At 39.8% G+C, this 288,358-nt stretch overlaps 11 protein-coding genes and 4 long non-coding RNA genes across 37 annotated transcripts in view; 6 read left to right on the top strand and 9 right to left on the bottom strand.

The window, feature by feature from the left end:
- Nucleotides 1-437, bottom strand: part of LOC145547579 (uncharacterized) — a 1,641-nt gene extending 1,204 nt beyond the window's left edge. The window contains exon 1 of the long non-coding RNA XR_014083895.1: nucleotides 1-437. This exon is cut by the window's left edge and continues 263 nt beyond it. This is a non-coding gene — a long non-coding RNA (uncharacterized LOC145547579).
- Nucleotides 438-29,974: 29,537 nt separating this feature from the next.
- fdx2 (ferredoxin 2) lies at nucleotides 29,975-32,901 on the top strand. Of its 2 annotated transcripts, XM_081609638.1 has the most exons (6): nucleotides 29,975-30,193; nucleotides 30,513-30,564; nucleotides 31,056-31,133; nucleotides 31,593-31,699; nucleotides 31,768-31,855; nucleotides 31,928-32,901. In XM_081609638.1, the coding sequence occupies exons 1-6, from the start codon at nucleotides 30,007-30,009 to the stop codon at nucleotides 32,082-32,084; spliced, it is 669 nt and encodes a 222-aa protein (XP_081465764.1). In that variant the 5' UTR covers nucleotides 29,975-30,006; the 3' UTR covers nucleotides 32,085-32,901. The 2 variants fall into 2 exon arrangements, with proteins under 2 accessions (XP_081465764.1, XP_008413583.1); XM_008415361.2 differs by lacking the exon at nucleotides 31,056-31,133 and having other exon boundaries at nucleotides 29,977-30,193.
- A 146-nt stretch (nucleotides 32,902-33,047) lies between these two features.
- Nucleotides 33,048-38,540, top strand: zglp1 (zinc finger GATA like protein 1). Its single transcript, XM_008415387.3, has 5 exons — nucleotides 33,048-33,229; nucleotides 34,797-36,143; nucleotides 36,239-36,351; nucleotides 37,401-37,494; nucleotides 37,703-38,540. The coding sequence occupies exons 2-5, from the start codon at nucleotides 34,810-34,812 to the stop codon at nucleotides 37,833-37,835; spliced, it is 1,674 nt and encodes a 557-aa protein (XP_008413609.1). The 5' UTR covers nucleotides 33,048-33,229; nucleotides 34,797-34,809; the 3' UTR covers nucleotides 37,836-38,540.
- Nucleotides 38,541-40,326: 1,786 nt separating this feature from the next.
- Nucleotides 40,327-41,510, top strand: LOC103469592 (forkhead box protein D3-A-like). Its single transcript, XM_008417369.3, has one exon. It carries the CDS (start codon nucleotides 40,466-40,468, stop codon nucleotides 41,372-41,374), a length of 909 nt encoding a protein of 302 aa, XP_008415591.2. The 5' UTR covers nucleotides 40,327-40,465; the 3' UTR covers nucleotides 41,375-41,510.
- Nucleotides 41,511-45,720: 4,210 nt separating this feature from the next.
- Nucleotides 45,721-47,455, bottom strand: LOC103468348 (sialidase-2-like). The gene is made up of 2 exons (XM_008415373.3): nucleotides 47,189-47,455; nucleotides 45,721-47,074 (listed from the first exon to the last, which is right to left on the bottom strand). The coding sequence occupies exons 1-2, from the start codon at nucleotides 47,378-47,380 to the stop codon at nucleotides 46,097-46,099; spliced, it is 1,170 nt and encodes a 389-aa protein (XP_008413595.1). The 5' UTR covers nucleotides 47,381-47,455; the 3' UTR covers nucleotides 45,721-46,096.
- A 17,878-nt stretch (nucleotides 47,456-65,333) lies between these two features.
- lyl1 (LYL1 basic helix-loop-helix family member) lies at nucleotides 65,334-74,668 on the top strand. The gene is made up of 4 exons (XM_008415418.3): nucleotides 65,334-66,044; nucleotides 66,983-68,348; nucleotides 71,042-71,139; nucleotides 72,654-74,668. Exons 2-4 carry the CDS (start codon nucleotides 67,591-67,593, stop codon nucleotides 73,172-73,174), a joined length of 1,377 nt encoding a protein of 458 aa, XP_008413640.1. The 5' UTR covers nucleotides 65,334-66,044; nucleotides 66,983-67,590; the 3' UTR covers nucleotides 73,175-74,668.
- On the bottom strand, nucleotides 70,008-71,048 carry LOC103468364 (uncharacterized). Its single transcript, XR_534207.3, has 2 exons — nucleotides 70,157-71,048; nucleotides 70,008-70,078 (listed from the first exon to the last, which is right to left on the bottom strand). It is a non-coding gene; the product is annotated as an uncharacterized LOC103468364 (long non-coding RNA).
- A 2,873-nt stretch (nucleotides 74,669-77,541) lies between the features above and the next one.
- Nucleotides 77,542-85,120, bottom strand: LOC103468376 (GTPase IMAP family member 8). 2 transcript variants are annotated; one of them, XM_008415428.2, is made up of 8 exons: nucleotides 84,450-85,120; nucleotides 82,455-82,789; nucleotides 82,200-82,310; nucleotides 81,819-81,941; nucleotides 80,597-80,960; nucleotides 80,308-80,367; nucleotides 79,392-79,732; nucleotides 77,542-79,285 (listed from the first exon to the last, which is right to left on the bottom strand). In XM_008415428.2, the coding sequence occupies exons 2-8, from the start codon at nucleotides 82,785-82,787 to the stop codon at nucleotides 77,759-77,761; spliced, it is 2,859 nt and encodes a 952-aa protein (XP_008413650.1). In that variant the 5' UTR covers nucleotides 82,788-82,789; nucleotides 84,450-85,120; the 3' UTR covers nucleotides 77,542-77,758. The 2 variants fall into 2 exon arrangements, with proteins under 2 accessions (XP_008413650.1, XP_008413658.1); XM_008415436.2 differs by lacking the exon at nucleotides 84,450-85,120 and having other exon boundaries at nucleotides 82,435-82,526.
- A 753-nt stretch (nucleotides 85,121-85,873) lies between these two features.
- Nucleotides 85,874-89,157, bottom strand: hmgxb4b (HMG box domain containing 4b). Of its 5 annotated transcripts, none has more exons than XM_081609587.1 (7): nucleotides 88,651-89,157; nucleotides 87,757-87,796; nucleotides 87,464-87,570; nucleotides 87,194-87,250; nucleotides 86,806-87,108; nucleotides 86,199-86,321; nucleotides 85,874-86,091 (listed from the first exon to the last, which is right to left on the bottom strand). In XM_081609587.1, the coding sequence occupies exons 1-7, from the start codon at nucleotides 88,708-88,710 to the stop codon at nucleotides 86,047-86,049; spliced, it is 735 nt and encodes a 244-aa protein (XP_081465713.1). In that variant the 5' UTR covers nucleotides 88,711-89,157; the 3' UTR covers nucleotides 85,874-86,046. The 5 variants fall into 5 exon arrangements, with proteins under 5 accessions (XP_081465713.1, XP_081465717.1, XP_008413670.1 ...); XM_081609591.1 differs by having other exon boundaries at nucleotides 86,806-87,060; nucleotides 88,651-89,155; XM_008415448.3 differs by lacking the exon at nucleotides 87,194-87,250 and having other exon boundaries at nucleotides 88,651-89,153.
- A 10,866-nt stretch (nucleotides 89,158-100,023) lies between these two features.
- hmox1b (heme oxygenase 1b) lies at nucleotides 100,024-101,916 on the top strand. The gene is made up of 6 exons (XM_008415487.3): nucleotides 100,024-100,130; nucleotides 100,251-100,327; nucleotides 100,464-100,575; nucleotides 100,672-100,887; nucleotides 101,098-101,370; nucleotides 101,472-101,916. Exons 2-6 carry the CDS (start codon nucleotides 100,278-100,280, stop codon nucleotides 101,652-101,654), a joined length of 834 nt encoding a protein of 277 aa, XP_008413709.1. The 5' UTR covers nucleotides 100,024-100,130; nucleotides 100,251-100,277; the 3' UTR covers nucleotides 101,655-101,916.
- Nucleotides 101,917-102,881: 965 nt separating this feature from the next.
- Nucleotides 102,882-107,236, bottom strand: rnf11a (ring finger protein 11a). Its single transcript, XM_008415513.3, has 3 exons — nucleotides 106,610-107,236; nucleotides 104,997-105,169; nucleotides 102,882-104,348 (listed from the first exon to the last, which is right to left on the bottom strand). Exons 1-3 carry the CDS (start codon nucleotides 106,706-106,708, stop codon nucleotides 104,177-104,179), a joined length of 444 nt encoding a protein of 147 aa, XP_008413735.1. The 5' UTR covers nucleotides 106,709-107,236; the 3' UTR covers nucleotides 102,882-104,176.
- Nucleotides 107,237-107,535: 299 nt separating this feature from the next.
- Nucleotides 107,536-111,496, top strand: LOC103468417 (uncharacterized). 2 transcript variants are annotated; one of them, XR_014088477.1, is made up of 4 exons: nucleotides 107,536-107,719; nucleotides 108,243-108,428; nucleotides 108,509-108,658; nucleotides 109,848-111,496. XR_014088477.1 is itself a non-coding variant. In XM_017304782.2 (4 exons), exons 2-4 carry the CDS (start codon nucleotides 108,343-108,345, stop codon nucleotides 109,926-109,928), a joined length of 321 nt encoding a protein of 106 aa, XP_017160271.1. In that variant the 5' UTR covers nucleotides 107,536-107,719; nucleotides 108,243-108,342; the 3' UTR covers nucleotides 109,929-111,496. The 2 variants fall into 2 exon arrangements, 1 of the variants encoding a protein (XP_017160271.1); XM_017304782.2 differs by having other exon boundaries at nucleotides 108,505-108,658.
- A 2,078-nt stretch (nucleotides 111,497-113,574) lies between these two features.
- On the bottom strand, nucleotides 113,575-250,168 carry nfixa (nuclear factor I/Xa). 16 transcript variants are annotated; one of them, XM_017304744.2, is made up of 14 exons: nucleotides 249,556-250,163; nucleotides 237,486-237,569; nucleotides 202,770-203,301; nucleotides 142,075-142,137; nucleotides 141,785-141,859; nucleotides 141,386-141,509; nucleotides 140,112-140,147; nucleotides 139,663-139,790; nucleotides 138,789-138,863; nucleotides 132,185-132,313; nucleotides 127,858-128,024; nucleotides 125,586-125,733; nucleotides 122,815-122,903; nucleotides 113,575-118,340 (listed from the first exon to the last, which is right to left on the bottom strand). In XM_017304744.2, the coding sequence occupies exons 1-14, from the start codon at nucleotides 249,556-249,558 to the stop codon at nucleotides 118,326-118,328; spliced, it is 1,668 nt and encodes a 555-aa protein (XP_017160233.1). In that variant the 5' UTR covers nucleotides 249,559-250,163; the 3' UTR covers nucleotides 113,575-118,325. The 16 variants fall into 16 exon arrangements, with proteins under 16 accessions (XP_017160233.1, XP_081465689.1, XP_081465683.1 ...); XM_081609563.1 differs by lacking the exon at nucleotides 132,185-132,313 and having other exon boundaries at nucleotides 249,556-250,166; XM_081609557.1 differs by lacking the exon at nucleotides 138,789-138,863 and having other exon boundaries at nucleotides 249,556-250,166.
- Nucleotides 172,135-187,848, bottom strand: LOC145552435 (uncharacterized). Its single transcript, XR_014088483.1, has 2 exons — nucleotides 180,923-187,848; nucleotides 172,135-172,246 (listed from the first exon to the last, which is right to left on the bottom strand). It is a non-coding gene; the product is annotated as an uncharacterized LOC145552435 (long non-coding RNA).
- A 5,249-nt stretch (nucleotides 250,169-255,417) lies between the features above and the next one.
- LOC103468469 (uncharacterized) lies at nucleotides 255,418-273,763 on the bottom strand. Its single transcript, XR_014088481.1, has 3 exons — nucleotides 268,281-273,763; nucleotides 256,493-256,564; nucleotides 255,418-255,809 (listed from the first exon to the last, which is right to left on the bottom strand). It is a non-coding gene; the product is annotated as an uncharacterized LOC103468469 (long non-coding RNA).
- Between the last annotated feature and the right edge of the window lie 14,595 nt (nucleotides 273,764-288,358).

Here is a 288,358-nt window from a genome sequence, read left to right as displayed (position 1 = left end):
TGTAAGTCGCAACAAACAACCTCCATGCAGTTATAACATGAAGCTGAATGATTCCTTTGTAATAATCATACAAGTCACAATAAAATTGATAAAATAATTATTTAAGAAACCAACATAAGTTATATATCTTTACTGTACTATTTATAATTAAATGAAGATAATAAATAAGCAAACGTACCACCAGCTAGCAACCCCTGGCTCCTTTTGTGACACACATTTCATTTCCATCGGTTGTTGTCCCGTTGTGTTGTCGTCTAACTCGCATTAGGACGTCACTAGCTTGAATTTACCAAAATTAGTAACTATTGTCAAGGCCCTCTCTACTTTTAAGGCAATATTATGCGAGTAAAAATGGCGAATTTGAACAGCGTCTGTTATCTTCCCTGCTTCAAGTTTTTCCTTCTCTTTGTGGCGTTTTTTAAATAAATGAAAATGTGCAATACCGCCACCATCTGGTCTGGAGTGTGAACTGGCGCTAATGCCGTTGATTATGAGGTTTTACATCACACATCTGAAAATTGATTGGGTACTTTCTTAAAAAATTACATCATGATTATCATTTTTTTATTGTATGCAATTTTAATAAATAGTAAAAGATTATTAAGGCACTTAAAAATCCATACATATTCATTCATATTTTGTTCACTTAAAGTATACTTTTATTTAATATATTAAAAGTGTATTTTGGTACAATTATGTTTAAGTGTGTTTAAAGTTCTAATTTCGAAATTGGTACAAGTGTATTTTTAGTACACTTCAGATATACTTATAGGTAGTACACTTAATATTTAATATACTTAAAGTGTACTTTCACAAATTTAAGTATTTTTGAAGTATACTAAGGTATACTTTTGTTTCACCTGGGTTCACTTTACAATTGTCCACTACTTAGCCAATCACATAAAATCCCAGTAAAATGCATAGCTGACGCTTTATAACAATAAAGTGGAAAAGATGAGTGTGTATGAACACTTCATAAGGCACTGTTCATCAACAAAGGGCTTTTAATTCAGGTGGTATTCCCTAGGCTAACTTGATACAAGTAATCCTGACATCACTTGGTTTCCACGGGATTGTTGGCAGGTCTGTACAAAGCTTCAGTGTTATTCCACTGAAATATCAAATACATCAGTCTAAATTACAGAGAAAAGACCAACGAGATAAAACATTTTCAAAACATCACCATTGCCTTGCATGTTAAGTGGCATGCCGGGACATGCATTTTGAGCATGTTTTTGTGATTTTATCCAACTGAGGAAAACCAGTTTCATCAAATCAAAGGTTGCTGTAGAGAGTATTTGAAGGGACATGTTGGGAGCCAAACAAGGGGATTTCCCACAATTAGCATCCATGTAGTTGTGTGTCCATACCAATCAGCACCGTGGGACTGCAGAGGCCAGGGGACCACTCAGACGTTTCAGCTCCACATCTTATTTTGGTGTTTTGTTTGGGTGATTTTCAGGAGGGAGAGTATTTTAGTTTTCCCAGTGACCGATGCGACTCGCTGTTTACGGAAGCACGATTATACGAGCAACTTGGTAGCGCACTGACTCTGAATGAGTCCCCAGGGACTCCCCAACGGCCAGCTTACGTCTAACCGTTTAGTCCTCGCAAAGGGCCAGCTGGTGTCTCCACTCGCAGCTGTAAACCTTTTTACTGCTGGGCAGCACGGCAGACTTTGTGCATAGCCTGTATTTTGTGAGGCATCTCGTGCTAAAAGTTTGTATATAAATGGAATTTTATATGCAGATGTATTTTTGACATGTGGCACAGACACACACATGCACACGCACACATGCAAAAAAAAAACAACCAGCCAGTGGAGAAGGATTTTATAAGTTTCCTTCTGGGCGTCTGACATTCCCTCTGGGAGTTGTCATGTGCAAACCTTCATCTGACCTCGGCCAGAAGTAGGATTAGTGGAGCATTTCAGGGGGATGGAGGATTTGACTGGGAAGCATATGTAAACGAAAGCTGATGAAGAAGTTCGCTGAAAAATAAAGCATAATTGAAAATGACTGATGCTAAATTAAACAAGTCTTTGACCAACAATTGGAAATATTCAAAAGCAGGGCCATGTCTGCCTTTAAAATCCAGGAAAATCCCATTGGCAGCCTTCATTCTGGTTTGTTTAGACAAGAGAGCAGAGTATTGTTCATAAATCATCAAGATTTTATCCCAAGTAAAAAAAGAACAAAACAAAAACAAATGCCTCTTTCTTGAATATTGTACTTCTCTGACTACAGATTCCTTCTTTGTTGTATCTTTGTCGCACTTAATTGTTTCCCAACAGTAAGTAAATCTAAATATTAAATAAAGATAACTAAAAGATGAGTGAACAGAAAATGCAGTTTTCTACTGATTGTGATTTATTAAGGGACAAATTCTACCCACCCAACGCCCTCAGTGAAAATATCACTGACCTCGTTTTTTTGGTACAGTTTCCACAGTCACTCCCAGGTCTGATTACTGCCTTGTCTGTTGAATCAGGCCAAAAGATCTCAAAAAGCAACACATCATGCCTCAATGAGCAACAAAGCCATTGACATCTATCAGTCTAAAAATTATTACAGAGTCATTATTAGGCTTTGGGACGTCAATGAAACACAATAAGAGTCATTATACAGAAATGTAGAAACGTGGAACGGTGACCAGTCTGTTTACTGAAGAACCCTAAACTCCTTCTTCACTGCAAGCCTGACTTGCATGAGTAAAGCTCTGTATTCGTGACTTCAATAGTAAGTAACAGACATCTCAGCTCATCCATGGAAGATTTCCAAGGTGAAAATTGCTGATCAAAAAGAGCACACTTCACTTTTGCCAAAAAACATCTTAAGGATGCAATCGGAGAAAATGTCATCTGATACCTTACCGTAATGAATGGAACCATAAAATCTGCTGTCTATCAAAAGTTGTTGAAAAGTCTCTTGTTATCTGGGTTATGCAAAAGGATCAAAATCCAAAGCCTAACAAGCAAGTCCAAATCTGCACGGCTCGTACAGAATCAAAATGAATGCTGGTCAAAGTCTGGACTTAAAATTCTTGAAGAAATGTGATCCTCCAAAGTGGCTGAACTAAAACAATAGTGCAAACGAGAGCGCTCTAAGATTTCTCCACAACGACGTAAAAGACACATTTATCCCAAACTCTTGATGGCAACTGGTGCCTCAAAGGTCCAGTTTGGTAAACAAAACTACTTTCCATTCATAAGTGAACTCAGCTGTTTAGAAGTGCTTTTTAAACGTCTTTGAGTTTTGGTTGCCTGACGTTAAAGTGTGGTTGATGATCTGAAAACATTTAAATGTTTCAGAAAAGAGGAAAAAAATGCAAGTGCCTTTTCATCCTCTCCGTGTTTTGTCCACAGTAATTGTCTACAGGACTAACACAACGTTGTTGAATCGTCACATTTTAGCTCTGCATTTGCTTCAAAAAGCCTGTGCAGAGGAGTCTCTAACAAAAGGTTTTCCACTTGCCCATAGTTTACTTTTCTGCTGCTCCTCCCCCTTTCTGCTCTGTTTTCTCAGTGACCCTCCATCCCCCACTCTGCCCTCTCATCTTTTCTTCCTTTGGCAAATTTTTTATTTTTTGGCCAAACCACTTCACTCAGCTCACTCACGATTGATCATGCCAGCGTCAACACCAGAACTCTGTGTTTTAAAGGCAAGAATGTTCTTCCCACAAAGTCTGCTGAATAACCTTCTGATCCCAACGAATAAAACAACAACTAGGAACCAAATTGAGGACAAGAAGCAAAGAAGAAAGCAAAGCTAGATTGACCATGTGAAACAAGTGTGACACCTCGAGAAATGAAGGGAATTAAACCTAAGTGGAAAACAAAGAATCAAACAGAATCTAAAGAACACGACGTACTATTTGAACAAACATCATCAATATACTTGACAGGATGGTATAAGAAAAAAGACCAATCCAGCCCAGGCAGCAGAGCAAATTGCTGCAACTTCACTTTGCTTTTTGTTGCTGTGATCTCAAAGTTTCTCACCTAAAGAATATAGGTTTGCTTCATGAGAATGTACAGATTAACTATCATAAACTTTCCTGAACCATAATAAAGTAAATTCGGTAATAAATAGACCTGAAAGAAAAAACAAACGTCTCCCAGCGGTTTCAAAAAGATACAAGAAGAAACATCGATGTTTGAAATAATGACTGTCTCAGTGTCTTTCACCTGGACACCTGTGGCTTCTCCAGTCTCAAACCCAAAAGAAAGGTCAGGGATGAAGCGTTGTTATCGAGCTTGTTTCCTGCAATGCTCTCCTCGTCAAAATTTCTGTGAAGAATGACAGGTTCAGAATGACGATGCCAGAATCCTGATGACGGTGTGCAAATGCGAACTCACTCCACCTGTTCTTCGTTCACTTCACTGGTTACCTGCTTCTGCTGGAATAAATACCAGAATCTCTCTGCTCACTTTTCACTGTCTGCACAGATCTCCTCAGTCTTCAATACCCCTCACTCGCTCTCCGTTCCTCACATACAAACCGCTATAGGTGACTCTGCCTTTTCTTGCGCTGTGGAATACCCTGGCTCTTCATCTGTGGGCTCCACAGAGCGTGACATGCTTCTAAACAGGCCTAAACACCTTTCTCTTTACTCATTTTTTTAATGGTTTCCTTTTAATTAATGTGTTCTGTTTTAAGCTGTATTTTATGATTGTTTGCTGCTGTTTTATATTAACCAGTAAGCATGAAAATATTTCCCAGGTATTTGATGCTGCTCTGTCTGATCATTTCTCTGTTAGCTTTGAAAGTGCAATCTCTGTTGGCTCACTTACCAAAACGGACGTTATTACAAAATGTTGTTTTACATTAGAACATAAACTTTTAATCAAACCTACTCTTACTTCTATGCTTCCCTTGTTGTTCTTCTCTGCTGTGACTCACTACATGAGCTGGTACATAATTTCCATTCTAAAATTTCAGACGTAATTGATTCCTTTGCCCCTGTGAAAGTGAAGATCGTGTCTGGAAGGAAGAAGTCTCTGTGGAGAACTGCTCCACTAGTTCGGCGTGGGATAAGCCTAAATCAGAGGGTTGAACATAAATTGCGCAAAACTCACACTTATCATGAAATCTACAAATAAAAGACTGCAAAGCTATTACTCAACACTAACACATTCAAAGCAAACGTTCTTTGTGGATATCAAAAACAAAAGCATTATCAATGCTTGAGTTTTATTTACCACAGTTGACTTGTTGTCGAACCCTCCTGTAACTGTGGCACCTGAACTCCAGCAGGCAATGAAATTGCCAAGAAAATTCAAAAGATCAGAGGATAAATCTGCACACCAATACCAAATCCAGTAACAATGCTATGCCCATCCAAATGCAGCTCAACAACTCAACCATGAAAACTTATAAGCTCCTCCTGCTGCTGTCTAGATATCCTACCCACAACTTTCCTTAAAAAGTTCAGCCGCTTTGACGTCTTTCAGTCGGTTTCTTTACTGACACTGCCCTCGTCAAAGTGTTCAATGACATAAACATGAACAGAAACACAGACTGCGGAAGACCCACAGCGTTGGTTCTGCTCAGTCCAACATTTCACACTGTTGCCCATGACATATTATTGAAGCAACTGGAGAGATGGGCATCTGGTTCAGTACTAATTTGTTTTGAATCTTACCTAAAGAACAGGGATTTCTTTGTGTCAATTGGCCACCAGAGTGGATACAAGTCACATGTGGGGTACCCCAAGGTTCAGTTGTGAGACCCTTCCTATTCAATATCTGCATGCTCCCACTGGCTCAGGTTATAACAAGAAATAAGATATTTGATGTTGATAACTAACATTAAACACGTTAATAAAGTTGAATTAATTGTTTTATTGATTGTAGCATTGATTAGGAATGTGGAATTTTTCAGCATATCTGACCTTGTAAAAGAGCTCTAAATACATTGTTGTTCTACACTGGTCATATGCCAAAACAAAAAGAAAATTGTATTTCAAGCATTTAGTCAAAGTATATTTTGCATAAGTGGTCATGAATAAAACAATAAACCAAGAAAACACACAGTTGGACATTTACCCAGCTGTTGCAGCGTTCGTTTCCTCTGATTAAGTCTTCTGTGCTAATAGTATTTTGGAATAAGAGCAGCACAAAGAGCTCAGAGGAAGTCTCTCTTGAGGGCTGCTGGTCAAAGGTCCAATTCTTCCTGAACAGCTGACAATTTCATGCCATGTTCTCGCTCCCACAGCATCACATTATTCTATTTCCGAAATAAATGTTTGCATTTTGCTAATGGTAAAAACAAACAAGCAAAAAAAAAAAACAACTTGCAAAAAATACTCATGCATCCAGTTGACTTTATTTCATTTAGTCTTATCAGTTTCTGTGAATCTTGTCATGGCTGTCACGACTCGGATGACTGATCAGCAAAGCAGGTTGCACTGAAAGGCAGTTTATTTATTTGTCCAACTGGGAATACTTGTTTGTTTCGGTTCTTGCTCAAGAGCAAGAACCGAGAACAAGAACTCATGAATGTTTCTGTTATTCATGGGCTCTTGCTCATGAGCAAGAACCCATGCAATTTTTTCCGCGCATCTTTAAAAACATGCACTATACGCAACGAGTGACGATGCAAGTTTCTACAGGAAACTGAAGAGGAAGGGAATGCACAAGTAATTCCCTGCTTGGAGCAATGAGGAGAAAAAGAGCCGATAAGACGATTGTCAGGAAACAAAGTTCAGCAGCGGTCTCAGTCACCTTATACGCTTCTAACTGAGCTTATTTCCATTCTTTACATTTAGGCCGTTCTTCTACTAGCGCCTCACCCACAATCTGGCCCTCACATCTCCATGTTCATTCTCTGGTTCTCTTAAGTGCCACATTAACATCAATTTACCCATTTAAGCTAGAATGTGTGGAAAGCCGGCATGTTGCTGCTCTCCAGCCAAATATGTAATTGAAGCAAACAGCAGCTGCTTGAGCCGGATTTTAAAACACATTCACATGTTCCATTAGGATCTGGACCCGTGAGTCCGTGGTGATGTGACTGGCTCCAGATGTTTTTTTTTTTTTTTTTTTTTTTTTACAGCGCCAAGACAAAAAAAAAATATAAAGAGGCCTCATAACAACAGCGGAGGAAGCAACAGACAGGATACAGTGAAGTTTCTATCACAAGAAATGAAGGATAATTGTTCCTGGTGATTTTAACGATCCAAAATGAGCCCACTCGCTCGTTAAATCAGAGCATGTCTGTTTTTGCCAAATCCTCCTGAGTGATCATGTCCATTTCAAGGCATCCAAATGATAACACCGCAGGGATAATGTTTTGATTCTGGGAAAAAATATTAGTTAATCTGCTGCTGATTAACTCATATTTGTGGTGACATGATTCAAATGGTTATGGGTGACTAAGACAAAATCAAATGCAAATTCCCCACCCTGGATTTATTACTTAATGGATTTCTGTGCTTGCTTGTTTGCGACACTTGAGTGAGGTTTGCATGTTTTTTGTTCATAGCAACTGGCCTGTGATTAATAACATGTAAAATATTGTCTCACATGGTGCTGCCAGTAAATGCTTTCCAAGCCAGACAGCTGCACTCTCAATGGGAACTTGCTGCTGTCGCTGCTGTCTTTAGGCTATTCATGTAGAATCAAGCTTTCAAAACTTCTTTTCTCATGACTCAAGTTTTCTTGCTTCCAGCTGCTCCGGCCAGGATGAAGATGCTCATTCACGTGTTTAGTTTCTCATGTCAGCATCTGTCTGAGTGTTTTTCTTCAATTACTTGATTGCAAAGAAGAGATCCTGAAAGCTGCTCTGAAGCTTCTGGTTGATTTCATTTCTGATTTGCTTGACTTATAATCAAAATCAAGGCATTTAGAACAACATTACACGGAGTCCCTTTGAAAACTATTTACAACTCCTTTACACCTTTTTGCTATTTTGTCAGTGTTGTCTGTATCTGTTTTCATCGCGCCAAAGTTCATATTTTTTAGAACCATATTTTGTCATAATCACTGTTGCAAAACATTCAGGGGTTTGTCTGCCAGTTTTGTACATTTAGAGACTTTTCACTGTTGTTCTTTGCAAAATACCTCGAGCTCAGTTAGACTGTATGCAAAGCACTTCAGCTTTTTAAATTGGATTTATGTCTGGAGTTGGAATGGGGGTATCTACCATGTTTCTGTTATTCATATGCATGATCCTCCAGTCCCAGCCTCAAAACTTGCAGCCTCCTCTGTATGGTGGACCAGCTAGGACTGCTGCCTTGCAGCAATTGGTCCTGGATTCAAATCCCAGTCAGGGGTCTTTAGAATGGAGTTTGCATGCATGGGTTCTCTCTGGGTACTCCTGCTTTCTCCTACAGTCCACGATCCCGACTATACGGTTAACTGACCTCTCACAGTGTGGATGGTGTGTCCAGAGACATGCGCAGTATTAGTTCACTACATATATCGACTTGTATGTATGCTTGCTGAACAGTTTAATCTTGGTCTCATCTAACAGAGCATCGTCTTTTACATGTTTGCTGTGTGGCTCGTGCCAAACTGCAGATGAAGACTTTGTCTCAACTGTAATTTTATTTTTTATTCAACTAACATTTGTCCTGTTACTGACGTAATTTACACCAGATTGACATCTTTTGGACTGGTGTACAGTGCAAATTACACTGACAAAGAAAATAACTGCCCAAGATTATGTCAAACCAACAGACGCATTCAGGAGACATCAAAGGAAACAGCATGTGTTTTACTGGCAGTGATGATAGATAGAGCCACACCTGTGTGGGTGAAGGTTGGTTTTTATCAGAAAGCTTATTTATATGCACTTATGTGACTGGCACTTCAACATACTGTATCGTCTTGTTATGCCAACCATGTCTCACTTGTTTAACTTGAAAAATACTTCTACATAACAAATAATGGGCTCAGGCGTTGAAGCCATAGGAAGAGATTATGACTTGGCAATTTGAATGGAGCAGGACTTTTTCAACTGATTTATGATCTGACTGTTTTAACTCGAAACCATATCCTGGGCGAGTCTTCAGTCCAACATACTGAGGGAGTCATAACATTTACTCCTAAGCCTGTGTAGAGAGACTACAAGCATGGAAACATTTTTTTTACTGCTGAGGGAAGTGGAACAGAAAAACCTTTCAAAAAATGCTAACAACTTACACATATTCACTCTGTAGGTGTTTAAAATTAAAAACCCAGTTTTTGACATTTTTTTTTAATGAGAGAAAGAACTTAATGCAATTAATACCTTAGAAATAATTGCGCCGAAAATGATTACAGGGTTAGACAACTACCATGAATCATTGCTTCAAAATTTCTTAGATTGTTCATTGTCACTTTCTTCTCTCTGGCTTTGATTTTGCAATGAGTGTGTTGAGTAGGTTTCACAACCAGTGTGTAGCAGACAGATTATAATCATATGCTATTAATTGTAACTAATCTGTGCAGAATTGCTTCATTTTCTAGTTTTGTTGGGAAAAATTGAGACCATTATTGCTAAGCGGACACAGCTTCACAGGAAATTGTGTCTTCTTGGTCCTGTTGAACTTCCAAAAGGACAAAGATCAAATATGATATTAAATAAACATTAGATTATAACCAATCTTCCCATCTGAGACCTGACTATGGCAAATAAATAAGTATTCACACAGTTGGACTGTCATAGTCATTGGAGCAAAACACGTTATCTTCAATTTTCAGTACTTTACACGCTTAAACAGTTAAACATAAAGGCTTCTCAGAACAGCTTAAAAGTTAGCAACATTCTTGAAAACTCTGGCATGCAGTCACAAATGCAAACAAATACAACTCTAATTTCAGAAAGTTTGATTAAACATTTTTGTCCCAGAGTGAAAACCTCTCCAGCATCAGCCAATGTAAGTTTTACAAGTCCTTCTTCTCATCTGTGCTTACTTAAACACTTGTTTTCTCCTGTGGTTATGGTCTTTGTGGTTCCGATCTCTACAGCTAACTGCTCCCTGTGCAGTAAACTCAACTACAAATCGTAAATTCTGCATAGATCTCGAATCTGGAGCGGTGTTTCTCCTCATCATAGTATGAGCAGAAGGCAATTGGCATCGGGGGATTTTTTTCTTTTTAATGACGCATTCATCGGGGTGGCTTTTGTGTTTAACGATGCTGATGTAGCACACATCTGCTTGCTCAGAGCAAAACCCATCCAGTTTGATGAAGAACTCGTATAAACACAAAGTGGAGCGCAAAGATTGCTACGCTTTTTACGATCGTTCCTTTTTCCATTCCACCATCTGTCAAAGTGCCACAAGACCTTTCGTCTGCTGCGACATGTTTAACACGGATGTCTCTCAGACTGTGTACACACAACAGAGACCGTGTTGATGTACAACGGTCCAGGCAGAAGCTGTCCTGAAATACTACAGCTTTATATTCAGCTTCGACTCCCTCAGAGTTACTTCTCCTTTCCCAGAGGGATCAGCACATTTTTAAGGCTGAATGTTTAGGGAGTCACACAACTCATGAATGTTATGTCCTGTGTTACGTCCGAGGCTGTCTCGGACACAACACAGAGCGATGGTGCTGTAAAATTTTCTACCATGATCTCTGGTTTGCCTTATGAGCACTCTCATCAAAATTTATTTCTGCCACTTCAAATTATCGTCTGTCTTATAAACTGCTGGTTGACAGACAAGTGAGTGCGCGGTCTTAAAGTGACGTCATGCAACCCGCTAATAAATTCTTTATAGAAAAAAAACTAAATACTTCCTGCATTCTTGCTGCAGAGACAGTTACTTCCCTAGAATTTTGTCTTTAGTTGTGTAATACTTCAAAGCCATACATCTGAGGAGATGTTATTTGAAATCTTTTTTTTTTTCTTGAATATATTTTAAAAAATGTCTGCAACAGGTGTTAGGTGTGTCTAGTTTTTAACACTTACTGCTAACATATTTTTTTATTTTCACACCTTTTAAATATATAGTCATGCTATTTTGGTGGGGTTTTATGTGAGATAGACCAAAAAAGTGAACTGTTCACAAATATAAATTTGAAGTATTTATACATATCAATGTCTCTGAGTCAGTACTTTACAGAACCACTTTGCTCTCAGCATGAGTCTACCAGATTTGCAGATGCAGAGAATAAAATAAAATAAAAAACCTGAAAGCCACAGAATAGCTGTCTTCATCTTTAGTTTAAATAACACACAACTTCTCTATTTGGATTCACACAACACTTGTAAGACATTTAGTTGCAAAGAAATTTAAAACCCTTCCACTTCATAAGGAGGCACCACTTGACATTGGACTCTGCAACAAACAGCCGTTTTTGACCTCAGTCCAAATACATATGTGGCTCCAGAAGCGCAAGTTGCAGACTCCTAATGTAACTCATACATTTCTATCAAAATGCATGAATACATAGTGGTTATACTGTGACAAAACGTGAAATAAATTAAAGGCTGTGAATACTTTTGCGATTCACTGCGAGGCGAGTGTTTGGAAGCAGAAGGTCAGCTCATCTCTGGGAAAGCACAGATTCAGCTGACCACTGAGCCAAGCTGTCATTACAGACGCTATAAGCTGCAAAGCCATTAAGTCTCTGTTCGTCTGTGTAAACAAAGTGTTGTTCAGTTCTCCTCCTAGACAACTGGAGCCATAACAGGCACCACAGAAACCCAAACTTTCTGCTTATTAGAGACTCCCTGCATCCGTAGCCCGTCTCATAAGCCCCTCTACCCCTTCCTCTCTATCCCTTCCTCCCTTTTGCCTCCGATCTCATTCCTTGTGGGTTTTGGGTTGGCGAGTGCAACGCGTCACAGAATCGGAGGCCAACTCTTTCACTCAGCTCTCGTTTTTTTCCCACTCTTTATGAGCATTCCCTGTCTTCTTCTGGTCTGTACTTCCTTTACTCCCTTTCTCAGGACTGGGCGTTCACCATTCTGGGATGCGAGGTACAGCCAAAGCTCACGTTTGGGAGGAACAATGAGATCTAGTCTGAAAGAAAACACAGGAAGCAAAGATGTGTGGAGACCATCGGGCCCATGCCACGGTGTGAGTGTTAGTCAGCCAGAGTGTGGTGTGGTGTGTAGGTGCGGGGCAGCAAGATTCCTCCCCTAAGAGTGATTTACCTCACACAGACAGAACCCACTGAACTCCACACATGGACATAGTCACCCACACACTTTCTATGTGAGCACATAGAAAGTCTAAATCTTCTGTTTCCTTTCATTCTCTGGGTAAATTTAATTGCAAATTGTCCCGAGTCATCTAAGGTTCTCAAACCTGCTTATTTTCCTTTCTTTATTTATCCAGGAATGTCTACTGGAGAGTCCTCATTGAAATCACTGATAAAAAGAATTGTATGCACAAATACACACAGCCAAAATACAAACACAGTGACTGCCATAATCAAAAACAAATATGGTACTCAAGATGGAAAGCTTCAATAAAAACTTTAATTAAACTGCTGGTTAAAGCTAATATCTTACAGTAATTAATTCAAGTTTGTTCTGGAAGTCATTTCATACACAAGGAGCCTGTTTGATAAAGAGTCTTTTTTGTACAAGCTCAAGGAACTTAAACTCCCCCCTCCCCCTCCACACACACACGCACGCACGCACGCACACACACACACACACACACACACACACACACACACACACACACACACACACACACACACACACACACACACACACACACACACACATTTTCTGAAAACCAAGAATTACTTAGATTTGGTTCAAATTGAGTCATGTTTCTTTTGTGCAGTCTAAATTTGGCACATGTTCACTAACACAAGTTCCACCACACTGTGCGTTTGAGAATTAATGAAATGCACACTAACTCTATAAACATGTGTGGCAGCCATATTGGATTTTAAGGCCATGTTAGGGAGAATCCTCTGAGTTCCATTGATGCAAATTTGATTTCAGCAGATTTCCTGGCTATATTTCCACCTAAGCACATTTTGACTTACAAGGGAAAACTTAATACGCAGAGTTAATAAACAAGAATTGTATTTTTTTCTCTTCTTTTCATGTTTTTGAATAAACATAACAAGCAATAATTCCAAGCTGAGAAGCATTACAGTTTTTAAATATGTTAAAATGGTGCGGCTTTGAAACATTTATATTTACTTAGTGGGCACTTATAGTACTTATATAGTATACTTATATAGATGTTTTAGAACCACTGGGAAGATTAAGTATTTCCAAGAGTATTTGACTGCTTTATGAGGTGCATACAAATTTAGCCGCTAAGAAGGAATCTACAGGGAGAGATAACAACCAAGCAACATGTAGAAACGTAATGATTTGCACATATGGGAAAAGGAGGATTTCTATAAAGGTTCAGAGGAGGCTTGAAATAGGTCGTTAAAAATGTGTATATGGTATCAGTTTTATGGCTACCTAAAAAATTTACATGAAGGAAAGATGTGCAATTAAAAAAAAAATGATAGCAGTGTTTTACAGATACATGTGGAATCCTGTTCCTTAAATGGGGTTTTCCAGCAAAGGTCCCTTCATGGAGCAATAAATAGCATGGCGTCAGAATGGGAGTAAGGAGGAGAAAACAAGTAATCATAAGCTGAAAGGGAGTCACGGTGTCAGGAGGGAGTTCAGACTGTGTAACTGGCATACATCCTCCCAGCCTACGGTTTCGCGTTAATCATCAAGAGGCATTTACTTAATTAGACCAACCACACTCTTCACACTTACATCCAATTCTTAAGGCTTCACAGTTTAACAGAGAAGCATAATGAAAATTTGCAGTACGGCAGCTACTTTTCAACTTTTTCAATTTCAGCTGACCTCCTGGGAAGAAAGCAAGCAATAAAAGTGAACTGTTCGTTTTATTCCGTGAACATTCAACGAAACATCTGCTCGCACATGCTTAAGTTGACCTTCATGTCTTTGAGGAACAGCCTGACACCTCTTTGGCATGCTGACCTTTGACATTTGCACAGGAAAGGTCTGATGTGGAGAATTTAAAGTTACAAACTGCTGACAGCAAGGAAACATAATATCTTATGTACCTAAACAAAAGATCTATCTGGAGCTTTGACTTGTTTATATAAACTAAGTGTTAAAAAGTTTTAATGAAAATGACCAAAACTTTACTGAGTTAACTACCCTTTAATCTGGATGTACAACACTCTTCTGTTTTTGATTTTCACTCTTATTTGGATTGTTTTGGGTTGCCATGTGTTGCCTGATCTCTCGCATTTAAATCAAGACAAGTCAAGGTGTCGCATTCAAGACACTCGATCTACCATTAAAGGAGTTGAGAAGATTAAACCTGCCATGTTAGCATTAAACTATTACAGTACACAAATGGCAATTGTCAAATATACAATGTCTTTAGGCCACATATGTTAACAATTCAGAAGAAAAGCCTTAAAAAGCTTTGTTTAAGCTAATTTAAATGAGCACACATTCAAATAAGAGAATGTTACTGAATGAGAGAAATAGTGTAGCTTAGTTACTGTGAAAGCTTTGATATATTGAGAACATCCTTAGTAATTAGTGAGGAGCTCTTTCTCGGGAATTTCCACATGCTGACTTACTTATACTTGTCTAAACTGTATATCTTTGTGTCAGCGGGCCAGGGTCTGCAGTCATGTCACGTACACAACCACCCTGTGATAACAGAAACCTTGAATGTGTTGCAAGATTGATTAAAAAAAATGATTACGAGCTGAATTTTGGTTAAGAAAAAAAAAAACAGACTTGGGACTTGCCAGGCTCGACTTCCAGTAAAAAATTGTCTTTTATCAGATTTTTTCTTTTTTTTTCTTTTGAATTGATGTCTTTATTCTGTGTTTACAGGAAGGTTTTTCTGAACATTATCATTGATTTGTTTACATCTAGCATTTTTGATGATTGGATTGTCATGGTAGGGGCATTTTCTCGTCATATATGTTGACAAGTAAACAAACCAAGAGAAGCTTGCCAACCAGTGTGAACATGCAGACTTGGAATGTCGTACTGAAGTCGCAGGTGTTACCTTTAAGAGAGAAAGGATCACGTAAGCGAGTCAGAATAATTACAGACCGCAGAGTATGTAAAAAGGGAATGGTAGACAGAAGATTCATCTGCTGATTTCTTTTGTGACTGATTGTTTATTTCAATATGATATGAGCAATGCCGTCCTGGAATGCCTATGACTAAACCCGCATGGTGGTGGGGCCCAGCCACAGACACAGAGGACATCACGGGACACACCTGACGGCGACGCGTCACCTCCTCAGGTGTCTGGTTCTGTTTTATGCTGTTTCACGAAGAGTAAAGGCAGGTGTACGTCTCTGAGAGGTTTCACACGATAAGAAATTACTATTAAAGCAACTCTGACGTTACTGTTGTTACAGTTGCAGTCGGATGTTTTCATACACTAATAGTCGGTATGTAGGCCATGTTGACTTTTGACTTTCATGAATACATTTTAAAGTAGTTAAAATATGACATATTGTTGCAATGATTTAAAAAAAAGGACAGGTGGGATTTATAATTTAGAGCCTATGTGAAATCAAAGCTGGGGCATAAATTCGATTTAGCTGTTAATCAAATTGTATGCTTATGAGGATTTAACTTTTGAAAAATGTGGAGTATTTTTTCTACTATTGTATTATTAGGGCTTCTGTGTGATGTCAGCTCGCTCAGGGCCAACTGTCTTGTTTTACAAGCATGCTTTACAACTTGTGTTTGTTTGGATTTGGAATTCAGATCAACTTCCAAAAGAAACATCTGACTCTGATTCCAAAGCAAGTTTTTGAAAAACAATTCTGTAATTTCTTTCTCAGAAAAGAAAGGGAGAAATGAAGATGAAACGATAGGAAATTTCACTTCTAGGCAATTTTGCCTATCCTTTTGCAAAATAAATAAATAAAAATGTTAGAAGTTGTTTGTGGTATTGTCATTCCACCCTGGAAAAAGAAACGTTTCGTATAAATCAACCCAAAGTTAACATGACGTTTGGGCTCATAATTAGCATACGTAACTTTTTGATCTCATCTGCTTGACAGCCAGTGTGTCTGTGACTGCATCGAGAGGAAAACCTCGGAGTAATAACTCACAGCGTGGTGACAGGAGCCGCTTCGATGCCCCGTGCAGATACATGATTTGGCCTCAGGCTGCTCTGTTCACAGCTCTCCATATTCCAGGAAGAGGAACAGCAGACCGTTCAACTGTCATCTACCAGGCCTTTATCATGGCCTGCCTATCCTGGTTTAAACGTATGTGTGTGGCGCAATGTGGCCGCTGATAGAGGGGAAAGTAAATTTACTCTGTCAGAGAAAGGGTGTGCTGTTGAAGGAAAGGAAAGGCTGATAAAAAGCCGTTTTCTCATTTCCCTAACAAATTTTAATCTCAATTAAAATGAAAGCAGCTGCTTCGCTTGGGGCTCATATGGTCATCAATTTTTTTTTATGCCGACTTGGTCTGAATTTGGGGCTAACCCGCTTTTGCTGAGTGTGGCTATTCTGCTGTACGCTTTCCGGTTTATTTACACATTTTTCTTGATATATTCCTCCTCTACTCGGCATCACAAACCTTGAAGATGTAAGGAGAATAAAATATTAAGTCAACATAGAGGTAGATCACATCTAATGCCGCTCACAAAAACTTTTGCATTTCTTTAGTCACAGCTTACTGAAGTCTATGGAAGAAACAAAAAACTTTAGATGTTTAGAGATTTAACGTATAGACTATGAAAAAAATATTTGTCAAAAATACTTTGTTGATATTGATATTTCTTAAAGAAATCAATTCAAAAGGTGAGACTTGTACAAAAAGAGAGATTGGAATTGGAAATTTGTCACATCTCTAGTGTCAATCTATAATATAATTCAATCTAATAGAAATATCTTAGCTGAGTATTTAACTTATAATAAATACCACTACAAGGGCCTGAGTACCACTAGTGTAACATGTTCCACATTTTGAGAACCATGACTATTGACAGCGGGAGACTCAGGCTCCACAGCTGCATCATGAGTCAGGTCATTGTTGTCTCTGCTGTGCAGTGACAAAGACGGCAGGTCCTGACAAAACAGCAGCAGTGCAACAGACAACAACACCATCATGCAAAATACAGATGGAAAAAGATAACACACACTTGAATTTACTTCATTTAGGATTTACACGAGGCTTTCACAATGAAGCAATATATTCAAAGTAATTATTCAAAAACTAAAAGAGAAACAAGTAGAAACTATTCTTTCTTATAAAGTAAAAAAAAAAAAGATTTTAAAATGCATATTTTAAAATCTACATCCCAGGTCTCCCATTCTGGACACACACTGGTTTCCTGTGTCAGGGTGCTATCCATCTGCAGACACTGATAAAACTGTTTAGACTGGATTTTCTGCAGACATGTCTCCCTGATTCCTACAACTAAATTGTTCTTGTGTTTTGACATGGTTTGGAAGAGAGAGATGGGGGTTAAAAGGGGAAAGACTGATGAGGAGATTTAAAAAAGTAAGAGAAGACTATTGTGCAGGGACAGAGGGAGCAAATTCAGAGTTTTACTTTGTCTGAAAGTTGTAGAGGTGGCAAGTAGATGAAAAAAGTACCTGTGTGTTTTTTGGCCCTAAGAAACAGCTGCTCCTCAAAGTAGAGTAAACTAGAAGAAACAAACAAAAAAAATACACTACTAATAAACCACTGAAAATCTGCCATGTAAGTATCCAAAAGAAAAACTGAAAGCGTGGCATGCTAGTCTATTTACACCCATGAGTGCAAACTTTGCAGAACCAATTGTTATTGCAAGTCTGAACCAGCTTTGCAAAATGAGAGAGAGTGCCATTATTGCTCTTTTTCTCTTTCTAAATACTGCCACCTATTCTAAAATTGATTCAAGTTCAGACTTTGACTGGACCATTCTAACAAAAACAATTGATTCAGATTAGTCAGTTGTTCTCCTGGCTGTGTGTTTAGGGTGGTTACCCTGCTGTTCGCTGAACCTTTCCTCCATCTCCAGTCTTTCTCTAATAGCTTTACTTCCAGAATTGCCATCTTTTTAACTCTGAACAGTTTCTGTGTTCATGATGATACTTTTACCAGCGTCATTACACAACATTGTTTTGAAACTGTTTTTTTTAGTGCTTGTGGTCTTCATAAGGTTGATTACAAAACGACCAATAAGCCACAAACCAAAATTTATTGGTTGGGTTCTCAGTAATTTAAGCGTTGCTGAAATCTTTGTCTCGCCATATTTTTGTCCCTCTTTACATACTTTGTGAGTAGAAGTCAGTGGAAAGAAAGGTGTCCCCTCAGCATAATGCTGCCTCTGTCATGTTTTATTGTGTTTGTTTTCTGCCGTCCATATAGTTTTTTACCAAAAAGATATATCCTTCAGTCTCGTCCAGCCAGAGCACCTCACGGTCAGGAAGAAGGTATTCTGGAAAAGTTTGAAGGGGACTCTTTACGTCTTTCGCTCGACAATTCTTCTTTTCTCGTATCCCGAAAAAGCCTGGAATAAATGTGACGTGTTAAATAAGTGACAAACAGTGGATTTCTCTTGCTCCTCCAGAGTTACCATGAGCCTCTTAGATTCTGTTTTTACTTGGCTTGACCAGGTACATGACTGGACATCAATATTTGGAGGCGAGATTAAACTCTGAGATGCTGAGAATCTCTTCGTTATGTTTGTTCACTAATTTTCTGTAACAAACATCTGAGGCCTTTACAGAACAGCTGAACTTCATGCTGATTAAATGTCCTGCTATTGACTAATTAGGTGACTTCTGAATGAAATTGGTCACACTAGATTTTATTTAGAATAAGGTGGCACTTATTTACAGTACACTTTTCATTTATATTTACACAGTTTTAATTTGTAGCCATCCATTATTTTTCCCACTTCACATTCATGCTCTGCTTTGTGCTGGTCTACTACATTTACCAGCACATATTTTAACGCATATGCATGTGGTTGTAACGTGACAAAATGTGCCACCAAGGCACAGCTTGCTTTAAACAAGATTAAACTGTGGTCATCTACGAGTGAAAGCTACAGCTGCAGCCACAAAGCCCTCCACCAGCTAATCATTCATTTTTAAAATATGTTGCTGAGAGAATTTACAGCTGCAGTGAAAAGTTGTGCTCTTATTAGGTGGAACAGAACAGACCCAGTTTGGCACAGAGCTAGGACCTCACAGTCCCAAGAGAGGCATCAGTTCTGCCCTACAGTGGGTCAGTTACAGCCAGCGTTTAGCAGCAGGAGCATGTTATGTGGACGCACACACACGCATGCACACTAGCGAGCTTTGCCATTTCTAAGAAATGGCATGTAACAACTGATAGGCATGTTGAAGTTTTTCTACATGCTACAGATTTTCAGCAGATAAAGAGGGAACCGTACGTCAAGTTAAGGCTGAGAAAAATACTGAGTGAATTTCTTGCAGGCAGCATGAACCCAAGATAATGTGGGCAACTTTATTTTATGCATCGGTTTGTGTCGTTCTGGTCTGCGCACATTACCAAGAAAACGTTATCATTGAGTCGTTAGAAGGGGTGATTTAATGTTACCTGTGAAGTGAAAATTAAAATGTCCTAGATTTAATGTAGACATACAAAAATGAATGAGAAGTGTATAAATGAAACATGAACTCACAGCAATTTTGTTTTAAATAAATCTGCTGTCAGGGAACCTGAAGCACATTTTTAAAAATATTTTTTATGAGCTTTGATCCTTTGACTAAACAAAATCTAAGTTGATCTGAAAACTGGAAACTTGCATCAACATAGGAAAGTTAACAACAAGAGATGTGTGAGAGTAATCAAAGCAATACATAAAAGTCAAAATATTCCATCCAAACAATAGTTGTATACATCTTACATTTCAGGGCATAAAGAGCTATGTTTCCATTTACGCAGTGGTGGAGAAAGTACTCAAAAAACTTACTTAAGTAAAAGTACAAATACACAGACAAAAATGTACTTAAGTAAAAGTCAAAGTACCACATTAACATTTTACTTAAGTAAAAGTAAAAAAGTACTGGCTTTTAAAAATACTTAAGTATTAAAAGTAAAAGTACTTGCTGAATGAATTGCCTAATCACTAATATCATTAAGTGTACCGATCGTATTTAATTTTAATATATCAGAAATGTGCCATTTTAATGAACAATGCCACAGATAAAGCATGTTTTTATTGTGTTTACTCTGTAACATAGTTTAGACTTAGATATGTGATTCTATGCATCATAATTTCAGGGATGGAAACATCTTGTCTCCTGTCCTAACATAACATGAACTTCACCTTTTTTTGCCACACATTTATTTTGAAAGAAATCCAACTGGCAGAGGAGGACATGGAACCAAGGAGCCTCGTAGCAGAGTTGTAGTCTAGACCACTGAACCCAAGACCAAATCAAAACCAGCACCCCGTGCTACATGACAATAAAATTTAGTGCACCTATCAAAACTGCTTCTCAAATTGATCTGAAAGATTCACTTTCCCATAAAAACACCTAGATATTAAATACTTAGAGCTGAAATAATTTAACCAGTGACAATTAAAACTCTTCTTCATTCTGTTTTGCTTTCATCTCTGTGCCACAATACACAGAGGTCTCCTGCCATCCCTAAAAAAATAACACCCTGGGCGGTTGTCTGCACCATTAAACATAGCAATTAACAACGCTCAACTATGAACACTGTCCAAGGCCCAATAAGCAAGAAGTCACCAAGCAGGTGGAGCACCGTGACTGTTCTCATCCTCCCTCCTGCTGCAACGTGCAACGTCTGCCACCATGACAGGTGACGAAAACAAAGGGCAATGAGCATGCTCTGCGTTCCTACGTTCTTGTTTTATTTATTCACCAATTAAATATAAAGATATTTTAATGAAATAAAATAGCTACTGCAGTGTACGCAGAGCATTACAAGAACAAAGAACGGCTCTCAGTGAAGCTTCAGCACTATAGGACTTGGTCAAGATCCGTCCAGAAGAATCGGATCGTCCATGAATGTCATATTACTATATTGCACTTTGGTCACAGCGTTGTCCCATATATGCGACATGTCAGTCAACACCTCCACACAGTAATTCAGAGCATGAGTGACAACTTTTTTTCATCGCAGATGCAACATGTGTTTCAGTCAATACAGCTAGCTTTGCTAGCATCACGTCCACAGATCTTACCTTTCTTTAAGCTTTCCTTCCAAGTGACGCTAAAAGTTGGACGAAGTCCCCACCGTCTGTGAAAGCAAAGCGCTGCTGATTTTACATGTCGCCATATCTTATGATTTATGCAGCGCTATTATATTACTCCCGCTCAGAGGAAACCACTGCGCATGTCTGGAGCTCCGCTTGCGAGTAAAGGTGGAGCCGATGGGTGACAACAGACACTAAGTCACGTTATTGCTCGGATTTTACGGCGCCACCTTAAGTCCCTGAACTTCACATTTGAACGGAAAAAAAGAGCAACGCGACTTGGATGTAACGAGTAACGCGACAGTTTGTAGAAATGTAGTGAAGTAGAAAGTACAGATACTTACTGTAAAATGTAGTGGAGTAAAAGTAGAAAGTATCCATTATTACATCTACTTAAGTAAAGTACAGATACACGAAAATTGTACTTAAGTACAGTAACGAAGTACTTCCCACCACTGCATTTACGTTTAGATCATTTAAGCGCCCAACAGCAAACAGAAAGTCAGGAACATATAACAACAAAAAAAGAAAAGAAAAAGCAGATCCAGATAAGAGAGAATAGCAGACACAGGACAAATTAAAAAAAAAAGCCATGAAGAGCAGCGAAATCAACAAAAGGTCTTGTTATTACAAGAACCGGATGTACAAGGAAAGCAGAGTGAAGTAATTGCAGCAACGATCGCCACATCAAAACAAAGGCACAGAACCGCGAAACCAAGACCCCCTTTCGGGAACCAGGATCTGGAGTATGCAGTGCAAACATGGAAACACCCAAAAACATTTGGAAACATCAAACAAAAACCCAACTAACAGCAAGGCAGATGAAACCAAGAGCAAAAGACTAATCTGCTCTACAGTAGAGTTACAGAACTCATCAGCAAAGGGAGTAATTTGTTTTCCCATTATGACAAACATAAGTTTCTGAGTGAAGTTTTCTTTGGTATCATTCATTTGGAATGTGTGATTGCCAATTATTTCCATTACTTTGTAGCTGCCATCCGACAAGCTTGGAGACAATCGTTTTGAAGTGGAAAGAAGCTTGAACTTCCTTATGAGCAGCATCTGCAATGAAGGAAATGATGTTATCTCAGGTGGGAAATATCTAAAAAAATTTTCCTTTCCCAAGGCAGGAAAATTGTGAGTCCCTCCTGATATACAACCATCAACCCTGAAGCTAAAGTTTGTTACATCCTGCTGTCTTTTGGCAGGGCATCCCTGACGTAGGAAACTTTGAATAACTTTATAATTTGTTTCTTTCCACCCATCAATCTTGTGTCATATTATATAAATGCAAATTGGTAATAACCATATAAGTTTGAAACCAAATGCACAAGTTTGAATTTATTCTTTATATCCTCCAGTCCAAAAAGTCTCACGCATAGGCTATAGTCAAATGTCTATTAATATTAGCAACTAATAAATAAACTAGCATTTTAATAATATTCCAAATGCATTAAATGAGTGTGTTTACTTCTCACTCACACAATATCTTCTAAAATTGCAACTAGACCATGAAATTTTTTATTTTATTTGTGATAGTTTGTCAAAGATGTGAATATGTTTTCATATTTTTCCTCTTAGCTCTGTGTAATAGCAAAGTGCACAACAGCAAAGGGTTATGCAATGTTGCAGTGCTGGAGTTGTTTTTAAATTGATACTTTTTTTTACAACTTGAGAAGATTTTTCAATCTTTAATCAAACTACTATTAATTCAATACAATTATTAAGAACTTTGTAAAAGTATTTAGAAGCAGACAGAAAATACAGTTCTAAAAAAAAAAAACAGAAAAATCTAGAAATCAGTTTTCTTCTGTATTTGTGATGATTCCCTCTACGTGCAAATAGCAACTCCTTCTTTTTTTCCTTTGATCCAGGAAACTCATGAATTTTTTTCTCTTCTCCCCATGGATTATTTTGAAATGCCTGCGTTTTGAAGTGTTAACAAGAACCGAAACAACCAACCTCTAAATCCAACCTCAGTGATGAGGACCACACAGGCAGACAGGCATGCCAGACCGAAGAGCATTTTTTATTTTTAAGCAAAGAATGTTTTTATTAATGCTGCCTTTAAAAAAAAAAAAAAAGAGCAAGCCCAGAAATGGGCTAATCAGGCTTCCTTCGACAATGGAAATTTGTTGACATGATTTGTCAGACCTCCCTGACCTATTAAACCTTTGACCTCTTCGTTCAACTTCCTTTTATCTGTGGTCAAAGGTCAACATTCAGTGGTCAGCGCCGTCTATCACAACGCCAGACGGTACTCACTCCCGTCGCAGTTTGAAACAACATCCAGAGCTCAAGCATCTTAAAGAGCGTCGAGATGTTTTCAGTGGAGCGTGTGGGAAAGGTCATCAATTACCAGCAACAGAAGCTTGGCCCCCAGAAAGACTTGGAAGGGCTCCTTTCAGTTAAACGTTTGACACAGAACGCCGTAAAAGTGTTGAGGGAACATTAAGATCTCCTAAAGTAGAGGAGTCAGCTTTCCCTGCAATAGTGCCAGCTCTCCAAACTGCTTCTGTGTTTACTCGTTGGCGGCGCGCTTCCCATTTTTTTGTGAGGTGAAAAACAAACATTCCCACGCAGATGAGGCATGAAAGGCCACAGGGGCAATTATTTTAACCTGTTTCTAATTACCTGCTCTCAGAGGGTGACTCATCAGGGAGCGGGGTAGTTACGACAATGCTGCTCATATTCAGGTTAGTACAGGCTGAGGTTTCCACCATTAAGATCGAGATACCGATAAGATTAAGGGGGAGTGAGTTACAGCGGATAGTTCGGATAGTTTCCATTGTCAGTATATTTCCTTTGAAGCTTTTGAAGTCCTGTCCAACAACATGATCGCTATAAACTTCCTAACAGGCCTATAGCAACAGATCCAACACGGTAGTTTAACATCACCGCCTCGCAAGCAGAACATGTAAAACTATTGACTTTAAATAATTGCATTTTCTGAGGCATTTGTTCAGTGATGACTAATAAATTGTAATCATAATGAACTCCGTTAAAACTCTCATTTCAGCTCTAAGCAGAAGATTCCCAAAGAAGACAAGTAAGACATTTATTGAAACTACTGCTGCCATCTAACATGGTGGTAAAAAAAAAAGAAGTAAAAAAATAAGTGCTAATTAATTATGATTAACTTCATCTGCTACGTCTGTATAAAATGCTGATATATACAATGACTACAAACATGTCAACAGCCATTCAAGAAAATTGATCTTTATCTGTATCATGTAGATCTATGTTCAAAGTCTCTTAAACGCCCTTTCTTCTGAATTCTCGTTGGATCTTTAGTAACTTGTCATCACCTCCTAGATCCCTGAATATTTTAAGATGCTACCATGTGACTAGATGATTCACCATTGTGTTGACAAGCAGTTGAATGGATGTAGCTAATAAAATGACCAGTGAGTGTGTAAAGTCTTAAATTGATTCTCTCCCAGACATTTCTGCTCCCCTCGTAGATATCCCACCGACCGACTAATAGGGCTCTAAAAAATAAAAACTGATATTTGGAGCTTCTTCAGACAGCCACGATTCGCCCAAGGTGTTTCCCAACTTTTCAACGTTGCATAAATTCTCACAGTGATGTGATGAGTTAGTGACATTTATTCAGAGATCTGTCATGAAGGCCCACAGACGTTAATCCTATAAACGACTCTTGCCTTTGATCTTGTCAGTTTAAAATGACATTTGAGAAAACCTGTCGTTGCACTGAGAAAACGCCTTGTGACCAGAAACAGATGATTTCAGCTTAGCCAGTATTGACCAAAATCTGTTTCTGATCAGTGAATGCACCATACCTAAGAGCTGCCAGGTCGCGCTAACAAAAATACAAGTTTTATTACAAGAAGCAGACTCTCCTTGATATTTATCTTGCAGTATCAGGGAGATACCCACTTGGGGAAGGGCTTGGGATTTCTCTGCACCCATAAGACCTCCTGATTAAATACCCAAACACCTTAGCATTCAGATAAACACACTGAATGCTAATCATGCTAATTGTGGACAACAGACAGCTCAACATGTCCATTTCAGATCACTAAGTCTCTGTTTTAAATGAATAAAACCAAGTAATACATTGATTAAGTGACTATTTCTGCTCTTAATAGTGAATAATTAATGACCATTTACCCCAGCAAGACTAGACAAATAATCTTGAGTACTCTTAGTCATAGTTCTCAAGAAGAAATCATAAATGGGCTAAAACATTTTTTTTAACAAGATACGGAGCAGTTTGGAGGAAAGTGCAAAATTTGGTATTGGACAGAAGATAAACTCAGGCAGTAGGCAGGCGGGTTGCTGATGAGATGTTTATAAAAGAAATAAAATCACTACTTACAACTACAGAGTGGAAACCAGCAGTGGCAAAGAGACAACATGACCAGTATGGTAAAAAAAAAAACAACACAAAAAATAAAGTTTCCTGGAGCGAGAAATGGGTGAGTTTAACTGCAGCTGGGCAGGGACTGGCAGACTGAGGAAAAACTTATTGAAAAAACTAAATGCACAGGGAAAACACAGATCAGTGAACCATCTAACAAGAAGCACAACAAACATGATTAAAAAAAAAAAAGAATAATACAAAATGCAAATTCAAAGCATAAATGGATCATGACAGGAAAAGGTAAATGAACCAAATGTGCTGTTGTGAGTGCAAAAGTAAAGCTAGCTAAAAACAACAACAACAATGGCCGTGCTGACAGGAGTGATTGAAAGCACCCAATGGACAGACGGGGAAATGCCGTACTTTCCATACGTTATCTGACTTTGGAAACACGCGTGTATGCACATGGTCTCCAGAGGGTCACCAAGCTCATTATATCAATGAGAAAATGTCCAAGCATTGCCGGTGAGGACAGCAAAATAAATTGCACAGCTTTCCTACGGAGGGTCTCAGGAGGGTGCATATGTTTTTGTTCTGCATAGTCATCAGGGAATAAAGGGAGAGTCTAAGGAGCAGCTAAAGGCCACTTTGTATCCCAGTCACACATATAACTGCATCCAGGGCCCAATTAAACGTTAAAACCCCCTGAATTCACACACAGATAAATATCCCTAGACAATAACACCGTTCAGATGTGCGGGCTGTTAGAAAACGTACTAACATAAAAGTCTGATAGTGTTTCATTATGTGGATTTACAGTCTATAAAGTGGATGAATTTATATGCCAGTCAGTTTCACTCCAAGTTGGCTCCACCATAAAGTGAAAAATTTGACAAAGTGACCCATTTTGCTTTTTATTTATGATCACCTACATGGGAGGAACCCCCTGCAGCTAGTTCCAGATGGGAGGTGTGTACACAGCTTACAACTTGCTTTATGACTACGGATCCCACTAAGCAAAGTTCATTGTGAGATAATTACATAGAAATATGAAGGGAAAGCTAAATCTTAGGGGGAATCCATGAGTATGAGGTCACAGGTTTATTAGGAGTCAGCCAAGCTGAAGAATTGCCTCTCAAACATAAACAAATTTCTCCCTTATTAAGGGTTTTATATGATTGGCACAGTTTAGTTAATTTTTTTCAAAGCAACTTCCCTTGTTTCCTAAGGACAGGGAGGCATGAAAGAGCCGGAGCTCTTTACCTGTCTCCAGTCATAACATCACTTATTTGTCTTAACACATCAGTGGTCTTACTCTCCCTAAACTACAGCTAAGAAACAGACAGGACACGACATGAAATCACTCACTGTGGCATAAGAGTGGCCTGTACAGTTTTTTTTTTCTTCTTTTGATTGAATGGGAGACTTCTATTTTGAGTCATCTGACCTACAAATAATAGAAAAGCGAATGATGAATGAACAGAAGTGAAAACCTTTCTCTCAACATGATGGAAATCTTTCACAAGTTTGGACAAGTCGAGGATGCAAATATGGGGCAGTTATTCAAACAAGATGTTAAGCCATTTTGAACAGAAATGTCAAAGTAATTCTGCATTTCAACACGATGTTTAAGTATCTGTACAGAATATTTTAGAAGTATTTAACATTTTGTCACGCTGCTGCAACCACAAATCTTGATGCATTTTATTGAGATTCTTGATGATGAACCAACAAAGAGCAGCTTGTGTCAGTGAAGTAAAAGAAACGTGACGCATTTTAGAAACAAAAATCTTGATGCTATACTGTGCAATTGTTTTAAGTCCCCGTTTACTCTGATATCACTAAATAAAATCCTGCAAAATCAATTTGTTTCAGAACTCTTTCAATTTGTAATTAAAAAAAAGAAAAGAAGTGCAGTAATCACAGAAGTAGCCAAGAAGCCAAGAGATTCACATCTATTGACAGAACAACTATTAGTTTTTCTCCTCACAAATATGAATAAAAATAAAATGAAATAAAATAAAAACTATGACTCCTTTTAAGACAATTCCATTGCATTGGATTGTCATGTACAACTCCAATCTCCTTAGACTTTATTAATTTTAGAAAATGTGAAATTTTTTGTTTTTTATTTTTTTAAGTTAGGGGTAGTGAATACTTTTGTTTGGAAGGCACTGTGGACTGGATGGAGTAGTTTCATCTTCACTTCATTTTATGCTTTAAATTATCCACTCAATAATACAAGGGAATCCATATGCAGTCATTTGTTACATTTTATTGTGCAACAACTAAAATAAATCACGAATGAAAAGGAGCAGAAAGAGGAATAAACTTGTATTATCTGCTCTCTATTCACATAAAAAAATGTTAATCAGCTCTGAAGTAGTGAAATAATGAACTGAGACCACAAACTTTTTTCTTCGCACTGGGAAAACATTTAACAGGTTTAGACAAGTCAAAGCTGCTACTATGCAAATAACATATGTCACCAGTGTAAGTATTCTTAAGAACATTAATTTCAAAGTACTACTTTAGTGTGTTTGAATACATTATCTGTTTATGTGTATTCTTAACTGCTGAAATTGTCTCCAGCATAACAAGCGTCACAGGGTAGTAAATCTCTTTCCCAACAAAGAGAAATTAACGCTGCTTTCCTATTAATTATAACTAATTTTTGGTACGTGTCAAATGCGGTTGTTCGTGATTAAGTAAAAGAAAATTACATTTCCACATTCAAACTCTCTTTTTGTCTTTTTCCACTTTCACTTTCCCCTCAGACACACTTGACTCGAAACTGTTGTGGCTTTGATGCCTCTGTGCATTTCACACCCAGTTAGCTGCTTACATTTACGGTGTCAAGTTGGTGTCAAGAGCACAGAAGATATAGTTCACATAAGTGGTTCTTAATAATAAAATAGCTAAAGAAGATATAATTGTAAGAATTTTGTAATAATCAAATTAAAAAAATTATCATCACTTTGCCACAGGCAAAGTGATGTTATGACTGATGAATCATAATTATAACCTTTTGCAATGACAAGCTTCATCGTTCTGCACTTTGAGACAAGACGCGACAGATAGTCAGAGTTGAAAGTCGTATCTTTGGTTTTTGCAGGTTTGTTGTAAAAGAAACCTACAAGAAGGCTAAAAGCTCAAACCTGCCGTCATTCACTCTGAGCACCTTTTCATCACCAACAATTTTACAGATAAAAACTGCTATAAATTATTTGACATGTGTGATAAGTACAAATATACCATCTCAGTACAGTGCCTTGTTTATATTGAGCACCATCTTGTCACATTACGAACACAAACTTCAATGTATTTTAATATTGACCAATTTAATATCTTATATAAATGTGAAGAGGACGCTCATGGGAACCATGTTTTACAAATCAAAATCTTCATATTCACCCTATTTTAATCAGAGATGGCTAAGCAAAATCATGTTGTACCAATTGTGTTCAAAAGTCACTTAGTAAAATCGAAACAGCCCATAATTGTGGAATGGCAGGAAAATGATACCTGCAATATATGTTCTGTGAAGCGCTCAGAGGCAGATAAATAGGATTAGTGAAGAAACAGCATCACATCTAGGCAAAGAAAATAACAAAAGAAAACAAAACACAGAAACAGGTCAGGGTGAAGGTGTGGAAAAGTGTAACGCAGGGTGTTGTTATAAAACATTATTTCTGGTTTCTTTGGAAGTATGGTTTAATCCATCATCTAAAATAATGTGGCACAACTGCAAACCTACAAAAGCCATGGGAACAGCAGTAGTGTTCAGAGAAGTAAAGACACCTTTGAAAGAGAGCCATAAAAAGTCCTGTCAAAAGTTTATTTTTTCTTTTACACATTATGTGAAGACACAACAGCAGGTAGATAAAGTTCAGATTAAAGCTAAACTTTTGGTCCAAACACAGAAGACTATGTGTGGATGAAAACTATCATTCTGAGCTCTCTGGGTAGCACAGTGGGGGCAGCATCATGCTGAGGGGATGTGGGAACAGGCAGGCAGACAAACAGACAGGAAACCTAAGGCAAATGACCCAGATGTGCAGCCTGGCCTTCACTGGAATGGTTCAGATCAAAGAATAAATATGTCTTAAAATAGACATGGTGAGGTCAGGACATAAATTTCATGTAGAATCCGTAATGATTTTAAAATTGATGAACCATTCAGTCTGAATAAGCTTAAGCTACTTTGCAAACAAAAGTTTGTAAGATTGTGAGTGTTTAGATGTGTTTTCAGCTGTGACGTGCCCCCAAAAAACTTGCAGGAAAAGTTGATTCTGCCAAGTATTGAATCAAATACAAATTCACGCCACACCAATCAGCTTTTAAAAACCAATTACTGCTTTCCTTCCACTTATCAATTAACACTGCTCGATCTAATAAAATAAAATGAAATTGAACATTTCAAATACCTCAAGTTCCTGTTTTGACAGTGGTTCAGTAGCGCCCTCTGCTGTCAGAAAAGCGCTTCACAGCAGAAAGCGACCGCTTGGCTTCCTTCTTTTCCTATTGGTTGATTTTGGCCATGTGACCAAAACAGCGTCATGGCGGCGGCCGCTGCAGCCAGGTCGAGCATGGGACTGACTTTGCGGTTCTCCAGAGTTATCCCGGACTGTCGGTCATGCCCTTTGTACAGACTGAAGGGCTGCGTCGACAACACCGCCGGCTCTCAGAGGAGGGGGTCGTTTGATAGTCTCCGGACGATAAATAGGCATTTACAGACCAGTATATGTGAGTGGTGTAGCTTGCTAGCAGTGTTTAGCATATTTTTTAGGATGCATTCGTGAAGATTAACTGTTTTTATAAGACATCTAATAAATAGTAACCTATCTTACGAATACTGCTCTGTTCATAATGCCTGCAAAGTTTGGCTTGCAATTTATATTTCAAACCAAACATTGTTTAAAAGCTCTTGTGTAACTTTTTCCCTGTTGGAGTTGTTATGAGACTTCTGCAACATCTGTGTAACAAGTTGTAGATTCCCCTCTTTGTATTTGACTGATATGAAACAGTTACGTGATTCCTGAAGTTACTGTTTCTCTTTCCAAAGGTCTCTCCCAAGCAGAAGAGGGCAGCTCCAACACAGAGGACCCAGATGATGTGTAAGTTCAAAGGGCTTTTATTGTGGAGTTATACACAACTATGAACCGGGACTAATCAATAATAGAAATAAAAATCCCCACTTAAACGTTGAAAATGTTCTATTTTGAACTGGTTAAATTCTATTTTTTTTTTGTTTTATTATTTACTTTAGTTCACAGTCTTGGTTTATCAAAGACAAAATACTTTAGTTTTTCAGACACTGACTGTTACCTGCAAATTCTCCATTGCTTCAGTGATAACGGTCAACATTTTAGATAAGCATTATCAGTATTTGTGTGGACATGATTCAATTTAAAAAAGTCTTTATGATAAATGTTTTATGTTTATATGGGTCATGGAAGCCTATGTAAACACAAACATGGAAGCCCTACAAAAGTATTCACACCATTCCATGTCATAAAGTAATGCAAATTTGAGTAATTTGGAAGTGAAAGGCATGTATGATTTTCCATCCATCCATTTTCTTACACCCTTATCCCACTGGGGTCAGGAGGGGTGCCCACTATCTCCAGCTGTCAACGGCGAGAGGCGGGGTACACCCTGTACAGGTCGCCAGTCCATCGCAGGTGTATGTTTTTCTTTTATTCATTATTCATTATTTTTTAAACAAAAAAGTCAGCTGATATCCAAAACTAAAACCTAGAGCAACTAATTGTCTTCTGAAGACAATGTCTACAAAGTTTGGCTTGCAGGTCAGTTTTAGACCAAAACTGAACTGTTCGCCCTTCATGCAAAATGCTATATGTGGCGGAAAACCAAAAACGCACCTCGTCCTGAATGCGCTGCGCCCTGCCTTAAAACATGATGATGTGATGCAAGGACAGGGAGGTAAGTCAAAAATATTGGGAAGAGAGAGCTAGAGCTAAAAGCTGAAATCCCCAAAATACTTGAAGCAAAAGTTCAGAGTTTTGCCTAAAATTGGGCTGAATACAAATGACACAAATGAATACTTTTGCAAGGTACTGAGTTGAAAAGTATACTTAAAATCTGTTTTTTGTTCATTAATGTTATCGTTTCTAACCTCCAGGGTCAACGTAGTATATATTGACCGCTCTGGCAAAAGAATCCCAGTTAAGGCCAAAGTTGGGGACAACGTCCTGTATTTGGCTCATAAACATGGAATTGACCTCGAAGGTGAGGGCGGATGCAGCTTAACGAACGTATGATGCTGGAATAATTGGATCCCTTTATGTTTCCTGTAGGAGCCTGTGAGGCATCGCTGGCCTGCTCAACATGCCACGTCTATGTGAACTCTTCCCATCTCGACAAACTTCCAGAACCTGAAGAGAAGTACGTTTGCAGCTGATTCTTTCCTGTGTGCTCTGGATCTCGGTAAAAGTTGACACATGTTTCGGTCCCCAGGGAGGATGACATGCTCGACATGGCACCCATGCTTCAGGAGAATTCCCGCCTGGGATGTCAGATCATTCTCACCCCGGATCTTGACGGCATTGAGCTCACTTTGCCCAAAGTCACCAGGAACTTCTATGTGGACGGCCATGTTCCCAAACCTCATTGAGCAGAGAAGCAGAGGAGGAAGAGGGGGGACTGAATAAAGAAAGAGGGTGGTGCTATGAGTCAAACACCGTGTTCTGGTTGAGCAACTGGGGTGACTGAAGAGCTGGAACAGCAGCTCTGAGAGCGTCTTACTGACATTTCCAGTTGTTTATGCAACGTCAGGACAGATTTTACATGAGATTGAGTCGAAGACTAAGAAAATCTGGTGATCTTAAAGGTTACATGCAAAAGAAACTGGGGTGGTTCAACTGATGATGTATTTATTGAAGTAAAACGTTCTCTGGCCATTTTAAGATTTCATTCAATGTTACAGACTGCTCACTGCTCCAATATCAGTTTAAGCAGAGTCGGTGTCTTTGCTGGTGAACAGCACATTCCTTTTTACAGCTTATATACGCACAAATATTACAAAGTGATTATTTTTCTGACCAGTCTCGTCTGATCTTAATTGTCACACTTTCTACTATGCATTGGACTTCCTTTTATGTTACCGTGCTTTATGAAATTAGCCATACGTCACACATGGAAGGGTTTCCTTGCTGTTTGGCTCAAGACTGACAGAAAAGCCATGTAAGTGTACTTGATGTTTGAATTCCAGAATGATGCTGATACTTAATACTCATTTGTTTAAGCATTTCAACACAAGCAGATGGATTGGATTTGAGTCTAAATAATTGATTAATTTCAGGTGTTCCAAGATGGATAACATTGTGGGAGTTTACTCAAGTCTACTGTAATTGTCCAACATACGCACAAATAGGATTTTTCTTTTTGTTAAAATGTTCAGACTGTGCAATAAAATCCACTCAGAAACTCAATTGTAAGCAGTGCATTATTTAAATAAATGCTTAAAATCATCCGTCTGCCTTAAAAAAAAAACAAAAAGAAACTAGTTTAATCCAAGGCTAACAAGCGGCCATTGCTCACTCTGCAACTACGCCTGTTTTCAAGGCAGCGTCAGGTAAAGTATTGGAGCCTAGCCCCGATCAGCATTTTTATACGGTGCAGGTGCAATCTAGTAAACCAAAAACACCTGTGTGGCCTCGAGGCTGACCCAAACCCCAACTCATAGCTATCAGGTTGAGTTCGAAACAAATTCAGGAACTTGCATTTCTCAACATTTTAAAGGGATTTGTGTGATCCACGGTGAGTTTCAAAAGCGATTAGCTAGTATGCGAATTCAATGTCCTTAGTTAGCTGTTTGTGAGTTTTGTTGTGGGAAATATTCGTGCAAACATCCTTCTGACACCCGTCCAACGCCAGTTGAATTCATATCGTATTATGTCAAATCTTCAGATCTAAACGTTTTAATTCGCAGTCTGATCCGCCAGAAAATAGGATTTGTGGCTTGAATGTGTTTGATTCCATGACAACGACCATTCTATTGATGTAAGCCGCTGAGCTTATGCGCTCGCGACAGTACTTCAGATGGCCGCGAAAAGCCTTCGACGTTCTAGAACGCAGAAAGTGCAACCTTTTCGTTCTATAACGACTTAAAACGAGACCAAAGATTCCAAAAATGATTACATTCTTTCTGGTGAGTTAAAAAAAAGTTACATTTTATTAAATGAGATCAAGTTTTAGGACGTCAATCATGTGTTTGCGTTATTTTCTTTACCTTGCTAGGAATTATACACGTAAAAAAAACAATTCCTCTTAGCCCAACTAAGCTGTTTAAAAGTGATGTATTTACTCAAAATGTTGTGAACTCCACAGTTTATGTTGTCCGCTGTCAAACGTCAAATGGAAACAAGAACCTCAGTTATGTGTAAAAGCCTTGAGTTGACATTTTTAGAGAGAAGTAGTGCTAGAAACTTCAAATCTTTGCTCGGCTTGCCTGAATCTGAACGTGCAATCTGAACTCGTATCAGAATTTCCGCGTTTTTGTATAGTTGTCGTTTCTTGATGTGATTCTATCTATCTATCTATCTATCTATCTATCTATCTATCTATCTATCTATCTATCTATCTATCTATCTATCTATCTATCTATCTATCTATCTATCTATCTATCTATCTATCTATCTATCTATCTGCATAGTGGTTTGTGGAGTTAATTTGTGGAAGAAATTATGGATTAAAACTTAAAATGTTGTATGACTAAGTCAATTAAAAAATGGGCAACTATGGGTGCTGCTGGTATGCTACTGAGTGATGTGATAGCTGTGCAGCACACTGGACATCATTGGATGTGAGGGGTGTGTTGTGTGTAAATGTAATGGATTATATAGAAAAGAAAAGGTTTTTTTATGCTTTTGCAGAACATCAATGTATATAGCTATCTTACAGAAGACTAGTGTAGATTTTGCAGAATGTGTAAGTTTTTTTTTTTTTTGAAAACCTAGAATGTTTCATTGTGACGGAGGGTGTGTGTGTGTGTGTGTGTGTGTGTGTGTGTGTGTGTGTGTGTGTGTGTGTGTGTGTGTGTGTGTGTAAGTAGTAAAGTATTTGGATTCCATAAAAAAAACGTACATTGCGTTAGTCACATCAGTTGCTTCTTAAAATGGGATTTTCCATTAAAGAGCTGAGGTTAAGCACAGAATGACACGGCAAATTGTATCGTTTATAGATCTATAGTTCAGCTGACGGCCACTTTCTAGAAATAGATTGGGTTAGACTTGGAGCAGGCCAGCTGTAGCTTTTATTAAAGATGTTTCAATTCAGCTGGTACGTGATACCCTTAATTTATCTGCTTGTTTGGATCATTTTGCAGACAGTGGCTTAGCATGAGCACAGCGCCAAGGACAGAAGCTGCATTTATCCAGGACAACCAAAGCAAAGCAGAACACAATGATTCACATTCGGCCCTCTTCTACCTCTTTCATGAAGTTTCGAAGCTTGCAACACCAATCCACAAAAGTTTGTTTGACACAAATCCTGCTTCCAAAAAACCTACTGAGGCATCAGATGGTAATAGTTGCATAACTGAAAAGGAAGAGCGAGCTACTTCCAACCCTTTGGAGGATCCTTCAGGAGTAAAAGACGGGGATGAACATTTATTCCAATCCTCTTGCAGTTCTCACCGACACAGTTTGTGTTGCATGATACCAAACAGCCCCTGGAAAGTGCTGAGTCTAATCAACCTGCACTGTGAAAGACTACTTCATGATAAAGATGCTGAGGATGCGGGCCTCAGTTTAGGATCATCTTCAAGAGTCAGTCACTCGAATGCCAAATTTGCAACTGCATCGCCAGGCGTAACAAAGGGGGGAAATACAGAAGACAGTCTTGAGGGCACTTCAGGGCTGTCACTTCAACTCTGTGAGAGACGGATATCTCCAGCGTCTGTGGTGGATTTGAAAATGGGTAGCTCTGAAGAAGTTGAAGAAGATTCTGGTGAGGGCTGTAGCCTGCAGATACACTCTGCTGAGAAAACGGCTGCTCATGCTGTAGCGTTGTGTGAATGCAGCTCAGCAGTAACTTTGCAGCCTCTGCACAGTTACAGTGAGAAGCCAAGTGTTGGCAAACGGCAATCATTGATCCAGGAGTGCAAGAAGGACTGGTTTCATACTGAAAACGATCATTTGAATGCATTGTTTCCTGAAAATGCTTTGCAGCAAGCACAAATCTCCAGTGTATGTTCTACTGCCCAGATTACTTTCAGTTCAACCTATATGGAGTGCACAGAGGTGCCACAACCAGGGCTAACACTAGACCTCAATGCAAATTTTACTTTGTCTACAGAGAAACCATGTAACACCCAGCTACCTCCTACCAGTGCAGGTTTGCTCTCACCGCAATCGGGACAATATGATCAATTCTCAGCATCAAAAACTGAATGCTGTCATGTTCCCCAGGAAGAAAGCCACCCCGTAGCTGACTATTCAACTGTCTCTAGCTGTACCGTGTCATATGCAACAGATATTTGGAAGGTGAGCAATGATGAAAAAGATCAGCTTTCTACCAACAAATGTAGAACCAAGACCCGACGGAAACAGCCTCACCCCTCTCGCAGCGCTGATGGTCAGGACCCAGACTTCCAGGGCGTAACTTTCAGGATAGACACAGAGCTGGATGACAACAGGCAACAGAGTCGGCTTCTCATTACTTCAAAGTACAGGTGAAAATGGCTTCGGCGCATTTTAGTGATAACATTTTCGAAGTGTTTTAATTTGAGATGATTGACGTAACAGTCGGCAACACTGTCTGTCACAGCAAGAAGCTCTGCAAAAGTGTGAGGAAACCAAAGCTGAGGACACGGGCATTGCAGAAATTGGCTAAAACCAGCAGTTCAGATGAGGAGAATGACCACACAACTAATATCAATAGTAAGTAAAACCTGAAATGCAAAACATTTTGTAATATTTACTATTATTGGAGATCCCTAATAATCCACTGACCAGGCGTATACTGGCTCAAGCCAATCTACACTAGGAGGACTGCCAATTTTGATTTTAATCTGTTTAGTAGTTTAACACATCCAAATTAAAACACATTAAAATTGTTTTTATCCAACCGATTAATTTGGCATTTAAAAAGAAAAAGAAAATGCTGAAGGTTATGTGAAAGTTTTGAAGAGTATTCCAATATAAGCATGGAAGAACATATCAAATAGCTTTATATTTACTGAACCTAAAATCTACGTCCTGCACGTAGATTTTATATAATCTACATGCAGGACATGGATGTTTAAAAAAAAAAACCCACCCATGTCTTAGGCAGACATACCAGTTTAATACTAAAGTAGGTAATATGTGGAATGTCCATATCTCCACCAGAGGGCGTGACTAGACCACCATCTTTCACCATTAGTCTGAGTAAATATTTTGGGATTATCGGTAAAAATAGAATCATGACTGAAATTACTTGTATTAATGAATACTTTAGAAAATTAGTACAAATTGTCGGTAATTGTCTGTAACCATGTAATGCTTGTGTGAATCATAATCATACGCATCACAGTGAAAAGGCGCATCTTTTTACTATTGTTGTGAGTGAAAAGAATTTGTTTTTCTTTCAAATATTCCTTTCATTTCATATGTTGGTCTGCACACTTTCCCAGACATCTTTTGGAGGGTGAAATTCAAAATGCATTTACAATTTAATTTCAAACTTTTTTTTTTTTTTTTTTTTTTTTTAAGTATTCACAACTTACATTTTACTAGTATTTATTTTAGGACTTCATACTCTTTAAGTTCATAGTTATATGAATGCTTTCATGTCAGAATCAACTTATTGGTCATTAATGAGACAAAGAAATCCCAAAATGTTCAGTGGTATTACAAGTATTACTTTAGATTGAGACTAATGCTTGATGATGATCAATTTTTGACTTCTGTGATACAAAACTGATTTTGCTGTAATTCTGTGTCATCAGAAGGAAAAATCTGCGCATCCTGCTGCACCAGGAAGACCCCCATGTGGAGGGACGCAGAGGATGGGACTCCTCTCTGTAATGCTTGTGGAATAAGGTAGATTTAAAGTCGGCTTACTGTAATTTCTAATGTTTTTTTTTGGGGGGGGGTTCGGTTCTTCAAATAATATTCTCTTAATATCAAGGCTAATCATAGATATTTTGAATGAATGTACATCTTGTAAGACAAATTTACTTTGTGGAAGGGCTAAAAATAAAAGTACATTTTTTTTGTCTCTTTTTTTTTTTTTTTTTTTTTTTTGAAGGTATAAGAAATACCGAGTCCGCTGTGTCAAATGCTGGCATATTCCCCGGAAAGAGGGCAACTCCAGCTCACTCTGCATCAGGTGTGGAAACTTGGTGAAACTCACCTCAGCTCAGCGGAAACATCCCTCTTAGGCTGCACACACATGCCGGTTTTTTATGTGTATTCTTGGCAAAGCTAGGAACAAACGAGGTCAGAGCTGCTTCTTTGTTTACTTGTTTACAGTTAAGCGCAGGTAGCGATGCAAAAAAAAAAAGAAAAAAGTTTGAAAAGAGTTGTAAAATGCTCTACAATTGTTGTCAGAGCATAAAGTGAAGAATTGATGCCAGTTTGTGCATCTTAATTTCTATGCATCAAGTGTGATGGTGTTTAGACAGCGTTTTGTGTGTGTGGATAGAAACATTTACTTATGTGGAGATTGAAGATTTTGTGGACAAGCTGTACGTCATGTAGCCTCAAAAACAGGACGCTGAAAGATTGCAGAAAGTTTACCTTTATTATTGTTGATATCTTGTCATTTAACTTAGCTTTTCCGTGTAATGACTATCAGTTATGCCGGGTGGCTCCAGTATTTAATGGTAATATTTGCTGATATTAACTTCAAAAACAATTTATTGCCTTCGACCCTGACAGTGACTCTGTCTGCTAAACACGGTGGGTAAACATGCACAATTTACATTTTATTTTGTCTTGTTGTATTTGTTGGTTGTACTTGTTGGCAAAATACATTTGGAAGGCTGAAGTGGTGCACTTTCTGTTGCCTCTGAGAAAAAACAAGCAGTTATTTTGTGTATTTGCGTGGGCTTTGGTCTGTAGTAAATTCAAAAAGAAACATCTGATATGTTTTCCACTTCTTTCATGTGTGTAAATAAAATCTGTACAGCTGACATAAATCCACTGTGATAATTACAGGGATTACAGCATAAAATAACGGTTTTAGAGAGGTGCACAGATTACATTGGAGGTAACAAATTCTCCATAATGAGGCTTCCCACAGTTTTCCCCCAGCCGTCCAAGTGGGTGGCCTCAAACAAATTGATACAACGCAGCTATTATATCAAAATGGATTACGTCTCCAACGGTTTCCTCTCTCACCATGTGCCAAAACATTTAGGAAGGAGAAACACTGGTGGAAATGAGCACTGTGAAAGCCAAGAACATAAAACAAACAGCAGCTTCATAAATTTCACGTGTCCTCTCAGATTTCCTATAAAAAACATTTTGAAACTCACCTGTTGCCGTCAATTAAATGGAACGGTAAATGCAAGTTATAACAAACACACTAATGAAGGACAGGTTTGTGTATGCATGTTATTTTCAAAGATAAACTTTTGATTTTAATTAATGCCAAAAGGGACTCGAGTGATCATGTTTACATCGCCTTGAAAAAGTATTCCGTCCCCTTAAACTTTTTTCACATTTTGTTGCACAATCTACAAAAACTTCTATGTTCTCTGGGATTTTATGTGTTAAACCACCAAAAAGTGCGGCATGCATTTGTATTCAACTTCTTGCATTAAACCTTAAATAAAATTCAATACAATCCATTGTACTGACCAAATGAGACCAAAGCTGAACATTTTCCTTTAAATGCAAAAACCTATGCATGCTGGAAAGCTTACCCTACATGCTGGGGTTGTGATTTTTATCAATATTTTTTTCCCTCAAAGTATCAATTTTTTTTTTCATTTGCAAGTATCGATACATTAAATCCTACTTTGAGTTTTATGTCAAATCCACATGAATTAAATGACAGCTGTCACACATGACATTTTTTACCCAGTTGCATGTGTACATTAAAAATGACATGTAATGAAACAACCAGTTACAATTAATCAAATAATGAAAGGAAATAGATAAATTACAGTATCTAATAAATGAATAAGACAAGAAAAGGTTCCTTTTTTGCATAACCAAATACACAATTGTTTAAATTAACATTTTAACATTAAACAAACCAAATGCATGACAAAAACATTTATTACACCAGCATTAAATGTTGCCAATGGGTCTTGAGTGATCAGTGTGCAATAAGTTCAATCCAAGTCTATGGAACAGTCACAAAATGTCACCAAAATCACTCTGTCCCTCTAAAATCTTTCAGAAAATCTTTAAAATGTATAGAATCGTATTGTTTGCTGAATATTGTGATATCATATCATATGAGCAGAATATCGCACATCGTATTATATCATGAGATTAGTGTATCGCTACAGCCCTACTACACGCCATACTGAATACGGAGGTGCCAGCATTATGCTGTGGGAATTGTTTTTATCAGGTTCCAGTAAGTTTGTTCAAGAGGATGGGAAAATGGATAAAGTTAAATACAGGACGAAAACCTGACAATTAAAAAAAACAGGGATAAGTTTAATCTGAACAAGGCTAGACCTGAGGCCAGCTCTTCTCTCATTGATCTGATGAAACTTTGTAAAGAGCATGCAAGTTGTAATTCTTGCTAAATCATTTTATTGTTAAAATGGAAATAACCAAAGTCTAACAAAGAGCACTGAAATTGTGTTTATAAAAAGCTGTAAAAGCATTCCTGTGAACAATTATGTTTAAGTTTAACATAAAGATCGTTCCATTTCTATGCAAAAGTTTAGCAGCAGTGGCTTGTAAACTTGGACGTGATTTAGTTAATATTTTGCTGGCAAATAGAAGGCACTTTGTTTGATGTTAGCATTTTGGGTCGAGTCTGCAGGGGGCAAAGGAGGAGGATGTTTAGAGTGGGAGGCTGCACTTAGATGCAGTCAGATGGTTTATGTTTTTGTTAATGAAAAGGGAGCAGGGGGTCCTTCCCATTAGACAGGCTCTGATTTCCCCTGTTGGGGCCGAAGTCTCTCCATTGGCTACCCTCTGGACCATGACGCTGGACCCCAGACCCATGGATGAGACGGACATTGACGTGGAGGGTCAGAGCGACTGTGAAGACGCGGAGTTTTCTGTGTTCAGTGAGAAATCCGCGTCCTCTGCTGCTGCTGTCCCCAAACAGGACGGTCAGAGCAGGAGATCCGCCTCTAAGCCTCCGTTCTCTTACATCGCTCTCATCACCATGGCGATCCTCCAGAGTCCGAAGAAGAGGCTGACCCTCAGTGAGATCTGTCACTTCATCCTTCAGCGCTTCGCCTATTATCGGGAGAGGTTCCCGGCGTGGCAGAACTCCATCCGCCACAACCTGTCGTTAAATGACTGCTTCGTGAAAATGCCACGGGAGCCCGGGAATCCTGGCAAGGGGAACTATTGGACGCTGGATCCCATGTCGGCCGACATGTTCGCAAACGGGAGCTTTCTTCGCAGGAGGAAACGTTTCAAGCGGCAGCAGCTGTTTCTGGGAGCGCTCAAGGAGCACAGGGCGCAGGATCGACGCAGCCCGGCTGCGGGGTCGCCGTTTGGCTCCGGACTCCACTGTCCCGATTCAAGCCTCCAAGCGGGCTCGGGAGGCCGGGTACGACTTCAAGTTTGTCCCGGGTTGCCACCTGCGGGCTGCATGATCCCAGCGCTCTCCTCGCTCCTCTCCGGGAATCCTCTGCTCACGTTTGAACACTGGAACTCAGGATTCCCAATAGCTCCAAATCTTGTCCTTCCTTCCGCCTCGCTGCACGGATTACCGTCCTATCCAGCTTCTCAGATGCCAGTTTTCCCCTTGAAAGTTTCGCCCTGCTTGATCTAAAATATTGCATTTATTTGAACTGCAAACATCCAGACGGCAAAACGGTACATATGCTTCTCAGTCCAACAGGACGTGCTTATAAAAAATGACTGTCTCACATTTAGTGCTGGTTTAAATAAATATGTTTAATTATAAACTAATAGTGTCAGTTTGAATTAATCAAACAATTATAATCTATGCCATTTTTTTTTCAAATGTGGAAAAGTCAAGTTTAAAAATATTTAAGAAAAACTGAGACAACAAAAGCAATAAAAAACCAATAATGATCAGACAGTATTCAGGAATCAAAGAGACGCATATTTTCGATGAAAAAAAATAATTTAGGGCAAAACATGCGACACATAATCATTCATTACATTTACGGCGGACTAAAGTAACGATATATAAAACTGTTTTTATATCATTTTAGACTACAAGTTGAATTTATTTTTGGGTGTTTGGGCCTTTTTCAAACATGACACAAATTTAAATGTAAGAAGTGGTGACTATCACCGATCAAATCATCGGTAGGTGATATCACATTTTCAAACGACACTGTGTACTGCAGTTTGATTGCAATGTGGAAACGGACTAATCTGTAACTTGTTCGTTGCAAAATCAAAAATTATACCAAACTGATAAATGCACCAAAGGCTATAAGATTTAATCAGACTTTAGAGTTGGGGAGATCCATTCCATATTTTAATGCATTTGCCTTAAAGTAACGTTTACTATTCTTACACTTGAAATGTGTTTACATAAAATATAGAGGAAAATATTGATAACATCAAACCGAAAAACACTTTTTGTTTTATTTACCCTAGCCTTGTATTAACCAGCTGTGCTGCAAGCAAGAGTGGAATTGTAGAGGAAGGCATTGTCTAAAATATCTACCTCATATTGATTCTTCTGAAATATTTATACATTACTGTTTTTGTTTTAAGCTCTGAGGCAGATATTGAAGGTAGGACGTGCAAATTACATGAGTGTAAGTGGGAGGATGGACATCTGCAGCTAAACATTGTTCCCCTATATGTTTCATTTGCAAAAAAAAAAGGAAATATGAACTCTTCCAAAGTGAAATGTACAAGAAAAATTGCTGTGGGCATTTAGAGTTTTATTATGTGACATCTAAACCTATGTATTGTCCTATTTTAAGGGGCATTAAGGTCCCCAAGAGGCCTTTAGCATGACCTGTCAAAACCCACTTAAGTCCAAAATGTTTTATACGCCTGGTAAATTTGGATTTATTTGTTTAATTTTTATTTATTTTAATTAAGATGTCTGATTCTGATAGGGAATGAGGCAGACGTCTTTCAAAAAGTAGACCCATTATGAAATGAGTACTGATTTCAAATCAAATAAGAAATGTAATTTATATTTTATTTTTAAAATATGGCTTGTCAAAAAATATTTCTACCCTTCTCAGTAATCAATGGAAACGTTTTTGTTGTCCTTACTCTTCTTTTTTTTTGGTATTTTGTTCATGTTTGGTGATGAGTTCACAGATTCTGAGGTCGGAGGCCTCCGAGCAATCATCCTAATCTTTGGCTCCCTGCACATATTTTGTGTCAGATTCATGTCAAAGCTCTTGCTGCGCCACTTTAAAATCTTAATATAACCCCCACTCAGAAAAAAAAAAACAAAAAAAAAACACTTTGATTAAATTAAAAAATTCCTTTAAACCTAAACTAGGATTTTTGTAATAGACCCAAAGAGAAAAGCACATAAAATGAAGGAACATGTTTATACTTTGTTTTCAAATTGTTTATTAAAAATCTGAGAACAGGGATGTGAATTTGTCAGGGCTGGAAGCAAAGTAATTAATGACATCATTTTAAGAGATATCATGGCCAACTGTGTGGTTGGTGCTAATAAGTACAAGGCCACTGAGTCGTTCCTGTGCCAGTGGAGAACTTGGGTAAATTTTAATCAATTTCAGTTTGGAAAAACTCCGTCGTGCTGAAGCGACTGTTGGATGCAGACTTTCCTGAGTAAGCCAAAGATTTGGGAACAACTCGCAAATTGTAATTATGCATAACCGCATGACCAGCAACCCTCCCGACCCCACTAAGGGACAAGGGTGTAAAGAAAATGGATGGATGGCATAATTGCATGTCTCCAAAAGTAGCGGCAGCCAACAGTTGAATAACATTAAGCTATTGTTTGTGTACCAACTATAAAAATTATTTAGAAGTAGTTTGTCATGTGTAATAGCATTTAGCTTGTATTATTACATTTTATAGTGTGTGTGTGTGTGTGTGTGTGTGTATATATATATATATATGGCTGTGGTATTTGCATTGTCCTCCTTTCATTCTTTTACCTCTAAATTGAATAAAGCATTAACTGTATTAAAAGTATCAAATATCTTCAGAAGTAATCTAATAAGTAAGTAGAGTTGATCTGTGGGTAATTTAATCCCTGCTCTGTTGAGGTTTATTCCAGAAAGTTGGTCAACAAACAACTTCATGAAGATCAAGAAACACAGCAGGGAGAAAGTTATGGAGAATAACATGAAAATTGATCTTCATAGTTTATATAGTTGCTCAAAGCTGGTGGAGAAATTCACCAAAAATGATGAAAATTGCTAAATTATTCAACAAACTGATTTAATCAGGGAACTGGATGCCACATTTTCAGACTTTGGTTGTCAAAATGTGAAATGTGTCTGTACCAATGACAACTATGCCATCCCACATCATTATGCTACCACAACCGTGCTCTGAAAGTCTAAATTTGATTTTTCAAAAATACGTTCTGTCATTGTGACTAAAAACTTCAGTCTTTCTCCAGGATGCATTTAGCTCATTCATGCAGTCAAATCTTAGGACCATCCTTCTTGGTCGGTATCGAGTAAGTCCATGCTGATCTAAAATTTGGTTCTCTGTGGACGGTGTCATTGTCATTTCAAAGTTTATGACAGGAATTTAAATGTACCCCAAACACCAAAGCCTACAAAAGCAGCTGTTTTAGAGATGATCCAAACACTTATTGGTCATCAGTTTGAACCTCGTCAAAGTTCCTCAGATATTCATGGTACAGCAGCAGACGAAACAAAACAACTTTAAAACATATTAAATGACACGTTGGTTTTTCCAGTGCTAACAAGAAAATTCAGTTTGTAATTTGATGTGATCTATTTCTAAAGAAGAGGAATTCAGTGCCACTTAATGCCTCGTGACATGTAGTGTCGGCAAACTAAAATATTCATAATTTAAGCATAAATCCAACAATTTAAAAAAAAACAAAAAAAAAAAAACAATATTTAGCTGCAAAATACCACAGAGAACATAGAATGTATGTAATGAGGACTTCTAGCCACACAATAATGGAGACTGGATCATTGTTCCAGAGGAAAATACTTACTTTGCAATGTAAACCATCATCTGGTGTCTTTTCATTGTGTAATGTGGTCTTGACAGATAAACGATAAACACATGTTCAGTAACTGTCATCAAAAATCTGCAGGTTTATGTAGAGAATAAAAACACACTAAAACACTACCCCAGTTGCCTCTCATTGGCTCCCATTTAGATTGTTTTGCTGCATTGCTAATAGCCCTAAATTACTTTGCCCTTCAAAAACTCAGGTTTTCTGTCATCTGTGAGATCCATAAACGGCATCCTGCTAACTATTTCCATGCGGGAGTGCAAGACTGCCAGTCATAAATGCAGAACACTTTCTGGGAGTGATTCACTGTTAATAATACATCTAATATGTAATACAAGCTAAAGACAGGAGGCCAATTTTTCCAGCTGCATTGTCTTTTGCAGATGTTGGCTTCCTCTGGAAGTCATGGAAGGATCCAGCTCTAGCTTCCAGTCACCTTATTCATTTTCAGTGAAAATACATTTTTTTACAGGCTGGAGAACATGTAATCTGCGTATAGTAATGCTGAATTAAATTGGAAACATTCAAAGACGGGTATTTTCGTGAAATGAAGTAAACCTTGTTTTTCCCTGTCTATTAAATCAGACCAAACCTCACCTGTTTTAGATCAATTAGGGTAGCCAGAATAATGGGATATATGTGTGATGTTCAAAACATCGACTTGTTTGTCCTTCAGCCACTTATTAATTTGGCACACTGATTGGGGTCATTGTCTGTTTGGAAGAGCCATTTGTGTTGTAGCTTTACCTTTATGAGATGTTGCTTTAATAATTACCACATGATGCTCTTTCCTTGTGATGTCTGTTTAGGACATCTGCCCCTCCTGTTGCATAACCTTTCAAGGAGGGTAAACACATTTTACATCAAACAAGGTTTGTCTAAGGGCCATATAAAAAGCTCAGGCAGGCCAAATTTGGCCCCCGGGCCTTCAGTTTGTCGCGTGTGTTAACGTTGTGTTTTCAAGAAAAATCCTCAACAGTTCAATAAAAGTTTTATTGACTAAAGATTAGAAATTGCAAATAACATTGCCTCATAGGAATTTAATGCACTTTTTAACATTTTAGCTATGCTAAGGAAATATAATCAAAAAGATTACAGAAGACAGTAGATAAAGATGACAAAAAAGATTACACTATATTTTGTCAATGCCAGAAAAGTACTAAGAATTAATGTTAAAAATGTTAATGTTGGAAACACACCTCATGCTCAATACAAGCTACAAGAAAAAAAAATTCATGTAGACAATTGTTTCATGTAAACTGAAATCATATCATTTATCATTAAAGATTTTTGGTCAACCTTTCAAAAATGGTCCATTTGTCAAAACTGAGGTATAGGATTTTCACTCGATTAGGCAAAGCAAGTAATTATTTCACTCCCGATGGGCTTAGTGGGTTGCTGCGATGTGGAGGTGTGACTTTCTTGTGCGTCTCCCTCCATTTCATTTAAGTTGAAAATTTTTAAAGCAATCTGCTCAGTTTCCTTTTCCTTCCCACATTCAAACAAACAGGCAAACCAGCCATCACCAAGGTAAGCAAGGTCAGAGTAACCACTGGGGCCCCTGTAAAGGATCCAGGGTTCACTCCATGCATTTGGATCGGATGGGAATTTGTTCAGAAACACACCCAAATCAAGTCGTTTTCTTTTATGGCTTGGGTGTGTGTATAAAAGCCAGTGGATTGCATCGCCTGCTGCTGCCGAGTCTTTGTTTTGGGCTGGGAAGGAGACCACACTTCCCTGACAGCCACAACCTGTTTCCACAAGCTTTTGGTCACTGTGTATAGCAAACATTTGTCCTTTGCTGTCACTGGAAGCTTCCACCCGGTGCCCTTCGCTACTGCGGGCATTGCAATAGATGTATCTGCCATTCGCATCACAAACCTCAGCCATTTGACACTCTATTGATTGTCTTTCAAACAAAGTGCCAAACTGCCAGTTTACCCCAGAATCGTCGCTAAACAGGGAGACAGCATGTGGAGTAGGCTTAACAGGTTTTACACCGATGTAAGCATAAGCTGGAATCATCAATCTACCACTCTCTGTTTGAAGACCATGACCTGGCCCAATTGCAAAGGTCACCCAGTCACTACGCAGATGTTCAGTCAGATCAGTTAGTCCACTCCAGGTTTCTCCAAGATCATCACTGGTGACGTAGCAGAGCCGGGTTTTGTTGCAGTAATTGCCAATTTGCCACCATTCTGTGCAGTTTCCTTCTACGCAGATGAAAAACAAGAAGAGCTTCCTGTTTGTCCTGTCGTACACCGGACAGGGGTTCATGGTGCGGTAGCCATCAATGTACGCTTCTTCCACTATTTTCTGCTCAGTCCACTGCAAAACAGGATATGCAGAGGGATTAAGTATAAGAGACGGTGTGCTCGACAGAAAAAAATGTAAAATGAGAAGCTGTGCACCAATTAAACAGTTAACTGGAGGGGCGGATACCTCAACTGTAACCCTGTTGGTTTCTCTCTGTAGCGCTCCCTTTTTCATAGCCAGCTCCTCCGCCATATGATCGGCTTTTTCTGTTCTTCGCTCAGCAAAGGTCAGAAGAGTTTCTCCCACGGACAAAAGAGCAGGAATCCTGTAAACCTTGGGTTTACAGGACGATTGTGGATCATTATGTAACCTGTCCATTGCTGGAAAGTTAACGGTCTGTACCGAGTAGTGACGTGTCGGTCTTCTTCTTCCTGCGTTTTATTGGCGATTGGCAAGAAACGTCTGGTACTACCGCCACCTACTGGAGCATGGTTCAGGATGACCTCTCTGTATCTGAACATCTTCGTCTGTCTTAATATAAACACATAACTACTATATATAATCACATTTTATGAAACAATTTAGTTTTCTTTAAAAATCGAATGATTTGTATATTTGCCACCTAAGTTCTTATTCAATTTCTAACGTTTTCCTTAAGCAATGTTTGTCAAAATCTAAATCTTGCTTATTTTTCCTCTTTTTCCAGTCCTTATTTCTCCTACTACGTTTTAAATTTTATAAAACCATCTTCTTCTTTTTTTTCTTTATTCCACTTTTCTTGCCGTTCTTTCACCACTTTTTCTTTTAAAATGCTGTTTTCCTCAGATTTGCTCGACTTAACTATAAAGCTAATGGGAATTTGAATGGTCTTTTTTGCTATCTTATCTACCATCTCATTTACTTTTACTCCAACATGCTGGTAACCACCCAAATGTTGCTGTTAAATATTCTGTACTTTAAATAATGAAAGGAATATTTCTAGTAAAATGTCTGACCTACTAATATGAATGATATTTTAATGCAGAGCTTGAATCTGAACAAACTATTGTTTTTAATGGTTTAATGTTTTCTTATTTTATAGTAAACAATACTGCCAAAATCTCACCTTTATACAACAGTCCATTGCTGATTCGTTTTTCTATTTTTAAGTTACATTCCAGTACAACACATGATATTACTACTGTAGATTTGAACACATTGATGGTAAACATTTAAATATAATTCTACTGAATGATGATCTATAATGAGATTTGTCTTTTTTTTCTTTTCCATTAATGTCATATCCACTATTGCCTCTGGTAAAATCCCGGGTGGTATAACTGATTTAGGTGTTGTTTGACTAATTTCTAAACTATCCATTTGAAGTTCTTTTATTTTCTTCTTAACTATCCATCCAATACTCGTCATTTCTTTTGTTTCTTTTTTTTCCCAGCGCTGATTTAAAATTTTCCATGTTGGATGAGTCATAAGTCATAGGTTGTAAATTTAACCAGTACTGGTAATTTGTTTTTGATTTTGTTCTTCTATTATGGTCCTTTCAGGCTTTTCTTAAGCACAAACTAATTTCCGTATGGTCCTTTGCTGGGACTTCCTCTTTGTTTTGAGTTTTGGCTAGTCCAATAGCCAAACAAATCCTTCCAAACATAGTGATAACACCCTGGGAAATGAATAGTCTAAAAAAATTATTAAAATCCAAAAATGATACACTTGTCACATTCATCATGATCATCATTAGCTTGATCATGATGAATGTACACTTGTAACAAATAATGAGCACTCTTTGGCATATCACAATAATATTTTGTATGTAATTTTTATGAAAACTAGGACACATCAAAACTATATTTAAGTTCTTTACACCAGTTGTATCAGCTGGAAAATAACTTGAACGAAATTCCAAAGATTTGTTTTAGCAACCTACCATGAACGCCTAATCAGTAGCATGCATGGACCAGTGGTGGATATTCAAGGAATCATATCCTGGTCAAGCCCCTCTTTCTGTCAGCCCCCAACCAATTAAAATGCAAACAATTATCAGTTTGTTTGTTTGCTTTTTTTGTTAAGTTTGTTTGTTTTCAGAAGAAAGCAGGTAACCTACTCTCCCAGTACTCTGCAGCAAGCAAGGGAAACTTATTCCATACAAGTAGTAGCAAACTTGTTTAGCTTTGCCAACTGATGAGATCGGATAAGATAAGACGGGATAAAATAATATAAGATCTTGACCACCTTTCCCCTTTCCAATGCTGCCCTGGGCAACTGCCGACATAAACCATATCAAAAACCATCGCTGACTGTTACCATGCCACAGATATCATAAGTTACCCTGTTTTCCTCCCCTCTATCTTTTTTTTAAATTTTTCTTCTTGTTCTCCTTCCTTCAATCTATTGCTTTGTATCCACTTCTGTCTCTAATACTCTTATACATGACAGGTGCCTGAGAGAAAAGCCAGGGAAAGGAGAGGAAGGACGTTCATCATAAGTCATTACTTGGCTCTGGGCTAAACATTTCATTAAACGTCTATTTTAACTTTAGACTTGACTTAAGAGCTTTAAAGTCGTAAAAACTACGTTTTAAGTAGAAAATACATTTAGAACAGAGTATAGATTTTGAAAATCACTTATCAGATCAGGGCTAACATGGAAAGGTAAGTGTAACAGGTACATTTATATTTTTATTGATACTCACTACTTTTACTGTGCCAAGAACATTTTAGAGGGCAACATCATATGTTAGGGATGGGGCTGATCCAGTTTGATGAGGGTGTCAGAACTGAAATCGGCACCACGTGTAACGGAATATTAGGTGTAGGCATCTGGATCTGTTCACCAACACAGACCCCATCCAAAAACCTAACCAGGGAGAGAACTTAATGACACAATGTTTTTACCTCCTTAATAACATGCTTAGATAGGAAAACAACTACCACTACACAAACCAATAAAAGCCACGAATTTAAAGGTAAATAACATTAAGTGATATATATGCTTACATTGATCAGCTGAATGAATGAACTCACTATAGGAGTTTTGCAGTGCACTGCTTTAGAGGGAGGGCAAGCAGTTAGGAAAGTGAGAGAGCGATGACTTGCTTGTTTTGTGCTGTTGTGTTGACAACCTTCCCTTCTGGTTAGGACCACCCTGCTCGCCGCTCAGCTCTCAATAAAACAAGCTCTCCTTCACCCTCGCTTGCTCCTTTCTCAGGTCATTTGAGAGTTCTTTGACTTTTTTTTTTTCTTCTTCTTCTTTTCAAGTGACCCCCTGCTTTGTTGGTTCATTCTGACAACACACGTTACACTGGTTTTAGTTCCTGAAGGGTTGAAGACTTATGGAAAGTCATGTCATTATGACCCCCCGGCTGAGCATTATTGCAGACAACAGGCTGGAAACATTATCTTGCAATGTTACAGTTAGTGAAGCAACAAAGAAGCTTTATTTGGTACCTGAATTGAAGCTAATGATGCTCTAAAGAGCAGCTGTGTAGTAATCCCGAGGCAGGTTTGATTATATGATGAGTTCTGAATTGTTATATAGAACCGCAAAAAATAAAAACAAAAATAGCTAAAAAAATACACTTTTTTAGAAGTTCTGAAGCAGATGTATAAAACTTCACAACTTCCTTTATAAAAAAAATATCTCGTCGCTAAAAAGTGACCAGTTGCACAATATACGTGCATTTAACTACTTAATGCTTCTAAATCAATCAATCTAAGCTGAAGGGGATCCTAATGTAAGTCTGAGAGAAAAATTTTGAGAGAAATTTAAAGAGAAGGAAGAAATTAAAGTATAAGAACCGGTTAATCAATGTCGTACACACAACGAGCATTACGATTCTTTTTTGGTTCTGGCTTTAGAGATTTCTGGAGCCCTTCCAGTTTTGATTCGGATCAAGGTGACACACTTAAAGACAGTTAATGCTGATGCTAAGCTTTAAAGAAATGTAAGAAAGAACCTGGTGTAAACAAAAACATTCCATTTGATTGGGCACTACTTTCTGGTTCTGGTTCTGCGTGTGTCAGAAGTCACAGAACTTGGTTTCCCTGACAACCAGCTGCTTCTGGGGGAGGAGCCATCATAAAAACTGATCAACGAATCAGAAGAAAACTATGGGAAACCTCAGAGCAATAAGAAATATCCTCCTCTGTCAACAAACTGTTCTTGTAGATCAGTTTATTTATTATTATTTTTTTTTATCCCTGGGAAGATTTTACATCCATGATTTTTATGGTGGAAATTTTACTCTGTGCAAAATAAATCGCTACAGTAAATAGTATGACACCCCCAACTTTAATGGCACAGTGAGTTTCCAGAATGCTTTTACATACATGTGTAAAGAGGGTGTGTGACTTTGTGGGTGTGTTTAGAAAACTGTTAAACGACTGTGTGAAGCTCGAATTGTTTATGGCAACACCCAGAGTGCTGATGTACCGTCTTCTTTGCTGCAGAAAGCAACAAAGCTCAGGACTCAGAAGAACTGCCTCAACTGTCTTTGTTAAAACGTTTTCCATTTCAGTTTTGCAAACAAACAAAAAAGAAAATTACCTCAGAGTTTAACACTAATCAATATTTAAAGGTATCTCAATATATGAAAGTTTTGACAAATTGTCAGGCAATAAGACTTCAATATCTGTGTGTAATGCTTCAAGGTCATATACTTTTTCATACAGTTTTTTTCGTTTTTCCTCACTTTGACAGCATGTAAAATTAAAAAAATAGTGAAATGAAAGGAGTAAAGAACAAAATACATCTGAAGCCTTAAGATGCTATCTTTAGCAGAGGAGTAAATACTATACAGTATCTATCAGACTGTGTCATCTTTGTTCTGTTTTGTTTTTTTTACCAGTAGAATTTGGGAACATGTTGTGTCTTTATAGGAAAAATCATAAAGATACTGCAAGAAGCTTACAAAGATCTGGCCAACATTTATAAGAAGGGATGTAATGTCAATCCAAGATTTTCCACAGATTATTCAAGAGAGTGTAAATCTTTTCTGAAACTGTGTTTTTTAAGTGAAATATTTTTTTGTTTTGTTTTGAATCAATGGTCATATATTTTTTTAACTATATTTTGAGAGTCGTTTGTCTCGTATCATATCAGAAACAGTCTTCTAGACTGGATAAACATCCTGTATGAAAGGTTGGAAATCAATCTGCAACAAATTTAACAATTATTCCAACATGCAACAAAGTTAACTGAAAACAAATGGCAGAACAAACTGTGGGCTAAAACCTCAGTGCATACCAGGCCACATTTAGAAACCTGGCTCTCTGTGCTGTCCAGTTTCTGGCGAAACCTGTATGCGTGTGCGTGTGTGTGTGTGTGTGTGTGTGTGTGTGTGTGTGTGTGTGTGCGTGTGTGTGCGTGCGTGTGTGTGAGAGCGCAAAAGATTGAAAGAGAATGTGTGTTTGTTATCTTTAAGAGTATTCTGTTTAAAACATCTGAAGAGGCAATAAACAGATTTTTTATTTTTTTGTGTGTGTGAAAGGAAAAAGCCTCGGCGCAGCTGTGCTGAACTGTAATCCTCCAGACGTCCGGAGAGACACCACAAAGGATGGCTGAGTGGCGACCACATGATGCTGGGATTCACTTCAAATATCTGATGATGTGAAACAAGACAGATGCACGGACACATGTGGAAAAGGCCAGATTCTTCACGAGGGTCTCGGCTTACACAAAGGAAAAGCTGGAAATACATCTGAACAGGAGAAGCATCAGAGCGATCCAAAACAAAAGCCGTGGAAGAAAACATTAAGTCTTTTTTAGGGAAGAAGTGGCGTTGGAGGTCTTATAAAATCAGAATATTTAAGCAGCATTCAGGAAACATAAATATCACGTACATCATACAGCTGTGCTTTTTGAGCTGTTCCTTATTTCCTCCCATAGGTCTTGAATGCATAGAGTACCCATGTTAGACACACTTCACTTATATGATGACAGATATTTAACACAGATGTACTCATGCTGGAGCTAAAGCCTACGCAGGGCCACACGCAAGCATCAGATCCACAGGTTTTACTGCAGCCAGAAATCTGAACAATTACATCAACCTTGAATTTTAGAGCGATCCTTACACTATGTCTGCTGGTGTTTTACTAGCCTTTACAATGAGTGAAAAGGACACGTTTTACAGTTCGACTTTTAACAGAGTCAGGTGGGATAAAACTTTGCAGCAGCACAGTGTGCAGAGAATCGGTGAAAAGAGTTCATCTAGTTCCAGCTAATGTAGCACGCCAACAGAGCGTAGGGGGACTGAATCGTCACTTATTTGTATTTGTCTTTCCAGGGCTGCTGGTTTAACTTAATACCTCGTTATGTGAGCAGGCTCTGAGGTCAGCAGAGCCAGTGGGCAGAAGGGAAACAAGTAAAGGCCCAGCATGCTCAGGAAAAAGGTTTAATACAAACAGCTCACACAAACATAAACTCTCCTGCTTTATTTAGTGGTTATGGCAAAAAAAAAAAAAAAAAGACCTCATAAATACTCCTTTTTTTTCTTCTGTCATTTAAGAGGGTAATTTTAACATCGTGTGGTGCAACTAGCCACATCTTTTTCCTGTTAAATTTTATTAATTTGGCCTTTTCTTTCATCGTGAATTTATTGGACTTCAGAAAGAGCTTAGCCATTGTTAACTGTGTAAACAGCTGTAAACCACACACAGACACCACGCTGCAGAGAAAAGAAACAGGCGAGTCAGACAGAAAAAAAAAACACTTAGCTCGCCAAAATGTACGAAATCATTGCAAAAGAATTCATACCTTTTGAACTTTTAGATACTTTATTATGCTACATCATATTTTATCAGTTTTTCTTTGCTTAAGATTATTTTTACAAATGTAAATCTGTAAAATATGGCATGCATTCGCATTTAACCCTTATTACTCTGATACTCTTGAATTAAATCTAGTTCTAGCAGTTGTCTCTTTAAAGGTTATCTAATTGCTCCTAGTATAAATCCAACTGTTCTATGAAGGTTTGTTAGAGAAGATTAGTGAGCCAACAGCATCAGAAATTTAAAGCAGTCAAGTGACCAGTGGACTCAATCCAACTGTAATAAGACCTTTGTTTTAAGGTGCTACTAGTTGTTCGGTAACCTTGATGAAATTAAAGTCAAATTTTCATTAATTTTTCAACAAGTTGCACATTTAAAACGTGTGATGACAAGAGAAAGAGGGTTAGGATAAAAATCTAAACTTCATTTGTAGGTGTTTAAAGATTTTTGATATTTTAAAGGAAAAACTATACACATAAAAAAGCAAATCTGTCTTTTCTCAATACAAACAATAAACATGAATTCACCGACTGGTCTACAATGAGATTTTGGTTCTGTGTATACGCCCAGTTTCATTATGTCATCTCAACAGCCTCCTAAACACACACACAGTTGCAGGAGGTGGTGGTAATCTGTGGTTTATAGTGCAGCATGGCCGCCTGCAGAGGTTCCTCCAGCACAACAGGAGAGAACAGAACAAGTGTTTGTGGATGTGCAGGGTGTGAGTGATGTATATAACCCGACCACAGGCAAACAGGAAGCAACACTGTCTTAATATTCATAGGGAATCACAGAGAAGGAGAGCAACAATCCATGCTGTTGTTGGAGACAAATCATGTTTTATTCTCTTCTCTTTATCCTGCAAACTGGCTCTGTATCCAGACCAGCACATCTGGTGGGCAGATGTTTATCTCTACTCTGTCCCTTATTTTCTCTCCATCGTTCCTTTGTGTTCCTCTGGGCAGGCCTGGTGTTAATCTCTCTCTCCTCCACCTGGCCGAGACCACCCACGCTCAGAGCAGCGCGGAGCGGCCCACCAGCAGAGAGTGTATGTGTTCCAGGGTGTGTGCAACACAACTTTGGGCAAACAAAGGGAGACCTGTACTTACATTCACACAGAAGCAACAGTGACATGAAGATGTAGTATGAAAGCATATGAAGCACAAAATTAATGTATTTTGCACGGATTCTGATGCATACTGATGTTATGTTTCGTGCATTTCAGTGTAGATATAGAGTGTAGATATAATAGATTTAAAGAAATTCAACTGCAGTCCAACAAAAGATGTAGACATTTTAAATGAAAATGAATAATAATAATAAAAAAAACTCATGCAGATAAATGATCAAAAGATGAAGAAACACGTAGACAGAACTGTATTTCTGAAAAATGCAATGAAATGGCGCTGAATGACTGTCATCTCTTTGACTTTTTCGCCATCTGGTGGAGGGACTATGAAAGTACAGTCAATCTTTGGCTTTTACCTTCCTGCAACTGCTAATAAAATGCTTACGATGGATTTGAAGAACCACACGAGGGCAACAATGTGTAAGAGATGCACTTTTTCCCTTTTTGATCTGTGAGCTTAAAATAAAAGTGAGCAAACTCACAAAGCAGTAAAAATCATGTTTTAGGATTTAAAAAAAGGTTTTCTTAAATGCCAAGCACTTACAGGTACATCTCTAAAACTAAAAATTTCCCATATTATTTAGAATCATTGCACATTAAGTAAAAAATATTTCAAGTCTTCACTTCTTGTAATTTCAAAGATTATAACATACAGGTCATAATATCTGGCTATAATCTTGTGTATTTGCATGTCAATGTTGAATTGACATGCATTGTTCCACTTTAAAAAAAATAAACTTCAACATATAAATTATATGAAAGGACACACAAAACCTACTCTCTTTTTGTTTTCACACGCATACCTATAATGATGTCATTTTCTAGAAGTCTGCAAGTGTTTCCTGTCCACATATAGTAAACACAAAAAGTAGACCATGCCGGAGCAAAATGCACTGTTCCCTCTTCAATAAATAACTAAGCACAAACAGGAACCAGTTTATTATGAATTAGCAGTGTAAAGTGAGGCGCATGTGGAAAAGTGATGCAGTGTTTCCTATTATTGCAGGATGGAGGTTGACAACAGGGCCAAGCCTCGCTGGCCGCACTGTGAACACACCAGTGGAATTTGGACGGCTGCAGTGCTGATGATGAGAAATATGAGAGAGGAAGACACAATACGCTGTTGTTCCAAAAAACACACACACGCTACATACTTAGTGACGATCACAAGCCCACGCGCTGGAATAGCAAAGAGCATGTCTGGTGCTCCTGCGCGGAGAATCAAACACGCTCAGAAAGGCTATTGTCAGCGCTCGTGTCGTATGAAAATATTTGTGATTGCGCTGCCAAAAAGTGGAAGTGGATGTGAGGTTGTTTTAAGTGCCATCATCAAGTTCTGCACGTAATGACACTTTGGAGTCAAAGGTCATCCAGTTGAGTCAGAGCTTCATACCACTCAGCTCCTGCTCATCTCTGCTCTGCTAGCTCTCTGCACTGAGCTAGTGTCACAGTGTGTCACATCCTCTTTAAGTCTGGAACACGGGCTCTACCAATTTATTATACAATGATACACTGAAATGATAAATCCGCCTGTTAGCCCCATGAAATGATCATTTGGTTGGGTTTTTTGCTGAAAAATGTTGAAGAAGTAACAAAAAGAAACTGAAATACAACTTGGAAATGGGCAATTGTTGTAAATGATTAACACTGAACAAGATTGTTCTAAATTGTGTTGATCCAGGGCACTGGGTAGCTCAGTTGGCAACGCGTGAACACCATATGCAGAGACTACAAACCAATTGTCCTAGGTTCAATTCCCAGCCTCATGTCAGTTGCTGTATGTCTTCTCTCTCTTCTCCCAAATTCCTGTCCATTTATTATAAAATAAAGCCACAATCAGTGAATGTGAATGGATGAATGACTGCTTTTCTTGTAAAGTGCTTTGGTGTTCTCAAACCTAATAAAGCGCTATACCAATGCAGACCATTCATCACCTTAGCAGATTAGAATATACTACTGCATCAATATTCTCCTGGGGGAAAAAAAGCTATTTAATTTTATTATATACTCATGCAAAGTAAAAATAAAAGACTCACTAACTTCCATTAATAAAGCTGGACATTAATCGGTCATATGGGTAAAAAAAAATATCTACCTGAATATATATATACACTGCTCAAAAAAATAAAGAGAACACTTAAACAACACAATATAACTCCAAGTAAATCAAACTTCTGTGAAATCAAACTGTCCACTTAGGAAGCAACACTGATTGACAACGTCGGGTATATATATATATATATATATATATATATATATATATATATATATATATATATATATATATACTTTTTTATTATTATTTTTTATTTCATAATAAAAGACTTATATTTTTCCATAATCTCAAGATCTGCAAAAGCATTTTCTTAATTATGCAAAATTATTCTCATGAAGGGGAACATTATTACACTGCTACATACTGAGCAGCTCATGATAATGGGGTGTTCTGCTCCTTTTTCTGGCTCATGTTGCTGGGGAACGTATACTGTGTGCGTAATCAAGGAAACTATTGATTGAGCCCATTATGCTCTGATTAGCTCACCTTCCCGCTGAATGAGTCTATTCCAAGAAAAGAGACAATAAAGGAGCCGTTTGTCCCGCCTCCCCATGTGTCTACACTCTTCCTTACCTCTTTGTTTCTTGCAGTGCTGTTTACTCCTAAAGCTTTAATTGATGCAGTGTGTGAGGAGATGCTGCGCTTCCACACCTGTGGTTTTGAGAGATATGTCCTGTTTTGAAAAGATCTCACCAAATCTAGCCTGTTGCCCTACTCCTGGATTTGGCCTCAACTCCCTCCCCACCTTTCTGTAATTCCCCCCTTCAGCCCCCCCTCACCCCCACAACCCGCTCTCTGCCAAACCAGGAAGTGTGCACAGGAAACAGCTGTCCCTCACATCCGCCTGTTAGCCCCAGGCCAGGTGCATCCTGGGAACGGAGCAATGTGTGAGCTTGGACATGCAGTTGACACTGTACAAGGTGCCATTACTGTAATTAGGGTTACCATGAACTTTATACAGACGGCGGATAAAAATAAGCCTCCTTGAGTCTTTATTGGATTAATTAAGTCTTCAGGGAATTTCTTACAATTTTGCAGCACATCACTAAGGTGGTCCAGGTCATTTTGTGCTTCATCTGTTCAGGATTCAGATGTTGCAGCATTTTTCAGATTAAAGGGAAACTCCACTGCTCTTGTGCAGTTTCTAGTTATATGGGCTGTTCTATGTGCATGATATTTCTTTAAACCTATCGGACGGGTGGGGAAAAATATGAAAAATTCAGATGAGAAGTGAATGATGGTAGATGTGTGGAGTTTAACTGGATGGTAATCCCTTTATACTGGACCCCAGACCCCATGTTTGCAGGGCTCATGGACCACAGTCACCCACAAATAGTTACACTGCAAAAACACAAAAAATTACAGAGTATTTTTGGTCCAGTTTCTAGTGAAAACAACGTAGTACTTATTACACTTGAAATAACACAAAACTAACTTACAAGTAACGTTTTAGCAAGATATAGGAGTTTCTTTTAAGTCAATAATTCTTGAATATGTATATAAAAAAGTGTCAGTTCCACTAGCAGATCATTTCACTTATAATCCGAGTGAAATAATCTGCCACTGCCACTAGCACTTAACCCCCCACTGCATGCTTAAGGCAAATCTGCCATGGCCTGCTGTTGTTGACGGTTAACGGGTTTATGTTGCCAAGGCAGACCGCATAACAACATAAAGAAAGCAAACCTCCGCCTACTGTCTGTACTGTCGCTGGATGGCTACAGTCATGAAAAATAAACACAACACAACATCTGTCACAGACCAGGAGGAAAGCGAGCGTCTGCCCCGGCCAATGCTCGCAATATTGTTTGTCACTTTCTCCATGAAATTCGCTGCGAATATTGCCTCAAACAATTAGGTTCCAGCGATCCCTATCGTCAGGCACACAATAGTGTTTACATGACATGGAGGAAATGTGGCCATGGAGCCCATTTTAGGGAGTGCGTATGTATTTTTTCTCTCTGGCATGTGCATGTCCTCGCTTTATGACTCCAAGCGTACAATGAAATGTCTAAAATTAGACTGTATACCATGACACTGCCATTTCAGGTTTCAGGACCCAAAACATTGCTGACGGGTGTTGATAACTATATAAACTATATAAAAAAAAAAAAAATATATATATATATATATATATATATATATAAAAAATTCCCTTCTCACCCTCCGCGGGTGGTCTGTTTCATTCTCTGAGCTCGGGTCCTCTACCAGAGGCCTGGGAGCTTGAGGGTTCTGCGCAGTATCTTGGCTGTTCCTAGAACTGCACATTTCTGGACTGAGATGTCTGATGTTGTTCCTGGGATCTGTTTGAGCCACTGCTCCAGTTTGGGGGTGACTGCCCAGAGGGCCCCGATGACCACAGGCACCACTGTGGTCTTCACCTTCCAGGTCTTTTCCAGTTCCTCCCTGAGGCCCTGGTATTTCTCCAATTTCTCATGCTCCTTTTTTCTGATGTTGTAGTCACTTGGTATTGCTACATCCACCACAACGGCTTTCCTCTGTTGTTTATCCACCACCACAATGTCCGGTTGGTTCGCCATTACCATCTTGTCTGTCTGGATCTGGAAGTCCCACAGGATCTTAGCTCGGTCATTCTCCACCACTTTTGGGGGTGTTCCCCACTTTGATCTCGGGGCTTCCAGTCCATATTCTGCACAGATGTTCCTGTACACTATGCCCGCCACTTGGTTATGTCGTTCCATGTATGCTTTCCCTGCCAGCATCTTGCACCCTGCTGTTATGTGCTGGACTGTCTCAGGGGCCTCCTTGCACAACCTACACCTTGGGTCTTGTCTGGTGTGGTAGATCTGAGCCTCTATTGTTTATATATATATACAGTGGTGGAGAAAGTACTCAAAAAATTTACTTAAGTAAAAGTACAAATACACAGACAAAAATGTACTCAAGTAAAAGTCAAAGTACCACATTTACATTTTACTTAAGTAAAAGTAAAAAAGTACAGGTTTTTAAAAATACTTAAGTATTAAAAGTAAAAGTACTTGCTGAATGCATTGCCTAATCGCTAATATCATTAAGTGTACCGATCATATGATCATATGCCACAGATAAAGCATGTTTTTATTGCGTTTATTCTGTAACATAGTTTAGACTTAGATATGTGATTCTATGCATCATAATTTCAGGGATGGAAACATCTCGTCTCCTGTCCTAACATAACATGAACTTCACTTTTTTTGCCACACATTTATTTAGAAAGAAATCCAACTGGCAGAGGAAGACATGGAACCAAGGAGCCACGTAGCAGAGTTGTAGTCTGGACCACTGAACCCAAGACCAAATCAAAACCAGCACCCCGTGCTACATGACAATAAAATTTAGTGCACCTATCAAAATTGCTTCTCAAATTGATCTGAAAGATTTACTTTCCCATAAAAACACCTAGATATTTAATACTTAGAGCTGAAATAAATTTAACCATTGACAATTCAAACTCTTCTTCATTCTGTTTTGCTTTCATCTCTGTGCCACAATACAGAGGTCTCCTGCCATCCCTAAAGAAATAACGCCCTGTGCGATTGCCCATATTGCCAATGTCAGAAATAATAATTGTCTGCACCATTGCAATTAACAACGCTCAACTATGAACACTGTCCAAGGCCCAATAAGCAAGATGTAACCAAGCAGGAGGAGCACCGTGACTGTTCTCATCCTCCCTCCTGCTGCAACGTCTGCCACCATGACAGGTGACGAAAACAAAGAGCAATGAGCATGCTCTGCGTTCCTATGTTCTTGTTTTATTTATTCGCCAATTAAATATAAAGATATTTTAATGAAATAAAATAGCTACTGCAGTGTACACAGAGCATTACAAGAACAAAGAACGGCTCTCAGTGAGGCTTCAGCACTATAGGACTTAGTCAAGACCCGTCCAGAAGAATCGGATCGACCATGAATGTCATATTACAATATTGCACTTTGGTCACAGCGTTGTCCCATATCTGCGACATGTCAGTCATGCAGATGCAACATGTGTCTCAGTCAATACAGCTAGCTTTGCTAGCATCACGTCCACAGAGCTTACCTTTCTTTAAGCTTTCCTTCCAAGTGATGTTAAAAATTGGACAAAGTCCCCACCGTCTGTGAAAGCGAAGCGCTGCTGATTTTACATGTCGCCATATCTTATGATTTATGTAGCGCTTCCGTACTATTATATTACTGACACTCAGAGGAAACCACTGCGCATGTCTTGGAGCTCCGCGTGCGAGTAAAGGTAGAGCCGATGGGTGACAACAGACACTAAGTCACGTTATTGCTTGGATTTTACGGCGCCACCTTAAGACCCTGAACTTCACATTTTAACCGAAAAAAAACACAACGCGACTTGGATGTAACGAGTAACGCGACAGTTTTGTAGAAATGTAGTGAAGTAGAAAGTACATATACTTACTGTAAAATGTAGTGGAGTAAAAGTAGAAAGTATCCATTATTAAATCTACTTAAGTAAAGTACAGATACACGAAAACTGTACTTAAGTACAGTAACGACGTACTTGTACTTCGTTACTTCCCACCACTGTATATATATATATATATATATACATATATATATATATATATTTTTTTTTTTCACAATATTGGATTTACCTGCTTTTAGTTGTAGGGAACAAATACTTTTTCACATATTAACAGGTTTGCTTGGACAAAATTTCCTCTTAAAAAATTTAAATTATATTAAATTATGAATAACTGAAATGAGCTATTTGAGTTAACTGACGTTGTTTATGTATGACATTAAATTTGTGTGGCAACCCAAATTCTTACCATGTCTTGTTGTTTTGTTTTTCATTGATACATTACTGCATGCGTTGGTACAGGATAGAGCGTTATTTATCTCTATCCTGCTTTATTTATTATCATTCCAATGGAAGAAAATACCAACAGTCACTATTTGTGAGATTGCAAGATCATTTTAAAGTCTTACTTGTAATATAGCTTAAAAAGCTCCACTGCAAAGTTTCCCTACATGTAGTTTAGGATCAATCTAATAGGAGCTTAATCTGCTATAAGCTTCATGCAGAGAGAAAACTCTTAGTCATGAAAGCTAAACTAGGATAGGACTATTTATTTCTACTTTTGTGGAATCCTGGTTCGACTGCTGAATCAGTTTCAGTTCTGCTTCACAGACCTAAGAGGTTCTGAATAAATCTTATTAAAGAATGATTTTCTGGGGGGGTTTTTTGGTCAGGAAATGTACTATTCTCCTTCATATTTATCCTTCCTCCAGCAAACTTGGATCTTTCTCCTTTTCTTTCTCCTTTCTTTGTTTCACTGTTCCTTCAGTAGCACAGGGAGCAGAGCTTTCTGCCGCTCTGCTCCCAAACTCTGGAGTTTTCTACCTCCGCGTGTTCATCACATCGATTCTCTGCCTCTGTTTGAATCCAAACTCAAAATTAGTCTGTTTAAGATTGCTTACTCACTTTGTACTGTTTTAATTTGTGTTTGAAATTCTGTCTGATCTGGGCAGTGTCTTTAGAAACCTTCGACTACATGTTCAACTACCTTATGCTTACTTTTTTTTATATATATTTCTTGACTTTGGACATCAAAAGGTATGAAACTCTCCAGAAATGCAAGCTGCTTGCTCTTCTTAGCTTAGAATAAACTATTTCAAAACAGTCATGAGAAAACATGCTCCGTTTTTGAGAGTTTACTTTTTGTCCTCTTAAATTCAGCTTCAGTTTGAGTTGTCTGTTAATAAACTTTACAGCGTTCTTCATAAATGCCCACAGACACACACACGCACACACAGTTCTGTTAAGGTGACTGGGAGGAGGGCGTAGCAGCATCGCTCTGAGATTACAACAATCCTCTCTTGATTTCTTCCTCACTCAAGGGAAAAGCGGAAGCTGTCTGTTATCGTTTGTTTCTATTATTGTTCTCCGTTTGCAGTTTGAGCATTCAAGCTGGGCCTTAATGAGCAACTCAACAATTCTCCTTGTGTTTGTTCTAGAGAAACCTGAGATTGCCAGAGAAGTACCCTGAGAAGAGGGGAAACCCAAATGGCAAAGTGACTGGCTTCAACAAGGTTTCGTTATAATTAAAAAAAAAAAAAAAAAGAATTAGCAAATTTCTTGAATATCTTGTAGTTAAAATTCAGTTGGTTTCTTTTTTTCCCCATTTCTAGCTCATGACGTTTGGTTTTAGCCTTTAGATTTGGTAGTGTTAAGGCAAAATTAACCCTAAAACTACACACTTGAAACAACCAGTGACCCAGAAACATGAACTACAGCTTTGTCTTTAACAAATTGGTTATGTATATTTTCAGTTTTACCAGTCCAATACTTCACAGTGAGTACCGGGCAGGAAGTCTAATCCCAAAGGATTTGTTTCTGTCCCTTGGGGAGCTTTTTATAAATTACAGGCAAATTCTTGTTGCATCTGCAGGCGCGTGAGTCCCACTAAAACGTTTTTCTTTTCAAACGGAGTGATCAACCAGAACCACAGCTGTTGGACGCACAAAAGTGTGACAGCCAGTAAAGACGCTGTCTGCACTCTGATTCAGACACAGTCACTATTGTTTGTAACGACGATGATGATGATGATGGCAAAGATGTCAACAATGACAAAAGATAAAAAAGGAGAAAACAATGATGTTGATGATGATGAGGGTTCTGAGGGATTTATTGCTCTTTAAGCTGTGCTCATTCCCATGACCTTCAAGGTCAGGTAACTGTAAAGGCACTATAATGTTTGTGCTCAACGTGTCTGAGGAGGAAATGACTTGGGGGAACGTGAAAGCAGCGCTGACCCTGAGGGCGGCGGCGAGCGACAGATTGGGAAGGGGAGAACTGGAACGGGTCGGCACCGAGGAGAGCGGTTCTGGGATAGATCGGAGGAAGGAAGTTCAGAGCTGTCGGCGCGGAAAGTTACCATGATGATAATTCAAGTATTGGTCATTAGTGACACGGGTGTGTGGTCTGATGTCATAGAAACACAGAGGCACCAAAAAGATGTAAACATAGAATTTTGCCTTTGACAGGTATCTTTTTTCAGCATTTATTTAATATAGCCAGAAGGACAAATATACCCACCTTAATTCAATGGAGCTCAACTTGACATTTAATCTGTAGGTCAATCGACTTGCAAATAATTAACATCAATTTTTTTTCATAGTCTGTTGTGTTATAACCACAACCTTCAATGTATTTAATTTGTCTGCGTAAAAAGTAGTACGCTGCACTATTTGGACGACAAGACATCCACAAATAGCTACAATCCATCAATACTTGAGCCCTCCTGTAAAAACGTTTATAACTTCCCATTTCAATAGTTCAGACTCCAAATATACCTTAATATGCATTAATACCCACAGTAGAAACCGACTAAACTCTACAGCAGAAGCCTTCCTTATTCTTAAGTTCAGCCAATCAGCGCCAAGGAAAATAAATGGGGTTCCTAGCCAGTAGCATGTCAAGTAGCATTGCATCCGGGTATTTCAGCTGCATTTTCTTTGTACTGTTTTAGAGTTTTAGATGTGCTCTATGAAGAAAAATCCACAAGTGGGCTGATTTGAATTAGTGTTGTTTGCAGCTCGCCGCAATCCATGTAGGGAATAACTCAAACATGTGGAAGAAAGTACTGTGGTCAAATGAAAATAAAAATTGAAATTTCAAGTCAACATGCAAAGTGCAGAAAAAAAAAAATAAACTGTGAGTTTGGTTTTCTTCAAGAATTTAGACAAAGACTTGAGCTATAGGATGGAGGTTCACCTTCCAGACTGAACTTACAACCAAAACCATAATAGTTCACATCAATGCCAAAATCCAGTCCTGAAATTTCAACTAAGAAACTGTTCAAAGGCATGCTGTCCATCTAATCTGACAAAGCTAGATGTATTTTATGAAGAAGAATGACACAAAGAGTAAATCTCTGGATGTAGAAGAGGATACCCCCCAATGACTCAGAGCTACATTGTTGTAAGGAATAAAAAAAGAAAAGAGAAAAAGATCATGTTCTCCATTTGATTGATTTTAACTAGCATTTGAAAGGAACTGGTTTCTGATTTGAAATGAATATGTATAATGACTGTATCATACTTTCACAAAATAAGTCATTCCTCTTTATTTAGAATAACCTTTAGAATAAATAAGAGATATGTCGCATCCAGATATGTTCACACATCCAGATGAACTTTTCATAACTGTTTTTCCGACTTTGAATGTTTTAAACGTTACAGTCTCTATTTACTATAATGTGATGTCCGTGCAATAGCACATACAGCAGCACATGCTCGAACAGCCCAACTCCTTCCAAAGTCTGGGACTGACCAGTCCAGCACCGTGTTTGTGTGCATACATGCATGTAGGGGTGCGTGTGTTTTTGTGTGCATGCGTGTGCGTGTGCACTGGTGTTGGGGGGTTGGGGGGTATAGGAGGAGTGGTGGTTCCTTATCTGTAGACCACAGGCAGCTTTTGAGGCTCTTATCAGCAGCCACCACATTGTACTAGCACATCCTCTTGTCCAGCAGGGAGCGGAAAACTCTCCTTGCAACATGGCTCCCTTTCTCTCCCCCCTCTCCTCGCTCTCCCACCTCTCCACCTCTCCTTTGCCAGTGCCAGAACTCTGGCAACCAACTAAATCATTGTGTCTTTTTGGCGAAGAAGTGGGATTGGGATAGACAGAACGGCGAAAGACAGATAGGTGAGGGTGACACAGGGACAGAAAGTGGGGGGAAGGAGAGACCAGAGCTGTCAATCTTCATGCTTTGAGTTCATCTTTGTCAAAAAAAAAAAAAAAAAGAAATATTTATGCTTCAACGGAGACCTCAGGTTAAGTCTGTTTCTCTTCAGCTGTTTCTTTACAACATTAACACTTGTATATCATTTGTAGTTCTGAAGGGGATTCACATCTGTAGGAAGGCACTTTTTGAGTAATGTCAGACAGTTTGGCTCCAGTTCTGACCTCAGACACTGACAGGCGGACGCTGACAGGATTGCATGGAGTGCGGCTGAGCAGAGGGAGGAGGGAGACGCCGTTTAAGTGCTGCGCACATTCAACATGCTCCTTCTCAGATCATTTCGACTCTGACGGATTTTACGTGACAGGCAGACGAGGAACCACACGCCATGTGTCAGTAAGTAATCAGATTACTTTGGCTGCCTTTTGAATTTTTACATTTGTAGTCAGAATTGAAATAAGTCTGCAGTTTGTTTTTGAAGTATTGAGTTGTGTTCAGCGCACCATATGGTACAGGTGGGACGTTCAAAAAGACTTCCAGGGAAATACTGTTGCGATGAAAATATTATGGTTTGTAAGAGAGAATTTCTGTTGTTAAAAATATCTTGATTTTTTTCTTTAAAATTATGTTTTTTGCTTTAAAGTTGCACTGTTTTTCATTTTTTCTCTGATCATCATTCCAAAATTAATATTTATCATAGACAATAAACTAATATTTATAATTAAATGCAAAAATAAAAGAAAGAAAAAGAAAAATATAGAACACCAAAAAGAAGACAAGCATTCATTTTAATAGTGCTCTGTTGAATTGCAATACAAAACAAGCTAAATGATGAGAGCAACCCGGTTTCGGTTATTTACAGTGCAGGGAGATTATTATCAGAGCTCTGCATGCGCAGCTTCCACCAAGTTCGTTTTAACCAATATATATTTTTGCACGGAGTTTAAATTTAACGGCGCCGCAAAGAGATTTCATTTGAATTCACTTGCAGGAGTCGTCCCTAGACAACTCAGAGAAAGACGGAACTGCTCAAAACTAAAGTCACGATGACCAGAAAAGACAAAACAGGAACAATTGCTATTGCAAAACCTGTAAATTAGAAGTACTTCGCTCTGCAGGGGTGGGGTGGAGGGAATGACTGTTTCTCCTTATAGTAGAACAACTATTTTCCTCAGTATTCAGCAAAAAAAAAAGGCTCACCACAATCAATGCATGATAGGAAAAACAAAGTGATTTCGATGACAGTTTTAGTAACAGCAACACTAGAGCTGACCTTTCAAGCTTATGAAAAGGGTATCTTACCATTGTTTTTAATTCTCTCTTTTGTTCGGCAGATTCTTTGATACCAGTCCAATCTTCAAGGATCTGGGTCATTTCGAATCCTTCCAGAGATTTTGAGTCACATCCTCAGACAACACACACACACACACGCTACAGACAGCTAAACAGACTTAAGAAAAGCAGTCACTGGGGATTTGTTGAGAACATAAACTTTGCCACTCAGGATGTACTGTAAGAAAATTACAGACACATACATTTAAATTTAGATCAAACTCTGCTGTATGCCGTCACCGGATCCAGTTGTAAAGACGCGAGTCCAGTTCGTTCAGCACTGTGAGGACTGCAATGCATTTGTTACCTCAGAGTGACCAGGAAGTCATCAGACACAAGAAGCTACAACAACTCAGACACAAAAGAGCATCTTGCTGACATTGGAACACCAATCAGATTGGATGGGTTTCAGGTTGGTTAGAGGAAGCCCTACCTTTAACAGATTAACAAAACCTGGAAACAAATTGGAGGAGTTAGGGTTAGGACAAGAAGTCACCTTTCCGGACTCTTATTGATGAACATGACACCATCAGTTTATCTCAAAGAGGAGCACTTTCTGAAAGAAGAACGAGGCTGATAAGCGATTCTTTACTCCAAAGACATCAGCACCATGATGGAAAAACTGAAACATTCTGCTCCACCTGCCTCCCCGCCTGACCTCCTTCGTCCCACCTCCTCTTCCTCTCCCTCGTCTTCTACCTCTTCACAGTCCTCTGCATCCGTGGAGCCGCACAGTCCTTCAACGTCCTTGGATCCCACTAGAAGCCCACAACCCGTAAATAAAGCTGAGCTAAAAGAACATATGAACATCTCTGCTCCGGCCGCGATTCGATCTCCCATCATCCTGACAACGGTGTTAACCAGTCACCAAGCAGGTGCATATGACCCGCCTGAGTCTGCTCTCAGGGAGACGGCTCAAGATGACGAGATGGGAAAACTTGAGGGATCAAAAAGCATTGCCTCTAATGCTCCCGCATCTACAGACGGATCCCCGACTCTTTCTTCCCCACCGCCGCTCCTCCCCGCTCCAGCCAAGACGTCTCCGTGCCCCCTTCCGCCTGCAGCTTCCACCTCAGCTGTCCCCTCATCATCCTCACTGTCTCCTCTTCCTCCACACATTCCAGTCATCAGCCTCGGTCACAGCAAGCCCCCTCTGCCTCTCCCCAACACCCCTTTGACTGCCCTCCACCCAATTCCCAGCCTCATCCCCGGACCCCACAGGGACATTCGGCGCAGCCAGCAGACCTGTTTGACCATGATCAGTCCTGGAGCGTCAGGATTATCTGGAAGTCCTGGAGGCCCCTCCACTGGCCCTTCTGGGCCCCTCCTGGCTCAGCAGTATCTCCCCACACACCCATTCCTCACCAGGTGAGATTTGACTTTTGCATTTATGTACTGTATGTCACTCCCAACTTTTTTGCCTCATTACCACCTCAGATTCGGCACATTGCACATCAGAGTTAGTCTTTCACTTCCAGAGAGCTCGACATCAGTCCGATTAGACAGATATAGTCTGGACAGGATGATGCTTGCATATAAACACGCCGTGATTTAAAACATTATCGATCACAGCATGATCAATCAATCAATCAAATTTACTTGTGTAGCAGTTATCTGTGCATTTCAAAGCGCATAAAAACATAATCTCCACATCATATAGTCAACAGTTATAGTTAGAGTAACACACATTACATTTTGTCAAGCGCCATTGTTAAAACCATCAGTACACATCAAATATTTTGGTCAGTGTTCCATTTATAATAGTTCAAAGCAGCTTTAAACAGGTGGGTTGTTAGTTTTACAGGAACTCGATGTCTCTGAGACCGACACCTCGTTCCGCGGTAGGATGAAGTGTTCAGGTCAATGTGCAGTTAGTTTTCCACTACACACACACACACACACACACACACACACGCACACACGCACACACACACACGCACACACACACACATGCATACCAGTTTTTGCATGTTGATCAAAAATATTCTATTTTGGTCTCATCAAGCAGAACACGCTCTTCCACACGTTTGTTGCCTCCCCTGCATGGCTTTCTTTCAACAACGGCTTTATTCTTTCCACTTTCCCATAAAGAGCAGATTTGTAGAGTGCATGACTGACAGCAGCCTGATGGATTAAACAGAGCTCCGAGAGATGTTCAAGTCTGGGATATTATTTCAGAACTTAACGCCGCTTTAAAAACTCTCAACAACTTCAACTTGTCTGCTCCGTGTCTTCATCGTGGTGCTGTAATAATCTTCAACAAACTTCCTAGGCCTTCTCAGAACCGCTGGATTCATACTAACTAACAGTAATTTTAAAACAGGTGGACTCACTAATTCACCTACTCTACTTCAGCCAGGAGTATCAGAGCGATGGAAGCTCAGCGCAAATCTGCACAACATTTTCCAGATTCTTATTAAAGACTAGGAAAATTTACATGCATCATTTCTGCCACTTTTCTGTTTTCTCTACTCTTGCAAGTTGTATATTTTTGTGTTTATCTCTTATGTCTACTACAAATTGTACAGCAAAACAGCCTCTTTCTGACAATCCAGTCAAGTATAGAAATGAATGATATAGCCAGGATGTTTGATCACAGATAAATCAAGCCTGAAACTCTGAAAGCTGCTTCAACTTGTAAATTATGCATTTATTAAATACACCTTCAATAACGACACACAAAAAGACAACTTAGAAAGAAACAGCAGTACCCAACATTATGAACACCAGTTGAGAGCAACTTCCTGAGATGTGAGCTTTAATGACAAACACGCTCACTAACAATGGCAAATTTCTGTCTTGCGTAAAAACTCAAACTGCCGGGATTTCACAGTGTCCCGCTGTGATTGACAGGAGCCTGAACTGCACAGAGGAAAGGCAGCACACCTCTTCAAGTTGTACTGGGGCAGCTGTTTGGTCCTTCAGTTTAAAGCTCTCCTGTTACGTTAGTTTCTGTTCCACAAAGGACGATTTCCTCAATTTGTAATGTTCAGACCTGAGGACCCGAAATTTCAGTCAGACACAGAGTAAAAATCAATAAGGTCTTTATTGAGAACCGGGTATAGGGACGGGGAACCACGAGCCAGGAGCAGGAACCTCTGAGGACAGAGAATCAGGTTAGAGGGTTGTAGGTAGGAGGGGAAGGCCAAAAGTCTGTAAGGGAAAAGATCACTAACCTTCCTGGGGTTGTGGGGGATGAGGGATCCAGGTAGCACAGTGGAAAAGACAAGTGGCACAGGACTGGGAGGCACAGGGTTTAGGGCAGACAGGACCAGACAAACGTATCTGAGGGTTGGGCGAAGAGCAGTGGTCAGGTCACGGAAAAAGGGTCCAGTACTAGCAGGCAATCTCAGGCAGACAATATCCAAGGGCGAGGCAGGAGGCAGAGGTCAAAAGGCAGAAACAGGGTCGAGACCAGAAAACAGAAGCCAGTGAAGAATCCGACGTGGGCAAGGCAAGGCAGGAAAATCCAAGGGTCAAAAATGTGTTCGTGATCGTGGTCAGGTCAGGAAGAACGCTGGATATCTACTCACTCGATGGCTTTCAAAAATCTGGCACCGTCTGCCTGCCTGAGAGCTGAATATAACTGCTGGAGAACAGGTGGAAGACATGAGCCTGATTGTGCTCCAGCGCAGCAGCATGCAGGTGAACCAGATGAGCTTGATGAGGAGTACAGAGGAGAGAAACATAGCAGGCAGACGGGCCAGAAACATGACACAATTTTGCTGCCGACTAATTAAGAAAGTAGATTATTTTTCACTGTGGACTATTTTGTGGGGAATAAGGCAGTTGCCACTCTTTTTATTAGTTTAAATAGTTGAACATGTAGAAGAAAAATCATCTGAAAGCCAAGAGTTTTGAGAGCTGAGAGGGACATCTTAATAAATGCCGTCACAATAATTTTAAACAAACTTTATTAATGCCTCTTCACTACACTCTCTTTATGTAGCAGCACCTAAAATTACAGGTGGTGAAAGATCCCAACTGTTTTTTTGTTTTTTTTACCTCTGTTGCATATAATTTATGTTGCTTATTGTTTAATGTGTATTTTAATTTCTTAGTTCCTACCTGGGACCATCAGGAGGAAGCTATAGTGTCAACAACAACATCAGCATTAAGAGGAGGCCCTCTTCTCATTTTGAGATGGAGATCAACGAATGTGAGTTTCAGTAAAGATTTGGAAATAGTAATTTGCATTTTCTTTTCAGAAATTACCTCCATTGCACATATTATGAGAACCTGGTCCTTAAGTTACAAATGAAATGTCATATAATATATTGTTAACATTATCCCTGCTTATTCCTGTTGAATCTCTACAGAAATGGCATTAATGAAATAAAAAAACAAAAACAAAGTGAACTCATGAAACTTGTTTTCTTATGAGATAAATTTATGCATTACGGGAGAAATTCACAAAACAATTTATTTATTCATCTATCATTATTTTGGCCATTTTCTGTCTCAATCTGCTGCACCCACCATCCACCAACCTTTTTTACGTCAGCCTCAAAGCAGATGCAAAAGGGATCAAAGCAATAAAGCATTTTCTAAAAATAAAAACGCTTCGGTTCCTGACCTGATGAGGCTAGAACAGCTGAGTGGGTCAAGATTTCTCAAAGCATCTCACCGCCACTGCACAAGCAGAAGAAAATCCCTCCTACAGAGTTACTTTACAGTGTTACATTTTCAGCAACAGGCCTGACTTCAGTGTTGAAGTGACTTTAGTTAATGGTACTTTTTAATATCCATGACTTTAGAGTGTATTAAGCTTCAACTTAAATTGAAAAAAATGTGTACGGTCCATGAAAAATCGTAGAAGTGGAAAGGCTTCATTTGATATAGTTTTATAACCTAATTTAATATTTTTCTTTTAGTTTAAATATTGCAGTAATAATATCAGAAAATGCTCTGTGCTTTTTATGGTTGAGGTGAAGAGAAGAATATGAATATGCGTTCATTTGTCCAAGTTAAACTAGTTTTTCAAAAATAACTTTTAAGCAAGTATTCACATTCACATTGCTGTTGTTTTCATTATCAGAAAGCAAGGACCTTAATTTGTAAAGGAAAAAACTGAAACAAACAAACAAAGACAGCAATGTTACCTCAATAATAGTAAGTGCATGAATGATACATGTAAAAAGTCCTGGATTTAATATAAGACTCAAATTCTGATGAATAATTTAGGAAAGCATTGGGTAATTAATTGAAAGACTTTAAATTTGAGGGTGTTTTCCTGTACTACTCAATGCCATTTAAAACCAGTTTAATAGTATCTTTAAACATAAAACACTTTGAAAGCAAGTAGTTACAAATTTAGCTTACGAATGATTTAGCAGTTATGTAGACAAAAATATAAAGAATGATTTTTAGTTTTTCCTGCATTTGAAGCACTAACTTCAAATGCATGTATTTTAAATGTATTGTTTTTAATTTTCTTTTTTTTTTTTTTATGGATATCATTTGCAAAAATATTTGTGGAGTCGCTACAATTTGATCAAACTGCATTAGCGCAGAAAGCTACCATTTGCTCAGAGTGGGAAATTTAACAAGTTGTTCATTGTGCCTGCTTATGAATAATAACCAACGTTGTCTTCTCATACCACTTACACATAATTTGAAAAACGCAAGCAATGTCTTGTTAATTAACGCGTTTAATTCATGCGTTTCTGTCAGGCCCTCCTCAGAAACTTGCCCGCCGGGTGTTCACCAACAGTCGCGAGCGCTGGCGGCAGCAGAACGTGAACGGAGCTTTCTCCGAGCTCAGGAAACTGATTCCTACGCACCCGCCCGACAAGAAGCTCAGCAAGAACGAAATCCTGCGTCTGGCCGTGAAGTACATCAACTTCCTGGTCACGCTGCTCAACGACCAGGCTCAGGACAAGAGCAGGAACTCCGCCGAGGACCGAGCAGATGATGACAGCAGGGCTGCTGGGCTGGACGGTACCAGTCAGAGGACTCTGTTTCAGAGGGACACGCCGCCCGCAGCAGTCCGTCCCGCTGCTGTGGCGTCGGCCCACAGAGATTCAACCGACTCAGTCATCGCATTGGTGAACTCTCCAGCAACGTCCAGCTGCTACGGAGACACGGACAGCGAGGAGAGCTTTGGGGCAAAGACCTCTTTGGTAACGCACGACATTCTGGGAAAAGTTAAAGGTCAGATTAGGATGGTTGCTGCTACAAATGATGAGCGGTGACTTTGAAAGACCTGCAGAGGCACTGGGTGGAAAGTATAACATGTAACAAACCAGGAGCTGCCAAGAGTAATACTTTTTTTATCCAGTTTTTGAAAATCTGCTTCTAAGTAGTGTGAATAAAATGTCCATTTTGGTGGTATTTCATACTTTTAATAGCCTGTGTTTCTGTGGTAACGTGCAAACGTTGATTTTGAAGTGTCACGCATGAAATAAACCTTAGCGGAAGGTTTAGGCATGAAATTTAACAGAACAGTCAAAATATATTGCAACCCAATAATCTGGAGCAAGCTATAGTTCACTACAAAAGTAAACACATCCCTATTTCATATGGCATCACATCCATTCTACACCAATGTGTTTTATGGGGATTCATTATAAATCAACAAGAAGCAGCACATAACCGAGGAGTTGAAGTTTCAAAAGTGTAGCATAATATTTGCATTCAGACTCTTTATTTCCCATATCCTTGAATAAAATACAATATAATGATCTGCCTTCAGAAGACAGCATGAATACAACTGTTCCTCAGATGTTTGTTAGCGAACAAACAGCATCATTAAGACCCACGAATACAGCAAACATGCCAAGGAGAAAGCTGTGGAGAAGTAAAGCACCTTGAACACACACATGATAAAACATGGCGGTGTCACCGTCACGCCGTGGGGATGTTTTGTTTTTTTTTCTTCAGCAGGGACCTGGTTAGAGTTGATGGGAAGATAAATTAATCTAAACAACTTAATCCTAGAAGAAAACCTGTTATAGGCGGTAAAAGATTCCTGACTGGGGCTGAGGGTTCACCCTGCAGACAGTATTGGAACGGCTAAGTCAAAGTCCAGATCTTTCATAGATAAAAATCTGACTCAAGAATTGTTAATTGATGCTCACAGATGCTCTCTGTCCATTCTGAATGAGCTTGAGCTATTTTGCGAAAAAGAAATTGGTAATAAATTAAAAAAAAAAGCTTACAGTAAAAGATAGTTAAAGAAACTACTTTCTCACAGGATGAATAGATTGCTTGCTACATTTTTCAGAATGTTTTATTCATAGAATATTTTGAAAATCATTTTCCCTCCTCTTCACATATGCAATACTTTGCAATATTCTGTCTTAGGATGCTACTTGAAAATGCCTGGACACTTGAGGCTGTGAAAATGTTAAAATACTTTTGGAAGGAACTGCCACCTTACATCCAGAAATGGCAGCATAGATTCCAGTAACTTCTTGCCTCTTTTGGAATTGATTTATTTTGAGAAAATATGGCAAACATGGCTTTAGCTCTCAAAAATGTTTTTCGTTCCTGTCTGCATCGTAGATGTTTACGTGTACAGTTACAATCTTCATCGCACCAGCAGAAAAGCTCATGGCATGCTTCACACTGTGTTCTGTGTTCCTCCTGTCCTTGTTGAAAAGAAGCGGGTCCATGGTTCCACCCTGAAGTTGTGACACAACTTCTAACAGACAATAATAAAGTGTGTTTTACTCTGCTGTTCCTTATTTGACATCCTCTTACTGCTCTCCGAAGACAACTCACAGTCAGCACTATTTCTCAACACATCCAAATGTTTTTGCTGTGCTCAGTTCAGGGAACATTCGGCCTCCCAAAAAAAAAAAACAAAGTTCCGTAAACTGAAATCTGTGAGATTTGACTGCAAAAAAGCAACAACTGTTTGATTAAATGACATATAGATACTACGGCTAGACATTCCTTCTCTTCAACATATTTTTTTTAACACAGACAACGTGTTCTTGTGTTTCTAAGTTTATTGTAACACCATGAAGATTTAGCTGGAATTTTCAGAAAATACCCATAAAGCTTCCTGCTCCACGGGTGCTTTTGCACAGCAGGGTCATAGATTTATGAGAGCGGCAGTTTTGGCTGTGCGGTTGAGGTTGAAAAAGGTCAGGATGGATGTGGGATGTGGTTAAAGATGGGGTTCAGCGTGGAGGAGGAGGAAAGCGAAAAGCTGCGGGGCGAGGTTCAGCTGTGGCTCTATCAAGTGGCCAGGAAACGGCTACAGTTAGTGCTGTCTCATTGATGGCCAACAAGCTTCCTGAAGGAGGGCGGGGGTGGTGGTTGCGTGTGAGTGTGTGTTCGATGAGAGGTTTTCGGGCATGAGGGGCAGTGATCACTGAGTGAGAGAAAGGTAGGCCCAAATAAATAAATTTAAAAAACCACCAGGATGCTCTGGGAAACCCTGTGCAGCCAGTTTCAGGATCACACAACAGGAAGGGCAGCTTTCACAACGCTGCTACGGCTGCATCTGTCGGCTTTTCTGTGCCAAGTTGCTCCGTCCCCACCCTGCTTCTTTCAGATGCCACAGAAGGGGGCTGCAATCTCAGACACACTCGCACAATTTGTCTGAGTTTAAAGGCTTCTCAACATACAAAACAAAAGCAACTTTGAGATTAGATTTATGTGCCGTAACGAGTTGAACTCAGCATAATTCTGAGGCTTTAAGTTTTAAATGCTATATGCACGCTGGCTTAATTTAATAACTATAAAAGATGCTATCAGGAAATTTCACCAACCTGCATTTGTTGAATTTATTTAGCTTAGGTTATCTTTTTAGCTTGAAACCTTAAGGGATAGATCAAGTTTTTTTTTTAAAGCAATTTAAAGGTTACAAGCAGTTAACATCCTACCTGCAGTAGCTAATTCACGTGATGTCTAAATTTAATATAAATATAAATCCCCAGAGGACAAAGCTAACGGATAATTTGAGAGACCAAGAAGACAACATCTTAAAACTATTTTATTCCTCAAACTTTACAATGGTTTATGCAAACCTTTAAGCTGTTTGCATTAGGTGTTTTTTTTTTGTTAGTGTTTGTTTTTCTACATAGAAGCTTTCAATTATTTACATGAGAAATGGAGACTCATTATGATGTGTCATTATCAGTAAACACATTTCACACCTGCTTCAATTTTTTGTAAATTGTCACTGGCCTCTTTCTCAATAACCACTTAAAGCAAACAAGACAATACTTCAAAAGTTTATAAGACAGAATTTATCAGAATCTCTTTGGTGTTTTTGACACTAAACGTCCACTTTCGTCTTTGCCTCTTTAGGTCCAACTTAACTGGATTTATACTAAACGAAAGACACCAAGAGAGCTATCTACTCCATGTAGGATGTTAGAACTGTCTTTAAACTTTTTCAAAAATCCTGAGCTGTCCCTTTTGACAGCTGGTGTGTTAACCCTCTCTCCTCCTGATACAGGGGTCACGCAGGGTCACACATGCCAGCCTGGGACGCAGAGATAATGCGTTTTGCTCCCACCCGTTCTCCTCCATGCCAGACAAATACTGCACCTCTAGCCTCATTTCCTCTGCCAAGCGCCGACTAACCTGCCAGTTATATTTTGGTAGCACAGGCAGGACTGCAGCATGCAAATGAGGACGCCTCTTTTCGGATATTGCGTTAACAAAATAGCTGCTTCGGGGTTTTAGAATGACACAGCAGAAAGCTCCTAACATTTCTGTGATAAAACTGACCATCATTGCCACATATTTCACAGTTTCAATGACGTACCAAACTGGTGAAAAGAATAAATTTCCTGACACCATGCAAAGGCCCCGTCATGTTTGTAAAGCATGCCTACTGTTCAGACACTGAAGATTAGAGCTGCCATTCTAAAACACCTCAAATGCCAAAATCCCCTATTTTTGTTTTTAATGTGTGTGTGTGCATGTGTGTGTAAGGCCCATTTTTCCAGCAAAAACTACTTTGTGAGGACTGACTTCTCCTTATGGGACCCAAAGCCTGTGTCCCATGAGAAGAAGTGCTGTTTTTAGGTTAGGGGTTAGGTTCAGGACTCAGATGTGAATTGAGTTTGGGTTATGTTTAGGTTTAGCCATGTACTGGTGGTAATGGTTAGGTTTACGGGAAGGGACAGTGTACCGGGACTACTGAATGTTTGGTTAAAGAATGGTGCATTGTATTTCTATATTCAAGTTACAAATATGAAAAAAAAAAAATTTTAATCCAAATGCCATGACTTTCAAGTTAAAAATGGTTCCCAAATGTTTATCTCATGGTCATAGTTGCAATAATATAGTGTTATTATTCTTATCAGTGGTGTAGGAACCACCAGTGGTGCTTGCACCACAGTTTGAGAACCATAGGATCAATGCACAAAGAATGTCTTTTTTTTTTTAAGTATGATGGAATAAATTACTTTTCCTTTACTATAAGATATTTGGCCTCTGAAAAATAGACACAAATTTTGTAAATAATTGTAAGATTTTAATTTTGCTCACAAAATATTTTTTTTTTCTATTATCAAGATCAGAATTAGATACTTATTTTCAAAAACAAACCGTTTTAGGTAAACTTAGTTTTCAATGAACATGTGATTTTTTGAAAATATATACACAAAAACCTGAATATCAATCTACTTTAATTACCAACATGCACAGATTTCACTATGTACAAATATTGGGACAAAGCTGAACCGAAATAAAATAAGACAAAGCATAGATGCCAGAAAAATCATCGATGAAGCAGTTATTCATAAGATGATGATCCCAATGGATAATTTTCCACTGCTGTAAATTTAGCATGAATAGTCCATTCCAGTCTTTTATTTTGTTTTCTTGAGTTGCGTGCCACCGATGCTGCTGCTCACTGGCGTCTGACTGTTTCTGGTTCCATCTGATGCATTTTCCTTGCTGAATTTGCGCCGGACCACCTCACTAACTCCAGATCCAGCAGCTGTCCCGACAGCCCCACCTATCACGCCGGCCAAAATCACACCAAGAACCAGACCCAGGATTGCACCAATGATGACAGTCTTCGGCACCTGTTTGGCAGCATCTCCCATTTTTCCCCAGACTGAGCTCTCTTTCACCATTTTGGCCCTTGATTTGACTCCAGAACCCATCTTCCCCCAAACGGGATTCTGTGCCATCTTCTTTGCACCAGCACTGATCCCAGCTCCAACCTTCACTGAACCATCTGCCATCAGTTTAGCTCCAGTTTTGGCACCAGAACCCACCTGCCCCCACAAGGGGCTCTTAGCCAGATTCTTTGCTCTGGTTCCGAGCCCAGCTCCGACATGCTTCGAGCTATTGGCCACCAGTTTGGCCCCTGAACCCATTTTTCCCCACATTGGACTTGCAGTCACAGCTTTTGCCCCAGATCCCACCCACGCAGAACCATCCACAACCTTTTGGGGAACCCTGTCACCCACGGCTTTGGATATTTGACCCGCAGTAGCTCCCATCTTTTCCCACATAGAACTGTCCACCACCATCTTTTGGACGTTTTGGGCACCACTACCAACTTTTCCCCACACCGGACTACCCTTCACCTGTTTTGCTCCCTGTCCTAAAAACGCTGAGCTGTTCCCCAACAGTTTGGTTATCATTTTGGAACTGGACTCCATTTTCTCCATCATAGAACAGAGGAGTGAGGGTGACATGGTGGAAGCAGTAAAAGGCGGAAGGCTGTCTATGTTTGTGTTGCTTACACTCATCTCTGCCTCATCCCTTGTGTTCCCAATCTCATCCTCTGTCATCTCCTCATTTATTTGTGCCAGAGGCTGCCTCATGGTGCTGAGCTGCCCAGATTTTAGTGCCGTCTCTTGCTTTATGCCCTTTTTTTCCCTTGCTATCTCCAGCTGTCTCTGCCTCACTCTGTCCTCCGCCTCTTGAAAAGCAGGACTGGAATAACACTGTCCTCCAGCTTCCTTCACCGTCTGATCCACCTTCTCCAAAAGCTCTGCCACGTTCTTTTTCTGCCTAAAACCTTGTCCCTTCTCCATCACGTGAAACCTGTCTGTGCACTTTTCCACCAGCTTTACCAAATCCCCCCTCTGGCTGGCGATGTATTCCTCCACGCTCTTGCCTCCTGCTTTGCCGCTTTCCCTCAGTCGATCTGCATATGTAAAGAGGACCACGGTGTGCTTCTGCACCGCCTCTGGGCCAAAAACCTTCGCAAGTGCCGAGAGGGCCTGCAGCTCTGTCTTTGCCGGCTGGTCCAGCGGGACGCACAAAAGGAAGGCGTGAGGACCGGGGCTGGACAGAGCAATGCATGAGGAGATCTGAGCTCTTACTTCATCTGGAGTCTGCTCTGAGTTGAACCAATCAGGTGTGTCCACCACCGACACCTGCAGGCGAGAAAAACTCAGTCAGTTTTGAAGTTGCAGGGAGATTTTTTTATGGAATCCAGAAAATGCACATGCAAACTAGACTCTCCTGGTTGCGATTACTAACCCTTTTTCCGTCAACCATTGCCTTCTTTTTCTCGCACGTCTGAGTGACTGCTGCGAAGCTGTCCGAATTGGACTCAAACATTGCCTGTCCCAGGATGGTGTTGCCAGCTGTGCTCTTCCCTGACCCGGATCGACCGAGCAAGACCAGACGAACCTCAGGGGTGGATGACGGCAGAGACGGAGGCGGAGACGGAGGAGGTGCCGAGGACTGGGATATGGGTAAAGGAGAGGTGGCGAAGGTTTGTGTGGAGTATGAGGAGGAGGAGAAAACAGGCGAACAAGGAGGAGAGACAGGCAATGTCTCAGGGGAATTCTCTTCAAAGCTGTTGATTCTGTGATGAACTGAAAATCAAATTACAGAGAAACAAAGGACATTACAAATAAAAATTTCATTTCCTGTCATCCAGATGTAACAGAACTATAAAGGTGTTTGTGAAAACAAATCATTGGACATGTTTACCAATCTGCTTACTGTGCATCCTTAGAAATATATTGGTATTAAAACATTTCTTGAAATCTACAACATACATAAAAGACCATCACTGGTTGGCTGCTGCAATTTATTGCTCCTATAAAATTCTTATCTACTTGTTTAAAGCACAATGTGAAATAGGCCACCACACCACCCACTATTAAATAGACATACAGTATGTAAACATTGCTATAACATAAACTTTTACGCATTTTGTCTCATTACAACCACAAAACAGGACAAAACAAATGCAACCCCAAATTTCCATATTCATTTGTAAAATAAAAAAAAGAATAATCATAAAAGTAATTTTCCTCAGCTTTAGTGACATTAATGTTCTGATAAAACACATTTAAGATTCTGCCTTGAAACATGAAACACTTTAAATAGATTCGATGGGCATGAATGCTTTTCCACCACTTTAAGCAACAGTTGTCAGACTTACAAGTGGAGATCAATTTAGGCTTTGATTTAGCCTCAGAGATCTGTGAGAGTATGGCTCCATCTACAGGGAAGAAACAGAAAGAGCTGTAATTATTTCACCACATACAGTATTTTATTAAAGCCAATGGAAGGATTTCTCTGGGAAAATGTACTTTACAAAACAGAATGAAAAACAGACAAGTTTGATACTCATCTGTGTAAAAATAAAAAATGTTGGCCTACTATGCTGAAACAAGGTGTCACAATCACCCAAGATGTCACATCGGGTTAAAATCTTTTATAGCACCTACCTGCATTCAGTCTGAAACTGGGTGTCCTGGTGAACTGCGTGTCTTCTTGTGGCTCTGAGCATGAGGGCTGCTCAGGTGCCGGAGATGAATAAAGCCCGTTAGAAACTTGAGTCTCAGCTGCTCGTCCTTCTACTTCATCGTTGTATTCTCTTCTCCTCTCCACGGTGCTGACAGCTTCCTCTCCTCTGCCAAAGACGTCTGTGTCTGGGACGCTGTTCACCACCACAGACTTTTTCTTCTCCTCCTTCTGAGCTCGAAAACTTTCCATCAGCTCTCGCTTTCGCTCCAGCACCCGTTTATCCAGCTCTCGCTCCTGGGCTGTTTTCATGTAAAATACCCCGCTTCTCTGGACCATGTTATCGATCTGTTGATGTATAGAATGACAGCTGCTTACCGCTGAAGTTATTCCCATGCATTTTGATAACTTTTTTGGCACTTTTGCCTTTGGGGGAAGACATTCAGCAGCAGCAGCAGCAAGAGTCTAAAGGTTGGAAATCGAACCGAGGACAGTTGTGACCATAGCCTAAGTGTATGGGTGTCCACTCTGCCTCTACACACGCGATACCCCTTTAACTACATTTTTTAAAATCCTTTTTTTAATGTTATATACATATTCGGTGTTCCCAGGATATAACAAAGGACTTATAATCTTCACAACTAAACAACTTATACTTTTGACAGATACTTATATACTTATACTTTTGACAGATTGTACACAAAACGATTAATCTGTATTTGTGAACATGTTACCTTGGTGTTTGAACACACAAACACATTGTTTCCTTCTTGTTTTGTTCAAAGCAGCACAACAACAAAAATCTCAAATCTTGCTGGTTTTTCAACTTGCAACTGGAACCCACTGAACTCTCACGTGATGTTATCCTTCACAGATCCAAGCTCAGATTGGGAGACAAGTCTAACGCTGCGTCACGCAAGTCCTTACAAAGAAGCTAATGTTCTGTTCCCTTAGCTCCATGACAACATTTAACCAGAAAACAAATATATTCACCAACAACTCCAGCTGTGCTGCTGCTGGTGAATGACATGATCACCCAACCAGACCTGATTGCATTTGGATTCTAGTTTCAGTATTGAACAATGCAAAATGAAACGGCACACATTCCAGGCAGCTGACTGTGTGACGGTGACACGGCGACAGCATGCCTGAGCAGTCTCTGCACTGATAACTATTAGCTAATCATTTTCTGATTCATCTGCTCACCTTCTCCAGTAGTTCCTGAACCTGCTGTTTGTCTTGTCGCTGGCGGTTGTTAAAGACGTGGTACCTCCCTCCGCAGCGCTCGATGACCTGCCTCAGGCCTGGGTTTTCTCCCTGCAGGTATTCCTGTAGACGAATTAGGCCTGAATGAATTTTGACCTGCAGTGCTTTGCATTTCTTCTTAATTGGTGTAAAAGGAAACCACTTACAGGTGTGGAAATATTTAATGAATCCATGATTGGTAGAAGGAGGAAGTAAGTTAGCAGAGAAAAAGAAGACAAAGAGGAAACAAGAAAGTGCTAGTGACAGAGTATCTGAATGAGTCACTGATCACCCTTTTCTTTTTTTCTTTTATTTACATGCTTAAATTTAATGTTCTTTTACCTCGGCTGATTTCCCCATCAAATAGTCTCCACATGTCAGTAACACCAGAGTGTGATCCATCACTTCAGTACCAAACAGCTTTTCCAGCTCTGCGGGAACTCTACCCTCCATCTGCAGGTAAAAAAAGGGAATGCTCAACAGTCTTCGACCGTGCATTGCCCGAATTGGTGTAAGGCAATTGTTGCAGGTGATCTTAACTGGGCAAAACATTTTTGAATTAAGAAATAAAACGAACGTTTCGAAACAGCGGCAGACCTCAGTGAACTGGGAAACGGGCACCAGCAGCAGAACGGCGTGTGGACCCGGCGCTACCAAGGTCATGGCCCGTTCGGTTTCTTTTTTGGCGTCGTCATCCATGTTGGATCTGACCCAGTACCATCTGGGCCCCTCCACAATGGTCACACTCCTGCCCTCGGTGACGCCCTGCCGCTGTGCGCAGCTCCTGGAGGAGTTGGAATAGATGGGAGACAGCTGGCCCAGGATGGTGTCCCCCGATGACGTCTTCCCGCACCCGATGTTCCCCAAGAGAAGAAGACGTAGGTCTGAGGCGGAGGATCCATTGTAGCCTTCTCCCAAGTATTCACTCATGCCTGATGTAAAGGATGAGGGAGTGGTAGGTCAAATATGCAATATTTATTTACAGTTCAGTGATTTATGGCACGCTCACATTCACAACAAAACATTTCTTACTGCTTGAATATTTCCCTCAATTTGTTTTAAACACTATTTGTGTTAACTTTAGTTTATAGTACACAAATGTTTAGTTATTTTGTTTTCAACTACAACGTTCCAACCCAGTTACTCATACTGAATATCATATCATTTACAGCGTTCACCTTCAATTACCTTAATAAAATCATCTGATGCCAGAGGAGGTAACAAATGAATTAATGGAAAACAAATTAAATCAATTTATGGTGAGTAAAACTGTTTTCAAAGGTAATTTTTTGACCATTTTAAACTAACATTGTTACATATTTGTCAGCAGTTATTTCTCAAGATGCAAATTTTAACAATTGTAACCCGCCCATTTACTGATTTTGAATTTGAAAGAACTGGACCAGCGAAATTTATTGAACATTTAACTGCATATATATCTTTCCAAAAGATTTGGAGTGACTCTGCAAAAATAATAAACTAATTCACTGGTTATAGTGCTACGGCGACGAATAAAATCACGGATTTTGTGACTGGATGTCTACCTCTTCCCTCCCCGCACACTTCAGAGTTGGGAGTGGAACTGTTCATTTAAAATCTGTTCTAAGGACATTTCCATATCTCTCACATTTAGAGGGATGGAGTTTGGCTCAGTGTAAGTGGAAGTAGTGACGTGTTAGACCCCACAGTACGATCATACATGAAAAACAATTAGCTTAGACATTACAGGAGGAACCTAAAATACAACTTGAGTAAATATCACTATGCCTTGACCACCACCACCAGTGGGGAAAGGCGGGTTAAATGTCTTGCTCAGTTGGATGCAACAACTGAGATGAAAGAAGGGGGTTTTGAAAAGGCTACAGGAAGTTCCTTGTTGTTCCTTCATTTGCAAATCTATAAGTGGTTTAAGTGACAAGATAACTAGAACAGTGAAAGCCTTTGCTCCAATAGGCTGAAGCCACAACCTGTTTGATGTCACGATGTTTGATAAGCCACACCTGCCCAGTCCAGTCCAGCTACATTCTACTCAGACTTTGACATTTAGCCTAGCATGCAAATGCTAAACAACTACAAATGTAAAAGTACACACAAACTCCAAAACACTGTTGGTGACATCGTTACACTGTGCACTGGTGTTACAATTTATGAACAAACTAGTAGTTCATTTAGTTTTTTTATTTTGGGTATACTTATGTGAATTCCATTATGTTTTGTCTGTATCTTTTAATTATTCTGTCAATTGTACACCAGCATGCCCCTTAGCCACCTCTATTTCAAAAGAGAGACCTAAAATAAAGGTTAAATAAATACATAAAAAAAGAGCATACAAGTAAACCTTGAAAGAATTACAGACGCCATGGAATTTATGTAACAACTGTTATTGTTTCTTTTCTAAGAAATCTTGACAGAACCCAAATTTTCTCTGACCACAATACATTCTTGGAAACAAAATAAAAAAACTAATACGGCCCAGAAACTTATGCTCCACATAAACCAATCTTTAGCTCCTAAAGCTTCAACAGTGCATTAAAAACTTTTATCTCCTTAGAACACATGCATGTAAAAGAAAAAAAAAAACAATGTTCTTACTCGTGTATTTGATGTCTACAAAGCTGCAGTCACACACAGTTTCCACTCTCTTCAGTCGTTCCTATAAATGAAGATTTCCATCCAGTTAGCTTCAGCGCTTGTCGCTTCCCAGCAGTCTAGTGAAAGCTCCCAGCTCAGGTAAGGTGCACTCTGCTGCTGAGTTTACCATCTCACCACTCCCAGCTCTGACCACTCATGCACTAACACAGTTATTTGTGTATTTTTGTGCACAACAGGTTTCTGTGTCTGCAGGGAGGAGAGCATTCCAGCTTGGGGCGTAGAGATGGTATAACCTGCCACACATGTGAATCACTAAGTTTCATCTGCCGCACCCAGGAAGAAGCAGAACTGCTGGTGTCTGTCAGAGAACATCTCCTTCAGGGTTTTATAGTTACCATGGATAATAAACTAAGCTGTGAGAAAATGTTCCGTTTCCGTGCATGGGTTGGTGTGAGGGCACGTCAGAAACCCGACAGGTTTACAGCACGTGGACACAGCGGTTCAAACACAACCTTCTGCTTGTTTTCATCAAAAAGGAAGTAATGGAAAAGTGCTTTGCATTTTTTGTTTTACATATTTCATCTAAAATGCTTCAGGTACAAGTTCACAAACGTACTGCTTTCAGTCAGCCTCTGGTATTTTTGGGGGCGACAAAACTTTTACAGTTGTTCAGTGAACCATGTTGAATGACATGCAGACCAAAATTAACTTAAAAGTTCATTTTAAATGGAAAAAAAATAAAGTTAGTTCAACAAGCAGCCATTTAGTAACCTCCAAAATCTAGCCACTGTTAATGTTCAAAAAGTCTTAAAAATAAATGTATTGTTCAGCAGTAGTGAAATCTCAGAATAAAAAAATTAAAAAAATAAAAAATTTTGTCTACACTTGAGTATAGATTAAGTTTGTTTTAAAACCTTTGTGCACACAGTTAGACTGCAAGTATGGGACAAGTTTACACACACACAAAAAAAACTCCTCCCAAAAAAGGTTTCAGTGGTTGATAAAAGATCAAAGTTGTGAGATGGGTGATTTTGCTCAAAAAGTTTCATCATCTGATCATTCCTTCAATGAGGAAATAGATGTTCAATATTTTGAGTGCAAGATTATGCCCGTCTTTACTGGTGTGCTAACAAATATGACTGGCTATTTGTCCTAGTTTGAAAGGGTCTTGCTGGAAATTCTCAAAATGTTTATTCACACCTCGACCACTTTTAAAGATGCCAATTATGTGTCAGATAATTAGCATTTTGTTTGGATAACATTTTATTTTACACATTATCCACAAAGATTAAATAAATTAATTTTAATCATAAGAATATGATGGGTTAATTTCCAAGCACTGAAAGCATGTTAAACCTGAACCATGATGTCACATCCTTTTCCCAGTGAAACAGGATCTCCTTGTGAAATGAAAAACACCTACACCACTTCATGCCCAGACAAGTCGTTTAATCACACAACAAAAACAATGCAATAAATGTTGATACTAAACTTAAATGACTACATTAACACATTTCAAAATAAAAATAATAATTTTTTACATATTTGTCCATGGATCATCTTGGTGAAGAATCGACTGAGTCTTCCACCTTCATCTCTAAAGCCCAGGCATCACATAAGCAACGTTTTCCAGAGTGGAGGCCTGAAAGAGAAAAACGGGTTAGAAATGTCCCCTCAATTTGTAATAAAATTTTCCTGCACGGTGTAAAGCATGTTCATGTAAAGGTGTGAGCTTGCAGCCCTGCTCACCAATGTGTGCTCTGTGCAGCTGGTCAGCTCAGGTATCTGTGTTGTGAGGCACATCAGAGGAGCCAGAGCACACAGCAAAGAGTCCAAGAACAGAGAGAGGCTGCCAGACATGCACACGCGTTTCTGCAGAGACACACAGAGCCTGATGTGACTCCTGCAGGGCATGAATATGTTGGAGCAATGCACTAGCTATTCCACTTCAGTTTTTCGTACTTAGGAAAAAAGAAAAAAAAAAAAAGTTCAGTCACGAAAATGTGGAGACGTGTTTTATTGTCTGCCAAACTCTGGCTCTTCAAAGTCTTTTTTAGAAAGACTGGATTAATCCACTGGTATCTAAAAGAAAAATAGTTTATTAAAATTACTTAAATTAATTGCACACTGCTTTTAAAAAACAAACATGAGCACGCAACATTTTTTTTACTTCGCTGAACATTTTGAAACTCTTGTTTTAGTTTCCAAATTGAACACAACTGGTTTTTATGTTAAAACCAGTTTGTGGTTTTAACATAACATGTGGAAAAACCTCTACAAAACACTGCATTTCTTTACAAAAAAAAAAAAAAATATATATATATATATATATATATATATATTTTGATCTACCTACATTAGTCTCTTCAAGATGGCTGCCAATGAGAGACATGGACTCTCCCAGGAGGTGTAAGTGTGCTGCAGCACTGACTGGACAGTGGTCAGAGCAACATGGATAGCTGTGTACACTGCTTGCAGAACCAAAGGGAGCGCATGCGTCAGCCATGAAGCTGCATAACTCAGGACCAGCAGCGGTTCTGACTGGCGAAGGGACCTGCAGGTCAGCGCTGTTCGGAGGGAACGACATGCTGACATCTCTGTCTGCCATTTCCTGATGGTTGTCAAGACACAACAATCCCACGGAGAGATTTGAATGTTTCTGACAGAAACATAGTTGAATATATATGCGTCAGCGGGAGGTGAAATGACGACGTACTTGTTGCTGCAAATAAAAACATGAATACCTGAGCAACAGCGCCCTCTACTGTGTAGCTTGAATGCAACAAGTTGCCTTGAAAATTCTAAAAAGAAGATTTTTTTTTTTTTTTTTACACAGTTTAAGGATTTCATTTCAAAAAGTTTATTTTTTTTGTAAAGTGACAATACTGTCAACAGGCAGTTTCATGGATCAGTCTATTTTCAAAGTTTTCTTGGTCTCTAACTGGAATCAAACATTAGATTCTGTTCTAATTTGAAATTATTTGAACAAATTTTCTTATGGTGTCCGTTCTCACCTCCGGATCCTCCATCATCCATTTATCTTGTGGCATGTAGTCTAAATGCATAGGAAAAGGATAAGAGAACTCTGTCCAGTGAGGGTCGGACTCTATTCCAATGTTATCTGGAATTGTAGCAATTTCACAACCCATTCAGTTATGTAAAGAAAAAACAACAACAAAAACTCACATTTCACAACAGAGCACATTTTGAAAACACAGGATATGAAAGGCTTATGTAATCATATTTAATATTAAAGATCTATTTCCAATCATTTAAACACTGTTGAAACACAACAGTGAGTCCTTACCAGCATTTTGGGTTTTCTCAGTTGGGGAACCAATTAGTTTCTGAAAAAGATAAATATATATACATGTTGTTTTTTAGATAATGTTCAAGATGATTAAAAAATCTCAGTTTTTCAGAAAAACTCAACATTCTAAACAGACAATGCTGCCATCATACAGTAATATTTACAATGATCTATTAAATATACAAGATCACTGGAAAACATTCAGTGTGTTGACATGAAAAAAAAGACGATTTCTCAAATACACACATTAGAAAATGTATAATCAATAGGAGTGTTTCTAAAAAGGCACTCAAAAGGGATCACTTCCAGTCTAGTGGTGACACACCAAGACCGAAAGTTTCTTAAATGATATTTTGCCGTTGTCATGTTTAGGGACTGAGTTCAGAAATAAAAATAAGAATGAAGTAAATTAAGCAACAGAGAATGAGAAATGTATAGCCGTGGTAGCTTTATAATTTATTACTGTACATTCTAATGTTTATTTCTAACTTTTAAAAAAAATCCATTTAATTAGTCATCTCTGACCTCACATTTCCAGAAAACTGTTGGCTCTTTAGGAAAAACTGCTTTTGTCATCACTTCTACCACAGTGATTTGTCAGGTAAAGGACCTGATCACTTCGTGAAACTTTCCATGAGCTTATCTATCCGTCCTTTTCTGTGTCACTCATTCCCTCCAGTGGGGTTGACATAATCAAAAGGCATTTCGGTTATACATGGAAAGTATAAGTAGCCAACACTGTAGAACATTTTGGAAACCTAAGGTTCAACATGATTCTGTCTGGTCTTCCTTCAAGTTATGCAGATTTTGTTTATACTGACACACAAATTCAGATTTTGTCTATTCATTATAAGAAATGTCAATAAATAAATAAATCAATCATAAAATCACCTTATGAGGGTTACATTCTTTTGCATTCAGGTTTGCTTGTTCCAGGCAGTTCAAATCCATGAAAAAAGATTAAAAAAAATCCACCTTCTGCTCCTCTTTTGGGTTTACAGAGTCCTTGCAGTCTAACCCAGAGTTAAACAGAGCTACTAATCCCTGAGCAACGCGTCATTCAGCTCTGCAGAGGCCTAAGAAGCAGTTCATTTGAATCAGGTGTGTTGGAGAAGAGGCGCATCTAAAAGTAGCAGGACATAAGAACTGGATTTAGGCGGCACTAGGTTAGACCATTGTTTTTTGATCCTCGGTTCTTCGGATGGGATTCTTTATGTCAGAATCAGGTGTGTTGCAGTACACCTGATCCTGATGGTTTCTGATCAGCTCGTCAAGCTGATCAGAAAAGTTTGATTATAGCTATTTAAAATCAAGTGCACTGAGAACACTCTAAAAGGCAATACCTATTCTTACTTAAATTAGGTTTGTATGCTTTACTCAAGTCTCACTAAATTGTTTATTCAACTCAAGTAATGTGAGCAATGTACATGTTTGGCCTGAGAAAAGTACAAGACTACGTTATTTTGAGTAAACTGGATTTGACTATTTTTGTCACTGGAGTGAATGCGTCAGCTCAGCGGTGCGCATGCGCAGTAAAGTACGGGCAGCTTCCATTGGAAGAAACAGAGCTTCTTTATTAAAGGTGAGTTATTCGTCTTCAGTATATTTTCATGTGCCATGTTTGCCCTTACTACTCGCATATACGGTTACAGGTTAATTTTTCTTTGAAAAGATGACGCATAAAAGTTTTTACAGGCTAATATGCTAATGTTAGCATGTTGCTCATGGGTCCAACATTAGCTAAAACCGCCACGCCTTTTACTTGAGAGCCTTTAATGTTTTTGTCCATTGTTGTGGAAAAAAATACTTACCAAGCACTGGTCAGGTAAAATCACTCAATCAGGTTTATTTATGAATTATGCACAATACAGAGTAGGACAATCAATCATGAAGCAATTCTGGATGGAAAGCTCTGCCAGGCAGACACAACACGAGTCTTTTACACACATTAAAGTTAATTTTAAATTGACTTCTCTTATGTCTAGAAGAATGAATTTCTAAACTCTTAAACATCCTTAGGAGTCAAACAACTAAGAATGATCATAATTAAGCTACCTAATTTCATGTGTTTTCTAGAAAACCCAACAAAACAAAAAAAATACATTAGTGCAATGAAGGTATAGATAAGTGTCCGTTCAAAACCCAACAAGAAAGCGCAGATTTTCCATCTGGAAAGTAGGTAAAGCGTAGAAGCAGGAACACTGATCACCTGATCAGGAGGATTTGTTACCTCCTGTCATAAAAGTATTAATCTTCACTCTCCTCTTTGGCCACTCAACAGTGGACCAGCAATAGTTCTTTGAGTGGAGAGCCTTTCAGAAACATCTAAACTAGCTGTTGATCTGGACATTGTCCTCTTTGGTGTCAAAAGTTGAAGTACTTGATACTTGATAGAGTGAAGTTTTGCTGCTCACTCTGTTGCTCTGTTGTTTCAGATTTAAAGTTGTGATCTAGATGGACATTACAGACAGGTCGTCCTTCACAGTGGTTGATGTGGATTCATGTTGTTCCTTCCTTCTCGCCCCTCTCCCCCACTCGGTCTCGGCGTTGCTGCAGCTAAATCCTCCCCCGTCTCTCTTCACTGGCTTCCTGTCAGTCCAACTGGTTTTGGCGTTGGATCTTTGGGTTGTCCAGATCGTCCTTCAGGAAATGACCATGTTGTCCACAGATGAAACAAGCGTCAACAGTTCAGAGTCTTCTTCTCTCCCAGCTCTGAAGCATGTTTAGCTTTTCTTCCTCTACGCTGATACTGGACAGCAGACCAGTGGAGGTTGTTAAAGCTCAGTCTCACACAGTTTTCTGCCCAAATGCCCAACAGGAGACTGACAGTTGTCCCCTGGAGGTGATGGAGGTCTTTTCTGTCTTCTTGATCCTCCAGATCTTCTCGATCATTTTAATCAGCTAGTTTTGTAGGAGGGACATCATCTGGTCCATGGGAGGACAGATGGGAGGAGTTGAGGTCAGAGGTCAGATGCACCGCGCGAGGCTCAGACAGAGAGAAAGAGAAAAAGCAAATAGAAATCAATTAGGGTTTGTTTTGTCATTTTCCTTGTTGTTTTCTATACATATATATTTATGAATCTTATTTTAACCTTTTACGTGATCATATAGTTTTAGTCATTTATTATCCATCCAGTATTATGGCTCCTGTTTGTGGAACAGTTTGTCAGAGAAACCTGAGGGCTAATTGTTCATACAGCTCTTAGTGTGAGGATCTGTTTTTCTGTGTATTTAGTTTTGAGGTTTTTCTGTGTCTGGATCTGTTTTCCTCTGTGAGCCTCTGTGCCGTCTTGATTGTTCCCAGATATGTCTGGTCTCCCTAATTACCCTCTGTGTATTTAAGCCCACCTGTTGTCCCTGTTCTTTGTCAGATACTTGTCGTATGTCGTTCGTTGTTGACCTTTAGTCAGTCTACTCAGTTGGACTGTTAAGTCCTGAGAGTCTGTACAATTAGTCGTCATCAGTTGAACTGTTTGTCCTGAGTAGACGTTAGCTCTAGTTCCAGCTGCTCTGTTGCTACCGGTATGAGCTTAGACTCCGTTTCTGCCGTGCTGCCAGTTCCTGGACTGTTGTGAGCTTCTCATCATTAAATATTCATAATCCTTCATCTATCTACACCCTGGGCTTCGTCTACGTTTTCTCTCACCACCTCACCTCAACTTCATGATACTTAGAGCTGCTTTTAGTATGAAAGAGTCCCTAATAAATAAAATTAATTGATTGATCCTTTTAAGAAAATTTTTTTAAATTTATTTATTCGAACACTAAAGAAAAATCAAACATAGTAAGGCCTGTAATTTATCAACAAAAGATTTATGTTCAGCATTTAATTCCAAACAATTCACCCTGAGGAGGAGATTGCGTGCTGGAAAGACTTAGACCCATTCTTCTTGAATTGGGTGGCATATCCTCTTTAGACTGCAAACGTCTTCACAGAATCCAACAAATCAACTTTGTGGTCGCTCTGCCTCTTAATCCTCTAAGAGGGGCCTTTATTTCCGATAAAGGTCTTTAGGGTTCCAAAAAGGTTTGGTTCCCTCAATTTAGAAAACTCAAGAAATCGCCTACCTTATTTACCTTCCCTATGACTCGTGTTTAGTCAGAATGATGGATTTGGGATGGAACCCTCCATGCATGGTCAGTAGTTTCCGAGTGTCTTAACATCGGTGGTCTTCATCTCCTCCTTTGGCCAGCTGATTATTCCTGCAGGGTCTCTGATTACTGGTAAGGCATAGCTGTTTATCGCACGGATCTTGTTCTCGCCATTGAGCTGGTTTCTCAGGACTTGCCTTATTCGTTGGAGGTATTTGGCTGTGGCTCCTTTCCTTGTGACCTCATCGAGGTTGCCATTTGCTCACAGAAAGGAACATTTATAAGTCTGCTTTTAAAGCAGGTGTTTTTGTTTTTTAATAGAATTCCTTTAACTCATGAGTTAAAGCCAGTTCTAGGAGTTTAAGATAAATGGTGGGGCTTTTTTCTCATTTCTGCCTTTGCAATGGTTCTGCTTAAACATCTCTTTCTGTAAATACTTAAGTCTTTGTTCTGTAGCCTATACTTGGTATAATAAAACATTAGGCAATATCAAGATCGAATAATGGTAATATTAGCCTAAATGCAGCCAGTGGCATGTGGGCTATAACTAGCATGTTGACTTACATTGACTTCCTCCATTCAGTGTGCTAAACATGGTTAATAAATAAACAAAATAGCTAAAATAAATAAAAGCTTATTTTAGGAAAAAGGCTACTTTTAATGTGGGCAATAGTTACATTAGAAATGTTTGTGCTCTGCTTTTTGATTTTTACTTTTCCAAAAGTAAAAATCTGAAGTTCACTTCGTGGCACTTGGTTACCAGTAAACACACTCATCTCTTAGCAACAGATTAATAACAAATATTGTTTTTGTTCAAAAAACATATTTCTCCTGCTCTTTTGAAATACCACTTATTTTATACTTTTGAAGAATAGTTGGTGAATTTTTCAGAAGATGTAGTTCTTTTTGTCATTAGTGGTACTATAAAACACAAATTCAACACAAAAGTAAAAATCTTGATTTATACTTTGTGGCAGTTCGTTACCAGAAAAAAACCCGCTTATCTCTTAAAACCAAATTAATAACAAGTAGTTTATAAAACAAAAGCTCTTTTGAAATAATGCTTACCTGATTAGATACAAGACATTTACCGTTGGCAAATTTCGCAAAAGTAAAAATCTGAAGTTCACTTCGTGGCACTTGGTTACCAGTAAACACACTCATCTCTTAGCAACAGATTAGCAACAAAAATTGTTGTTGTTCAAAAAACATAGGATTTCTTCTGCTCTCTCTCAGATGTTTACTTTATGGAACTTTGTGGAACTTGGTTACCAGAAAAGGCGATCATCTCTTAGCAACAGATTAACAGAGTAGCAACAAAAATTTCTTCCTATGGAGAGCCATTTCAGCCAAAATTAAATAAATAAATAAATAAATGGGTGAAATAAATAAAAAATGAGTAAAATAAATCAAAAAATGAAGAAAATGAGTGAAATAAATAAATAATTTGTTAAATAATTTAGCTTTTTCATTAACCCAATTTTTCATTTATTTTTCATATGATCAATTTGTCAATTTCCCTTTTTTCATTTATCTATTTTTCATTTACCCATTTTTCATTAATCTATTTTTCATTTAACCATTTTTTAATTTAGCTTTTTCATTAACCCAATTTTTCATTTCTTTATTTTTCATATCAATTTCGCAATTTCTCTTTTTCATTTATCTATTTTTCATTTATCTCTTTATCCATTTACCCATTTTCATTAATTTATTTTTCAATTAACCACTTTTCAATTTCCCTTTTTTATTAACCCAATTTTTTCATTTATTTATTTTTCAGATTATCAATTTCTCTATTTCTTTTTCATTTATCTATTTTTCATTAATCTATTTTTCATTTGTCCATTTTTCATTTATCCCTTTACCTATTTACCCATTTTTCATTAATCTATTTTTTAATTTAACCATTTTTGATTTCCTTTTTCCATTAACCCGATTTTCTATTTCCCAGTTTCATTAATCAATTTCTCATATATCCCTTTTTTATTTACCCATTTTTCTTTTATCATTCAACATTTGTTTGAAAAATCTTTACTTTTCCCATTTTCTAATTCCCCTTATTGATTTAGTATTTCCTTATTTTCTTATTTATCACATTCTATTTCCCCGCAAAACTTAGGAAAAAAATAAATGCAAATGAGGAAAGGCACGTCATCAGGCTACAACTTCCCCAATTGGTTGGTTAGCATCACCGTACTTTGCTTCAAGAAAGATGGCGACCTACTGACATGACTTTTAAATCTGACTACAGGACCTGAGCCCATTTTTGAGATACTGAAGCAGCACTTCAGTATCTTCAACAACAGTTAAATGCTAACGGCTCGAGGCTAAGGGCTCAATGCTAACGGCTAAGTTACCTTTAATTCTAAATAATATTCATACTAAGTTAAAAATGACATTTTATGAGCTAGACAGAACAGCAGCCAAGCAATGTCAGTGAAAACATTATTTACTAGAAAAATGATTAATAAAATTGTGCTGCGTAAAATGGAATTAGCTAAAATTTTCAACAGCACAATAAAGGACATTGTAAATAAAATATTTCCAACTGTTGTTGAATAAATAACACAGGTGGTGGTAAAAGCAGCTATGAGTTGATTAAAATGAATAATTTATTTGGGCTAAAAAAAACAACAAAGAAGATGGATATGAAAAACTTACAGACTGGGAGCCATTTATCCTACCCTTGGGATCAATTTTGAATGTTGAATTTGTACAATCTTGGGAAATAAAAAAATATGTACCTGTGTGAAACAGAATATGGACTGATCAGGAATCAGGTTCATCACAGCGGGTTCAGCACCTTACGAGGAACAGCATTTCATGTTGGCAACAAACTAACATAACATTTTACTGGAGCGTTAGACTCGGTGAACCTACCTCGCGCCCATCTCTCATGAACTGGCAACGAGATGTCTATGTTCACTATATTTAATCCTGCCAACCACCACGAGGGGGTGCTGTTTCACCCATTACACATGAACCCAAACTTGGAAGTAATGACAAGTGGAATTCAATACAATATTAACTATGTTACATATATATATTGTCATAGTACCCCCAAGAATTTAAAACTACTTTCACCCCTGCTGGTGCTTATCTCCAGCTAACGTTCCGGGTGAGAGACAGGGTCACCCTGGACAGATCAACAGTCAGACGGGACAAACAACCATGCACACACGCACTCACACCTAGTGAGAATTTGGAGAGGCCAATTAACTTTACAATCATGCTTTTGGACTATGGGAGGAAGCCGGAGTACCCGGAGAAAACCCATCATACACAGGGAGAACATGCAAACTTAATAATTAATTATCCATCCATCCATTTTCTGTCCTTGCTGGCGAGAGGCAGGGTCAACCTGGACAGGTCACCAGTCTGTCACAAGGCAACAAGGAGACAGACAGGACAAACAACCATGCACACACACACACACCTAGGGACAATTTAGAGAGACCAAAAACATGCAAACTCCATGCAGAAAGACCGGGGCCGGGAATCGAACCCAGAACCTTCTTGCTGCAAGGCAACAGCTCTACCAATGTGGGCTGCACATTGTAATGTGCAGCCCACATTACAATCAAAGTATCTAAAACCTTTTAGAACCAGTACCTCCAAATGAACCGCCCAATTCAGGGGATGCTGCAGGTAACCAAACAAAACCCCAAATTACAGGTAAACAACCTGGTTGTCCATTACAAAAAGAAGCAATACATTCCAGGTGACTAACGTCATTTTCTCTTCATGCCAGGAAAGAATGTCCAAAACACCTAGTAGAAGACGTGGCTTCCAAACAGAAAGTCCCAAGGCCCCAGGTAAGGACCTCACTTTGAGGAATCTATTTAGTCTTTTCTTCTATCGTGTTTGTATTCATTGCGTGTGAACACCTCACCAGGGAGGCGTCCAGGAGGCATCCTTACCAGACGCCCGAGCCACCTCAACTGGGTCCTCTCAACTTGGAGAAGCAGCGGCTCTACTCTGAGTTGCTCCCGGATGTTGGAGCTTCTCACCCTATTTCTAAGGTCGAGCCCAGACACCCTGCAGAGGAAACCCATTTCGGCCGCTTGTATCTGTGATCTTGTTCGTTTGGTCATGGCCCAAAGCTCATGACCAAAGATGAGGTGGGAACGTAGATCTACTGGTAAATCGAGAGCTTTGCTGTTTGACTCAGCTCTCTCTACACCACTACAAACCGGTACAGTGCCTGCTTCACAGCAGGCACTGTCCCAATCCGCCTGTCGATCTCCTGCTCCCTTTTTCCCTCATTTGTGAACGAGATCTCCAGATACTTAAACTCCTCCACTTGAGGCAGGAACCTCTCTCCCAGAGAGGAGACATTCCACGTCCCAAGAGCCAGGTTCTGCAACTGAAGATCAGGTCGACGGGAACCCCTCCCTCAAGCACCATCCAGGTTCAGAAGAGGACAGGACAGTTTAGGACAGGAGTTTTGTGCACACAATCAGAGCAATGCCTGCAGCCGCTCCAAAACCCAGGCCATTACTCAACCCGCTCATGAATGATTCTCCACAATTGGACAAAAAGCCCCACACACTCCAGCTCGGACGCTGCCTCTCTTGATTAAAATGTTCAAGAATAGTTTCCACCATTTCATCTTCTTCTGACGGATTTAAATTGTAAGATCTTTTAACTTTTTTCATCAGTCCTGCAATTTCATCGAGTAACTCCTCTGTACTTAAATATCCTAACCTCCTTCTTTGAACCCTGATGTAAAATTCTTTAATTTCGTCAATGAGATTATTGTCCATGTTAAAGGTTTTCTTCAGTCTTTCTTCAGTGCTTGAATGAAAGATCTTGGGAAAGTTCAAGTACTTAGAGACTGTTTTATGATGTCATAACAAAGAGAACGATATTATGACATCACAGAGAGAGTGATGTCATAACTGACATATATTTGCATTTGCATATATTTATGCATTTTATAAAATATGTTTATATGGTTTTCTTTTTTACATATGTTGAGAATGGAAATCCTAATCGATGAATCATAATTTGTATTGGCACATGGAGCATAAAATCAGCTAACAAAAGCATTCTGACTTTACTTATTTTATTCACTTTCAGCGCTGAAAGGAGACGTTTTTACTATTGCATTCGAGAAGAGTTTCTAAAAAAAGTCTGTGCAGATTATGAGGAGGGTAGCTGATTATATGGACTGAAGACACTCCCTGAAATCACACCATGTCTCTGTGGCCTGATAAGTTTCTGTTTTTCTGAGAAATGGGCCTTAGCGTCTAACAGAATCAAAAATGTAACTCTTTGCAATGGGCCCTTTGCGGGGGTGAAAGTAAGAGGGTACGGCAGGGTACTGTGTACCCTTAAAACATTTAGTGGGGGTACGCAGTACCTGCAAGAGAGGGGAGAGGCTGTCTGCTGTATAAAAAAAAAAAAATCAACGGGTTCACTGTGCAGCCCTGAGTTCACCCACTAATCAGCCGTGACTGATTAGTTTTTCAAGAACAATCTGAAACACGACTTAATTGGTTAATAACTTTTTTCCCATTTCATATTGTTTCTGAACTCTGTGCTTGAGCAGGGCTGCAATATGTCGCTGGTGTTGCATATGAAACATGTCTCCTCATGGAAAAAGAAGAAAGCAACAATATGTGTTTTCTAAAAATCACAAATGCGTAACTTGGATACGTAATTTTAATCTGATTATTGGATTTTAAATAGTAACACGTTAGATTACTCGTTAAGGGGTCAGATTAGAGTAACACGTTGATGACACCATTGTTTGACATTTTTGCTCAAGCTATTTACGGATCTTCCGATATGTGTTCCCCCCCCATTGATAAACTTCATCCTACGCCCTTGCTGAAGACAAAAAAATCACAAGTAGAGGCTTTCCTGTCTTCTTTTACTGTTGCACCAGCTGAATCTGTGCCAGAGTTCAAAGGTTATTCAAATGTTTTCTATCAGAAGACCCACATGGTAAGCTGCTGTGCAGTGTGACACTTACAGTGGGTAAATGATTTAACTTTCTCCTGATAAAGACTTTCACTGTGATTTGACCTGGCTGAGAGTGGTACGACTGCTGCAAGCGAGAGGTCAAACAAACATGCCACCCAACAAATTACGATGCAAACAAGAGACTTCAGAGCATTTTGATTGTGCTTTATTTTCACAATGAAAATAATGTTCTGCTTCATTTCGCCCATTAGATTATCGCAACCTTTGATTAGAAACGCGGAGGACTAGCATCAGAGCATCTGACGTAGTTATGAGACGTTCAGGTTAGCATAAACTCTAAAGTGGAAAAATACTCTTTATTGATTTTATAACTTAAAGCTCACGACTTTAATGACCTCACAACTCTGGCTCGCGCAGACCCAGGGGTGAACCTCAGTTCTTCACGTAGACAGGAACGACAGCTGCTGTTTCATGTTTACTCCGGGCTCCTCCTCCTCCTCCTCCTCATCTAAAATGCTGAGTCACGTTTCGGTGCTGGAGTGCTGTTTCATGATTTATAATAAACATGACCACTGGGTGTCGCTGTACTTATGAATCCTTACATAACTAAGGTTGTTGTAAATCTTGCTTTCACTTATCAAAAAGCGTATTCATTTGAAAAATCCATAGCATTTCTTGAAATACGATTAAGCTATATCATTAATGTAATAAAGTGACACTGACACTGAAGCTCTGTATTTTTTGGAAGTTTTTCTCTCTGCTGGCTGCATTTCCTACCATTAAAAACCAGAAAGTAGCATAAATCTGCATTCTTTCAAAAAGCAATTTCCATATGACCTGTCAGTTTCACAATCTTAATGACATGAAGCCTCAGAATACTTTGTTCTAGCATAAGCACGTTCTGTTAAGACGGCAGTCTAACCTTTGGTGGTGCTATCTTAATTCGCTAAGCAGGTGATCTCTAACATAAAGTCAGGCTTTCACTGACTCAGACTCCTCACTAAGGTCAAAGGTCATATACCTGTCAATGAATTTGAATGAGTAATCCATGTTCTTATACAGATGAATTCCTTATCCTGTGATGTTAACAGCTGGCATAGCGCTAACTGTGTAACAAATGTGTGCAGATCTTGGTCTATAATCTGCTAATATCAGAAGAGCACAATTAAAACTTTTAACTTAAAACAATTATGGTTAATGGAAAGTGTGCCCACATATTTATACTTCAATCCACTGGCATGCACTGCTAATTAAGAGTCATTTTCAATTGTGCTGCTTTTGAAGTTTTAACAAACTGGCACTTAAACATTTTTGCTGAACTGCTGGATCTTTATATTCCACCCAGGACAACTAGGTCTGCTGGAAGTTCCTAAACAATTGAACTTTGGGCTGCCTCAAGAACTGCCTGCAGAGGCACGTTAGATATGCCACAAAGATTGAGATCTTTCTATCCGTCTTTTGTAAAGACAGCGTTTCTCCTTTTGGAATAGTAAACTTCCACAATACAACTTTGGCCTTTTTAAGTTATTCATCAGTTTTCCCTAAAAAGAGGTGATTGGAGACACAACATCAGGGATTTTTTTTCAGTTCATTCACAACTATATCATAGCCTTTTTATTTTTTACAAGGGATTCAGCCTAAACTATATAGTTTATTCATTTATTTTCTAATGTATCCGTTTGTGTTGCGTTCAATCGTGTGTTACATAAAATCAGATTTATCGGGATTCGATAAAGAAATAACACTCTTAACTGTGTTGGATTTTTTGTAAGCCTATTGTGAGGTTGTGGCTGGTTTTGTCAACTAAAGCTTGTTGCGGGAGTGTTTGCTCATCTTTCCACTCAAATTAAAGCTGTGAATTAACATGTGACTTGTGCTTGTGTGACCTTAGAGTCTGAACACTTCCTCTCATGGCGATCTCAGAAATGTTCAGTGTCATGTTTAGCACTGGCTCCTCCTCCGATTCAACTTTGGGAACTAGATTTGCCCCGTCACGTTTTGCACTCGGCCCGCCCTGGGCTTTGTTTTCCAGGGAATTGCCAAAAAATCCTCACTCATGCTATGTCCCATACTCCCTCCCCCGGCAGTTTTCCCAAGCCTGCTTGTGAAAACAGCTGTATCATGGTTTGTCTCGACTCCTCCCACCGCTTCTGCTGAAGTTGCCATTTCATGTTAAGCAGACGGTTTGTGACTCAGGCTTCCTGTTTTCATTGAGGCAGAAAAGGGGGAGGGAGTTGGAGACAAGCAGCTTGTATAAAAGAAGGAGAAGAGCTAGAGCTCTCAAACTGAGCAAGAGAGCAAGATAAGAGAGCTGCATCTCCATCTGAAGGACTTAATCACAGCTGGTAAGTAAATCACAACTCGAATATCAGAACATGTGCTGATGTTTAGATTTTCTAAATCTTCTCAGTGTTGGGATATTATGTGCAAAATGATACATTTTTCATAAACATATTTTCTGACAGGTTTGACATATTTAAACCTGGAGCACAATGGAAACAGAAAAGAGGACTCAGAAGTCAGCAGAGCAGACCGTTACCAGGTTAGATTGAGCTACTGTGATTTCCTTCATACCTCTAAAACTTTGTTTTGGTCTTTTCCCCCAGTGAACATTGTCCAAATATGACTGCTTTTCTTTAATATCCTGAAAACCAACGTTGTTGTTTTCTCTCACACAGAGATCTGTCAGAACAAATCAAAGAGGTGACCAAGGAGAGTCATGTCAGAGCAGAAAACACAGAACTGATGCTGAGCTTCCAGCGGGGGCAAGTTACACTTCCACAATATAAGGTAATGACAAACTCTACAGCACATCCGCTGAGATTGATTAAATTTTGGTTGGAATCCAGCGGGTCAACCAAATCCACCTCTCTGCCTCCTCCATAGCTCCTCCTGTGCTCCCTGTATGAGATCTACCAGGTGTTGGAGGAAGAGATGGACAGAAACTCCAACCATCCCGCTGTGGCACCCATTTACTTCCCCGCTGAACTGGCCCGGATCAAGTCAATCGAGAAGGACCTGGAGTACTTCTACGGACCGGACTGGAGGGAGAAGATTGTCGTCCCTGCTGCCACTCAGAGATACAGCCACAGACTCAGACAGGTAGGTTTTCTACATTCCACATGCAAAGTGTCATTGTTGTACACAACAACACTTTATTTCAGTACAGCCCGTTTTAAGGTCCAATATAACTTGATACATTAAGTTTTAGCATAGACAAAAAAAGAAACAAATATTTCATGAATTTCTCCTTTTTACACAGACTGCAGGAAATGTAAAAGTTAACGTTCTTTATTCTTGTGTATTTTTCAGATTGGCAAAGAAAACCCTGAGTTCTTGGTTGCTCACGCTTACACCCGATACCTGGGAGACCTGTCTGGAGGGCAGGTGCTCGGCCGAATTGCCCAGAAGTCCATGGGGTTGAAAAGCGGCGAGGGTCTGTCTTTCTTTGCCTTCCCTGGCGTTTCCAGCCCCAACCTGTTCAAGCAGCTCTATCGCAGCCGGATGAACAGCGTGGAGCTGACGGCGGAGGAGAGGAACGGCGTGCTGGAGGAGGCCGTCAGGGCCTTCGAGTTCAACATCCAGGTGAGGAGGGGGGTGGTGGATGGGCAATGGATATCACCTGCCAGGTGCCAGGCAGCTGAGCAAACAAGATTAGCCTGAGTTAATCATTACTTGGTTTACAGGTGTTTGATGGCTTGCAGAAGATGCTGAGTGTGGCGGGAAATCGGCAACGGCAAAGTTCAACAGACTCCAATGCAGTCCATGGTAAAACACTCCAGATCCCAGGAACCTTTTCACCAATGCTGAGGATGATACTGGGACTCTTTGTGGCTCTGGCTGCCGTCGTGGGGCTCTATGCATTATAGAGACAGTTTGAAAAAGAAAAAAAAATACTGTGTTTTCTTGATCTGAAGATCCTTTTTGTAAATAACTGATGTGTTTGTGAGCTTTTAACATAAACTAGATTTATTTTGTATTTGTTTACATTGTGTACTGACTCAATTTGTACTTTTTTCCCTATCACACTAATGCACAGATGCACAGAATGCATTAAATGTGCAATACTGAAAAATACTGTATGTATGCCACCTTTTTTTAATAAAATCTGCTGTAAAAAGAGAAAAACAATACTTGTTTATCCTACACTTCTTTTCCATTATTATCTTTTCATGGATATGACCGTGTTGATACTGAACCCCCAGCAGCTGGATGTTGTCCCTGATGGCTTCTGTTTATTTGGCCTATTGGTGTTTTTCAGATTATGAGTATAAACATTCTGTGGGGATAAAAGAGGTAAAAAAAAAGATTCTTTGCCAGGCAGATGAGGATGCTGTTCCCTATAGATGTATAGATTCAGTTATTTTCAAATCAATGTATTAATCAAATTCAAGACCATTCTCTTGAACCCCAAGTGGAGGAGTTTTATCTTGGGACTTATTTCACAGAAGTGAAAAATGGAGCAGGAGATTGATAGACCAGACTGGTGTCTATCAATCTCTCATGAAGAGAGAACTGAGCGAAAAGGCAAAGGTCTTGATTTACAGATCAATCTAAGTTCCTATTGTACGGTCACAAGCTTTGGTTAGTGACTGAAAGAAGGAGATAGGAACTACAAGCGGCCTAAGTTTTCTTCCTCAGGGTCTCAAAGATAGGACGAGAATTTACATTAAGAACTTTAAAGCAAAAAAAAAAAAAAAAATCTTTTTGCTCATCTGGATTCTGCTGACATTGGGTTCATTTGTTCATTTATGTCCAGCCAACAGCATAAGCTGCCATCTTTGAGGACATGCCAAATATCAAATACTGTCAGTTAAACGTTGAATTTCAAGTCTTGAAAAACGTTTATATAGATAGAGTTCCATTTAGTGAGGGCTTGGTATTTTGTCATTTGTTCTTAAGTGCCTTAAGTTATGGTTTTGTTTTAGGCCCTGCTCCACATGTGTCACATGTGCACAGTCCTTGTGCCCAAGTGTGCTACGTGTATTTTAGTAGCTTCTGTGCTTTATTTTTGTGTTTTTTTGTTTTCTTTTCTTTTTTGAGAATTTTCAATTATGGCTGAAAATACTCAAAACCAATGAACACAACACATCAGCTCAAAAGATTCAGAATGTACTTTTATTGTGACTTTCATCAGTTTTTACAATTTTTTTTTTGCACTTTTTGCATACGTTATAAATTAAAACAGATACAGACTCTTGCTGTTTGTTTCTTCAAACACACCTGTGACACACTGTGCTGGTATGCGTTTCCTCCTAGAGGAAAACTAAAGAACGACAAAGTAAAAGTCAAAACTGATTGTACTTCACAGAACTTGGCTTACATCAACCTTCAGAAAAGGCACGGCGAGCACACAGTAAATCAGAAATGTCCTCGTACTCGAATCTCTCAACGGTTCAAATCATGCTTTACATTCAGTCAGTCTACATCCCTTCCTGCTGCTTCACCAGTTCTTCCCACGCAACACAAAGTCAGTCTCACATTACGTGTTAGACATCAAAAGGCGAAAACATTTTGTGCTACTAAACTCAGAAACTTTGGAAATTTGTAAGTTGCTAAAAGAAGTGCAGAACCACACAACAACAAAAAAGTCACACTTCCTAGACGTGCCAGTCTCAAACAACCGTTACCTGAAACACTTAAAAACAGAAATTAAAACACATTTCTATATGGAACCCACAAGCTGCAGACTTTACGATTAGGAGCTCAATATGCGTTAAGGAGGAAGTTGAACAGAGAGTTGTGAGTCTGTAAATGTTTCTGATGCTAAACAACATGTATAGAATCTGGAAGAACTGGATTTTAATTCAAAACCAAAAGGGAGAATTCATATGGAGGAAGCACTCAACAACTAACACTTCCAAAATAAAAGACAGTCAATTCTTGAATCACGTAAATGACTGAACTGATAACATCTAAACTCCAACTGCTGACAACTTTAATTTAGTTGCGGAAACTAAAGTGAATTGTGTGAACATGTTTCTGCAACATCCCAGAATATGGATTCTCTATAAGAAAATCATCTTTTCACTTTGTGTTTTCACTGTCAACTTATTACACGCAGACATGACTCAGATAAATCTCCCTGTCTGAAATAACGGACATTACACCAAAGAGGAAGTAAACAGCCGATTACTTAAAAACAAAAATCACTGCGTTTTGTCTTTTTTTTTTTAGCTCATCTGACTTGATTTGGCATATTATCCTCCTGTGAAAAGGCAACATTTCTTCAAACAAACATGTGACTAACTGTTCTTGATGTGTGTCTTCATCCCCAGAGACCTTAGAAATACCTGCGCAGGGCCACACCGCCTCGGCTACCTGCTGAATAGCGAGGGTAAAAATGGTGCCGTTCCTTCTGGACAGGCACGGTAGCAGCCACCGGCGGGGCTCAGTTGGTTTCATATGTAGACAGCAGGGCGGCGTCCACGGGCTCCATGCAGGAGGGGCAGGTGAAGGAGCGCATCAGCCAGGGGTCGATGCAATCCACGTGGTAAATGTGAAGGCAAGGCAAGAACCGAATGGGATCACCATATTCAAAATCCATCATGCAGATCACACACCTGAGGAAGAGAGAAGCAGCGTTTCAGCAAACAAGCCTTTTCGGTGTAATAACAGTTGCAAGTTGTTGTTTTTTTTAATCTATGACAGCTTCATACATCTGGAGACTGAACTTTTTACCCATTCTTCTTTACAACGCAATACTCTTCTTTTCAGGCCTGCCAGTTTAGATGGAGAGCCATGTTTTAGTATGTGCAATATTGCCATAGTTTTTCCGTTTATGGAAGCTAGATTAAGCAGAGCTTTGTGACCCATTCAAAGCTTGGGATATTGTTTCAGAACCTAATTGTGCTTTACAATTTCCCCACAACTTTCTCCTGATGCATCGCCTGTGTTCCCTGATGCCGTTTGTTCACTTCTGTAACAAACCTTCGCAGAACACCTGGATGTACACTGAGGTTTAACTACACACAGATGGTCTCAGTTGATTAAATATAATTTCCCTTCTCTTCCTAATCATATCCTTCCTTCTGTTGGTCTATCACATGAATCTGCAAGGCAACACAATGAATTTTGTTGTTATGCTGAGACTAAATGTTAAAAATAATAAATAAATACTGCATATGAAAACTTCCGTAAGGGACAGAAAACAAAAGTTTTTTTTTTTTTTTAAATAAAGTTTTGTGATGATGTCAACATTTAGGACTTACTCTTTGACTTTCTTCTCCGAGGCGTCAGAGCCCGGGTCGAAGATGCCTTTGGGAAGATGCTGGATGAGTCCGATACGCTGAGCGATACGGATCTGCTCCTCCTCGGTCAGCTGGTTGGCCAGACGACTCTCGCCTGGCGTGGGATGGAAGACTGGCAGCGGCGGGGTGTGCTGCTACAGACAACAGATCACGAAACGCAGCCCGTGTCATCTCCAAAAGCAGAGGTGTAGAGCATTGGCTTCACACAAATTCGACCACAAATCTAGTTTTTCTTCTACACTGCTTAGATGTTTTGCTGCTCATGGGATTTCTGCTCATACAGCTTGCATTTTGTAAAAATCTTCACTGTGAGTACTCATGCTAACTGGAGAATTGCTTTACATGTTGAACCAGGTGATTGGGCTTCTCAAAAACCAAATAACACCTGGATTAAGACAACAAATCCCACGCAAGTTAAGCAGGAGAAATTGAAAATGTAGGACAAAAAACCCCCCAAAAACCCGAAAAACAAACTGAAGTACACATGGGGAATGTTAGATTCAAGGCAAACAAAAACAGATGAGAATGAAAAGCTGGCAGGGACACAGTGGGAACATCAGGAATGTAGTATTTTATGTTTTACTGAAACATGGCCGCAGGGAGATATTCCAGACACTGAAGTCTATTTATCTGACTGTGAAATTAACTGGCAGACGAGACTTTTATTCAGAAACATTGAGATACATGCGCTACATAAAAGGTCAACTTTTTTTTTTCTCACCATCTGACATTAAATGAAACAAAACCTTCCCTGTCTTGAACCATTTAAGATTAACAACATTATACCCAACTGCTAAATGCCAGAAGATTGAGAGAGAGGGGATTTTGGGTATTCAGACATGTACAGTGCATTCAGAAAGACTTCTCAGTGCTTCACTTTCTCCATGATTTTTGCATTTGTCATAATGAGCTATTTGTGTTTAGAAACAAGACTACCAATTGGAGTTTTGGCTCATTTCTCCTGACATGAAACCTTTAGAAAATAACTTTTCCTGAGCATTAACTTTAAGTTACCATAAGGGAAGATTCAGGTAAGATTATTGCTCATTACCTACATGTCAAGAAATTATTTTTTCCTTTTTTATATACTCTGGAAACAATGAAGAGTATTGCACATCACGCTCCTTTTCAAACTTCCTTTTATTGTCTTTTATTTATGGTCCTTTTATTTCCACAATTTAATTACAGGTTGTTATTTTTTTGTTTGTTTGTTTGTTTATTTTTCATAAAGCACCAAAATACAACAAAAGTCATGTTGAGGTGTATTACAAATATATCCATCCAGTTCCAATTGTTTTTACATAGAGTCCAGTTCGGTCCAAATCAATTCATTTTAGCCCAACAGAATCAAAGTGTAAACCTCCCATTAGTCTGACCTACACTTGTATGGCTTTCGAAATTAATAGAACAAATTAATGATTTGCCTAATCACAAACTATATCTTTTATACGTTAAGACGTTTTAAACAACTACTCATTCATGGGATGGATTTATAGATGGCATTTTAGTCATAAAACAATGAAAAGTGACGTCAACCGCGGGCTGCGAGAAAAGTAGACACTCAGGTTGCTTACCTGGTAGGGTGGCGGGGGCTCTCCGGGCAGACTGCCCCCCTCGGAATCGTTCAGCAGCGAAAGGTCATCCCCACCTTGTGAAAACAAGCAGTTCCCCATTGACCTAAAACCACCATGAGAGAGAAGACACTTCTTTCTGTGGGCAGAACTCAGCAGAGAACCTGAGCCTCAAAAAAGAACCTGAGCAGTACCCGGACGGTAACTTAGCTCGAAGCTGCTAGCCCCAGAAAGGAGGCGGCAGGAGACAAGAGTTCAGACAAATCACCGCAAACGCGGATTGATACGGGTTTTCTGATTCCAGCAGCTGACACAGATGTTGACAGTGTTTGACAAGGAGAGGGGTCTGCGTCCAGCTGTTTGCTGTATTTACAACGAGCAACAAGCCGGAAATGTCGTCACGAGGAAGCTGGCCAATACTACACTTCCGACCTGCAGTTCAAAATAAAAGTTTCAAGGACGTACAGCGGCATAAACCATAAAGGCACAGAATAAGAACGACTTCCACACTTTTTGTAACACACTTCATATTTCATAAAGTTTTAAGGGGGTGGAGGGGTTAGTTTGTTCATTCATATTATACAACACTAAATAAGCAACAACAAAAACATAACGAAATATATTGTTTTTATAAAAGCTCCAGTTAGCTATATTCTGTGCATTACATCACAAGGTAGCACTAACCCCAGCATTTGAGCTGTGATGACTTGACTTTTATTTAAATCTAAACAGAAATAGGCACACAATAAGTTGACAAAGCTGACACAAGCAGAGAAAGTTGTGCAAAAAGGACGCAACCTGAATAAACCATAAACAAAAAATACCAGCGGTTTAAATTGTAAAAAAAAAAAAATGCAGCATTGATGACTTTATCCATAAAGACATGTGTACGTCACAAGCACCGCCTTATGTTATGATTGATACAGGAAGTCGTAAAAGTGGGAGTGGTTCGATTGCGTTCTTAGCTTTCCGAAGATGAAAAGAGATGTTTAATCATCGATAAAACATGTATTGCCAATAAAAAATCAAGAAGAAGAGGATAAAATACCAGTTGGAGAAATACCAAACGTTTCTTGCCAACCGCCAATAAAAATCAAGAAGCACAAAGAGATGGTAAGTAGAGGAAGATGCGATACCGTTCGGCGTAGCTCGGAACAGATTTTTTACCGTTTTACGGTATTTCAACGTAAAACACGAGAGAAGCGTTTACGGATTGTGCTATGCAGCTGGGTGTGTGCGATTCTCTGTTTAGCTTCCCAACAACTCACCCACGCAGGACATTCCTCCGGTTCTAACATGGCCTTAACTGTCTTTTCTATAGTTTTCCTCTAATGTGTTTTCCCTTTTCTGGGGCAAAACACTAAAGTAAAGGACAAGCCACATTGGGGTAGATTTTCACATAGATTCTAAGGTACTTTAGTTGAACATGTTCATCCGTATATGTGTGTTTGTGTCACAGTTTAAAATGAGGATGATCACGCAGAACTCCTTTTTTTTATTTCCTTCTGTCCTTAGAAAGTTAGAAACCTGAATTGGACAAAAGAGTAATGGAGTCAAAATGCATCAACAAGACAACGTGGTTTTGCTTCAACTTGGTTTTTTTTTAAAATCTCATTTTTAATGTGCGCATATTCAGACAACCAAGACGTGCCTACCTCCTGCACCCCCACCCCCACCTCCGCCTCCATCCAGTGGAAACCCGCCATTTAGAGTCCCTCCTCCACCACGTCCTCAACATGCCGCAGTGCCTTTTAGATGCGGTGGTGCAAGGCTTCCAGTCCAAGAGACAGGCGACCAGGGAGACAATTCACACAACTTCCAGGTAAACAAGCGCCTTTTTCATCATTCTGGAGTTAAAATGACCATCTAAAATATGTGATGATAAATTCTCCCCTGAGCCAGAACACTAGTGCTCCACCCCAGCACACAGACAACAGCACACCTCCACCTCCACCTCCACATGGAGAGGAGGACACAGAGACGGACGAGGGGATGAAGCAACACCCAGTCCAGGAAACTGACCCCCCACCCCAGGTGTATGAGAACCCACAGGTGTGTCATCACAAATAAGTTTCTGTTTTTACGGTAGAACTCTGTTGGCAGCAGGAAAGGTAGCACCTCTACCGGTGCATCTGATTAATGAAGTATAAAAATATGCATTTTAGGTGTTTTGTTTTCATTCATTTTGATGTTTATGCTAATAAACCCCCCAAAATGTAGATTTATTTGGAGATAGGATAAAAGAAAACAGGTTGTAATACACTAACATATTTCTGTATAGTAGTTAGTCTGGACTCGTTTTTCATTATTTACTGCATCAGTGCAGCGTGGCACGGCGGTCATCAGCGGTCATCAGCCTTCAGCTAGTCTGCGCTGTTGGAACTGGTGACTGAAGGGTTTAGGTCAGTGAAGAACTGTCATTGCATGAGATCTAAACTTTATTTTGGCGCTCTGAACCACATCTAAGTAAGACGCGTCTGTCCTTCATTGTGGCTTAAAATGTTAATTTCAGTTAACAAAAGTCCTCAAAAGGCTGGTTCTGGCAGAATAAATTGATAAAACTACCTATGACCTTTAAGATACTATAGCTTTCCCTACATTCAGTGAATGCTTCTTAAAATGAAACAATACTAAACATCTATTCTTACTGATGTAATAAAATCTGATTTGATCCGACTGATGAAATAATATTTAAGAAATGGAGTCTATAGGGCCAAACAAATAGCTCAAGGGTCAAACATGACTTAAAACGAGGAACATGTCAGTGAGAGCAGATCTGTGTGGAGCGACTCCTGAAGCAGTCGGTTAGTCCACACCTTGTGAATCTCCCAAAACTCTTGAATGACCTTTGCTTTACAGTCAACTCAAAGTTGAATATCTCTCAGTCACATTTTTTCCTTCTACTGAACCTTTTACTAAGAAACTCCTGTGATTAATGAGCGTTTGTTTTTTTGTTTTTTTAGCAATGACATCTTGTGGATAATGTGACTGTCTTGCCACATCAGCTGTCAAATCATCACACTTCCTCATAATTGTGTAATTATTCTAATTTTCAGTTTGGGTTTTTTTTTTCTATTAGCTGTAACCTGTAATTATAAGTAAACACTTGAACTAAATCAGAATATATTGAATCTATGCGAGTTTCTTTTTTTTTTATTCTATTACTTTCATAAACAAACATTTGTTGAGTTTTATAAGTTATTGAAATGCATTAATGCGATGTAAATTTTCACATCCCCAGCCTGCTGAGACCCCAAATCCTGAAGGAAACGTCAGTACGATGGATGAAGATGATGACATTCAGCATTCAAGAAGGGCTTAGGTTATGTTAAACTGTGTTCAGATGAAATGATTATGATTATTCCCATAGGGACAAATTAGAGGCATTGCTTTGGTCAGACCCTCTAAATATTGGGCTACAGTAAAACCGACACTGTTTTTACTCTGTTCACAGCAGATCTTATCTTTTTAAGATGTTTTCTTACCCCACAGATATTTAACTACTGTGCAATGTGGAAGTAAATTTGAGCACGCTCGATAACCTTGAAGCGCATGATTAGTCAGAGACATCTTGCAACGGCACAATGAGCTGTCCGTTTTCTTCTACTTTTCCTTCTCTTGCAGTTCCACAGGGGGACAGTTGGCTCAATTTATTTTGTGGATATAATGCCATTGAGAGCTACGCATACTTTTTTTTTTCCAGCCAACAAAAGTGAAGATGAGGGGCGTCAAATGAAGGACAGACAGACAAGGACGCATAACGCAAACGCTGAAGTTTGGTTTCTCCTCCGTTAAATTCATACTAGTAAAAAGTAAAAAAAGAAGAAAAAAAAAGTCTGTTTTCCGAGTAAAAATTGCACAACTTCAGCTTCCACACTTTCAGCTATTTAAAAAGTAAAATTACAAAAGGAATGTTATTCATTGCTTTTGATCTAATTAAATACTAGGCTGGTAATTATGGTAGATAATGAACTTATTTATTTATTTATTAAACATGCACAAGTTCTAATGAAAATGATATGTGTAACAGCAAACTATTATGTCAAGTCAGAAGATCTTTAAGTTTTGAGGTACGGTAAATGCATCTTGACGCTGGATTGTAATCGAGAAAAATAATAAAAAATAGATCACCAAAGAAAAGAGTGTCAGAGTTGTGTAATACTGGATTTAAAGTGAATTGTGTTTTTTTTTTGTTTTGTTTTTTTGCAGAGGGTATTTACCTCTCAGATTGAAATTCATGTTGTTGGTTTATTTTTATGTTAAAATGCAGATTGTTTCTTCTTTACTTCTTATTCTCAGTTGCTTATCATCTTGTTTAAAACACACAAAGTTGATAAAAGAAACTCAGTACTAGCTCAAACCATGTTTATTCTTGCTGTATTATAAGTGCAATCAGACTCAGAACATCTGGAGTGTGTGAACATCTGTTTAGCTCATATTTTCATACTTTGACACACCGTGTGTAATGCTGGTCAGCTTTGTTTTGTTACATGATGAATTTGTTTCACTTTGAGAATTTTTGTTTATGAAAGCAAAGTTTTTGCACAGGAGGAGAACTCATTTTAAAGACAAATTTAACATTTCAATATGTTTTGTAGAGAAAATCTGCAATAAGTTAGTGACTTTCTTTGCAATTGCATTTCTAAAGATGTTTTAGTTTGTCGATATATTTTTATTCAATATGTGCCTTTAGGATAAATTTTTTTCCACTGTCACTTGTGCATGCATAGGATGGGATAATAATGCATTGAAGTAAATAATCGATACTTTCCTTTAATTTTTTTTGACTGAATTGGACTGAGTAGAAATGGAATTTCTATTCCTTGTGAGTTTCTCAAAAATAACATTTGTTGAGAAATGTCAGTGAATAAACTGAATTATTAAATTTTACACTATCTTTTTTGTCATCAAAACATTTCTTTACATCTTAAACTCAAACTTTTTTGTTCCAATTTAGTGTTTCAGGACAAATTGATGATCCATAAGTGAGAATGCTAAAGATTCAAGTGTTGTTGAAGGTATGCGTAGCTTTACATTCATAGTATATTTTCACAGTGGAACTAGTAATATCTCACAAGTAAAATAATACATCTATTAATTTGATGGGGGAAACAAAAAAGTGAAAATGCTTTACAGAATTAAGAGAGGAGTCAGAAACATAAGGAGCGAGTAATGTTCGACAATGAGAGAGTTAAAATTAAGTTGGAGAAAATAATGTGAACCCTCTTTTAAATCTAGCACTGTATGAAATCCTAATCTAAATTAACTGGGTTTTAGCAGCAGAAGCATCTAAAATGATTTTATTTATCAAACAAAAACTGAAGCTTAAAAAAAAACCTTTGTTCGGTAGGATTTCAGAGTGAAAGCAGCTGCCAGGTGCTGGTGTTTAAAGCTTCTATAAAAACAGAAGTATGCTGGTCTGGAGCGCACATGTTTCTTTCAGCACAACGCCAAGGAAGAAGGTCAACGGTAGTTTAGAGATGCAACTGTTGCTGTCCCTTAATCTGGGAAGGGTTATAAAACCATTTCCAAACTAAAGTAAAAAATGTTAGTGGAAAAAAAATAATACAGCTGCCAGTATTTGCTGGAGTGGACATCCAAGCAAAGGTCAGGTAGTGTAATGCTGAGGGAGTTTGTAAAAGCTACAAACTGGACTACACAGGCATCAGTAAGCATGTTAAATTCTATTCTAAAGTTCATGTCAGCAGAAGAAAAGATTGAACAAGCATGTCAATTTGAAAGGGTTTCAATTGGGCCGCCAAATTTTTATGAAAATATGTTGGCATGCTGCACTGGAATGAAGCACAAGACTTCTGGAATAATGTCCTTATGACAGATTAGAGCAAATATTTACTTGTGACACACAGAAATTACATCTCATATTAACCTTGAAGCACAAGGATGGAGAGATGATTTGCCAACAATCTAATCCCAGATTAAGGGATGGATGTTGGTACCTGAGCACATTGCAGTTATTGAGTGAAGATTTCTACAGTTAAATGTGGGGCCATCTGGTCATCACTTAAAAGAGAAATCACTGAACAAAAAGGCTAAAGTTGTTGTGAAGGTCCATTCAAAGTCCAAAATGTCACCCTGATTTAAATGCTGCAGTGGTACCTTCAAAGAGCTGTGCAGAAAGGAAAATCTGAAAACCTCAATGAACAATGAAAAATCCTCTATGATGGAGTAAAGTGCCGACAGTCATAAAGAAAAGCACCTCTTCAAGTTGTTGTTGTCCAGTTAGGCTTTACAAACTTCTGAATCACAGGATGTATTTTTATTTCTTTTCCACTTTGGCCCCATTTTTGTTTAGCAAAGAAAAATGTATGAGTTTTATACATGTTGAATTTTTGTGAAATTGTAAGTTCTATCAATTAGTTTTAGTCTTTCTATGGGCAGTTTGGGTATAGTCAAGTTAGTTTGGAACCAAAGTCTGTAATGAATTTTTGTGTTTGGAATTGTTAAAATTACTTTGGTAACTTTTACACCCTCGTTTGTCAAATAATTTTTTTGACTTATGTCATGCCCTTCTAAGCCCCAAAACCAAAATTATTTACACTTTTTAAACTTGTAAGATCAGATTGTTAACTTTTGCTTTCATCTAAGCTGTAAGAGATTTTTTGTTGTTCCATTTTTTTTTTTTTGCTAGAAATAAACTACAATCAATACAATCAAGTTGGAAGTGCGTTCAAGAAACAAACCACCTATTGCACACATGGCCTTCCTTGGAATAATTTTGGCTTTGGAGCTTAGATGGTACAACTACACAACCAAGATAATTTTTACATGTTCAGATATGTAATAAACCCAACAACTGAAAGAGGGTGTTCTGTTTCTCGTCACTGTGGTTCAATAGGAATAAATTGGGGGGGGGGGGAGGGACGCTTGAATCCCAGAGTTTACCCTTTTATATTCAGCTCCACTCCATGTTGAGGCATCAGGAAGAAAGACATGACACAGCAGGGTGGTACAGTCAAGAACATCCTTTTTATTCAATCAGGTGCTGCTCTTCTCAAACTGTGTTTTTCTTCTTATGGAAAAGAAACTGTAATTAACACATGCATTTCACCTAGAGCTCTGGGGGTGTTCTTACAAAGAAGTGGGGCTGCACTGAGGATACTAACAGGGGTGCAGAAGAGCTGGGAATCAAGGGATCTGGGGGGGGCACTGGAGATGGGGGTGGGGGCTGCCTATTTCACCAGTAACCATACACATTAAAAAGATCAGAAGACCAAAATAAACAACAAAACAAAGAGTCGGAGCAGTCCGGCATGAGGTGGGCAGAGGTGAAACGGGGAGGGACTTCCCTGAATCCTCTCAAAGCGGATAGATCAGGTTCTTGGTGGCGTTTTTAGCGATCTGGTTGTTGCGTGATAGGTGGCTAATACTGCTGAGGGTTTCACAGTGTGGAACCTGCCGTAAACGACAATACCTTTCTTTGAAAAGTGTGGTTGGAATTGATATGAGATTTTAACCAAGGAAATAAAACCACCCCTTTCAGCCTCATGTGGGACATTTCCGGTTATAAGGTGCTTGTAGCTTTAATTTTACAGGTCGAAGCTTCCTCATAGGAAGCCTAAATGACAGCATACCCTGATAGCAAATATGAAAAAAAAAAGAATTCCTAATTAAAAGGGAACAAAAAGGGGGTATAGAACAAAGCCATAATATAAATAGCCAAAACAAAAGCTCAAACTCCTATCCTAGCCTGAGCAGCCCCTAACCAACATTGCCATAGCAGTTCATTCAGCCCTGTCGACTCCATCAGTCTTCTTTGTAAACCTCTCTCTTCTCTTGCGCACACACCCTTAAACTCTGCCGTACCTCCTGAACCCACCCAAGGACACCCCCAACAGCCCATCAGTGTAATTTGTTCACTTACATTAGCTGCTGAATGGAGAAGCTGAAGAAGATGGGTATGGTAATACAATGTGAAGCATACAGACAAGAATAACATGTGAGCTAACTGCATTCTGCTCAGACAAAAAGTTCCTCTGCAAATATTTTTTTCTCGTTTTTTTCTTTTTTTTCTTCTTCTATTTTTACCCTCGCCACAGCGGAGAGGGCGGGACAGAGCGCGCGCGAGAGAGACGGAGAGTGACGGACACAGTTACAGACTACTCCAGTGCCTAAGAGAAAACAGACAGTGGAGACGGAGGAAAAGAAAACGAAAGCAAGAGTTGAACAAGAACAAGTTTTTTTTTTTTTTTTGCCTATTTGAATTTTTTTTTTTTCATCATTTATCAATAAAAAGTAAAGAACTAATTCACACCAGTTTTCTTTTGTACTTTACAAAGGCGCATATCTATATATATATTATAAACATATAGATACACAGCTTTGAAAATGAAGTAAGGATTAGAGGGGAGGAACATTGAAGAGGGGATTCATTTTACAGCCAGAGGAAGGAGCTTTCCCTGAGCGCTGATTGGGCAGCAATCTTTTGCCGCCTTGTGACACTCAGGGGCAACCTGCAACCTAAAGCCATTTCCAAAAAACAAAACAAAACAAAAAAAGGGGCATTTTGAATTACAAAATGGAGTCTGTGAACAAAAGGCACTTTCAAGGGACAACCTTTACAGCTGGGAAACTATACACTACGGCACAAGCACTATAAGAGTCATCATTTACAAAGGAGGGAGTGGAAAGGAAGGGGGAGAGGCTCACCTTGCTGACTGCTATATAAATGGCTCAGACCTCTTATTTCTGCCTGATTAGATGCTATTATGCCCCCTTTCTCTTTATGTTATCTGTACAGACGTTCAGTATCCACATCAGCACCAGAACTCCAATTCCAACTCTGGATTCAAGAAAAGGTTGAAGAAAAAAAAAAAAACGAGGATTATGGATGTGAAGCATCAGGAGGAAGAGAATAATTTCAGCTGTTTATGCCAATGTTTTGTGTGGGGAAAAAAAAGAGAATGAAACTGGGAGGGTTGTTTCGCTTTTGCTGGTGAGTTTCAGGCAGTGCATGGCTAAGTTTTCTGTTTAGGGTTTGCTTCTTTCGAAAGGTTGAACCAGAATGCCTTTTGTGTCACAACCTTAAGGAACAGGAACCTCTCCCCATACTAGATACAAAGAGAAGAATACAAAGAGAGAGGAATAATGCTGTTTCCTAAATGGTCTGTTACTTTTGTTCATTTATAATAGTTCTGAAAAGGAATCTGGATTTATAGTGTTAAAGCACCAGTTTTCATTTGATAGATTCTGTTTTGAAGCTGTGTAGATTATTTTTTTTTCCTTCAGCCCTCCCACATTTTTATAAACAAATGATTACACATAAAACATTTTAAAAAAGAGACAAAAGAAATAAAAACAAATACCCCCCAACTTACAAAGACTAGGATTTTTCATGGCCCTCTAGTTTAGAGTCCCGGAGCTTACGGACTTGAAACAAATACAATTTTTTTTTTCTCTTTTCTCGTAGCTTTCTTAAAAATCTCTAACAGACAAACACAATGATCTACCCAATGCATTGCACGTGGCTCAATCGACACATTATTTTCAATAATAATACTTTCCATCAAAAACAAACACTTTTCTTCAAACCTAAGGTCGATTCTTTTTTTTTTAACATGATCATCTAGGTATTATAATGCAGATGGCGATGGTGTGTGTCGTTTTGATTCGAAACAGCAAGGCGATCTTACTGAAACGGATTGTGTGTGTGGGGGGGTAAGAGTTCAGAAAATAACTAGACTGCCAACAAGCTTGAGGAGTAAAAGTGGAAAAGAAGCATTCATCATAAATATATATGTATATTATCTCTCTGTCTTTATAAGAAAAAAAAAATGGTTGCAGTCCTCTATGAACATCCGTCCTGGGCCAAAGATTTCCACATGCACCAACACCAACGTTCCCTGTAGCCTTAGCTTATATACGGGAATAGAACCTGAAGTCAAGTTAATTACTAATTGCATGGAGGGAATACAGAGGCACTTCCATATATTGTCGTAGACTTGCTGTACATAGAGCTAATGTTTCTATAGAGACCCAGAAAGTCCTCTCACAGCCCGGTTTACTATCCCTGCAAAACAGAACCAATAGCCCGGCAGTCCAGTTATTTTGTGAGGTCAGCTTTTGTGAGTTGGATTGTGTCATGATGAAAATAACAGCGATTCTAATGTGAACATTTACATAAAAATAGTTCAAATTAAAAAGACAACCTTTAAATGAATGAAAAACCATTAACAAAGGCGGTTTGGAGAACCAAGTTTAAAAGGCTTCCCTTTTATTCAGGTTGCCGGTGGTTTTAGTGTGCATTTTGTATATGTATGTGTGTGTGTGTGTGTGTGTTTTCTGGATGTTGATGTGACTGGGATGCAGCATGAAGCAATGCAAGGGATGCATGTGATGAGCTGTTGCCACTGTGCTGTCCATTTGTGAGAAGTTTGAGAAACTGCTGCTAAAGTCTGAATGTGCTACTTAATGAATAACTGCAAACTACAGAAACGCATGGTGGCATGACATGCAAGAGAAGGTGCAAAACAATCCAGGTGATACAAACCCAAAACCAAATCTGAAAGAAATTGCAAGAAAAACAAAATTAAAGCTAATAAACTGAAGCTGTGCACGCACTGCTGTTGATGGATAATAGGGTGCTTGTGTGCATGCTTGTGACTGAGAATGTGTCATGTTTAGGGGCCAAGACGTTAACAGAGCTTCATCCCTACGGTGACAGTCAACCTCGGTCCTCTCCTCCAATCACTCATCTGACCACTGATGTGCAACATGATTCATCCCTTATTGAAAATGAATTAATAGTGCATAGGTGAGGGGACGAAAGAGCACATGTAGAGTTAGTGTTATGACTGTCTGTCGTGTGTTCACTTTCTTGCACTCGCCTCATGACTTTCACTTCTCCTACTAGCAGGACGCCCTGATTCTTCGACAGGTAAACAAAGACCAGCCACTTAGTGCATATATGTCACACCATCAGATGGTGTCACCATGATTGGCCAATCGGAAATGAAAGGGGCTCAGGGCTGAGTGAGTGGAGCGGCAGAGTGTGCTGACACAGAGGTATGAGGCCGTGGTTAACTCTTGAGCTCCAGCTGTGATGGCGTTATGTGGGGCAGTGGGTGGAAAGTGGGACCGTGACGCTGCAGGAGAGATGTGCATACATGGATATGCACGTTTCATATCCATGAAACGTGCGTATCCATGAAATGTGGATATGCACGTATGAAATGTGGGTAGTGATCTTTTCAACTTGCACATCTGACTCCGCCGTTTGTCATTACGTTCATTTTTTATTTTTTATTTTTGGATCTCCCAGCCAATGCATGGAGTTTCATTGTGGAGACAACAAAATGTAAAAGAAATATATAATATATGTATATAAAAGAAAGATAAACAAATGTTAAATTGGTCATTTGTCAGGTTTTTACATTGTGTTTCCTTTCTGCCATTTCAAAGTGTTTGTGAGACAGTTCCTCCTCTTCCTCTTCCCTGCATTCTGAGTCTGTCCGTCCAATCTCATTGGAGCCTCCTCCATGAAAAGGGGACACACAGTCCTATTCGAATCGTGTTGGAGTGGGAGTCCTCTTGGGGCGCTGTGGGGTTTTTCCGTTTTCTGTAGTAGTACTTTCAATAGTGTTTGGCGAGAAAGACCTTTTTAGTGTCAGCAGTTTGTTCTTTATCAGCGGTGATGCGTTTTTGTTTTTCAGATTTCCAATTTTCATGACACACGTTTAGCTGTTGCTTCAGAGAGGCCTTGTCAGAGGAACCAGGACTGTGAAGAAAAAGAAAGAAAGAAAAAAAAACAGAAGACATGTTTTGCTTAAGATTTTACACTTCCTCAGGACATTCATATTTCCAATCAATTAACCCAATTCAATCATTACAAGCAGCATGCAGAGAAAAGCATGGCAAGGTGTGAAAAGTTATTCATTTTGAACGGAGAACATTTCACATATATATACATGTGCTTAATTATAAAATAAATTAAAAGTGAAAAATGTTAAATTCACAAAACCTCAGAGGAAATCATTGTTACAGAATTCATTTCTAACTAGATTCTAAGCGAAGGAAGAGAAAAATCTAAAGAACAAAAAAATTTCATTTAACAATAACACATTTTGTTTTTAGTTATTTCTAATGTATATGTATTTTTACCACTTAGTAACCTTTCTGATTGTGTAAAATGTAATGTGAGAGGATGCTTAAGCATTGATATTTTTGTTACTTTGTCTAAGTTTTCACAAACATATACACTCATACTAAGTAAAATTCAATATGCATTGCAATGAGGCTCGTTTGTAAGATTAAAAGTATCTTTTGAAACTGATAACCTTTAAGCAGCTACTAAACATACTTTTCATTAAGTACCCTCTTCAGTATGAGATGTTTTTGTTTTGTTTAATTTTTTGTCATCTTCTATAAGACAAAAATCAACATTATTAACAGAAATAAAGACTTTGTAGTCTTTGAAATCTATAAAATAATTTCCACTTAATGACTTGAGGTACTGAGATAAATAAACCTTTTTATAATATTAAAATGTATCGAACATTATTGTATTTGTATTTAAAATTGAATGTTGAATTTTATTTCTGGTGCTTTGTTTATATACCGTATTTTTCGGATCATATGCCGCTACATTTTTCCCATGTTTTGAACCATGCAGCTTATAGCCCGGTGCGGCTTTTCTGTGGATTTTTCGTCAACCACCAGGGGGCTCTTTAACAGGAAGGGAATCATTGGAAGTAAAAATTGGAAATCAAAGAAGAAAGTGCTAATTTTCATTTAGAACAAGCACATGCTAGCAGCAGGCACGACGGAGAAATTTCTTCAAACTCAAACGATGCAGCTTTTAAATTGAGGACTATCGATCTGGCAGTACAGGAGGGAAATAGAGCCACTGCACGTAAACTCAGCATGAATGAAACTATGGTTCGGTGTTGTCGTGAGACAGGTTAGTTTTACCCTACTTGTTGCAATAGTAATCCTGCTCTCTGCCCTCTGCTGGGTACTTATGGAAAGCCGAGAGCGGCGGAGATACCAGTGGCATATAGCCCAGTGCGGCTTATATATGTACGTTTCCATTATTATTACTTTTTCTTTTCTAAAAATTTGTAGGTGTGGCTTATAGTATAGTGCTCGCAATAGTCCGGAAAATACGGTATCTTAAAAAGCAAGTAAAAGTATTTTAGGGTCAAACTCTTTAAGCAAGGCAGAATTAATACACAGCAGGATTTTCCGTCAAACTGGTTCCAGGGCTACACTGAATTGAACACTGGTTAACAGACACTGGCAATCAAAACCGCTATGCTTGTCATCTTGAAAACTCTTAAACTCCTGGTTTAGTTTTAAATCTACCTAATTCAAGATAAAACATTACCAAAAGGTCAGATTGGCATTGAAATAACACAAGCCCTTCTTCTCTGCTGTATATGTTTGGCTGACATCAGCTTACACACAGTTATAAGTGGATTAAAGCCTGACATGGCAGGTCTACTGACAAACAGCATGTTGTTTGAAACCACTTAAATTTTTCTTAAGTAATTTGTTTTTCAGAGATTTATACATAAATAGTGTGATTTGTGTAGTTAAGCCATCACTCTGAACTATGATTGCCTACAAAAATCACAATGTAACAGAACGATCAAACCCTTACTGGAGGACATTTTAAGATATTGGTTGCGCCAAACTGGTGTGTTATTTAAAAGAACCAGTTAAGAAGTCGGTACAACACAGGCTCAGTTTATCATGGGAACCGCTTTGGTGAAAAAACCCCAAGTAGGCGGTTTTGTGAAATGGATAAAGCATATTTAGAACCATACATCTGAACCTTCCTCAGGACATTCATATTTCCAATCAATTAACCCAATTCAATCATTACAAGCAGCATGCAGAGAAAAGCATGGCAAGGTGTGAAAAGTTATTCATTTTGAACGGAGAACATTTCACATATATATATACATGTGCTTAATTATAAAATAAATTAAAAGTGAAAAATGTTAAATTCACAAAACCTCAGAGGAAATCATTGTTACAGAATTCATTTCTAACTCAACCACTAGAGGGCGACCCTCTACTCCTTTTGCAACATTAGTCGAGCTCAGCTGTCCCATTTAATACAAAGTTGTTTTCAATTTCATACCTTCCTCTCACAGGTTATGTCACATGGCTTACTTTTTAAAATAAAACAGTTGTGTTTTTACAAAGTTAGCAGCACTCGTGTCACTATTTAGTTTTCCACTTCGCCAGCAAAGGACTGTAGCGACTCTATCATTTGCTACCAGTTTACATGTAAGGTGATCCTACTACTATGTGTGTGCACTGTGGGCCAGAGTGCTCTCAGGCTACAATGTAAAGCTTCTGTGAGCAGCTAGTCCAGAGATCGGGTTTCTCAGTCTGATAAGATGGCAGAGTAGAGGCTTTGGCACAGGCCGAGTGCTTCTGGCAGCTTGTGACATTCCACAGACTTCAGCTTAAAGAGAGCAGCTACTCACCGCACCTTCAACAGCAAACTCTCTGTTGTGCCCCCCGTCCCACATACATAAGTAAACCTTAAGAAAGTATCAATCCTCTCAAACTTCTTCATCCCCAACACATCTGTTTGATCTTGGTGTCTGTAGATAACACCTCCTTCTGCTGGCTCCACCAAGCTTTTTCCTCTCCTCTCGCTTTTACTCCAACTCTCTCAATGTAATCCTTGGCAATGGAAAGAGACCCCCCTGCAATACTCCCCCCCCCCTTTCAAGTCCAAGTTCAACTGCCTATGACATCATGTCTGGTTGCTGCTGGCAACCAGACAGCCGGGACGTGACTGTGGAGGGCAGCGAGCTCCAACTAACTCCTTCTCGTTTCAACTGTCCCGTTCTTTCTTGTTTTTCATCCAGGCTTCCATATCTTCCCTTCCCCTTTCCTGCATAGCTGACGCCTGGCCACCAGAGAGCTCCTCAGACCAGCTTTTGTCTGCTCATTACTCTGACAACAGTGGGAAGGCTCTCTCCTTCTGTCTTGGCTAGTTGGCTTGCAGACCTCAAGGCGGGCTGGCACGGCCATCGTCTGAAGCTTGCCATATGCCAGAGAACAGCAGGACAGGCAGAGACCTCTGCTACTCACACAAGCTGAGGCTGGAGCTGACCTACTAGGCTCAGCTAACTGAGACCTGATGCTATCAGTGCCTACGTTGTTTCTGCGCATAACAGAAATCTACATGAAATCACTTAAGTGCAAAATTTTTAATGATTTTTTTATTGACAACAAGAGAAAACTGTCATGCTAGGGAGAAGTAAGTTCTTTATTGTAGGGCACAGAATGTGGGGCAGGATTTTTGGCTCAGCGCTAAAGTGTATGTGCATACACGTTAAATCACGTTTGGACCGTGTTTGGATGTCCCCTAAGTGCCAAAGCTGCATCTGTGGAAGAGTGGTGCAGGTGGGGGGCTTGGGAAGCAGAAGGAGCTCATGGGGAACGTGGACAGATCATGCACCGGGAGGGTGGGGGCGTGCCGACCAGAAACGCAGATCGTTTCCATGTGTGTGTAGGGAGGACGGGAGAGCTGAGTTGGCTGCAGGCAGGTGCGGTTAGCCCCTAATGAGAAAAGTTGTGTTGGTGATGGAGGAGGCCCAAGACACTGCAGCCCAGTGGCAGAGCATAGCCAAAGCTGAAACCACAATGTAGTGCACTGCTGGCCTCACACGCTGCACTAACACACACTGTGGGACCTTGTAGAGATAAATCAACACTGTTGGAGCTAAAACGAACTGGCATTGCTTACTCTCACTGTGGGGAATCTACTGTGGTACCGGCACTGTAAACCAATACTGAAACTGAAGGCCTTGATACATGGGCAACACTCAATGTAGCAGAGAGAGTTTGGAGAGAAGGAAAATAGTTTTTCAGCAGAAACAGAGCGGAACAAGATGGGGAAAAAGCTGAAAAGTTAACCCTCAAAGTGCCAAAGTTTAGATTTCAGAAAACCTGTGGCAAGTATCATAACTAATTATCGACTTTAGCAGGCTGCTAAAACAGATCAGCTGATTAACTATTGCTTTTATATCATGGCCTTCATTCTAAAGAACATGCCTCTTTAATCAAAGCCTGTCACTCGAAAAGGTGCATCTATAAACGGCAAAGTGCAGAGTCGGGCTTATAGTGGGTGATGAGCGAAGAGGAAGAAAAAGACACAAACAAAGAGGGAGGAGGAGGCGGTGGATATGTGGATGTTTAGTAGATGAGGGAGGCTGGCAGGGTACCTGAGTCTGCTGGGGGATATTCAGAAAGTTGTCCCGTGTTCCGATGCCGACAAACCGGTTGGGAGCTGTGGAGCCTGGCGTGGAGTATGCTACAAACAGAGAGATACAAGTGTGTACATGCTTTTACACACACGCATACACACTCAGCCTGTAATAGAGTCTGATGCTCTCATCATTGTTTTCTTTAAGACTGAATATAGAGATAATTAACCTGCTAAGGGTGTGACTGTATATCTCTGTCAAAGGAGTTTCTTGGAAAAGTTGTTAAGAGGGAAGAATGCTGATTCTTTGTTGGATAGTAGTTATTTGTCCACATTGTCGGCAGGTTCCTTTTAATATATTTAAACCCACCATTTAATTGTTTTGAAGGAGGGGCAAACAGTCTGCAAACAGACACTCCTCAGCAGCCCCCTGGCCTCAATTAGAAGCCACTGGGTTTTCAGAAAACCAGTGAGAAAATAGTGTGGACATCACATGGAGGAACACTACTCATTGCTATTTTTAAGTAATTCACAGTTAACATAGTAAGGGCTGGATGGGGGAGAGGGTTGGGGGCGGCGGGGGTACCACTCAGTTAAGCCACAGGACCAAATTTAGGGCAGTTGTGCTAACAGGACTCCAACATGGTGGCTGAGAGGAACCTTTGCTGTGCTTGATCTGAACAAGTAGAGGGGATGGGGATGCGTAGGGGTGACAGTGACAGGACTGGAAACTGATGCATGTGTGAGCGTTACCATATGCATCTGTATGCATGTTTACATGTGCTTTATGGTTATTATTAAGATATACAGACAAAAAAATTAAAGGGAAAGAAAAACTTTACAGTGATAACAGTCATCAGGATGAGGGAAAAAAAAATGACGAAACGTCCCCGTATTTATTTATATAGATGTTAATATAAATAAATAGGTCTGACAGGTTAATCTGAGACTGTAGGAAGAAGCTGAAATGTAAGGAAGAGAAGAAAAAGAAGGAAAAAGGAGACCCGGTTGCTCTGTCCAGCGCCCCCTCCTGGTGTGCCTCTCCCATGACCCGACTCTCGCACCGCACCTGTTTGGGATGGAACCAACCAGAGCCTCACCGCTCTCAGATCACACTCCTCTTACGCACTCCCCCAGCATAGCACTAATTAAACAGGTTTGATTAGATTTTCCTCTTCATGTTCACAGACATTCCTTCTTCTTGCAATGATGTGATTTTCTTGTCTAGTTTGTTCCCAATTTTTAATTGTTATGAGATTTGTGTAAAAATGGCGAGGGGATTGCTTTTGTGAAGTGGGGCATGGAGTCTTTTTGGAGTCGACGCCAACTGCCCTAATTTTGTTCCCTTAAAAATGAAAAAGAGAAAAATAAAGGAAAAATGAAACAAAGAAAGGAAAATATGAGCAAATATATATATAAATACACAAAAAAGAAAGGAAGAAAGCAAAAAAGAAATGAGACGAGGGTAGATTGTATTGCAGATGTCAGAGGGACATGCAAAGGCTGCTTTGATCAAAGGCTTGGAGCAAGAGAGGAAATAGGCTCTGCTCTCCTTTTGCAAACTACCAAACATATCCAAAAGAAAGGAGAGAAACTACACTGCCTCTTGTGGAGCAAAGAGGAAATCTAACACCAGAGAGAAAAAGAGGGAGAGAAAAGGTGGAGGAAGGAAGCAGAACTGGTTTGCAAAGACATGGAGAGAGAAAAGACGACTGAATTTCAAAGCGTGGAGGAGTGAGCCCCTTTCAGACATGAACTGCTTTCATTAAGCTGGACGGCATCTGTGCTCCCTATACAACCATTTCTGACATGCTCCTAATCAGGCTGTCTAATTTAGCATTTTGGATGCTAAAGACGGGGCAGACATGTGATGATTAAAACATTATCCCTAGTGGGGCAAAAAAAAAAATTACAGATTTTTACTAGCTCATAAAGCTAAATTTCATTTCTGTTAGAGGACTCAGTTTCTTAGAAACAAAAAGCAAGTCATTTTCATTTTGAATATTAACCTTTTTTAGCTGCTACTGTTTATTGCTGCTATAGTTTAGTCTCCGCAGTGTGCGTGACGTTCTAATAGGCATGTCTACGGCAAAACAACATGTATTTATTTAAAGTAAAGTCCCAAATCTAGTAGGCCCTCAGTATTACATCTACATAAAAATAGATATATATGTACAGTTTGTGCACACAGAATCTATGTCCATCACTGTTTAGATGATCTATTATTAAAACCATGAGGTAAGAATAACATGAATGTGACCCGAATGTATGAATACATGAATTATGCCTTTTAACAGCTTGATGAAGGCATTAATGCAACAAACTCATGTCTGAAAAGGGCTGCAGAGAAGCGTGACAGAGGATCTCTGGTTTGGCAAAGGCGTGGGCTTCTGGCCTGACAATGTCACTGGTTGCTGGTACACTTAGGTAGTGTACATTTGATAAGAGGAAGGCAAGCAAATCTGTAAGTTTCCTGGGGGCTGCTGGGTGTTTGAGCAGACTGCAACCTAATGGAAAACTCAAACCGCTAAAACTAACTACTGCCAGAGTAGCCATAATAGAGGTTCCAGATATTTCATACGCTAAAGAATTACAAAAATAAATGGCACAAAGCAATACCACACATAACACTGGAACTTCTATGATGGCTGCACTTGTTTGGGTCCAACAAACTTCATGTTCTAGAAGGATGACTACAAAATACATTTACTGCAAATTTTGGTTTGGACAGGCTTGCATTTTTGGGGGAGACTGGGCATCTTTTGTGGAGGGGAGTGGGAAGTGACTTACACGGCGATGCGGGTGAGCTGAGTCCACCGTCAGTGGGCGTGCTGATGGTTTTAGAGTCGGGCATAGGGAGGGGCACAGGGCGCGCCACCGGGGGTGGCGGGGGCAGCAGGAAGGAGCCCGGCATTTTGCTCTGGCCACCTCCATTTGGCTGCAGATGGACCATACAGATAGGATGAGGAGGGCACACCCCAATAATATGCAGTGGACAGGGAGCCTTACACACTCACACACACACAATCCCTTGCAAAGAAGTTTCTTTTGATTGTTTTTTCACATTCAGTTGTATTTAAACCACAAAGTTCAATGAATTTTGTTAAAATTTGATGTGATGGAAGAACACAAAGTAGTGCACAAGCCTGAAGGAAAATTCTATGTGGTTTTCCAAAATTTTATTCAAATAAAACTCTTAAAAGAATGATGTTTATTTATTCATTTTACACTGAAATCCTAAAATAAACCAATGGTCTTCAGAGCTAATCTAATATATAAACAGAGCCAATCTGTGTTACTTAATGTAGTAAATATAGCTGTTCTGTGAAGGTCCCAGAGGCCTAAACAATAGATTGGTTTGGATCAAAAGCATTTTAATAAGTTACAATGGCCAAGTCAAAGTACAAAAGTAAATCCAATTTATATTTTTTCCATAAGACTTTAAAATGACTCATCACAAATACCAACTTGATTAAACTTGAAAAATTTAGCAAGTAGAATTGGCAAAAAAAATACTTTCAATGCTGGTAGAAACATACCTCAAAAAAACTTGAAAAGCTATCCTAAAATTATAAAAAAGTATAAAATATTGACTTGGTGTTAGCATAAATGCTCAATACACTTACTAGACCATGTTACTAGACATGTTACAACCATGTCTAATTTTTCTTATAGTTATGCTCTACTTTGTGTTGTTGGTCTATCACATAAATCCTATTTAAATGCTTAGAAGATTTGTGGTTTGAGACAAAATGTGAAAAATGCAAGGAGTACGAAAAGGCACTGTAAAGATACCATTAAGTTGTTGAAAGTGATTGAAATACATATACAGGATTAAGTTTTGCAAATTATCAAAGTGATGAACATTATCTCACACACAGGGGAGAAAGACAGATGGTGTGATTAATTTAAGGATAGTGATGGATTGTTAGGAGAAGTTATAGTGAAATGTAGGAACTAGAAATGATAAAAAAGGAAAATCAGCACTGTGTGCAAAGGATGTCTGTCTGGATGAGTGTCTGTGCCTTCAGTACATGTATGTTACAGATAAAATGATACATAATTTTTAGTTTGAAAAGCAATGAGAATAAATGTTTAAAGATAACAAAAAAAAAACAAGGCCTGATAAGTCAATGTGAAATTCAAAAGGTCAAGTTTACAGTAAAGGTTTACAGTACTACTCTGCACTTGTGTCAGAGCATATATAACCTTCCCTCAAGGGTCAAAGAGGTAACCGTCTTGACAATAAAGCTGGGCATGCTGTTGGGCTAGCAGAAGTACCATAAACAGATTTGTGTATGCAACCCCAAAACAGCTCCCTCTGAGCTTCCGAGAGCTTTGGCATTTAGTTTATACCTCGTTCCAAATAAACACTTACCCGAATGTTGTGTTTCAGTAGATCGGCACAGAGGGCAGCTCTCAGATATCTAATGCTGAATTGCTTTGTTCCATTTATATTACTTGATCCCCTTACCAGGCATTAAGCAACAAAATCCTCATACATTGCCAAATAGATTGTGACAAGTGTTGTGTATCTTGAGAGAACACTGTTTTAGTACGAAACAGTAAAATTGTAAAAAAAAAAAAAAAAAATGTCATATGATCAGAAATATTTTTTCCTGGAGTGCACCTCTATACTTAAAGGTCACATTTGGGTTCATTCCATGGATAATTACTTCTACAAACAGTACAAATCTTAATGCTACAAATCCTCAGCTGGCTTGCCCCGAGTTTGAAGCCCTGCTGCTCTACAGCTGACCAAATGCCAGTTGCCAGTTCTGGCCAAAACCTCTATTTGCACATCTGATAAACAAGATCTCTTTCAGACCAACTGCAGACGATGTAGAATGTACCGAATCTTAGAGTCAAAGGTGATTAGGATCTTTCTCCTATTTGTTTGTGTTACTACACTGCTCAAAATGTTCCTTTAATTCAGTAATTTGTGATTTAAATCAGTTTCCTTTGCATGAGTTTGCGTCACAAACTACGATGTTACATAGCACAGCATTTCACAGTCGGCCCTCCATTCTTTATGGATTAGAGTTAAAAAAAAATCACCTACCTGTGCACTGGGCTGTCCTGTGCCATCTGTGCACACAAACTGCACAAAATCCTTAAGTGGGTCCTGGTGATGGTAGCGTATGGTAGGATGGGTGAAGTATGGGCTGGACTGCTGGATGATAGAGGAGGAAGGGAAATGCAGGGCTGAAGCTGAGGCACGAGGGCTCCCTAAGAAAAAAAAGCCATATAAAGCAAAACAGAGAAAAGAGGAGGAAGAGAAAAGTAAGGAGAGGATACCAAATCAGGTTTTTATCATCAGTAACAAAACAAAGATAAGATACTAACAATTCAGCTATTTACATTAGCATGCAGTATTGCCAGTGTGTCAATATTTAGGAGACATATATCCTAAATAGAGATGCACTGGTCTAAAATGTGGGGACGATTTCTTATTTTTGTACATATTTAACCTAGCAATTTTAACAAATGTCCATTTCTTTTGAAGAACTAAAATAAGAAGAGCATTCAAAATATTTTTCCAACCTTATTGGTGGTTAATAATTGTTTTTCTTAGGAGCGACGATGAGGTCACGCCATGGGTTAAAGAGCAGTCACTTTCTAACAGGGTTTTATTAGTCGTCTATAACAGGAAAATGATTATAGGGTTCACAATTTAAAAGGTCTTTAGCATCTTATATAAGCATTTAGTGTCTTTAGCTTGACTCAATGTGCATTCCCTTGAGAAGGTAGACCTTAACTCTGAGTTTTCCCAAATGCTGCAAACATTTCCAAATCCAGCATTTTCTTGAAACATATTTTTATAGCTCAAAAGGATAAAGCAAATCAACTTCGTATAGTGTCTTTGTCCTCCCATTTGAAGTCTTGCTCTCTTTCACTATATCACAGCCTAAATGAAATGCAGAAACATTGCAACATCTTGTTAAAAATATGGTAGCTTAAATTTGATAACTACCTTTTTTTCACTCAAAGCTACATCAACACAAAAGAGAACTACCAGTGTGGCCTGACAGTGTACAGCGCATTCACTGATTGAAAAAAAAGTCACCAGTCAAAGCTTATCAAGCTGTGGACGGATTCCAACCACCTGCCTATGTCTTGGTGCATGTCTAGTTTTAACTGCATCAAGGTGCCTGCTTAACTCAAGAGGTTTCTGTGGAACTCCGATAAAGCTATCTTATCTTTACAATCCACAGTGTCTGCTAAATTATCTTCTAATCTATCTTCATTTCCCCTTCTCTCTCTCTCTCTCGCTCCCTCTCTATTGCCCACACAAAGTAACCACAAGGGTTTACTGGAGCTTCAAACTCACTGGGTTTTTCCACTTTTGTTTTATTGCTTGTCAGTGATGTGCAATCCATCAGGAGCACATCCTTGTGTGGTTCTGCCCAGTAGGTTGAAGCTTGGGAGAGAATTTCTCCTCTGCCCCCAACCAACCACAAAACACCTCCCAGAGACATTAGTCAGCGAGTCAGCCAACCGCAAACACACGCACACACACAAACACACACAGGTACAAATCAAACAAAAAACTAGATTGCACTCTCTCCGCTGTGATTCTATGGTTTTGACAAATGGCTCAGCTAACTGGAGACACAAGGAGCTAGGCTGGGGAAAACGTGGTGAACTTAATGTGAAATATTCCAAGTAAACTTGTTAACCCTTTTTGTTTGTATTGTTGATATTTTTTCCCACAAGTAATCCTGTGGCCTGGATTACATTCATGATTCTTTTATTTTTGTTGCTCTGGTTTTCATGTGTTTATTTATTTTTATATGCTTATTAGCGTATGTGAATGTAACTGCGGCCATGATGGCTGACTTTCTAAGCTGGTTTAATGAGGCATCAGTCGATTTGGCAACTCCCTATGCCAGTCTGAAGCCAAAATCCAGGTGTAAACTATCCAGTCCGAACCCCAGTACAGCCACTCTTACAAGACCTCCACAGGAATGACTAACAGCTTCAACACTTCCAGAGCATGCCGTGAAGCCTAGTTAAACCTTTTCACTTTCTGCCCTGCCTACCCCCATCTCTCTTCATTCCTCCCTGCCATCATCCTCCAGTATGTTTGTGGCACCATGGCCTTCGGGGGACATTCCATTTGGATGACAGCCATTTTTACACAGAAAGTCATCCATAAAAGTGTAAATTCACACAAACATGTAAGTGTGTATCGATGCGTAGGTGCGTAAATGCACTAAGGCACAATCTGTGAATACTGTGTCATTGCAGCCTATCCATTTCATAAAAAGCTCCTGGCAAGCAGTTCTCTTACAGTTTTGAAGAGTGTATGAGGTTAGCTGAGTAACAAAGGAAGCAGAGATATTCCCCCAACACTTTACACACATCTCAACTCAACATTCAACCTAGTGTTTTGGATTCTTGAGGGGACATGAGACTGCACTGTACAGATAAACAGCATGTCTTAATTGTGCATATCCTGACAAGAATGCATTTTCTAAATATACTGTAGGGAGCTCCACAAGCAAAATTCAATACGGTTTAACATGGTGGCCAATGCGTTTAAGTGACCTTTACATGGCAGCTCTGGCTTGGCTGCAGACCAACCTACCCCTCAGAGACAAATAGAATGGGGGACAGGCACTGAGAGAAGAGGACATATTTATTTCTTTGAAAAGTGAGACCATTCCACAGGGACATTTTGGCAAACTGGAGATGCTAGAGGGAATTCTGTTAGAGATACTATGTTTGTTACCCTTTCAGGCCGGGAAGCGAGAAGAGGACAACTTACCCTAAATACTGAAGTAATATTTTGGTAACTCTAGAAAATGTCTTCCACTGCACAATGGACCTGGTGTAGCTCACATACTGTGTAGTCTAACTACAGATACACTGAGAAACTGGCTAGTGACTGATGTTAGTTTGAAATGTAAAAAATCTCAACTTGTTCCGATTAGTGAAACCAATAATTGTAAGTGCTACTGGTATCATTAACAACAATATTTTTTGGCATGTGCGTAGAAGTAGACCTAACATTGCTTTCAGTGTATTAAAATTGAGTCAATAATTTTAATAGATTTAATAGATAATAGAAACTGAGGCATGGTGGCTGTTCATTTAAGTTACAACAGAGAGATGGGCATGTGCTGGTTATGCTACTTTTCAAGTTTCTCGAGATTACATATAGAAATGTTTACAGTTATTGATGGCAAGCATGCCCATTTTTAATCTGGGTCTCCTACACAAGTTTCAAAATTCTACACTGCTTAATTCAATAGTTCAAACACCTAATATAACTTCATCTGAATTAATACACACAGTGGAAGCTTGGTACAAACACAGAAGCCAACATCCACAGTCTTACTTATCTCAGCTCTTCAGGGTACAACCTATCTTCACTGAGAAAAATGAACTGGACTCCTGGATTGGCTGGTTTGTAATACCAGCCTGGATTTTTGAGAGGAACATGTATAATGGCAATGCTTAAAAAACTAGGCTATCAATACCACCTAGAATTGTCAGGCTTAATAAAAAAAAAAAAAAATGAAGCTCATGTTGTCTAGAACCCCGAAATGCTGTAAAAATAGAAAGAAAGTCCTTGAATTAAAGAAATTCCATCTTCTCCAGATTTTATATTGCTGAAAATAACTTAAAATGTTTAATCCCAAAAACCTACCATGTCTGCTGCATCAGGAAAAGGTTGAAAAACGTAAACCTACATTAGAACTGGGTAAGTATATGTAAAAAAGCAGAAAATAGGAATTCACTGGGTTTAATGTACACTGTGTAAAAGCTTGACCTTGTTATTCAGCCTTGTTGTCTCACATTTGAAACAAAGAAAGTTCCTGTTTCCACTTAAATGCCGTACAGCTCCATATGGTGAAGTGTTTACATCCATTCAAAGTCATTCCTTCAGAGCGAAAAGCTTTGTCGGTTTAAATGCATAATCCGACCTTGACAGATATTAAAACAAATCCATGGAGCAGTAAGATGAGAAGCAAATCATTCACGAAGGCATGGGTGCAGCACTAGTACCATGCAATGATAATATTAAAAACACAAGCACAAAGATGGTGGTAATAATGGATGGATGGAGAAAGCCTGAAAGAGAGAGAGAGAAAGAGGAATTTATGCCAACCATTATGATTGCAGCAACACTGAATATGTGAAACTCCACAGGCATGTTGCTTCTCTACAGTTTGCAATTGAGGAACTGGAAGGTTTTTGTTTTTTGTTAATTCACCAACCATAAGCTCAGGATTAAAATTTTCAGACGCGATTGAGGACTTCATTTTGTTTGAGTTGCAGAATGTAAATGTGGTAATCTGGAATCAAGTTTAAAACTCCCTTTCCTTCTCTCTCTTTTTCAGATTTTAAGGGGGTTGTTGGTTTCATGGCAGGGCTCTCACCTGGTCTCACTCCTGCCAGCACAGGCAGCGGGTGGTGTGTGAACGCCATGCGGGGGGACCTCGTCTGGGAAGTCAGGGCGTTGAAATCAAACTTCCCCGGCTTCTTAAGTGAACCAGGCGAGGACAGTCCTGACGGAAAAAAAAAATGGGATCAAAAATAAAATTGGGGGTAAAAGGGAGAAAAAAAGAGAGGTTGTTTTAATCAAGAAAATGTTGCTCTTTTTGTTAGCTACACTTAAAAAAATTTATCTGAATTTCATAGAGGGGGGCTTGAACAAGTATGATTTTGAATGATTTTCCTCTGGTCAGTATAATCAAGGGTATAGTCAGGGTGTTTTCAAGTGAAGCTCTGAAGTTATCAGTAATAGTGTCCCTACCTGACCTAAAAAGTTATATCACTGTGAGTTTGTAGAAAACTGAAGTGAAATAAAAAATAAATCCGTGGATTCTCTTTGGAGAAGAGGAAAGCTAACGGCAAGTCGGATGGGTGATCCTGTTTTAGCTAATTTTAACAGTTTATAACAATTTTATTACCCACTATATTAGTAAATAATAAACAACTACATATTCACAAGACAACAATAGGTTTGTAGCTATGTGTTTTTAAGTTAAGTTATTTTTGTGTTGTCCACATTGCTTTACAAGTGACAGCATGTCACCAAATCCAAAGGTTCACTGCATTGTCGGCAGACTTGGTACGGCCTGCTTGAAGCTGAACTGGCACATTAATAGTTAGCAGGTTCTGCCAACATATTAGAATATTAATGTGGAAGTTGCTGAACTGAGAAAGCAGTAACACGCTTGTTGCAATGATCTCTTGCAATAAAACAAGTTTAATACTTAGTGTAACATAGCAAAGATGAAAGATTTTCAGTTTGAGTCTTTTTGAGTAGCTAAATTCAGCTAAAACAAGAGTTGCCGTCTGGCCAGCAGTTAGCTTTCCGCCGTCTCTGTTGTTTTCATAACCTTTTAAAAAACTAACCGTAGGACAGCATCTTTTTAAATACAGATAAGAAAACTCTTACTGATATCACAGAACCTCACTATAAAGAGCCCAACCTATTCATTTATGCCAGTCAAGACTACAAGTGACCAGACAATGTAAAAAAAATAAAATACCCAATCCCTGAGAGCTAATATTGGAGCCATTGTTGTACAAATGAGAGAGAACAAAGGATTTGGTATAGTCTTATAAATGGGGCAAGGAAATATTTTAGCAATAAGCCCAAAATATATCTTTACAGGAAAAAAAATCATGATTCTATCAAAACTGAATCTGGTCTTAATTTCAATGCAAAGGAACATCTGTTTCTTATATAATCTCAAGTCTCCCACAATATGCTTTTCAGATCTAATGTTTCTCTCTCTCTTCCAGGTGCCAATATTAGGGTTTCTCTGTCTATGAGCGTAGTTACAATGCAGCCACGTTGAACTAGTAGTGGTCTGGCTTCAGCCGCACGCACAGACTGGCTGCACTATGAGACAGCTTCATTCAGAAATAGCACGCACTGTACAGTATGGACACAGCAGCTGGTGAGTGTGAAAGACAAGCAGACGGACAGAGAGAGGAGACAGAGGGAGAGAGGCGAGAAGAATGTGAGAGACATGAAAATATGTGAAGGAGCAAAAGAGCAAAGCAGAACCTGTGAAAAATGCAGCAGTGTCTTTTTTTTCTTCTATGCATTGCTCTGACAACATGTATGAAATTGGAATGTCATAAGATGTTAAATATGGTTATTATCTCTTGCGCGCATGCACTCACACACACTGAAAAGACTGCTATGTTTGACTGATGCAACAAAAGACATATTTCTTCCCCTGTTAAGTTTTGTTCTAATCTTCCAAATAAGTGTGCGGTGTGATACAGATTTCTTCCTAAACTTTTTTGGACTTTTCTTTTGTAGTCTATTTCTGTGGCCCCTCCGCGTCATACAAGGCATTAAATATGATTTCTCCTCAGTTCTCCAGCTGGAGACGTGTGAAAGTCTATTGGAGTGTGGAGGCGTGTAAAACCTTCCCTCCCTGTGTGAAAGAGTTAAGTCTCAAGCAGGTGGGAGTGAATTCGTGTGAACCATTTATGTCTTTAGCAGATATTTATTCCCCCCACATCCCTCCTCACCCCACATTAGCACAAGTCTGGGGGCGTATTGTACTGTCAAAGAGATTCCAAGCATGAAAACAACCCCAATCCCACTTCTGACACCAGCAGTTAGCAATGATTGCTATGACACTGTCACACTTGAGGGAGAAAGGTGGAAATAAGAGCAGTCTGCAGAGACTGAGAGACGGAAAGACACCGGAGAACATAGCTGGGAAAAACCGACACATAAACTGGGGAAAGAAAAACTTAAGGAATAAACTGTAGTGGTTTTGGCTGAGTAGAGATGGCCGTTTTTCTATGTGAATTCAACAAATACAGTACCTTTCAAAAATATTTTGAAATAATATTCATATGAGCCTTACGTTAACAGAAAGTACTGCATAATTTATGTGGAAGGAAAATATTATAAGGTCTTCAACATTGTTAACAAAAATCTAAATTAATAGATCTGTGTGCAGCACTGCCACAACATCATACTGCTCACACCACGTTCCATAGCAGTCTGTTTAGGGTAATGTAAAGTTTAGTTTTCCTCCACACAAATCCTTTTAGCAAGTACATTATAAATTTCACTTTGGGTTTACCTTTCCAGTCCACCTTCTTCAGTTTAGGTGGACGGCCATGCCTTGGTAGCGTTGCCGTTGTGGTATACTCTTTCCATGTTCAGAATGGTTTTTAAGAGCTGTGTTAAAATTGTGTTAAGTGCAAAGCTTGGTTTTAAAATCTAACCCTGGCTTAAACTCCTCTACAGCTTTCTCCAAGACCCGTTTAATGTGAGTCTTGGACTTCAAGATGCTATTAGTTCACTCAAGTTGTCTTTAGAAACCTCTGAGGCCTTCACAGAACATCTGAATTGAACGTAAAGATTAACTTACAGAAAGGCACACTCCATGCATTCAAATTAAAATAAAAAAATACTTTATTGATACCACAGGGATCTGAAAGCAGCTGATTAACAGGACGACAGTAGCTCAGGAGGTAGGGATTATTTTTCTGGTTGCTGGTTCAAAACCTCGCTACCTGTGTCTGTCGTTGTGGCACCTACTGTACGGCAACCTAGCTTCTGTCAGTCGGTCACAGGGTAGCTGTGGCTACATTGTAGCTTGCCACCATCAAAGACTGAGTGTGAATGACTGAATATAGGGTAAATTGCTATGCAAAGGCAGGCCAAATGCAGGCTATTTGATTGCTTTGGATTCTAATTAGCCTTATCAGAGTATAGGGGCCTTACTAGAAAGACCCACCAGATTTCTATGATTTGTATTTTGAAGTCAATTGCATCATATTGTGTATTGGTTCCTCAGAAAAAATCCCCCAAAAATGCAGTGATGTTTGTGGTTAAGTGACAACATGTATGAATAATTTCACAAATCAGTGTATTTGGGAAAGAGGGCGCAAAGGGAGCCGAAAACGGAAAGTGTTTGACATTTGTGTAGGGGAACTTCTGATAGTATCAGTGAATGTGTTGCAGACAATATTTCTTCACAGACGGTGCAGTGGTCTGATCTGGAATTATGTTTGTGTGCCAAATTTGCACTGTTTCCTCTTCTGGCACTCCTTAATGTTTCACTGGCAACTAATCAAGCGTTCCCATGATGACCCTTCTGTCTCTTTGCACTAACAGGCCTACCACCAGATGCGCCTCTGAAGAACACACAGCCACAGACACACACATGGTTTTAAAAGACAGGGCATAATTATTACTGCAGGAAAGTTGGGGAATTCTCTCTCCAGTGATTTAAAGCACATATGCGCATTACTGGAAGTCCAGCTGTGTGCTTCTGCGAGTATGCAGCATTTACCTTAAAGGAAGGCCATCACTGTCACGAGTCTCCGGTGTCTCAGGAAAATTTCAAAATAATTTGGAATTAATCTGAAATTGTGGTTGCTTCGATAGTCTCCTGTAACCTCCCCCCACCCCTCTTCGCCCCTGTAGAGCAGCTGTCTCTAGCATCCTCATGGATCCCAAGGCTACAAACACACGGAAACACCATCTGGGACTGTGCTTCAGCTGTGTCTTCTTGTGTGTGCGCGTGTGTGTGAGAGAGTGAGTGTGTGTGTGTGTGTGTGTGTGTGTGTGTGTGTGTGTGTGTGTGTGTGTGTGTGTGTGTGTGTGTGTGTGCTGGACTGGACTGGGCTGTGTATGTGCAGAAATCCATTTCTGAATCAAACTGTTGTGCGACTTATTTGTGGTAATGCATCTTGAGGAACAGTGTGTGTGGACGTGCGGACGCAAGGGGTTTTCAAGGAAATCAGGGTGAGTGATTGGTGGCACGCAGAGGCATTACGGCGCACCTGCAGGGTCCTTTAATTTGTTTGTTTGTGCTAGAGTGTGCCAGTGAGCTTGTTTGTTTATATACCTCCCACCTGTACAGGAATCCCCATGTGAAAATTGTCAATGACAGGTGGGATTGTTTAGAAAAATCAAACGCACACCACACTTTTAATCCCACATCCGCTCTGTGGTTTTATTTTTTGCTCTCCCTTTACAATAATCCATTGTTTTGTTTCTAGGTTTAACTTGGTAATTCCCGAAGCTTTCGGCTTAACACATTTTCACTTGAATTTTGCATATTAATTAATTAATTACCGTCTTCGGATTATAAAGATATTTAATTTGATTTTTTTTTTTAAATTCATCAGGAGGTACACGGCTTTTAATTGTGCTGGTATCTTTTCAAAGAAACCAGGTGATGTAAAGCGAGAGAAAATGATGAAAGGTGAAGGGCTGTGCAGGAACCTCCGTTGTGGGTCCGATGAACAGCCTCTTAATTACATTTACAGCTAAGTGGAACAGAAGCTGAGGAGCAGCCGCCGAGGCTCTAGTGAGAGTAGACAGTGGCAAAACCTATCCAAGACTCTTGGCTCCTCTGCTTCACACTCTAATTAACCCTTCTTCCTCATCAGCTTTCACCAGTTAAAAACACCAAAGTCATCTTCTCTGCCAGCTATCCCTGCTATTCCCTCTTGCACTTCCCACTTTCCCCATTTGCTTGCCTAATTTTTGGGTTCTCTCTCCAGCCTCTCCTCCTCTGACATGTTTTCTCTCTCTGCGGGGCCCTTCCCACTGTACACCTTTTTCAATTAGACGAAAGGGAGGCAGGGAAGAGGAGCCAAAATAGGAGCTAAGAAGCTGGAGGATGGATTTTACACCTCAGATTCTCAGGAACATCTTAAGAAATGGATTTGAGGCGATGGAGGGGAGAGCAGCACAGAGGGATAGAGGCGGAGCAGCCACCTGAACACCTGCAGGGGCGGGGAAGACGGCAAGCAAGTGTGTTGCAATGTGGTAGTAATGTGAGTTGCAGTGTGTTGGGAGGACTTTACATATGTGCAGACCGTCACTGCAAGTGTGTGTGTGTGTGTGTGTGTGTGTGTGTGTGTGTGTGTGGGCGTGTGTGTGTGTGTGTGAGCGTAGTATGGATATGACTAAGCCTCTCTGCATGTGTGCACAAGTGAGAGACAAAACAAGTACAAGTAAATATTTTACTGTCAGTGAATGTGTCACGACAGTATGAGCAAGACGACCTCAAAAAGTTTCACAAGAAGAACTGACAGTTATGAGAGATAAAGCCACTGCTTGAAGGCTCATGAATCACACCAATGAAGCTTGTAAATGGTGCATTGTTCAGAATACTGCTCTTGTGCTTTAAGGGCCTCAGCCCTAATCATCTACATGCTTGTCGCATTACGCACACAAACTTCAATGTATTTTATTGGGATTGTATGTGTTAGCCCAACACAAAGGAGTGTATAATCGGGAGGTGGAAGAAAAACTATGAATGATGTTCAAAATTAAAAAATCTGAAAAACGTGTCTTTGATTTTTCAGTGGACTTTGACTGGTCCATTGTAACTCATAACTGTGGTTTAGTCTAAAATCATTCAATTGTTGTAGTATCTATGCATTTAAGCTCGTTGTGATGCTGAAGAAAGGCATTATTGGCACCATGTTTAACCGTGCTCACAGTAATGGGCAGTGTTAATTCTCTCACAAATATTGTTTTGCATGTAGGCCAAAAATTCCAGCTGTGCTCTTGTCTGACCAGAGCAGATTCTTCCACTTGATTGGTGTGTCCACACGTGGCAAACTGCAAACAAGACCTCTTCAAGCTATATTTCAACAATGGCGCTGTCCTTGCCTTGATTTTGAAATTATGTATCCTTTTTCTGCTCGCATGACATCAAAATACAAAATGCTTGTAATGTGAAAAATGATTAAAATGTTTTGAGGTAAATTAATTCAGCAAGGTACCTCTTTGAGAAATAATCAGAAATGAAAACATTGTATTGCATGTCTATTTGGCTTGCCATCACTTTCCTTAATGTAATTAAGCAAACACAAACAGACATACAATACGTTTACCTGAAATACAAATATTGCCTACTGCATGTATTGTAAATATATAGAAACACGTACACACATACACATTTACAAAGGAATGACTGTGCTTCATAAAGTCTGATAGTAAATAGATATGAGTGTAATCAATGTTGTTCTAACCATGGTAAGGAAACTGCACGCCATCGTTTTCATGTTTTATCTTCCTCTCCTGCACACTCGCCAAATGGTGCTGCACTGAAAGTGAAGAAGGGTATTGTTAACAATGAGATAGAAGAGTGAGAGAGACAGAAGACAAGAGAAAGAGAGAGAAGAAAGGAGGGCAGGGGAAAAAGAGAATTTGTGTATGATCATGGTAGTGAATTAATGATCATATGCACAACATTAAGGTCAACTTTATGCATGATTATGGCTTTGAGGTGAAGAAATGTGCATTCTCCTGGAAGAGAACTAGACGTGGAGTCGTAGGTTGTCAGAGTTATTGCCTGTAGAATGGGAGAGGGGTGAGAACAGGGTAGTGGGTCTACAGCCTATAGGTGTGGCGATTTTCAAAATCATTGCAGATTAAAATAGCAGCCTATTGCATAAGACCAGAGCCGCTGTCTAATCTACAAATCAAACTTCCTATTTCAAAGGATTTCTATTTAAAAATATTTCTGTTACAGTATGACGTAGGATACTACAAAATGTTGGAGCTTAACAACATTACCCAATCAGAATCTAGAATTAGCTAGCGTAGTACTGCAGCCCTGTCTTGGTTCTAGATCAATACCAGTGTTCACCAATTATGACAAATTATTGACCAATTACATAGGAGTGTTTCTTTTTCTATGAATTAAATGAGTGACTGGGAGGTTTTCGAGGGTGCTCAGGAGGACTAAGTGAATCACCAGCGTGAAACAGGCCGATTGATTTAGGACGTGTGGATTATCATTCTTGGGCTTTTGTGGTTTGGTGGCAGTCAGACAAGAGAGTGCAAAGGTTTCTTCATGCTCAGGTAGTGGGTGACAGGAGCAGGGTGGGATGGAGTGGATACCTGCATCCATGTCATTAGGCCACGCACTGGACTGGGAAGAGCTGGCAGCAGGTGAACGTCCAGGATAAAAAACATCATCCGTTGGGCTCTCCAACTCACTGTCATCTAAGGACTTCCTCTTGGTGGAGCTGAAGAAAATGGGAAGACATTTTCAGGGAGAAAGAAAGATGGAAAAACAAAAAAAAGAAGAGAAAAGGTGTGTGTTTTTTCTATAGCTATCACACAGGTCAAAACATAAATATAATACTTAGCAACTTTATGAGTTATGAAGCGGTCACATAGACAAATTTCAATTTCAGTTCATTTGAGGACCCAATCTTTTTTAAAGCAGATCAGACAAAACAGAAAAGAAACACAGCAGTAAATGTGTAGGAAAAAGGGTAGAAAAAAAGAGGAAAGTGCCTTTTTACGTCTCAACATTTTTTGATCTTTTAGGTTTTTATAACTACCTCCGTGGAAGATTTGCGTACAACTCCACCTCAGACCTAAAGTGACAGCAGATGACAGAAGTAAGGAGACAAGAAAGAGAAAGACACAAAAGAAGAATAAAGCAGAAGAGCAATCACATTCATAAAGAGGAAAGTCGATAACAGACAAACACACACAGACATGTATTGAAATTTAGAGGAGCTTTGGATTCATTGCAAGCTGAGCTACCAAACCAACTCTTTATTGACAGCAAATTGTCTTTTGCATTAGAAAATCTTCACAGTAAGAAGATACTGCCTGAAAGGCATAAACTCAGATGAATAGCTGGCAGTGTTTCAAAACACATTTGAATTAGTTTTCTTTTGAAAGAGGAACATTTATGGAGTAGTTAAAAAATTATGTGATTGTTTTACCAAAAACATTTTGTACAGATTCTACCATTATTTTCTGCCAAAATAAAAAAAAGACAAGCAAACAAACAAACAAAAACAAAAAAAAACATTAAATTTTGACTGTGATAACTGCTGTGTGGAGGCGGTACAATTGAAAACAGAGAAACTGCGATTTAATTGTTTATTTGAAATGTCAGAAAACTATGTTATCAGAGAATGGTGATTATACTGATTATTAATCATTTGCCAGAGGGAATCTTTTGGTAAATATTTTTAATGATCAGAAGCAAATCTGTAGGCAACTAGAATGGTTCTTTAATCTAATAAGCATTCCTCCAAAGCTTTTATCTTCTACAGTGACATGTTTTAACTGCTCAGCAGCAGCATGAGATTTTCACTGTATGATAACCCTGAGAAAAAGATACCACAATTCCAGTTTTTCACAGTATAAGATTTTAAAATGTATAACCTTATCAAACTATTTTTGTTTTAAATCTAAAAGTATATTTAAACCTCTTGATGCTAAAACATAAAAGGCTTGTTTTCTGCAGCTGTTATTTATAAAATGTATTTATACATATTTTAAAACAGAATATATATGTCATGAATTTAATGTAAGTGTGGTGCAGTGTGGAACAATAGGCACAGGAGGAGCTGCACCGCACACAGCCAGAGAGAAAACTTATTCTCTGGAATCTTATTAAAATGACTTAAAATGTAGGAATGTTATGATGGGGAATATAATTTTGAAATTCCAATTCTTTTAAACCTTAACACAACTTAACATGGGTTTACTCTGGACTGAGCAACATACACCACTTAACACCCAATACTTCCATTGTGTGTGTTTGTGTGCGCGTGGGTGTGTATGCGTGTGTGCGTGTAAAGTGATGTGTGTTTACCTGGTGGAAGGAGGGGAGGTGAGTGAGCGCCGACCCAGAGCCACCTGGTTAATGTTGTAGTAGCTGGGGCTGCTGTCCAGCTCAGCCAGTGAGAAGTTGGGCCCTGACGCCGTGGCTACAGGAGCTGAGGAGGAGCAAAAGAGAAGGAAGAAGAGAACAGAAATGGGAAGAAAATAGGAATATGCAAAATATGAATAAAGGTAATTTGTTTTTCAAGATGTTAATCTAGCAAATAAGAAAACAGCATCAAAGAGAACATTATTGATTATACAATTTTTTTTCCATAGAAAAACTTTATCCTGGTACAGTTCCTGGAAACTACAAAACATACTAGAGGGAAGTCATACTTTGTTAAAATCATAATTCTTCTTTGTTGCCTTTAAGACATAAATAACTCACTCTGTGACACTCTGACTAGCTCTGCCACATTCCACACTCCTGAGGTGACGAAGCAGTCCTGGAAACTCAGGTGTCCTGTACAGAAAGGACATAAAAGCAATATGCAAATGTGTGATCTTGAAGTAATTTTCTTTGAGGAGGCTACTATTGCAAAATCCCAGTTGATCAACATCTATGAATGCTTGTTTGTTACCAAAATCCACAGCTGGACAACATTGAAGCAAACAGGCATGATAAAACCAATTGTATTATGCCAGTTTAGATATGGAAATGCACAGGCGGGGACCTACCATTGGGTGGTGGTTTGATGTCTGTGTCTCCCTGTTGGCTGGAGCTGTCTGATTGTCCAGATTCTACATGGCAACAAGCACAGAAAGAGAAAAGACAAAGGTTCATCATGAAGTTTACGTACTTAAAGAAACATTCAGTGCTTTTCTGATTCCAGCTTTTTGAAATTTGAGGTGTGAGAGAAAATATAAAAAACCCGCAGTATGCGCTAGAGTATGTTATACATCTTGTAAATTTATATCTGTGAATTCACACATCCTTCTTATGTGTGTGTGTGATTTTCTTGTGTCTAAGAATGTTCTCTCCTGCTGGTCCTGTCTTTACACAATCAAGGTGCAATGATTTACAGTGTGCTGCCACGGCATTTAGTATCTAACCACGTAATCGTATCACTCACCCTAATCCTATTTAATACCTTCTTGCTTGTAGGGATTTGGTCTACATAAACAGAGCACCTTACACACACATATGTGAACATGTGCACAAATGCCTGGCCTCTCTCTCTCAATCTGTTTCTCCTTTAGTTTCTGCTTCATACTTTAATACATGTTGTAATCCTTGTATGATCGCACATACACATGCTTACACACTGAGATAGCTACAGGAAAAGGCTGAACGATGTAAGACCACCATGGGAACACATGTTAATAATATTAAACAATAAGTCTAGACTTATGATATGAGGAGTGACATGTTGAAAAAGGACGTCAAAGAAAGTATCACAAAAAAGTATTGCAAAAAATAAGCCTCTATACCAATATTTGTAGACATAAAAAACAAACTGTACTGTTGCACATATGTTCCTATAGAGAATATTAAGTCAATAAGACTGCTCTCCATGTCCTGTGCTAGTGAGGTATGGGTAAAGGTAATGGCTGTCCATTCAGGCCTTGCTAGGCTCCTGCTAGCAAGCAAGCTAAAGGAGGTGTTTATCTGTAGGCTGTAGGTGATAACAGAGCACAGAGATTCCTGCCAGCAGCACTTGCCTTGCAGCCACACTAAGCCACAGATTACTGAGCAGAAACAATAACAAACCTGTCTCGCTGCCTACGACACACTGCTTATCCTCAGAGAGAGAAAGAGAGGGAGAAAAAGAGGGCTAGACTGAGACAGACAAGAGGAAGAATGAAGGAAAGAAAGAGCAAATGAAAGAGAGCTTCTATTGCCGAAACTCTCGCTCCTCTGTGTGTCTCTCACAGGCTGGGTGTAATCCTGGCAGCCATCTTAGAGCTTGGCAGCCATCTTAGTATTGGCGGCAGTGCAGCATTCCAGCTAACTGACAGCACTCGCTCCAAACATACGTGGCTGTGCCCCCGCCGCGCACGCACCCAGACACATTTAAACACACACGCATACGTGGACAAACACCGAGGTAGGCTCTTAGAGTAAACATATACCATGGCCAATGAAAGCTGTTGAGAAAACAACCTGACTTCAGTGGACTTTTTACCGTCATGTAGTATTTCACACAAGGACTCTATAATACTATAAACTCTCTGTCTCACACCACAAATGCATTGGTAATATCCAGCTTTCCATAGAGTGTGTGCAGAGTTAGTAGCAAAAATGCTAGAATACAGTTTTCACAACATGGCTGAGCTAATGCTTTGAAAACAATTTTGTTAGTAAGGAATTGTGTTAACATTTTTTTCAGACACAATGAGATTTTATGAAATTCCTACATTATTGTTAAACATTTTGAAGAAGTTTTCTGAATTATGACTGTAGAAAAATTACATTGCTGCTTACTATGGTGCTTTTTAGATAGGCTACAGAGTCCCTGCTCTGTGTTATTATTGTTCTTAAATCAGGCAACTTTCACTGTAAACATTTAATAAAATCTCGGATGTAAAATCTATCCATCCTCGTTCTGCCTTGTCCAGGGTTGAAGGTGAATGAAGCCTTCCCTAGATGCCAGCAGGCGAGATATGACAAACTCTCTCACCTGTGGACAGGTCGACAGGTGATCTAAATACTCAAACGACTACATATGCTCACAATCAGCAATTTCTATTAAATCCATCAACGGCATCTGGTTGTCTGGCAATGCTTCAAGGCACAATGCCCAACTATCCTTTTTTCACTGAGAAGTGTTGATAAAACAGAGTTCAAGTCCAGTAATTTATTTTGTCTCAGTGCAATTGAGCGCCATGTGTCCAATGTGGGACATAGGTACCACTTGCTCCTGATGCGAGTTAACCTTAAGCTATTGAAATGAAACCCAGATATGAAGATCTGCGCTACATGCTTACAACACTTTATCTATGTTTGAGACTTTTATTTTTAATGAAAAAAAATATATATGTTAGGTGCCGACAACGATTGCTGTATAACATAGCATTAAAGAAATCTCCATAACCTTTAAATTTTCTGTGTGACAGCATTTCAGGTATGTGGTAAAATCACCAACTGGAACTTTTATCATCATCAAAAGATTGAGATTGAGATAAAAAATGGTCATGTGTCATGATAATGATAAACTTTTTTTAATGTAAACTTGTAAATAAACAAACTGATATGTTCCTAGGAATATTAATTTTGCTGTGTTAGCATTGTAAAAAAAAAATCTGCAATACTTTTCTAAACATCCCCACCACAGTGCTAGATTTAGCTTCTGATTGGACATTTTGTATTATCACTCAACTGAAGGGCTACTGTATTTCTCTTTTGAAATATTCTGGACTAAATTTGATCCCATCAAGTCTGAAATGTAAAAAAAGAAATTGACAGGTTAACGTACCTAAAAAAGATTATTCTACATTGAACAGAAATTTTATAAAATACGATTTCAGACCGACGAAGAGTTAATTCTATTTTCAAAACATAAATTCAGTCATCATCATATTTTCCTGAAAACAAGTCAGTTTTTCATAAACTCACATTATTGGTAAGGCAAATTAAACTTAGCCATTTACTTCAGGCTACTTGCAATGAACACCACTATGCTCAACTGTGAAAGCTGAAACTCAAGTTAGATAAGAGGCTGTCAGTAGTAGAGGAAAAGCGATATCTATCTTCATAGTCAACATGCGGTCTTCACAGGTCACACCATGTTTTCTCGCAGTACACAACAGATAGAGACAGTGTGACATGTCCTGCTTTTTGTTTTGTTTTGTTTTTCCTTTTATTTAAAAAAAAAAAACATTTCAGCAATTTCATTTCTTTAGCAAAGTTTAGCTAATTTGAGGAGTGCAAACCTTCGCTGGACACTGGAGCTTTCAACAATTGTGAAGTTCAACAACAAGTCAGCCAACGCACACAGTGCTTACACCACATCACTACATCACTCACTGGAAACAAGTCCCACTGCTGAGTGTGGCAGTGCATCATATAGCTGCATAGTGAAGTGAGGAGGACATGGTGAAGGAGGAGGAGGTAAAAGCGGTTTGGTTACTGGTTATCACTGCTCTGCAAGCTGCAGGCTACCAAAGCAGTCACAACCCCCCCATCTTTACCCCCGCCCAGCCTCTGAAGCGCACATCCAGCCCCTTATCTTCTCACCGCAGCCCCCTAAAGCCCTCCCTTCAGCGACCCCAATCAGAGTCCTGCAGCCCCTTTTCCTTAGTTGCCCCGCTGCGTTTGCCGCCAACAAACACATTTTTAACCTCAAATCTTTCAGCCAACTGTGCAGGCCCTTCAAATCAGTGAATTAAAAACAATGCACACAGATAAAACCAAAGCATGACCCAGACATGTACATAAGAGACAAGCTGTGCTTATTTTGTGATATCCAACACTGCTTTATTATGATCCTTAAAAACTATTATGGTGGGTTAATGAATATCTGGTTTTACCAAAAGAGCTTCTATGAGTGGTCACAGAAACACAGTCAATGTTTTGTTTATTGGACATTGTAACAAGAAATATTTGACTTGCATTCCCAGATTTTCTACCAGAAAACAACTGGAAAATGCAAGCAGCAACAGGGACTTTGGCGGTATCCTCCACAGGAGAAAAGATGTGTTGTAAGTGTTCAGATACTTTTCAGTATTCCTACTGTGATGATGTTTTGCCATCATACAATAAAAAGAAACTCATCTACTGTAGCAAAAAGTTAGGTATCTATTGCCAGTCCGTGGACAGACTGTAATTTGTAATGTATGTGTTTAGCGAGTAACCTGCATGTGAAATATACAATTTGGCAAATTATAGCGCACTTTCTTTTTCAGTACATTGTAAAAACATTGTGAAGGTGAACAGTTAGTGAGTCAAGTAAAATAGTGTACTGGTTGAAAATGAATAAATGCCCAGCTGAATTTAAAAACAAGCTTCTTCTTTTGTTAAAATCAATGCATTATGTGACAAGAAATGTAACATTTTTTGCTCTTTTCCTTGTTCATACAGGTGTTTATTCTAATGTGTGTGTCCTGCACTACGCTTTCCAAACACTCAGTAAAGGATTAAAGAACAGCTCATTCGAAAGATGACACACTGTTCCAATTCACTCTAAATTGAGTTGAGTTTATTTTTGGAGTGAAAATGAACAGCAAATGCCAAATCAAGACATTTTACTTGTATTAAGAGGCAGTTCAGCACAGAAACTGGACTTTCCCATTCTGCCACAAATAGTTACAACCACAACTACGACCAAATAGCGTGCCAAAGCCAAACGAGTGTGTTTCTGAACCGTTTTACTCTCAGAATGTTCTTTTTGGGACAATATTATGTTAATTCCAGTTTAATTATGACGTTAAATTTGAAGGAACAATTAGATTTTTTTTTTCTGTGTAAATAGCCACTCCATGTAAAGCATATATAAGCAATTGATATATGGTTGAATATACATTTTATTTATTGCAATTGAAATACAGAAAACATTGTCAGAGAGATAATCTAGCACATGAAAAGTAAAATAGGAGAGGTAAAAGTTTATTTGAACTAGAATCTGTGCAAGCCTTTAAATTTGTTTTGTGATAAGGTGGAGTCATTCATTCACACATTTCCACATTTTCCAGAACTATGAAAAAATGTGCAAGTATTGGCTGACAAAAAGCTATAACATATCCCAACACTGGCTCCAGAAATTAAAAAAAAGACAAAGCAAAAGCTTTTTGAAGAGCTTATGCTATTTGCCTACAATTCAACTGTAATAACTCTTCATGGCAGCAGCTAAGCGATGACTGCTGTCATGGGTTGGTGATTACAGTATTTCTCCACAGGCTCTGGGGCAAGTCCCACGACCCCACCACCATCAACATAACCCCACTCATCATGGCCCTGACATACATTGCTGGGCCTCACACTGCTCTCTTCCTTCCATCCATCAGTGCAGCTTAAAGTTCACAATTTATCTGGCATTCAGGACATATTTCTGAGACTTTCCTGGCGTTTCATGTCCTACGTTCTTCAAGTTACTGTTTTTGCCTTACATGTATGACCTTCAAAAACACAACAGTGCAGACAGTAATTTTAATGTCTCAATACAACTTCTATTAACAAAACTTTGTCTTCCATTGACTCTGTTACACCTTTCAACCCACAGTTCAACTACCCCAACAACCCATTGTGTATCTGCGAGGTTTAGATGAGGAATTTACTTGTTCACTTGTTGGATTCTGCTATTGACCAACAGGTGGGGATAACTAAGCCGCCTGCCAGTCATGCTGCATGATCAGCAGACTAAATCAACAGGAGGTCACCCAAAAAAAGGACGGGATAAAACAAATTCTACCATCACAAAAAACAACCATTGCAACTAAAAAAAGAAACAACAGAAAAATTAAAACAACTCAAGCCGTAGAAAGCTACTAATCATGAATAACCGAATATGCCAACTCTGTCACACACATTTATAAACAATGCTGCTTATTGCAAGTCTATGCAGCAATGATCATGAGCAACATAATCATATAAACCATCAAGTCCATTATTTAGGATCTGCAGTCAAATCAGAGCTGCTTGCATCCATATGTGTTCGCCAGCTAGCATGTAATACCACAATGTGATTCCCCTCCTTGTTGGAACAAATGTCAACTCTACAACACCCCCTGCTCCTCTCCTCCCCCTCTTCTCTGCTCTCCTCCCCAAAACACAGGATAACACAGTACAGCCTCCCAATTGGGTTTCGCTTAAGAGGTTTATCGGTATGTTGCTAAACATTCTGACCTTTTTTTAATCCTTAATGCGCTTAAAATGTTCCAAACCCTCCTAATCCCCCTGGCTATCCCACACAGATGTTCACTCAGCTCTTTTATTGGACGTTATTTTATTTTCCTCTTTTATTTATATATTTAGAAATAGCTATATATTCCTGTTCTATTTTTTTTTCAATCATTTATGTCTGTGTGTGATATCAGGGTATACTTCTACTTCAGTATGAAGAAGTCTTTAGCACCACTTTGGTTAAACACACATGTGCTGCAATGCTTTCATCCTAAATCCCCATGTGATGATCCAGATGTGTGATTTTGACCTCTCTGCATTTCTGCATTTGGAGTTCATTAGCATATGTACTACACACACACACACGCACACGCACACGCACACACACACACGCACACGCACATGCACACACATGCACATGCGCACAGACACGACGAAAAGTGTGAAAAAGAACCTCAAGATGTTGAGGTTCTTTTTGGGATGGATAGGATAAGGAATGAGAGCAAGAGTGGGAAACTCATGTTAGATATTTTGGAAATAAAGTCAGAGGCCAGTCATAGTTAGTTTGGTGAAGTTCAGAGGAGAGACAATCATCATATTGGTAGAAGGATCTTGAAGTTGGAACTACATGGCAGAAGGCCAAGCGGAAGATGAAAAAGGTGATTTAGGGATGTGGTGAAAGAGAACATAAAGTTAGTTGTTGTCAGGAAAGAGGATGCAGAGGAAAGGACTAAATGAAAACAAATGATTCGTTGTTGTGTCCATCCCAATGGGGAAAAGCCAAAAGTGGAGAACAAGAAATCCAATAATTGCTCAATTTACAAAGGATGAACAGTATGTTACTGACTTTTAGTCTTAGTCTGGCCAGCTAAGGCAAATTTCAGTAGAACGATTTTTCACAGCATTCCAGGTAGATAAGAGCAGCGACAGGCATAGTTCTACAAATATGGACTTTTTTAAAACTGAGTTTTGCTATGAGATCTTAAAATGGAAACAGAAAAAAAAGAAAAGAAAAAAAAAAGATTTTTACCATGGATAAAACTGTGATCTCCAGCAAAAGGGCAAAGTGCTGTAGACCCTAAAGCCACAAAAATGCTATGCTAATGCTTTTTGTGTATTGGGAGTAGTCCTAGTGATGTGTCATGAGCTTTTCTTGAATGGCTTTTTGTTTTGGGTTCTGCCAGGAAGATGTAGTGCTCCGTCATTTCACAAAAAGCAAGCATATATATATATATATATATATATATATATATATATATATATATATATATATATATATATAAGAGAGAGAGAGATAGATAACACACATCTATATGTATGTATATAGAGTGTGTAGCTCTGTGTGTGTGTCCCTGCAACATTGCCACCGTGCCAGGCAGGCAGGCTGTGTGGTGAGGTGGCAGAGTAGGGCTCTGTATGTGTGCGTATGTATATTTTTCTGTGAGCCTGTGTGTCTGCCTGCTCGTGTGTGTGGAGCAGGTGTGCCTGGCCGCCCTGCACAGCTTGCTGCCCATCTGTGCTCCCGTCTGTGTGCCGCCTGCGCCCACGCTCTGCCAACAGCACGGCACTACGGCAAGAAGGCCCAGGAGAGAGGGATACTGAGTGACGAGGGGAGGGATAGAAAGAAAGATGGAGGGATGAGGAAGGATGAAGGGAGGAGAAATGCACCCAGTGGGAGGAGGGGTTTGAGGCTGGGGTATTACACGGCAGGACATTTTTTTTGTAGGTTTGTAAAAGAGTTAAAAAAGGTGGATTTGGAGAGTGTAACTAAACTTGCAGGGAATGGGTGGAGTTTATGATGTAGTAGAGATTTAGGGGTACAATTTGGCTGGCTAGATGCCCACGCTTGTCCCTGTCCTTAAGTACCACCCCCCTGCCTCCCTCCATTACCCTCTTTACCTCAACTACTCAACTATGAGTGCACCACAAGGTATTCTGTAATGCCTAACTATTACAGATTTGGGGCTGGCTGCACAGACTTCCAAAAATTAGTCTAACTGGAAAAATAAAGCCGTAAAGTCAGTGACGGCATCTTAAAAAAAAAAAAAAAAAAAGACTTCAGTTCTATAAATTTATATAAGGAATGACTGGAGAAACAAGAATCCTTAAAACTCAGAGTCTAAATATATTTGAGTCAATTATCATAACTTCTGAAAAATAACATAAAAGACCGGTAGGAAGATATATGTACAAAAAAGAAAAGAAAAGTAATATGACTTTTAGTGGATGTTAACATTTCTTTACTTGAATGAACATTAAAACAGTCTACAATGGTCTAAATGCTTTGACTTCCACATTTGATTTTAATGTTCACATTCATATCCCACTAGAAACAAAACTATGGCAAAACATCCCACTTGAAGCCTGTGTTCTCATTTTTGGTCACCACATCCTTTCACTAAAATAAAATAATAAATATTGAAGGAATTAAAAATAGTGGAACTCAGTAGAACTGCAACAAATTATATAAATGTTATTGCACAAAATATTAGGAATAGGATAAAGTAGCCAATTAAAATGTATGATTACTCTTGGAACATGTAGAAACTAAAGAGTTTGGTAACATTGCTGTGTGTTATACTATCGGACATTGAAATAAATTCATGATTACTAATATGTACAATCAATATCAATGAGACGTAATGCTCTGGAGTTTTCAAAATAATATATATATATATATATATATATATATATATATATATATATATATATATATATATATATATATGTACCCATGTTTCTTCCATAAGGCTCTTGTATGCAATATAATTGAATTTATAAAATTCACACTTGGGATCATGTCAATGTCAACATTGAGAAGGTTGTAGATACATTTATTTTTGGTTACTTTACATCATTTAGAGGGAAAACCTACAGCTGATCTGTTTCATTAACAGTGGTTGAAGAGTATTTGGTGTGTGTGTGTGTGGCTGTGGTTGGGGGCCCCCAGCACGGTTCATGACCCAGCCTAACAGAGTGTGAACGTCCTCCTGCCGAGCTGATACTGATATAACTATCCTGTAAGTGGTGTTGACACCAGCATTATTATCCTGTCACCCTCCATCTCTACTCAGTTTAAAGGAGTCAACTGGGGCGGGGGCCCCAAGCGTATCAGGGGCCAGTGTCTCTGCAAAGCCCTTATCCAGCCCAAATAAATACATCTGCACAAAGGCCGGAAAGGGAAAGAGAAGGGGAGCACCGGGTGGGAGAAGGAAGAAGGCGGTGCACTTTCTCTCACTGCTACTGCCGCACAGCTTTGACTTAATACAAACATCAGTGATACACACACATACGTTCAGAAGCTATTTCTGCAGTAGGGGGTTATCACCACCAGGTGGCATTTTCCTGGCACATGTACACCATGGTGAAATGCAAATAAAGCAACAAGGCCTTGGGCCAGGCGTCTCAGCTAGCTCAGACTTCACTCTCTAGACTGTGGAGAGAAGCAGGCCAGAAATGGAGACAAAGACATGAAAAGAGAGAGAGATGTGATGTGAATAAATCCAAAGTGAAATATGGAGCTGTAAATACTGAAATGTGAGTAGGAGCTTATCATCCCTGCATTTTGCCCTGAGATAGGGAGACCCTCGCGTAGCACTCATGCTGTTCTGTTTAAAGGAAGTGTTTCGAATCAAAATGCTGCACACTCTTTAGCATAAGCACATGAAAGCAGTTTGAGGTGGGGAAAGTGCAAGCATGCACTGTAATAGGAGGAATCCACAGCAGAATGAAAGAATTTTTTTTTTTAAACAGCACAAGCATGAAAGAAAATACAAAAAAACATTTTAGAGAGGGCAGCGCAGACCTTTTGAGAACTGTTTAAATATGGCAGAAAGAGTACAGAACCAAACTGAGAGCAGAGCTCCAGAGTGAGGGAAGGGCCTGTGCTGAGACTTGGATTTCTCCTCCCCCGGTCTCTTTTCCTGCTGCCCTACATATACACACTGTAGGTCTTTGTGCTGGGGCTGTTACACACACTGCCTGTCTGGCTAGCAAATGGGGTGCCTTAAGGTAAACCTCAAACGTGTTACTTTGATGAAACTGTCACTTCAGATTTTATTTTCATCCATATTCTTCCACCTAGTTGAATCACTGCTCAAACAGCTTTGACCACTGGACTGGTATTCACCACTCGTACTTGTTTATTGTTATTTCTCTAGGCTCTCTTAACGCTGTTACACTTTTCCTGAGTTTTATCTCTCCAAGTCTTTGCATTTCTTTCAAGAATCATAGAAGAAAGCAAATTACACTGATAGAAGGCTGGTGCACTAGCACAGCCAAGGACACGTCGATAAGAGTATAAAAACATCCTCAGTGCACACACACACACACACACACACACACACACACACACACACACCCCCGCGCACGCACACACACACACACACACACACACACACACACACACACACACACACACACACACACACACACACGCAGTCGTACGCTACTATCCAACAGGGGACATTCCATTGACTTCCATTCATTTCTACAGCCTAACCCTAACCCTTTTCCTAACCCTAACCATCACATACCTAACCCTTTTCCTAACCCTAACCAAAAGTCAATTCACACCTTAGTCCTAACTGCAACCCCTGACCCTAAAACAGGGTCATTTCCAAGAGGGGACCTACAAAATGTCCCCTCTTCAACGGTGAGTCCCCTGTTGGTCAGTGTAAAATGACACGCATGTCCCCTGTTGGATAGTTACACATGAACACGCGCACACACACACACACGTACACACTCATATATACAGCCTCAAAGTGATACTAAGCAAGGTTGGCAACTCCTCCAAAAAGCACCACTGAGATAACAGTGATAACAAACATTCTTCCAGCAGCCAAGTAATTTTTTTTTCTCCTGAGGAACACTTCAATGAAAATTCACAGCAAATGTGCCACTTTATGAACATAACAATACGTCAGCTGGTGGATGCGCTGTGCTGGAAAGCAAAAGACCCAATTACAAAGGAACACTTAAGTTCTACCCCCGTGAGAAAACATAATTATGAAAATAAACAGAAAATTGATCCATCCAATATATTTGAATATTAAAAAAAGGATCTTTGGGGAAATGCACAAATGTCAAAGTAATTTTCTGAGAAAAAACTTTTTTTTAAATCTACGTCTTAAGTCAACTGTACTGTCGCAACTGAAGTAATTTGGCTTTGCCTTTTGAGTTTATTGAGTTGCACAATAACAGTCTGCATCATACAGAAGGTGTTGGACAGTTTCCCCTGCTTGGCTGAACACATACAGTGCACATCTCAGTGGGCTGGACTCTGACACAGTATGCATCTCCCTGGGAAGTATAAACAATACAAGAGTCAGACCCGTCAGTGTGTGCCAAGAGGACAGGAGGAGGGGGACATGCAGGAACTCAGAGAACAGTGTGAGCAGGGAATTCTAAATATAAGAAGAAATGCTAGCAAAACAAGGGAAAACGAGATGCTCTATACTAATCTATACCGTACGTACAGGAAAAACTCCATGGGAGCAAATTTGTGTTTACACTATAACACTGACAACACACAGATACACATCACAGATACACACAGGCATGAGGAAAGGAGGTTGACATGAAAGCTGTCCTGCCAAGTGGTTATCACCTTTGACTCTTTGGCTCTGTGCTGATTGGTGATGCCAGCCAGACAGCTCAGCGCAGGGCAAGCAAAGCAAACAGTGTGAACGTGCTTGTGTGTTGGTGTGTACTGCACACTGGGGCGTGGACGCACTCCAGCCAATCACAGTGATGTCAGAAAACACGAACAAATGAAAGCAAACTTTGAGAAGATTTTATGTTCCATCATTTTGTCTCATGTCAGCAGTCGTCTAAGGTGGTATTGGTGGAGTTTACTTGGCGTGTAAGCGTGTGCCTGAGTGTTTTCAAGCGTTGCTATGCAGACTAAAGATTAGAGACTATGTAAGAAACAGTGGGAGGATGGATGGGAGATGGCATGGTAGATGCTGCAGACTGTGACCTTATGCCCTGATGATTCACATCTCACAAGCTGAACTCCCATATTGTCCATTCTCGCTCATGCACCATGCTCGTTCTGCTAAACCAAATCTGTTTTCTGGCAAATCCAGATTGTATCTGGTATAGCTTTAGAAAGTCAGCTCAGCATAAATCCACCATTTCAAATGTTTCCAGATCTGCTCCAAACCACACTTGTGGTAACGTCAATGTGATTCAGATGGGGGAAAAAATTCAGCTGCATCTACTTATAGTTAAACTTACTGTCATGCTGTTATTAGTAGCTGACTATGCACTACAAAAATAAATGGATGTCAAGATGAGCAGGCAGATCTAATTAATATCTGCTATATACTTTTCATCAGAGTAATTAATCATTATTTACTTTACTAGCAAAGTACAGAGTGATGAAAACAATGTAAGTCACAGTTCAGACTGGTGTACTGAATTCTCAGGTTGGTACTCCATGTACAAATTGCAGTTCATATTTTTTTTAACTAGTGTCTGGAACTGTTCAGTCTTGCAGCTCATGGTGCCACACAGTTGAAGCATGTTTTAGGTGTTATTCATGAATCCCTTCCGATGCTAGCAGAATTGGATAAGAACCTACAAAGGTTCTCTATGTCTATTTAAGATCACTCCTCCCTTTGATATCTAGAAATGCAAAACATTACTTCCTGTTAGCTAAAGTCACTGTATTTCTTTCATCTTGCATGTCCCTATTGGGTGATAAGAAGTCCAGAAATCATAGTTGTTGTTTTTTCCAGTCAGTGAATGCACCACACTGTAGGCTACCAGACTGTAGTAAAGCAGAACTTGTTACAAAGTTGTTAGGAATGACTGAGTAAATGTAAAAATCCACATTCTATGGGGGATGCACACACAGACTCCCTGCTTTGGACCTTCTCCAATTTTCTGATTAGTGCATTTCCAATATTATGTGTCCATCAATATTATTTGTCCAGTTACCAGTTCTTTATATTTTCTTGGAGAGTTGCATGAAAATGTTTATTTTAGTGAATTGACTAATGATGTCTGAATACAAAAATCCAATATTTTCACAAACAGTAGTTGCTTTAAAAAACAAGAAGCAATTAGGCGCCGCATGTACTCCCACAAAAGCACTATGCTCAAAATGAAAGCATTTAGTAATGATCACACAGTTTCACAAAAGCAGGCACACACAGAGGCATACACTTGTCCCCATTGTGTGTAGCCTGGTTAATGCCAGCAGCAAGATGAGCTTAGGGCCAAAGGGTGAGGTCATGTGAGGAAGCCGGAGCCAGGCGCAAAGAGCCAGCCTGAAATCAGCCCAGTTGCTATCACCAACGGGTGACCCTGTGAACATGTGCTTGTATGTGTGGGTGATTCCTTGGATGTAATCAGTGATACAGCTGAGAGCTACAACTGCACACATAAATCAGCAAAAATTATTGATGTGTAAGGGTGTAGAGAATATCAATGAAGGGCAATGATGCTCATGAATGAACAGCTGGCTAAGGAATTCTATGCAAAACCTCCAGCCAAGATGACTACTTTGCACTGCTTCTACCAAACCCTAGTCAGGCTAAAAATAATAACTCAGACAAGCAACTGTGTATTCTAAAGAAGGTTGTGATTAAATTAAAATGTAGTCATCACAGAAAACTATTAAGTCTTGTGAGATAAAAAAAACAAACAAAAAAAACATTATACACCTCATGCCCTAACAAATGGTGATAGCTAAAACCTTCGCAGCGAGCACCGCTTCGAACAGCTTGGAGTCCGAACAAACAAGCGAGGGTACCGACAGGAAAGTACATAAACCAATCAGATTGTAGATGCACAATAAAGCAGAACCCCATCTGTTTGGCAGTATAGACACCCAATGGGGAGCTGCATCACTGGCACATTGGGTCAATTATATGCGTGTTTGTGAGGATGAAGGACTGGGCATGAGTGACTGAGTGAAAGATAAAAACAGTCAAAGACCAATGCATTGTATCCAAGCCCATACACCCATGTTTTCTCCCCGTAACCTTTTGCCATCTTCAGTCTTCGCCGCCAGAAAAAGAGCAGTCAGTCTGGGCAGAGGACAGCAGGCAACTCCAAGGCATGTGCCAGACAACAGAGGCCTCCACTCTTAGCGGAGTTTGGATCACAGACAAAGAGTGTGTGTGCCCACAGCCCACAAGTCACTAAAACACTGCACACTGACATAACATTTGTTTATGTGTGGGTCTCTGTCCTAGTTTGTCTGCTAGCTTCAGCCAGTTCTCCCCCCCTCCCCAAACCAAATATTGCTAAAAAGAGACCAGATAGATTGATCTAGCTGTATAACCATGTGTGTGTGTTATGGGCATCTAACAGCGCCACAAAGAACCACCACAGCAACCAGCACCTCCAAGTGCTTAGCCTATAATCCCAGTCTGCTTAATGTCTTGTCTCTAATTCTAATTCTTAATCTAATTCACATCCTTGCCACAATCACCCTTCACATCACCCCTGTACTCTGCCTGAGCTAAACCACACACACACACGCGCGCACCCCCCCCCCCCCACACACACGCACACACCCCCCCACACACAATATCTATCCTTATCCACATGGCAACACATCTGTGTGTTTTTTTTTGTTTGTTTTTTTTACTGTGCTGTATTGTTAATCCATACCAACAGTGCTTTGCTAGCTTCAGCCACAACTCTAATCAATTCAGTTTAGTAGAACAACACAGTCAGAGTAAAAGCCAAAACCTCCAGTTACAGAACAGGCCATAAACACAATGGGAGATTATACCAGAAAGCAGGTTTAGTGAAGCCTCAGCATTCGTTAAGCCCTTAGGTGAGAACATCTGAGCTTTCAGTTTTAGCTTGTGACATGACTCTGAGTCAGTTACTGCAATAATTTACAATGCAAACCCATCCTCACCGGTTTTAAACAAAACCATGTGTTTCTCTCTGTCTCCTTCTGTCACGCCTGAAGGACCTGTATGACTTGTTTAATTTCCTCAGAAGATAATCAAAACCAAACTCCTTCCCAAGTCAAGTCAAGACCGTGAACTGCAACTAAAATTTCTGAATAACAGCAAAGTAGAAAGAGGAAAACTCTGATAATCTGCTTTGAAATTTTTAAAGTTGTGTACAGTTTACATCTACACATGTTAGAAAACTGTTAAACGAAACTCAATATATTTTATACCAGCGTAAACTTTTTATTTTATTTCTGTTTTAGTTTCACAAAACATTTTAGCTTCCCATAACATTTTGACTGGCAAAACACGAAGTTAAGTGTGTCATTTTATAAATCACAGCTGCCCTGTCAGTGTTGTTTTTATGCAGCACGAACGCATCTGACTAAATCTGACTATCTGAACTAATGTTAATCTCTGATCAGCTGAAAACTCCACTTTCACTTCAGAACTAGTCAGCTTGATGGTTGATTAAGGTCCCTGATGCCGAGTACAGAGTCTGACACAGGACGCATGAACATAAAATATAATCCCACAATCAATAAATCTCTTTCCCACATGTTAGATTTCATTAGCAGCTCATATAAGCTTTCATTGACACTGTGTAGACCAATAACTCACAAAGTAATATGTGTGTGTACTGGGCTGTGTGTAAGCAGACCTGATCCTCTGTAATCTGTCCAGTGATGTAAGGCCTATTGCAGCCGCCATAATATGTTACATAACCATAAAAAAGGGCTCCTGTACCCCAGAGTTCAGTGGGTTCACTCTGAAAGTTTTCAGCTTTTTGTCACAATTAGATACATGTTGATTATGATGTAAAGAAAGAAGTAAATAGTGTCCTTAAAATAAGGCTTAATTAAAAGCCTTATTTTATATGTTGAATGAGAAATAGACAGTTGCACTCCAGTAGAGGCCATTTTAGTGTTTTAAAACTGATGCTGAGGAGCTGTAGACACGAATAGCAACATTCAAGCTACCAAAACATCTACAGTCTGCTCCCAGCATACCTCCCCAGCCCCCAACTGTTCCAAGTTGAGGGGAAAAAGCTTTTGATTTGGTTGTGACTGGCAGCTCATGTAAACACACTGCAGCTAGCACGGGGTAGGAGAGAAAGAGTTGAACTCTTGCCAAAAGCTGCAAAGCCAAGTTTGGCCCTTTAGCACCGTATGCATGTGTGCATATGTGATGAAAATGGCTCTGTGTGTGCAGGTATGAGTTTGCACAGCATGGGAGCATATGTGTCTGGCATTTTGAACAGCTTACATAACAACAAGGGTTCATTGGTGAAAGCTAAATTAAATAAGTAAAGCGAGTAACAGGAGAACCCAGTTTAAGATAAAAATTCAAGTGAAATAAATGCATCAAGAATGCATGAAGAAGGTGAGAAAATGGAAGAATATAAAGCTTAGGGTAGGTAAAGGAAAAAAAGTAATGTAAAAAAAACAAACTTTCCAACTGATTCTTTCTTTGTTAGTTATTATTTAAAGTAGAGGCACATAGTGCTAGGCACCTTACAGACAAATTCAGAAGAATAAAATTCATCCACGAAGACTCTAAAGGCTTTTGCGAACAAATACCGGGCTGCTTGGATGTAACTGCAAAGAGATTAGAAAACTCAACAGTTAATAAGGCTTGAGTCAGACAGAAAATAGAGTGTGAGAAAGTGTCAAGAAAAGGAGAAACCAGGAAGAAAGATGAGGATTCAAGGACAGAATAGGATGAGAACAGACAAAAAACATGAACATGAATAAGAAGGAGAAACAAGATAAGGGAAGAGTGGAAGAGAGAAACAGAGAGAAAAAGAGAAGCACGAAGGCTTGTTTCTGGTTGGACTCCAAGAGCCAGCATCTGTTTGGCTTGGGCTCAGAAAAGTCTAGTGTTTCACCCTACAGCGCCCGGGGGAATGCTATTCCAGGCTGCATGGGCTTCTATGAAAAACAGCTTTATGTGGAAAAGTGGATATGGAGGGAACCGGAGAAGAAGAGGCAACATGGGAAGGAAGGGGAGCAGAGGCAAGAGGGAGAAGGAACAAAAAAGGTGGGAGCAGAGAGAATGTGAGACGTAGAAAGAGTTCACATCGGAGAGAAAAAGACAAGACAATAAATTTTAATGAAGTGCCCTTTGAGGAAAAAGACAAAGTGAAATTGAGAAAAAATAACCCAGATAAAGATTAGTGGAACTGAAGACAAGATTTCTGTCCATCAGTTTCACCTGCAGATAGTCATTTCCAGAACTCAAATTCATTCAGAACTCAACAGAATGAAGGTGCGAAGTAATGAGTTAGCCACAAAAAAAGGCAGCCATGCACAGAGGATCTGTGTCCCCCCTCAGCATCTGGATGAGGACAGCTGTGGCGTGCCTCTCAGCTCCGGGCCTCCTCACCTGTCAGTCAGACGGCTCCAACACCCCAAGGGACACCAAACAGCTGGCAGACAGGTGCTAATGCTGTCCATCTCCTGAACCACACCTTTGTGCGTCTGTTTCTCTAATTTCATATCTCTGTACTGATGTCATGATATTCTTAAGTTTCTAAATAACTCAGACTTGGAGTTAATTGTACTCTTGATGTCTTAATGTTGAAAACAAAGATATAACTAGAATAAAAGCACCTACAAATGATAAATTAGAAAAGCATAATATGATAAATGATGTTTGAACTGTTTGCGTGTGTGTGCGTGCGTGTGCGTGGGTGTGTGTGTGTGTATGTGTGCGCGCGCACACTGGGGAGAGAGGGAATTATGGTATTAAAGCAGAGCCCGGTTCTTAATCAAAAGCAGAGGCACTTTCTCCTGGAAAAACAATGAGGGAAAGAAAAGTTTACATGAGTTAATTGACAGAAAGAGGAGAGGGGGGATAGATGGATAGGCGAGCGGAGGAAGTTGCAAGGCAAGAAAATAAACATATCGGGGAGTTACAGCATGACGATAGATTGAGGGAATAGGTCAGAGAGAATGAAATGACGGTATGACGCAATGAAATAATGAAAACATGCTTTTCATTACCTCACCACCCCTTCTACACAAGTCTTTAACTGTACTGGCTTTCCATTTTTCCGCTATCGTCTCTGCTTTTAAAGATAAAGCCCTTGAAGGCAAACTGTACTGCAAAATGTTGCAACACAACTTTATTCGCAAATTATGCACAGGATTAATTTTCATTTAATTATGCAGTGGAAAAGCTCCCCTCTTTCTCCCTGCCGCTCTCAGTCTAACTCCATCTAGATCCTCCTGGAACACATAAGCCTGTACTATCCCTGTACGATCAGCTTTGGGGGGATTTTAGTCGTTTTAGGGCATTTCACTTGTCCAGGCTAGGATTGATGTTGAGTAAAGCTAAAAACCACCAAACCCTCACATAAAGCTCCTTAGGATTGGCTGAGGACATTACAGCAGGAGATAAAGAGGAGATGTAGGGAGGAGAGAGATGACCAGAGGCCTTGAAATTCCTGAGATGAAAATGAATGTGAAGAACTTTCCAAATTGTTGCCAGGCACTGTAGTGTTGTTTCTGGGTGTTTGCTGCAGGAAGGGTGGATTAAGATAAAACTTAAACCAACAAAAATGGTTAAGTTGACAAAATAAGCACTTTCCTAAAGAAAAATTGCAAGTTATGATATTTTAAGCCTGGATGCAATTATCATAAAAATTATCTAAGACCGTGAGTCAATATTTGCTAAGTTTGGTTGTACAGCACATTGTAAAATATTCATACAGCTTGAACTTTATTACAATTGATCACATTAGTAATTCAAACTTCTTTATAATTTATCAAGAGTTTAGGTGGCAGACCAACACAAAGCAGCACATAATTGTGAATGCATATGGATACATATTTTTTTTGTACAAATAGCCATATGAGTGTGGTGGCCTGTGTGTATTCAACTGTGTTCTGTCTAGTGCCATTTTCATTCTGGTAGATGAACCTCTGACTCAGTTACAAATATTTTGCGGCCCGTCACTGGTATTCTTCAAGGACTCTGTAGATGTTTATAAAAGGTATTCCCAAAGGATTATACTGCCTCTCCCTTGTTTCATACTATGTACAGGCAGATTAGAATTTTTTATTTTTTTTGCCACACAGCATTTTGCATGTAGGCCTAAGAGTTGCAATTAGGTCTCACCTGGTTCCCTTCTTTAATATTTTTTGCAACGTACCTAATTTTGCTTCTGGCAAGCTGCTTTGAATTATTTATTTTCCAACAATGGCTTTAATTCATGCTGCTGTTTCATAAGTTCGGTGACTATTAATCACTCTTTTGACAGAATATCACACTTGAGCTGTGGATCTTTGCACCTCATTCCCAGAGTTACCACATACCTCTTGGCTCCTTCTCAAGGCATTGCTCTCCCTTCCTTTTAGTTTAGTTTCCTGTGAAACATTCTCTAACACACCTCTGAGACCTTCACAGAACAGCTGCATTTACACTGAAACTAAATCTGGAGTAGATGGATTAATTGGTACGTCTTCTGAAAGCATTTTAGTTGCGCTGTATTTATTTAGGGGTACCAGAGAAAAGGCGGTGCATACAAACCCAGAGCACATCTTTCAGATCAGATTTTTTTTTGTAAAATGTGAAAACCATGCCCTGTTTTACTTCCCCTTCACAGACCGTTCAACTTTGTGTTGAACGGTTATGACTACTTTTTGTTTGTTCACGTTGAAAGACAAATATTTAGTCACTGAAACACTAATAATTGTGAAACTCTTGTCACATTTTTATGCACAAGAATTTGCCCCAATCAGACAAGTGAAGCAGAACTTACCTTAACAACACGGCTTTCCCCTGGCTCACTTCCCCTCTGCTGTCCTTTTGTTCAACCAATTATTTCATGGACTCATTACCGTATGGTTATGACTATTTCATATAGCACAACAGCTTGCCTTGATTGCATTTCATTTCAATATAAAGACAAGTATGGAAAATCTGCAGATGAAGGATATGCTTCATATGGGAGAAAAGATGCACAAACATGCGCTCATTCACAGAGCCATATGGGCCATAACTTAAATTGGTCGGTTGCTTTAATGAGCATGTTTGAATGAATGTTTGCTGCTCCTTTAGAAGCATTCGGCAAAACTCTTGCAATACTTTGTGATGAGGCAGCCATATGATTTCACTTATCCATGGCCTTGGTCCGAGACTCTCTAAACTGAAGATAGTGACGAACAAATAATCCCCTTTTCCTGCAATTATCCCCCTCTCTCCCCCATCAATCTATTCTTTAATTCTTCTCTTTTCCTTTCAGTCAGCACTCAGCCTTCCCTGCTTCTCCTCTTCTCTCACCCCATTACCATGCTTACTTTTGGCCTCATTTTACACAAACCCTCCTCTTTCCACTCCTTTTCTCCTTTACACAAACACTTTTTAATTACACTGTATTTGTAATACCAATACGCCTCATTCTTCTTTGTATACATTTTTTGTTGTTGACATGAGACTCGCCAGCCTTTTCTCTCCGATGCATAGGGAAACTAATGGAGGATTAGGGATTTTATATCTATGCAGTTATTTATATTGATAGTTTACCAAATTCTGCTTCTTGTTACACAATCTGCCAGATGTGAATCGTGAGGGAATTGTCATTTTAACTCCAGGAAAATGGTTCCTTCTTTATATACAAGATGGAGAAGTGGCATAAAGAAAGAACAAAAAGAACAAAAAGAGAGAATTCCCCTAAACTTCTGTAAATAGGCAGAGAATAAAGACGCAAAGTGAAGGAAACTTTGATATAACAGGACATGCCTGTGGCTTGCTATGAACATTTAGAACTGGTTTCAATAGCTATCCACACTAAAAGTAAACTTAGGGACTATATGAAGTCTTCAATATGCTGAGGACTTGTGACACAACACTTCGTTAGCAGAGGTGGTGATGTAATCCGCTCGAGGGCTTTGTGGCGAAAGTACTGACGCCCTAACTGAGTGAACCGCTCTTGGGAGGGAACAGGCAGAAAGGGTGACAAGAGGAGGGCGAGTGGTTAACGTGAAATCAGAAATTAATGACTTGCTGTGTTAGAGTTCACAACATTGGCTCCAAATGTATTACGGCTCTATAATGTGCGTGATCAATAAGCTTGTATCAGCCTCTTTTAGCTTGGGCTGGCTGTAGTTCAATACTCAGCCAGAAATCATGCAGTCCTGGCTTGGGCAGAAAGCTCAATAAGGCCTGATTATTAGCGCTTGGTCTTGGCTAACGCAAGCAGATCCTTCTGGCAGCTGATAGTGATTATTGGAGCTTATTGATAAGCTAATAGTGAATTAGGGTTAGTAGGGATTGTTTAGAGAGGATTACTGACTGGCATGATGACAGCAATGGGGATGCAGAGGAAGTAGGTAATCACTTTGCTATAAGAAAAATCAGTGTATGAGGGAAATTAAAGGAAATGGCAGTGTGATATTTAATGCACGACTAAAACAACATAAAGAGGATGGACCTCAAAGCCCTGGCATCAGATTCTTGATCTGCTTTATGAAGATATTATTTTAATCAAAAATCAGCTTGTAACTATATTTAGAAAAGCTTCAACTAGGATAAAACATGTTCTTTTATCTAAAACAAAGTGACAATGAATAATGTTTACTGAAGTTTTATATAAAAACAAATAGAAGCATTTTAGATCCCCAACTCTGTACTTAGCAAACATTACACAGCTGCAGATGTACTGAGAAATTGGCTGGTGACCTCAATCGGTCAACTTGATTAGCCCTGACCAGTGACAGCTGGGTGCAAACTCATGAATACAATTTCTTTCCGATCAGTAAACACACCATACTAAGCGCTACTAAGTCATACTGACAAGAACACTCTTTGTTGTAGATGGTGTTAGTGAGTGAAGAACAGCCAACGTTAGCTATTTTCAGTGTCAGAGAGGTGTTCAATATGAATAATGAGGAAGCACAGACATGTAAGAAGAGGTAACTGTTTCCTCAGACACATCAAAACATGTCTGCAGTGGATTCAGGCTATGAGAGAGGAACACTTTCAGGAGAGAACAGCAGGGCTGAACAGAGTGCAACAATGTTGCTCTGTTGAGCTCTTTTGAGCTCTCAACCTTTTTCTCTCATTAAGATTTCTGGGTAATTAAATATGTTCTCTGTGAAATAACAGGTTTAAAGTAAGGATCCATTTTCTCTGTAATACATATCATAGCTGATTTTGTAGATATGACAATGGTATTTACCACTTAAAGTTGCGTTAGCCGGTTTAAAATGCCAACTCTCTGTTTTGTCGGTTATCTGACATTGTTTCTGTTCCTAAAATAAACTTATGGCTGCTAAAAGTAAGACGGTCAGAAAAACCTATTTTTAATGTTATTCTTAAATCTTTTGAAAAATTTAATTGGTTAAAATTAGAATTAAAAGTAAAATATATATATAAAAAAAGAGATCGAAATCAGTCCAACAATTCCAGTCATACCTTCATTTGCTGCAAATTAAGACTTCTGCATTTTTTAAAAGCATCAATTTATTATTATATGTGGTGCATAAAAAATAATTTAAGAAAAAAAACTACACCCGTGCAATAATAATGGAATATTCTTCAAACATTGCAAGATTTTACTGATGTTCACAGATGAAAGAAATAGATTTGTTTTTCTTCTTCTTTCTTCTAAGTGTAACTTTGATAAGTAATTGATTAATATGCGGAACTGAAAGCCAACAAGCTTGAGGAGAGGAATAACTGCACTAAAAGGAGAACGCAGCAGTGCAGTGCTAGCTGGGTTGAGACACCAAGCCTATCAAACACAAGGAGGGGTGACTCGCTCAGATTAAGTCTCCTCTCGCTTTTCAAACAACAGTGACAGATGCATACCCCTCCGCACTTTCATTTGTCAGAGATCTATTCCTGCACTTAAAGCAGACACTCTCTTTCACACATACACACACACATTAATGGCTTATGCTACCTTTGTCACCTCCCACACACTGGTTATCTCCAACGACACAAACCCACAAGATCCCCTACCCAATTTCCACGCATGCAGCCTAAATGGAGCTGTAAGCGGCATTAAGCCTGACAGGGAAAAAAGGAACCGGTAAAAAAAAAAAAAAACCAATGCAAGAGAAGCAGAGAGGGAGGTGGATGGAGGGAAGAAGGGAAAGCGGTAAGGGAAGGGGAGAAGCAGGAGGTGGGTTTCTATTTAATTCACTGACTTTTAATCTTTACTTTAAATATATTTTTGCTTGTTTTTTTTGGTAAAGGTACCAACTCTTGCACACACACAATTGCCGCTTCAGACAAAAGAAGACATAATGAAGCTTTTGTACATTCTACACTATGGGACAGCAACAAAAATGTACTTCAATCCCAGCCTGGTCTTAAAAATATCTTGGTTGTCAGCCAGCTTATTTGAAGTAGTACCCCAAAGCGCAATCACTTTATGTAGCCTTTATTTAATCACAAATAAAAATGTATTATTATTTTCTTTTCATTGTTAATTCTCCAACCCGCATGACTGGTGATTCTATTGTTTGCACTGGCTGGAATCCAGGACAGGGACAGTCCAAGCTTGAAATATTTGACAAACAGATTCACATTTATCTCACCTTCATCTGCATCCGACTAATCTTTTTCAGTTTTCTTATCTAAAAATAACGGCTTTAGAGCCAAAGAAAGCAGATTTTGACGCTTCATTCCTTCAGAGCTAAAGTCATCGATGTAACAAAGGTTAAGAGATAACAGACAGCACAAATAAGATGGATCTGCTCACGAATTACTTCAGTATTATTCCTCATTTACAGCGGCCTCATTTGAAAACTCATTTCTTACCCTCTTTGCTCAAACGTAGATTTTAAAAACTTTATTCATTGCAGTAATATAACTAAAATGACTTTTATATTAACTTGTCAGATGTCCAGATTTTTTTTTACAACGCCACCTCAGCTGTATAGTAGGCCACAGGTTCTGTAGTAACTGGATTACCAAGATAGATTGGCAGCTGCATGTGCATCATAGATTTGTAAGAACAATTTTATTCAGTAATTAGCCTAGGAAAGCTATATTAAAATGCTTGTTCATATGACGACACAACATTGGAAGGTGAGCGACAAATACAGCAAGTGTGCATCGATGTAGGAGTTGAAAAGAATGATTGAGCTTGCTTTGACGGCTCTCCCACTCAGAAGAGGAGTAGTCGTCAACACTAATGGGAATGGTGAAAAGATGTTGATTTACTGTACTTAATAATGGTATAGGAAAATAAATATTGCTGTCATTATTCTGTTCTGAAACTATGCCAGCCTGAGAGTGTCCGACAACTATGTTGTCTCTTAGACAAGATGTAAATGTACTATGTCACTATGTCTAATTTAGTAAGTTGGCTACCATGATGTTTGCCAAAAAAGTGCTAGCATATGACAACATGAAGTGGACATTTTGGATGTCATCAGATTCATGAACAGGTGTGTAGTAATCTGGCTGGGGTTACTGGCAGTGTGATGTATTCAGATTAACTGCTTCACCCTCTGTCACCACACAACAGAGGCTTATCTGTGCAGCAGCTGACATTGCAGACAAACAGTTAACACAAGTTTCAGCCATAACAGCTTTTTTGCTTTATCTTGACCGCATCTGCCTGATGGTCTCACGTCTTTGCACTTTGATACAATCTGGTAATAGAAAAGCTGATTCAATGACTGGAAACATTTATTTAAAAGAGACAACAAAACTCCTTTTATAAAAAAAATGGAAGAATGCATTCCAGTGCCTTGAAAGTATTTACACCTGTGCTTTTGCTACATTAGAAACACAGAATTGATATATTTCATTAATGTTTTATGTGACAGACCAACACAAGCTAGTGTATAATTGGAAAGGAGAAGGAAACTCATTCAAGCTTTTCATATTTTTTTATAATTAAAAGTCTAGGGGAAATCTATCAGTATTACCTGGTGTAATTTAATTTCAGCACAAATACAGCTGTTCTGTGAATAGCTCAGAAGTTTTAATAGAGAACATTAATGAGTGAACAGCATCCTGAAGACAATCTGTGGCAACACTTGAAAACTGATATACGTACACTCTTGTATAGCGAAAGGTCATTCTAAAAATACTACAGCAGAATACAAAGTGTGTGTATTCCACACACTTTAAGATGTGCTAGCATGTATTATAAAAACTTCCACTTCAAAAACGCTACTTTGTGTCAATGTATTATAAAATAATACAGTGAATTTAGAAAACTGACACATAACGTGAAACAATTCAAGGGGTGTGAAAACCATTCAGTGACAGTGTAAATGTGGTGTTTGATATAAAAGTAAAAATGCAGAAACATGCATGCTACCTGAATGTTACAGTCATGCGGTTCTATCCCTATATATACTTTACACTTTTTGTTAAACTATGTTTAAAAGAAACAAATTGTTATATACTTTAATATAACATACAAAAGCATTCACATGTGTTGCAACAACAACTTTTTTCTTGAACATTTTCCAAAACAATGCTTCTGATGAGGGTTGTAAGAGGAACTCCACAACAGACCCAACAAATCCCTTTGAATATCACCTAACAAGTAGATAAGATGTCTCATGTTGACTAGCCTGCACTTGACAGTGGCCTGTCTGTATATCAGCTACCCTTTGCCTGACCCAGTCAGTCACCCAGAGGAAGAAGTGATTAGCAAGATTGTAGTAGCAGCCCACCTGCTCTGTCTCAATAGAAGCCCTCACACAGCTAGCGCACTGGAGTCAACAGAATTTTAATGACATATACAGATACACACTTGCACAGACAAAGACACATAAGTGGCTGCACCCAAACACACACATTTATGCACATGCTTCCTCACACATAGCCCCTCACTTAGTCTTTCATCCTAACAGATAGATAAAAAGAGGAAGGAGGTAGAGGAGTGATAAAGACCCAGACAGAAGTAAAGGGGGCGAGAAGGCAGGGAGGGAGGGAGGGGAGGGAGGAAGGAAGGGAGGAGGAGCGTTTCCTGGAGAGACGGGGCAGGCAGGATATGCAGAAGGAGGGGGAGGAGAAGGAGGTGGGGAAACATAGAGTTGGCTTGTTCCAGGCAAAGGTTGTGTCCTTACAGGGGATCTGTACATGTTTGTGTCAACCAGAGGAGGACAAAACACTTGCTGGCCATTTCCTTATGTACTACAAACAGAAGGAGCATGAGCAAAGCACAAAAAAGGGAAGTCATGTGTAACTGTGAACAAAATAAAAAAAAATAAAAAAAAACACCAACACATTTCGAATGTAGGGCAGACACAGACAAGAAAGTACTTGCATATCTAGACTTTTGCTTGAAGGTGAAAACCTGGATTCAGGTAACAAAATACACTTTCAGTGTTGCAGCATCTACAAAGACAAAAACATGGAGGACTGGAAAGTATGTCCTGTATGTAACAAAATCCCTCTCCTTTTCCTTATTCTTCCAAGTCTCTTTTTTTCACGAAAGCCTATTTTGTTGAGCCTGCTGCCCCTTCTTTCTGTCTTCTCAGTTTCTTTCACCCTCTCTCTTTCTTTTCACTCTCTCTGTCCCTCTTTCTCTCTCTCCTTTGGTACTCTCTCTGGTTTGTGAGGCCTGTAATAGAGCTGCCATTGTTTGAACAAGAAAGCAACAGGAACTGTACCCCTGTTAACCCAACTAAGTTGGTATGCGTGTGTTTGTGTGCGTATGCATTCATTTCAGGAAGCCATTGTACATGGTTATGTACATAATGTATGGTTGTCTGTAGTGTGTGCGTGTCTGATAACAGGATACATTTCTTTCCAGCGGCCCCTCTGTTTGAAGTGTAAGCAAGCATGACATTAGGCTTTACACTGTGCAAGTGCCTCTCTTCAGCACTCCTTAGGACTACAAACTTCCCTCATCTGCTCTAAAGGACTCGGCTGTTAAATGTGACCTCTCTTGGCACCGTCGTTTAATAAATGAGGACTCACACACGGACTCATTAAAAAGTGCACTGTAACATTTGATTTTCACACATGCTTCTCTTGGCCTGCCCTCTAGCCCTTTCTGTAACACTCTCTCCTTCTTTTCTATGCTGTTAATACCCCCATCCCAAATCTCCAAATACCCCCATCTCAAGTTGCAGGACCTGTCTCTCATGGCTGTGTGTGTGTGTATGCATGTGTGTGTGCGAATGCACACGTGTGACGCTCCATTAACTCCAGTGGTGACAGGCCTTTGATGCTGCCTCCGCTCCCTAATCCCAACACTGAGGGAGGGGGAAAGGGCAGACTAGGGCAAAGAGAGGAACAGAATGAGCAGGAACTCTGGTTCAGGCTCAAGTTCAAGTTCAATCTCAATACTCAAGCTTGCTTTCTTTTCCTCTTTTTTTCGTTAGAACTCAACTTACTCTACATGTAGTATATTTATGGCATGTTTTTTTTTTTTTCAACATGCCAACAAGAAAGAATGAACAGCTGCATCTTTAGAAGTATTCCTTGTCCCTTTTGTGTCTATAGTTTTTCTCTGTTTTGGAACCAAAGGAGTCACTGGAAAACAAATTAAGCAATTAAACCACCATTGGCAATTAATGTGTGAAGACGTTTGAATGGACTTTGTTTAAAAAGGAAAAAAAAAGACCGTTTGGCCGCACCGAACACTTGTCTGATGACTCATGAAAGACTGTTTTTGTCTCAGCTACACCTGAAATCCACAAGCAAAGTAATTTTGTGAGTCACTGGCATTAAAGATGAGCTATGGTTTTGGAATATTGTTACATCTGCAGCGCAGTGCTGGGAAACTGTGGGTTTAAGTTAACATCTAAGACCAGAGCCAGTTAGATAAGGGATGATGGACATGAGGTGGTGCCAGTAAAATAAATGTAAATAGCACATTTACAGATCATATGCCTATTGTATTTTTGGAAAAGAAAACTCAGCATAAAAAAAAAAAATCCATGTCCACCCTGTTTGAAAATCTAAACATCTGGATGCATTTTCCATCCATTCAGTCGAGATTCATGTCGTGCTTTGGTACATTATAGCAGCGATTTGGAACTGCATTGAAATGACGGCTAGCCTGAATTAACCAATAGGCACGCTTACAAAAAGTAGACAACTAAAAGAGTAAGACATTCTGAGCCTTTGATTCTACTTTGCTACATTTTACTGAAATACGGGCATTTCTTATTTTTTATGACTGTTGTACAATTGCGGTTTCTCACACGGCGGACATTTTTTCTTTAAAATTGCTAAAGTTAATCAAGAACATAAAGAAGGCTTTACTTCTTTTTCATGTCAATTGATCAACAGAACCAGAGCCTCATACTGATATGGTGCTCTAATGAGAGTCACCCACACTAGCAGTAACTAATGTATTTTCTGAAAACTGTTTTTTTAATCCTGTAAAGAAATAATGGGACCAAATGGCCTTTTCCAGAAAAGGGGACAAAAATAAACTAGACAGAGGTTGTGTATACTCCACCATAAGTGGTGGCTGGAAGGAAGAGAAAAGCAATGTAAAACTGAGAGGCTTATTAGAGATTGATATGATTTTTTTAAGTAACAGAATGTAAACCAAAACTGAAAGGTTATCAAACCTGAAGTGAACAGTTTGCCCATTTTTAACAGTCACCAATTCTCATCAACTTTGAGTAAAATAATACTTTCTGAAGCTGGTTTATTAACATTTTCTTGAGTACCTTTTTATTCCTGGTTAATGCCTGTGAATCTGTAGTAGGGCACCGTGGGAAGCTTGTGTCTTTACTCTGATTAAGTATTTAAATTTTATAATTCATTACTGCTGATCACATAATTTCTCACATATAGTTTCACATCATTTTCATCCACAGGTAGGCTTGCAGTGATTTCTGCTCATTAAGGGCATTTCAAGTACCAAAGAAGAAGAATAACCTACGAAAGCAACAACTGTCAATTAAATGTTTGTATTTGAATAAAAAAAAGCTACTTTGACATGACACAAACCTGCATTTACGTTATAGATAAATACTTCTTTAAAGAGTGTTAAAGATTTCAATATGCATGGTGTTGAGATCTTGGGATCTTTAAATTTAAAATGAGCTCTCAGCGTTCCCTTTCAAGTTTAAAATGAGGGCAAGCACTTTGATAGTCTCATTAATCTTGAGTAAAAGCAGGAAGCTGTACACGTCAAAGTCCTTTTAATGTATCTTACATGCTAATCTTTAATCTCCTAAATACTGCATGCAGTGTTTGTCCAAGTAGTGGGTGACCTGCATCTTTGAAGTGTAACTCTTTTCTCAAAATGTTCCAAGTCTGCCTTTTCTGATGTGGTTTTCTTTAGGAGAACTTTATCTTGGCACAATATGCCTCGTGTTATTATAGCAAGAACACTATTAAGCTTGGAAAAATAATGTATGTTTTGTTGTTACATACCTCACAATTCAGTATTGTTAAATATTCCTTGGGAAGTCAATCTTGTTTGAAGCTACTTTATGGTTTCAGGATATTTGCAAGCTCTAAAAGTGAACAAATTAAATGCGAAGAACCTTAGACAAGAGGATAACAAGTGTTGCTTAAAGAAAGCCAGCAGCCTTCTGCTTTAATCATTACACATATATTTATTTTCAAAGTCAAACTATATCCTTAGCCAGTCTGAATGGCATTTTCTTAAATAAACCTTGCTTAATTTCTTCAGTTAGTGCCATGTTAAATGAAAGTTCTTTTTTTTTTCCATGTAGTTTATTCTGCTTGCTGGTGCTTATATAAATACAATTACACCTTAAGTAAACCTAAGACGTAAGAAAGAAAACATTCATAAAAGCTACTAGTTTAGCTTATTTTTCTTTACAGGGGAGCCGTTTATCCAGGTTTCAGAGACACCATCAACTTCAAATTTGATTATGTAATCTCTTTGTGTAACATATTGTCATTTAATAGATTTATTATTGCTTGAAATTAGAATAAGCAGCATTGGTCCACAGGGTGAGGTGGGATCGGCACTCTTACCTTCTAAAAAAATAGCTCTGCAAGTTTTGAGGTAAGGACGAAGTTTTGACATGTGTTTAACATTTTGCCATCAACAGAAGAAGATTTATGACAAACTCCCCAACTTCTAATCAGAGGGGTATTTTTTATTTCCCCCTCTTTTATTGTCTTGCCTCTGTCGGGAGAATAGTTGCTTCATTTTGCCAGGTGGTGTATGCATATGTGCATGTGTGCACTTGAGCGATGAGGTATTTGGCAACCAGAAAGAAAGCTTAATGTAACCCGTATAGTAAAGACATGAGAAGTTTAAGATAATAAATAGTAAGAATAAGTTCATTTATTCTATCCTTTTATTTCAATTAACATTTTAAAGTTCATATAAAGTTATTAATAATGTGTTTACATTGTTTAAAATAAGTTATCTTTACTTTGTGGGGAATTGCCAGCGAAAATTGTATTTTCCTACGGGAGTACGGTCTGTGAAGGTAGCACAGGTGTGAGGGAGAAAAAAGAAAAGAAAGAACAAGAGAAGAAGAGTTGGGTTGAGCGTGAGAGTTTGGTTCGGCATGAGAGGAGATAGCGGAGAAGGAGCAGTTAGCTGGTTTCAATGTGAGTAACCACAAACTTGTCGTCAGGAGAAGTTAAAATATACAGTATGCAAGTTAGCAGGACACAGAGTTTCAATGAGAAGCTGTTGGACTGTGTTTTCTTTGTCGCTGTATGTACTCGAGAGCTAGAGCGAAGCTAACCTAGCTGTTCGCTAATATGGACTGCTGTAAGCTGCTGTTTCGCAGTTAGAGTGAAACTTAAAGGGCTACAGAAGATCGTTACCGGACAGGATAACGAGAGACGGACTCCAGATAGTCACTCTGAGTGCCCGCGTCACTCGGAGTACCTCTGGCTACGTGGGAAACTAGGACTCGGACTCCAGATAGTCACTCTGAGCGCCCGTGTCGCTCAGAGTACCTCTGGCAACGTGGGAACTGAGGGCCTGGTGGAGCACGTGGAGAGCACATGGAAACCACACAACTGCATCGTTCGTGAACTGCTGTTTCTTCAGGCTGCCGAGAGGTCTTTTTGGACCACAGGACGAAGGATTCATCTGTGGGAAATCACGATTATCAAGGTACTGAGTTGCACTTTAATATTTTTGCTCTTTGAGTGAAGAGGCTCTGGACTGTTGAGTCGGTGGGACTCCTACATTCGAGCATCTACACAGGCCTGCAACGTAAGGTGTATTTTCTGCCGGCATTAGATTTAGGTTTTACAACAGTGGGGGTATATGCAGATTCATTGTAATACTCTGTTTTTCTGTGTTGCCTGAAACCCAAAACCTGTCATTTCTTTATTTTATTATTATTTTGCCTAATTAAAGGAGGGTTTGTATGGTTTACATGGTGTGAAGTGTAACTTACTTTAGTAACGTCCAATGCTGATTGATCCAAAAGTATTAGAGAGAGATTAAAATTAAGTAGTCAAGAGAGTATACTGAAATAAAGAACCCAAACTCACTTATTTACTAACCTTGCTTAAGTGAGGGCTACATAAATTGGAGGCACCGCTGGGATCTTTTGGGTCTTTTTGAAGCATTGAGCAAGCAAGTTCATATTTTTCATTTCTGTGGTTTAAGTATGGCAGATTACATTGGGTTAGCTGCAGAACTGAAAAGGTGGTGTCGGGGCGAAGGGTTGGAAGAAACTAAGGCTCTCTTGGTAATGGTTCCAGAAGAAGTGGAGATAGCCAAGATAGAAGGAACATTAGAGACAATTAAATGCTTGGGGCGAGTCAGGGTCAGAGGCCGTCAGTTCCACACCTCCTTGAGCTGCCGTATGGTGCTCTGTGAATGCAGAGAAAATGTACCCAGAGAAAATGCACCAAAGGAAGTGCTGGAGCCGGACAGTGGTCAAAGATGGCCGATCATCACTCTGGATAGAGATGCCGCATCTGATGATTTCGCTCAAAAGGTGAAAAGTCTCCTGAACACTGAGGGAAAGACTATGGAAGATATACAAAACTTATTTTCCAGCTCTACTCCACCACGGCACAACTCTGATTCCCCCGTAAATTCTACTGAGTCTATATTACAAGCGGTGGGCGATCTGTTGGAGAAGACACGTAAACCACAAGCTGAAGGTGGTTATCGGCGTTTGAGGCTGTTCTCAGGAAACCTGCCTGTTCCTCCCAATGAGGAGCCATTTGACCACTGGTTGGAACAGGCATGGCTCATGGTCGAGGAAAGTGACTGCACTGACAAGGAGAAAAGGCGCAGGCTGATGGAAAGCTTAAAGGGGCCAGCGTTAGAGATTGCTAAATCTGTTCGTGAGTCCAACCCCGAGGCAGGTCCCGATGAATACCTGGAGGCGTTGGAAAGTGCATTTGGCAATGCTGAATCTGGAGATGATCTTTATTTTGCATTCCGGTTATTGCAACAGCAACCGGGTGAAAAGCTGTCGGATTTCCTAAGGCGCTTGGAGAGGGCCCTCACTAAAGTTGTTCAGAGGGGAGGATTAACAAGTCATAACAAAGACAAAGCTCGTCTAGAGCAACTTCTAAGAGGGGCGGTTGTTTCTGACCTAATGCTAATTCAACTGCGTCTGAGAGAGAAAAAGTCCTCACCCCCAACGTTCCTCCAGCTCTTAAGTGAGATCCGCATAGAGGAAGAGTATGAGGCATCGAGGAGAAAACTGAATTCATCTGTCCACCTTGTACAAACAAAACCTTCTCAGACAGTCCCAACAGAAATACAAAATCTCAAAGCTGAAATTAAAGAGCTTAAGACTAAGCTTGCCACCTGCATGTCTAAGTCCCCTGATGTCCAAGAAAAAAGGGTGTCATCTGTGTCCCAAGTGCAGTCCAGCGAATGCAGTGATACCCAAGAACTGGCTGCATTGAAGAAACAAGTCAGAAAATTGCAGCACAAGGTAGCCCAAAAAAGTACTGCTCCAGAACCTTCAGTACAACTTGCTTCTGTGACAGCAGTAGAAGCTACATCAACCACAAGAACCCCCAATCGGAACAGACCACCTTTGGAGGAGCAGTTCTGTTACCGTTGTGGAGAAAGAGGGCATTTTGTGGCAAAGTGTCAAAATCCTGAAAATCAGAACAAGGTAATCAGAAAGCTCATTCAGACTATACGAACAATGAAAGACAGTCCAGCTGCTTCATCAAGTAATACCACTGACACCAGTTGCAATGTTAAGCAGGGTCTTTTGACTTCTCCCACTCCGTCGGGAATTCCTGAAGGACTGATTGGACCACCCAGCATTGTACCACTCAAAGTGAATGGACAGCCCTGTAACGCCTTATTCGACAGTGGATCACAGGTCACTATAATATTTGAGTCCTGGTACAACACCCATCTGTCCTCTGTCCCACTGCACCCAGTCACTGGCCTTGATCTTTGGGGTCTAAGTGAGTCCAATGTCAGTTACCCCTACCTTGGGTATGCGGTGGTGGACATTGAGTATCCTGCTGAAATAACCGGTGTCAGACATACAGTGCCGGTTCTTGCCCTCATCTGTCCGAGCCCAAAAGAAGAGCAGATTCCTGTTATTGTTGGTACCAACACCAGTCATGTCCGTAATTTGGTACAGGAATGCAGAAAAGAGGGGCGGGACATCACTAGAACTCTGGGCATTCAAGCTTACGGTGAAACGCTAAATTTACCCACACACTCTATCACCCTGGGCTCCCAAGATGACCAGGTTGGTTGTGTGATTTGGCAGGGATCCAGTCCATTGTCATTACCCCCAGGGAAAGAGGTGCAGATAACCTGTAAGGTTAATTTTCAGCAGGCTCTGGGCAAAGAGATCCTGATGGTTGACTCCTCTCCATTAGCTCCTTTGCCAGGTGATATCTTGTTGCAACCTATGGTGGTGCCTTCACATGCAGTACAAGTTAACAACTTTAGGATTTTGGTCGAGAACCAGTCTGCCAGGGAGACCATTATTCCTATCGGAACCGTCATGGGTCACATTTACCGCACAGAAAGTGTCATCTCTGTGCCACGCCAAAAACATGAAAGGGCAGTATTTGACAGTAACCAGATTGACTTTGGTGGTTCGCCTGTGCCTGAGGAATGGAAAGACCGGCTGAGACAGAAACTAGCAGAACACCCCCACGTCTTCTCGACTACTGAATGGGATGTGGGCCTTGCAAAGAACGTTGAGCATACTATCCGTCTTTCTGACACTAGGCCGTTTCGTCAAAGATCCCGTCGACTTGCACCTGCAGACATTGAGGATGTAAGGAAACATCTGCAAGAGTTGCTCTGTGCTGGCATAATTAGAGAGTCTCGTAGCCCTTATGCTTCACCGATTGTTATAGTTAGAAAGAAAAATGGAACAATACGGATGTGTATAGACTACAGACTCCTTAACAGTCGGACCATCCCAGACCAATACACAACTCCTTGCATTGATGAAGCCCTGGATTCTCTGTCTGGCAGTAAATGGTTTTCAGTGCTCGACCTGCGTAGTGGATACTACCAGATTCCCATGGCAGAAGACGATAAGGAGAAGACGGCGTTCATCTGTCCACTGGGCTTCTTCCAATTTGAGAGAATGCCGCAAGGAATAACGGGGGCGCCTGCGACTTTCCAGCGATTAATGGAAAGAACAGTGGGAGATATGAACCTCCTTCAAGTCCTTGTATACTTAGATGACTTGATTGTTTTTGGAAAGTCATTGGAGGAACATGAGGAGCGACTCATTAAAGTCCTGGATCGTCTTGGGGAAGCCGGATTGAAACTCTCTCTGGACAAATGCCAATTTTGTCAACCGCAGGTGAAGTACCTTGGACATATTGTGTCTGCCCAAGGTGTCTCTCCTGACCCGCAGAAGATTGAGGCAGTTACCACCTGGCCTCAACCCCATGACCTAAAGTCTCTAAGATCCTTTTTAGGCTTCTGCGGATACTATAGGAGATTTATTGCTAACTATGCAGCAATTGTGAGACCCCTCACTGAACTGACAAAAGGCTATGCTCCAACCCAGAAGAGTAAGAAAAAGAGTCCAGATCTCAATAAGTCCTATCTGAAAGAGTCAGAGCCCTTTGGAGAACGGTGGGATAACAGCTGCAAACAAGCTTTCCATCAGATTATCCATTGCCTAACACATGCGCCAGTACTAGCCTTCGCTGATCCTACAAAGCCCTACGAGCTCCATGTGGATGCTAGCTTCAAGGGACTGGGGGCTGTATTATACCAGCTGCAAGAAGAGGAACTAAGGCCGGTTGCATTTGCCAGTAGGAAACTAAGTCAGTCTGAGAAGAAGTACCCTATACATCAGCTTGAGTTCCTGTCATTAAAGTGGGCGGTGGTGGATCGCTTTCATGACTACCTCTACGGGGCACGCTTTTCAGTACGTACTGACAATAACCCATTGACCTATGTTCTGTCCACTGCCAAGCTCAATGCAGTGGGACATAGATGGTTGGCTGCTTTGTCTACATACGACTTTGATGTTCTCTATCGTCCAGGCAAGCACAACATCGATGCAGACATCCTCTCGAGGAACTTTGATGCTGGCACTGAATGGGAGACTATACCTGAGGCAGCTGTTAAATCCATCTGCGGAAGGTTACAGGTACTAGAAAACCCTGAGTGTTCAACCAGATGTGTAGACCAAACTGGTGCTCCCCCAGAATGCGTACCAGACATCTATGCATTCCCATTGAGAATGGAGTTGCAGTCTCTGGAGCATGTTTCAAAAGCTGATCTGGTTCAGGCGCAAAAAGATGACCCAGTCATTGGTCCAGCTATCCAGGCAGTTAAGCTTAATCAGTGGTCTGGCACCAATCCAGAGCTCTCGCTTCTGAAAAGAGAGAAAGACAAATTGACCATACTAAAAGATGGTCTGCTCTATCGCATCACTAAGCGTCACTCAAGTGGGGAGGTCCATCAGCTAGTCCTGCCAAAGATTTTCCATGATGTTGTATTGAGATCAGTACACAATGACTCGGGACATCTAGGCATAGAGAGAACTCTGGATTTACTCCGTCAGAGGTTCTACTGGCCAAGGATGATGCAAGACATTGAGCAACATATTAAAAGGTGTGGCGAGTGCATAACACGCAAGACTCCTGCCCAGAAAGCTGCACCACTTCATCAGATCTCCAGTAGTGGTCCATTGGATCTTGTGTGCATTGATTTTCTCTCGATGGAGACCGATTCCAGAGGCATGAGTAATGTTTTAGTGGTCACCGATCACTTTACACGTTATGCTCAAGCGTTTCCAACAAAGAATCAGACATCTCGAACAGTGGCTAAAACCTTAGTGGATAAGTTTTTTGTCCATTATGGTTTACCAGCTCGTATCCATTCTGATCAGGGACGAGACTTTGAGAGTCGCCTGATTAAAGACTTACTGAAGACTATGGGGATAAGAAAATCTCGGACTACCCCATACCATCCGCAAGGAGACCCTCAACCAGAGCGGTTCAATCGAACATTGCTTTCGATGTTGGGTACTCTAAGCACTGAAAAGAAACGTCAGTGGAGCCAACATGTTCCTTATTTGGTCCACGCATACAACAGTACTAGGTGTGATGCAACTGGGTTTTCACCCTATTTTTAATGTTTGGTCGTGAAGCCAGATTGCCAGTAGACCTGTGCTTTGAAACGACAACTGACAAATCTGATGAGAGTCACTCGCACTATGTGTCAAAGTTGAAGGAGGACCTCCATCAAGCATACAAGCTTGCGTCGGAGACAGCAGACAAAGTCCATCAAAAGAATAAAATGGCTTATGACAGAAAAGTTGGTTTCCAGGCTTTAGAAGTAGGAGACAGAGTCTTGCTAAAGAACTGGGGTCTAAAAGGGAGGCATAAGTTGCAAACAAGATGGAGTCCTATACCTTATCAGGTTGTTGGAAAAATGCCCAATCTTCCTGTCTACCAACTGAAGAAAGAGAACGGAAGTGGTCATCTGAAAACAATCCACAGAGATCACATCCTTCCTATTGACCAACAAGTGAGATTGCCAACCACTGGAGAGGGCCAGCATTGTCCCAACGGACAAAAAACAAAAATCAAGACACCAAAGCAGGCTACAGTTGTGTCTGAACCTCAACTATTCCTGGATTCGGATTCTTCCTCTGAATATGAGTACTATCAGCCTCAAAAACGTTACTACACTCGAGAGAGAGTGAAAGAAGGATTGAGACACAATTTCATGTCTGAAGAGGCGGCACAAGAGGCCAGTGTGAATGAACAGGACATTGTTGCTGATGAAAAGGATTCTACTGATAGCAGTGATGGGGAACTGCAACTGGAGGATGGCGAATCCATTCAAGGCAGTGAATCTGAGGCAAACTCAGTGGTGGATATACAAGAGGAGCCTGATCAATTTGGAGAAGATGAACAAGATTCTGCCCCAGAACTTGATTTGAATTCCAGAGCCGGCCCATCTGTCAAAATTCCAAAACCACAAACTCGTAATCAGTTGTATGACACCCCTAAATTAAGGCCTAAGAGACATATTAAACCAGTAGTTCGATTAACCTATGATGAGCCAGGGAAAGCTCATGATCAACCTATTACTATTATCCATCGAGGGGTTGTCATTACTATAGGTAAAGATTAAGAGCCATGGGTGTTTACATGAGGTTCATCCTATCCCTGAAGTTCTAGTAGTTCTTTGGTAGTCTGTTGAGGACACCAGACATTTAGTGGGGGGAGGGTGTAACCCGTATAGTAAAGACATGAGAAGTTTAAGATAATAAATAGTAAGAATAAGTTCATTTATTCTATCCTTTTATTTCAATTAACATTTTAAAGTTCATATAAAGTTATTAATAATGTGTTTACATTGTTTAAAATAAGTTATCTTTACTTTGTGGGGAATTGCCAGCGAAAATTGTATTTTCCTACGGGAGTACGGTCTGTGAAGGTAGCACAGGTGTGAGGGAGAAAAAAGAAAAGAAAGAACAAGAGAAGAAGAGTTGGGTTGAGCGTGAGAGTTTGGTTCGGCATGAGAGGAGATAGCGGAGAAGGAGCAGTTAGCTGGTTTCAATGTGAGTAACCACAAACTTGTCGTCAGGAGAAGTTAAAATATACAGTATGCAAGTTAGCAGGACACAGAGTTTCAATGAGAAGCTGTTGGACTGTGTTTTCTTTGTCGCTGTATGTACTCGAGAGCTAGAGCGAAGCTAACCTAGCTGTTCGCTAATATGGACTGCTGTAAGCTGCTGTTTCGCAGTTAGAGTGAAACTTAAAGGGCTACAGAAGATCGTTACCGGACAGGATAACGAGAGACGGACTCCAGATAGTCACTCTGAGTGCCCGCGTCACTCGGAGTACCTCTGGCTACGTGGGAAACTAGGACTCGGACTCCAGATAGTCACTCTGAGCGCCCGTGTCGCTCAGAGTACCTCTGGCAACGTGGGAACTGAGGGCCTGGTGGAGCACGTGGAGAGCACATGGAAACCACACAACTGCATCGTTCGTGAACTGCTGTTTCTTCAGGCTGCCGAGAGGTCTTTTTGGACCACAGGACGAAGGATTCATCTGTGGGAAATCACGATTATCAAGGTACTGAGTTGCACTTTAATATTTTTGCTCTTTGAGTGAAGAGGCTCTGGACTGTTGAGTCGGTGGGACTCCTACATTCGAGCATCTACACAGGCCTGCAACGTAAGGTGTATTTTCTGCCGGCATTAGATTTAGGTTTTACAACAGTGGGGGTATATGCAGATTCATTGTAATACTCTGTTTTTCTGTGTTGCCTGAAACCCAAAACCTGTCATTTCTTTATTTTATTATTATTTTGCCTAATTAAAGGAGGGTTTGTATGGTTTACATGGTGTGAAGTGTAACTTACTTTAGTAACGTCCAATGCTGATTGATCCAAAAGTATTAGAGAGAGATTAAAATTAAGTAGTCAAGAGAGTATACTGAAATAAAGAACCCAAACTCACTTATTTACTAACCTTGCTTAAGTGAGGGCTACATTAATAACAACCAATATATCCCTGGATGATTTTAGACACAGCTCCAGGTGGGAGCAGCATGTGATGCCTCCAGACCTCAAAGTGCGAGAGGAAAAGATGAGAGAGAGAAAGAGAGGGATTGGTAGAAATGCTAAGAAAAATATAGACAGAGAAAAAGAAAAAGTATATATAACAGGAAGAAAAAGGGAGGGGAGGTGTGAGATGACATCTCCCTGGCATGCTCTTACCTTGCATGCTCTTTGACCATTTAGTCTTCCCTTCCTTCAACTCTTGTAAAGTAAAAAAGTAAGAAATGACAAGCCAAACATCCAAACTAATCAACTCAACCAAACACCGCTGTCTGTCACTCCCTTGCTTTCCTGAAGTGCTGTGTGCATGTGTTAAATACTGAGGGTGTATTTTTTTTCACAGTCCTCTGGTCTCACACCGAGACGTTGGGTTGAACCCAGAGTCTCCGTCAGGTTTCTACACACAGATACTGAGGCACATCACACTCTGCAGCTATCTCGCCCTAGATGTCTAGATGTGTGTAGAGGAGAGCATGCCGACTGGTTGCGACCGCCTGGACACGCAGGACTCTCACTCAACTGAGAGAACAGTATATAGAATATTACACACATTGGCAAGTGTAAGCTCTCTCTCTGTCACACACACCCGTCCTGTACTCATAGAGCAAAAGAGAACCATAACAGCACGGGCTCCAACAGTGCCTCTTTGACAGATTTAAGTAAATAGCAGCAAACAAGCGATTATTTTTGGCAGACCAGGCAGCAGACCATTCCAAGAACTAGGGGAGGTCTAATGGGAATGAGGGGAGATGAAATCACATAAACAGATGTGATTAAAGTCAATATCATATGTATCATTACTCAGTCAGACAACGTATTCCTTCATTAGAGTCCCCTTATACAAAAAAACATGGACACTAAAGCTCTACCCTTTTCTTTTAGTAGCACTCTTTCATTTGTTTATCTTTTACTATTTCTGATCATCCCAACTGTCAAATGCATGGGGAGGGGGGACCTGGATGAGCAGTGCGAATGCAAGAAAACATTTTCTAATACACCATAGAAGACCTAAAACAAAATCCATAACCGTCCTTAAACTCAAAAAGCCATAAGCTCATAGTATCAGCAACAGTCACGGAAAGCAAATGTGTCATAATGTAACGAACATGTTCATGGACTTTGCACATTTTTTGACAAGCTACACTGGATTTAATTATGATCTTTTTTTTCTTTTTTCAAATATGCAACATGAAGCAGTGTGAAAGGGCATTTGGATCAGAGTGGGAAATGCAGCTGACATGGTCAAGCTGACCCACTATAAGTGGATTTGTAATCCTCGAGTGGATTTAAACAGTGTTTACTGTCACAGCCAATGTCTGTGTGAGAATGTGTATGCATGTGTGCTGATCTGAGTGTGTCTGCACAGCTGCATTTGTTTTGTTTTTTTTCCCAGTTACTAAGTCTTTTGTCCATCTTACTTTTTTGTAAATACTCCAATAGTCATACTGCAGCCTTCCATATGAAATCAAAGATATTATAAATATTGCAAAGGTATTTTAAGAATTTCTTTCGTGGTTTGTTTTAGGAAGGTGTACTATACCAGTGAAGTGCTGCACAAACACTTTCGTACATGTGTAACACATACAATCACAGGGTGCTTTGGCTGTCCACTGGGGAGGATAAGCTGCTTTGGGACTGAGGGATACGGTCACCAGTCGATTAATCGGTCGTTACCAACACCAGGCAGGGTCATGAGTCTGATGCCATACGGGTCTGCACGGTCTGGAGAGTCATAGGGAGATCAAATTATTGTGATCCAAACATAAATGATTGCTTAGGGTGCAAATAGGGTTTGAAAAATCAAACCAGAGCAACAAGCAGTTATAAAAGGGGTCCATGCCCCACTTGTCCATTCCAGTGATGCCCACATCCCATCTATTGCCCCACAATCCTAGTAAACTTTGTTCATCCAAAACTACACCAAAAAAATGCACACAGGCGTAGATGAGACAAAAAGATACAGCAGTCCAAGTTGTACAAATTTTAGGCAAAAAAAATAAACACTGAAATGAAGGTGGATATAAAGACATGACTTTAAAAGCATTTGTAAATTATTTTTTATGTAACTTAGAAAGAAATATGTACAATTTCAGGCTAACTGTTCTAACTATTAGCAGCACAATAGTGATTTAAAAAACAAAAACATATTCTAAACATTCAATAAAATAGAATATGTGTTCAGATATGGCCCATTTGTCAGATTAAAGGTGTCTTTTAAATTAACAACCTTTAAGTAGGTATTCAACATGCTTTTCATTAAACCCACATTTCTGTAGTAAATATATTTTTAATGGTCTGATGTACCATTATGATTTAAAATGTTTTGATTTCATTACCTGTAAGAGCAGAAATAAAGGATTTTAAGCATCCATTTATGTGTAGTTATTCAAGATCACGTGTTTCACTTAGTGATAAAGTTTCTGAAATAACTAGAATTTTCAGCAACATTTTAATTTATTTTATGTGTCAGTGGATTATTCATTTTTAGATTCATTGAAGAACATTTGTCCCCTTCATCCATTTATTACCTTACGAAATGGTTGCTTTATGGCATCACCTTGAATGCATCTGCAAAGTTTCCCACAAATCTGTTCAGTCATTTAAATTATTACAAACAAAATGTACTTCCCTCAGAGGTTACTGGAACCAGCATTGGCTAAATTACCTCAGGTTATGCTTCTAGTTTAGGATAACCCAAATATCTCGTTCTCTGTCTGTTATCATAGTCTCCATATACAGCGGGGACATTTTTGTTTCATTCGGACTAAAACCTGGTAGGATGTTTCGCATTTTTTGTAATGTAACAAGATTGTGGTGAATATGGGTATGCCCTGGTTTATCTGATACAGAGAAATCTAAGGATTATGATGAAATAAAGTTTGTGGGCGTGACTTACAATTTTGGAGCTGTTCTCTAAAATGGCTTGATTCTAAGTTGTTGTAAATGAAAGAAAAGGTTAAACACTTTCCCACAAGGTTTGAACTGTGCACACACCAAATGCATTGCAGTAAATGACACTCAAAGACTTAGAAACTTCTTTCTGTGATTTAAAAAAAAATTTTTTTAAACTGGAACCTCCAACTAATTTATCCATCTATAAACTTGTGGTGTTTTAAAAATCTGATTCATCAGTCCTGTGGTATTTTCCCATACACCAGCTCTGTGCTATTTATGGAGCAACAAGAAGTTTATATTTTGGCAGTTTAATCACACAAACAATATTTACTGAGAAAGAAATAATAGAATAAGTAACTGATATGCTGTGTTTAGACTTCAAAGTCACAATGTAGATAAAAGGTAAAACACAACTACATTTTCCTAAGCACCCTACTGTGAACTAAACTCAAGTTTAAAGATGAATGTACTGTGTGAGAAGTAATATAGGATTTGCTGTCTGGGCCACCATCTAGATTTGCTCAGATGACGTCAATAAGCCTAAATCTGGGGAAAATCTTCTCATGTTTGTTTACTGAAAGGCTCATGCATCATTAAGTTAAATCAAGGCAGCAGTACAGGGGCAAAGGTATGGAGGTAAAAATAGGTTAAAAAAAGAGTCTTAATTCTGCACATGGTGCTTTTGGGCTTGTTAAAGAAGATATAATCCAATTAGTTACATTCAAAATATTTAAGTACCTAGAAGTTAAATGACTAAATCTGTGCTGAGATGGTAAGAGTTAAAAAAAATGAAGCTGAGAGAGATTTAGAGAGGCTTACTTTTGGTTCTGCTCTGGTAGATTAGTCAAGGCAAGTTTTGGGTCAAAGGTCGAAATAACAGATGATGGCTCTTGGCTTATCAGCTAAACTACAGTAAGTGTAACCAAATAGTCACATGCAGAAGATTTCAAATGTTTAAAAGGTTTTCTTTTTGGAAGATATATCAGGCCTTTTTACACCTTAAAGGTGTTTTTCCTCCTTAAGACACAACTGGTTCCTTTTTATAGAATTTCTTAGGTTTAAAGTGTAAACGGAGTAGAGAGCAGTACGAGAAAATGCGCAGACAAGAAACAGCCTACGGTAGCGTCAAACTCTTACAGTGTACGATGCTCATAGAGAACGACTGTTTGTCTATGTCTGTTTATTCAAGTGAACATTTATTGGCCCCAAGCTGCCACCTCAGGGGAGGAGACGTCCAAGTACTGAGTGACACACGCTGCTTAGTGTCTTAATGGGGAGAGAGGAGGACCAGCCAAACCACAGCCTCTAGACTGGGACTATGCAGCCTGTAATTATGGAAAGATGTTCGAGTTGCTCTGTGTCCATGTGTGTTACAAGAGATACAAAACTTGTCTAGATCATTTTACTTCATGGCAACATCTGTACATGTGCTGGTAGATGCTTCTGTTATCGTATGTATGATGTGGGATTTTTATGCAGCGGTGTGCCATTGTCTTCCTTCTGGCTCGAAAGCCGCGCTTTGTGCACAGACACACACACACACAAAAAGAAGAAATGAAAGTTGTTGGGAACTGGTGCTGCATTCAATTAAGGAAACCACATATTTACAAACAGTGGAGAGGGTGGAGTGTGGGGTGGGCTGAATCTCAGTGACTCATCAGCCAAGCGGCACACTTGCACTTTTGACTCCAGGCCTGATTCTCTAAACTGTACAACCAAGAGTGAGGGGGGGGAGAGAGGGAGACCAGAGGGATGGAGGGAGCGAGGGAGAGAGCGATAGATGACAGGGTGTGGACAGAATGACAGAAAACACACATGCATGCTGGCTGTACATGTGTGAGCGACCACATAAACAAATACATATGTGTGCAGACAAGCACTTGCACAAATTAAAAGACCTCATTTAAACTTCTGTGGTGTGAACAAACACTCAAACCTGCTTAATTTTAGATAATGAGTGGTGGCTTTAAATAAAATATATATAAATTCTGGTCTCTGTAGGGGGAAATGTTGGTAATTTATGTGTAGATCATAGTTATTAAAAAAATAAACATGTCCCAGGATTTTTACAGTATTGTGGGCGCAGATTTCAAGTTGCAAATTCTCACAGAACCATGGAAGCATGAGGCATGGGAAGGTATGAGATTCTCACGGTATAACCTTCTGTAAAATTAACAGAGTTTGTAGTACTTGCACAAACAACTTAAAAATAATGCATAATTTCATTGCTTTAATTTAAACAAAATTGGAGTTGCCACTCATTCCTACTGCTGCAGTAACAGTTTAAATAATTATTTTAGCTACAATAATGTCATCTTTATCATATATGTACTGTTTATGTGGTACATAAGCTAATTTTAATATCTGTCCTCAATTAAACTTTCTGATTGATTCCTTTTCAGAGCTGGGAATAACATTTTCCATTTCATACTAGACTTTTTTCAGCCATCTGAAACGATGGACCGGTTCTATGTGCTTCTCACACAGGTGACCTTTCTCGTTACTTAAGCGGGGTTGTTGAAACCTTCAAATACGCTTGTAGGCAACAGGAGATCACTTCAAAGCACAAGTGCAGAACAGCAAAACCCTGGCCTTGTTTTTCTTTTTTTTCCCTGTTGGCTGTCAAGACCTTGAGAAAGAATATATGAAGGCACAAGGCACTAAGTGTGAAGGGCTGTTTGTCTTGACATGACCTTGGTGTGCATACATGTGCAGATGTGCGCATTAGTGCATGCCAGCATCTGTGTGGCGCACCACATCAAAGAACTGCAGACCGGCTTAGTTGTAATGACCTCTGACCCCGGCATGCTCCAAGACAGAGGGAGGGCGGTAGAAAAGAAAACGTCTGTAAAACATACTCAGGCACTAACACGCAAGGTGACACAAACAGTCTTTAAATGTGCTACAGCTAAATGAAATGACTGTAAATTGACACAATTTGTCTTGTTAACTTTTACACAAACCAAGTGCAGCAGTGGTAAGTAAATCACCTTAAATGCTGGGTACAGCGACAACAGAAACATTCCTTTCTACTCTGTCTACTCTTTCTGCATCTGCTATAAACCAGCGTATCCTTCCTGCCAGGTTCATTCTGCTAGATCTAAAAGTAATCATCTGGCCCTAATTCAATCAACTGCAAATACTCGGAATACATTTTGTTTGACTTTAGTATGCACCTGAAGGAAAAACAGAATTCTCTTTTAGCACTTTATTTTTCATTTGAGCTGAAAGTGAAGTTTTCAAAGGTGGTTTCTGCTCTCCGTCTTTTGCATTTATTTTTAGCCAATGGTGGATCCAACCTAAATCTTTGACACATCAAATGCTGGCTCAGCGTGTGTGTGTGTGTGTGTGTGTGTGTGTGTGTGTGTGTGTGTGTGTGTGTGTGTGTGTGTGTGTGTGTGTGTGTGTGTGTGTGTGTGTGTGTGTGTGTGTGTGTGTGTGTGCGTGTGCGTGCGCGTGTATGTGGATGGCGTATGAGTCACTGGATCAGCACAAGTGTGAGTGTTTTAACAAGTTTGTCCAACCTGCAGTAAATGACTCACTCACTCAGTGAGTTAATGGAGATGCACGTTTTTACTTGTGTCTATTTCCTGTGAGCGCTGCAGCTGCAATAACTTACAACTCCCTGGATTTTAACTATGCTTATAGTGTCTAATATAATTCCTTGCAAATGTAGATTTCAGTTTGGAGGAAGAACATTCCAGTCGAGGGATCACACCTGCAGGAAACTGTCTTAAAAAAAAAAAAAAAAAACACCTAAGTTTTGTCTTTGACAAGTGCAACACCATAGTGTCAGCTACAATTACAACAAATAGATTCTGCAGTTCCTACAAGCATTAATGTTTACACAAGTGCTTCATACATGTGTTCCATCAGCCCTTTTTTGCAACTGTGCCATATGTGCTTATCCACACATATAATATATGGTTGATAGTGTGTGTGTGTGTGTGTGGGGGGGGTGGGGGGGGTGCATGCGTGTGTGTGTGCGTGCGCATGTGTGTGTGTATAACTTAGCCCTTGAAAGCCACTGGGGCGGTGGTGGTGATGCGGCCGGTGTGTTTGCCTTGGCAGCGATTCAGCATTCCACATTCCTCAGTGATATTCAGTACTATGACCTCAAGAAACCCGCGCAGCAGAGAAACACTCTCATCTTTTACGTTCCTCCACTCTCTGCAGACTTTTATCCACTCTTTTGCCACTTCAGAAATGTTCTGGTTTTTTTTTTTATTCTCCTTCCTTCCACCTTCTCTTCATATCTAAATTTAGGAAGTCACTTGTCACCTTTGACCCCAAGCCAAACTTGAGTTTATTTGAGTCTTCTTAAAGTTTCTCACTGCCCTAAGTTTGACCACAAATCTTGCTGCTGTTATGAAAAGTTCACAACACTGTTCTGCTCACTTAACGTATCACAGAGACGCATATTTTTCCTTTATTAGGCGCTCTTGCTGCATCTACAGCAGTCAAAGCTTGTTTTATCTTTCTTCTTTCACTATCTTAACTTCAATTACTAAATGTGGAACATTTTTGTACATTAAATCCCTGTTTACTGGGAACTGGGTTTCTAATTTATGAACTAGATTTTCCTATTGAAAACCCTCTGACTGTCCTGGTCTGTGTCAACGGACTCCTCCTTTGTCTCCTCCCTCTTATTTGACGCCACACCCACATAGCCAGAAAGCCGTTTCACCTGAGATGACCCTACGCCCGGGGCAAGGCGGTTCCTGCTCTTTCCCTGCATGCCTCCTTCCTTCCTCCCCCCTTCTCAGCTTGGGCTGTAAACTACTTCACATACTTTCAAACACATGGCTTCTACACCTGACACCAAAACTCAGACTGAAAGAAAGACAGACAGACAGGAAGAGCAAGATGGCCAAGCTGAGCTTAAGAATATCAGCAGGTTTTGAAACCAGGAAAAAAAAAAAATAATAATTGTTCCTGGTTTAAACCGTAAAACTTTCATAACATACTGATATATGAACACAGCATAAAAGTATATAAAATATTCAAAAACAAAAAAATTAGAACAAAACTGGTTTTTTTTGCAGATAATTTTCCACATAAAGCTACATGAAATGCTATTTGATTGTTATAGACAGAAAAGTTAAGGGTTTTCTGTTATATTGCAGCTTTCCACTATGCGCTATGTTTGCTCTGCGCGGCTGACCCACTTATAGCAGAGCACATGGAGCAGGGGTGAAATAAGGTAAAGGGTGGGGCTGTTAGTTACGTCTCTTATCTCCCTGCCACTTTCCTCTATCTGAAATGTACCTTTATATGGCTTGACTGTTAGTAACAACCCCCAGTAAACCTGTAAATGCCTCAAGTCATAAACACAGACACTGCAGAGAAAAACAAAAATTGACAAAAAGAAATCTGCAAAGTAAACTTGCGAAGTTGAACATGGTTACTCTTGATTTCATCCGCTTTATGAGTTTACTTTCAGACATGACAGTGCCCTCGGTTTTCTCGGAATGTCAAGAATCAACACAGAAGACTGAAATATATGTCCGTATGTGCGTGGGGAAATCTGGTGAGTGTGCATGTAAGGGTGCATATGAGCATGCCTGTTTGCAGAACTATGAGTGAGCGTATGCGTGTGTTTCGGATTAAGAGCTTCACCCCTGGACCTCGAAATTAGATAGGGGATTACTGGGACACATCCGCCACCTGGCATTTTAAGCCCCGTAATTACAACAACAACTTTTAATCAACAACAGCGACACGTGTCGCATACAGTCAGAACTCCGCAACTCGTCCATCTTCCTCCACATGCGACTTTCTGTCAGGGGAGCCACAAGGCTGGCCGATCTAAAGAAGGGTTACCTCTGGGTGCCTCACTGTTTTAAGGATGCTTGGGACTGACTATTAATCAGGATCAGCCCAGATTGGGACTCATTAGCGCTGTGCACTAGGTAAGCATTTGGCATTCTCACTTACTTTTACTTGGCACAACGCTAGGAGGAAGGATGTGAAGCATTTGCTGCCAGACAAGGAGGTGGCTTCCCATTATCACCTAAGGTAGACATTTACCGTCGGAGAGTACAGCTCTGTAACAACTAATGTGATACCCTATTTTGATCGCCAATAATAAAAAAAAAACTCCAAGATTTGTAGAAATGTGTTTTGTTCAAGCTGTTAGAGGCTACTAAAAAAAGTTGGTTGCTTGCCGACCACCAGAGCTTTAATCTGACTCACTCAGCCACCCTTTGGTTATTCAAACCGCTGGCGACCATTCAGCTGGAAGCTGTACAAGTGCCTTGACAGTAACATGTTTACAATTAGGTTTTATTCATAAGAAAACACCCACACATCCTTAATAAAATACACTGAAATTAATAAAGCTGGAAAACCCAATCTTAAAAAGGAAGCAGGCAGCCTTAAATTAAAGTATACTGTGTACAACCTTTAAAACTCCTGTTGTCTGTAGAATAAAACCTGAGTCAGGATAAAAGGTTTTGGTCTGCATAAACGCACTGAGCCAAAGGAATAAAGAAAAAAAAAGCAGGGTGAACAACCAAATGCTTAACAATTTAACTTCATTTATAGTAATGGCCAAAGCAGTGTAGGCTAGCAACCAAACTAAACACAAGCTGCAGCCAGACACCATGAAAGGAAAAGAAATCATGTTCTGTTTCATGTTCACTTCCAGTTCAACATATTAACACAGATATAGAAAAGCTCTTCTGTTTTAGAGAGGCACTTCACGCCACATGACAGGAAACAAATACAAAGAATAAATACCAAGGTTCCCCAGGATAATGTTGAGAGTGTGGCGCAAGACGGGTAACTGAGAGGAGTTCAACTTAGAGAAATACGCATGTTCACAAAGATCTGAAACAAATTAAAGCTAAGAGTAAAGAAGTTAATTTAGGAGTTTTTAAAATAAAAGGAAACATTTAAAGCCCCTCAACAAAACATTTATATCTAAATATTGTGCTTAAAATTGCACCTTTGTAGTTTCCAGTGTTATTTTATTATTCCATTAAGTCGCACATAAATATATTGGGTTTTTATGTTACTGAGAACATCCAATGCAGCTAATATTAAAGTAAAGGAATAAGTTGAATAATCAACCAAAAATAAAATGGAAAAAGGGAAAAAATAACATACTGCTAAGAACAAGCAGCATCTAAATAAACTCTCACTCCTTTACAAACTACAATTTATCTAACTGACCATCATAACTATTAGCCAGCACTTCAGATATTCATTATTCTTGAAGAAAAACTCTAGAATCAAGGCAGGAAAGCAAACTATTTAGGAGTAATAAAAATAAAAATGATGAGCAGATACTGCTGAACTAGAGAATTTGAGACACAGATAGAAAAAGGGACACAAAGACGGTAGGAAAGACCACTGTAATTGCAGGAAAAGGGGGCTCATTAACCTGTCACTATCCTCAATCTAACCCCGAAATTAAGACCGGTCAGAGGGAGCAGCGAGGAAAAAAGGGGGGAATAAAACAAGAAAAGAGTTCTTTAGTTCCCGTCTGAGCGCGCACACTGCACCGTCATGGATCACACACCATATTTTATTACACACCTCGCATGACGAATCCTCTGTCTCTCTGCCATTTTCTGAACTAACTATGTGAAGGAACACTACGTTTTTCTTTAGAGAGACAAGAAAGAAGCAAAAAAAAAAAAAAAAAAAACACTGAGGCTATGAAATTGTAAGAAATCGAACCATCCGAAACTTGCCATATTAAGCTTAACGGCTTAATATGTATAACTTTAATAAACATATCTTAAATATTCACCTCTGGTCAAACAAATTCAGAGCTGGAATTGTCATCAAGTGCTGGGGTACTAGCAATTACATGCTCATTACCTGCTATGGATACTGACTCATAGCTTAAGAAAACAGGACAATGAGATATCCATCCGCTCCCTGCAGAGGAAAAGTGTTTCCCCACCTGGTCTGCATGCAGTTAAAATTTGCAATACACACACAGCTGCAGAGGGAGCAGCCTGGTTTAGTGCAAATCAGCCCAGAGAATCACACGAAGCTAGAAAAAGATTAAGGCCTAAAGTGAGACATTGTGGGGGTAAAAATAAAAATAAAAGTAGAAAAATCTCTTTTCTTTCAGTTTACAATGTGAAAATTTGCTTTTAGCTTATAATGATGCATGGAATTATAACTCGAAGGCAAATATTAGAAATTTGCTTTTTTTTTTTCTGAACAAACCCCGTTTAAATTATCCGATATAAAATTCACAGTTCAGACCCGGAAGAGAATCAGAGAGCCTTGATTTGTCTGCCTTCTAACACTTGCACATCTTTCTTCAGCTATGGTATTGTTTGGGAAGTCAGGAGATGAATGGTCCAACATCTTAGGTCTAACAAGAACTTCTAATCAGAGAAAGCCAAGATAACAACGAATACGACTCAGATCTAAATCTTACTGCTGTTCTCAGACAGTAGAAAGGACTTTGTACGTGCTTTTGCATGTGATGAAATAATTCCTTGAATGATTTAAAGATCTTGTCGTCTTAAAAAATTCCCACATAATAGGTGCAATTCACTAGTAAAGTCAGTGGCCATGTCTTCATTTTCACACAAGAATACACTCTCAAAATACAAAACACACTAAAATGTTTCAATGTAGCACAAAAATGAAATGTCAAACAAACCAAAGAAAAAAAAAATTTTTAAAGATGCGGTCTCTGTATTTCTGAAATACACACATATATATTTTCCCTTGAGTTTTCTTTAATGTGTTTGCCAGTGTTGTAAAGTGGTCGTGTCTGTTTTGTTGTTGCTGTTTTTCACCTGGCTGCAGAGGAAATTTCCCATCGGGAAAATAATACAGTAATATTGATACTGATAAGTCAAAATATTTACGCTGAACAAAAAAAAGGCATTGTGTGGAAAAGCATATACACTCATATATTATACATTGAAAATACACCTCTCTGTTGCCTTTCTCCCTCTCATTCTCTCATCTGCCTCTCCAGTTTTCTTTTATGTAGGAGGCAGCACTGGGCACCAAGCCATGCCACATCAATATGCGTGCTGGTGAAAACCCTTCCCCTGCCTAGTCTGTGTTTCACTGCCGAGGCTTTAAGTTGTGGAAGCTTTAGCTAATGTCACCGGATACGGCAGGTCATGTTAGCTCGTATTTATTTACCGGCGGACGGCAAGCTAGCACTCCCACTGTGGAGGGCCAGAACCGGGCTGGCCTTGTCGTAGGAACCTGCCACAGTGACAGCCCATTGTCGGAGACAACACCAGCTAGTGCCACCCTGGAGGCAGCTTGGATTGTACCCAAACAAGGTTCCCTGGGAGCCTGGGTTGCCATGGTGGCAGCCGAATTTGGGCCCAGTAAAATGTGAGGCGAACAGGCGGTGGACTGGGGAGGGGGACTCTAGTGCAGGAAGGCAGAGGACTGAGGAAGGAGGAAAGAGGGCACCCCAGAATATTAAAAGCATCAAATCGAACAGACGCGTGAAACGCTAACCTCAATAGTCAAAGAGAGACGCAGAGAGAATAAGTGTGTTGCGTGTGGCTGTTAATTAAGGACACAAATAACGGACGAATTTATTCTGTCTTCTACTTAGTGGAAGTTCTAATTAAAAAGTATGAAGCTCAGCTGTCAGATCAGTCAAGTTACAAAGTGACAGATGCACTTCTCATATTTAACTTCACAAGGCCAGCGGTATAAACAAGACGAGCTTGTGAAAAAAAAACCCCGAGAGGTTAAAAGGAATAGAAGCTGTTAACGTTGAAAGACGCCACTCTCCTGGTTTCTCTTCCCTGCTCTTTTATTCAATATTCACTAAGTGGTTTGAAGTGACTTAACAGTGATCTTTGAATTCAAAACCTCATTTCCTCTTAATGGAAAAGTTTTCATGATGAAGTGCACCATGGGTCTTTTTAGCGCTCAGCTTACACCTCACTCTTTGCGCTGTTGGGTGAATGAGACGAATATTAAACAGCAGAAGCAGAGAAAGTTGCAGTGGCCAGTTCACCAAGGTGTCCCGAAGATCCTTGGACTCCAAACTTGCAGCTGGCTTACAATATCGCGTAAAATGCTAATTGACACGCATCACCTGGCGTGCAAATGTATAATGAGACATACATATGAACTCTCTCACATATTCACAGAAGCCTTGCCAAAAAAGACAACGCTCCCTGCACTGATGTGTGCTTGACATATGTACAGACTGTCAAGAGTTTCACCCACAAGTCTAACCCCACATTACACAATCACTCGACAAATTTGTGCTCATGACATTTCTATTACATCTTACAAATTATACAAAATTATAAAATTGGTACTTAATGTGAGCACACTATCTATACATTAGATGGTCCTAATCTGGTTGTTATAAAATGCTTGATGCTAGCTTTGTCCATCTGAAAACGTTTTGCGTGAAGTTAGTTTTGCTTTAACGTTCTTTTATTGTTACTTTATAAGTTGGTTAAATGCACAACAATAATACTTAGAAGAAAGACGACCCTTTTTTGTTTTCGTCGTTAAAAACAGAAAGGTCCTGGAATCACAAACTAATTTTGGAAAAACTGCTTTTCAAACATGTGCTCGTTATGTGTGTAATGATCTCCAAATACACCCAACTTTGGATCATTATCTTCATTTAGTCATTTTAAGCTACTTTTAATGAAGGGTTTTAGCAGAACAGTTTCACCGCTTTTAATTAGGTTTTGTGCAATGTGGGATAGTCAGGAATTTTTTTTTCTTTGTATGGCTTGATTATTTTCTTTATTATGTGTTATAGCTGATAAAGTTTATATTTAGCTCTGGGTTTTCCCGGTTTATGCATCTATGACAATAATTGTTGCCATTCATCTTGATCTAAGAGTTTGTTTTTTTGTCTCAATTGTGATTTAATTTAATACCTGTTTCAATAAAATAAAGTATTACAATCCAGGTGTTTTGTGAGTGTTTTCAACAGCTAGTGCACAGAAAATACTGTAAGAAGAAAATGGAAAACGAATAAAAGATAAAGTGGAATAATTTCACTCATTTTTTACAGAACCTTATGCTTATTGTCATCCTGTTGAATTCATTTTTATTTCTGGCAAAAAAAAGCAGAAAAAAAAGAGAAAAAAAGACCCTCTCTAAAAAATTGTGTGAAAATTTGTCATACATCTGAATGAATATCCAGCTTGTCTGTTCCCCGACTTAACTTCACACACCTCCCACCTGCTCTGCATCCCCTTTGAGCTCAAATACACCCAAACGAAGGCACACACAGACACACACACACAAGCACACGCACACACACTATGCCACTCCACTCCAAACTCATCCTGTTATCTAAACAAGCACTATCCTCTCGTCACCGTCACAGGGCTCCTTTTCTGTGTCCTCAGAGAAAAGAGAGACTGTCCTGTTCGCAGATGAATAGGCTCTTTTGATGAAACGCAGAGCCTTGTTTACTGCCACTCCATTTATTTACCGGCCTGTTTTTCAAGTCGACATTGAGCGACACTTTACCAAACACCCACCGGAGCTCCCTGTCGAGTCCCCCCCCCTCTATCCAAACCTCTACTTAACGGCGCTTCTCATACGCCACGTATTTATTCAAATACACACCCTATCCCTACTTTCAATCCCATGATGTTTCTTCCCCCCCCCCGTTTCATCCTGCCTCCTTTTCTGCGTCTAGTGTCCTAGATCTGTGGCCAAACTGATTTAAAGCTTACTTGCTTACACGGATGCATGCCAAATTTGTTTCTCTGCCATTCTGTTATGTTTCTCAACTAAATCACTCTTTCGCCCCCCTCCCCCTAAACTCTCCTTCCCGCTCTTCTCCTTCTCATCGTGTAACACACACCAAAGGACACCTTCATTTAAGCATTTTGCTCAACGAGGAAGAGAAAAAGTGGCACCCACAGTATGATTATGTGAAATGTTCTAAACAGAAAAATAAGTACCTAGATTAGTGATTAAATTAAATAGTCTGAAAATCACATAAAGTGAAAGCAATCAACTTGCATACAAAAAAAGACGGACTAAAGAGCAATCAAGCATCAAAGCCTGAAAGCACACGAGTATAAAATTTACAAGGCAGAGCTCGAGTCTTTGGAAATAAACATAGTCACTAAAAGGCTTTTTGTTAATCATTTTCCTCATCTTCATCCAAATTAGAGTTAAATAAAACACCTCCAATGTAAAAGTCAAGGTTCACAGCCTATGGCAAGCAAATAGCGAGCGTAATGGTCCTATTGAGTGCTAAAATGTTTGCGCTCACAAGTTATTATGAATTATTCTACAGCCTAAAATAGGAGACCAGGGTGCTAATGAGGCTAAGGAAGGGAATTCATTTGAACCCTGAAGAGGAATAAAAGAGAAAAACATGAACAAGAGAAGGAAAGAAAAGAAATGAGAAGAAAGAGAGGATCAGAGGGAGGAGGTTGGCAGGGACTGTGTATGAAAATTTGGCGCCTTCCAAACAGAGAGATAGCATCGTGCCAAAAGCGACCGCCGACACAACTCCTCTCACTTTCAACATCAGACTCCTTTGCTGTGTTACACTCGCCCACATAATAATTTCATTATTCTTTAACCCACATGTGTAAAATAAAATGGGTTATTTTGATTTGATTTTTTTCCCATCTAAATCAGTGCTGATCCAACGCTTTATTCCGATAATAAACTCAGCAAAGCTACAGCAGGATGGCACAGCACAAATAATGCAACCTGAGCTAAACTATTGCAGCTATGGACATTAAACCAAGCACTGAGACACATATTGCAGCAATGCTGTGGCTATGAGGTAGTGAGTACCGCCAGTGGCCAGTCTCGGCAGCCTTTGCCAGAGCCTTGCTGTGACTGCAGCCCGGCTAAAAGACTGCCGTCCCTGGCTCTCTGTCCTCTTTGGCGGCCATGCCCAGGAACGGGAACTGCCCACTGCTCTCTTTCTTCTACTCATTCTCCTGCTCCATGTATTTCTGAGGTCAGAAAACCCGCCTGAGTTGGTATATGGTTTTTGGGAACACACACATTTCATGGTCAGCAACACTACAAAAGCCTGAAAAGAGACTCGGCACTGGGAAGACAGAGTATTAAGACAGACAATACGTCCCCCTTGGTGCTGCTGACTCTTTGCCTTTTCTCATTCACGGTTTTTTTTTTTTACACTTTTTCCTTCTTTGTACTTTTTTGTTAATAACACTATTAAAGATATATCAAGTTCAATTAATTATGAAAAATATATTTAAAAAATGCTACACACACAGAAAATGTATGACACTGACAAAAATGAAAATGTATTAATTTTGGAAATTTATCGTTTCATTTTATTAAATACATTTATAAATATTGATCTGATCAAAATATTTCAAGGTAGAGATGCACTAATTTCCATTGAGGTCTGACTGGTTCATTTGAATAATCAAGTTTTTTTTCTGTGAGGACACAAGAAAGAGAAGAAAAACCAGCACCTTCAAAGTGGAAATAGTTCTCAAAACAGCACAAAGTGAAGGACAATAATTTTCAATAATTTTCCCATTTACGACTTAGTGTTAACCTCAAAGTAGTAAAAAAAAAACAGCCTTGTCTGAGTTTTTACTCAGACAAGGCTGAGTAAAACCTCAGCCTTGTCCTTTTCCTGCATTTAATGGATCTACCAATCACAGATCACAACCACTCCAGGGAAAATGAGAAGATGTCTTATATGCTTTACACCAACTATGTCACAATCCAAATATGTGAAATATGAACATAAACACAAAAATGCAGCTTTAAATCAAGATGAAAATACAACAGAAACAGTTAAGACAACATGCATCTACATTTGACGTTAAAATATTTTATTTAATATTTTATATTTTAAAAAGTCGGAAAAAGTGAAAAAGTTTCCTTTCCATTTTTTACCTCTTCTCTTACAAAAAAAAAAAACAGAAGAGGTTCAACAGCTGGGTCCGTTCAGAAAGATTAGAGGGAATCTGAGAAGAACGTGTAAAAACACTGAAGGCACAAGCTGCCATATTTGTCTGTTCAACCACATACTGATGGTCTCTACATGTCACTGGAATAATTTGTTTACCACATATCTCCTGACGCTGAAACTCTTCACACAAAAGGAAACACATGCGGGTAGACCAGAAATGTTCATGGCTGTTAGTCTCTCCCGAGAAATCTGGGTTTATCATTATGTAAAGAGGGGGGAGAAAAAAAGCCTCCAGCTATTTTTAGGGCAACGATTGTGCCAATTTTCACTGGTCAGTTTAACTGGAAACCAAACATAATGCTGTCTTTCACTTTTATTTCTTTGAGTGTGCTATGCTCTTCATGTTCTCATGAGATAAACACAGACAATGCGGTTTTGGATCAGTCCATGTCTGCCTTTGACACTCCAATGTCAGCATGTATCTGTGTATGTACATGTTTCTGAGTAAATAAGCACACAACAAGGCTTTGGCTTTCCTTATACAAGCAGCCTCCAAAGCGCACTTTTTTTCTTCTTCTGAGGCCAAGAATAGTGTGAGAAGACTCCCTGTCAAACTCTCGCTGCATCTTAACCCTTCAGATTTTACATGCGTGTTCCTGATGCCCGACAGAAAGGCATCAGGAACACAGTGAGAGCGATCAGTAAACACACACCGATGCCAAAGCTTCTCCCTGTGTGAAGAGCTTTCCTTAGCCGACATCAGGCCTCGTTCCCACAACACAATACAAAAGCCTCTGACCTGATGGACTCCCCGAGTGTCAAGATTTCATTAAATCAAAACTTCACTGCTGAGTGTCACCCAGGGCTCCGCTTGCGCAGACACAAACACTCGCACACAAAGACAGTCCACTCAACTACTATGGTGTCTTGGGAGCCTAAGAAGAGACCGGGAGCTAATTAACAACAGATTACTTTCTCAGAAAATAGAGGAGTTATAAAAGTGAAGACCCACGCAACCCATCACAGTATCAACTTTTACTACGCTGTAAATTATTCATCCCGGCAGCTTTGATATTCCGTCCTTTTTATTTGCTTTCCTTCAACTGACACTCTGTTTCTCTCCCCAGCCAAAGTTTACCTTGCACACTGCGGGCCCATAAATCAAGAGTTTTTCTTTTGTGATGAACGTAAACTGGCGTTTTGTTTCTGAATCCCTGCCGTGGTCAGGGAGTTGGCCGGAGGCTGGCCACGGCACCAGGGTTTCTCTGGACTTTCTCACAGAGCTGTCCAAGGCATTACTACTGCAATAGTGAGACGGAGGCGGGATCTGGCACCGCGGAGCGTGGAGTGTGGAGCGGTCATAGCAGAAATGGCAAGGCGAGCACATTTCACACCTCCCTCAGAGTGACTGCAAATTTCCTGTGCTGCACTTTTGATTGGAAACACATTTGAAACATCTTTTCATGATCACACTTACAGCGTACAAAGAAAATACGAGGAAAAAAAAAAGAAATATGAAAAAGGTCCAAACTATGAGTAAGTGCAGTGAGCTAACTTTGGACCTGACAAATGTTTTTTTTTTATATATATCTTTTATTTTTCCTACCCTGAATAAATCAGAAATGTGCCGAGTTTAATCTAAAACAGCACACAGATTATAAATCAAATAGCTCACTGAAGACTTTGAGAAGCAGCCAAATAAATTCTCCTCAGATGGTGTAAAAGTGGAGCCACCTATGCAGTAGTCAGACTCTCACAAGAAAAAAAAATCTTAACTGGTATTGTAAAGTAAATCAGAGCCAATACACTCTGTTTACAGGTTAATAAAGAGTCCCTGCTGTGTTGTTCTAGCAGACCCTGGGGCCAAAAGATCATTATCCTTATTATCATAGACCAATCACTTACATCTGAAGGCTAAGAATACACTACACTGTGAGCTGCAACACAATCCTGCTTCACCTCGTACTTATTCAATGCCAGTGCTCCAGCTGCAATGTTCAAAGTGTAGTTATATCTATTTTTTTCTCTTCATCTAAGGTGCCTCAAAGAAATCAGGGGAGGAGGTTGTCTGCGGCGGTGTTGTGGTTAATTCAGAAACGGTTGCGGTGTGTTCTGCTCTGTAACAGAGAGGATCTCAAAAGCTGGCTGGCTGCAGAACAGTCTGAGAAAGCCTGACGGCAAGCCCAGAGATTCCCCGTGGCAGCTTTTGCCACTCTGTCATAAACAAAACACAAGACGTCTTTCTCTTCTTCCCACACCAACGGGGCTCTGGTGCTGCCAAACCGAACAATCACTATTGTAGCCTCTTCTCCTTTCCAATATGCTCTCTCTACCTCACTCTCTCTCCGTGTCTCCTACAATATAAACAAAAGAGATCAGCGGAGGCTTTACCTCTGTGAGAGCAACAATGAGGCCGATGTTTAAGGAGGCAAAACAAAAGTGTGTACAGGATCAAAGAGGAGCCGGGAAGACAGAGAAGCTAAAGACTGACAAAATGCAAACCAAACAAAAACAAATAATGAACACATCTTGTCATTTGCTGCAGCAAGGCAACAACAACAACAACAAAAAACTACACACATCACTGAAACTGATCAGCATGACATCAGTTTGCAAGGTGAAAGTTAATGTCGTGCTTCTAGTTTTCAGCCAAATAAATCGTTCAAAGCGCGACTAAAACCAAGCATCAACTCTTTGGAAGAATTATTAAAACAACCGAGGAACACTGCATTAGCCAGATAAGATAAGAGAAAAATACAAAGTAAGTCAACATCATGAATGGATAGCACACTGTGTAGAAAGTGTTTTACTGTCCTGCTGTAAACCAAAGTACTGCAGAGGAGTGGAACAGCTGACGTCAAGGAAGCAAACTTATGGTGATTAATTACAGTTTCCATGTGCGTGCGCACGAGTGAACAAGAAACATTTTCTGTTTTGAAGAACCGGTACAGTCTGCTTCAGCAGAGCATTATACGGATGTAAAATAATATAAAATATATAAAACAATTTAAATATTTACTGCAACCCTGCTTGTCTGATCGTTGTACCTTTAACGTGAAATTTTACGTGCTGAAAATTTAGTGTAAAAATTATTTAATCAAAAAAAAAATATATATATTCAAGACGTAATTTGAATTTTAAACCGTACCTTTGAGAATTTGTGTATTATTTAATTTAAAACATATAAATTTCACTAAGGTATTTTTGTAAAATCAAATATATTTCAATAGGACTAAATTTCTGTCAGAAAAAAAACTAATAAAATCAATATTGTTTATAGACAGCTTATCAAAAAAATATAAAATTACCATGACAACAATAAGAGAGACTACCCGTTACATATCGTTTATTACCATCAAAGAAAGACTAACAAAGCAAAGCTGGAGCTGCTGCCAAGGTTTTGGCTCAGGCTGTGTGAGGTGTCTGGCCTGGACTGAGGTTTAACGTGTGTGTGTGTGTGTGTGTGTGTGTGTGTGCGCGTGTGTGCGTGTGCGTGTGTGTGTGTGTGTGTGTGTGCGTCTAAGAGAGAGAAACACTGGGAGTTGCTTATGATAGCATTTGGCTAACAGAGCAGGTCGATGTGTTCAGGCGGTGACGGGGGACGTGCTGCGTATAAATATATACGTGCTGGTTAAATCAGTGTTTAAAATTTCCAGAAAATCCAGCTGAGATAACATTAGGTCATGAGCTTGTTTGAACAACCAGACAGCAAATGGTGATGTAGTGTGTATTTGGAGGATTTGGCTGTGAAATGTATTTTGTGAGAGTGTCTGTGTTTCTTACACTGTGAGAAAAAAACAGAACCCAACCAGTGTGTGAGTGGAGACCACGCACTGGAAGCTGCAGTGATGTTTGGCCGGGTGTGTGAGTGTGTATCTACGATGGTGGCTGAGATACAACAATGTTTGGCTGTTTCAAACTGTATCTGTGATAGTCTCTTGGACGAATGTGTGCACTGTGTTGGTCTGTGGACGTAATTGTGACTAAAACCGTGTTTGGCTGTTTGTCGGAAAGTGAGCTAAAAAAGATGAAAGAATTAAATTAAATTAAATAAATAAAAAATAAAAAAAACAAGAGTGTGTGGTTGTATTTAGCTGTGTTTTCATGGGTGTGAAAGTAGCTGCAATAGTACTGTCTGTCTTTAAGCTTTGCCGTTTTGTGTGTGAGCATGTGTTTGGCAGTCAGGTCCAACGTGGTGCTCGCTGTTCAGGCAGACAGCGAGGGCAGCAGCAGCCTGTGGCCTGAGAGCTGCAGACTCACGGCTCTGCTCTCTTCTTCTTTCACACACATGAAAACACACAATCTGGGCTTTGGCCAAGTTACCATCCCTGAATACAGCAACCTCCTCGTGGCAGCTCCACGTCCAGCAATGTTAAAAAACAGCGACTCCCCCTTTGTGCAACGAAAACATTACGTTTTACAGCACCGATCGTTTCATACACTCTCCCTCTCAGACGCACACATGCTCACACAGGCATGCAAATTCTTTTCTATAAAAAAATACAAAATATATACTCATGAAGCCATAAATTCCTCCCTCAGAAATATAAACAAAAACTTGCCAGAGCAAGCTGGAACTATGCCCCAGACACACATCCAAAATTTATTTTTATTACTGTTGATGCTGTGTTGTCAAGTAAACAGCAGAAGAAAAATAGAAAATAGAAATATCAAAATGACAGCGGTTTTGTAAAAGCAGCGCGAAACGTTACTTTTATTATTCCTAAACAATTAGCATACATTTTGAGAATAATTTAAATTATGAACATTAAGATTTAAATATAAAATGTAATATAGAAAAACTTCTCGGTGTAGCTTTTTTCAAGTTTACCTATTCATTTCTAAATACACATGTAAATATTTGTTATTCATGTAATTAACTGTCCTCCACCCAAATCTTTAATGTCCTCATTTGTGTTTCTCTTCATGTCTGTAAGTATTCAAAAAATCAGCACGCCTAAATGTGCTCATGTGCAGCATGATTTCAGTATTCTGTGTACAGTAAGTGTGCAGGTTGCAACATACCTGGCGTGTGGACAAAGTAGGCAAGGTAAAGGTCCAGCTCCTTGACAGACACTCCGATGTGGTGTGGCTGGACACACAGGCCAGGGTTGGTGCACTGTGGGGACTTGACGAGCCGCTCTCCGTCCGTGCTCTCTAGGGGACTGCCCTTGAACAGGATGACCATCACCAGGTCCAGCCGCCACACCTTGTCGGCCTGGCGCAGGCAGTCGATGCGACGAATCTTGCCCTTCTGGTCAGGGTTGGACAGCACGCAGCACGGGGGCTTTTTGCCTGTGATGGTGAGCACAAAGTCCTCGCGGAACTCGGGCCGGATGTCCTTGCGGAGCTTGGCCAGCAGGCGCGAGGCCCACTTCTGCTTAATCTCTGGCTTCTCCCCGAGTAGCTCATCTTTCACCGCACGCTCTTCCTCCTTGGACATGCGCTTCTCGTGCTTCTTGAAGTACTTGCGCTTGCGGGCCTGCAGGTTGAACCAGGTGTAGGCGAAGGCGCGGACGTGGGGCAGAAGGGCCTCGATGAAGGGGTGGAATTCATCCTGGATGAGAGAGGAGGACGGGGGGAGGGCGGACGAGGAGAGGGAGGAGGGGGGGAGGCACGAGGAGGCAGAGGATAGAGAGGGGGAGAACGGGGGAGAGAAGGATGGGGAGAGAGGAAGCGGGGGTGAGGAGGGGAAGAGAGAAGAGAGGCAGTTAGGACCGGCACGCAGCATGGAGGAGCGGCGCCTGCTCCGTGTGAGCGGAGGGAAAGAATGAGAGAGAGGCGCTCGGAGACTGACAGAAAGAAAGAGAGATAGTGATGGAGAGAGAGCTAAGGATGCTTTCCACTCTTTAACAGGGAGACATCACACTGAAGGACACATATGCAAACCACTGACAGACTAAGGTAAGAGATGAACAAACAAAGAAGTTAAATTTTATGCTTAAATAAAAAATAAAAAATAAATAGCAATGCATATTGTTAAATACGGACAACTTTTTCTCTAGAGAAAAAAGAATCAGTTTCGGATTGAGAAAGTAATAACAAACAGACCAAAAATTATATAAAAGGCAACTGAAATCACTTGGGTCGTGTCACAAGTTACTAAACTACTGAAATTAATTTAGTTGGTTTTAAAAAAATAGAAATAAAAATGCATTATTAAAAAAAATTCATGAGCATTGTGTCTGAAATGAAAATTGACCAAACAACTGGATTCAAAAAAATACGTGAATAAAACGTAAACGACATGGTAGTTACCATTTCGCTCTTTCATCATAAATTCACTCCATCGATTGTGGGTAAACTTAAAATGCAGAACCAGAACCAGTGAAGTGACTGGATTGTTGAGCGCTGGAGTATTGCTGTGAATATTACAAAACAAAAGACTGTGGAAGAAGAAAAAAAAAAGCAAAAACAGAAGCTGAGAAACTGTCCAATAAAAGCAGCAGGGGGGGGAAATCTGAGAAAGAGGAGACAGGCCAAAAAAGAGGCACAGTGCAATACCAGCACAGGAACACAAGAGGTACTGGAGCAAGAGTGAAGAGCGGAAAAGGTGCTGCTCAAGTGCACATCAGAAGGAGAGTGCAGAAAAGTTTAGCAAGCTCTCTATGTCAGCCATTAAGATAAAATAGACTCTGATGTGTAAAAATTAAGTTAAAATACGTGAGGCAGAAAAAAAAGGATCAAAAATCAAAACATTCTTCTTTGTTCACAAAGACGTGGAGAGAAAAATATTTCGATGAATACCAACAACAAAAAAAAGATTGGTTGGCAAAACTGCACATGGTATTGGTTGTATTCTGATCTGCAAAAGAGTCACAGAGAGAGAGAGAAGAAGAGCTGACAAGGGGGGTGCGGACGGAGGAGAAGAAGAAGAAAAGGAGGAAAAAAAAACAAAAAAAACAAGAGGACCGAGTAAATGTTGGAAGACTGTGCACGACCACTGGCAAACCCGAGTGGAGCTTCTTTTTTCCCCCTTCTTTCTCTCCAACTCTGGCTCTCCCGTTCTCTCTTCCTCTCCACTTTCCGTCTCTAACCATTGACTGAGTCTGTGCCAACATGCAGAGGGCCCACCTATTTGGCACGGAGTCTCTCGCAGCCCAGCCAATACGCACGCTCCCAGTGCTCAAAGGGAGGGAAGAGAGAGATGGCAGAGGGAGAAGCAAAGAGGTGGGGGTATGGATGGTTGGTGGCTGGTCGTGGAGAAAGGATTGGGGGGTGGACTGTGTGCGGTGCAGGCAGAAGGCACGTCATTAGCCAAACAGACAAGTTCCAATCTAGCGCAAAGGCAAAGTCCAGAGGATATTAATTTTACATGAATCCAGACAGCACCCGCCTTCTAAAGCTAACACCCCCCCGCCCCCCGCACGCGCCTTCGTCACCAACATGGTCACAGCCATCCCAACAAACCAGCTTGCTCTCCAACCGCAACCACCCTCCCCAACACCCCCTCACACTCTCTCTATGTGCTTGCGTTACACCACCTTGGCATGGGATGGCATGAGAAAACACAGACCCAAAATCCCACTAGACCCTGGGACCAGCAGCTGCTCCTGGATTTACCACACAAACAAAGAGAATGGTGTGTGGGGGGTGGGGGGCTACGAGGACCCCCCCGCACCCACCCACTACATCCCACCCCCAAACAAAAAATACCGTCCAAAAACATGCTCTCTTGTTTCAAAATGCACTCTTATGTCCAAACTGGCCCCTTCTTCTCCTCTCCTCTCCATTTTTTGTCACTCCACTTTAATAGCCCCCAACAGCACAGACACAGAAACATATTAAAAGTTTCTGTTAACAAATTAGGGTTCAATCCTAGTTGTGGGTGAGAGACAATTAAGCAGACTGCCGAAAAATGCTGTGGTGGCCAGCTTCACATGAGCAACCCACGCATGTTATGCTTTTTAATACTGCGACTGAATACTGGAACTGTCTTAAACAGGCAGTTCTGATTTATTAACAGCTTTCCCAACCAGAGAAGATGGCTTCAGCCATATTAAAAGTCGGTTTCCTGCAGCAGACAGTTTATTGCCTATCAGACAAAAGTGGAGGAGCACAGCTGGTTGCCCTGGTCTGGTCTGTAATGGCGGATAATATGTCCTCTGCAAGTTAGAAGAAAAGGCTGGCTCTAACCAGGAACAAGTTCAACATTTTTTTTTTTATTTGCAATGATTGGATTTATAATAGGTATGGCACACTCCTCTGATTACAATTACATTTAAATGTCAGCCTCCCAAATTCACAAAAAAGGGAATATATTTGCTGAATGGTGCTTTCCAAATTGCATGAATTAATCCAAGAGGCTCACAGGAATTACAGAAACGTTGTCAAAACTGGAATCTCGACAGTGGGCATCCATAAAAAGCTAACTTGTCATGAGGCAAAGTTGAGGGCACAGCCATGTGATTGTGGGTTCAAGCCACCTGCTGTGCAACGGGACAAGTTGCCTGTGTGAACGGCCTACAAAGGCTATAGAGTCCTCTGGTTGGCTCCCAGGACCATCAGATTTAGTGTGGCCTGCCCCTTCTGTCAGCGTCTGACAGAGGAGCTTCAGCCCAGGCTGACTGGCGGGTACGCTGACAGGCTGGCGAGCTGGCTGTGAGGTTGGCCGGGAAGCTGTATGGCTGGCTGGGTAAATGACCAGTTGGCAGCCCAGGCAGGTAGCTAGCTGGCTATAGTTGGTGGTCTGGTCTGCTGGCTGGTCACTGCTATTGGACCGGCCCGAGCCGGGCCGAGTGCCGCTTGTTCACTCTAACATACGCCTGCTCCACACAGCCGAGCTGATGATGTGAAAATATGGGAAGAGGGGAAGATTGCAGGGAAAGATGATGTATGAAAAACCGAATGCAAGTAGATTGAATTAAAAATGGATGTGTATGCTTTTTTTTCATAACAACAAATATATGCACACTGTTTATTAGAAGTGACAAAGATCACTAGAAGATTTTGATAAATTAGCCATAGACAAAGAAACGAAAATAGTCACATTCTTTCAAACATGATCCTACAATTAGGTGACAGATAAAAACCACAGGATTGCTTTCAGGGTAATTATAACCTCTCCCAAAACTGGTGACACATTTCTCTTTTGATGGTCCGGTTCTGCCACATTTTTTTCCTCTGTGTACCTCTTATAAAAACGATCATTGCCATGAATCTTTTATGTGGCTACATGCCCTTCTATGTAAATAAGCAAATCACAATAAAACAGCTGCAAGCGTAACAGTGATCAAAACTGGGCCTAAAAAGCTCACAGAACATTTTGCAGTCAAGGCAAAAAATGTTTTATGACTTTGGCCCAGGAACACGTCCGTGTGGCACCCCACTATTTAATATGTCCTTTTATTTCAGTGTTTTTAAAACCTACATTTCTTTTAGCTCATTAGTGATGGCTTTCCCTGTGTGCTCGGAGGTATTTAGAACAATAAATATATAATAGGGGCCATTTTGAGGCCTCAACCACTGGATTGTTAGAGGTATCTGCTGCGCAATAATTTCAGTGAGAGTTCATCTTATCTCAGCTTGGCCTGTTCTGGCTTTTAAAAAGTGATGGCCTTTGTTTGCCGGGCTGGGCAAAACACCCTCCATGGCACAGAAAAGCTCACAAAGCATGAAATGAAAGACACCTAAACGGTCAAGATGTAAGCAGTCGCAGCTTCCAAAACAAAATATTAACAGTTTAGCGAGTCAGATTTAAAAAAAAAAAAAGAGAGCTAAATTGCAACGCTTGCACAACTTGACGATTTAACACTGAAGTGGATGAAAGTAGTCAAATGAGGCCCAAAATAAAATGAAAACACGAACTAAAACACATTTAAGACAAAAAATGTAACACCACAAAGATAAAAAAAAAAACTGAAAGGGAAAAAAAGTTGTTTCTGGCGTTCATTACTAGCTTAAATGAGAGCTGGCATATTTCGATAAAGGAAAGGGAGGAACAGACTCCGCTGAGACAAACTAACAAAAAAAAATCCAAACTGTTACGCTAAACACCGTGTTTATTTCTGTGATAAACAACATGCAATAATATTTCAGAAAGAAACAAGGAATAAAGTGAACCTTATGTTTAACAGCGGTCGCCCACAAGATTCGGGGAACTTCGAGTTTATGTTGCTTTAATAACTTTCTGTGCGTCCATTTGTCCGCTAACCCTTTTGTCTTCTCTCTTTAAAATATAAAACAGCTGTTTTCAGGTTAACTTCTCTGAAAACCGAAATAAACTCACCCACCCGAGGTTTTTAAACGCATCCCTCCAACTCTCGGTCCACCTTCAAGAAAAGTTAAGAGTCAAAATAAAAGGCCGAACGTCGACTGAACACCGCAAGGCAGAAGAGAGAGTTGAAAAATAGAGGCACCCCTCTTTTCATTCCGTCCGAAAATGCCTCTTGAATACTCCTTTTACTTCTTTCATTTAGAAAAAAAAACCCTACCCTTTTATAAAAACAAAAAAGTAACTAATAAGGCAAATCAACGGCGTGTCCCTGAAAGTCCAATAATGACTTATTGTACAGCTAAAGAAACACCTGTCTGTGAGCGTCTTGAAAATGAATGATTTAACAAGCTGAATTCTGGCCTGTTTCCAGAACTTTCTCTATAGCTCTGGAAATACTTTAAATTAATGTATTAATATAAAAGAGTTAAAAGCCCGAATGTTTACTGGAGATGTAAAAGACCTTTTGAAGCACCGTTGCTCAATTCCTGTTAATGAGAAATACGTGATAAATTCAGTAACACCATTGCTTATATTTCGAACACGAAGGCATCTTTTACATGGGTCATTTTTTAGAATCAGAAGAAGAAAAAAAAATACGGGGGGAAAAATTACTTAATTTAATAATGTTTAAAAGAACAAGAAAAGCAGCATTAGTGGGTTTTTTTTCTAAAAACAGCAATTGCAGCTCTTTTGCATGTAATTTAAGCTCTAAATTGTCTAAAATGCTGAAAAAATCTTTAGGTTGATTAAAATGTTAAAACAGATTTACAATAAAATCCATTAACAACTTATGCAATGAATTTAGAAACAGTTTAATATTATGCTGAAACTGTTATTTTAAAATAACAGTAAATAAAACAATTGAATTAGAAGCAACTTATTATTATTATTATTATTATTATTATTATTATTATTATTATTAATAATAATAATAAACTGACTTGTACATTTGATAAGCACATCTGGAAAAGTTTATGTTCCAAATACAAATTCTAAAAATAAATTACATATTATAATAATTTCACTACCAAAATTACAAATTTTGTAAGTTTGTAAGCAAAACCAGATTTTCTCAAACAAGTTAAATCAGTTTGTCAGTTTTTAGTTTTTTTTTCCTAACTGGTTAAAATAATCATGCATTCTGAGAAATAGGAACACACACACACACACACACACACACACACACACACACACACACACACACACACACACACACACACACACACACACACACACACACACACACACACACACACACAAAGAAAAGCTGGTGAAGCATTCTGCTCGTCCGGACTTGTCAAAACTGGAATTTGACTTTGACATCTGCAGTCTAAACTGCATATTGACAATAACTGATATGATGTAAGGGAAACATTGCAAGAGATCTGAACTATTTTCAATGTGTGTGTGTGTGTGTGTGTGTGTGTGTGTGTGTGTGTGTGTGTGTGTGTGTGTGTGTGTGTGTGTGTGTGTGTGTGTGTGTGTGTGTGTGTGTGTGTGTGTGTGTGTGTGTGTGTTTTGACCAAAACAGGCAGGCTATTTTAAATAATAATCTGTAATAATTAGATCTAAAATCTTTGCATTTATTTTTTCTGAACTAGAGGGAATTTACAGTAAGCAGCACGCAGTAATGCATTAAAACGCCTCATTCTATTTCTATACACTGCATGAAACTGAGGTTGAAAAAATTGGTTTCAGTATAAGTACATTTCTTGCTTCTTCTTTTTGAAACACTGCAAAAATGAAAAAGAAAATGCACATGGAATAGTACTTAACAGAGGAACATTGAAGGGAAAGAAATGATGGAAACGTCCATGTGAACTTTCATCTCCTAATATAAAAAATGTATTTTTTTATCCTTCAGCTGCTCCCAGAGTCTGCCTTCACATACGGATGCAGTATTCCTCCTAACATTTTTCTGCATGACATCTCATTGCCTCAGTTCTTTATAAAACCTTTTCGAATTTATTCTGATCCCCAAAAGAAAAGAAAGAAAAATCCAAATTTTCTGCTCTCTTTCTTTCATCACTACAGATTGATGTTAAAAGTGTGCCTGCTCATCGTTTGTAATTACGCCTGTTTACACACTGAAGCATTACTATGTGTGAAAGTCTGGAAGCCATTTGTGGCATGAGGCTGAGAGGGAGAGACTGAGCAGGCGGGCGAGGGAGCATTAAAGCAGCTCCAAACTACACGAGGACTGATGGCAAGCCGGGCCGCTTCTGACAGGGCTGCGGACGGGGGTAATGTTAGACTCAAATCTGCCTTTTCGTTTGGGGCCATGGCTTTTCCAGTTCCAGCCACAAAATGCAAGCGCTTCTCTGATAAGATGAAGGGCTCGGTAATGACTGGGGCTGTGTAGAAATTTGTTCAGTCACGATTGTTTTGAGGTTTGTGTGGGTTTTCGGCGACTCTGATCATCACCTTGAACATTTAATTATAAACACAACTCCTCAGAATGAGTTACTACGAAAGCCTATCATGGGAATTGGGAAAGTAACATTGTTTTCTTTGAATAAAATGCGCTGGGTGTTTTTTTTTTTTTATCTTGTAATTCAATATGTTTTTGCTGCGTTTCAGCCCAAAATTGTACACGTCCTGGCAGAAGTTGATTTAGAGGACCGTCAAAAAGCTGTCCATAGTTTTTGCATTCTGTGTTCGCCACAACTTGCTTTGAAATGAACTGGTAGACAAAAAAAAAAACAGTTATTTCAGATTTCTTCAAACTTGTAGGTTTTTTTCAAACGCAGTGACTAGTCAGTTTCTTACTCGCTGTAAATATAACCAAGCACCTTTATTGAGCACAAGCAGATTATATTTACCTGCAGGCTGAAGCTAGTGACTAATCCAAGCTGAAACAAGACCAAAGCAACTTTCTGCCGCCACGAAACAGCTGCAGTAGTAAAAACGTCATTGCCAATATGAAAATCTAATTTTATCGTGTCCTGTAAAATTTTAGATCCTCTTAATGTCCCCAGGTTAAACAATGACCTAATAAAACAAGCTGATCCTTTCTACTTGGGATAGTAGAAGACTACATTATTTCACTAGCAAAGCTATTACAAAGCATTAATGGCACATGCCGCTCCTTCGGGCCCCTAGAAAACTTTAAAGCAACAGGAAACAATGCAAAAACATTTCTATAGGATGCTATTAAAATCGTAGGAAGTTGGAGTGCAACTTTGCTGTTTGCCGTGTTGATTTCAGCTACCAGCTTCAGCCTTCAGGAAATCAAATCTTGTTAAAAAAGAAAAAAGAAAAACGTTAAGAGAGTTATGGACTACAAGAAAGACCTTAATTACTTGTGACCATTGAAGCCTATTTCAAAAAGATGGGGAACTTTAAAGCAAATTGTGGTAAATGCAAAACGTAAAGAACAGAATGCAGCATGGATGGCATAAAATATATTAGTGTTACTGTTGTGGCTGGTGGACAATGAGTTAGAAGTTTGCCCGAAGCATTGTACAATCTTGGCCCGGCTCTGCGTATCATACATTGCAGGATCTCCAAGGTTGTGTGGGCATAACTGCATTGATGTTATTCCTGATAAGTTCAGCTGGGCAGTATAGATCTGACAGTGTGGATATGAGCCTGTGCAAGGGGCAATTTAGGTCTAACGCCCGTCTCACACCTATTGTCTCCATCCAAACTACAGCAGACGCTACGCACACCTTTCAGCTTTCCAGTCAGTACATGCCAGCAGCACAGGCTGGCCACCGTGCCCTGCCTACAGCTGCAGCGAGGGCTTTGAACCTCATGATTAGCGAATACAGCAGGATTCAAGCAGATAATGAAAGCCGATATACCCCTCCCCTCCATCATGCCCTGCGCCGGCGGCAGCCAAGGCCTGCAAGTCCTCGCACAAGAGATGCACTATTGAGAGACTTTCTCCATCACTCTTTCACCCCCTTCTCGTTCTTTTATTCCTCCCCACGTCCAGTTCTGCCAGCCGTAAAGGCGAGATGCCAGCCTCTCTGCCGAAGCCGGGCACCGTGCCCTCACCCTTTATGCAAATGATTTACCACAACCCCAACTCGCACATTCTTTTTGTACCCTCCCAGCTTCGTCTACTCCTCATTCCTTTATTTATTCCTTGTACCTCTTGCTGCACCCTGCAACCCTTCTCACCGACCCTTTTCCCGTTCCTGAACTTCCTGGTTTTCACTCAGTTGTCTTGGTCCAACTAAATTTCACGTGCTTTCTCCATTTCTGCCGTCATCCATGCACTCTCTTGTATTTCCCGCTTTTCTCCCCTTTTCAACTCTTCATTGTGCCACTGCCTCTCTCTATCTCTAATGCACTGCTCGCCTCACCCGGGGTCGTACTCTCATTCCTCAGCCGGTGCCAGACGGCAAGTGCAGAAACCCCCTTTACGTTCTTTCTTTCTCTTGCTCTCTGCTTAGGACATTCATCCACAAATTACACATTTGCACTATGCCTTTCCGTTTTTTGCAGTAGGTAAATAATCTGTGAGCATTTTCACGCTTAAGATGGACTGTTTTGAAAAAATCCATTTGACATGTTTGCCTATGCCTTACACTAAAATCTCTTCATTGTTTTTTATGATTAATAGCTTCCCTGACTGATTCCTGCCTGCATATACACTACACTTCTATTGTTTTTTTTATACAGTTTTCATAAAGCATCAGATTTTATTGTCCAACCTAAAAAAGTGTGCTAATTAAGATCTTGATATAGATAATGAAAAGGCCATAATAATTTCATATTAAATTGAAGTCTGTGTTGTAAAGCATAATGCATTTGCCGTCAGCATGTCACTTTGTCAGCCACAGTCTAAACTCCTATCAGTGGGGATTTTTACAATAACGGTACCATGGGCTGTCCTGCCTTTTGCACCCAAAGTATTTCGAGTATCCAAACAGATTTTACCTATATTTTTGGGGAAAACTAAGTATCCTACTTATGTTGTTTCACAAATATACTTTGTGAATTACATGTGAGTTTAAGGTAAAAAAAAAAAAAAGACTGTAGAAGAATTGAGTTCAGATCATATTTGTACTGTTTGAAGATTTTGTACTTATGTTCCAATGCAGTCCAGATTGCTTTAAAAAGCTCTAGTAAAATATCCTCCAAATAACAGCAAGAAGAATCTTGAATCAGTCATTAAGGACATTGATGCCTTTTAATGTCCTTAATGAAGCTAATCATTAAGGACATTTGGGTTTATTTAACAAAAAAAGTTTGTTTTTTTTCTTTTTCAATTGTTTAAGGTGCTCCTGGACATAATGTCACTCAGCGCATATCACCCATCCTACTTGCTAGTATTATAAGGTCTTGACATAGCAGTGGTTTCTTTAAAGTCGACACCTTTAAGCTTGAAATGAGAAATAATGTAGATCTTGAGTCACTTTGTTGTTTTGTTGACAGAGATTCTTCACTACAATAGCTGACAACATTTGGTTACAAAAGCACAGAAAATGTTTCTATCACTTAAAAAAAATTAATGGCAGCATTTAGGGTTGTTAGCAAAAAAATTATGACAGAGTGATGGAATATATATGTATGATTTGTAAAAACAATGGCTAATAGTGAATGGCCATCACTTGCAAATGACTAAATCTGTACCATACACTTCAGAGTTTCATGTCAACAGTAATTTGTTCAAACTTTAACTAGATAACTTTACACTGAACAGAGATTCTTGAAAATGCAGTTCTGTGTTTTAGCACACCTTAGGGTGGTATAAACACCCAAATCAATGAACTGGTCAAACTTTGAAATTCTGAAGTTGGGATTTGTGAACCTTTTACTACACTGGTGAAAACATAAAAATTGGGACAGAAAATTTCCTCCAAATCATCACTAAAATCTGACCTCAATGCCTTCTTGTGAACTCTTTAATGCAAAATGCCTGATTTTTAATTACTACACCCTCAGTGGTCATAATATTTTCAGATTTTTTATTTTCACAGAACTCAAAAAGTCCTAAGTAATCTGTTGTTGTATTTTTTACAGCATTGTTTTTGAAAAACTGACAAAACTAGAGGGCTCACATAGGCAATTTTAAAAGATTCTCAACACACTGCAGGAACAAATTGATAAGAGAAGCTCAAAATTAGTACCACCTCTACACAACAGGTCCTTTTGGGGTTTTTTTAAACTTGTGTTTGAATCTATTTATTTATTTATCCAATAAATTTTCTGTGGCTTTTATGTACTTATCTATTTATTGATTTTCTGTTGTTTTGTTTTTTCCCCATCTTTCTAAACTGTATCTTGACAACAACTTCTTATCCCCGTGCTGATGATTAACAAAAACTAACATCATAAACGAAAAAGGATAAAAGAGAAGCTTAATAAAAGTGAAAAGCAAAAACATATATAGTTATAAAAATCTTTAAAATGCCCTGATCAAGCAGTAAAGGCTGTTTATGTTAAAATCCATTTTCCACATCAGGGGCCATGTGCTGGCTGAAACACTGCAGCATGCAGATTTATTTCACCTTATCACAAAAAGTAGAGTTTTTCAGGTGCCGGTTTGGCACAGCAAGGGTTAAACTGTGCCTGCTCCCTGTGGCATGATATGAGCTGGGAATTTGCCTGTGCACTCTGCCTTGTCTGCTCTCACTTGCTAGTGTCAGTGGGTCAAAAGTGGCTATAGCTGCTCCAAGTGGCTTCCTATGCGACTCTGTGCACGGTGTGGTCATAAGGTCCCTTTTCCATACGGCCCTCTGGGAGAAGGGTCCTAATCTTTGCCATGCCTGACTGAGTCTGGGCAGAAGAGAAAATAGGCTTTTTGATCTGGTGGCACCGCTCAGACATGACATTGCACGGGTTAAAGGTCACTTTGTCCATTTTGAGTGGCATTCCCCGCTGAGCGACCCCCATGCCATGCCGGAAGGAGGAAAACACAGTTTCGAACACAAGCGTGGCGGGTGACAAAGAGCCTCCAAAGCCACAGAAAGTCATTCATGCTCATCCCCACAACAACAACATCTAAATCACTTTGAAACTTTTATCATCTATGACCACAAGCTTTCTTTTTTTCTCTCCAACCAAAAGCAGGGGAGGGCGGACAGACACAGGGTGAAGACGGGCGCCTCTGGCAGAGAGCGAGCGCAGTTATCTCCTCTGCGACCACGCTCGTTCTAAACTACCACCTCCTCCAGACCTCAGGAGCACCGCAGTACCGCAGGCAGACGGCCATAAGTACCGGTCCTCAGAGGGGACATAAAATTGAGGAAACCTACCTCGATAAAAAGCACCTTAAAAACAGGCCAGAGAGAAAAAAGCATAAAGAAGTGTATATTTATCCAAGTTGCATTGCTACCAGCTATGCATATGTTATGCATTTTTGCAGCTTTAAGAAATCACACGTATCTCTGTATTTAAAAGCAGCCTTCTAAACCGTGATTTCTTGAGTGCAACAGCTGTTATGACGTACTGTTTCTGTAAGTAAAGACAAGCACATGCTTTTTACGCTACAGTACATGAAAATAACTACTTAATAGCTTGCATGTGGTGGATTTGCAGACAGTATTTTGTGCTTGCCCTGAGCTAAAAACCCCTCTATTGTGCTCGGAGACAGAGAAGCATACCACTTATGCGAAGCCAAATGTGAATCTGATGGCCTGAAAATGCAGTCTTGCCAGATTTATTTTAATGCTGCAGTAGAAAACTTTTATTAAAAAAATATGTTGTTTTTTTTACATATTTGTTAAAACTACTAATATGTTGTGAGAGTGGTCTTACTGCTATCTGCAGAAATACACCGCTCAGTCACAAACAGGCAATCAGAGCCAGGATGAGTCTTAGAGTTGTCAATCACACTCATGTATGTGCTACTCACACTCTCCCCCCTGGTCTCTGCTATACTACAACACGGCCAGAAGACCATGGCTTCTGGTGAACTGCGAATTGAACTTACTATGTTTTTCTTGGAACAACTACTTTTTTTCTTGCCACTTTACCATGAAGGCCACATTTGTACAGCTCATGACCGAAGGTTATCCTGTCAGCAAATTCTCCCACATGAACGGTAAATTTCTAAATCACCTCCAGTGTTGCCATGGGCCTCCGGGTTGTTGCTCTGACTAATGCTGTCAATGTTTTCCTTGATCTGTTTGATGATTTTTATGATGCTAATATTATCTAAAAATGTTTCACGCCATGACAGACAGAACAAGCACAAGAAGATTAAACTCATAAACGGACTCTACTGATTAGGTGACTTCTGAAGTAAGTCGGTTGCACTGGATTTTATTTGGAAGTGTCAAAGTAAAGCCATTTTTTTTTTTTCAGATTTTGTGTTTAAAAAAATGAAAACCACAGATTATTTGCCATGTGACTTAAAGTCCAAATAAAATAGGTTTTGGTTGTAAGCTACAATCTGAAAAAGCTCGTGGAACTGAATACTTGTGCAATGCGTTGTCACTGCACTGAAGACTGCTTTCCTGCTGTGTTATTTTTTTTTTTAGGCGCATACCACGGGTTTGCTTGTAGTTCTTAAACCTTCAGCGAAACTGCTTTCATATAAAAAGGAAAAGAAAATCGAGTCGGCCTCCCTTTTTTTTAAACATGTGACTGGATGAAAAGATAGTATCACAGAACAGCGAGCCAGCAGGATAGAGCTGGAGTGAAAGCAGCAGGAGCTGCCACGTCAGACGCTGCCGAGGCTTCTTGGCTGTCAAGACTGAAAGACACGCAAGCAGAAACAAACACATACATGCAATTGAAGCAAATGCCTCTGCACATCAACGGAAAAGAGGGTTTGCCTTTGCAGATCTGTAAGGGGGTTTTGTCACCAATGTCCCTTTGTGAGTAAATGCAGGTGGAGGCGTTCCGTCCCCAACTCATGGTAGAGCACAGGATAAAAGCAGCAGATTCCTTCCCTTAAGAGAGGGGTCTCAGATCATATTCTATTGGCCCTCATGCTGGATTTGTTGGGTACAAACCCCAAAAAGTCACATACTCAAAAATGTATTCTTCAAATGACGATCTTAGTAGGTTTGAACAATTCCTTCAAACTGAGACCAAATTGTGAAAACTGCTCAGTCCTCACACATCTTACTAGAGAACACAGCATGCATCGGATCAAATGCAAAATAGGGTTTGGCCTCATTTTTATTTAGGCTAGCTTTCCACTTCCTGGAGAAATTGCATTATGTGAACACAACAAAACCATTGTTTCAGCAAATTTGGAGGATCTGTCAGCCTCTTTATGCAGGGAAAATCAAAACATGAATGCAGTTTTTTTTTTTCAGTCTGAAGCAACGCAGAGATTTGATTCTCCTGATACTGCTTGGCGCCATTTGCTTACTTTAAGTGGTATAATATGGTTATGATACATTAGCATTCCTCCACATGGCCAGAGAAATACAATACGAAACATTTTAGTCAGCAGAGCAGAGGAGGAAAAAGATAGGCCCAGAAGATGGAGAGCCAGGTAAAGGATTAGCATGAGGAGATGCACAGGTTTCCCCGATGAGCGGCATTCCTTTGGAAAAAGCCCCTCTGAATAGTGAAACTGTTTGAGATAGTCTGTGCTGTTCTCAGAAGGGACAGGCTGGGAGTTAGTAAAGTGGCTTTTAAGCTCACCAAATCCAACATATCCCAGATAAGACTGTGACTCTTCCTGAAGGGAACGAAAGAGAGGAGGAGCAGAGACGAAAGAACGGGGTAAAACAGAGAGAACAATGGCCGAGATGTAGAGGCACTAAAAGCAAGAGAAGGAGGGCAAGTCTATGGGAGAGAGGTCAAAGATAAGCAAATAAAAAAAAGAGGAAGAGAAAAAGAAAAAGAGAGGAAAAAAGGGAAATCAAAGGAAAAAGCGTATTTCCAGATATGAGCACACATGTTTTTATATAGCGAGATCCTTCCTCATGCAGAGCAGCAATGAACCCAGAGACATTGAGCAGATTCGGCTGCTTCTCCAGCAGGATTTTATCACCTGCGTGTAAGGCGGCTTGAATACACACCGGCCAACCTCATCAATCTCTGCTCCGCTGAGTTATAGGGAGAGATCGTGCTGGCCTCTAAGTGTTAGGAATCTATCAAGGCAACAAAACTGTTACAAAAAATAACTACCAACATAGCCACGATGGTAACACAGAAAAAAAAACAAATAAAAAAAAGACACTTTAAACTGTGTCTGTTTTAAGTTGTTGTTTTTTTTTTTTTTATTATTCCACTTTGAACATATAGTGACATTCAAAAGTATTCACACCCTTTGAACTTTTATTGACTGGGACATTCTAATAAATTAATATACTCTGATATATTATACATTGTAGCTCTATTTGTAACTTCAGGGTGGTCATCCTACCAGAAGCCGAACTTCTGCTCCAGTCTCAAAACTTTTTCATCCTCTAAGATTTTTTTTAGGAATGCCCTGTATTTAGCTCCACCCACCTTTCCAACTGAACAAAAGCATCCCCACAGCACAACACTGCCACTACCATGTTTCACAGTGCTGATGGTATGCGTAGTCATGGCAGAATTATACTTTCAGGGATGCTTTTTGTGTGCAATGTTAGTTTTCATCCAAGCATAACGTTGTGCTTATTTTGTTTCAACTTTTTTTGTCAAAACATGACAAAATGTGAAAAAAATTAAGCGGTATGAATACTTTTACAGGCATGTCCCTTAAAAGACAAAACGCAGGTGCACAAACAGGGTAGAGAGCGAACCGTTTATGCTCCAGTTTTGATCATTTATAATTTACTCAGTGGTCGAGTTTTAACTTTTAGAAAAAAACATTATAATCCTCGTTGTTAAATTCCTCCTTCTTTTAGACTCCACACCAAACTCTCAGGCTGTATTAATTTGACTGCTGGGAAAAGGGACGCCTTTTCCCGGAGCAATCCATAACATCTGAATATAAAAATAAATATGGAGCGCGGGCGCGCTGTTAACCCTGAAGCCAGAAAGGGAAAAAGCTGCCTGGAAGTTTTGGTGGTGGTGGTGGTGTGTGTTTTTCCTCTGCTTCACCAACATAGAGGGAACGCATGCTCTCACTCTGCTCTTACACCCTCACCACCTTTATTTTTTGTTTCTGATTAAACCTCTCGTTTCCATCGCCGTATTCTTTATCATTTCCCCCCCTGCTTTTTTTTTTTTTCCCTGCCTCACTTCTCTGCTGGACGCCGCCGTGCCAGTTAACACACCACAAGCCAGAGGGAGGACCGCAAGAATGCTTAAATCAGCATAATTAGGCCTGTGTGTACTTTAAACACACACGTTTCCCCCAAGCCTGGACCCCTGCCACCCGTACACCGCTGTGTGCGCAGCCACGGCCCGTCTCTTTGAGTCAATAAACACAAACATATCAGCAGTCAGTCTCGCAAACGTTTACACAGCATTCACACGAATGCATATGCAATGCACGAGGTGAAAAATGATGCAGTACGCTCCCAGCGCCCAACTTCAACCCTCCGTCCCAGGCACCGTTCTTGCGTACCGCTTTCACGCTCGAGGCCCAAACCACCGTCTCCGCGCGCACACACACCGATCGACCTTTTGATCTGCACAGTTCGAGGGGGAGGAAGGAAAATCATTTTAATATGGGGGCTCTGCATAGAAAACTTTCACCTGTGTTGAAATGGATCATAAAGCATGCCAGAGAAAGTACAAGCAGTAAAAGAAAAAAAGAGAAAAGCTGCAATCTCAACTGGCTTTGCGGTTAAGCCCCACACACATCTGCATGTGTTTTAGTTTTTAGTGGAGCATTAACAAACAACAGCCTGCTGGTGATTCCAGGGTGCTTAGCTGCATGTGGGGATTATCAGTAGTCATTAGTGGCCATTTAACAGAAATCGCTACCATAAAAAGAATCAGTCTTACCATGTCATATAGAGAGGACTCTAACACACGCTGAGTACCTTGTGACTGCACAGACCAAAGCTCACTGGACGGTGCCAGTAGGAAGTCCACATACTCTCATTATCGGCATAAATGGAATGGGCCTTGAAGGATACATTAAAACCATTTAAGGCGAGCGATAATACACAACGATACCTTAATGGATTTTAAAAACAAGTAGTAGGTGCACAAGATTGAAATTAACACTTTAAAAAAAAATTCTAATCCTGGTTGTGTCCAAGTTCTGACCATATAACGCCACATTTGTTTCTTTATATGATGAAACTTGTTTAGGATAATCAAGGAGCTTCAGTCCTGTGGCCCTGTAGTGAAGTGAGTTCATGCTTAATGGAGTCCCACCCATGAAAGAAGCACCTGCTGCAAAGTCAACGCCTTTCAACACGACTGAAAGTCATCCAAACCTAACAAAGCTGCAGGAATGCAGCATGCATAAAGAATGGCGGTGGTAGCATCATATTTTCCTGCCTGTGGTAATGATACACTGAATAAATAGAGTGGAATAACGAAGGACTGCCTCCAAATTCTTCAACTTCACCACAACTAGACTACTAAATGACAGGCTGGGAGTTCGTAAAGTGGCCCAGTGCAGATTGGAGAAAATCTATAAACTCAAACTTGGACACACATTTAGAAATCGCAAAAAGGGGCTTGTTGTATATCAGGCCACTCCTCTATAAATATTGCCTCAAATAAATCAATAAAATCTCTGAATTATTGATATTCACACCTACGAGCCAAATAAGGTAACTTCTGACCTGTGGTGCGCTCACAAGGCCTCTTAGTGGAGGCATAATTATCTTGTGTGAGTTAGATAGGAGTCATAACAGCAGCGACACCAGCGAGGTTACACACTCAGCGGGACAGAGTGAAAGTGAGCAACTCTGACCCCGTTTGAAGGCATCCAATACAAACATTTCCCTCCCTCAGAAGTTTAAACACTCTGAGCTCCCGAAGAAGCTTCAGGTGTGGACTGACACAGAGTGTGAGGCCCGCACATGCACAAACACACCAGATAGATAATCTGTGAATAAAAGGAAGAGTGCCAAGCATGAAAGGACTGACAGCTTTTAATTCAGTCTGAAATCTAATTTCCTTTCTGCAGACATGCACGAGGCCCGAGTAACTCCAGCAGCAGCCCATGATATACTGCGCTAACTCATCGCTCCCACTTTGATCTCCCAGTTTCGTTGCCATGGACGGAAAACTCTAAATTTGATATGATTTGCATTTGATAAAAGTGGTGTATTTCATATTTCTCTACTGGAGACAAAAAGCTCCTTTTGCACTAACCTTCCTCACACCAGTTAGACAAATTTTCAGTCAGCAGCATTCAATCTAACTGGAGTGATAATGTTTTTATGAGGGCAAACCCTGAAAACCAGCCACAAAGAAGTGACTTTACGTTTCCCTCCGTCTGTCTCTGTCTGTCTGTCTGTCTGTCTGTCTGTCTGTCTGTCTGTCTGTCTGTCTGTCTGTCTGTCCTGGTCCCTCATTTCTCTGAGCTCACACAGCTGTGATTCTTGCGCAGGGTTCAAACAAGGTAAAGATATGGTATATTACGCAATGGCTTATAGATTTTTCCACCCTTGGCAAGCTGCCAGTGCCCTAAGCAACAGTTAGGGGGGAGGAGGGAGGGCTGGGGAATCATAGAGAAGCACACTTTGTTCCACAAAGTCTGACTCGCTAACTGGATTCACTGGCTGGTAATGGGACCACAGATCTCTGTGATCAGGCTTTGGGTTTGACTCTTTTAATAGAGGAAATAGTTTTTGACTGGAGAAATGTTTGTGCACTCATGTCCAGAATCAAACGCAAAAAGACGCACAGCGTAGACAAAAATAAACGGCCTTGGGCTGCCGCACGTCTGCAAACTTTAAAATGACTTAACCACACAAAGCCCAAATGAAAGATTTTAATCTAAACCACTAATCAAAGCAGTTTACTTGCTTTGCTTAGCTTGTGTCTCTATATTATGCTTTTTACAGCACCTTCTAAAATTATTTGTACTCTTGAACGTATAAAGCCTTAAAATAAATGTATGCTTTCTTGCAACAGGATCATCTCCCATTTTGAAAATGAAATCCATCATTTATTTAAGTAAAATGTGTTCAGCAATGACAAAGTGGGAACTTTTAATTGGTAATCCACGACGTGGAGAATTTATATGACAGGACACTGTGGTCCATTTCTCTTAGACGCTCCTAAAAATGTACCAGGTCCCACTGACAACAACACTTTCTAGTGTGGAACATTAACTGAGAAGGTGCAACAAAAATAGACAAAGACTTGAGTTTACCATACTGAATAGGATGAGGGTAAGGGTTGTGAAAACATCTTGTGGACTAAATTTTTAGTAGCCTGGCCTTTGCGTTCCGATGCAATATTGCTTGACCCTCATCTAAAAAAAAAAATAGAAAAAAAGTCTGCTTCGTTTTAACAAGTAACTATGGACTTAGTGAAACTTAAAAACCTTAGAAACAAATGCTGCACCTTGATTGTTGTTTAAGCTGAAGACAAATGCAAGTCCTTCTTCATTCAGTGAAAACATGAAGTATAATATACAATTTTTACAACTTGAACACAAACAAACAAACAAACAAGCTGTTTTGTCGGTTGTGTTGTTTTTATGCTTCTGGAAGGAAAGCCCCCACACATCACCTGTCATGTCACCGCCTATTGGATATGCTCTTCTGGGATTACTTTTTTGAAAAGCTTGCAACCCAACACCTGCAGCAACACCTGTGGGGACACCAAGCATTATACCCATACGTTGGTGTGTCCACACTACTCTTCACATAAACACCCGTAATGTCCCTGAGTTTGGGATTTGTCTGTGCCACGGCTTCTTTCTGAACATATATCCAAAGAAACCTTGAAAGCACTCCACGGTGAGTGAGAAAGGTCAATGAAGAGGAGCAGCAGAACAATAAAAACTTTCCTCAAGTAGACCTATGGAATAGATTATTACTATGACTGTTTTGCATTGGTTTCAAAGATGCAGCAAAGCAGCGCTCCATACCAAATAGCTGCTCTGGTCTCTAAACCAACTTAAGTTACCAAGAAGTTCTTACATCCATTTTTTTCTTTAAATATGAATTGTCCATCGATAGGTCCAACGTATTTCATTAAGCAAGCTGGAACAAGCCAGTAAGAAAATGGTTTATTAAAATAATCCACAAAGCCACCACTTCCTAAAGCAGCACTTCCCAGTTTCTGTCTTACTGCTCTACATGTTTCAGATGGCTTGACGCATCAACAAAGCTTATTTGAATAATTGCCCATTTGCAGGCTTTTGGAAAACTCATTAAGACGCTGTTAAGGTATTTCAATCATTTGAATGAGGTACAGAGATGACACATGTACACTGCCTCCCGACTGTCAGGCCTGGTAAACAATCAAACAAGAGTGGCTTGTTTTTGGCTCATGAAATAGTTTTGAAATTTCCTATTGGGGATGTATTTTTAAGACGTTAGACTAGTAAAGTCATTTCTGGCAGAGTATAGAGAGTCAGGTTGAGAAAAAATACATAATCTAAAGTAATGCGGTTCATTTTAATGTTGGAAAACAGCTTATTCTAAAATGAACTCAACTTATCACTTGATTTACTGCTTTAGTGCCCTCTACAATAATTGGCAGCCCTGGTAAAGTAACACAGGAGAATAATCTCACGCAGAAAAATTGAGAAAACTCCAACTTTTATTTACTTTAGTGTGTTTGTATTGGGATCAAGGATGTGGCGTTAATGTCGAGCTGTGTCAGCACGGGGTACTTTGTGCTGTGACGTTGCCACCACTTCATTTTTTTCTTATATTAAAGCAGCAGCTGACCGTGTGGGTGTGACATTTCAATGCCGTGTGACAGATTCCACGTGGTCAGTTAATATTAGCTGAATAAATCAAAAAGCAAAGCTCACTTACAGTTTCAAGCATCCGACATGCAAAGGTGAGTGAAGAGCATTCATTGCAAATGATCTGTATTTGATTAAGCTCTGACTCAAATGCAACATTTGAGTCAGAGTTGAATGGATTTTGCAACAGTGGTGCGCATAACTGGTACAAATGGGTGGGACTCAAAAAGGCTGAGTGTTTTTTAAAGAAGATGAAATAACGTATCCTATGACTGGGTTTGCAGATTAGCCTTTGGCTAGGACACTTTAGTGTAAAACAACTGTTGCATTGTTTAATTATGTAACTGCCTTATGTGCTTTGCTCGATTAAATAAACTTAAGGAACTAATGCAAAGTAAGGTGAAGACAGTGAGGAAGATGGTAGGGAAAGTACAAAAGTTTGTGTCCATAGTTTATCTTAAAAGTTGTACAATTGCTAATGAATGGGTAGTACTTTGTATGTATCGTAACACTAAGAAGAGTTCAACTGTACTTGAACTCGGGGATGTTTGCTGGCCACATGTGTAAGCTGAGGAAGGCCAGCATTCACTGCGGTTTCACTCAGCATAAACAGGGTCTCCTAACTAGCTTTGCATTTGTGCATCAGAGCCAGCATTTTAACACAATAAGACCTACCACCATGAAATGTTAGTTTACAGACGGCCTGATTACTTTAGATTGTTTTTTTGTTTTTTTCTAGGATCAGTTCTGGTCAGGCTGTCAAGCAGGCTGAATGATGAAGCCAGTCCCATACCGTATGCCTGCAGGAGAGTTCTAATTTGACAAATCAAAACAGCAGTCATTCATGCTTTTCTCAGTGTTTTACAGTAAAAATGCAGAAATAAATTATGTTGACAAGAACAATGAATGCTGTGATGTGTTACTGCCTGACAGACGTTTTGGGGCAGACTTCTTCCAGAATGAAACCTGGACGACTCAGAATCAGCTTTCTTTTCTGAATCATCCAAATGCCCGTTGTTACAACCAGTTTCCGGAGATTTGCCTACCCTGTACGTAACGCATTTATGGAAATGTCTCAGTCGTTTCACCTATTTTAAAAGTGGAGACGTCACAGAAAAGGCAGTAGATCTACATCCACTGAGAAAATATGTCCTAAATTTCACACACTGGAGCTACCCTACTATTTTTAATTGGGCTCTCGTAGCTCGACATAGGGTGTACTTCCTCTAATTAGCTATATCTATAGCGTATGGGAGGGTGATGAAAGCATGCATGTGTAAAATCCTCTTTTGAACAACTGCAAACTAACTAAGAGCTTTAATTTCACGCTAGGCTGCATTGTCCCATTCAGTGGGGTTAACCCCACAAAAAAAGAAGCCTCTGAGAAAATCAAAAAAACGAGTGAAAAACACACCAGTGAGTCACTGGGGAGGGGGATGGAGACAGACAAAGAGAGACAAACAACAACAACAACAACCAAAGCTCATCCTTGCACAATGCAGATCTCCACCAACCGTCGCTCCTTCTTTTAAAGGGAAGCTAATTGAGGAGGTGGCGGGGGTGGAGGAGGAGGATAAAGATGAAGGGGAGTCTGTCTCAAGCAGCTATGAGAAATGAACTGCAGTTTGTTTGCTCTAGCATCTTCCCATCCCTTCTTTCTTTATTGGGTCCTCGCTTTTCCCACCCTCTCGCGGTCTCCTCCACCCCCAAGTGAAGTTGAAGCTCTAATCGTGGAACTCTCTTGCCTCGAAGGCATCCTTCTGGATTTTTCAGGTGAGGTTTTGTTGGCAAGTTGTAAGCTGTCAACGTCTTACTTGCAGCAGATAACTCTTGGCATTTTTATTTAGCACAAGTTCAGATTAGTTGGTCCCAAAACAGAAACTAACAGCTGACACAAAACGTTTATCATCTTCAAGCAATTCGAGTATCAAAATCAGCGTTAGCAGTTTGTTAATTGGGGGTTCTATACATAGAAACCAATGAATATTTACACAGGAAATGGAGGTTGATGGTGGTGCGCCACTAACGATTTTCATGTGTGAAATACGTACTGAGAATGCAACATGTAGCTAATAGGCATTTAGCTAACTAGCAAATGCAATTTTGCGAATGTTTAAGCAGTCACATTTAAATTTTATTTGCAGAGAAGCCACTAATTACTTATACTGTAAGTGGATATTGGGGCCACCGAAGATCTTCCAACGTGAAACACACCGACGAATAAATGTAGAGCGATTCCTGTTAAAGTCACATAATTGTAATGAAGTGTAGCATACAACAAAGTGTTCGTTTATTCTACCATGACATATTTTTAAAGAGGATGAACACGCGCTTCACGCTTAGCGCCTTTCAAGTTACCTGTTAGTTTCAAATATATCATGAAAACACAACAGGAAGCAGGGCTGCAAAAAGATTTCTTGCCATGAATTTATAGAACTTTAAAATGATGCAACACTTTTGGTCCAAATTAAGTCTGTCGTCCAAAAGCGCTATTTAGGTGCTGAATCAGCATTACTTCATCTGATGAAGCGAATGGAAGTCATTATTTTGAGCCCCAGTTAAGACATTCAGCTTGACATTCGTTGTCTGTCTGAGACGCTTAAAAGCAACGCACATCTGTAGTTTCAAATGACTGTCTCCACATGCACCCTCTTTCCAGAAGAATCTGCAACTTTTTACTATGTTTTCTCCTGCGTAGCTGTAGCTATGTTTTTTTTTTTTTTTACATGCTTTCTTGTTCTTATTTTCCATATTTTAATTCAATTCAATTCACTTTTTTCATAAAGCGCCAATTCACAACAAAAGTCGTCTCAAAGCACTTTACTAAAAAAGACGTTCTAGTTATCAAACTGTACATTAAGCTTAGTTAGTTAGTCAGAATAGTTTAAACAGTTTCTACCTAAGGAAACCCACCACCAGATTGCATTAAGTCTTTGATTTGCAGAATTGCTTCTCCTGGACGAGCACGTAGTATCGGCAGAAAATCGCTTGCATTGTGTTTTTGACTTTACAACAGTTCCTCATACCGAGCATGCATGTAGCGACACCAGAGAGAGAAAAACTCCCCTTTAGCAGGAAAAAACCTCCAGCAGGACCGGCCTCAGTAAAAATTCCATCTGCCGCGATCGTTTCCAGTCATGGAATTGAATGTAACTTTTGTGAGCTACACGCATAAGCTCAGTTGATAAAGTTATAAGAATAAGGACCTTTAAAAATCCCGTCTTGTGTCACTCCGATAAGATGAATATCAAATATCATCTTGTCTTACTATTAGAATACATCATTTCACCCCAGTGTAAGCTATGCAGATTAAGATACTATCTGCTCATAAATTTGAACATAACCTCACGTCAAAATTTGTAACTACATCTTTAATGCCCTAACTGCAACATTCTCAAGATTTGACATAAAAAGCAAACGTTAGGTAATTTTATTTTTCTTCTTCTACTGAACATGGCATGTATGCATGTGGCCAGCTATATCTCAGGCCACCACAAGTCCGCCATCGGGGCTGCCTGTTTCCGCTGGCCGCAGATCAGCCGAAACCTAATCCACACTAGCAGGCAAAGGATGATGGAGGGGGCAAACGAGGGAGGGGGGAAACAATCCAGCCACAAGAACACAAGCCCATCCATCCACGGGACAGCCACCTATTACCCTGCAATGCCAACTGCCTCGGTGGAGCATGATGAATCCATTTTCTATGGGCAGTCAGGGAGACTGCACAGATAAGGGATAAGCAGAGAGCCGCAGAGTTGGATTTACCCAACCTCGGAGGCAGATTCAAACACTTTCACCCAAACACGCTCAGGCAGAGGAGGTCTGTCCACACTCTGCAGTGAGGTTTATCTCACAGGCCTGCTTAGAAGCATTTCTTTTCTAGTTACAAATAAAATATGACATGTTTAGTTTGAACAGATTTCAAATATTGAAACTGAGCTTGGGAAGGAGTCAATTTATGACTCGCAAATCAAGATTAGTATTATTTCTTTTCTTCTTCTCTTGCAATCAAACTGTATTTAGTCACTGTTCAGCTAATATTGACACGTGTGCTTCCCACTACCCTGCTCTCTTTTCCTCCATTCCTGCCTACAAGCTCTCACTGTTGGCCAAATGGTATAAGGTGGACCTGATCCGCCTCCGGCAGAAAGGATGAATAAGTAAAAAGAACACCGTGTACCCCCGGGTTCTGTATGCAACCCACCACCTGCGTGTGGGCCTGAAGTCAACAGACCAGTTCCTCCCAGCTTACTGTCCACTAAACCAAAAAGGCTATTCTCCGTCTGCCTGTGTTATTCTTACCAATTTAGAATTAGAGGTGCATGTACGTAACCGTGTGTTCTTGTGTGTGCCGGTGCAAAGTAATGCTGGTGCCGGCCGCTATGTTACCAGATCGTGCAGGCCCACCTCGGCTTACACCAGCACCGGCGCTGTCCATTCCCAGTGAAACCAGAACTGAGGGCTGACGCAGGAGATTCCTTGTCAAAAAAAATGAGCCAGGAACATAAAACACGTATCAAAAGGTGTGAATGTCCATACGGTGAACTCCACGCCTCAAAAGATCGCACACTAAGAAATCTAAAAAATAAAATAAATAAATAAAAAACTTTTTCTGCAAATTCAATCACGTTCAATTTAGACAAACCTTGTCACCTACAGAACAACGTAGCAAGTTTATTCTTGTTCAAAATCACTGATCCAGATAAAACCTAGCACCCCTAAAACATCTTGCGACAAGCCAATGGTGTCGTTCATTTAGTTTTTTTTTTCTTCCTTATTTCTTTTCATTTATTTTAATCAAGTGCCTCCTTCAGATGTGTTTACTTATATTCTGTACAGCTGCAGCAGAAATATGTCAGCTATATGTACAAACCCTGCATGGATTTCAGGAAGGTTTGGCAACAGTGAAACACATGGAAACGCTTCGGACAGACTGCAGGTCTGACTCGCAGACTTTTCAGGATCTACGTCTGAATCTGGCAAAGAGCGTCGTCCACAATGTTGTATTGTGTAAGCTGATCCGCTTGCTTTTTGTACCTACTGTGATGTCATCAACTAAAATACACCCTGAGCAGAATTAGCGATGAGGTGAGGGGGGAAGGGGGGGGTGCGACACTATCTGTTGGTGTATTTGTTTCTCTATGAAACTAATGAAGAAAATATTTAGAGAGCAGGATTTCACAAAATAGAACAGTTTTAGAAAAAAAAAAACATAAATGTGAAATATCTTACACTGCTTTGTGTGTATATAAGTTGATAACATGTTAATTGCACCTGAATCATGTTGATTGCTAGCATTACTGAACAGAAAACAAATATTAACCTAAAAAAATAATACAAATGGACACAATCCTACAATGGAAGTAAACAATTCTTTAACGGGTTTGGTTTCTGCTGTTTGCACCCAGTTGTTTGACAGAAAAAAATATGACCAGATAACATCCTTGAAGAAGATACTAAGGTAGATTTGGGGGGAATTTATGCATTATAATTCAAATCAACTTTGGATTTTAGGACATCCCTGCACAATGCCACACATGTGGAAAAATGTTCCATTTGAAAGAACGAGTTGTGTCGATTATACTCTACAAAACTTGCACTTTCTTCTGTTGCTATGACTACAGCATAGGCTAGTTTTTACCCTCGTTCTCTCAACAGTTTTGCCAAATCGCACAGAGAGAATTTCAAGCACTCATTTGATCTCCAAATTTGCAACACTTAGAAGATGAATACAATCGGACATGAAACGTTTACAGAAGGAATCCGGCGAGCAAATAGGAACTTTTGTGTGCAAACTGCAGTCTCTGCAGTTTGCACATTGTTAAACATCACCGAGTTTGCGACAGACCTTCAGAAGTTGGCGACGCACGCCAAAACGCGCCCCAGTCCGCATTAAGGGCTTATCTCAACAGGATAAAACGGGATTTAACCGGAGTCTGAAATAATTGATTTCAAAACGCAGCGCATAAAAGTTTTAATTAACGCATTAAAACTTCATGCAAGTGCACTTCCGTCGCAAAGATATGAAACAACGCCATAACCAGCCTCCTGGTGATGTTTGGCGAGAGCGCCTTTTGGCTGTTCGGGGTCCGTCAACCCTGCGTGGCCATTCCAACAAAGCTTTTACCCGCATTAATAATACATGTGTGATTGTTTGCATCAGATTCGAATGTTTTGGGTTTTTTTTCCTTTTGATTTGTGAATTATTTAGACAACTGCGATCTCCGAGTTCACTTGATGTCGTTGCGCACCACTCCATCCATCATCTGCGAGATGAAGCTGAAGTTCATATTTCTGACTGCGGTTTAAGTCAATATCACCGCAACGCTTTGGTAAAATATAGCTGTACTTGATGTCCAGCAGCAGATCAATATGGACCGCGCGCATATGGCAGCACGCGCGTCCGTGCGGTGCGCTCTCGTGAGAGGATCTGCTGCCAATTAATTTTAATTAATGGAAAAAGAAAGAAAGAGGAAACTCGATGCGGACCTCTGCCTCATACCAGCGGGCTCGGAAAATTATCTGCACTAAATATGCAATAGGGCCGCAGGAGTTGTTTTACGGAGCTCATCAAATGAACTCTGTGTATTGATCACGAAAATATCTGTTTGACACGCACACAGAGGTCAAGATCAGCCAAGGCGAGAGAGAGAAAAGACAGTCTGATGATGGCATCAGAGTTTATTCTGGAAGGAGAATCAGTAGGGATGATAATTTGTGAAAGAGCTTGAGTTTCTGGCCATCTCTGCAGCTCAGAGGGCCCTGAAACAACACGCACGCGGAGAAAGGAATCTTGCATGGTTTCCACGGACTATTCTGTTTAAGGAAAAGGAATGGCCGTGAATGCCAAACACAGCAAAATATAGCGCATGTGTGTGTGTGTGTGTGTGTGTGTGTGTGTGTGTGTGTGTGTGTGTGTGTGTGTGTGTGTGTGTGTGTGTGTGTGTGTGTGTGTGTGTGTGTGTGCGTGTGTGTGTGTGTGAGGTTCCGATAGAAATTTCCTATAAAGATTTGGTAAAACTACCATTAAGGATCAAAGCAAGACGAGGCGACTCGGCAAGCGAGAGGAGCGCTGTGGGCCGTGACCTCCGTGGATCACAGAAAAATCTAGCACGCATCCGTTTTATAAGGTAATCAGCTGTGATTAGTTTTGTAAAGTCAAAATCAAGTCAAGTGATTTTTGAAAAAATAAATAAAAAAAGAAAAGAAAATAAGGAGGATTAATGATGGAATTCCTGACAAAGATTTGTTTTTTTTGTTGTTTTTTTAAGAACAACCACGCTGTAGGTTAATAATGTTAAACTACTGGTAATCTGCTAAATATAAAAATACTAAAAAAAAAAAAAAATTAAATAAAAAAAAATCTAAATATGACACATATTTGGACAATTTGGACAATTTGGACGGAGGAACTGCAGCCAGCGGCAGTCGAGGGGAGAAACGCCATGAAGGGCGGCCTGACGCTGCAGGCTCTCCCGCTGCTGCTGCACTTCTCCTCCGTTAACTCTGCAGTGACTGCACAAGACAAAAGAAACAAAAGTGCATGAAATAAACACACATGTAGGAGCGTATTTAGCCATGTGCCCAGGTCAGAACTCGAGGCGATGCAAGGAAAACGCAAAAGGTCATCTGCAGCTTGACCTTTGAGTTTGCAAAGTTATGAGCCTGAGCTGGTTCAATTTACAGACAAATTACTGTAAAATTATGATTATCTGTTTCACTTATTAACACATAGAGAAATACAAAATGACAAATGTACCAATAAAAGCATTCATTAAAAAAAGAAAGAAAGAAAAGACGCTACAAGTGAAGAAGAGTGTGTGAAACTAAAGAATAGGGCTGTTCACCTTAGACCTTTTTATATTGTTTCAAATGAACAGTTTGAGTGAAATCTCATAAATGGAAAGAAAATTACAGGGTTTTTCAGGTCATAAAAAAGATAATTGTAGACCGATCACTCTCTGCTACTGAGTGCCAACAGAAAATGAGGCCAAAAGGTAAAAAAAAAAAAATCCTAAGCCTCTAGCATTTTATATAAACACAGGATTGTAAATATATTTAATATATGTTAATACTTCTTATACAAATTAATATTTGGTGTGATGATAATAATGTCACCTTTAAAATAATAATAATAATAAAAGAAAGACTTCAGTCTTCTTTATGGAGCCTCTCCGTGAAATCACGCACATGGATGAAATCATATAATTAATTCAATCTTGTAGTGACTCTGTTGCTTCTCTGAATAATTACGACGCAGCGTGGAGTCGCCACGCACGCACGTGCAAGCTTTTATGCGTGAAAAGTAACCGCTGCTTTTCTTTTTTTTTTTTTTTTTTTTAAGTGTCCCTTTAAGCAGAACGTGTTAAAGCTTCAGGGGCCGGGCCGGGATCCGTGCGCTTATACGGTGACCCGAAAAGGCCCCATACAGCCGATCGCATGAGCACGGCGGAGATCTCCCTAAAACAGCCGTAAAGTCACAAAGTCAAAATAAAAACATATGAGGAAGAACTCAAAGAAAAAATTATTAGTTTCATATATAATAAAGTCGGTTTTTATCCCACAGGCGTTTGCAGGACACCCCCCACACCCCCTTCCTCCCCTTTTCCCTCCGACCCCCCGTTTAATATAAAATAGATTTGGGAGAAGCGCCATTTTCTCTCCAAACCATGCGCAATGAGACGCGCAAGTATAAGCCCGCTGGAGGAATGCCATGAGATAGAACCGAGAAGGAGAGAGAGAGGGAGAGAGGCGTAGAGGGAAGTTAAACACTACCCGGAGAAAGAGAGCAGAGTTAGGAAGGAGAGAGGGGATAAAAAGCTCCTTAAAGCGCAGCAAATGACAGGCAGCAGCAGCAGCAGCAGCACAACACAACACTGTAACCGCACAGTATACAGTAGGAACAAACCAGAGAGAGGACACCGGAAAACAGCAGCGGAGAGCAGCGCAACGAACGGCAGATTTTCTTCCCTTTTCTCTCTCATACCTGTGTCAAGCAGTAAGGGGAGTACATGGTGGAGCCTAGAGATGAAAACTGGAGAGGTTGATCACAAAGTTGGATGGAGGTTCGCTGCGGTGCCGCATTGCAAAGCCGCTGTGGCTGAGTCCAGGCTGTATAACCCCGCCTCGCTCACAGTGAAAGCTCCGCACTAACTTTAGAGGAAAGTTTTTTTTTCTCTCTCTCCCTCTCTCTGCACCCTCCCTCCCTCCCTCCCTCGCTCTTTCTCTCTGACTCTCCCCCTGTCTGTCCCTTATATCCGCTCCTCCATTACCTTCACACAAATCTAACTTTCAACATTAAGTTTTTCCCACTTTAGCGAAGCTTCTGTCCAGGGCCGGTCCGAGGTTGGATGAGGTCCTGAGAATGATTACTGTTTTAATGGGGGACGGAGGGGGAGGGGGGGCACTGAAGCTCTGCAGTGAATTATTTAGACAGATTATTTAGGAAGATGTACTCTGCAGTTTTTATTGTAGGTTTTACATTTTCATGGGTATAAATGCACAGCAGGAGAATATTGGGAAGGTTACCAGCCAGGGTTGTCTGTGTACTCAGTCAAACATATTTCAGGTATAATTTACCATGTAAAAAAATATTTTTTTCCCCCTATTTGATGTAAAACAATATTTGATCAAGATAAAAATCTGTCTTTCTGAAAACAGAAATCCACAGACAGCTACATCTCGTGAGATCACATAACACAACTGATTGGAGTTCTGTTACAAATATGAATTTCTATCAATTTCTTCTTTTTGTTTTTCCTCTTTATCCGTATATTGTTAATCTGAATATCCCCTTGAACGTATTTAGTTCTGTTTACCAATGGCAGCGACTCAGCTCTGGTTTGTGTGGGGACGTCTATGACCCAAACACACACAAAACACAACAAGCAGTTTCTGACTGAATTGCTCTGTTTAAAAACTTTGTAATTTTTTTCTTTTTAAATTCTTTGTGAAGGGATTTTTTGTATTATATATACTAATGCCTGCTGATTCACTTAATTCTTGCACCTCTTACGATGTCACTGACCCAAATTATGCACACAGGAAAATGATCTTCTTCTTCAGTGCACTTTTAAAAACGTTGTTTCTATGTAAAGCCGGCTGCTGAAATCCATACTTTATTGCCCAGCTGTTTTGTAGGTGTAGGCTTGCTAGTGAATGAATACAGAATAATTTTTTTGAATGAGTTACTGACTCTGTGTCCGTCTATCTATCAGCTGGTCTACGACGAAGTTAATAGCGCTTACTTTTTACGCTGTTTTGCACTTTTTGTGAGCTTTGGCTCACAATCCGACTTTCAAACTTTAAAGTTGAGCAGTATTTCTTTTCTTTTTCTTAAAATTGTCTTTAAAAGTTCTCTGACTTTATAGTGGCAGATTTGCCTTATGGTAATTTTTTATATATTTTTTTGCTTTCATATCCTTTGCCGTTACAAAGAATGCAGAAGCAAACCCAGCAGTGACCAAAATAGGCACTAAAAAATGTTTTAAATTTACAGCTCAGATTCTGTGGTCTTTTGTCAGCCCATAATCTACTCCAAGAGGCCCCTGTGTTCTGTGTCCTGAATGTGAAGGTTTGCTATACGCTGAATTCAACGTGTGCAGTGCAGAGTGTTTCTGTATGATGCATCGTCTTACATGAGGAGGTTCCAGTTCTCGGTTTACGAGGTGTTGCAGTGTGAAGTCCTGTTCTGCAAGAGGATTCTCTTTTGCCTATCATTTTCAAGGTGAGGAGCTCTTCCTTTGAAGGCCATAAATAAAATAGTTTATAAGAGATGAGGTATTTACAGAAACACTAACATCACTGGGAACCACCATGAGAAGAAACAAGCAACTTTCACTTTTGTGTAAAGTTCACTTTCAAATCTCTTGGTTTTCTTTTGTTGGATTTTAAAGCTTTTCTGCAAAGTTTATGTAAAACCTATAGTTTTATGGTTCACCACAGAGAACAACATGTAATGGTCAGTTTTTATATTTGTTGTAAACTGTTATTTACTCATGGTAAACCTCGTACCATCCCAAAAAAACAGACATGCCTCTAGTGACATCACATAAGGCACAAGATAACGCACCAGACATTTTGACTACCTCAACTTGTCCTTTTCCTATTTTTCTTTTCCATTCACAATATAATAATTAAATGTCTTCAAAAGTGCGTATAGCAATAACATGTTTAAGCCATGTATATATATATATATATATATATATATATATATATATATATATATATATATATATATATATATATATATATATATATATATATATGTTTGTTGCAGTGCAATATTTCAGGGCCCTTTTGATATATATATATATATATATATATATATATATATATATAAACATGACATACTGTGCCTCTTGTGATGTCACAAGCAAACAGATGAGATCCAGCAGCTTTTTCCTTTGGTGAGCTTTTTTTTTTTTTTTTAAATGGTTGTATTTTGCAAATCCCCTAGCGAGAATCAAGACCTCATTACTTAGAGACTTTGTCATTAATGGGCATTTCATAATAAAAACATCTACTATGGTTGGTGTCTTTAACTAACTCTATATTATATTCCAGCGTTCGTTATACAAATAAAGAGACATAATAACCTGAACTCAGGGAACTTAACCGTTCAAATTGTGAGTCCTATTGTATGGAAGCAAATACACTCTGTTTCTAATCAGGCTTGGCTTTATCCTCGCCCGCTCCCTGCTACTCAGTCTAATCAAACTCATATATGCAGGCAGAGTGCCTGCAATTATACATAAGCCCCTGCTCCATGTGTGTGTGTATGTGTGTCTGTGAGTGTGTGTATGCCTAAGTTGGAATACGTTTTCTACATGTGCATACGTCTGCGAGTGTGTTTAAGTTGTGTAAAAGGGTGCGGTTTCAGGGGCTGAAGTCACCCTACTGCTCGAATGCCAAGATTTTTCGGGGGGATACGAAGCTGTGCAGCTTTACGAGACCTCAGCCTATGTACGATACTTAAGAGACACCACAAAAAAAAAGAAAAAAAAAAAAGAATGTGTATCAAGTACAGAACACAAGGTACGCGTACACAAGTGCGCAGAGTTCAAATGTCTGGTGGTCAAAGACGTGTTGGCACGAAACGACAGAAAAAGGAGAAGATTGAGAAGGGAAAAAAAAGAGTAAAATGCAAAATAAATGTGAAAGAAAGTAAAGCATTTGTAGGTGCAGTGTTCCTTTGCCAGAGTCTCTCCTCTTTCCAAACCACACCCCGCCACGGCACAGGCCCAAACCAAAAGCCTTTGTGTGCGCTCCCTCATTTTCCCTCTTTTCTCTCTCCGTCTTCCCCTTTCTGCCTTTTCTCTGTGGTTCTTTTTAGCGAGGTTTTTCTCCCTTTTCTGTTTTCTAATCTTTTGCGTCTTTCTCTAGTTGCCTTACTCCATCGAACAAACCGCCCCTTTCAGCTGTCCAACTTTGCCGGCTGTTTGTGTTGTCATCTTGAGTCTGCCATTAAAGTGTCCGTCCCAGTAACAAATATACTATTGCAACCACTGGCGCTGCAGAACCTCGGTACTCGTGGCTTAGTTTCCAAATCCCTCTCTGGCCTGCGATCAAACAAGGAGACCTGTCTGTGCATCACCTAGAAAAGCCTCGCTTGCGAGCGCGGATCTGGTGTTTTCTGAGCCGTTAAAGAGCACATGAGAAAACCATATGGTCCTGTCTAAAGTTAGCATGTTGTGGTCTGCCGTTGACACGCGGTGCTGCCCATATACTTGATATTTCCCATCGCCTGTGGCTAGGCCATTAAATATTGAAAGTGATGTAGCATACTGATGCAGCCATTAGCATGCTAAATGTGCGAGACAGGTGGTTGAGGTCGCCTTTTCTCAAAAGGCAGGAAATATGTGAGTGGAAAATGTGCGTAACTGTGCCCATTTACTTTGCCGTACAGTGTAAATATTGTTTGAGTAAGCTGTTTATATATGTGTTCTGGGAAGGGGGTCAGTCCAAGTCAAATTTATACAGACATACGTGTGCAGCCAGAGAGAAATGGCTCATGGGCCGCGGTGGCTTATAGGAGCGTATGATATCCAGCGTACATCCCAGAGACTGCACGGATCTGTTTCCAATCTGAGTGTGTGCGCGGAGCAATGTGTCACGCCTGCTGCTTTTCATGTGTTTACTGTGTTTAATAGCCGCTCGAACGTTATACTCGGACTGGTTTGGATTACCGTGTTTGCATTCAGCGTGGAGAGAGAGCGAGAGAAAAAACTGTACAGATTTATTTTGCTAGTCTGATGTCATCACGTCTTAATTTTGGCATTAAGAAAAAAAAACCCGGCACATGTCAGATTAAAGGACACAGGCCAAGTGAGCGGGTTTCCAGCTGTCACATGTTAACGTGAAAAGCAGAGTTTTTTTTTATTTTTTAACACATGTGTAAAAAAAAAAACCAGGGGGCTACATGCAACACTTGTTGCACAGAGCATATCCTGCAAAAATAAAAAAGTGATGTTTAAACTAGCTTCAAATGTTGCTTTTCTCTCTATGCTAAAGATTTGCAGCTTGCCTGTCTTTGAGAAGTTGAAGCATAAAAGGTTAAATGTAAGTGTGGAGATGAAATTGTTAAGGTTCAATGGAATGTGTGGGGATTTTACAGTAAAACAAAAGGGGGGGAACCTTGAATTTACTTCCTGAACACATTAGGAGTTTGCCTCCAAAGTCAGAAAAAAAAAGATCTTTCTGCTCCCGTCTAAAACATGTGGTGTAAAAGGCACAGATGAGGTACAAATTACACATGATTGCTTTGTTATGAACCAAATTGTTCAAAATGAAACAAATAGAGTATAACGTGTGTGTGTGTGCTTGGTGGAGTGTATACCCTGTATGTGTCCGACACGAGGAAACATTCGGGCATCCCTGGGCCTCTAGAAGGATCGTCGTTCACCAGGTAAGTGTCAGTAGCCTGAAAAACAAACACAGTGAAAACAAAAGTGAGGGAGTTGAAGCATTTCACGTACATTGTTCCACCTTTACTTGTTCTTTTCAGGTACAGCAATCACTGTTTAACAGCAGTGGATGTATTTATTTGTTTTGGACTTTTCTATATCAGCTCGCAATGCCTTTTTTTTTTTTACTGCGGTGAAAAGTACTTGTTATAATCTTTTAAGACTTGCAGTGCTTTCTACTTTTATGGGCACTGCTTGTAAATATTTGTATAAAACCTTAAAATAATGTCACCCTGGGAAAAAAAAAAAACAGGCACCAGGCAAATATTTATTACTTAATTTAGTTAACTATTTGTTTGTTTTACCCTTAACAATTCAATAAAAGTATAATAATTAAAGCTTTTTTTTAAGGATTATTATTAATTCCTGTGAGTTCAGGAACTTTTAATTACTACTCCACAATGTTTTAATTGCCTGCAATATAAAAATGACTGACCCCAGAGGACCATTTCTAACAGCCACTATTCAAAATAGAAAACACAACAGAACATCCCATTTAAGTCAGGCAGACATTTGAATGGCAGAAAAATATCAACTGAACCGATCCGTATCTACAGTCAGAGTAGTGGCTCCTTAATTCCTAACAGTTCCAATAAAATTTTATTAAACTGAAGAATTGATTCATTTATATCTTAAAGCTTTGGCTGAGTGTTGACGGAACCTTAATAAGTAAACTGTGACCAAATGTGCGGAAAAATTGCACAGAGACTAATTAGTCTCTTAGACACTCCTCAAAATGGGAAAGACAAGAGAAATCGCTGAAAAAGACAAGAAAATCCAAATAGATCTGTATCTGCATAGATACAGATCTATATATAGATATAGATCTATATCCAAAGATACAGATCTATATAAATATATGTAACGCTTTGCAATCAGTGTGGTCAAATCTTTGACGTTCATGTTTTTTTTTTGTGCTTTTTTTCTGAAAAAGGCATTCCCTAAAATATGCTTGCCTCATTATAATAATAATGAAGATATAATAGTTATCCTTTCTCCGGAGAGGCTCTACAGCCCCATAAATCCACAGTCCAAATATCAATGTGTATGCATGCATATGTGTGTAGGTGTGCATTCAGGGAGCTTCATTTGTATTCTAAGACAAGCAGGCAGGCGGAGAGGCAGGGTTCTGGCAGGGTCCGGAGCTGTGAAATAGGCTCTCCTTGCAGTTCTGCTGTTGATTGGATCAACCTATCCCCACTCAACTTCGCCAAAGGGAGCCCAAATCCCACAGCCGCTGTGGCGTTCTACGAAATCCTATTTCATTTCACAACTTTAACGGATAAAAAAGCGTGCACACCCGCTTGTGCCAGCCCAAGACCCCATGCACCATTCATTTACCAAAGAAGAGCAGGGAAGAAACAGTGAATGCGCCTGTATTGAGATACACACAAATATATACTCTTCTGTCCCCCCAGAGTCCCCCCCACCCCTACCCACCCGAAATATAATCTCCCATATATGTTTTTTTTTTTTTTTTTCACAAACATGTGCTACTTGCTTTGCACACAAACACACAGCAACACTCGCAAGCTCCCACCAGTGCACACGTGCATGCCACTTACGCAGACACACAGACACAAACCCCATAATAAGAGCCAGACGTTGGCAGACCACACAGCCCTGAGTTGTGGTGAAAACAAAGGCTATTCATATCCTTCGCAATGAGAGGTCTGTACAGCTCACTCTCCATCTCCCCCTCTACCCCGTCTTTTTATTACAGATAATCTGCACTCGCAAACCTCCCATTTTTCTGCAATTGTGCGATTTCTAATCATCTTTATTAGTCCATAAACATGTTTCTTTTTTTTTTTTTGTTTTGTTTTTTTTCTGTTTTCGGCCTGCTTTTATTGCGGAGGCCCTCGGCTCCTTGAGGGGGCAACACAGCGCCTATTGTTGGGTCTCACGATGCTGATGGAGCCAGGAACAGCGTGAGAGAGAGAGGCCTGCTGATAAGGCAGCAAAGCATTATGGGAGCAGGCTAGTGGAGTTCTTGAGATGCACGTTTACATGCTAATATACAACAGCGTACTCAAGGACAAAAAGCAAACACCCCAAAGTCTGCCAGGATACACATGTGTGTTAATGAAACAATGTATCTGATTGGCTGGTGGTCCCAATAATGGCCTGGTTCCACGGCACCTGTGCAGGGGTCCACACCAGCCTGAGCCTTCTGATAACCAGCAATGCATCAGGTGTGCTGGAGCTTCAGCGATTGGCTGGGAGCAGCCAGAAACAGGGTCAGGTGCACCAGCAGGCCTCCCCTCATTGGTTTGGCTATGCCCAAATAAGCTGCGAGTGGGCAAGAGCTGTTTTCATTGGCCTACAACTGCCTCATTCTGCCAGTGAATGGGAGTCTGGCCTGATGGCATCAGGACAACTGCGAGTGTGCAAGGAAATCTAATGAAATCTGAGAAATTCTTTGCACCGAAGCCCTTCATGTCTGCAAGCTTTCAAAGAACGGTTCAGCGGTTTAAAGCATAGCTGTTTAAAAAAAGGTTATTAATAGCTAATATCTTACTTGCAGTGCTGTATGTAAAGTTGATGTTTTTGTTTAGTACAATTTCCAAATGAGTGATTCTGGAAGCTGGAGCTAACAAACAGAGAGGTCAAGACCAAAGTGGACTTCCACGTCTTAAGACAACAATCTCAACAGAATCATATTTTTATTTAGCACGAATCAAACATGGTAGTTTATCTGAATGCTATTATATCCATTGTTATGTTTTGACTGAATCGCCTTATAGCCAGAAGCCAATGATTGTCAGCACAAGAAATGGAGGTAGACGGAATATTAACACCAATGATCTTCAAGTGTGAAAACGACTGCAAACCGTGGAACATGTAAAGTGTTTCTGGTCAAACTAAAAGGGCAAAAATTGAAAAAAGAAACAAAAATGTTTTTTTTTCCTTTGCCTAAAAATATTTTACATGTTTCTTTCACGCAGGAAGGTTGGTGGTGCGCCGACTCCAACCTCCAAATAAAATGTGCATAAATTAGTTTTTGTATGATCTGCTGTGAGATTTTTTTGAGACTCATGTTTTTTTTTTTGGATGGTTTTGGTTCTTTTCTGATAAGCTGCTAGAGCCTGTATCTTCCACCAAAAAGTCTATTTTTGATTTATACTAAATGGAGAAGTCAAGAAAGTTATCTGCTACAGACGGTGGCTCACCCCATATCACCATTTCTGTGTAAATTAATCATTGACGTTGGTGTAACTAATAGACCTAAACAATTTAAAGGTTTTGTGAGCAACGTTTGCATAAACAGCTATGACATATTTAAGGTACGACTGTATTAGGAGGATAGATGATAGGATAAAGGATAGACAAAGCTGTGAGCTAGCTAATCATTACTTACAAGTTAAACTCTCAGTAGTGTTTCACTCAGGAAGATGTTTGGTGCTACAATGCCTCCAAACTTCATGTCACATTCAAATAAACAATGGCTTGTCTGTAAATCGCTATGATTTAATAACTTCAATTTTGCTGAAAATTGGAACCCATGTTTCTCGGCAGAAAACACACTGTACATCAATGGGACATTTCAGGTTAAATCAAATAAATAAAACCAAGTGCAACTGTTACTACAGGTTAAAGGTTATCAAAAGAACATTTGAACAAACTATTGTGAGGTTTTTGAGCAAGAGGATTTTTAAAATGGTAGAAATCTATTTTTAGTCAATGCTCGAAGTTGTCAACTGCAAGTAAGATATTAACTCCTTATAGTCTTTTAACAGAATCTTACAACAAATATCATGAGCTATCCATTTAACCAGAGTTCACAAGCAGCAAGACAAAAGAGTCAAAAAGAAGAAAAAAAACAAACAAACAGGTCAATCCGACCTGCAGATCATTTGCTCTCATTTTATATTAACCAACTGACAAAGAGCAGTTTACATGCCCTCTTTATGTCATCAGCCAAAGAAACAGGTGCTGATGAACCTCAATCCCATTGTGCAAGAGCGAATAACACGGAGCTAATGAATAGACTAAGCTCTGTACCTGCCACTGGGGAGGCCAGAACATACTGCCGCCCCTTTGTAGTAAACCCCTCAAAAAAAAAAAAAACAACAAAAAAAAAACTCCAGGGCCCCGAACATTCATTCTCTCCCTCTCCTGCAGCAGTGTATGAATTATATATTGTACTGTATATATAGAGCATATGCCCAGCCCATATGGCCAGCCCAGAGCGAAAAAATCTCAAAGCCCTCCTTAATTAACATTTTAGAGGGAAGATTCGGAGGCGGGAGATTGAGTCAGTGACCTATTTGGAGTCCATCATCGCCCAATGCAAATGTGCTAATTGAGACAGATTTTCCTACTTCGCAAATATGTGGCGTAGAGAGAGGATGCTTTTCATGTTTTTTCTTTTTGTTTTTTTTTTTGCAGTTGTTGTTTTATTCCTGTGAACCATCTGATCTAAGGTAGGGGTATAAGAAGTGTTTCTAGCTGTATTTTCTCCTGACAAAAGAAGACACTTCTCTTTCACTTTCTCCCCCTCCATCTCACTAAGTCCATCTTGGCCCGCTCTCTATCCGTCTTCTCTCTCTCTCTTTTTCTCTCTCTCTCTCTCGGTGGATGTGTTGACGACCATATGGCCGAATTCTTTGGAGGTGAGATCTCCGAAACCTGCTCAGACTCTCGCATCTACGCACACACACACACACACACACACACACACACACACACACACACACACACACACACACACACACACACACACACACACACACACACACACACACACACACACACACACGCGCACACACACACACACACCTCCACAGAGCTTTCTGTAGGGAAGCCTCTCATGGTGAAATTTGTTCTCAGATGGCTCCATTTTAAAGAACATGAATGGCAACATATCAATGATCCTGCATTTGCATCTCAGAAACTTGCAGTACTCCTACACCTCGTCCCTGACTGTACCTCTGCGATCATCATCTGCAGCTTCTGTCAGCACATCTTTTTAAAATCCAAAATTATTACCATCCTTTTTTACCTCAGTAAACGTTTTCACTGTCAAGATGTGGTCGCTGACGTTACCACTGCCAAGTTGAGGACGCAAGATGAAAATTGGGGGGTGATGAGGAGGGAGAAAAAGAGCGAGAGAGAGCGCGAGAGAGAGAGAGAGATGGTCCAGCCAACCTGTGTGAGATGGCAGCCACTTCAAAGACTCCAGGCCGCACCGGCGATCTGTTCCACAGTGTCTGAGCACTGTATGAAAGGCAGAAATGGCCGCCGTGTGAGTCCTTGCCAAAGCTACCTCAGGGAGAAATGTTGGAAAAATACAATTTTTCACACAACTATCCTCTGGGAATGGGGAGACTTGATGAAATGAGAAAACAATAGCAGACATAACATACAAAAAAATAAAAAATAAGAGTAGAAAGATGGCTGAGCAGAGTGGTGGCTAATTATTTCACTTTTCTTTTCAGTCCTGATAATTTAGCTCGACCAAATGTAGCGCCAAGATGAAGAGTTTAAGATTGCATGAGGCTAAACTCTCGTGTTGTGCTCAATGTGCTTGTGGAAAAAAACAGTAGCAGGCTGTTGGGGTTCTTTCATGAACGCCACCCTAAACTGCCTTCTCCTCATGAGCTTGTATGTACATGAAATAATAGAACAAACTTGATTTCTCCAATAGTGCACCAGTTTATATAAATTATATATAATATGTATATAATATGCAAATTATATTTTGGAAGATCTTAGTAATTCTGAGTTCAGGTCGGGTTATTAACGCCAGTTTATAAAAAAAAAGTAATCTTAGATCACTTTGTAAAGCAGGTCCAATTCATACAGATATTCAGATCAGCTAATTATATAAAATGATTCAAATTCAATTACATCCTGAGCAAGTAGAGTGAAGAGGACTGACTCATGTTTGCAGCTTAAGATGCTCAACTATCTGCTGCAGGTTTGAGTGTTGAAATCAAACACCAAAGAAAGATTCATTGCTAAAGAGCTGTTAAAATTTACTTTTCTAAATAAATTAATTTAATATATTCTAACCAGTTATGGGGATCATTCTACTTGGTTTGGTGCCCATATAAAGTTCTCTGCAACTTAGCAATAACCTTAAATAAATGTAATCAAATCGGGAACTTTTGAATGTGTGCCCTGAACACATGAACCACAGTCATTATAACTAATTGTAATTATAGTGTAATTACAATTAGTAACTTCATTAATTGTAATTAGTTATAATGACAATTTTAGGGTTCAATAGCTCAGCTTGCTAACAAGTTTGACTTCAGCGTGAAGAGTTGCTGCTAGATCATATTCAAAGCCGGATACAAATGTTGTTTGGTGCTTTTCTCCAGAGAATCTGGACTCTCAACCACTGAGAAGGATAACTTACTTAATGTTGAAGTTGTCAGTTTTACCCATTCTCTAAAATTTGGCTGTGACGTATGTAATGCACCAGTTTGACGCTATGAAACTTACCGAAAATTACGCTGTAAACAACCAACCCCCCCATTATGAAGAGAGAAGTGCTGAGCTGAACAAGATGGCTGTTAATGCTAATTCACTATTTATTTATTTTTTTTGGGGGTGGGGGGCAACATTGGCTGAACGGCTTTGTTCACTTCCTCGGCTACCAATGCTAAAACTACAGGCAGGCTACAATTCTAAAACAGAAAATCAACATCGCTGTTCTGTTTGCCGATTGGCCTGGTTGAAATTCTACTGGAGAAATCTAGCTTAATGGCAGAAATCCCATGCGGAGCACTGAAGAGAGATGAGCATCAAGCGGAATTGTGTAGAAAGGCGATGACAAGGCTAGTTAAATAATCCAATATGTCAAAAAAAATAAAAAAATAACAGGAGAAAGAGATGGATGGAGCTGAAAAACTACTTAAGTAAAAAAAAAAAGTTAGTGCATGGTGCAGACAAATGCACCAAATTAACAGCTACTTTGGATGCTGGCGGTCAGTGATGTCACAGGATCAAGCAGGCTGACTACAAGTTAGTCGTGCAAGCTGGGACTTGTTGTCCCATCCCAGACTTAGCATGTTTTTGTTTTTGGATGTGTTCAGGCCACACATTAAAGATGGCCAACCAGCATTGTTACACCATATGTGCATAAATAATTAATCTGCTTGATCAATTACAAACATTCCGTACTGGTTTGATTGCAAAAGAAAACACACCGAGTCTGTGTCCAAAATTAAAAAGGTAATATCTCAATATACAGACTATTCATCTAGCTGTCCTGTTCTGCTTCTATTTTATACCACCTAAAAAAAAAAAAATAAAGTCAATAATTCACTTCCTGTATGGTTAGCATTTTGCTTCAGTTAAATGTGTTCTAAAACTATGAATTCTTTGCAAAACCAGCATTGTTACACCATATGTGCTATAGTTGATGATTGTTGCTGTTAAGTAGCAGACACTGACAGCATCAGCTTTGTTTGTGGAGTTGTAAAAGAGGGACAGGATGATGTCAGTCGGAATAGAAGTGAGGAAGACTTTGATGTAGAGGGACAGGAGAAGGATAGTAAAAAAGGATCCAGATGAAAGTGGAATAGGAACCACTAAAAAATGTCCCAGGTTCAGGTGCATTGAGCCGGATTGGGCTGGCATTAAAGCTTTCTTTAAAATTATATTAATCTCTTAAGATTAAAGCATTGTGGTCCAAACTCTGGCATTTAGCATTGCAGCTAAACTAGCTAAGGCTTGAATTCTTGCTTCAACACACAAATTGTCTCAACTACAAGTCTCATGGCAGCTGTTAATTTTTACAGCATCTAACTCCCAGAGATAGAAAAATAAGTAAGGAGCCGTATCTCCACAATCTATTTCGCAACAATATCGCATTGTATGGAGAAACGAGATGCAAAACTCAATCCTCAAACTCTATATACAAAATCAAAATATTTCCTCATTTAAACGAGAAAGATCTTAACAGTGAAGCAGAAACACCTTAAGGGATTTTTGAACATCACCTAGAAGAAACAAAATGAGAAGATGGGAAGTCAGGGGGAGCTTTATGCCTTACTAAGAAATTGTAACCTCTCAGAAGAATGTGTTTATATATCTAGTTATACTAAGAAAGTTTTGTGTTTTAACAGCACTGCTCCTGAATTTATTCCTGGCCCCGACAGTTAAATGCTTCTCTAATTTTACAATACTTAGTCACTTTCTGACTGAACAAACTTTGGTTAAGTTATGGAAAAACGGTTTAGGTTTGTAACTAAAAGGAAAGTAATTTTTAAACATTGCGTTGAAAACTAACGCAGTTAATTCAAATGTAAAAATGGTTAGTATCTAGAACTCTCCAAAATTCCTTTGTGCAATATGTACTTATCTTAATCTAAGATTGTCCTGATGAACAAAATGCATTAAGAGTGCTCTGTTTGTGACTTCACAAAGAGCTTAAAGAGAATTTTAAACTGGGTCTTAAACAATCTTTGTTCATGTTAAATAATCATGTTCATGTTTGGTCAGTTAAGGTCAAATGCAGCCTGTGAAATATCCCATTACTTTAGGGACGACAGGAAGTCACAAATCAGATGCAAACATCAGCTGCAACTGTTGTATCCCAGCTGTAAAATATGACCACATTTTCTTACTCACTCACTCCTTTGACTGACTGATACCTTTTATGAAGAGGACACGTCACATACCGCCCCGGTTAGATTGGCACCCTGGGTGATGAGCCACATAACCCATTTAAATGATACACAACTGGAAAGAGGTGCGAAGTGTATTTTGGGAAGCCTACATGTGGGACACCGGCATATAAAAAAACACACAAAGCACGAGGTACAGTGAAGCTGTTTATGTGACAACACTAACATTAGCCGTCCCAACCTCATTGAAAAAAAACCACTCACCCAAACGGTTCCAGAGAAACAAGAGGAGATACTCACACTGTGACACACTCCAATATTCACTTATCCTGGCAGCTTGCCTGCCAACTACTGATCTCACTAGACAGGATAGGCTCTGAACTGTGGCTTGTTGATAATACAGCACCAATTGTAACTCTGATCTACCAGGGCAGCGACGTTCCTCTGCTGTACTGTTTGCACCATGCACCTTCTCCGCGGATTATGTTACCAGATGCCATGGACACCGCTTTTCCTGCATGGATCCTAATCCAATCTTTTTTTTTTTTCTCTTTTTTTTCCCCCTCTCTCTTAATAGCCAAACCACACTCAGTAAAGAGCTGCACTGCCTTAGTGCATTTAACAATGAGGTTTTGGTTGGTACAATCATCCTTTTGTTTCCCCACAAGGAGTGATCCGTGGAGGGATTTTCTTGTGGTTATGGTTTTAATGCAGCAGAGTTTACCACAACCATCAGGCCGTGTAGATTCGTGTTGCATCATGATGCAAACACACTGAATTTAGCAGCGGGTTGAGGTGACTTCAAAAGTTTCACTCTTCACCACCTCAACTCGATTAATGCTCTGAAGATCTTTGTAATAACACAAGAAGATTCACACCCGTCTCCCTGCTTGGCACCATTTACTTTCTTTGCTTTTCTCCTTGACTGACAGGTTGTACCGTTGGCAGGTTCTCTCTACAACAACCGCAGCGTAACCAACTGTGAAATTATAGGCCAACAATCAAAACAGTACCAGGCTTGTCATATCAGTGCCAGTTATCAACCATTGTCTACCAGGTCACTTGCGTTGGAGAAATGGTTGGACAGCTGACATTAAAACGACGCATGCCATTTTATATTTGGAGGCACTGTCTGAGTTGATGTGCTGCTGTGATTAGGGGCTCCTATGAGTGCTAATACACTTTTATTTTATTTTATTTTTTTTACATTTTTTTTTGCATGTGAAGTCATAAAGTTGTTAATAAACACTGATTCGCACAAATGAGCATGGATATAAAGAGCTGAGAGAGACTCAAATTGCTGTATTATGCGAATGACCATTGTAAAGCTATGCACATATTGAAACGATTTAATGTAATTTAAGGCATGAATTGGGCATACACTTTAACATGATAATTTTGAAAATTATGATTATGACTATTATTATTATGTTCTATATCTTTCTTTTCGAATATTTAATGTAATGCTGACCATTTTTACTTTATTTATTTATTTATCTATTTATTTATTTACCTAATATGAAAAAGAGATAACATAATATTTGCACTTTTTGTAGAAAATGTGAATTGCTACATTCTAACTTTTTCAAATATTACCTCAGTCTTCATGACAAACACCTGGACAGGCCACTATAAAGTATTGAGTAATGTCTTTGTTTTAACCAGTATATATCCCAGTAATGCTGTGCATTTTTAAAAAATATTTTGGACAAAAAAAAAAGAAGAAAAAAAACAAACTTTGCCAAATCCATGCTGCAATATTTAATATTTCAAATAGGATGGAAGCTCCAATAAATAAAGAAGTGTGACGCACATTTCCCTGATAGAATCTCTTGAGCTGCATTTTCTTAATGCAAAAGCTTGATTCGGCTTGGATGCTGAAGGAAAAAAAACAACATGGGCAATAAAAGCAATCTGGTATTTTGCAGCTTATAGTACAGCCATTTTATAAGACGATTTTTATTATGGGATTTATCCATTTAAATGCTGCAGGATTTAGGGAGATAATTCTCTTTTTCAAATCCTCCGATTTTCAGATCAATGTTAAAGACTCGGGAAATGGCGCGAATCATATTCTCTTTGTGCGACCCTCACTTGACGGTCCTTCAGCGGCATCTCACCCCCCACACACCCCCTTCCGTCAACTCGACAAAGTGTGATCAGGAACGGAGTTAAAGCGGCGCACGAATGAAAGCAGGGAAGAGGCGCAGTGTAGAGGCGCTAATGGAGAAGACTGCGGAAATAGGGCGTGTTAATTATAATATTAAATGAGATTTTGTGTCAAGTATTGTACGTGGTGGTCAGCTCTGCTTATTCTTAAATTTCTGTTTCATTCTGTCTGATCGGAGGAGAGCAAGAAAGGGCAGCTTCGGTGCATTAAAGCAACGGAATTTACATTTTAAAGCTGCCTGGTAGACTCTTCTGAAACACCAATCAAACTTAATTTATATATAAAAGCTCACTCGTAGTGTGTTTTTTTCCCCTATTCGTTTTGTTACTTTATTGCGATTTCATCAAGACAAAAAAAAATAAATAAAAAATCTACTTTCCACAAATCAAGCTCAGACATGCGTATGCCTCTGGTGACATCACACATGGCATAAAGCAACTGATGATATTTATTTTAAGAACATCTATCGCTGTTTTTGTCCACTTTTGAACTTAAGTTTTTAGTCAAGATCAACTATGAAAGGTGTTTACTTGTGTTCAATCTACTGATGGCGCTCGTTTGTCTTGATTCTTGTGCCTCTTGTGATGTCATCAATATAAACACACACAAAGCAGAATTATACTCTTTAGCATGCCTTCTAAAAACGTATATTCCTGCAGAGGAAAGCCGTACTCTATCACCATGCTGTGGTTTTATTTTTAGAGGAAATTTGCAATTTAAAAAAGAAAGAAAGAAAACCAACCAGAGCAAAGCTTTAAAACATTGAATATGTTAAAGACACTATTAGTTGAAATTGAAATGTAAGCTAAATTAGGACACTAAAGTGAGATTTAGTTTTGTAAATTTAAAAGGCACGGTCGTATTTTTGTAAGGACGCAAACTGCAGCTTACAGTTAGCATTAATGTTAAACATTGATAAGAAAATGTGTTAAATAAATTGATTTGTATTCACTAACACACACTCAAAAACACAAACCACACACACACGCACACACACACACACACACACATACACAGGTGCGCCGCAGCTACAGTCATAATAACACACTGAGGAAAGTTCTGATCTTTCACCATAATGAAATTCAGCTCTGCTCAATCAAACAGAATCCCTGTTTTGTTTACATCCAGCCTTCCATACTTCACCCTATAGAGCCAAACAGAAAGGAACTATTGAGTTTCCACAGCACGTACCATTATAGCGCGGGGAGTTCTGCCAACCCTCTCAATGCCCCATTTTCCTTTAAAAGTTCAGCGTCCAAAAAAAAAAAAAAAAAAAAAAAAAAAGTGAGGGAGAGAGAGCTGAGGGAGGACGACTTCTTCTCTCTTCACTGTTGCCGGAAGCAAAACAAAAAACGGACCTTTAAACAAGTCGGCTTTAGGCCCAGAAAAAGAAGAAAAAAAAAAAAGTGGGTCCACTCTGCAGAAGACTGGTTGAAAAGAGGACAGCAGCAGCTCCGGACCTCCCTCCGTCCTATCGCTGTTTGGTGTCAGATGCACCCATGTCCTGCACGAGGAAGTCGGGGAGACGTGCGCGTCAAAGTCCCGACGAACTTGTCCAGATTGGAAGACGCATAGACAAAAAACATATCCCGAAATGATCTTAATATTACGATCAATTTACTGGACAGGAGGGGTGACACAAAGTAAGTTTCTCTTCTCTTATGCTTTCATTAAAGAGTCTTTGCAGTCGAGCAGCTTCTGCGTCCAAAACTCGTCCAAAAAGCAGCGCGCCCGATCGCTTTTACCGTCGTATATCTCTCTCTTTCGCTCGCTCTCTCTCTCTCTCTCTCTCTCTCTCTCTCTCTCTCTCTCTCTCTCTCTCTCTCCACACTCACTCACTCACACACACACACACACACACGCACACGCGAGAATATAGATACACACAAACTGAGGAGGGTGGTTGAGGGGGTGGTTGGGGGGGGGTGGGACACCCTCACCGCCTCCTCCTCCTTGAAGCTGACGAGATGAAAGCGGCGTGCAGCGTCGCGTTGCGCCGGTAGCGGAACGCCGGCAGAGCAGCGACACGTCGGCCGGCCGGTCGGTCGGGTCCCGGACTGCAGCGGAGATACGTGCGGGGAAAGGGAAGCGCTCCGGCGGCGGCGACCGAACGGCTCACCTCACCGGCGTGCACAATCAGAATCTCACACGGTGGTTTTGTGGATGAGTTGGTTCACAGTGAGCCACCTCGAACCGAGGAATTATTGGGTGAATTATTAATAAAGCGAGCGGTGCGCATGCAGGCTGTCGCGGAGAGAGCGCAGCGACCACGGGGGGAGCAGCTGGGGCTTTAGGAGCATTAGGAGCACCAGGGACTAAAATCACGGACTGCAGGAGGAGAAGGGGGGGTGGAGGGGATTATTACAGGCTGCACTGGCTCCGGCACATTCCGTCAACACACTTTACTTATTATGGTCCAACTTAGAGCTGTGCTCAAGCAAAAAGAGGGAAAATATGATCAGAACAAGAAGAATCTGCTAATACGCAGTTTTTTTTTTTTATCGTGGTGTTGGGGGAGCAAAGGGGAGGAGGATACGCGCAGCTCATCAGGTCAAAGACATTCTGATGGGTTGTTAATCAGACTTCTGATTGGGTAATGCTAAGCTGGGGTTTAACAAGTTTTAGCTCCCTGACACAGATCTGTGCAAAGAACGTCACCAAGAGATTACACGAGTGCAGAGATCAGCTTGGAAGATTTGATTTTTTGGGGGAAATAAGTTCACAGAAACGTAAACACACGAGCAAGCCGCAGAAGAAGAAGAAGAAGACGCACGACGACGTTTATAATAAGCTATTATTGCTAATAAGAATTTTGTCAGATTATTATTTAAAAACATATTTTTAATGCAGAAAAAAAAAACGAAAAAAAAAACGGAGGCTTTGCTTGAAACAAAATCGTGACCCCTGAAGGGCCCCATGCAAGGACAGGCTCCTGTCAAAGAGACAGGGAGTTGTCTCAGCATAGGGCCCTTTTTCAAATAGTAAAAAAAAAAAAAAAATTAAGAAAATATTTTGACCTGATAAAACACAAACAACAACTGGACTGAATTGAATACACAAAGCTTTCCATCTGCAAGGATATTTATTTCAGGCTCTTTAAAATTTAGAAGGTCCTACTTCACACATGAAATAAACATTTGCGTGACGAATGCGGCACCTGCATATTTATTTTTGCTTGTCCGCGTTCATTTGTGTCCGTGTGTTCATTTGTGTTTGTGTGTGTGTGTGTGTGTGTGTGTGTGTGTGTGTGTGTGTGTGTGTGTGTGCGTGTGTGCGCGCGTGTCGTCATCATGTCCTGTAAACCAGACGTCTGATGACATTCCTGCAACATGGCGAATTATTAATAATTAAGTATTGACCCCCCTAACACATTTGGCCCCATGAATTAGTCATCTGTAACCAGGTTTGTTTTGTATTTCAGCCTCGTTTTTTTTTTTCTTTCTTCAGACTTACATGAAAAACTAATGTGTCTGGGTGAATAACGTGTGTGTAGGCCTGTGTGCTTTGCTACAAATACACAATTTTTTATTTCTAAAAAAAAATAGACTTTATATAACATATACATTCAACAATGGAATGGTGTTGCTTGGGATTACCTTCAAAACTGTCAATTAATGTAAAATCAAAACAGCAGAATAAATTTACAAATGTTTAACTTTCCTTTTACTATCCAGGATACAATTGAAACACGCATTTAATTTATGATAAATACAATTACTGAAAACCAAACGTTTAACAACAATGTGAAAATTGTAACAGGTTGTCTTTCCTTAAGATTATATTTAGTGAGACAGCTTATAGGTCAAACATTTCTCGAGACGTTAAAGTAACAAAGAAAACACCTATCAAACAAATAAATAAATAAATAAATAAATAAATAAATAAATAAATAAAGTTGGTAAAACAGGTCAGATGATGGTAAATCAATTAAATAAATTAAGGATGTTCTAAAATAATAATCATCACAATAAAAGTTGAACAACAACAACAACAATAATAATAATAATAATAATAATAATAATAATAATAATAATAATAATAATAATAAAACAAAAAGTAGAAAATATTAATAAAAAAACTTAAGCAATATATTTTTAGATTCTTTCGTCTTTTTTAAAATAATTGTATTTACACTTTAATTGCTGACTTTGACATGCTTTTCGTCGTCTTCTTTTCATCTTACAGATGCTGTTGGGTATTAAACTCAGGCACGCCCGCGATGGCCTGTTTGTAAAATGATCAGTTTACTGGAAAACTCCCAAAATGGGCCTCTGAAACCCTCCAAATAATCCCTCAACACGATTTTTTTCTTCACTCGTAATTAAAGCGCAAACTGCAGCGCGCAGTCAGCACACCGAAGAGCGCCTTGACCAACTGTAGAGCCAACTTTTGCAAAAGGCCCTGACTGCAAGGTTTCAGGGAATTAGATCATTAAGGAAATTCAATAAAGTGAGGAAAATGGTGTCTATTGAACGAAAAAAAAGCTTAGTTGCTTTTAATCAAAGGTTTTTATCTCAACATAATATAAAATAAAAATAAAAAATAAAAAATAAAGCACAACTTTATTGGAGTGGGAGAAGAAATCAATACGATTTCCAAATCTTTTGTAGTTTTGTCATTAACAATTTATATTTATTTTACAAAATAAAATAAATAAATATTTTTTTTTTTTATCTAAAATGCAAACCTGTTCGTACTCAAAAGGAAATGTTGGCATAACTAATTTAAAGATCATTTTTTTATGGATGCATAAGGAGTTTTAACTGAAAGGCCTTCACAACTAATATGATGCAAAAATCAATTGGCTGAATCCACAAATGAAACGCCACAGCGGTCTTTACTGAAAAGATATGGAATACAGTTGTTTTCCATTTAGTTTTTTTTCGCGCAAGCAGTAAATATATATATAGCGATTTCATCTCGAGTCATCGTGCATTTGCACAAGCTGACCTCGTTTCAACGTCTCCATCGCGTCTCTTGCAGTGCAAGCAGGAGCGAATTTTGCGGATCGGAATTTAAAGCCGAACGTGTTGTGGTGGCGCAGGGGTTAAGCACAACCCACATATGGAGGCCCCAGTCAGCGACGCAGCCGTCGCAGGTTCGATTCCCGGCCCTGGCGACCCTTGCTGCATGTCCTCCCCCCTCTCCCACTGCCCACTCCCCTGTCAATCAACCATCAAATAAAGGCCACTAGAGCCAAAAAATTCATATAAAAAAAGCCAAACGTGTATAAATCAAAATCTAAGTAAGCTGAGAATAAAAAAAGAAAAAATAAATAACAAGAAGAACTCCAAACATAAACATTTATCAACGTTACTTAAATCAATAATAAATAAATAAATAAAATAGAGAAAGAGCGCACACAGTAAGACTTAGGCTTTTCTTTTTTATTTTCTTGGAAGAACACTATAGCTTAGAAAAACAAAACAAAAAAAAAAAAAACACCATTTGATGCTGGCTAGATCCAAAAGTCACAAAACAAACTGCGGGGCATCCGTTGGCAGGCAGCGGCGTCCTAATCACGCAACTTGTAAGCGTCAATTAGGCTGAGCTTTGGGGGTTAATGAAAGCCCTGAGCAGTGCGCCTGTATGTAGCCGCAGCCCCCTTTAAACTGCAGACCACAATGCCTCTGGTAGCACGCTGCTTTAAGAGCCAGCATCATGTGGGCAATGAGTTCCCCCCCCAAAGAAAAACCTCAGAGTGAGGAGAGAGGCGCTCGGGCAACACAGGAGCACTTTCTCCTGATGCCAACATGCTGGTCTGTAAAGCTAGAAATAATTACATGCTGTACTCCAAGAAAACAACTTCTAGATCCCACGCAAGAAAAATAACTGCAAGACTTGGTGAGGCTGATTATTTCTAATTAATTAAACTGAAAACAGGTCAGGGAATGGCCCTGACGTCCCATCAAATATGTGTGTAACACATTTAAGCTACATTTTTTTAACTACACACAGAGTGATCTGTATAAGATTGAGGTATAAAATAGTAATGTTAAAAAAAAAAGATGAATAAAAATATGAAAATGTGATGCATAAATAAACCACCACAATGAAAGCCCCCAAAATGGGGAGAAACTGATAATTTATTCCTTAAATTCAATTTAAAGACACAATATGGAGTTTAATGATAAAGAGAAGTCAACAGGTGCACAGAGTTGTGTGTGTGTGTGCGTGTGTGTGCGTGTGTGTGCGTGTGTGCGTGCGTTACAAATACAAAAAGTTTGATAAGCCAATAATAACCATCAATAAAGAATATGTCATTTTGTGTCAGAAAGGAACCCAATTTTTTGTATTAGTCATTTTTCCTCTGCCTTAAAGCGCTTCTCTCTTTCAAAAGAAGATGCAACAAAAGCATAAATAAAGGCCAAAACAATGAACGAAGTGTCCCAACAATATGAAGCAACAACAAGGTTGTACATTAATGAAAATGTGAAAATACATCAATCAAATTCGAAAAAGAAAATGATCAGATTTCATTTTCTTTTTCTTTTTTTTTTTTTTTTTTGGATTGTAATTTCACAAATACTTTAAAAAGTATGACAACTGAAAATCAGTGAAAAAAAAGGGGGCCAAGAAAAATAGTTTATTTTCTGTAAGACTTCTTAGCTGCAGGCCTCAGCCACCCTGCTGCAGAGAGGCAGACAGAAAACAACTATCCTCCACATCATCCATCAGACTCTGTCGTCCTGATATAGTTTTTGTCTCTCTCTCTGCAATCTTCATTCCTCACTGAAACAGATAGCATTGGGAATGCCGCACATCCCTGCGAAAAGTGCAACACAGGCACTGGAAAGCAAAGGAAAAGAACAAGTAGGAGAAAAAAAGAAGAAGAAGAAGAAGAAGAAAAAAAAAAAACAAGGCTCTTTTTGTACGCGGTGGCTGAGGTTTTTATCCCTGCGTAGCAGAGTGTTGTCTAGCATTACAAATCTCAGCCCGGCTGCAGCCCTGAAGGACACGGACATGGGAGGGCCCTCACACTGTCTGCATCCTTTACGCTCTGCCATGCAAATCAGACCCAAAAGTTGAGGAGATGGAGGGCTGTGGAAGGAAAAAGAAATATAAAAAAAAAAAGGAAATGAGGGAAGAATGAAGGGCTGAAGAAATGAAGGAAATGTATGCGGCTGGAGTAATGAAGGAAGGAAGGAAGGCAGTAGTTAGTTTCGAGTAGTTGCATACGAACAAAAAGACAGTTTGTCTGTGTGAGCTGCTGTGAGCGAAAGAGGGAGAAAAAGAGCGGCTACCAAGCGGCCACTGGAGGTGTGAGGAATGCCCGGCCCTGGCACAGGAGAGCAGGGGTGGAGGGTGGAGTATGTTCACAGCTCTGCTGCCAAGCTGAGTACATTCCCACTACACAGTCATGGAGACTCTTTAACCTACACATTTCTGCAGCAGCACTTTTCTTCAGGAGAGCCTCCAGCAGTTACACCTCGCAGCGACTTGTTCTGAAAAACACAGAGGGGTAAAGTAGAACCTGAGCCGATCAAGGTTTATTTATTTATCTTTTCTTTTTTTTTTTTTGGCTAATACCAATTTTTTGGTTTTCTTTGAGATTTGACCTTCCAAATACATTTTTAGGACATAATAGAGAAGAGAAATGCCAGGTTCTCAGATGAAGATTATAGTTTTGAATCCAAGAGAAAATAAACGACAAGTTCATCTTATTAATGCAATAAAGCAAAGATCCTCAACAAATAAATTAGTTTTTAAATTAAATAATAATAATAATAATAATAATAATAATAATAATAATAATAATAATAATAATAATAATAATAATAATAATAATTTTTAAAAAGTACAGAGTACGGGCAATTGTTCAATGTTTTTATAAAGACAAAAGCGATGGGAGTTTTGATGCATTTAATGAGGAGGAAAATATTCAGAAATTGAAGCTGATCAAGCAAGATTGTCTGATTCTGACCTCTGACTGATTTGTAAAACCCTGGATTAATTGTTTTCTCAGCACCTCAAATAACAGTAATATCATCTGGGAACTAAAAATACACACATTAATAAAATTGTTTCTCTGTCTTGTTTCTGCAAGTTGGGGAACAGAAACAGAATAAGGAGACAATGCAACTCCGTTTACCAAACTGTGATGCAATTGGCATCTCTTGCAGCTCACCAGTTGCAGCTTTCTTGTAGTATAGGAGTGATGGGAGGCCCTCCTCTGCTTTTCACGCCTGGAAAAATGTACCTTTATTATGAGCAAAAGAAAAGTGTAAATATTTATGCCATTACCTTTCATAGGGCTTGAAATACATCATAAGTTTCAGAGTGTAAAATGTTTTCAGGTTTTGGTATTGATAGCAGAGGCAAATATGAATGAGTTTAGCCTCTTTAGGTAAACACAAACGCTGTTCGGTCAGAAGGTTGATCATTTTGGAGTGTTGTGGTGGCGCAGGGATTAAGCACAACCCACATATAGAGGCTTTAGTCTCGGCCTGGTGACCTTCGTCTTCCCCCTTCGCCCATTGCCCCCTTTTCCTGTCAATTCACTATCAAATAAAGGTCACTAGAGCCAATAAAACCTTTAAAAAAATGGGTAATTTTATAAGAAGGAGCCTCATTATTCTTCTTCACCACATGAGGATCTGGTCAGAACTCACTGAAACACTTCAGTGATGAAATAAAGCGCAGTAAGGTGGTAAAATTATGACGTACTTCAGCTCATGTAGAGATTGAATTTGTGCAGTGACAATAATACTAGACTAGACCTTCACAAGCAAATAATGTCATCTATGAAGCATTCATACTTTGATAGAGATAATCAATATAGACAAGCTTAGGAGATATTTTTATTTCTACTTCAAACATTTCTTTTAATCCTGTCTTTATATTGTCACTTGTTTTAACTTTATTTCATTTTTGAGTTTTCACTCAAGGTGCACTGAGGAGGTTAAGTATGAATTATTTTATACGATGCTGTTCATTCAGCAGCAATTCACATTTTCAACATGGGATTAAAATTAAGATAAACAATTTAACCATAAAAAACAAACTATGAATACAGGTTATTAATTATTCTTTCCAGTTCCTTCTATTGTTATTACTACCTTAATCTTAGATACTAGTCACTTTGACCCATTTTGTGAGTTATAATTTTGAGAGTCTTGAAAGCAACTCCGAGCTATAGCACCAACATTTAAACAAAAATGTATAACTTCACGTAATTGTTTCATTTTAACATTTGCCCCTGCTCAAATATTACTGAAATACAGTTATAATAATTACATTTATTACATTTATACATTGCTAATTCGATTTTTTTTTTAAAATCACAATAAATAAAAGCAGTTTTGAGTCGCTCACTGCAAATCATTTCATACATTTTGCACATTTAGCTCCATATAGAGTAAAACAAGGTGATATTGCATTAATTAGTTGCTAGTAGTTGCCTTTTTTTTGGTAGGACCTTCAGTCGACTGCTCAACAAATATGATGCACATAGGTTACCGTTTGTGGTTCAAACACAGCATTACTTTAGTTAGATTTTCTGTGACTGAAAATGTTTTTCAACCTCCAAATGGGTTTCTTTTGCAGGTAAGAAGAACATTTTTTTTTTTTTAACTTAGCTGACTGGAAGTGTGCAGCAAAAAGTGGGGGAGGGGCTTTGCTGTATTACTATAGATTCCATACAGACAGACAGGCAAAAACTATTTTATTTATTTATTTTTCATCTCATTAAAGGAACTTTTAACAGTGAGCACTGTATGATGGAAGACTTTACCAGCTTTTTAAAATCTTGGAGTGCCTTGATACAGCTGACCAATAAAAGTCTAAAGCTTAATAAATGAGTCAAACCCATAACCTCTGGTGTTAAATCAACTCAGGACTGGATCGGTCAACTGGCTAGTAAAATAATCCAAATTGGGTTGTTTTAGGTGTGCAGCAGAGACCTCTAGAAAGAAAGAAAGAAAAACAATGCTTGACATCATCTTGTACAGGTAAATAAAAAATAAAAAAATCTTAATGTTTTTTACTAATTCAGGCCTATTTATTGCAGTAAATCCACAGTAGAAACTTTTGGAAATCTCCTGATAACAAACAAATATGTCAAGAGGTTCCCAGAGAGGGAAAACTATTCTTCACAAAGTAGGCAAAAGTAACAGAATCATTCATTTTAGCATGGCCTTTTAAGACATCTTTGCTCAATATGAGAATTGCTCTCCCTCAGTGCATCTTTAGCTTGAATTGAAACAAAATGAAATCATTTAAAAAGGCCAACATAACAATGTTCAGGCACAATTAGAGATGTCAGTAGCTGCAAGAAAATTCTTCACTGTTCTCACTGTGGTCGTTTACCTCCATGTGATTTGTTGTATAATAGTACAGTGGTTTGTTCGTTTGTCTGTCTGTCTGCCTGGCCACACTTTGCAGTGAGACTTTTGGAGACGAGTGCTGTGGCCTGAAGTAAACTGTGAAACCTCGGGAGGACGTGACATTAGGCTGACGTGAGAGACGTTTGGCTTTCTAGACACAGGCGTCACCTTTCCAAGAATTTTTATGAGGCCGCTGCTGCGTGTGTGCGTTAGGCCGAGTGGTGCTTTATCATTGGCCTGCACTGGGCTCAGCTCACATATCACCCGACGCACACTCACACAGTTACACAGATAAGCCGAGTTCAGAATCACAAAAATTGTATCGACAAAAAAAATTAGCTTTCTTGTCTAGAACGGTTGGGTAATTATCTTCTTTTTTTTTTTTTTTAAACAGATGAATTGTTGAAAACTTAAATTTAGTTACATGTCAGTTTGTTTTTACCTCATGTGGATTGGCTAATTTCTCTTTGCTTTGTTTCATTAGTGTAAAAAAAATTATAAAAGAAATAACACAGTTTGACATAATTAAATTGCATGTGATATTGTTGGGATTTTTTTTTTTTCATTTTCACAGGTGAAATCAGATTTCCGTATTGTCAAACACATATTAATCAGAGGCCTGCATTGGATCACATCTTCCATGCACGCCAAATTGTGAGTGTTTCACCGCGTGTGCTCCCATCTGATTCCCCTCTTTTGTGTCATAAACCGTCAGCAAACGTGACCTGAACTGAGGGTTGCCACGGCGTCTCCTCCCAGCCCGGGCGCCACCGCGGCCTCAACACCGCAGCTTGATTTGTTCTGGGCCGGGCAGGTCAGCGGCGGGCGGAGTGTGAAACTTAGTTTTTCTGTTTGATTGAAGAGGGAGGAGGAGGACGGTGAATGAAGGTTGTGTGTGCATGTGTGTGTGCGTTGCTGCGTGTGTGTGTGTGTGTGTGTGTGTGTGTGCGTGCTCCCCCAGGAAAAAGAGAGGACTCCTAATCTGTTTTCCTGGCTCTTCTTTAAAGGGAGAGCAAGACACACCAGAGGCTCCCTCTGATCTGCTGCCCCATCCATCCCTTCACTTTCTCTCCTCTGTCTCTCCTTTTCCTCGCCGCCATCATCTGTCTCTCGTTCCCTCTGCTTTTAGCCCTCGTTTTTTCGCGGCCCCCCGTCCCTATGCTCCCTCATCTGTTGTGTTGGCCCGCTCCGGTCTTTGTATGGCAACAGCCCTCATCTCCAGATACTCGCCTAAGAACTCTGATTCCACTTAATCGCTCAGTTTTTTATTAGTTTTCCCCTCGCAGGGTATTTTGTGTTCTGTATTGCGTTTATCTATTATGCTGTTTCAGATTTATTGCTTTAGGAGGCAGACTGTGTGGCACACTCCCCACCAACGTGGTACACGGCGCTGTGATCTCCCTACGTCTGCCCCTCTTTATGCCTGTTTGCTTTCATCCCCTCAAAATTAAATGAACAAATACACAACCAGAGCGCTGCCACACTCTGCTCACAACTCTTCATGTTCTTCGCCCAGCGCTTCTTTTATTACTTTACTTTTATTATTCGGTGTCTCAAGGCCTCAGCGGCGTTTATTTAGCATGCATGTGTGTGGTGGAGGGGGTGGGGGGGAGAGAGTGGCATCAGTTTCTCGGTTCCACTCTTAGATCCATCTGTCCTGGCACCATTTGGGCTGTGTTGCTTTACTTTTCAAATATCAATATAAAAAGAAAATCACAGGTATGTGAGCACAGATGTCTGTCTTTGAATGAGTTTTTTTTGAGCAATTTGCACAATATTTAAAGTGGCTTAGTTGTGACTATGGCACATTTAAGCCCCGCTCTGTTCCAGAAAGATTAAAATATACTGTTTATTCTTCCTCTTTTAATGGAGGAGCCTGAATTTTTAGCCAGCAAATGAGAAAACCCAAGGTCATTTTGCTGCCACTGATTTGCGCTGGACTCCAAGCGTCTAATTCCTACATAAATTAGGAAGGATGGCAGGCGCGCTGAAAATATTTTGCCCTGAAAATGGCGGCGCCACCATACTGGCCCTCCATTTTGTTCCATCACCGAATCCGAGTCTGGATCCTGCACCTGACTTGTTGGACCGGTGCTTGCAATTGAGAAAAAAAAAAAACAACCAAAAAAACCTCCTCCCTCTCACGATGTCCCGCTGTTACTATGCGGCCTGCTTCTGGTTACTGGACGACACGAATACCGTCAACCCGGGTGAACCAATGGAAAGTGGGACCCCGTGACCACTGGTCCCTCCTTAATCAACTCTGGTTCCAGGGGCTTCCTGAGGCCGGGGAAGGGGAGGGGAGGTGTGCGGGCGAGAGGGGAGAAACTTGGGTTGTGGCCATCAAATCGGCCAAATCCAGAACCAAATGAGGAGAGAGACTCGTAGAAACGGCCAGACAAACGGAGACAGAAACAGAAACACAGACAAAGCCAAGATTCAGATATATCTATCTATATACATATAGATAGATATAGATCTCTCTATATATCTATATATATATTTCTATATATAGATATATATATATATATACACAGCAAAAGAAGTTAAACTAACAAATTAAGCGGTAATATAAAAATACAAAGTAAAAAAACAGAAAAAACAACAACACTGGCTTCTTTTCGGGGTGCATAAAAATTATTATTCATGACCTCATCCCTCCCTTCCAAATTCACCACCCTCCCTCTCAAATGCTCCCTCCTCCTCCTCACTTCCTCTCCCTTCCATTGGGTGGCAACACTTGGTAGGGCACATGGTGAGACAGCTGTTGCAGGCCAACATGGGCATCTGTGGTGCCACAGTGGATGGGATGGGATGGGGTGGGGGTGGAGGGGTGGTGTGTGTGTGGGGGTGGGGGGGTTAGAGGGTGCAAACAGCGTCAAGACACAAACCGTGTCTCTGCATTCGTGTTGTGAACTTTCCAGAATTGCTTGCTGAACTCTTAGAGCTGCTGTGGAGACGTGAAGGGTTTACTAGAGTGAGAGCAAGCAAAGTAGCACCCATTTTCACCCAGTTCTTCCAAGCCAAACAGTGGATGACAAATTACACCTGCGTTCAGAACCACAGCAGATCCGACATTAACATGGGAACGCACAAAAGGCTTCCCCTCAGATGAAAGTTTGTGTTTTCGGCAACAGTGAGTGTGGGCTGGTCACCGGTATCAAGGATTACTAAACTAGACTGTTACAGCTACTCCTACTGTTCAAACTGAATTATTCACTTTTTTCACTCATTTTGTAGGAATGTGCTGCAAATTGCAAAGAAATTGGAGCAACACTTTTCTCCCGAATTACTTTGGCTTTGTGGGGCTTACCCTTGCTGACAGTTTATATAAGGAACAACCATGGCACTGATTACTTGTGTCACGGTATGTCAAGGTTTCCAAAAGCTAAGGTTTCGAAATCATAATAACAGTTCCTACAGTTTAAAGCCCTTTTATTCCAGAGAAAGGGCCTGAAAGATTGCTGCCAGTAATGCCCCTCTCACAACTGTTTCTTTGCACTGCCAGGAAGCTGGCTGAAACTTTTTAGTAAGTTACAAGACAAACCTGAATGCTTGGAAACATTTCTAGTCACACACACACACACACACAAAAACACAGACAGGCACCCATCACTCTTAGGCAGTGGTGTTTTAAAGAAGTGGTGTTTGTAGCTCGCTCTACAAGGGCTGGTAGCCTCACTAATTAACTGACTGACATCTGCTTGGTGTGCTAGTAGGGCTGTGAAAGAGTGTAATAATCTGAGCAATAAACACTTAAAAAGCAAAACATCAGACGTTTATCTCAATAAATAAAGATAAAATGAAAAAAAAAAACTTTACTGGATTTTTATATTTTTGTAGACAGTGTATGAGAATCAAAATAGCAATAAAAACTGTAGATAACAGTAGTATACTGTAGCTGTAGCAATCGATATTCTATGTTAGAAGCAGAGTGAACAAAGTTGCTTTTCTGATATAAAGAAAATATATTAAAGTCCCATAATATATTAATATCTTTAAATTTTGGTGAGACAATATCATGAAACTGTGATTTTTCTCGTGCTCCCCCACGCCTGCCTAAGAAAAACACATTTTTCTTTTTCGCCGGGAGTATTTCACTCTCTCTACCTCACATTCATGCAAACTTTTTTTTGGTTTTTTTTGCCAGGTAATGAGGGTTTTCTCGGGTATATTACCACACGCCAGGTGCCTTCCCTTCCCTTTACTCCGCTTCCCCTCACACACGCTTCAGCCTTACCCCCATCTACCCTTCTCCCTCGTTTCTCACAGCACCTAAACAGCACACCCCCTTTGCCATTTCTCTCTCCCCCAAAGCGCCAGCACAGCCCCACCTCATGGTGCCAAAGTGGGCAGCCTCTGCCTTGGCGTTGCCTGGGCCTTCTGGTGCCCCAGATAGCTAAGTGAGAGTGTGCGCATATGTGTGTGAGCTGTGTGTGTGTTTGTTTGTGTGCATGTACTGGCCCGGCTCTTTGCGGACACAGCCAGCCCTTTAAACTGTGTCAAGGCTCCAGATGCTGGGAGAGACTGGGATTAACACAGGCGTTTGTATGCAGACACATACGCACAGATGCACTGTTCTCCAGGCATGAAGTATTGCATCATTCAGGTCTTACACGTTTAGCTGAAAGCTGCGTGCATTTCTAATGCAAAAACAAAAACAGAGATGTACTGATCCGAATTGTGTAGACAGGTTTACGCTTTCGCTTTTGTAAAACTTCCAAGTGCTTATAAAAATTTTAGCCAGCACTGAACTATAATTGACACAAATGGAAATTATTATTTCTGCCTTTCCTGCGTTAATATTAATATAAGTGTATAATTATGCCACATACCAGGGCAGCTGTCATAAAATAAGGGCTTACTATTGTTTTAAAACAAAGACACATATTTTAAATTATCCTTAGCATCTAATGCTAGTAGTGACAAAGTTAGCGGTACTAAAACAGCTTTTTTCATGTGTAGTCGTTGGAGAATGTTGACTCTAATCTTACTTCAAACTCAATTCAAATTAAGCCTATTTTATTGATTACAAAGAGAAAGTACAATTTGTTGTAACTCACATTACCCAAGATTCTTTAAAGAGTTGTTGTAGATGCTGATGGCTGTGGGCAGGAAAGATCTCCTGTAGCGGTTTGTGTTACAGCGAGTGTGAAGAAGCCTCTGTTCTACAGCAATCTCATGAAGACGATGCTCAGGGTTGACCGTAATTTTCTTGATTAAATGAAAACAAATTTTGTCACCGTCACCTGCAGAGGTTCCACTGCAGTCCCTTGAACAGAACCAGGCTTCTTTTTCAGGTTGTTTAACTTTTCTAATGCACTGGCCCTGATGCTGCTGCCACAACAGATGATGACAGAAGACAGTGAACTCTCCACAATAGACTTAAAGAAGATATGCAGCATCTTTCTGTAAAAACTTAAGGACCTAAGCTTCCCCAAGAAATACAGCCTGTTCTTTCTTGTAGTTGGCTTCATTGTTAAATTCAGTCTGTTGTCTAGTTGTACGCCAAAGAATTTATACCAGTCAAGCAGCTCCACTTCTTCAAGATGGTATTAAGGTATGACCTGACCCTGTTTCTAGTCAGAGATTTCAACCATGTTGCCAACATTTCCAAATCCAAAAATACACAATAAAACCTGGTAGCCGCTGAAAGTCTTGCTCTCTCTTTCTCATTTAGGACACGTCTGTCCATTGATGAAAGCAGTGAACTTTGGCCCCATTCATGCGACAAAGCCTGGACAGCAAAATGGAAATATTGCGTTTTGGCCAGTTGTCATAAAAAAAAAAAAAAAAAAGGGTCTGACAACAGGCCCCACAGTTAAACCTTTTGGAAACAATAAACTCATCATGCACATATTAATGCAAACTGAAGTCATCTTGCGTTTGTGCATGCAGGCCCGTTTTCACCAGCACAGAGATCAACGAGGGCAGGCCTCCTTGTTTTGCTCCTGCTCCACCTCTTCAGATCATTTGGTGTGTTCAAAGCAAAATATGCTCAATTGTGGAGCATTTATGCCATCAGAAGACATGCAGTGATTACGTGTACCAGATCATGTGCACTACTGTACAAGCATAGGATTAGAAAAACACGCTTCTCAATCAAAAAGTTCACAGAGTTTCAATGCTTCCAATCTGCTCGGCACGTGCACTCCATCGTTTGCAGTGCTGTTTACATTTTTCATCTTGTATGCACATTTTTCTCCATGAGCATGAGGAACAACAACCACGAAGGTGGAACAGAACCTATAGGAAAACCTGCAAACCTTGGCATTACTTTGAGATGATGTAACAGCTGCCAACATGGCACCTCGGAGAGCAAAATCTGGACTGGGTGAACTCAGAAACGGGACCTTGGAGACCTGACACACACACAAGCCCCGGTGTCCCTGCACTGGCCTTTCAGTAGCATGCCACTTCCCCCGCGGGTATAAATGCACACATGCGCATACACACACACAGAAAGGCAGACACAAATATCAAACAAAGTGTCCACCTTCTATTTGTTTATTGGCATGCCACTGCCCTGAGGGTATGCAGATTTACATATACACACACACACATATGCGTATATGCATTCACAAAGACAGAGCAGAATTCACATTCCACCAGAGGTTTGACATTAACCAAGTGCAATTAATAGGGCTGAAGTAACAGGGAGCCATGGTGAATTCAGGCAGTGTCCCTGCAAATCAGCAACAGCTACAAACCGCCAATTACATGTATGCGAGCTTTAGACATGCCTGTGTCCAAGTGTGCAGAAAGAGGAGGGAAAAAATAAGTGAAAGTTTTCTTCCAAAGTTCAATGTCTCTCTCGCTCGCCATGTCTTGCTGAGCAGCAGTTGTGGTGCCAGTTATGGAGTGTTTGCCATAGCAGGGAGCTGCCTTGGCATCGTGCCCTAATTTGGGAGAATTAAAAAGCACTAGACAGGCCCCTTTGTGGTACCGTGCGCCCGCTTTAATCTCCCCACGCCTCAGCGGGCACCCACAGCACCAGGAGTTGGCTCCATGCCCACATGACCCCAGGCAATATGGAAATTGCCACCAAAAAACCCCTAACTGAGCGTCGAACCCATGCCCCGGTGCACAGTGCACACAGCTCCCAGAGACATGCGCAAAGCGAAGCTATTCCTCACGCAGACACGGTGCAGGAGGGGCAACTCCCGGCTCACAATGGTGCTTTGTACAGTACGCTCACTTGCACATACTTACACATATGATTAAAAAGCATGAAAAGTAACTGCAGGCTGCATGTGTGCACCGACATGCAGCACTGAGATACACACACACACGCACACACACACACACACACACACACACACACACACACACGCACACGCACACGCACACACACACACACACACACACAAACACAGGTTTGTTTGTTTGAGAGGGCTGCAGGGGCTTGAAATGGATTGGTACTTCACATTTACTTTTCCACACATCCAAACTTGTTTCTGTTGATTGTTGTGAGGTCATTCATCAGGACTAATGATACTGGCAGACCCAGACTCTGCTGCACTGGGCACCAACTCTGGCAGCGCAAGCTAACTCAAGGAGAAAGGGGACTGATTTAATTACACGCTGAGGGCAAATGCACACGCATGCATGGCAAAAATAAAATGGATGAAGTATAGGCACATACTGTTTTAGTTTTTAGGAACCAAGTCAGAGTAGACACATTACAAAAAATTGTATTGCAGTTTGTTTGTTTTTTTTCTGAATCTGCTACAAAAACAGCCTCATAAATCCAACTGTTCTATGAAGGCCTCAGAGGTTTGTTAGACAACATTAGAGAGCAAACACAACAAACACAACTGCAAACCTTCGTAGACATGGCCATCCACCTCAACTGATGAGTCTGGCAAGGAGAGGGTTATTCAGGGAAGGAAGCCAAGAAACCTCTAGTGACTTTGGAGGAGCTGTGGAGATCTGGAGCTCAGGTTGGAGCATCTGTTGACAGGAGAGCTAGTCGTTTCACGCTCTGCAAATCTGAACTCATGAGAGACTGGCAAGAATAAATGCATTTTTGAAAGAAAGCATTTAAAAAGTACATTTCGGACAGAACATGTCAAAAATGTTCTGAAAGGGTACATTGAGGAATTTTTAGCTCTTTGTGCAAAACGCAATGTGTGGTTTAAAACTGACGTGCATGAACTGAGCATTTCCATGGTGAATATGGCAGCAACACGCTGTGGTGATGGGAAGACAAATTAAGCTGATTACAGAGAATTTGTGGAAGATGTCCTGTTACAGGTTGCAACAGAGTTGGGATTGGGATTCAGGTTCAATTTTCAGTCAAACTGCAGATGTGAATCCAATCAAAATGAAATAGATGAAAGACAAAAAAAAATTATATTCACACTCACAACTAAGCCCAAATGAGAATTAACTATTTTCTGAAGATCAGGCAAAAAGGAAAATATTGCTTCTCGAGACTCTTGAAAGATACCTGAAAAGATTTTTAGCAACTAACATAGCAAAATGATGATCTTCAGCAAGTTTAAAAGGTACACTATACGTTCCAGATCTTATTTTATTTTTTTAAGGCTAAATTATCCACTTCCAAATTCCATTTTTGTTGGTCTAACACATGACATCCCACAAAAACAAATTGAGTTTTATTGGACAGATGCTTCATCCTGGCAGGTCTTGAGAGTCACCGATGCAAGTCAACCTGGCATGGCGGACATTTAAAAACTTCCCACCGGTGGCAAACTTTCCTGAGACAAACAGCGTCGTGCACCAACCAAACAGATTAAGGTGGACTCAGCAACTTTGCAGCTAAATTCAATGAAGGCGCCATTAGTGAGGCCACTAACCCGCCTCTCTGCAGGTTCACAGCGTTCCCTTCCCCTAAAACAAAGAGCCACTTTGGCCCTGGAACAGGATGCACTCCCATCCCTCTCTCTTTCTCTCTCTGTCTGCGTTTCCCCCAGTTTCTCCTTTCCCTGCTCGGTCTCCCTCTCTGTCCATTTGTCTCCCCACTGGGTTCACTTAATAAGCTTCAAAGGTTTCTGGGCAACGTGGTTTTCAAAAAGGAAAAAGAAAAAGTTACCATGGCATTTATTTGGCTCACAACATCTTCCCTCTTGCTGAGTATATGGGGTTGCCATGACATCAGTTGGCACATTATAAAGCATACAATTGTGTATATGTGTGTGTGTGTGTGTGTGTGTGTGTGCATGCGTGCACGTGTTTTTGCGCTCTTGATGGACACCGTGCGCCAACCCCGGCTAAATGCTCAGACATTGGTGGAAAAGTGAGCAGCAACCGCACTAACAAGAGTTCAGCTTCGCTCTGCCAACTTACCGCTACAGAGGGACGCAGCCCACAACATACACGTGCACTCAAACTCCTGCGTGGTGGGTGATGCTAATATGAATATCAATTGGAATATTCATTAGAAAGTCAATCTTGGATGTGTGTATTTAATCTCAGCCTCAGAGCTGAGCATAAACTAGAAAACGTAACATGTGTTTGGCTTTGACATATTATTAATAAACTCAGCAACAGAAGATCTGGCTAAGAGTAACAGCAGAAATGCATTTTTCTGCGAGTACATTCTGTGTTTGTTTTGGTTAAACTTACCCGTAAGAGTCCCGGATCCAAGTGCAAACTTTGGAATTGGCTTCGGGTTTCCGCGGATGGTTAATGTTTTCGTGCTGGCACCTCTCTTTGTTTCTGCTCCTGTTTGTCGCAGGGACTTAGGTTTTTTTGTGTTCGTGCATTTATCCTGTGCACTTCAGTTAGCGATGAGCGCAGAAGTAACTTGTCGTTCCCGATTTGCACGTTTAAAACAGAAATGAGATGAGCGGGAAGGTCAAAGCAACACTGGGTGCAGCAGGTGATGTATTGCAGAATGATTATTGATCTTATTGTCACATTACTACCTGTGATTTTGTGTGCTGGGCTTTTCATCCTTTGGTGCCACGTTCAAGAGGCCTCAGTGAGCCCCACGCCTCTCTATTGTATGCTAACTGAGCCGATCAGACAGTTAAGCACCAAATTGTTTAGATTTACTTTAAAAATAATTTCCATTTAAAACTAGTTTGTTTCTCTTTGGATTTGAAACAAACACATTTTAAAAGATAGAACTATTAAAAAGAAGTACATATTTAGAGAGAGAGAAAAAAGGTTGTACATTTTGCAACAACAAAAGGCATGTTGAATATTATTACGATCAAACACATCTAATATTTTCTAAGCAGCTTCATTAATCATTAATCTTTGGTGATGAGCTTTAAATGACTGAGCTTATAAAGGCTCCTTGCCATCACCCCGATCAGGCCAGGACTCTTGCTGTGCCACTCCAAAATTATTAAAATGACTTATATTAAGAAGAAACCTGTTGACAAAATTAAAAGATTATTTCAAACTAAAATCTGTGAAGGGTATTAATACCTTTTGGCTTCACTAAAGCTATTTTCATGATTTTGCAGCATTATGCATTTACATCCGGTTAAAAGATGAGAAACAAAAAATTTGACATTTTGGTCAGTATGTACGTTTGTGCTGTTAAAATTGATCTCTAATGACATAAAAGTACGTTTTAGCAAAGTGAAAGATCAAATAAGTTTCTTTTGCCTTCTTTTGTTGCCCATACATCTGTGTGACTCTTTGATATCTTGTCCCTCTAGTGGCCTCTAGTGGTTTCTGAGGAATGTTGCTGATGTCAAGTTTCATCAACACTCTGTACCTGGGGTGGATTGTTCTCTTTCCTGTACACGGTGTTCTTTTCTATCACATTTAAATGCTACATAATTCCAGAAATAAATGACCTGTACAATGAATTACTGTTTAAACTGTCTGAAAATGGTGTAAATTATGAATCAAGTCTCCTGGTAAAATTAAAAAATAGAGATTTAATAGCAACCAGATGACATTAAAAGATTTGTTTTATTATTAAAGGCATTTAAAATGATCTCAATCTCTTATTACAGAATATTTTTATTTGCTTTTTTAGTCTGAAATATGAGAAAATATGGTAAAAAAAAAAAAAAGCAGGACAGAAGTAGGACAGTCAATAATTTGTCATATTTATATTTTCTGTCCTGTTTCATAACACTTTATTTTGATATTGTAGTTCCTGGTGTACCACTCAATGCCACCAAAAATAATAATAATAAAAAAAATATACATATCAAGTTTTTTCAACAGAGACTTGGGACATCAATATTGCCACAGAAAATATTACCAAAATTCATAGAAAGTACATTGTAGTTTGCAGAGGAATATTTGTTTTTCTTAAAGCTAATCAAACCCAAAGAAAATTAACTAAAAAAAAAACACAATATTTTAACAGAACACAGCATTGGTAAAAAGCCTCTATCAAGGTTAATATTTAATCAGGGAAACCAGAAGATTTCTTTGGCCCCAAATTTTACCAGCCAAATAAATTCTGAGTTAACCAGTTATTTACATGGATTACATCACAGTACATGCACTCGGCCCTCAGCAAGTACTGACACCCTTGGTGAACAGCAGTAGGCCTCATTAGAAAGCCTTCTTTACTGTAGCAGGAATGTCTAATCAGAAAATTTGAGAACAAGTCAACATCTTATGCCTTGATCTAATCACATACACTAAGAAATAATGGCAAACAATTGTAACTGCTGATATGATATGCTGCTCGTGCGCAAGCGTCATGGATACATTTCTAGCCTGTGAAGGGACCATTTTCCCAGTCTTCATTTACGATATGCTGAAAACACCTGCAACCTTTTCAAGGCCAAGAACCCGGACTCAGCACTCCTCCGTTCCCAAACAGCTGCTTTTTGTGAAACGTGTTGCGCTGCACAGTAAAATGTTCTCTGTTGCACTGAAGAAAGCCTGTTAGTTTTGTCAAAGACTGTTGAAGAGCTAATCAGAAGTAGCACTTTTACTTTTCTACATATCTAGTGTTTTATGAACACAGCCAATGGTCTTCAATAGGTTTTATAATGTCAGTTCTTATTTCATTGCGGTAAAATAAACTATGGAGTTTTTCTTTTAATTCAACTAATCTGGTGAAATAACTGATATAAAAATTAGTGGTGCCTCAGGCATTCATGAGAACTGTTATAAAATCAACTAAAAATCAGTATTTCTGAACTCATCCTTCCCTTTTGTTATAATATCAGAGCGTCTGGAGAATCTTTCTATTTTCTGTAAATGAAGTGTGACACAACACAGAGGACTGTTTAACTAGTTCACTCCCCAAAATGGAAGGGATAAGAGCCACTCAAGTGATATAGGTGTTCTTTTCATAGGTCAGAAGAATGGTACTAAAAACATGTTTATTTTTCACTTCAATACATTTGTAAGTACAACAGCTGAAAAAAATATTGCATGAGTTCAATCGGGGTGCCAATACCAGTGGAGGCGCTACCAAAGAAAACAATGATTAACATCATGAGAACAGAAAGAGAGATGACCGCAGTCCTGCGTAAAACAGACTCCATCAGTGTCAGGATTCCAGTGGACGTGTTCAATGTGTAAAAACGTTTACATCATAGTCATAATTTGTCAAAAGTGGAGTTGCATGTTTAATAGTTGTTCGTCTTCCCTCGCAGAAGGCTGCAGAACAAAACCACTGCTTTTTTTGTTTTTTTCCCCCTGATCTGTTTACGCTCGCCTGAGGAAATTTAACCGGCCAACGAGCCAAGAGTAAGAAAGCCCTTTCTCTTTTCTCCCCCTCACATCCAAAGTGGACTTATTATGTTACTTGTGGCAGTATTCCCAGTGTGGCATTAGGACTTTGAGCTCTGATAACGTTCCTGAATCCCGGCGCAGGCCTGCTTTAGCCGGTGGTGGTCACACACTGCTTTCTGTCTTCGCCCTGAGCCGGCCTCGCCAGGAATTAGTCATTAATAGGCAGACAACTCCAAGCTGTTACTGTTTCTTATCCTGCTGAGGTAAGGAGATGTTTTGCAGTTCTTTAATAGGACACAGAAATTTTAGTTTTGGTTTTGGAATCACTGTGTCTTTAAAGTAACTTTTAGTCCTGATTTTTAGCAGCACTGTCTCCGGGCCCTCATGTTGCAATAGAAAAAAAAAAACACAAAGGGGCAAAAATCTTCCAGTCTAATGTTCACTAATCTAATGAGGGCAACAGGGATATTAAGCAGATTGCTGAGCATTACATTTTAGCAATAGAGACACAGACACCAACTATTTCAGCACTACTGGGCCGTTTTCTTCTATCCAAACCCTTTACAGCAACCCCCCTTTTTAAAAAGTAAAAAAAAAAAAAGAAAAAAAGTAATTTATTATTATTATTCCTCCAGTCTGATCATATCAGCCTGCTGCATCTTTGGTGGATTATTTTTTGGCATGAAGGCGAGAAGTAATCCAATCATGCTGCTGCAGCTAGGAGTTGTTATTGCTGAGTGTGGGAGAAAGTGAGGGGGAGTAAGTGTGAGTTTTTGCGTGTGTGTGACTTTGACAGCAACAGAGAAAATGGTGCGGTTGGTCTCGAGCCAAGTTAATAAAGGGAAACAATTAGGACATTGATAGACTGATATAGCCCACAGATTCTGCAGCTCTCGTCTGTCTTCATAAAGTTTCCTCGACTTTATCTGCTTCACACACACACACACACACACACACACGCACACGCACACGCACACGCACACACGCACACACACACCCACACACACACACATTCACGCATGTAGGCCTGCTCGCTCTCATTACAGTGGTCTCATCACTTCCCTCAGGCTCTCCTGACAGGTGTGGCTCACACACACACACACACACACATACGCACACAGATAAACATTCACACAAACACGCACTCAGACCAGCCCCTATAGGGCATTTTCCCTGAGAATGCACAATGGGCACTTTGTACACACCCCAGCCTTTAGCACCCCCACGCCTCCCCCCCACCAGCCTTCCATCACATCCCTCTTTAAATGGGAGATTATGCAAATGAGCTCACACCAACGTGGAAACCCCACATGTAAGTGATGTGCATTCAGCGATGTATGGGGAGTCCGCACATGGATGCTATAGTGCTCGCTGTGAGGCGGATGTGGCCTCAGTCCACGGATGACATTCATGGAAACCAACCAGAACTTTTCCCATGGTCACCTTTAAAAATAGGCAAATAAATAGCAAAATAAAATAAAATGACATTTTACTTCACTTAAAAAAAAAAAAAATCTAACTTTTAATTTGACTAGATATATTCATCTGCTCATTTCCCCTCTGTCGCTCCCTCAATCCTCCATCCCACTGCTGTCCTTGTCCACACCCTCTTCAGGTAATGTACTGACCATTGTAACTTTCTCCACTTGACCACTCCCTCCCGCTCCCTCAGGTCATCCTCCTCCATCCACATCCCTGCGAATCTCTCCCAGAGTTCAGATTCAGACTCAAACCTCACCTGTTCGAAACACTCTCTGTAATTGCATTGCTCCATTTTATTCTGTGTGCAGTTTCAATTCTGTGGCTTTATTGCTTTGCTTGAGCCGTGTTCTTGTTTGGAGAGGCACTTATAAATTAAATGAATTATTCTTATAATTATTATAAAGCATTTGTTTCTTTTGAATTCCCTTTAAAGCTATCAAAGCGTTGAGAAACATTACACTAAGGAAGGCAGGTTTAAGATTCCCCAACAAACACTGAGGACAACTGATGCTCAGAGTGTCACAGGGCATTTGAAGTTATAGTGGACAGGTGGAAAAATGCATACCTTGAAAAACCTTCCAAAAGTTATGAAAATAGATTGATATTTTGGCACCAGTTGAATAGTTTGTGTTAAGTGTGTCGAAGCAGAAATCCCATCCACTTTATTTGCAGGTAAGTAGATCAATGATTTACAGCATTTTTCCCACAGTGGTTACTTTGACCCTGAGGTCGGGACCACTTGGGTTCACAACCATTTGCTTGGAGATATTTAACTGCATCTTCAGCAGCTGTATCTGATTAATCTCGACCACAAAATATGTCTAAGAAATGTGTCAGTCCAATAAAAATATCTGTTCAACTTCATAACAGCTGTATTTAAATTGGCAAAACCGATTAAGGAAAGTTTAATAAACAAGAGGGAAAAGTCTGTCTTTATGGGAGAAAAGTGTGAGCGGGTTTTTTTTTTTAAATTATTATTATTATTTCAATTGTAAAAAAAATAAAAAATTATGTAGTAATAATTGAAAAAAAATCTTACTTAAAAAAAGTATGAGTCCACAGAATTGATTAAATTAATTTATAAAATGTATTTCTGTGTGTTTCATTAGAATGTGATGTGAGATAACTACTTTTAGTTACTCATGAAAAGTAACACTAAAAGACAGACATATCTATAGTTACAAAGTAAGAAAAAAAAATCTGATTTAGTAAATAGTTATGCCATCCAGCAATATTTCAATATTTAAAAGCAAAACAAACAAACAAAAAAAAAAAACTGAAAGAAAAAAAGTATCTTTGAGAATCTGACCAAAATTTGTTTAGTTCAGTGAACTCCAGGGTATGAAGGGTTGCAGACCTTTGGAGTGAAGCATGAGGTGAGCAGCCCGCCACAGACAAGTGAACAGCTCTGTGAAATAAACCCCGAGACTGAAGCTGCTGGAAGTGCTCCGTACAAACTGGGAAACGGAGCGAGTGTGCAGCGACAGAGACGTGGCGGACACGGACCTGCGTGGATACGAGCTCGCACGGCAGGCTTGTTACATCCATCCGCCAGGTCCGAGGTCAGGCTGGGACACAGGTTACCACAGGGTTAAAGCCTCCTGCACATGAGAAAAACAGCAGAAACAGATTTAGGAGTGAGGCGGATGCCAAGAGTGCCATCTGTTTTAGCCCCCTCTCGCTCTCCCCCAAAACACCCCGTTTCCACAGCTTGCTCCATCTTTGTCTCTGTGCACATTAGCCCCCTTTTTCCCATCCCTCGCCTGAGCAACAAACACATTTTCTCAGCAGCTAAATATTACTGTGGATTTGTTACCAGAGCACCGCTCGAACACTGATAATGAACTAAGATGGTATAGATATGAGGACTGGGTTGGGGGTGGGGTAGATGAAGGGTGTAGTGGGGGATAAGTCCAAATTTGGCAACCGTCTCAAGTGTAATGACACCTCCATCTCTGTGGAAAACCATCCCCTTTTGTCTTCACTTGCATGGAAGCTCTTTCTTTTTACTGTTTTGTTCCCAGAAAGCCCATGGAACATTTGCCAACATTTTTAAGAGCTGCGAAAAGCAGGATTTTTTTCTTCTGTTTTTTTTTTTTTTTTTTAAAGTCTTCCACCTCGCAGGTGTTTCTTTTTAAGGCGTGCTCAACAATGCCAAGCTCGTCTTGGCTCGCCTTGAATGCCGTGAGCCCTTGGGGGGGGGATGAGGAAGAGAGAGAGAGAAAAAGAGAGGCAGAGAGAGAGAGAGAGAGAGAGGGGGGGGGGGGGGGGAAGGTTGAAGAAATCTTATTGATTAGCAGTTTGACGCTTCCCTTTTTTTTATCTCGCAGTCGCTCTCCTTTTCTGTTTCACTCACACCATCTTCATACAGTTTTTTAAGTGCTGATAGGGGATGAGAAAACCTTTTCAGGACAGGCCAAGTTAAAACAAACAAACGAAAAACAAACTTAAGCAGAGCAAAATATCTCAGATATAGAACTGCTGAAAGGGGCTGAACTATCAGAGAGCAAAGTTGGATCATATGTTTGAAAATTGCGGTTTCAGTTTCTGTAAAAGTTGACGTGAGAAACTGATGAAAAGTTCTTGACTGTGATACTTCAAGTCAGCAGTGGCTCGTTTATTGATAGATGTCCATAAAATGGATTCTTTCCTACCTGAATGTAGACAAAAATTATGATCTCCAGATTAGATCAGACTTCATTGATTAGTTTGCTAATACTAACCCAGAAGAACCTACAAAGATTAGATGGGTAAGTAACGTCTGTGAACCTCAGTCAGTGACTTTCTCAACTAGATCTAGGTCTAGACTTTGACTAGGCCATTTTAACATGTTGATATGCTTTGATTTAAACCTTTCAATTGCAACTCTGCTTACATGTTTGAGGTTTTTGTCCTGCTAGAAGCTCTATCCAGATTCCCATTACTTCTGAGCAGCCTTCTTGTTCTGCTGAACAAATACAACCCCACAGGATGATGCTTCCATCACCAGGTCTCTTATTTTTCTGCCACACTTTAAATCTTACTCCAAGTAAGCCAAAAATAGTTATTTCTGGACTCATTGATCATAGCATAGCTGTGCCCTACTAACTTTCTCAAATGATCAATTCAAACAGAGCTGATCTTCATAATCACCTCTAATGGATAGAGTGAAAGGGATGAGAGAAATGCATCATCACATTTGCCAGATTTGTTTTTGTAAAAAAACCATGTGTCATTTTCCTTCCTTTGTGTTATTAATCTATCCTAAAATGTTTGTGGTTGCCATGTGACAAAATTATGAAAACGTATGAACAGTTTTCCTAGGGCCCTCTGTCTCTCACACTGGGCATAGCTAATATATTGCATAATAAATCGATTTAGTATTTGAGCATGAATTAGCTAAAGAATTATGTGTTACTCAGTGAAAAAAAACATCGTTTGTTTGGGATAATTTGTTTGCAGTGTATCTGCTACAAAATCTTGTGAGGAATTTTAGAAGAAGAAAAAAATCTGTAAACGTCTTGGAAAGCCAATTTGGCTGAAGTTGTTGACAAAAAACATGGCCTTCCATCACATTTTTTTTACACTTTCAGTACTCTTATGTAATTATTTGCTTTGAGTCAAATTAGATTAGTTTGATATATTTGTAACTTTCAAATCTTTAAATATGTGCATTCGATCCCCTCACTGTGAAATGTGAAATGCACCAATCAATCATCCAGAAGCAGAAATTGGCCAGTTTTTCGCTTAATTTGTTCTAAAGAGTGACTAGCAGGTCAGGCACAAACACATCAACAAGCAGCCTGTTCTCTGACGCACTCTGATTTGAGTTTATTTAAAATCAGCCTAAATGTCATGGACATTTGATTCATATGTAATTTTCTGACGGAATCAAAATTACAATCTCTATAAAAGATAAACCTGGAACTTGTCAAAATTTGAATTGACAAAATGTCACAAGTTCCAGGTTTTTCAGACCGGAAAGTCTGGAAAGATAACCAGAGATTGGTATCAGCCAGGAAAAACCTGAGCAGTAATATGTATGAGAAAAGTAATAATTAAAACAAACAAACAAACAAGGTCAAGCATCTCCCCCGTGTCCCTTCAGGATAAGTGGGAGTAGACAATCGATGTAACAATGAATACAAACAGCTCTTTATAATTTACTCATTGTGACAAGTACGTCTCCTGAGACTTTTCTTTATAGTTTAATCATTTAAAGACAAATTTTACCTCCTATTATTCTAACATGTTGAATGCAAATAGTGAAAAAACAAAACAAAAAAAAAAACATGCTGTTAAATTGTATTTTTTTTTAAACAAATCCATGGTCAGAAAATATTAAGCTTTCAAATTACTTACATGTATAAGTCAGTAAAAATATAGACTGAAAATTAATCAGTTTTTTCCTGGCCTTGATCACCATTTGAAATAAGACAAAAAAAAAAATTTAAACATTAAATGAATTATATATTGGTTTGTTATTTTACTATTATTTTTATTGGCATTTTATTGCCAATTTTATCTTAAAAGTTGATTTATTTCTATTACCTATCTGTGATGCCATAAATATTGTTGAGCACTTTGGTGAGCTGAGGTTGTAAATGTGCCATGCAAAATAAACTTTGAACTGAATTGAATTAAGAATTATATTTTACAGAAGCAATATTCAATAATGCTTCAATTTTAGCAGAATATCTTAACTTTTGTGCAGCAAATCCTTTCCAACCCTCTGGACACGGATTCAACTGAAACTATTGATTCAGTGAGCAATTAATTTAATTGTTCAGAAGCGAATGTCGGCCTGTCTAGAGAGCACCCTTCCTTTCGTTCTTACCCCATTTCCCCTCCTGAGATGAACGACACAATTTGGTTAAAGTCTCGGAGAAAAGGTTTAAGAAGCCGACTTGTAAGAGTATGTTTAAACTGTCGTCTTACAAGAGTACATGTACGTTTACGTTTTAAAATGCCAATTTCCTGCTGTAATTACAAACCCACGTTGTGCGCTGGAGGCCGAACTGTTATGACTTCATGAAAGAAACAGTGAAGGTGCTGCCAAGGAAGCCCCATGAAAAGGTGTCTGAGGATCTCCCCCCCTCCACATCCAGGAAACTTGTGTGTGCAGAATATTCAGTGCAGCTGTAAAACTGCAAAATTAATCAGATAAATTTGGGACAGATCAATCTCAGCTTGTAGGTTTCGTAAGGATGTTTAGGAAGACCAATTCAAACGAAAGCGGGAAACTCTGCATCTATCTAAGTTATTGCATTAATAAAAAATAAATAATTTGAATAAAATGACATAAACTATGCAAGAATGTGAATAGTTTTGGTAAATAAATATCCATTAAAAATGTATATACACTGAGAGCTATTTAGGTGCATCTTAGCTGTTAAATGCATGTAATTTCTACTCAGAAATATTAATTAAAATCTGTCAAATGAAATGGATTCAAATGACTGTGCCAATGTTATTGGTGAAATTCAAATGTCCTGCTTTTTTGTTCCATTTAAACCTAATCTGAGAGATGTTACTGAAATGTTTCAGCTGTTTCAAATATATATTTTATTATTTTTTATTTTTTTATGAGCTGGTTTCTTGAAACTGCTGACCGGGTAAACCTCCATTATGAAAATTACTACCCACATAATGGGTTAAAATTACGTATTTTCTACAGCACCGAAATTATGTTATTTTTATTTATTTATTTAGTTTGTTTTTGTTTACAGTCTCAGTGGGTTCTTTCGAGTTAAGAACAGTGTTACTCTGCAGAGCCACCTAGTGGTAGAAAAAATAACAACAACTGCTGTGTTGGAGCTATTGTGATACCTGTGCAAGGTAATGAGGCAATGAAATACAAAATGTAACAAGACTAGACTGGAGAGCACAATAAAACAGGAACAACCTAAAACAAATATTGGTATATTTCATACTGTTTTGTGCTGTCTGCACATATTCTTTTTCTGGCTGAATTTACAGTTCAAATAATAAGAATGCGTAACAAAAACATTTTTTTTTCCTGCACACAATCAAATTGATTTCTGAATTAAACAGGGAGGAAAACAGAGAAAAGACAGGTGGAGTGCCAGGATATGCCGGCTGGATGGAAAGAAACAGGATGGGAGGGGAGGGGAAGGGGGGGAGGACACAGAGAGAGGGATGAAAAGAGAGAGCTGGGAAAGAAGTGCCATCTGTTTTTTTTTAGCAACAACGAAGATAAAAATGGGAGTAGTGCTCAGAAGCAGAATGTTAGCAATGAGTCCGAGTGGGAGATGACTCTGCGAACGGGGTGTTTAGGGGGCTCCAAGGAACGCTGAGAGGTAAGGGAAAAAGGGCAGATATGAGGGAGGTGGACAGATGGAAAACAGAAAGATGAGAGACAGAGGAGCAGAGATTGGGTCTGGCAGCCGAGTGAGCGCGCTGGCCACGCACACATCAGGAGGGGACGTGACTCGACACACCGACTCTGCCCAGCTGGGTCAACGCTCTGCACAGCCATGTTGTTTTGGCATGCCACTCGCTTCGCTCAAACACACACTCGCACGAACCTACAAACAAATCCTGTCACCTCCCGGCCCGCTCCCTGTCTCATATCTAAACACACACTCGTGCGCCGGCGAACACACAGAGCTCACACCCAAAATGCCACGGTTTTGGCCAGTGCTGGACAGGCGGGTGAGGGCCCCGGACTAATGGAAACGCCAAACTCGTTACTCTAACGCTGGGTGACAAGGGCACCTTGGGCTGCAGATGTTCCTGCTGATGACAGATGGAGCCTGGCACTGCCAGGGGACAGTGGGCCAGGCCCGCGCCAGCTTCATGCCACCTGCACCCCTCTTCTGTACCCCTCCACACAAACATGCACACTCTCCCTCCCCGCTTCCTCACTTGGCCTATCTCTCCTGAACACTGGCGCACTGCTTTCCCCTTTGTACCCCCACCTCCTATTTGCATGTCTGTCCCTGTCGCCATCACTCTTCCTCTTCCACTTTCTCACACACTGGGAAGACGCCTTTCCCACTTTGCCCAATGTTACGATGACTGCAAAAAGGTAACTATGACAGTGGCAAAATGTTCTGGATCCAGCCTTACGGTAGCAGGAGTGATCCTCAGCCTGAGGCACACCAAGTAGGACTCAGCAAAAGAATCAGTTTGCTGCAGGGTTGTAAAAACAAAACAAAACACATAAGTAATGTTTGCTTCATTTACTTCGACCCTCTGGTCTGATGGCTGAGTGCATCCCGCAGCTATCTTCACTTTTGGGCAGAATGAATGTGGATTCCAGATCAGCCAGTGCACGGTGCCGACTGTAATGAGGCTATTTATCATAATGGAAGTAGTGACAGACTCCTGGAGGTGATTTCCTGGTCTGGCTCAAAGAGACGGTCCACCAGGATAATTTGTTTGATGCTATTGGTAGCCAGATTACCAAAGAGTTTTCATCTGTAAATCTAATCCTGATGATGTTAGTGTCTGCTTTGGGCTCACTGTCCTCAACATGATCAAAGGTGTCTCTTTAGTGACTGGAAAACGAATATAGATTATGGCTAGAAAAAATTTAGAAACAGCACAACAATACCTCCAAAACTGTAGCTTCGAAAAGGTGCTCCTGTGGTCCCAGTGTGGCCCAATACAACAGATGAGCTGCTGAAGCTGGAATTGCAGAGGAAGTTAATGTTTTTTTTTTCCTGGAAGACAGGTGAGAGCATAGACAACGTCAACCAGCATCAGAACTGTACCATGGATCAGTTGAAGAAAGTAGCTTGATCTGATAAATTGTGTTCTCTTTCATGTCACATGGATGGCCTGGTGTGAGAAACATGTGGTGTCAAGATGCACTTGGGAACAAGACATGATAGCAAAAGAAGAGGCTTTCATCCTTCAACCCAGTGGCAGCTGGTGAAAATAATTCTTGGTGGGGCTGATGTGCCAACAGAGTGCGCTAGTCCAGATTTAGGATTTAAATGTTGGAAAAACACTACAATTTCACAAAAATATAACATTCCACATGCAAAAAAATAACAAATAAAACAGTGCAAAGTTAGTTAAAAGTAAAAGGGCTCTTCAAGTACTTAGTTAAATCAGTGTCAACAGTTAATCTTGAATCAGGCCAAATACTGTGAAAAATATAAAAGAGCCCACAAATTCAACTCTGAACAGTAACAAGCTTAATTTTCTTTTTTGAGACATAACTTTTGAGAGTCAACTAATGGCAGACAGCAGAGGCCTTCCTACCAAAAAGAAACACAACCACACTGGTACAGGCTGAAATAATCACAGCTACAAGCATAAAATTAACCCAGAAATCCAGAGGACTTAACCAGGCTCTGCTGAAGCCACACCACAACACCAAGCAATCTCCCTGGATTTATCTGACAATCAGACACTCTGCAAAATCGTACATATACTAAAGTTCAAACAACTGAGTCACCAAGCCGCACTGCAGCTCCTCCACAACAGCATGTCAGAGCAACAGTGAGACCCAGAAAACATTATATTAAGCAAACATTGCACTGAAAAAAAGAGAATGGAGGTCTAACTTAAAGAAAGCGTTAATTTGCTACATGTAATTGAATTAAGTTTACCAAATTTATTTTATTTATATTTTTGTTAACTTATAAAATCATTAAGAATATCATTTTATAACGTTATTCCCTCATCGAAAAGAAATCTGGATTGTTGCTTTGATTTTTTTTTTTACTCGTGTTTGAGAAATCTTTGAATCCCCCCTGACAGCCATTTTGGGGTGCCTAAACGCTTGCTCACACAAAGCGCCACCTTCAGTCTCACCTCTTCCACTCAGCTCCATCAGACCAGCAGCAGCAGAAGCAATTAGCAAACAACCTGCCAAACTTATCACATGAACTACTTCTCAGTCCAACTCTCCTAAGAACCGTTGTGACAGCATAATAGAGTAGCATTGTTTGAATGACCTGCTGAAGGCGTCGGGTCAGAAAGACACAGAGGCCCAATTTTAAGGTGGTAAATTTCTTTGAAGTTACATTTGATATATATACAGCATTTTTACAAGTGAAGGTGACATAATTACTTGGTTGTGCTATAAAATGGCACAATGTGCCTGGAAAATACATAATCCTGCCCCTTTTTTAAAAAAAAAAAGAAAATACATATTAGCAACATTTGCAGCAGCAACAGCATTATCCTAACCAGAGCAACAGAAACATAACATTAACCATAGCAATGTTCATAAGTGATAATCAGCCAAAGGCCAAATGAAAGCAGCTGATGAAAAGGAAATATAAACAGTGGAAAAGAGCAAAGTAATATGGAAGATAAAACTTATAATGCTTATGAGCAATAGAAGCTACTTATCATCAGGAAAATCCTCTGCACTGTGATTCAAGGTGGAGAATTTGGTCTAAGCTCCCCTCCACTGTCATCACCATCAACTTTATCACCATGACAACCCAACATGAAGTTTCTAGCCAATGTTTCTGGCATCCCAAAACACATTAAATTCAGTGATGCTGATTGACCAAATGTTTATTGCTTTTCCCTACCAACCACATGATTGGCTATTTAGCTTCACTTCTGAGGCATCTCAGAAGAGAAATGATAGGAGTCTGTTGGGAGAAATTTGATGTCGAATGAAAGTCTGTTGGTGGAAATATTGTGCAAATAATTCAGATTACATTCAGGCACACAGTATTAAGGACAACTGGCATTGATAATACACATTTTAAATTGTGTAGTACAATTATTATTTTTTTGACCCCTCCACCTCTTCCACATCTGGGAGTGCAGAACCCCATTCCTGGGGTTCGTGACCTTCACTGCATGTCTTACCCGATTCTCTCTACACTCATTCCCTGTCTGACCTGCTGCAAATAAAGGCCATCAGTGTCAGAAATATCTTGAAAAAAAGAATTCAAACATCCAGAGGACTTCTACCTTGGTGATACATCCACCCACTCGCGAACATTCAACCGGTGACGTGACAATTTGTGACCCACTTGAGGTTCCCTGCCTTGCCCAGAGGCAAATGTTGCAGTGGACGAAGCTGAAATTGAACTCATGACTTATTAACTGTAAGAGTACTAATCTACCTGTTGACCAACACTTTCAAACTTACAGAACTTAAAGAATTTGCTGCTAACACCTTGGTGCCATAATCCACAGCACACCTTCAGGGGTCCGCCTGACGTCTGTGCCTCAACAGATCAGGGATGTTTTGGCATAAAAAAAGACAATGCTGACACACTGTTATGCAAGTGTTCGCAATGTTATGCCTAACCTATCTCCCACAACTAAATGTTGATGAAAGGTGATCTCCTGAGGACAGAACGCATACGCCATGACCACAAAGAGTGGAAAACTCATGGTTAACATCAAAGTCTTTTTATCCCCCAAAATTATGATGAGATCCTGGAAAAGTGTCTGTGCTGCCACGCCAGCAACAAATCCAGGCACATCGTCTGTCAGTCTGGGATTCCAAGTGCTGAAAGAACACCAAGGCACCAGAGATTCATATGTTTGCCTTTTCATAAATTTTGATAAATCTAACCAGGACCGGTAGCCAAAGTTGTGTCTCCAACTTGGCTCGAAACAGTCTTTCCCACTGCTGGAATTTTGTAGACCGTGCATTTTGACATTGAAATCCTGTGGAAGTCCTGTGACCGCAAGGCAGCAATGTGCATGGTCATAATCAAGGTTTCATGGGAGATTGTGGATTGTCAGTAAAAAAAAAAAAAAAAAAAAGGAAACACTTTGAAGATCCAGTTCTGCAGCGTGCCTTTTTTTATGGGCTGGTGTGACTGATTCCTCTATGTACAAACCCCCTCCTCCACATTTTTGCCCCCCTTCAATCAAGGCTGCACCCCTCATCCCCTCTCTGCCCACTTCATCCAAAAACCATGTGTGGCATGTCATTTCAACTCCCTCTACACTGAAGAAGGGCCCCTAACAAAACAAAACAATTATCTCTCCCCTCGTTAGGACCTGGCTTGTATCCCCTCTCCCACTCAAACCTCCCTCTTCCTCCTGCCCGACGCAGCCTTCACTCTTTCCCTTCTCTAGCTGTCTGTGTGACAATAAGTCGAGCCGAGAGTCTCTTAAGTGCTTCTCGAGTGGAGCGTTTAGCTGATTTCAGGCTTCATGTTTCTTTTAGATGCCTCGGAAGGAGCAGCGGCACAGGACAGTTGTGGCAAAACGAGTAGGGTGAGCTGCCCACGAGAGAGAAATGAAGAGGAGGCGAGTGAGGAAACGTAGAGGAATGGATGAATGCATGCTCAGCAGCGGCATGAGCCGGGCGCTGTTGTGTGCTGATGAAGAGGACGGGGAATGGATTGCTTGGCAGAGGGAGAGTGGGCAGGATTCACCATGCCAGCTCTTAATTATTTTAATTGGAGTCATTAGCTAAGTGAGCTTGAGAGACATCACCTGCATGGCATGCAGGACCGCACCTGCCATAGTGACATGGCTATTATCATCACAACCCAGCAGAGATTTTAGTTATAGCTTGCTACTCAACGTTAATGTTGCCATATTTAGGCTACAAGCACAACTAACAGTCACATGGACAACATAAACAGACACAAAGATGTGCAAATAAGCATGTATTAACAGCTCAAACAAAATATTTACATGTGGTATATAAAAATGCACATCCTTCCCAATTTACGGTTGGTCAGGGTTACCCAAAATATTTCTGTTTGCTAAACACCACAATAAGATGAGATAATGTTTTAAAGTCTCTTAAGGGCTTCCTCATTGGTGCATTTAACTTTGTGTAAATTCAAAAGTTTACATACTTAGCATTGCCTTTCAAACTGCATGGCTTGGCTCCAGTTTTGGTCCATTCCACCAAACAAAACTGGTGTAACTGTCTCAGGGTTGTTTTTTCTGTTTTGCTCACACACAAGTTTTTCGGGACTGCCCTCGTATTTTATGGGACTAAAACCAGGGCTTTGCAATAACCAGTCAAAAACATTGTCTTTGTCGTCTTTAGGCTATTTTGAAATTAATTTGGCAGTGTTACAGTGTCATTTTGAAAAAGGGATAGTGTTATCAGGCTTATAAGTTATCCTGAATGACCAGTAGTGGTCATTAAGTTTGTATTCCCGGAGAGGTCTTATAGTCTTTGCAGTATAGCTCTCTCTTACCAGCTAGAACAGACAGAAGATCTTCACTGAAAGGAAACATTTTCAACTCAACATTAGATTTCACTTTGAACACACAGTCTGTGAATGGGCAATTATGCCCATTCATTATTGCATCTCTTATGCTATCAGTTTTACCGCTCTAATTTTTTTCTGTTCACCAATCCTTGTTGATTCCAATCTAAATTATTTTTCATGGAACTTAGTTTTCTGTCTCTCATATTTTTTCAGAATGAATAAAATTAAACTGTATCAATCTGCTGAATGAACTAGGAAATAAAATTGACTCATAGGATCTCCTTGCCAGTGCACTGACTCTGATGGGTTCCAGCATACATACGCATAATACTTATAGTGTATCTACTGCCTTCAGTTTTGGTTTAGTCAAGCTGGTAGTGCCACATCATCAAACATTCAACTAATACGAATGCAAAAAGTATTGCAGACTACATATTTGGTCATTTTTCGTTAAACCTCTGGTGACAGCATTGTGATGCTAACTGCAGCAGTGAGAAACTTTGATGTAGATAGTGTTATACCTATCTTTGTTCCCCCAGCACCCAGCAGACAGCCTGGCAGGTGGGCCGGCAGCCAGGCAGAATGGCAGTAGGCTGGCAGGCTTAGCCCCGGGGCACCATCTCTAGCAGAGCCAACTCTGACCAGCTGGTCCAGGCTAACACTGCACAGCGAGTATGTACCACCAAATCAGAGGGGAGGTAGATGTTAGCCATGGAATAGACAACCCCTCACCAAGAGCCTGACACCTACAGCAGAAGACCTGTCCTGGTGGGATTTAGGTGAGAACACGGTGTCTTGCTTGTGATGTGACAGTTTCTTTTTAGTGATGCTTACAAGTATCCATCTTGGCAGCATCCTGTTTGCTCTCCAAGGCTGATGTAAGACCTGCTGTCCGGTCTGGTCCACAGTATCATAACTCTGTCTGAGCTCCAGGAAGCTGAGGAAAAGATAGAGGGCCTTACCCTTCAAACATCGCTCAGCTGGTTGGTTAGCTTAGACGTGTTTAGACAACTGAATCATAGATCTAAACACAGATGAGCAGGCGGTAAGTTGTAGGGCATCTTTAGAACCAAGATGTCCTGCTGTGGTGAACCACGCCATTTTAGTTTGCACCCATGAATGCATAAAAAGCATTTATCAAAGCAAAACTTTCACATATTAAGCCAAAATATGTTATACCCCTTGATGCACCTTGATGGAAGTGATCTTATTCAAGTGGTCCCATCCCACGCATCTCTCAGCCATCTCCACATCTGACGGTTAAAAGGCTTACACACACACAGTGAAAGAGCAGGCAGCTCATTGTGCGTCTTAAAGCGCTAACTAGGCCACTTAGCACCCTGTGACGCTGATCTGATCCCCGAGGCGCTGAACTTGGCAGCGGGCCCTCCTTCTTTTGCTCCTTCCTCTCCCCTCGCCATGGGAACCAGGCCATCCTTAATGACACAGGAGCGCTCTGCCGGATCCCACAATGTGAAGGGGGCTAACATCTGTCTTACTAAGTGGCGTATTCTCTTGTGCACCTTGTTTGTTCAATCAGCAACCATCCTCTCCAGCCTCCTTCCTGTGCTCCGGCAATTACTGCCCTTTCGCCCCCAAGAAGAAAAAAATAAACAATGAAAAACCATAACAAAGATCGCATCAGAAGTCAACCCAATATTGTCTTCTTTGCGTCATCGTTGCAGACAAGTATGCTAGAGGGGGATTGCTAATTCAGTTCTCCGTTACGGGCATATTACTCACAGCTCTGTCACTGTGAGAAATTTGGCCTGAGGGGGGGGGGAAATCCCTTCAGTCTCTCATCCCTCTGCATGTTTAGAAGACATACAAGTGCCTGATTAAAAGAGGCCTCCAATTCTTCACCGTTAAGACCTGGGCAAATATTTGCCCCATCAATCTTGGAAAATATAGCCATCAACCCGAGATGGTAATCACATGCTAATGGAATCTGCAGGTCTCAATGTGAACCCCCTGTAGCGTACTGAACGCTTTCACTTTCTCAGAAAACCCACGTGAATGCAAATGGCCATCCAAAGCAGGCATTTTGACAGTGTGCCAAGGTAACGTAAAGAGCCTCCTTCTTTATGCTCCTCTGGGAATGTATGTTAGGATGTGTGGGATGAGTTCACTTTACCAGACCCAGGTGCCAGGATATAAATGAATAATAGGTTTTATGGGCCTTAACTGAAAAAAAAAAAGAAAAAAAAAAAGCTCATGCACATATAATCACACATGCGTGCCTGCTCAAGTGCATCTGTGGTGAAGGATGTTCAAATTCCCACAACCACTCTGAAAAGACATCGAGCATGAGAATAGGTGGTGCCTATACATAATTCAGGAGTCCATGCTGAAACAATTATGTTTGCTTACCGCTAAGTACCCATGCTCAATAGCTCGTTTGCTCTCCAGTCTGGTGCTTTCAGATGTAAGTGCAGTGCGCAAAAAAGTCGGCGGAACATGGCTTTTTAATAAAATATAGGAGCCAACACTTGAATGCTTGAATATGAGAGTGAAGCGGCGGGGGGTAGAGGGGACAAAAACAACAAATACTCTTTGTGTTTTCACTCCCATGCAAAATAAATTGAACTTGTAAACCTAACAGCGGTGGGAGGAAACCAATTAGCATGGCCAAGCAAGAGGTAAGTGGATGAAGAAGACATTTTAATGACATCATTACAGATCACATTATTTCAATTTAGAGTAATCTAAACACACTTTTATAGTGCAGTGTGAAATAGACATGGACTGGTTACCGGTCCAGTCAAGACTGAGTTTATTGCCTCTCCTTGACGATGTAGGTTTAAATTTATTTTCTTTCAACCAAGTAAGTTGTTTGTGCTTTAAGACGAGACAGGTATTAAAAAGATAATAACACAAGTAACATTTTTAAACCAAAAAAATACATATCATGTTTAAGATGTTTTATGTCATTTGTTAAAATCTCTGGGAAAGCCTTTATTTCCACCAAAAGCAATTAAACCTTTTTTATAATAGCTAACCAACTTTTTTTGCATTTTTCTTCTGGTATTTGACCAGTAAGTGATGAACCTCAAGTCTGTCGCCCTAATCATTTGCTCCTTCCTCAGATTATCCATCAGATTTAAGATAGGACTCAGACTCAGCTTCAGCTAAAAGAAACATTTTTAAAAAAATTAACTACTTTACTCTGGAGCTTTACTCTAAAAAGCTCCAGAGCCTTTGTTGGCATCATGTGGGTCAGATGCCTAAGGAAAGCAACAACAAAGTTTAGTGATTTGTAAGAAAAGATACATTTTTTCAGTCGCAAAAAACACAGCCATGTAGACATGTGATATAGATGTAGATATGTAGAAATAAATATTTAAAACTACATAACAGTATTTTCTTAGACAGTTTTGGAATGTAGGTTGTCTGTGATTATTTGGTCACTTCTTCTATTCTTTTACATGTGAATATTTG

Source organism: Poecilia reticulata, chromosome 1, assembly GCF_904066995.2.
Source record: "Poecilia reticulata chromosome 1, P_reticulata-male-v2, whole genome shotgun sequence".
Classification (NCBI taxonomy): Eukaryota; Metazoa; Chordata; class Actinopteri; order Cyprinodontiformes; family Poeciliidae; genus Poecilia; species Poecilia reticulata.
This window is presented reverse-complemented; position numbering and strand designations above follow the sequence as displayed.

Excerpts from the sequence above, each read along its gene's own strand:
- zglp1 (XM_008415387.3), top strand. The coding sequence starts at position 34,810 with ATGAGCACAGCGCCAAGGACAGAAGCTGCATTTATCCAGGACAACCAA. Across the intron at positions 36,352-37,400 it reads CCACACAACTAATATCAATA|AAGGAAAAATCTGCGCATCC; the intron begins GTAAGTAAAACC and ends CTGTGTCATCAG. Across the intron at positions 37,495-37,702 it reads TGTAATGCTTGTGGAATAAG|GTATAAGAAATACCGAGTCC; the intron begins GTAGATTTAAAG and ends TTTTTTTTGAAG.
- nfixa (XM_017304737.2), bottom strand. The coding sequence starts at position 203,475 with ATGCTGCGTGCCGGTCCTAACTGCCTCTCTTCTCTCTTCCCCTCCTCA. Across the intron at positions 142,138-202,769 it reads CTACTTTGTCCACACGCCAG|AATCTGGACAATCAGACAGC; the intron begins GTATGTTGCAAC and ends GTTGCCATGTAG. Across the intron at positions 128,025-132,184 it reads GCTGGCAGGAGTGAGACCAG|GGAGCCCTCGTGCCTCAGCT; the intron begins GTGAGAGCCCTG and ends TTTTTTTCTTAG.
- LOC103468376 (XM_008415428.2), bottom strand. The coding sequence starts at position 82,787 with ATGAGTGAATACTTGGGAGAAGGCTACAATGGATCCTCCGCCTCAGAC. Across the intron at positions 80,961-81,818 it reads TTCAGGAACTACTGGAGAAG|ATCGATAACATGGTCCAGAG; the intron begins GTGAGCAGATGA and ends ATACATCAACAG. Across the intron at positions 80,368-80,596 it reads CAGTTTCAGACTGAATGCAG|ATGGAGCCATACTCTCACAG; the intron begins GTAGGTGCTATA and ends TCTTCCCTGTAG.
- LOC103469592 (XM_008417369.3), top strand. The coding sequence starts at position 40,466 with ATGTTTTTGTTAATGAAAAGGGAGCAGGGGGTCCTTCCCATTAGACAG.
- hmgxb4b (XM_081609587.1), bottom strand. The coding sequence starts at position 88,710 with ATGGATTTGAACTGCCTGGAACAAGCAAACCTGAATGCAAAAGAATGT. Across the intron at positions 87,571-87,756 it reads TGAGAAAACCCAAAATGCTG|ATAACATTGGAATAGAGTCC; the intron begins GTAAGGACTCAC and ends CTACAATTCCAG. Across the intron at positions 87,109-87,193 it reads TAGAGGGCGCTGTTGCTCAG|AAACATTCAAATCTCTCCGT; the intron begins GTATTCATGTTT and ends TGTTTCTGTCAG.
- LOC103468348 (XM_008415373.3), bottom strand. The coding sequence starts at position 47,380 with ATGGACAGGTTACATAATGATCCACAATCGTCCTGTAAACCCAAGGTT. Across the intron at positions 47,075-47,188 it reads CCAACAGGGTTACAGTTGAG|TGGACTGAGCAGAAAATAGT; the intron begins GTATCCGCCCCT and ends CCTGTTTTGCAG.
- LOC103468417 (XM_017304782.2), top strand. The coding sequence starts at position 108,343 with ATGCCGCAGTGCCTTTTAGATGCGGTGGTGCAAGGCTTCCAGTCCAAG. Across the intron at positions 108,429-108,504 it reads ACAATTCACACAACTTCCAG|CCAGAACACTAGTGCTCCAC; the intron begins GTAAACAAGCGC and ends TTCTCCCCTGAG. Across the intron at positions 108,659-109,847 it reads AGGTGTATGAGAACCCACAG|CCTGCTGAGACCCCAAATCC; the intron begins GTGTGTCATCAC and ends TCACATCCCCAG.
- fdx2 (XM_081609638.1), top strand. The coding sequence starts at position 30,007 with ATGGCGGCGGCCGCTGCAGCCAGGTCGAGCATGGGACTGACTTTGCGG. Across the intron at positions 30,565-31,055 it reads ACAGAGGACCCAGATGATGT|GAGGGGTGCCCACTATCTCC; the intron begins GTAAGTTCAAAG and ends CACTGGGGTCAG. Across the intron at positions 31,700-31,767 it reads ACATGGAATTGACCTCGAAG|GAGCCTGTGAGGCATCGCTG; the intron begins GTGAGGGCGGAT and ends TGTTTCCTGTAG.
- lyl1 (XM_008415418.3), top strand. The coding sequence starts at position 67,591 with ATGATGGAAAAACTGAAACATTCTGCTCCACCTGCCTCCCCGCCTGAC. Across the intron at positions 68,349-71,041 it reads ACACACCCATTCCTCACCAG|TTCCTACCTGGGACCATCAG; the intron begins GTGAGATTTGAC and ends TTAATTTCTTAG. Across the intron at positions 71,140-72,653 it reads TGAGATGGAGATCAACGAAT|GCCCTCCTCAGAAACTTGCC; the intron begins GTGAGTTTCAGT and ends CGTTTCTGTCAG.
- rnf11a (XM_008415513.3), bottom strand. The coding sequence starts at position 106,708 with ATGGGGAACTGCTTGTTTTCACAAGGTGGGGATGACCTTTCGCTGCTG. Across the intron at positions 105,170-106,609 it reads AGCCCCCGCCACCCTACCAG|CAGCACACCCCGCCGCTGCC; the intron begins GTAAGCAACCTG and ends TGTTGTCTGTAG. Across the intron at positions 104,349-104,996 it reads TCGGAGAAGAAAGTCAAAGA|GTGTGTGATCTGCATGATGG; the intron begins GTAAGTCCTAAA and ends TCTCTTCCTCAG.
- hmox1b (XM_008415487.3), top strand. The coding sequence starts at position 100,278 with ATGGAAACAGAAAAGAGGACTCAGAAGTCAGCAGAGCAGACCGTTACC. Across the intron at positions 100,328-100,463 it reads GCAGAGCAGACCGTTACCAG|AGATCTGTCAGAACAAATCA; the intron begins GTTAGATTGAGC and ends TCTCTCACACAG. Across the intron at positions 101,371-101,471 it reads CCTTCGAGTTCAACATCCAG|GTGTTTGATGGCTTGCAGAA; the intron begins GTGAGGAGGGGG and ends CTTGGTTTACAG.